This window comes from Phallusia mammillata, chromosome 6 (genome assembly GCF_965637545.1).
Source record: "Phallusia mammillata chromosome 6, kaPhaMamm4.hap1.1, whole genome shotgun sequence".
NCBI lineage: Eukaryota > Metazoa > Chordata > Ascidiacea > Phlebobranchia > Ascidiidae > Phallusia > Phallusia mammillata.
The window spans coordinates 5,175,522-5,463,879 of NC_137257.1; the positions used below are offsets into that span (position 1 = coordinate 5,175,522).

At 36.3% G+C, this 288,358-nt stretch overlaps 16 protein-coding genes and 1 long non-coding RNA gene across 26 annotated transcripts in view; 9 read left to right on the plus strand and 8 right to left on the minus strand.

Moving 5' to 3' along the window:
• The first annotated feature begins 8,798 nt into the window (after positions 1-8,798).
• Positions 8,799-13,104, plus strand: LOC145232705 (uncharacterized). The gene is made up of 6 exons (XM_080097376.1): positions 8,799-9,633; positions 9,965-10,056; positions 10,669-10,835; positions 11,599-11,734; positions 12,177-12,480; positions 12,877-13,104. Exons 2-6 carry the CDS (start codon positions 9,987-9,989, stop codon positions 12,890-12,892), a joined length of 693 nt encoding a protein of 230 aa, XP_079953502.1. The 5' UTR covers positions 8,799-9,633; positions 9,965-9,986; the 3' UTR covers positions 12,893-13,104.
• A 3,914-nt stretch (positions 13,105-17,018) lies between these two features.
• Positions 17,019-20,846, minus strand: LOC145232706 (uncharacterized). Of its 6 annotated transcripts, XR_013860925.1 has the most exons (4): positions 20,457-20,846; positions 19,616-19,787; positions 17,518-19,350; positions 17,019-17,456 (listed from the first exon to the last, which is right to left on the minus strand). It is a non-coding gene; the product is annotated as an uncharacterized LOC145232706 (long non-coding RNA). The 6 variants fall into 6 exon arrangements; XR_013860921.1 differs by having other exon boundaries at positions 17,019-19,350; positions 19,621-19,802; positions 20,457-20,836; XR_013860920.1 differs by having other exon boundaries at positions 17,019-19,350; positions 19,621-19,787; positions 20,457-20,832.
• A 489-nt stretch (positions 20,847-21,335) lies between these two features.
• Positions 21,336-24,225, plus strand: LOC145233922 (sphingolipid delta(4)-desaturase DES1-like). Its single transcript, XM_080098690.1, has 3 exons — positions 21,336-21,494; positions 21,993-22,735; positions 23,147-24,225. Exons 1-3 carry the CDS (start codon positions 21,413-21,415, stop codon positions 23,462-23,464), a joined length of 1,143 nt encoding a protein of 380 aa, XP_079954816.1. The 5' UTR covers positions 21,336-21,412; the 3' UTR covers positions 23,465-24,225.
• A 1,149-nt stretch (positions 24,226-25,374) lies between these two features.
• LOC145233906 (nuclear valosin-containing protein-like) lies at positions 25,375-40,152 on the minus strand. Its single transcript, XM_080098677.1, has 18 exons — positions 39,951-40,152; positions 39,777-39,841; positions 38,898-38,950; positions 38,520-38,671; positions 38,127-38,244; positions 36,870-37,289; positions 36,162-36,437; positions 34,988-35,165; positions 34,494-34,622; positions 33,985-34,079; positions 32,764-32,990; positions 31,154-31,328; positions 28,318-28,430; positions 27,731-27,855; positions 27,406-27,487; positions 27,155-27,233; positions 25,932-26,107; positions 25,375-25,503 (listed from the first exon to the last, which is right to left on the minus strand). Exons 1-18 carry the CDS (start codon positions 39,999-40,001, stop codon positions 25,456-25,458), a joined length of 2,562 nt encoding a protein of 853 aa, XP_079954803.1. The 5' UTR covers positions 40,002-40,152; the 3' UTR covers positions 25,375-25,455.
• A 9,095-nt stretch (positions 40,153-49,247) lies between these two features.
• LOC145234673 (uncharacterized) lies at positions 49,248-57,531 on the plus strand. The gene is made up of 11 exons (XM_080099387.1): positions 49,248-49,379; positions 50,436-50,564; positions 51,228-51,321; positions 52,470-52,650; positions 52,850-52,920; positions 53,242-53,369; positions 53,619-53,809; positions 54,746-54,947; positions 55,730-55,867; positions 56,579-56,843; positions 57,067-57,531. The coding sequence occupies exons 1-11, from the start codon at positions 49,283-49,285 to the stop codon at positions 57,296-57,298; spliced, it is 1,728 nt and encodes a 575-aa protein (XP_079955513.1). The 5' UTR covers positions 49,248-49,282; the 3' UTR covers positions 57,299-57,531.
• Positions 57,532-63,194: 5,663 nt separating this feature from the next.
• LOC145233573 (glycoprotein 3-alpha-L-fucosyltransferase A-like) lies at positions 63,195-63,978 on the minus strand. Its single transcript, XM_080098329.1, has one exon. It carries the CDS (start codon positions 63,823-63,825, stop codon positions 63,232-63,234), a length of 594 nt encoding a protein of 197 aa, XP_079954455.1. The 5' UTR covers positions 63,826-63,978; the 3' UTR covers positions 63,195-63,231.
• A 5,341-nt stretch (positions 63,979-69,319) lies between these two features.
• On the minus strand, positions 69,320-80,804 carry LOC145233383 (4-galactosyl-N-acetylglucosaminide 3-alpha-L-fucosyltransferase FUT6-like). Its single transcript, XM_080098108.1, has 6 exons — positions 80,539-80,804; positions 80,245-80,376; positions 71,679-71,783; positions 71,142-71,215; positions 70,511-70,621; positions 69,320-70,267 (listed from the first exon to the last, which is right to left on the minus strand). The coding sequence occupies exons 1-6, from the start codon at positions 80,728-80,730 to the stop codon at positions 69,517-69,519; spliced, it is 1,365 nt and encodes a 454-aa protein (XP_079954234.1). The 5' UTR covers positions 80,731-80,804; the 3' UTR covers positions 69,320-69,516.
• Positions 72,318-80,106, plus strand: LOC145233079 (uncharacterized). Of its 4 annotated transcripts, none has more exons than XR_013861012.1 (3): positions 72,318-72,896; positions 73,388-79,943; positions 80,006-80,106. XR_013861012.1 is itself a non-coding variant. In XM_080097738.1 (3 exons), exon 3 carries the CDS (start codon positions 73,398-73,400, stop codon positions 79,272-79,274), a length of 5,877 nt encoding a protein of 1,958 aa, XP_079953864.1. In that variant the 5' UTR covers positions 72,318-72,767; positions 72,830-72,896; positions 73,388-73,397; the 3' UTR covers positions 79,275-80,106. The 4 variants fall into 4 exon arrangements, 2 of the variants coding, with proteins under 2 accessions (XP_079953864.1, XP_079953863.1); XR_013861011.1 differs by having other exon boundaries at positions 73,388-79,814; positions 79,877-80,106; XM_080097738.1 differs by having other exon boundaries at positions 72,318-72,767; positions 72,830-72,896; positions 73,388-80,106.
• Positions 80,805-80,910: 106 nt separating the features above from the next.
• On the minus strand, positions 80,911-89,050 carry LOC145232848 (3-galactosyl-N-acetylglucosaminide 4-alpha-L-fucosyltransferase FUT3-like). The gene is made up of 6 exons (XM_080097527.1): positions 88,859-89,050; positions 85,027-85,158; positions 84,064-84,165; positions 83,087-83,160; positions 82,901-83,023; positions 80,911-81,694 (listed from the first exon to the last, which is right to left on the minus strand). Exons 1-6 carry the CDS (start codon positions 89,048-89,050, stop codon positions 80,944-80,946), a joined length of 1,374 nt encoding a protein of 457 aa, XP_079953653.1. The 3' UTR covers positions 80,911-80,943.
• A 7,167-nt stretch (positions 89,051-96,217) lies between these two features.
• On the plus strand, positions 96,218-127,717 carry LOC145231955 (cadherin EGF LAG seven-pass G-type receptor 1-like). Its single transcript, XM_080096427.1, has 36 exons — positions 96,218-98,659; positions 99,029-99,225; positions 99,397-99,565; positions 100,066-100,456; positions 102,406-102,575; positions 103,749-103,870; positions 104,644-104,819; positions 105,231-105,350; positions 105,642-105,835; positions 106,103-106,245; positions 107,610-107,859; positions 108,349-108,553; positions 108,885-109,060; positions 110,630-110,905; positions 111,573-111,762; positions 112,472-112,651; positions 112,894-113,007; positions 113,604-113,781; positions 114,391-114,653; positions 115,214-115,375; positions 115,827-116,089; positions 116,568-116,731; positions 117,507-117,752; positions 118,202-118,312; positions 118,384-118,480; positions 119,335-119,517; positions 119,923-120,054; positions 120,521-120,707; positions 120,872-121,017; positions 121,355-121,488; positions 121,928-122,157; positions 122,714-122,839; positions 123,328-123,429; positions 123,814-124,012; positions 124,914-124,995; positions 126,330-127,717. The coding sequence occupies exons 1-36, from the start codon at positions 96,261-96,263 to the stop codon at positions 126,352-126,354; spliced, it is 8,502 nt and encodes a 2,833-aa protein (XP_079952553.1). The 5' UTR covers positions 96,218-96,260; the 3' UTR covers positions 126,355-127,717.
• An 8,554-nt stretch (positions 127,718-136,271) lies between these two features.
• On the plus strand, positions 136,272-189,508 carry LOC145234790 (uncharacterized). Its single transcript, XM_080099526.1, has 47 exons — positions 136,272-136,462; positions 137,540-137,700; positions 139,727-139,812; positions 140,852-140,950; positions 142,227-142,264; positions 142,486-142,541; positions 142,772-142,810; positions 142,877-142,939; positions 145,015-145,089; positions 145,791-145,934; positions 147,437-147,727; positions 148,854-148,985; positions 149,585-149,716; positions 150,195-150,326; positions 151,055-151,228; positions 152,060-152,263; positions 153,300-153,455; positions 154,113-154,388; positions 154,856-155,050; positions 156,575-156,736; positions 157,097-157,273; positions 158,027-158,179; positions 158,712-158,822; positions 159,553-159,825; positions 159,984-161,204; positions 161,268-161,399; positions 161,481-163,964; positions 164,025-164,156; positions 164,262-165,209; positions 165,273-165,395; positions 165,479-167,101; positions 167,165-167,287; positions 167,371-169,293; positions 169,356-169,487; positions 169,570-171,324; positions 171,386-171,502; positions 172,916-172,960; positions 173,491-173,592; positions 175,958-176,029; positions 178,846-178,910; positions 179,751-179,941; positions 180,262-180,357; positions 180,728-180,890; positions 183,952-184,032; positions 184,550-184,650; positions 185,605-185,810; positions 187,504-189,508. The coding sequence occupies exons 1-47, from the start codon at positions 136,350-136,352 to the stop codon at positions 187,638-187,640; spliced, it is 15,414 nt and encodes a 5,137-aa protein (XP_079955652.1). The 5' UTR covers positions 136,272-136,349; the 3' UTR covers positions 187,641-189,508.
• A 340-nt stretch (positions 189,509-189,848) lies between these two features.
• LOC145234791 (uncharacterized) lies at positions 189,849-193,330 on the minus strand. Its single transcript, XM_080099527.1, has 3 exons — positions 193,059-193,330; positions 192,192-192,429; positions 189,849-190,152 (listed from the first exon to the last, which is right to left on the minus strand). Exons 1-3 carry the CDS (start codon positions 193,242-193,244, stop codon positions 190,031-190,033), a joined length of 546 nt encoding a protein of 181 aa, XP_079955653.1. The 5' UTR covers positions 193,245-193,330; the 3' UTR covers positions 189,849-190,030.
• An 11,462-nt stretch (positions 193,331-204,792) lies between these two features.
• LOC145232092 (ribosomal protein S6 kinase alpha-3-like) lies at positions 204,793-226,658 on the plus strand. Its single transcript, XM_080096604.1, has 17 exons — positions 204,793-204,962; positions 205,746-205,787; positions 206,444-206,582; positions 207,139-207,276; positions 208,049-208,235; positions 209,832-210,012; positions 212,520-212,590; positions 214,363-214,446; positions 215,071-215,243; positions 217,266-217,447; positions 218,209-218,334; positions 218,410-218,496; positions 219,841-220,002; positions 220,912-221,073; positions 221,886-222,080; positions 223,623-223,786; positions 224,606-226,658. Exons 1-17 carry the CDS (start codon positions 204,894-204,896, stop codon positions 224,703-224,705), a joined length of 2,262 nt encoding a protein of 753 aa, XP_079952730.1. The 5' UTR covers positions 204,793-204,893; the 3' UTR covers positions 224,706-226,658.
• Positions 226,659-226,932: 274 nt separating this feature from the next.
• Positions 226,933-239,777, minus strand: LOC145232093 (sodium- and chloride-dependent taurine transporter-like). 2 transcript variants are annotated; one of them, XM_080096605.1, is made up of 12 exons: positions 236,200-238,712; positions 235,527-235,658; positions 234,618-234,888; positions 234,164-234,296; positions 233,470-233,604; positions 232,173-232,276; positions 231,597-231,690; positions 231,281-231,424; positions 230,485-230,613; positions 229,700-229,906; positions 228,417-228,593; positions 226,933-227,784 (listed from the first exon to the last, which is right to left on the minus strand). In XM_080096605.1, the coding sequence occupies exons 1-12, from the start codon at positions 236,360-236,362 to the stop codon at positions 227,671-227,673; spliced, it is 1,803 nt and encodes a 600-aa protein (XP_079952731.1). In that variant the 5' UTR covers positions 236,363-238,712; the 3' UTR covers positions 226,933-227,670. The 2 variants fall into 2 exon arrangements, with proteins under 2 accessions (XP_079952731.1, XP_079952732.1); XM_080096606.1 differs by lacking the exon at positions 235,527-235,658 and having other exon boundaries at positions 236,200-239,777.
• Positions 239,778-240,600: 823 nt separating this feature from the next.
• LOC145233670 (uncharacterized) lies at positions 240,601-255,092 on the minus strand. Its single transcript, XM_080098445.1, has 21 exons — positions 254,917-255,092; positions 252,790-252,832; positions 252,451-252,554; positions 251,912-252,088; positions 251,310-251,429; positions 250,753-251,004; positions 250,320-250,523; positions 250,055-250,207; positions 249,627-249,797; positions 249,235-249,349; positions 248,017-248,045; positions 247,012-247,131; positions 246,194-246,481; positions 245,521-245,820; positions 245,074-245,191; positions 244,446-244,867; positions 244,070-244,195; positions 241,708-241,776; positions 241,432-241,548; positions 241,314-241,346; positions 240,601-241,187 (listed from the first exon to the last, which is right to left on the minus strand). The coding sequence occupies exons 1-21, from the start codon at positions 254,981-254,983 to the stop codon at positions 241,063-241,065; spliced, it is 3,153 nt and encodes a 1,050-aa protein (XP_079954571.1). The 5' UTR covers positions 254,984-255,092; the 3' UTR covers positions 240,601-241,062.
• Positions 255,093-272,941: 17,849 nt separating this feature from the next.
• LOC145233671 (uncharacterized) lies at positions 272,942-286,842 on the plus strand. The gene is made up of 2 exons (XM_080098446.1): positions 272,942-273,104; positions 284,991-286,842. The coding sequence occupies exons 1-2, from the start codon at positions 273,052-273,054 to the stop codon at positions 285,328-285,330; spliced, it is 393 nt and encodes a 130-aa protein (XP_079954572.1). The 5' UTR covers positions 272,942-273,051; the 3' UTR covers positions 285,331-286,842.
• Positions 286,843-287,384: 542 nt separating this feature from the next.
• Positions 287,385-288,358, plus strand: part of LOC145233669 (voltage-dependent T-type calcium channel subunit alpha-1H-like) — a gene marked incomplete at its 3' end in the record, with an annotated part of 28,011 nt that continues 27,037 nt past the window's right edge. Inside the window, 2 exon segments of the mRNA XM_080098444.1 lie at positions 287,385-287,526; positions 287,883-288,016. Of these exon segments, the coding sequence (XP_079954570.1) occupies positions 287,428-287,526; positions 287,883-288,016 (233 nt within the window).

Consider the following 288,358-nt stretch of genomic DNA (forward strand, 5'->3'; position numbering starts at 1 on the left):
TGAAAAAATTTGTGAGTTTTTGTAGCATTTTGTGTCTTTATAATCTGGCGTGGGTTTCAGCATTTTTATTTTTATTAGTAAACGACAAAAAAACTGTTGGATTGTCAAATTACTATACTGAAATTAAATGTGACGTTTAAAGAAAAACACCAATAAAAAGCGTTTTTCCGTGCCTATTGTGGTTTTGTAGGCGTGCGGATTGGTAATTTCAATCAGAAAACGAGATCAAATATGAGATCCTCAGAAAATCTGCACTGAACGATGTTGTTTTGTTTGACAATACCAAAAGAACATACATCAAAAGAAACATACTGTTTAGTGAATTTTCTGCAGCTACTTGCGGTTTCATAAGCTAACATGGGTTTCGACTTGTAATCAGAGAAAAATCGTCGTAGAATGTTTACTCAAATATCTTACATGCAGAAACATCAGATATACGCTATCAGCGCGTTCATCTGAAGTCGTGAGTGCGGCAAAGTGGCCAACATGCAGCATCAAGAAGTTTAAAATCTCTTGATCCATGGCTAAGCTATATTCAAGTGTCGTTGGCGGATGAATTAAAGCCGACTTAATGCGTAGGTCAAAAGGACGCCGTGCTACAAAACTGATCGCGTTGCCGTGACAACGACTCTGCTTACGTAGGTTGACGAGTCGCAAACTGCTCAAGGGAGATTTCATTGGCGGATGACTTTGGACAAGTCCATGCTTAATATTTTTTACCTCCTTTAGTCTAACCTTTTTTAACTTTTAACAAAGTGTTCTTAAAAATGTTATATATTTCCCTGAATCCCAAAATTTTGTTTAATTTTTATACTGGAACAATGTGCTTCCTAATTTTTTGTAGGATGCATCTACGTATTACACCTTAACACAAATCATAACAACAAACTGTAAACAAATCTTTACAATACCTTGTTAATTGTATCAATTTGAATCAATTGGAAAGTTGTATCAAATGGTACAGTAGATGACTTATTGTAAATAGCAATTGAAAACTACGTTTGGAACGGCCAAACTTGTTTCGCTTTTGATGTCTGTCTTCATGTCATAAAACCACGACAACGAAGTTGAATGTCATCTTGTAATCACAAAATGACGCATCAAGGCGTGGCGATGTTTTATTTGAGGGGAAGGGGTCATAAAAATAATATTGCGGCTTATTAAAGTTGTTTGTTATTGGCCTATTTCCATCACTTTGTTCATTTTGTTTTTTACATTTTGTTTTTCCATCAAAACCTTTTCATCATAATTCATACATAAACACCAATTGTTCATCCTTCAATGTGCATATTTGATTTGTTAAAAGAAGGCATTATCAGAACCTTATTCAAATAGAATTTATTTCTTCCAACTCTTCGTCCAGCAACGTATAGTGATTATACTTTTAGGCTTACATGGCGAATCTAATCTTTTAAATAGAGTTTGCGAAAGTGGTGGTTTTAACCGACGTACGTGTTCGTAATTTTATTTTATTGTGTTTTGTACCACGTGTTATCCTGGTAAGAAACAGTCAGTTGGTGTCAATGCATCAAACTTTGGCAGATATTAGGCGTAAATCAATTTTTATTGTTTCTGCCTTTCAATGCTCTACCCAAAAAAAGCAAGTTAATAAAATGTACATCACCAAAATTAGGCACATACAATTTTGCTAAAAACAAAAAAAATGGGTATTGTTGGATTTTTCTTTAATAAATTGCTGAAGTTTTGGTAAACGTGTTTTGTGTAAAACCTCCACGTTTTATTTTAATTTAATGGACATTTTTTATTTCTGATTGAAATATGTCGAGGCATAGTGACTAGTTACTTTTCACGTAACCACTTTTTGGTAAAAATACCGTGCCCTTTACCAGAATATATCAGTATTTTGGCCAAATCTATTCTCACGACTATTATCGGAATATAGTTGCACGTGAACTTTTTATCTTTTTGACATTTAATTGCAAGCATCCGAAATTAAATAGAACGCTGAACCAATCAAGGAACTGTATTTAGTAGCGAGTGAATCGCAAGCCGCTATTTAAAGCGCAGAGTAGCTAAATATAACGGTGTACTTCACCTGCCTGTTAGTTAAAGCGGACAGTGCGTTTCAATTCGACTCGTCTCGTTTCAACTTTCCGGTCAAAACCTAGAGGAAAGTTTGGGCTGCTGTGACGTAGTGCGGTCGCATTCCAATCGAGTCAAGCAGTGATTAAGCAACAAATCTTTCCAGGAAGTTGGTGCGTAATTGTAATGCAGTTTTTTTTTCCAGTGCAGAATATTGCATTTGAGGTTTTCAATTTTTTTTAAATTGTTGTATAATTAATAATATAACAGTGATTAGTGATTATTAAAACGCCCGCAATTAAAAAAATTTCTTAATTTAGACCAGAGTTGCAAGCGGGCCCGAAATCTGAGCCCGAACCCGGCCCGAACCCGAAAGTATAAGCCCGAAGCCCGACCCGAACCCGAAACGTTTTTGTGAAGCCCGTTTAGGCCCGAAATTGTGATTGACAGGTCTATCCACGAAAGCCTTGCAACAAAGTATGAGCAAGAAAAAAAGAGAAAAGACAACAGACACAATGAACAATAGTAGACAATGGGGTAAACAATACGTTTTAGACCAGGTTGGGCATTAGATCAAAGCCAGAGAATTGTTACTAAAAAATGGCGGAAACGGAACGTAAAGTCAGGCCCGTTTTGAGCCCGTTTTCTGACAAATACCTAAGCCCGAACCCGGCCCGAAAAGCCCGGCCCGACTTGCAACTCTGATTTAGACAAACTCTTTGGCAGTTGTACCTCGGTTTAGGCTAATTTTATGCCGGTATTTAGTGTTTTAATATGTTCCGTAGGTATTTTTTAAATGATAAGTTACTACACAGTGGAAATAAGGTTTAATAAATTGTTAAATGATTATTACTGTTATGGAACACTAAATCGGACATGAATAGTGCCCATTTAAAAGTAAAATACCCAGAACCTTTCATTGTTGACGAAAACATCGACAGTTGAAACGTCTGCAAGAAAATATACTCACTATAATACAATGGGTCTTTGGCAGTTTATCATTGAAATAAAAAAGCGCCCACGTGTCTGAGATAATTAAATACACACCGAACAGTTTTCAAAAAACCTTGCCTCAACTTGGATTTACAACTTGCAAGGCCTGTATAGTTTTATATAAGGTCCCTGTAAACAGCTACGAGCCAAAATAAAAAGTACCTATTAGCATGAATTTACACGCCGCACCAGAGATGTTAGCGAAACCTCAAGAACCCGGCCCGAACCCATAACATACAAGCCAGAAGCCCAACCCGAACCCGAATCGTTTTTTCAAAGACCGTTTAGGCCCGAAAGTTTGATTAGAAAAAAGTAGAGATATGCAGAATATAATAAAGAAGACATCACCAATGGACAATACACATTTATAGACAATGACTCAAACAAGACGTTTTAGGGCTGTTGAACATTAGGTAAAGTCCAGCAACTACATAGAAACTCAGGTAATTTTATTTAAACAAAAATACGGACACAGAATGTGAAGCTATGCCCAAATCAAGCTCGTTTGGTAAAAAAAACCTAAGCCCGAACACGGCCCGACTTACAACTCTGTCCGCAATGTCCACACAGTTGCATTTAAGTTTGCATGTTGCTGAAGTTAGGGATGAAGTCATCAAGGAAGCGCCAACGCATCTTGGCAATAGTGGAAAACACCGGGATGTGTTAATGCAAATATGGGGCGCGAAGCCTCCAACGGACACGGAAATTCGGAGCTCGTTTTCCGCTTACGTAAAACAGGGAACACCCCTCGCCTTCGTGTTGTAAACAAATGTATTGTCCGATCACACTGCTTTGTATATCAGGATCAATATGTTAAAATCGGAATACTGATTTATCATATAAAGAGGTGAATTTATTACGAGAATAAAAACGGACTTTTGGTTAGTGTTGTAATCCATATTTATATTATATTTACATATTCCAAAATTCCGTAAGCACAAAACGGCTTCTAAAACAAAAAAAGTCGTTTTGGGAAACATTTTTAGTGTCAAAGTTGAAATAATGGATGCTGATCGTTATTGGATAAAAGCCCCAAAACAAAATTAAAAACGGAACTTTGATTGATGTTGCAATCCATATTTATTTGTATATATTCCCATATCCCCAAATTCCGTAAGCACAAAACGGCTTCCTAAATAAAAAAGGTAGTTTTTGAAACATTTTTTAGTGTCAAAGCTGAAAAAATAAATACTGATCGTTATTGGATGAAAGCCGAAAAAGAGAATTAAAAAACGAGTCTTTGCTGGTTAGTGTTGTATTTCATATTTAGTTGTGTTTACGCTTTGATTCGATGTGTATACGATGTGTAAAACTATAGTTTTCGGTCATTGCTGTTTAATCCAATGTGTTCAAATGTTTCATTTTAAGCACTAGATTTTATACCACACAAACTAATGCATTTTGTCAACTAATTTTCTCAATGTTCGTGATTCGTACTGTTTGTGTTAGATTTTAAAATCGTCCAAATCAAATAAAGGTGGAAACCTAATACGTTTCGCAAACAACCGGCAAAAGACCTCACCAGAAAAACAAACCCTTAATACGGGCTTCCAGCATTCAAGGGTTTGAGGAATGGCAGAAAAACAATTGAGCGCATAAGTAAAGTTCGCCAGGTCAGACCTGAGGCCAGCGCACGATTGTGGCTGAAGGTGGTTCCCCTATCGTCAGGTCGTGTGGCTATTATCCTCTATATCTCCGATTGCAGGTCTACCCGCGTGCGCCATTTTGGCTCTTCTTCCAATTTGCGATTTGCTCCTAATCGCCAACTTTTGCCACTTGGAGCATCAGAGAGATAAGAAGACTAGAGAAAGGTGAACGAAGGTTGTATTTGTTGCGACATTATAGTTACGCAACTATTTGCTCTTACTCGGTCATTGTGTTTTTTGCTTTCTGTTCGCTTCGACATTCCGTCATGAATGCGGTTTGGCGAAACAACGACAAGACAATTCGATGACGCACGTCGACTGTTACGTCATTGACGCCTATTGTTGTCGAAAAGTGGGACTGTTTACGTGTGTTTGCTCAAAGCATTTGCACAGTTTGGTTTCGTGGTCAAAATACATATAAGCAAGAGGTAGCATAAACTGGTAAAATGTACAATCAATATGTGAAACCAATTCAGTAATGCAATTTTATACATCAAACTAAAAAAGGCTACGTAATTGAAAAATCCCACTTTCGTATTGCAATAAACAACATAGGATGTCATTTGTTTCATTTTTAATCTGGGCCCCATTGTTTTTAAATGCCATACCTAGTTTAAGCCTTCAATTTTACCAGCTCATGCGCTTGCGAGAACGTTGTGTATTATGATCACTATAGCTCAATGCCCAATTTCGAAAGCACAAACAGGCTTCTTGACAAAAAAATAGAAACATTTTTTAGTATCAAAGCTGAAAAAAAATAATCCTGATCGTTATTGGATAAGGGTCGAAAAAGAACTCTAAAGAAGTATATAGTAGCAATACTTTAGAAAACCATTGCAGTTATAAGCTCACAAGAAAATCTAAGCTAAACATATAAATAAAGTTCAGCTTAAACAGTAATTTAATTAGACCAGTGGTTCTTAACCCTTTTCCCTGCTGCACCCCTTTCAAATCACCAACCAATTTTCGCACCCCCCTGGGTTTTTGAATTTATATAGAATAGACCTAACCAACCTTAACGATTCAGTATCCCCGCAACCCCTAGGAACAGTTCTCGTACCTCTTGGGGGTGCGTGCACCCCTGGTTACGAACCCCTGGATTAGACCAATACGAAATTGCTCACAATGGACAACAAATGTTGCCTACATATAGAAAGCTTGTTGTGCATGCTCAGCAGACCGCTAAAAAATCATACTGGTTATTGCCCATTGTGAATAACTCGTATAGCTCACAGTGGTTTAGTGTACTCAGGGAGTTTGTGTGTTAGACCCGACATACGAAAAATCTATGGAAAAATCACAGATGTCAACTTAATGTTACCTCGGTCGCACCGGGGTTGAACCACCACCGCAAACAGGCCGAATCGTATCACGTCTAGAAGAGTCACGTTTTTTTCCGCAACCTACTGGAAATAATCGCCGAACGTGCTGGAATCTGTACAGCCAATTACTTACCCGACCATGACGGCAACACGAAGGTGGCTTCTCATCCTGTACGAAAGCTTTTTTATTTTTTATCGTCCGTCGGTCAAGTTTTCCGACCGTGTCTGTTTACGTCGGCCGAGGAACAAATTTTGTTGCGTAAACGACCGGTTGTGTACATGACGTGGCGCAATGCGATTGGGAGAAGGACCGTTCCGCATTTTTTTCTTGTCAACATAAATACTGCTCGACGTGACACGGAATGTAATTGAATGTAAACTTTTGACGTTTCAACTGCGTAATATGGAAACACTTTTTAAATTAATAAAATTGGTCAATGTAAAAAAAATTGAAAATATTTCGCCGACATGACACCGTCAGCTGATATAAAACAGTGATTGACTTCAACAAGACGTAACAAAAACTAAGCAACTGTGCTAAACGGATGGGAAAGGCCATACTACTTGATCTTTCACCTAGTTGATGCTCTCATTTCATTCGAAAAAAGATTTGTTATTTCTGTAGGTGTGCCCATTAACAAATGTCAATCAAAATCACATTTTCAAGTTTTAGACATACATACACAGTCAGAATTTTATCTGCAGTACATATCGTGTGCCGTCAAATCTTTTTAATCCAATAGTGTAAATTAAAACACAATTTGTTTAGTGATATCTAAGCATCAATCAGACGTAAATACACAGCCAGAATTATAACTTTGTCCCCTTGACAGTTGACAAAAGTTATCACATAACACCCGTCGATGACAACAAAATAATTTAGAAAGCCCGATGAAGTACGGTATTGTTTTTTAAAATATTGTATTTTTTATTTATATTTTAAATAAATCTACATCTCACGAGCTTTTACGAAGTTTCAGTTTTTTGTCACAAAAATGTCAATATAACGTGTGAGGAGAAACCAACGAGCCCGTAAACATGAAGCGCAAGAAAATAAACAAATGCTTTTCATCGAACCAAAAATAAACACGCGCAACAAAAGTTTCACAATAGTTGCTCAATAGCGGCATCTTGTGGCGATCTATCACGTGCTATTTAACAGCAAAATGTCGCCAGAGAAGCCAAAAAGAAAGCGAGAGCTTCGGCAAATTGTCTCAGGCCCACACATTCACAAATTATATTCACACGAGCGAACGAAATGGGTTTAATACTGAAATTTATGATAAATTCGTTTGAGTTGCTCATTCAGCAAAACATTGCAACGTTTTGTCATTTTTTAGTTTTTTGGTTAATTTAAATCAGGGGTGGGCAACCTTTGTTACTGTGGGGCCAAAAACAAAAGCCAAAATTAGCTCGCGGGCCGCACCTGTGTATAACACAAGGTGATTTTACTTCGTTGCTTACCAAATATGCTTAACTACAAGTATAATTCGCATTTGATTCTAGCCACATATTGCCAGGTCGCAAAAAATAGCATCGGCACATTAATCTGCTCAAAAATATATAACAGTTTGACTCGTTTGCCAGTACATTTCAAATTCAAGCGTCACCGCGGACCGCACAACCTTGAATCAAGGGCCGCAGGTTGCCCACCCATGATTTAAATAGTTGTTTTTTTCTGTTCGACAAAAGAAAATTGGATTTGCTTCATTTTATCCTAGGTTGGCGGGCCTGAATGCTCACAATGATTCCGCCGTCGAGTTGCCCATTATATTGCAGGTCAGTTGCAATAACGCCTTGTTTGTGTATTTACTCAAAACATGTGAAAATGAGTTTAATTGATAGATGGATAGCAAACATGTTGAGTTTATTTCATAAAATCCAACTGTTTTTGTGATGATAATCATACTTCACTGTATATTGTATGTTAGAAAATCGATAATTCGGCAAAGTTTTTCGCAGACATTTGGTAGCGTTAGTCAATTGTCATTTGATGACTGAGAGTTAATAAATATTGCAAAGATATTTTTTATCTCTATTTGCACAATTTTGATGTAGCCTCTGTCTCTGGTTTATTTGTTATCGCCCAGGATTTAACTGATCTTACCATTGTCGCGGTACAGCGCCATTGTAAGAAGTAGGAGGAATTATAAATGCATCCCTTGATACATATTTACTTTTTGGGTGGTGCCTAAGTTCAGCTCAACGCCCGCGCAATTTTAAACATTCATACATTCAAAAGTGTTCTTGCATGTCCAAATTTCAAGTTTACAATGCAAACCTATGCTTTACTTCACGAGTTAATGCTCAACACCGAATCTAAACAAAGAAGATTGTCACGAAATATAGACTTACTGTTGATAATATTGTTGGCAAAACGTTTTCGCAAAGAGCCAAAAAGTTGGAAAAGGTTGGAAACCCTGCTTCACATAGGTATAAAAAAAATATCATTTAGTCCCAGTACCGAAGTTCAGGGCTTCGGAACAAAACTATATCGCTTGCCCTAACTGTAGGCCTATAGCCTACATAACTATTGTCTTGTATATATTACCTATTAAACTTACTAATATCTCAAACCAGAAAATAAGTGTTTTAAATTGATTTTACTGTGTCTTCTCATGTTTGAGCTCTTGTTAGGAGTTTAGCCTACCAAAAAGTTTGTGTTGTAGCTTAAAACTTTTAAAACCCTAAGATTGTGGTCTTTCACGAGTGAACAACAACATGAGTGCATGTACAAATTGGTTCACAAAAATTTGTGTAATTGGCAGTAATCAGTTGCCATGTAGGCTATGTATGATTTTACATGCAACACGTTTTTAATGCAATTTCGTCTCATAACATACTTTGATTACAAATGTCCTTTAAATCACAGGATCAGTTCTGAAGGGTGCCCGTAAAAAGAGTGTTAAAAACACCCAACTAAGATATATTTTTACTGTATTGGGTGGTTAGTAGGGACTATTCCACAGTTAATTTAAAGGACCTACTTTGCAAGTGTTTTTAAGCTTTTTATAGTAAGGAATATTCTGAAGTGAATTTAGAGACCTATTTTAGGGATTGACATGGACCTCAAAATAAAGACAACTAAAAAAAATTTTTTTTATACGAAACGAAACAAACGTTTTTGAACAAATCTTTGCATTTATACGAGCCATGACATATTACATGCCATATCTTTTTGCCAGAAACAATCTGTTCCAGCAACTCCTTGATCGTAGAAAATACTTAAGGCATCGCACGACACTTCTAGGTTTACTTTTACTTGTAGCAGGGATTTGACTAGTAATTGTTGAAAATAAGAAATCAAGTCAAAAACAAGAACATTTCTTCGAAATAAGGACACGAATTTTTGTAAGACATTGCCCTTAAAAATAGGACATACCTTAGAAATAAGGACGGTATGGCAACTCTGCCTATTTTGCGTTTTTAAGCAACAGATTTTTGTGGTAGGTTGAAGGATGAATTGTGACAACCCGGTGCCGCCCAAGATTACATCGCCTAAAGGTCGTATCATTTCGGGTTGACACCCTTAGTATCGGCTCCCAAGCATTTCGCCACTCAGTCATCTCCCTTCCGAATTTACGGTCCATTTCAAGAGTAAACTTCGACGCCCATTGCACAAAAGCTTGGTAAAACTACAACAAACAGTTAAATGTAGACAGAGCGTTAATGTGCGAAATACCACGACAACTTCATTACCTAAATGGGTGCTGGTATTTATAATTTGCGCGGTAATAGCTGCATTCAGTCGCTAAATTTCCGCGCTGAAAGTAGCATCTATGGTTGGTTAAACTATAGCGGTTTATACTAAGAAATAAGTAGGGTAAAAAAAACCAAACTACCATACAGCTTGTTTGTAATAAATACAATTTATTGCAGAATAGGCTACGTTTTTTATTACTATTTGTTTGAAAATCACTGTTTTTATTACCAATGCAAATAAAATGTTACTTGTTTCAGATTTTTTTAATCAAACAGAAAAATGAAGCTTTATGTTTCAATTTTGTTTGTTGCATTGCTGGGTTTCGCTTCGGCCGGTGTTTACTTCCCAGGTGAGATGTGTTTTTTTACCCAAAACGTTTTTTTTTTCATTTCATGATAATACTCGCTGGGCCAAATATATCCGGGCATTAACGTCAAACGGACACGACGTAACAATATCTTGGTTGTTTTCATGTTAATTTTTTGTATGTTTTTTAATGTGGTAGCCTACATTTTATTCTTTATTGAAACGGTTGCATGATAAAAACTCGCAAGAAACAAGCGTTTAATTTATCTTGCAAAGCAAATTAACCTTAAACTGTTGCCTATTGATGGTTAGCAGAGTTTGGTCGAGTACCAAGAATTAAAACGGCGTAACTCGATACCGAGTTGTCGGGTACTGACTCGCTTTATATGTACGAGTAATTTTTAGTTTTTTTTAGCCATTTACAATAAATGGGTTGCTGGGAAGACAAAACGATTCGTGCAATTGCTGCTCGGTACCGAGTAGTCGGGTACTGACTCGCCTTTTATCTGCGAGTATTTTTTTACTCTTTTCACCGAGTTATAACAGCCTTGGTTGTTGGAAAGACAAAACGAGCCGTGAAATTGCTGCTCGGTACCGAGTAGTCGGGTACTGACTCGTTTTATATCTTCGAGTCATCATTTTTTACTATTTTCAGCGAGTTACAACAGGCTTGGTTGCTGGAAAGACAAAGCGAGTCGTGCAATTCCAACACAGGAGGGAAAGAGAAAGATTTTAGACGGGGAATACAGGAAACGAGATGACGCAATACAGAAATGCGCCAGAGTAGCATTTGTCGGCGGTTACGAGGTCTTCGCTCTACAGGTATTCAACGATAAAGTTAAACGACAGTTCTAAATGGATATTTGACTGATGTCTTCAAACCGTTTTTAAAGTGGGCAATCAACTGTTTTTAGGTTTAAAGTTCAGATGATTTTTAGCAATAAAATAGAAAAAAAACATATTGCTCTAATGTAGCGGTTCTCAAACTGGGGTCCGCGGTCCTTTAGGGGTCCATGAGGCAATTTTGGGGGGACCGCGAAGCGGTTGAAGTAATTGTATAAATATTTTGGGTCAGTTTGTGCCACTGAATAAGTTTAAATCAAATTAAAATTGAGAATCAACTGTCTCCATTGCTAAACAATAGCCTTTATTCCATGACAACTATCAAAAATGCAATTGTTCGCGCAAAATCGTAATGTTTTTTTTTTGTCTTGTCTGTGATGTCACAAACTGTCTTTGGATCATTTTTGCATTAATTAGCTAAAATCTGGCATTCAACTTTGTTTGTTTGTTTTTTGAAATACCCATTCAGGCTTAAGGACCGCGAGCCCTCAAAAAATGGCAAAGGGACCGTTTTGAAAAAATAATGAAAAATTTTGAGAACCACTGCTGTAATGTAAAAATTCAGTTTGAAATATAACTGTTCCCAAACTGAGGTTTGCAACAACCCCGCAGGTTCGTAAAATGGTTTCAGAGTGGTTGTTCATTATAGGGCAAGAACCTCTGTTTTTCGTTCTTTGTGATGTGATTTATTCTATGTTGTGTGGTTGTGACAAAGCTTTAGCAAATGTAACCTTCGATTTAGCATGGAGGATGGTGTGCAAGTTCGGGCAGAGCCAGACTAACCTACCGCGAATACGGGGAGTCAAACGGTTGCGCACGTGACGGCAAAGGCGGCGGATGGGCCAATGAGGTTTACGAGTTGAAAGCTGTGGGAAAAGGTAAGTTGGCTTCAGGCTCGAATTTTTGTTTTAAATCTCATTTTGTTCAAAGGAATAAACTGATTTGGCATTTTTCTTAGCAAGACTATACAATTGCGGATTATCGTGATTACAATTTTAAACGGCTTTGGAAGCAAGGCCCTTCGGCGAGCTCATGGCAAATTAAAATAAAAACATTTAACTGATATGTAAGAAAAACAAACGTTAACATTTTTTTCTGAACAATTTGTGAAGTTCGAGACAGAGTCGTTTGTATTTTTTTGAAAAAAAAACTAATAATCAACATGACGTTACTTTTGTATTCATTTTTGCATTTTTTTCTATTTTTGAGAGCACCACTTTTTTTGTAGGTTATGTTGGATTTAACCCAATTGACATCTAAGATTTTGCGCTGGTGGTTCGAATCCACCGTCGCCGTTAACAAATTATTTTTAAATCGCAGTACGCACGACTCGTATGGGCTGCTGGGTGGACAAGGCAGACCGCGCTATTCCCACTCTTGAGAACATTGAACCTGTTCTTGATGGTCGCTACCAAACCAGACAACAGGCATTAAAGAAGTGTGTGGCTGCCGCCTTTGCTAAGGGTTACACAGTGATCGCTCTACAGAACGGAGGCTGGTGTGCCGGCTCTAGAGACGGGTGGAAAACGTTCCACAAATATGGAAAAAGTTATGCCTGTAAAGGCGACGGAAAAGGCGGCCCTTGGGCGAACCAGGTTTATGGATTGACGTACGAATGGGTCAGGTAGGGTGACACAATAGGTTAAAAGTCGGGTTATGTTTTTTCAGACATTGGAAACTTTTACTAAGAGTTTAAACGCATAGATTTTTTTCCTCCATGGTTAACAAAATGATTTTTTTAATTTGTGATGATCAGCAATTTAATAGCCTACGGACTGTAGCGTCCACTTCCGGAAGTGTTGTGAAATTAGGTGTGCGGTACGCAAGGTCACATAATATACATCTAATTATGTGATTGGGAAAACTTGAATATTGGAAAAATTTGACTTGAAATAATTGCAGTGTTCAAAAAACAATTAGACTGTTTTAATTAGGGAATATTTCTGGTGCAAACAGAAAAGGCTGCCGCAAATTTTCCTAACTTCTTGGCTTAAATCGCAGTGATTTCCTTTTGTTACAGAACATATGCACCTTAAACATTTTCTGATGGCCAGCGACATGATGATCGACGATGGATTTTGCACACGTTTATATTTAGTAGCTGCATGTATTAGTCATTAACACTCCTTGTTGTCGTTAGATGTCGCACTAACTAGTGCAGGCTATTGTATGTTAGTCCAAATGTTCCAAAGAATAAACTGGATCCAAAAAATTCGAGTGTCAATAAAAGCAAGTTTCTTCTGGACAATTCACCAAAATAAACATTTTTGCCATAAAATGTGAAACCAAACGTAAATAACCTAGATTAGGCTATCTAAAAAAATAAAATCTGACGGATAAAAATTAGTGGTGTAACATACATGGGCCTTTCAATTTGTTCCTACATTTAAAATTTGGTCATGACAGTTGTCAAACGTTTTAGAGACAACGCGGTTAGCGCAAATGCCTTGTGCTCACAAGTCTGTGATTTCCAACCAAGACTTTTAAAGCTAAAAATTTGACCGGCATTGACCCAACCCGATGGAATCAGACTAGCTGTAGTAACAAATCTTGGCTCCATAAGCCAACAAATCAGACAAAAAAATTTCAACAGACTTGCAATAACGTAGCTCGACGGAAGACTTCTACTGTGGTCATAACGTACATATAAACAGCGCTTTATGCCGCTATTTAATAGCAATGTAATAGGCTACTTGAAAATGCAGGTTCGAGCGTGGCTTAGAACTTCTATAATCCTCAAGTCAATTTTCTAGAAGTTGAATATTTAAATCCTAGTCACGTCAACAGCAATAGTCATTCCGTTATTATTTTAACAAATCTAGAACCCAGGAAGCTTCGGAGTGCGGGCTCGTATCAGCTGGTGCGTGCAACTCAAACCATTTTTATTTAAAGAAATACAAATCAGCGTCTGAAGAAAACAGGACATAATGCTACATGGAAAAATTTTATTTGCTTTTACTGTTGACAAGACTGATTTACCAAGTGTGCCTAATGTGCAAGAAACTAACTAACTAACAACATAAAGTCGAATGTCGTAAGATAAAGCACGTTTTGCAGTGGCATTTCATTTCAAATTTCAAAACGGCTTTGTGGCTCCCAGCGTTTTGTTTTATTATGCGAAATTAGTCCGAATGGCCCTTTGAGTGGTAAAGGTTGGTAACCCCTGGTCTAGGAGCCATTTCAGTGATCGGTAGCGACCGCATGTGGCGATAACGCGTTGTTACCGCTTAATACAATCCACAAACACACTTTCTCAGGGATTTTTAGCGCTGCAGCAAAGTTTGCCGAAAGACGCAAATGTTGATAAAGTTAACCTGGCATACTTAAAAAAACGAGACTTTACAGTAGTATCAAATCGAAAACCATGCAGGCAATTGATATGCACCTTTAGCCTATGTTGACAAACTCACGAAAAACACTAACTTGGTAACAAAAAATTAATTTGCAATTTCAACGTGTCGAGTGCGACTATGTTTGGTTACGCGGTGGCAGTTGCTTTGGGTGTAAAAGAAACAGTTACCTCAGGACTAAACCAATACCAAACACTGGGCACAATCAAATTTATAGCTAAAAAATATTTTTTAATTACATCGTCACATTTTTTATCATGTAGCCTAATTTCATGGCGGACATCACCGCGTTGTGGTTGTGGTAATTTTATCGTAGCATTTTCATCGCAGTAATTTCTTCGTTAAAATTGCAGCGCATTTTCATCGTGGCAATTGCATCGCAGCATCAGGGTTCCCGCACAATTTTCGTTTATAAATTCATGACTTTTCCAAAACTTTTCAAAATCCAAATTTCCATAACCTTGTTCGAAAAAAATCAACCGATTCCCATAACAAAACTAGAAAAGAGGCTTTGGTAGATGCAACCATATTACCATATATTGCATAGGCCTACATAGGCTACGTTACGTAATTTGAAATTCCTATCTCTATATGGCATTTTTAGGGTAAAACAGGCGCCAAATTTCATACTTTTTCAAGGACTTTTGCAACAGTTGGCTTTTTCCAAAACTTTTCCAGGTCTTAAAAATACAAATTTAAATTCCATAACTTTTCCAGTTTTTCCATAACTGCGGGAACCCTGCAGCATTTTTATCGCTAAAATTACGGAACAAACAATACAAAAAAACAATATTTCGGCACTTTAACATAGCCTACTCATATGATAAAGTCGAACCAAGAATGTCTGGAGGTAGCAAGAGCTCAGAACATATTTTATGTTTCTCCGTGTCAAAGGGCGTTCCCAAATCGTTGGCAAATTTACACCTGTTTTATGAGACTCGTAGTAGGTCTATAGGATACGAGTTAGTGTTTTTGAGTATTTAAAGACGCGGTAATAGTTGGTTAAGCTTAACAACCAGGCTCAGTTGGACCAACAGCCCAAGCTATAAAAGCGAGGCGGCTATAGTTCCATCCGCGAAGTCAAGTTTAGTTAGGCCATTGATTCAATATAAATTGACTTATTTAAAGCTAATGGCAGGAATATTATGCCAAGATTAACGCAACTGTATGATTTGTGCCATGACCGCACAACCGTTTTGTTATTGTCGGAGCCGTTAAATGGTTTTGTCTTACTAACTACCGCCAATATGTCAATTATAAGCCTGTACAAAAACGTTTAGCAGCTGGTATGTAGCGTTCACTTTTGTGGGGGCTGTGGCCTCAATCAATTTGCAATGAGGCCGCATGTGACCGTATGTAGCCTAGGCTACGCAAATTGTGTACCCCTGGTTTAAACCTAAAAAAGTATGGAAACAATAACCTTTACGAGTAAAAGTAGCGATTTAATTTTGTTGTTTTGATAATACACATCGATTGGTCGATTTTCTTTTCTCATTGAATTGAATTGGCCGTGCTTACTTAATTAGGTCCATATACGCATTGACGAATGAAATAGCCTATGTATATAACTGACAGTTGAACACGCATACGCGTTTGAAATGGACAAAATCCCCATGCGATGTTATGCTTATCTGTCTGTGGCGAAATATCATTTCATGTCAACAGGACGTTGATAACGTTATCTCTAACACCTTGACTCTAGCTTCTACATAGTTTAATTCTAGGTCGCATATAACTGAGTTAAATGCCATTTCATAAAATTTGTGTTAGTTTTGGACAAAGCAGGTATATGCTTATATAGAGAAAAAAACATAGCCTACAGTGCGAGTGTTAAATTAAAGTTAGTTTGTAAAGTTTGGAATATGGTTGACCAAGGACAAAGCGACCAGCTCATTCCAGAGGAAAATGGGTCAGAAGAGACGATCTCAGTTGGAGAAAATTCAGGTAAAGTTTGCGACAAAATGTTTTTCAGTGACAAAAATATAATTTTAAGTTCAATCCAACACTATAAGCTTAATTGTGCATACTTTATGTAGAAGTTTTGTATTCTGGCTCGAAACATAGCTGGGTCAAAAACAAAAGTAACATAGCTCGTAGGCTACGTACCGAATACTATAGGTTACAGTACATTCTATTGTAAGCTTTTAAAATTTAAACAATCGCCGTATGGGCCTGTCATCATTAGCCTATAGTTCATGGACGAAAGTATGCATTATAGGCAGGGTTTGCCATCGACTTAAAACCAAAAATAAGGACAACCGAAAAAATAAATTTTTATGCGAAACGAAACGAACGTTTTTAAACAAATCTTTGCATTTACACCAGCCATTACATAATATTTGCAATATTTTGGCCAGAAACAATCTGTTCCAGCAACTCGTTGTTCGTAGAAAATACTAAGTGCATCTCACAACAGGCCGGGTCTAGGTTCACTTCTACTTGTAGCAGGGATTTGATTATAATAATTGTTGAAAATAAGACAAAATAAGGACTACAGTCAAAAATAAGGACATTTCTTAGAAATAAGGACAATGAACTTTTCTAAGACATATAGCCCTTCAAAATAAGGACAAATCTTAGAAATAAGGACGGTATGGCAACCCTGATTATAGGCTATCATGTATTCACTACTTTATAGAGCTTTTATTTATCCCAAATTCCAAGAGTGGATTTTGGCTAATTAATTTAGTGGATTTGGGTGATTACATACGTTTTCAGTAATCGCTGTACTCATCAGCGCACGGTTGAAACGCTTCCAATAAAAGCATTGCTACAACTTCTGTATAACCTGCCATTATGTCTTCACCATGTACAAGCTTTCTGGTGTGTTTATTGTTATTAGGCTAACTTTAAAAAAAACGATTTTGTCTCGATATAATTAAGTGCGTCAGTACATTTGAAATCTGCGTCGTGTTTGTAAAGCAAATCAGTTACAGTATGCTTGTAAACTTGTTGGGCAAACATCTTTAGGCAATTAGTTACACAACTTGAAATTGGAAACGGAACCAAAAGTGCGGCGGATATAATAAAGTTTATGGCTTGATTAATAATAAACTAAGCTTCAACGAAAACTAATGTTGGGAAAATGTTTAAAAAGTTTCAAAGTAGCCTACTGTTTAGTGTTATTTGTGTATTTGTAGGCTAGGCTAAATATATGTAAAGGAAACGTATTGCCTCGTAATGTGTCAAAAAGGAAAGTAGCGTACTGTTGCAACAGGGACATATCATCATGACCAACATCACCGGCTATCTGCAACATTGGCAAAACATACTAGGCCCGCAATTTAGATAAAGCTTAAATGAACGAATACCTTTATAGGCGTTCTACGCTTCACAGAACTGAAAGACAATCCAAAACGACGACCGTGGATATGCTGGGGACTTTTGGTTTTCGTTTGTCTTGTTTTCGCAGCAGCAGGATTTGTATTTGGTCACTACGGATTAAACGTTGGCTCCCTTCAAGGTAAATAACTAAATTTATTGTCAAACAAAAAACGTCGCATTTTAGTTTGGTTTCGTTTTCTCCGTCGCACCATGAACAAGTACTAAACCTGAAGACACGCTTATATGACATGATAAATCTTAAAAACTAACAACTTGCAGTCCCAAAACCAATTGAAAATAACTAGTTATTTATGAAAGTACAAGCGTCGAGCCAATACATGATAAACCGCAGCTGGTGACAAGAGATCGGCCGTATTAACTAGGGTAGCCACCCAACGGCACTCCAGTTTGTTGGTAGTAATAGGGTACAAAATACGTGGGTTTTTACGCTTTATAAAGCTTATTTTAAAATGCTTTTATACAAGCGGTTAGGTATGCATCGTAGTAATGCTAATAGCTAGCCTATGTTACATAGCATTAACTCGGAGGTATATATTGTTTGTATTACTTTCCCATTTACGACAAGTCACTAACTAAACGTTTTGTTCGTGACTGTCGTAAATGGGTAAGTAAGACATACCTAACAAGTCTCTAACCAAACCATACTGTCCACAAACGTACAATGGCAGTGAAGCACATGAATAGTCCGAGAAGTGTAGGCTAGTTGATCGATACAGACATTTATGAAATTAAATTAGAGATCGTACTCGGGGGTGACCTAGGGTTCGAAACCAGGAAAACAAACCAAAACGTGCTTTAGTCTTCCTGTACAGAATGCTCTAAACACTGCGGAATGATCACTGTTCCGATGCATATTAACGATTCGGCATCATATTGTCACGATGAAAACGGAAAGAAAATACAAATACTTCCTCTGGAAAATCTGTACGGTTTATCAAGTGGTGCTGATTGCTTTGTATCATGCAAACTCGGGTTTGCTTTAAACGGGTCACACAAAGTTCACTGTACAGACAACGGGTCATGGATACCACAACTTGGAAGTTGTAAGAAGAATTGTAAGTTCAAGCTATTTATGTTCTAGCACATTGAATAATATATTCAATTTTGTCGTTTTTAACTCACCTTTTGAAAATTTAAAAACTCACCTTGTGAAAATGTATATGAAGGGTGGTGTACCTTGTGTTGTTTTGCAAGTATGCTGTGGTTTTGAATCTTTGATTATATTGCATTTGTTAGCCTGTTCAGATTTGCCAGCTTTGACTGAAGGAACAACCACATGCACTGATGGAAATCTTACTGGGTCAACTTGTCGTTTCACATGTGATACAGGATATCAAGTCATTGTAAGTATAAAAATAGACAAAAAGATGGAAAACAACTTAAAATATTTTCTCCCAAATAGTTGGTGATTGTAAATGCTTTTGTAATTCCGAAGGGCTCTGATACAACAACTTGCTTGCCCAGTCTACAGTGGAGTCATCCCACCCCGAAATGTGCATGTCCAAACTGCACTGTTGGACCAATGTGCCAATACTCCATTGACTGGTTGCAAGTGGTGACAGAAATTCCAACCAAACCTTGGGCACAATCAAATGTAAGTATGAATATAGACATTGCATTGCCTGTACATTTTCTTGGAACACGATTAAGCTTTTTGGTAGCATCCATAAAGTCAGCTTTTCACAACAACAGTTTCAAAGGTTTGTTGCAAATATAAGTGACCACATTAATCGATAGATTTGTCATCCTCAAACTTGTTTTGAAATGGTGCATGTCCTCAAATTGGTGTCATCAGTTTTCTGCATAGGAATCATATTTGTAAAACTGTAACACAACTCAATTAGAACCTACATCAATATTTAGCCTCAATTTGACAAATTGATATTATGCTCGCCTTGTTGCTACCCTCCAATGCATATGAAGTTTCAGTGATTTGCAAAAACATAAACATTGAATGCATATCACAAATACTTGTTACACAAAAATTATTTAAATCCTTTGTACACAGGTGAACTATGGGGGCAAGGAAATTCACTGCAGGTCAAACAAGCATGGAGGCATTACCTTACATTTCGACTGCACTTGCACTGATATCCTCACTGCCGATTGGCATCGATGCAATGATTATCATCATGTAGGCCAGGCTTGCACCCATGCTCTTGCCAATCTCATCAATGATCTTGTAGGTCAAGGAAAGTATCCAAAGCCGTGTCATGATGATGTGATGAATAAATCCCTGTCATGCAAATAACTACAGATGTATTGTTACACTTTTGTCATTATGTACAAAATGATTGTCGAATTTGGGACATATAAAGTCGTGTTAACATGTATAATGATGATTGACTTTACAAATTGTAATGCAAAACTTAATTGCTGTTTTATAGGATTGTTTTTCTGTTAGTTAACAAACTATGGTGTAGCTACAGCACCTTCAGCTATTATCCACCAATTGTGCCCTTAACTGTTTTGTGCTCCAAAACCTTTTAATGTTGCACAGCTATTTTCGACTTGGTGATTGTTTTACCGCTATTGTATCGCTATGCTTTCTTTTACCAAGCAAAATAAAATCAACAAAATGAAATCTGCACAACCTTATGCATTTTAGTTATGCAAAAAACAAACAACATTTTTTTAAGTCATTGTGAAGCAAATTGTTGAAAAACCTACATCAAAAAAACCTATGAGAAAAATAAGATAAGATTTAACATTTACCTAAATCACTTTAACGCACAAATAGATGCCAATGGTTGCATTTTTCACATCCAGTTCAGTATATGGCTTGCTAACTGCAATATTTCTATTTCTAATGTTACATAAACTAGGTTTGCAAATTAAAACTCTGTGTGCAATGGACCTAATAATCAACACAAGTTTGAAAGATTTGTCATATTTAAATGCTTACCTATCTCAAGCTCCAGTTGTATCTATTGTTTCTAAATACACCAGGTAAGAGCAAAGAAAATATTGAACACTCTACGCTGGTTTCTTTCTTCCAGCGAGTGGATGTTTTTCTCAACATCGACAACAGCCCAACCAAGGTACGCAATAATGGTAAATGAACAAACAAACGTGACTGCAGTAATATCAACAAATGTGTAACATTAAACCCATCAGATGTGGTACATAAAACCTATCAGATTAGTCTTACACTTTCAAAATTCTCCTGCTGGACTAGCCGTCGTTTATCTCGTGTTCTAACTCCAAGCACTCAGCCCGCGCAAAATTAACCATCCATAACATTTCCAGAAAAAAAATGGTTTTAAAAAATAATTTATTTAGCAGATGCAGAACTAATAAACTGCAACGAAAACAATTGATTTATTGTAACATAAGACAAGATAGCGCCTTTTACATGCCTATGTACAAAGAACTGGACAAATTGAATGTTTTTTTCTTTTTTACGTACTTCGAGAAAAAAAGATGTTCATAGAAATCATACCAATCCAGGCGTTTCTTTTTCTTCGCAAAATGCGAATTGCTATGCTGCGATGTTGAAACTTAAAATAGTTGTAGTATTTGTAATTGTATTGTACTGGTCGTACTGTATGGTACTCAGTTCAAAAATTCTTCAAAGTTCTTTCAAGTTTAATTAGGGTTCATTTTTTAACTAGATTCTAGCAGTTTCACCAGAGTTTCACAAGCCTGTGCAAGCTAGGTCAGAAAAACCTTTTAGTTATATAACTTAAAATCTTATATTACCTATGCTGCCGTTGAGGTTAAAATACCTTTGTGACTTGTGTAACATGTTGAAACCTACTTCAATTTGATCTTAAAAAAGTACATTGTCTTCCATATTTTTTAGGGGAGTTTGGGGTTAATAGGAACATTTTAATTAGAATTGTAGATTTTAAGCTAATCATGGGGGCAAAAGTGTCCAGAGAAGATTTTCAGTGGACATACACTGATCAACCACATGGGGATAGAAGAAAAGCCATGCTTAGTAAGTTTTACATTTTTTTAAAGCTGCCTTGGTGATCTGTCAAACAAATATTGTCTCTGTTTTATAGCAACCATACCATTTCTTGCGAATTACAATATTATGTGTTTGTGACTATAAAGTTTATGATAAACAACTATGTGTTCCTGGTGCATTTTAACAGTGTGTTCCTCAGTTAGTTGCTAACAATTGTAGCAATAGAAAATTCAGCATAAAACCCATAAATCAGTCACTGTATTTTATTTGTTTTTCGAAAAACAAATGCATTTCGCCATTATAAGCATCATCAGTGTCCGAAAACAATATAAAAAGTGGGATAAAACCAATAAATATAAGCAAAAAATACACTGAATCGTCACAATTGCTTAACTTAAAAAGTAGATTTCATTAACAAAAAAGATTTACTAATTGTAGTAAACATTTTATGTTTAGAAATATTAAATATTTAGAAAAATCTTCTAACCGAAAATTAAATTTTTGACATGTTTCATTAATTTTCAGAAAAATACCCACAAATCAAGCAGCTATTCGTCACAGACAACCACTTTACGTATGTTGTGGCAGCCATGGTGGCTATGCAAGTTGTCATGTGCTATTTGGTTAAGGATATGAGTTGGCCTGCGGCAATATTTTGGGCTTATGTTTTCGGTGGATCTATCAATCACTCCCTCACTTTGGCAATTCATGACATTTCGCACAACACAGCTTTTGGCTACCACCATTCAAGGTGGAACCGCTACTTTGGGATGTTTGCAAATCTTCCTATTGGTGTTCCAATGTCGATTGGTTTTAAAAAATATCACATCGACCATCACCGATATTTGGGTGGTGACAATTTAGATGTTGATCTGCCGACAGAATGGGAAGGAAGATTTTTTGGCAACAGTTTTATGAAAATAATCTGGTTGTTCCTTAACCCTCTCTTCTATGTTCTGAGACCACTGGCTGTGAACCCCAAACCTATCACAACATTAGAAATACACAATCTCTTTATTCAATTGTTGTTTGATGGATGGATTTTGCATATGTGGGGTGTAAAACCAGTTGTGTACCTGTTTGCTGGCACCCTGTTGTCCCTCGGACTTCACCCAATTTCAGGCCATTTCATTTCTGAGCACTATATGTATACACAGGGATTTGAAACGTACTCTTACTATGGAAGTTTAAATCTGATAACATTTAATGTTGGTTATCATGTGGAACACCATGACTTCCCTGCCATTCCTAGCTCAAAGTTACCACTGGTAAGTGAAACTGTTTTTCTAACTTCTATTTACAGTTTGTGTAACTTAATCTGATCAGTTTTTTTTTCATTTACACATTTTATGCAAGGATTGACAAAAAAATTGTACATAGCACTGAGATGTCATTAATGGCTCAGGACGTATTGAACAAACTACTATTGTCTTGTTGTTACACACTATTAGTCTTGTAAATCAAACGTTAACTTGGCAGCCTGTTTCAAGTGTAACGTCTTTAAAGTTAAAACGTTCGCATATCATTTTGTAAAGTGTATTAGCTTTTAATTGGACACCCAAACATACGAATAAATAATATCTGTCTCTAATGCTATATCATTTATCCATCCCCAGCTTATCATTACCATCTTGTTACCAATGATATATTTCTTTCATGAGCTTTAAAATTTGTTGTAGATGAAAAAAATTGCACCTGATTATTACGATGAACTTCCATTCTACACATCTTGGTGTAAAGTTCTGTGGGATTTTGTGTTTGATCCAGCCATTGGACCATTTGCCAGAATTCGCAGAGATATAGATTTGAAGGGGAAAACCAAGGTCTCAGAATCAAATGGAGCTATTCAAAATGGCCATCAACCCAATGGTGTAAAGCAAAATGGCATTTCCAATGGGCATGTAGGCAATGGTAAAATATGTAGCAAAGGTAGTTCAAACGGAATAGCAAATGGACACATGGTCAATGGTAATGGACATGTACCAATGCAAAGTTGAAGCTATTAAACAGTGTTTTGTATTTTCCAAATTATAGATTTTATACTTTACCAATATATATAGTAAATTTATCAAGCTCATTTTCACTAGCTCCAACCTACAATCAGAGAAGTGCCTATTTGTGTTACTAATTTGTCAGATATACATAATTGTTTTGTTTGGTTGCATAAGTAGCTTCTAGCTTTCAATTAATTCTGCTATTTTCATTTAATTTTCACATCTTTTCATTTTCTTTCAACAGTTTGTTGAAATGATTGAGTCCGTTTTGTTGTGAAGCTATTTCTAACAATATTAATGCTAATGACCAACGTAAAGTGTGAATTTTGATGTGGTACATAATATGTTTGTACATTTATAAAATTAAAATCAATTTCAAGCTTTTAATCAGTCTAATTATTAGACTGTTAGACTCTAATACATAATCACCCATGGTATTTTCTGTCATGTTGCAAAAAACATTGTTATATATTTCAAACATATGCTATTTTTATTCTAACATGTTGTTTACAATTGAATTGCTAAAAGTGTATGTTATGGTGTGATTATTTTTTTCTCTTATTATGACCTCGATTACATTAGTACTATTGTTTATGGACCAGTTTGCTTATTAGCAGCTGATGCATTTGGAGATGTAATAATGAAATTATGGATTAATTCATTGTTTTTTTAACAATTTAAGTTGCACTTTATTGTGACAGTACATTTGCATGTTCTTTGATGTTGTAAACATTGACCACTAATAAAGAGAATTACTATTTAAATTGGTTGGTGTTTATGTTGCTCTGCTGGGTATATCTTATGTAACTTCATCAATATTTCATTGCCAAATGCAAGTAAAAACCAAACCAAAGTGTTAGGGGATCAGTGATTTTAAAAATGTAACATTAATAAAGAGAATTTGGTGTTTATATTCATTTTCTAGGTATCACTTGTGTGTATCATCAATATTTCATTGCAAAATGCATGTAAAAACCACACCAAAGTGTTAAATACTGCATCTGCAGGCCCACTACCCAAGAGCTCAGTGATTTTCTGCCAGGTATTATGCTCTCCTATTGTACTTAAATGCAATTTACTTTTCTTTCAGTTGTGATATAAGACTTGGTGATCGCTCACGTAGCCGCTCACAGCGCATATCGGGTCTCAATTCGTTGCTCTGGCGACTTTTATTATTTACACAACCGGCGACGCCATTATCCTATAGGCTTTGTTGTGAGCGCTGACGTAACAGGAGGCCACCTCGTGTAAGGCGCATGTGACCGATTGCGTCACACGTTTCAATCACGTGATTTGGGCACTGTTTTACCACCGCAATTTATTTAAATAGATAAGCTGTTGACGTTACAGTACTTTGTAGTATCGTAGCTGATTCCATTGGTGGTTTACTGTGATGTTGACTTACGTAAAAGCAGTTTATCTTGGCATTATTTGTAAAAAAAATTATCATGGTTTACATTAAAACAAGTTAAACAAACTTAAATTATTTGCCAAATTGCCCAAAAAATGTACATGGTGGGGGTATTTCATTAGGTCAGTTTAAAATGAAATCCAGCAATTTTATAACAGAACACCTTACTACACAAAGGCGGCCGTGAACATGTGTATTAAAAAACACGTAATGGCGGCCGTGAAATAAATTCTTTTGCTAGACATTCAGCTTTTAAAATTTGGTTTGAATTGACAGATGGAAACATATATTATACGGGCCTACTAGCTGGATAAATTAAAAGTGTATTTAGGTACCAATAGAGGGGATATTAAGATACATCCTAAACTTTAACATGAGTAATATATAAACGAAAAACATGGGGGCGCTTGGCGGCCGTTGGTAAAATAAAGGTCTGTGATGCAGCCGTTACAGCAAAAAGGTTGTGCACCCCTGCACTAAGAGCTATTTTAACAAAGACAACTAGTCGTTAAACCGGTTTATTTGCGTTTTGTACCAAAACCACAAGCGCAAACCGAAGTGTTCTCACACGATTGGCAGTTTTTCATCTCTCTTGGTTTCGTGGGCGCATTGCTTCGTATTTTGCGCGATCCTACACAGGAAAGGATTAAGCTATTAAAACGTCAACAATACACAAAAGCATAACAACACCATAAGTCAACCGGGTTTAACCAAGCTGTATGTAATTTCAAACAGCATTTTCGGTACTCTATGCTATGCCAGTACTTATATTACCTGTTGTACGTTTTTTTTAATAAGTTATGCGTAGAATATACACTATTAACATAGGACACTAGAGTTAATATAAATGTACTAAAAACAGTATTATTGTATTGTACATAAAAAATTATGGCCTGTTTATTATAGGAAAAAATTAGAAGTAACAAAACGTTTACAATAAAATGTGTTTCCCAAACAATTATGTTCGAAATAAAATTGTCACAATTTATGTCATTTGGTTCCTCTAACCGTCACATTTTCTTATGACACAAATACAATGCATATATCTACAAACAATACCTTGGCAGAAATGGAAGGTTCTAGTTTGTCAAGAGCGTCGTTTACATTTTGAAGGGAAACCTTAACGTTATTCGTTGTGTCGTCTTCATCTGGCATTATCTCGCTCCAAGTATGTCCTATTGTTCCTCGCAAAGCGTTTAAAGCGGATTCCCGAACCAATGCTGACAAATCTGCCCCTGAAATTGATGAAAATGGGAGTTTAGTTAAATAGCAGTGGTTCCCAACCGAGGTGGAATTCCTCTTAATGAAGGAATTCTACAACTCAAGGGGAGGAATTTTCTTTAATTTCTACATATGGTTTGTAAATAGACAATTTAGCTCTGGAAATATAACCTGTGAAGTTGATAAACGACCCTATTTACATAATCTTTGTATGGTTTTGCATCTACTGGTAGTCTATTAGGGAGAAAAATGATTCGAGTTTGAAGGAAAGGGAGGAATTCGTTGATAAAGGTTGGGAACCACTGGGTTACAAGATCAATGATACGAATAATGTCTGACACCATACGCAAAGAGTATAGGTTCAGTGAAAATTCGTCAAAGTGCTAAAGCTCGTACTCGAATATATACGTTGATTGTTTGTAAAGGTAACGGGAGTGTTATATTGTGCGTTTTGTTTTGATGTATCAACTTCATACAGGCGTTGTTTTAAAAAATCGTATGTGTGTCGAGTTCAGTTATTTCGCTTGTGAAAGACAACATAGCAACGCAATAGCATCAAAACAATCACCAAGCCGGAAATAGACGTGAAACGCTGAAACGTTATGGAGCGCGAAGTTAGTGGACACAACGCTGTGTAACACCTTATTTAAAAAATGATAGCTCCATGTTGCATAATACCGTCGCATCTGCGTTGACTAACCAGTTACCTAGATAAAAGGATGTCCTAGAAAGCTGTTTTTGCTCTGCTATTATCCAAAATTCAAGTGATAAACCAGGTTTCATTGAGAGATAATTTTTAAAAAGTTTACTTTAATGGCAAACAATTTAAAATACTGTGAAAAATTACAATAATTACCAGTTTATCCATTTATTTCGTAAACCAACAGAACGACTTACGTTGTTTTTAGTTATTTCACGTAGTGCACCACACGTATAGGGATGCAGTTATTTCACGTAGGTGCAGTTTGTCAAAATAATGTATAAATTGCTTCGTTTTGACAAACGTTTCGATTGTGTGATGCGTTTGAAAACATTTTCATCATTCATGACCATCAACTTACCAGTGAACCCGTTGCACCGATCGTCACGCGCCAGTGACTCCAGATCTACGTCATCAGTGAATTGAGGCTGAGTCCCGTTCTGAGAAGTCAAATAATTATTCTGGAGTTATTATTCATAAACACTTTAACTTTAAAACTAGGATGTAGACTTTTTTAAGTCTAATTTTTTAGCCTGTTGAGTCCCTGGTAACGCGGGATTATACACGTAACAATGTGAGTAAAAATACTTTGTTGTAATTTGGTTTCCTTACCTTGGTAATTGTTCGCAGAATTTTAACCAGGTCGGTTTTCGTGGGAATTCCAACGTACAAAGTTTTGTCCAATCGTCCAGGCCTTAAAGGAAACAAGTGGTTAAGGCACCTCAGTGTTTTTATTTTTTTTTAAGGTCAACATAATTCAACATGTGTAAAACTAGTATATTTGACATTTACAATTAATTGTGGTCAGAAAATTCGATTTTTATGCTGAACTTCAGTGTGCAAACAATTCGACGGAGGAATTATTGTGAGCATAACGTATTTAGGCGTTGTTTTGCCCACCGAGGATAAAGAAAACACACAGTTCAGCCTGTCACACCTGAGCACAGCCGGATCAATGATGTCAGGTCGGTTTGTGGCCGCGATAACAAAAACTTGTTTGCGGGATTCCAAGCCATCCAACTCCGTCAACATCTGGTTAACGACCCGAGCACTGGCGCCGGCCTGCATCAAGAATTTCAAGCATAGGAATCATAACGGTTTTCGCAAAGAAATAAAAAAATCTGAAACGTTATCTTCATATTCATGTCATTTGCGGAAAAATCACTTTACTTAAACAGCTACACAAAATGCGTCAATCAAAGTTGTTAGGCGGACGTGAAATAGGGCATGAACCCGAAATTTTGTTTGAACAAAGCACGAATTCGGCCTGAAAGTTGCAATCACTATGATAAATTTCGACACAAATGTGATCTAGTGTGCCTGGCTTAAACTACTGCATTTCAGAAAAAATACAACTGCAAACACAAAATACTCTAGTAGTATAGTTAATTGTAAATCCCTTTATTACATTTAGAATAGAAATCCAAAGCCAACAAACTGTTATGAAAATCTGCCTAGTTGCATTAAACGATTAGTTAAGTTGATATGCGATTAACCGGATTCGTCTGGTATTTGTGAACAAACCTCTGCAGAAGATCTTCTGGGACACAGAGAGTCGAGTTCGTCGAAAAATATCACACATGGTGCAGAGTTGCGAGCTCGTTCGAAGCACTGTCTCACTGCTCGTTCACTTTCACCTAAAGAAAGAATTTCTCGTCTTTTCAACCGGAATTTTTCACCACACAAAACGAACAATCACACACTGGCAAAACGTTCACAACAGGGATCGGCTATCGAGTTTCTTCATAAATATGAAATAACTATTGAAAAGCACGGCTTGACCAATTACGAACGGTACATAAAATTCTTTATTTTGATTAACAACACTGTTGCCAACCATATTTTTATGTTAGGACCAGTGGCGGCTCGTGCCTAAAATTTATGGGGGTGCTGCTCAAAATTTTAGCCTTTATTGAACATATATAAGTTGGCAATATATAGAAAACCTACATTTATAGTTTTCTAGCCATTGTTTTGTGTAGAAAAACTGTGTAGAAAAAGTAATACAAATCTTAATTAGAAACTCCATTGTGACGTAATTTTTGTTACGCAATAATGTACACGAGTGTAAACAGCAGACGATATCATTTGTGTATTTTGTTTGCTTGCACAGGGACGGCTTAACACCATAACATGCGGTAATAATGTGGAACAAAAACACACGTGACACAGACTCGAAACTAAGCGGTTGTAAATACGGTAAAACACAACAAGAATATAGAAAACAAAGTAATGATTCGAAAAAGGTCGAAGGATTTCAGTTCGACAACATTTAAAAAAATGGTCATGTTTCATTTAAGTAACCTTATGGTCACAGTCAGCGTTTTCAACATATTATATAACACTTCACAGATTATAATTGTCACACAAAAAACTAGCCATACAACTGTTTATTGGTATCATAACTGACAAATTTAACAAGCACTTTGCATTTGTGTCAGAACTTGTTTATTTTAACATCTTTTTTTGAATTTTTGTGTACAGACTATTATTTGTCTTTCAGATTTTTAACTGCTATAATTGCTGCTTTATTTACTGGCAAATAGCTTATAATTGCTTTTTTAAGTGCAAAACTCCTTCAAGCTTTAAAATTTACAACACTCTCACTTAAATTTAAACCATATTATTAAACCTTGTGCTTCCTTTTTACAACCAAAATGAATCATAAAGTTATAGTTTGGGCATGATAATTGATTCTCCCTTGATTTCAAATGACAACTGAGAAGCTGTTTTTTTATTTAGTAGTACTAGCACTGCAAGTGCAAGTCTTTTGGAAATAATGGTGTTCCTAACAAAGGTTTGCATCCAAACTGTTTTGCCTTTTAAGGACTCATGGAAACAGCAAAAAGGATTTTTCATCCTAGTAATTTCACTTGTCAAAACATCATCTAGATTATTTTCAAAGTAATCATGAACATCAGATCTATAGAAACATTTTCATCTCAGTAACTAGGTTTTCTTTGTCAACAATAGGATGTGCTTGGTGGTCACTACTATCTTGTCTGTAGAATGTTCATTGTTAAGAAACACTTCCTGTGAAGCAATTTAGCAGCTACTGTTTAGACAAACAGTACATGTCCAATATATCAATACTCATCTTTTTCATCATGTCCACGTAAGGGAGTTTCAAAGTTTCCACAGAACAAAATGCAGTTTATTATTTTGGACAAAATTTCACGATTTTTTTCCACTTTTTTGTTGTGTTCAATAATTGTAAGTCTATATACGCCTCACTAAGTCTTTCCTTAATATTTACAGTTCCCAAAAGTAAAAGTGAAACATCATTGTCCACATGCTTCTTTGACTTCTCATGTTTTTCTGCTTTCTCACCTATTTTGGCTACATTTGTAAAACCATCTTTTGTCCAGCATTTTTCATCACCTCCAAACAGCAAACATGGAAAACAGAACAGTGCATTTTTAACTTCACAACCACAAAGCCATTTTTTCTTTTGATACCATTTAGAATTAAAACTGCGTATATATTTCTTGTTGTGGCTGATTCCTGGCTGATAAAGTTGAATATCAGGCGTTGGACGCCCTTTTTTCTTTATACTTACCTTTTCAGCACTTGATAACTGCGAAATCTTAAGTTGCTGAAGCTCACTTTCAGTCACCGAATTAGAATCTTGAAAAGCCATGATTAACCTTTCAATCAAAAACTGTAAAAATGATTAAAAAAGAATAACTGTCGTACTGTACTCATTGTCGAACCTGATAGTACACGTGATTTGCTTTGGCACACAATAAACGCGGAACAGACAACTACTTCCGGGTGCCCAGGTCACACGCTACTGATTGGTGGAGCTGCGCGAGCCGCAGCACCCTGGCTCCTATTTCGCCCGGCATGTAGCTTTTCAAAGTGCGCATGCGCAGAACCGCAAAACGTCATGAAACGTCACGAAACGTCAGAAAACTGGAGCTGCAGTTCCAGCATAGATATACATTCGGGTTTCCAAAAAAAAAAATTTTATAATGAAAAAAATGGTGAATAGGGCGGAAATTATGCTTATTATATATTGCTAAGGAATAAAAAAATAAAAATAATGAAAGTTATTTGTAATATTATGGTAGGTGTATTAAGTAAAAATATCTAGGGGGTGCTGCAGCTCCGCAGCACCCTACCACGAGCAGCCCCTGGTTAGGACATTTCTCTCGCTTGAAGTAGAGTAAAACAAAACTCCAAAAAATCGTCTTGTACGAAGTTACGTTTAAGCCAGGGGGGTGTAAACTTTTGGATTTTGAATGAACTGTGTTCGATAAACTGTTTCAATGCAATGCTATTGAGTCATTCCAAATGCACCCGAGGAGAAAATCACACGTAAAAAGTCCACAGGTTTATGGATAGAACTCTAACTTACCGACATACATGTTGAGGAGTTCGGGCCCTTTCACTGACACAAAGTTTATCCCTGATTCGTTGGCCACAGCTTTCGCTAGCATAGTTTTACCGCACCCAGGGGGTCCAGCAAGAAGCACCCCAGATGCCCGGGAAAGTCCTAAAGCCGCAAAGGCCCGTGGGTTCCTAACAGGCCCCTGAAAAGTCAAAACAAAAATGTGGCTTGGAAAAGATAAAATTGTTTATTGCTTGTGGTTATTTTCGGTTGTAGTTGTTGTATTTCTTATTTTGCACATTATGGTATTCAACCGAGATCCAGTATGTTAGGCCAGTGGTTCCCAACACGGGAGGAATTTACTTTAATTTGTACATGTTGTTTGTAAATTGACACTTTAGCTTTGGGAATATAACCAGCGAAGTTGATTAACCACCAATTTTAAATGGTTTAGCATTTAGTATGTAGTCTATTTGGGAGGAATGAAAATGTTTTGAATTGTTAATTGAGGACTTCGTCGATAAAGGTCGGAAACCACTGGATTAGACTGTCTTGATTTATTTCGTAGCATTTGTCTACTTGGCCAATTTTTATGATTGCTATAGATAACAGGTAATGCGCTATGTTACATGTAAATAAAGGTTTAGGTATGTGAAAGAACATGTATGATTTTCACTTTGCGGTTTCAACTCGTAACGTTTAAGGGGCACAGATTACTGTGTATTTAACCGCGAGTGCTTTCAATAATTAATTCGCGTTCGAGGAGCGCTATTTGTTTATCACGTCATAAGGGCGCTACGTGCAGCGTGTCACATAACCAACTTGGGATTGCAACAAAATGGGTGTGTTTGTTTGAAGTGAATTACCTGATGAGTGTTTCCTGCTAGGGTGGCTGGCATAAAAACGCAAATCAGACAGAGTTTGATAATTACCGGTAAATGGCGCGAAAGAGCATGAACATTTAACCACAAAATTGCGCGAAAATGCTGGCGGTTAGAACTATCAGGGTTGGGTTGAGGTTTCATAATGAAAATAACATAACTTTAAAACTTAGTTCTCAACTTTAAATTAGTTCCTGACCCTATTCCAGTTAATTTTAAAAAGTGTGCTCTTCAACCAGTGGTGGGATTCAGCCGATTCGCACCGGTTCTATAGAACCGTCTCACGAAATTTTATGAGATCAGCGAACCGGTTAGCATTACTGGTTACTGTCAATAGATTTTTGCATCTTATCTGATACACCGATTTTTGAGATCCAAGTAACTTACGTGATTTTTTTTAAACCAGCTACAAAAAATTTTAGAACCGACTGACAAAAAATTTGAATCCCATACCACTGTGATTAACCCACGTATCGATATTCAGCAATTTTTTTTTTGAATGTGTATGCATGGAGTTCTACCAAACCGAATGCGCATGTTATAAATTACAGGAAATTCATGTCATAGATTTTATAGTGTTTGAAGTTATTTCAGAACAATGGCTACATTTTATTGCAGTAAAAGTTCATATTTTGGTCTTTTCAGAAGCAAACTGTTTCAATTAATTAATTCTTAAATTTATGTACAAACCCGCCAGGCACTAAACACTGAAAAAGCAGTCGTAAGGTACAATCGACATTAATCACCATTTCTTACCAATATCGCCATGGAAAGTTCATCTCGAATCGATTCCAGAGCACCGACGTCATCCCACGTGACGTCAGGTATCGTTGCGAAGCCTTCACGCTTGGCTGAAGGTTGTACGTCACGAACGGCTAGCTGGAAATCCCCGCACTCGATTGACAAAGAGTTTAGTTTCTCGTCATCAAACGGTTGATTTTCCCGCAAAAGTTCAAGAATATCTCCCTTGTTTGAATTCGGTTCTGTATACGAATTGTAATATAGTACATTTTAACTCTAAAACAGAATCTCCCAGCTGATTGCTTGGTGGGTGAAAACTGTTATGAACCTTATGCTTGATACTCTTGTCCTTGCCTTTCGATACTGAAGATACCGCATAGACGAACTATATTTATTTCAAAAAGGATGGATGACTTAATGAAACGGATTCAAACCACCTAGTCGGGGCGGATTGAGCGTGAAGCGGATTCAATCCGTTTCAGCGGCAAAAACGAGAGAGCGGATTGACGAAACGGATTCGAATCCGTTTCAGACGTCCATGTAAACAGGGTTAATGATTTAATAAAACGAATTGTTGTAAGTTTTCTGATATAAACAATTACTATATTGTTTAACGAAGCAGTTTTTAACGTCATTTTGCTTTCACGAGGACCAAATTTTATTGAGTTCAGTTGAGTTTATTTCGTTTGGTGAAAAAACACAACAATCATCAAGCCGGAAATAGCTGCGCAACGTTAAAACGTTATGAAGCGAAAAACAGTGAAGGGCACAATTGGTGTTTGTTTGACTCGATTTACTGCATAGGTGTTAGGTAGAGCTGCTCCCATTATAACTCACATCAGACAAATTTGTTAAATACCGATAGACGGCGCATATACCGGGAATTATTGTCACCGTAAACGGCTATGCTCCGGTGCGCCACCTATCGGAAATTTCCAAGCCGGCGTGTTGTGAGTTCCTGTGTTTGTGGCTCTACCAAACTAGACAGGGAAGGGGCCCTGGACTGAATTTAAGGTTAGGAACTAATTTTTTTACCTAGTTTTTACAAATTTTTATTACAAAACCTCAACCGAATCCAAAACAGCCCAAAACGTCAGCAATTTAACAGAACTTTCCTTCTAAATATTCGCCAGTGCTCTTTGTGCCACCTATCGGTAATTATCAAACTTTGTATGATGCGAGTTTTTATGTTCGTATATTTACTAATATCTGAACAATTAGAAAAATATAACAAACCTCTGAAGTCATCGGGACCCGTGACTCTTAGGATACGGTTGACTGCGTGCATTGCGGCCTCGCGACATAGAGATAATAAATCGGCTCCAACATATCTAAACAACATGGGATGTTTGTATTGGCCCTTGAATTTCCCAGAATGATGATATGTTATTATACGCATTTACAGGATATTATTAAGCAAAAACGTATTTTGCAATTTTCAAAAACAAGGCAACTTCTCTATAGAGAACATATACATATACGGTTTATTACAGTGGTGCTTAAACTTTAAGGTGTTTGTACCCTTTGAACTTTAATGTAGTTTTTCGCATCCCTTGTCTCAAATAACTAAACTGACATCAACAAATATAAAATCGTTGACAGACTTTTTACCTATTTAGTGTCTTGGTTTTGGAAATGTAATTCAAGAAACATTTCGTTACACCTAACTCGTGTCAGTCCGCGGTCGTGGGTCGGTAAACATGTAAAGTGACGTGAAAGCAATTTTATAGAAATCAAAACCTTACCCCGGAGTTAATCGAGCAATAAGCTGGTAGCTGACGTCATCAGCCAACTTGAGACCTTTGCAGAGAACTTGAAGTATTTGTGTTCGGGCTTGTTCGTCAGGAATTCCCAGACATATTTCACGATCGAACCTAAACAAATGATTTTTAAAGAACACTAATAAATTGTAATGTAATCTTAGTGTTGTCATGCTGTAATGGCAAAATGTGGGGTTAAAATCGAGTGTACGGAAGTTACAGCATGATTATAAAGCGTCTGAAATTATTGTTAAAGTCACATAAAGGTTTATAAAACAATGTAACACGTTACGTTGTGTAGCTATTTTCGGCTTTTACTGTGCTAGTAAAATTGCAATGAAATCCGACACTTAGTTTAATAAACTCATAAACTCAACTTAAATACTAACTTTAAATTTATCTAATTTAGCAAGATTAATTTTAATAAGGTTTTACCAAAAAAGAAATGCAAAAAAAACTGAACATAGACTTTCATTTACCTGCCAGCCCTTCTTAACGCCGTGTCGAGCATTTCTGGCCGGTTGGTGGCGCCCACGACCATAACCTGATTTGCACCTTGGTTCATTTCATCCATACACGTTAAAAGTTGGGCCACTATACGACGCTCCATGTCTTTTGATGAATTTTCTCGTCGTTGCGCCACAGCATCAATTTCATCTTGCAAAAAAGACCTAAATGTTATTACCCTTGGAACACTATACACGGACCTGTTCAAAAGTTTAATGAAGAAAATAACGGCCCAAATAGTCCTAAGAGGCAACATGCTTTATTAATAAAATGCTCATTTCATCATCAGTACGTTTGATTAATAAAGCATGTCGCTTTTTAAGTCAATTTGGGCCGTTATTTTCGTCGTTATTACCCTTTATTAGTGATGGGACGAGTACCCGGTACTCGGCATCGATGGTATCGAACGATTTCAGTGGTATTGATACTCGTACTCGGTATCGAAATATTTTGTCTCAGTTTTTGATACCAACGTGCGAGTACCGAAGGCCGATTTACACCATAAGAATACGGGCAACTTTATGCCAATATTTGCTTCGGACAGCACAAAATCGGAAAAAAGTTCCGCCAGGTTACGTATATCTTTTTTGCTATCAGGTGGAGATTACATTTTTCGGCATGTGTGTGTGCCTCCTGACCATGACAGATAAATTAGCCCGTGATATACAACTAAGTACAACACTACACTTAAGTACTCGGTATCGAAGGTATGTACATGTGGTACTCGTACTCGGTATCGATACTCCCTTAAAAACCTGGTATCGTCCCATCACTACCCTTTATGTTGGAAAATCGACTTATGCGTATGGCAGCCGCACATTTAGTTAAAGTATGGCTGAAAAAAATGATTACCGTTGGGGCTATTTGGGGTAAGGTATCATCATTAAAATATCAATAAAACCTTTAAAACTTAGTCCATAATGTGAAATTTTAAAAAACTCCCAACCCTACCCCTCTTCAGCTGCTAAACAACTATAATTCAGCTCTTTGCCCACCCATCAAAATTAGTCTGCCTTAAGGTATGGTGTTAGTAGCTCTACCAACACATTTCACTGCATGATGGCATAAGAGAAGTTGTCTTTTTCACAATCTTTTGATTCAAAGCACTTTAAATCTTGGTCCCAAATTTGTTTAATTAGTTCTTACCTAAGAACAAAACACAAGGTGCATTTTGTGTCGCAGTTTCAAACACTTCTCGGACACGCCTCTCACTTTCCCCTGACACGCCTCCAATCAGCTCGGGACCAGCCAATCGCAAGAGAAGAATATTCAACTGCCCAGCTATAGCATTTCCCAAAAGGGTCTTCCCACACCCTGGGGGTCCGTGAAGCAAAACCCCACGAGGTGGGGAAACCCCAAGGGTGCTGTATATTTCTGGATGATTCATATGCAGTAACAAGCGGGCAAGTTCTTTTAATGATTCTGTAAAGAACAGGAATTGTAATTTTCTAAATCAAGTTAGCACAGAAAAATAGCAACAACAAAATTATGTTTAAACGAAACTGCATAGTAAATCTTTTCTTAAAAATGAAATCTCCTTGCAAGTGAAGCAACGGACTACAAAAATTCATGGTCATTAATTTATGACTGTAAAAAATTAAAAGTGAAAAACGCTATATCAGTTGATGTCAATAATGAAATAGCTTAACATAGGAAAAGTCAGCCAAACATTTTTAAATTTCTAATTTCAAAACAAATCTTATGTACAACAATGTATTAAACACCTATATGTGTATAGAAAAAAAACAGGCAATTAAGTTTTACACTAAGTAGAACTGGCTAATTTTAACTACTTTTGTCCCCCCCAAAAAAAAAAGATTTTTAGGCAATTTTAAGGCATAAGTTTGTACCTACTTTCATTTCCAGCGAAATCAGCAAATGTTAGATCAGACTGTTTCATCTCGTACTGTTTCTGCGGGAATGGAGGAACAAAATCTTCTTCAGCATCTTTGCCATCAGTTTTTCTTTTCTTTTTACCAAGTTTGGGATCTCTTTTTAATTTTTTTCTCTTTATTGGAACTTTAGGTGAATTTATATCTTTTGCTGAAGCAGTTTTTTCATCTTTTAGGTCTAAACTTGCTGCTTTTGTTTCATTAAGTTTAATGTTGATGTTGTCCATTTCTACTAATGTATTAGTGTCTGTTGTAACAGTGTTTGGGTTGTCATTATTATTTACATCAATTGGAAGTCCTTTGTCTTCAAAATTTGAAAATTTTAGGTTTTTGTTTGCTGAAATTTCTTGGTCTTTTAGTGGTCCTCTGTCGATAAACCAACCTGCCAAAACCCAAAATTTGTTTGTAAAGTGAAACTGACAATGACACTCATTTCTATGGGTAATTTTTTTGTCATTGCCGTTCCAATGTGTTTCCTAGTTCAAACTTTTTCAAACAATTTTTAATTTCTAAATAAATTTGCCCACAACTTAATTGAATGATTTTTTTCATGTCTGAGTTTCATGCATAACTTTGTCCATGTGGCAAGTTGCATGACCATACACAGTCAGTCTGTTTAGTTGCCATTGTACAGTTAAGGTTGATTTGGTGCTTACTTTAAAAGTTAAGATGAACATAAATTCATTACTGGGATCTGCCCTTAAGCATCTATGCCAGAGGTCGGCAACCTTTTAGGTGACGCATGCCAATTTAACTGTTATTTCCATGTGTTAATGACCTCGCGTGCCAACGTTTCTCCAAATAATAGTGGTTCGTGCCAGCAGATATCAATAATAAAGTAAAAGCAGAGTGTATTGTGCATGTAAGGCTGAATTTTAAGACAATTGCATGATAAAAATCTATAAACAGGTTAAATTGTTACTTCAATATAAACACGCAAATCGGTTGGCATGCCATGAAAAACCACCTCGGCACGCGTGCCAGGGGTTGCCAACCCCTGGTCTATGCAGTGTTTGTATGTCAACTATTGTATAAAAATATATTATGGTTATGTTTATTAGTCATCTGATTATGATTCTATTGGAATACAGCAAGATCCAAGTTAACATTTACTGGATAATTTTCTTAACCAATGGCAGTGGTTGGGAATTCTTATTATTATGCAATTAAATAGATTTTGGTAATAACCGGATATACCTATACCACACATAGGTCTTACCATTTTCAGAAGCAGCTGCATCAAAAGACACAGGCTGTTTGGAAGGCACTGGTGTTTCATTTGATATTTCCTCTTTGTTGTAAATGGATGATAGTGATTTGTTCATCAAGTTTGTGTCCTGTAAAAATGCATCAACAAATTATATCTGCAAAATGCACTTCAATATATGCATGTGTTATTTGTATTTAACTTCTGTACTAATGAAAAACAATTCTACCAAAATTTACACCAAAGAACTTAGGAAACAATTTTCAGTGTTAGGTTTTTAGCTAATTCATGCAACAGTTAGATTGTGGTTTGTTTTATATTGTAAAATTTGGCATCAGGTTTTGTGTTCAGTAATTTTATGATAAAAGTTTTTGTTTATTTAGTAACATTGTTTATTTAGTCTACCTTGTATTCCACAAGTCTGACATCATCATCCGAACAAGATGCACTGGAACCATTTTGTTGTTTCGAAATTTTTCTCTTCTTCTTTTTGTTCGCAAAATTGTCATTTTTGTTCACATTTGCGAATTCACCAGAATTAAGAATGTCCTTGTGCACTAAAGATCAACAAAAAAATATATGTCTATTGAAAAGGAAGGTTTAGAAAAACCTATTATATGAGCATATATAAAGTAATAAACTGGTGCTGAATTAATTTCAAAAAATCTATAAATTAGGCTGTTTTATGTCAAGAAAATTTTAAGCTCTTTACTCAGATTGTTGAAAGGTAAAAAAAATTGTTACACAAACAACAAAGGTGTTAAAATACAGTCCTATGTTTACCTTGCCCAACCAAAAGCCTAAAAGCAGTTTTCTTTCTTCTTCCATAATCATTTCTGCAATAACAAATCATTTTTAACCATAGACATATGAAGTAGGTGTTGATATAAAACTCTATCACATATTTAGTGAAAAAAAATGTTTAAAAGTTAATGCCTAAACATACTGATAGATTAGTTTAACGACACTGTAATTTGTAAGAATGCACATTTTTATCGACAAAGTATTCCTTACCTTGGACTTTAAACACAATTTTAACAACATTTGACTTAAGTTAAGACATAAACAACATTTTTTCTAATAAGGAGCATTTAGGCAAGGTACTATACTCTATCTCAGGGGTGGGCAACCTTTGTTACTGTAGGGCCAATTATAAATGTCAAAATTGGATCGCGGGCCGCACATGAGCAAGACACAAAGTGATTTTGTTTTGTTTCTTACCAAATATGCTTAACTACAAATATAATTCGTGTTTGATTCTAGCCGCATTTTGTCAGATCGCAGAAAACTAGCACCAGGCGCATTAATCAGCTCAAAAATATGTAATAATTGGACTCGTTTGCCAGTACTTTTGAAATCCAAGCATCTCTGCGGGCCGCACAACCTTTAATGAAGGGCCGCAGGTTGCCCACCCCTGCTCTATCTAAATTGTACACGCTATGTTTGTAGAAATTTAGGCAAACCAATTTCTGTCAATGCTGTAACTTTTTATAGTGATGCTGTATTGCTGTTGGTTTGCAAAAGCATTCTAAAACATGAAACAAACCCAAGTTTTGATCTAAGCAACACAACTTGGTAGAAAGCCTTTCATAGATATAAGAAGAAAAACACATACAATAACAGAAACAATTCTGAAATAAGGAATAGAAAAACTGAACTTACTTGAATGCTTTTTGCAAATCATCAGCCATGGATCTGCTGTCTACTCCTGGACTATTTTCCATGTACTAAAAAAAGTTAAAACATGTCAGTTGGTTGTTGCTACTCTACTGGCTGTCCGAAATTACATTGACAAAAAATTTATGCATTACATTTATTGCATGAAAGTATTGTTACCTTTTTGATGCGGCCTGGAAGACGGCGATCGAAACTCGGCTGGTAAGGCATCTTTTCAATGCTTAACTCACCAATTTCACGGTTTAATTCTGCTTACTTGTGTCGTAAAGTAAGATTGTGTTTAAATTCAAGCAGCAGCATGGTTTTTTTCTTTAGATTGGATACGACCTAAGTCGTAATTATTGTGCTTTGAATAAATTTACTCTTTAAGTATATTTCATAATGTTTACACACTAGAAAAAATCCTAGTTACTGACAAATTTAAAACTATACTACCAAAGAATGTTTTAATGCACTTTAAATGTGCAAAATAGTATTTTACCTACCAATCATCCACAGAGTAAACTTTCGTAAAACAGGTTATTCCCCTTTATTGTCCCCTGTGGCATATTTTTGCGTGTTTTTTTTCTCCCGAAAATACAACTTCAAAGCAGAGTAGAAAAGTGTGTAGTTAAAATTTAGTTTAAATATTTGACGGATAAAGCTTTTTCACGAATCGGCAACCCTTTATATGTTTATTACAAGTCTATACATCGACAACTTTTGTCTGAAAATAGAGACAAACCCAAAAAAGTACTTTCGCAAAGTAGGCTATATCAACGAATATTTATGATACAAAATACGCATCTGGTACGTGAAACAAAAGCACGCCAAGTGTAAAGTATGAAAAGCAAATAGTGTAAACAAGCCTTTCAAAAAAGTCAACATCTGTATAGTTTTTCGATCGAGACTTGTGGAGTTGAATCAGCTCAGTTACTGTTTAACTTAATTATGATTTTACGCAAGTATTCAGTTGACGCTCGGTACTCGGTACTCGGTACTCGGTACTCGGTACTCGGTACTCGGTACTCGGTACTCGGTACTCGGTACTCGGTACTCGGTACTCGGTACTCGGTACTCGGTACTCGGTACTCGGTACTCTTCGGTACTCGGTACTTTCGGTTATGCCACAAAAGTTAAATTTTATAGTTCGCCAAACAACAAATCAAGTCTTTTGATCACAGACTTGTTTCTTGTGTCTTGCTGTTGGTGATGGATTGTTTTTTAGCCTGAATGCGTCGACGTTTAGCGCATACTATTGCCCATATTTGGTCACTGTAGATGATGTACAAGATAAAGAGCCACAAGCCCTGGAAGCCATTGAAGAAGACATGCACGTACATTGCGATCTCACTCTGCAATTCATCGGCAGAACCTGTACAATCAAAATATAAACTCAGCTTTTAACTTGTGACCAGTGGTGGAATTCAATTTTTTGTCAGTCGGTTCTATCATAAAAAGTCCATTGAAAGTAGGCTATAACCAGTAATGCTAACCGCCGATCTCATAAAACTTTGTGAGACGGTCCTACAGAACAGGTGCGAACCGGCTGAATCCCACCACTTATTGTGACTGAAAAAAATCACCAATGCCATTGAATGTCAATCATTTCTCATCGTTGTACAAGCTTTGTCTTTGCAGAAAGAGTTTGTTTCAACAAAATTTCAAGTTCTGGCCGAGTTTCGGGCTTAAACTTCAGAAATTGGGTCGGGTTCGCACCCTGGTTTAGGGTACAAACGACAGGGGTGCACCACCTGCGGCCTTCCTGTGTACAAACTTTTCTAATGTACTAACCTGTGAAAAATCCGACAACCCACGGAATTCCAAGAAGCATGACAAGAAAAGTAAGAGACCCAATTCCTTTCTTTAGCTGCACAACAGTTATATTCACTTCACGTTTTAGTTTTCTGTAAATATAGATTGTTGTGTTAACAAACATATTTTGATGTTTGAAGCCAGTTTAAAGGCGCTATGTGCAACTTAGGCTGTGTTCACACTCGGGCACCGCGGTAGGTTTTCGTTACTAGGAATGAAACTTTTTTAAAAAATTATTGTTTGGAGTGCGGAGGAGGTTCAGCTCATGATTTCAACGGCAAAGGGCCATAAGGAGGTGTTTCAAAAAAATGCATTGAGTCTACATGTGTGTAACTCAATGAGTTAAAAAGGAAGTCTTGATTGAGCTGTACACGTCTTCGTTATTGTTTAGTAAGAATCCAAAATAAATTTACCCTTGAAAACCTTCCACTTAAATCCATGTTTATTCCTTTTTATGAAAATGAAATGCATTTAAATAAAGTCTACGAACTTTTTCAGTTCATTTAAACTCTAATCTGCCATTGCCGAAAATCAAATAAAACTGGCGATAGTAGCAAGTTTTTCAACAACATCAGGTTTGAAACCACACTTTTCTCTCATCGCGAAACCTCTCTTCAGACGTCAAAACCTGTCGTCCACACCAGCAAAAAACGCGATGCCTAGTCGCGAAAACCGTCTAGTGTGAACGACGTGTTTTGCTCAGTGTGAACGCGCGGGGCATGAACACCAGGTACGAAACCACGGGACGGTGCCTCTGTGTGAACGCAGCCTTAAACTCAAAACTGTTAAGATGGGGATATTCGAATTTTGTGATTGACTTGAGTGGAAAATACACGAAAAAGGCTAAGAACCTCAGGTTTAAAAACATATGAGTGTGCCCACGTACTGCTACTCTATTGTGGATTTTAAATTTTGATGCATTATTTGCAGCGATAATATTTTAACACAAAACAAAAACCTTCGTTTTTTGCCGAATGCTGTCAAACTCAATGTAGTCCACACGGCAATGATGAAATTGGCGACCAGAATTAGGGCAACGGGGACGACCAATGACCCAATGAAGGGAGCTTTGCCAGCTGCCAACCAGCAGCGATCGTACTTTGGAATATCTGGTTCAAACCTGCTACAGTTTTTGTACAATTGATTGGGAGTCATGTAGTTTTCCAAAAGGAGACCCAAGCCTGCCCCCATAGCCACTATAATGGCTGGAATTGTCCAGCCAAGGACGGAAAAAGCCTTGGATCTTTGGGAAGGATTTTGGATGCGGAATTCGACCGGGTTTGTAGTGGCCATTAGAAGACGGATGCCTTCGTTCAAACTCCAAAAAGCTGCAATATAAGGTCAAGTAGATAATGCTGACACAAAAGAAGTTAGGTTGTGCTTATAAGTAAACACGTTTTTGGATAATGTTATAAGTTGTTATCGAAGCAATCAGAAAGGTGCCTGTTACTTTTCAGTTACTCCCAACAAGCTAGACTGCCGTTAGATGGCCATACCGGTCAAACCGGCCTATGTCTTGTTACCAGCTCCATTGATCAAAATTTACAGGTCGAAACAGAGTGTGCACTGTCTGCATCTTACTTTAGTATAATTAAATTATCGATTTTGTTGGTAGTTTTGGGCTTGCATATTTAGAAAACAATGTCTGGTTGATACTGGTCAGCGAGTATGTAACGCAAGGCTTCATATACATGTAAACAAATATAGATTTAAATCATAAAATTATACTTTTAGGGTAAAAGGTATTTCAAAAGGTAACTTTTTGGCAATGTGTAGCATGTACTTAGGGAACCACTTGGCTATAGACGGTGTATCAACTGTCAACATAGGACAACCCAAAACATCCCCAGTATTTTGCTTTAAAGGCGCAAGCCTACAGAACACAACACGACACTGTCATTATAGCAGCTCCTTACCACTCGACAAGAGGAAGTAATGTGCTGCTATGGTAACGGTGACGCAGGTGACGTCCGTGTCAACGGCGGCGTCGTGAAGGAGGAAGAAAATGTGAAGGGCAAGCGTTGCCGTGGACATGCTAATTTGAATAGTCGTCCTGTCGCTGTTTAGTTCATCCTTCCATATCACCAAAGTGGGAATCGTAATAGCAAGGAAGAATATGGTGATAGAGTGAGCGGCGTAGGTGAAAATCTGTTTAATTGAATATGAATAATTCTGGTTTATTGCAAGTTTAGTTTCGTTTAAAATATATTGTAAATCAAAGTCATACTATTTAATTTTAACAATTTTACTATTAGTATACGCGAACCGGACTTTTCTATAGTTCGTATTTCATTCAGTTAAAGCTGTAAAGCCGTGCAATTTGCAAACAACAACTGCTCTTTGCTGCCAAAGAAGATAATATTAATGGCAATTTAATGTTAGGCAAGACTTTTACAGCACTTTATAAAACTTGCTTCGTACTGGTTCCAAAAAAGTCCCCAGAAGTCATTCAAGCCAATGTTAAATAACAATGTTTTACAATGCTAAAGCACTTTTTATTTTTGCATTTATTTATTAATTACTTGATTTACGCTTGGTAACAACAACTACGCTTTCGTTCCATTTCTTATTACATTAGCTTGTGCTTTGGTATTTAGAACACTATAAAATCTGTAACTTGGTTTGCTAGCCATATTTTTATGTACAAAACGGATGCAAATCGAAAACAGCTCACACCAAGTCTTACCTTAACATGGTAAGGTATGGCCACAGTGTCCAAAGCCAAAGCAACGGAAAAGGTTGAGAAATGGTTACATTCACAACGTGTGAATCTGTCTGAACTTGTGTTAGTTGTGCACGGTTCAGTTAATAGTTTTTCTTCCTCTACGATGCAGCAAGCGAAGTTAACGTCTTTGTGGAGTTTTCTTTCCGGTACAGATTTGTTTTTTTGTTTTTTAATTTCCCGGCATATAGGCGGCATAAAGTCTTGTGGGCTACTGTTGTTAGTTATGAAACTAACCTTTCCAGTTGTAAGTGTCCGATTGTTTTCGGTGTAGTACGCAGTGATGGTTAAGTATTTTTGTGTTGGTAAATTATAAAAAGACTTCGAACGAATATCTGACCTCATTTCTTTTTCGTATTGTAGGCTAAGGCGTTGAATCTGGAGAGTCGAAAAGGCAGCGACACTAATGCTTTGCTGATCTTTTGTTTCAAAGATTGCTTGAAACGTCGTGCTTCCGACTGTATCATTCAGCTCTACTTGTGTTTCTCCTTGAGCCGCCGTAAGATTTCGGTAAATGTTTAGGACACTTGAGCCATTTTTTACTGTATTGTCCCTTCGATTCAAGGTGAGCTCTTTTATGTTTTCTTCGATTTTGTTCAAGGTTTTACCATCGAAACCCGACACTTCGTTGGCATTGGCGATAAGTTTTTCTTCTGCGGATGCTGTCAAAAAGTTAAAAAAGTTTTGTTGTGATTGCTGCAGAGTTAAACTGTATAAGATCAGTTATGTTATAAATTTGGAACTGTTCAGTCACATGATTTTGCTTTACCGTCCATTTTTAAATTTTCTAAAGCTTATGAACTCGTTTCCTGTTTTGTCAAATATACATTTATTTCAAGTATATGTGACTGAACTTTTATCAACTAGTATAAGTATAGGTCCAAATAGTCTTAAAAAGTGACATGCTTTATTAATCAAACGTTTCGACAAGTGCTAATGCCATTATCAGTTTTAACGGCCACAGCATGTGGTTTTTAAGTCTATTCGGGCGTTATTTTCCTCATTAAACGTATGAACAGATCCGTGTACAGCAGTGTTCTAATTGACCGAATGGTCCTGGGTGTACCACAGTGCAAAGCAAGCGGTGATGTAAAAAAGATACAAACTCTGGTATTAAATGTTAAGGCAAATCTCCTTTCATTAAACAGAATAAACTTAACCAAAAATATACAATTATACTTACGAGGGGGGCTACTCATGCACTTGTTCAATTCCGAACCTAGGTCAAAACAAAGCAAAATATTTCAACAACTTTTTAGACATTTTTTTTGCTGTTAGAGTTAACCGTAAAAACTGTATGTCTATACTTTTGTGTGTTTTTTAAATGAATACCGCACAGATTTTAAGAAATGAATCTAGACGTCACAAAATTAAATTGTTTTTAAATTTAAAATTACCTTAGTTTTATAATCTCATAAGTTTTTAGTCACAAAAAAAAAACAAGCCAAAATTTCAAAACAACATTACCTAGACAAATCTAAAACAATTCGTAAAAAAACGCTTACAGAAAGATTCAAGGTTGTCTCGCAGAAATGTTTCAACAACTTGTTTGGTTGAATCATCTGCATTCGACTTATCGATAACGTTTATAGCGCAACGCTTACAAGCTTTCTGTTGGTTTTCACCTGAAAAGGTCAAAAATACAAAATCTCGCGGAAAAGTTTTTTAAAAAAATACAAAATCTTTAAACACCAAACAGTAATAGCTTTGGGAACAAAGTCCCTTAGTGCAGACAATTTTAATTTCAGCACAGCATTTTTTTAGTCTATACATCATCTGTAAAATCAGACAAATCAAGTAAATTACTTTTTTAAGAGAAAAACAGTAATAATTTCAGTTTTCCTCCGAATATATATGTCAATTTTTTTACCTCTTTTCAAGTTACCATATTTAATGCCCTTCAAAACTGTTTTAACAAAAATTCTCAAAGTTGGCTTGAAAGTTAGGTTTACCAAGATAAAATTGTGATAAGCGTGATTCCAGATCAGATCGAGTCTCGTTTTATTTAAACTTAATCCCAAACGGACCGAGCACAAACAAACCATGTCCGACTTACAGCTGTACAAGTCCATAATATGATGTTTTTCGTTACGTTTTTATTAAATAGTTAACTATAAAAAAAACTTACCATTTACCATAAGTAGGGCTCCAAAGAGAGCGACATAAAAAATAACCATCTTCATGTTTTACTGCAAAAAATCGACTTTACCGTACAGACGCATATGCAATATAACAAAACAACGCCCTCCTATGCGTTTATCAGATCGCTGTTTGCATTTTTATTCGGAAAAATATCACATGACGCACAAGATGATGCGTTTTTTGCTGATGCTTTACCGTGAATGCTGTGGAAATTGGTTGTCGTCAGGTTGTTGCTTCTTTTATTGGCATTCTGATGCTCTTGTGTATGATGTTTTATCAATTTTGTATGCAGATATCAAATCAAACAGATAAGGCCTTTAAAAGCGTTTCAATAGATTTCAACACGGGTTCTTAAACTAACCCTAAATATATTGTCCATTTGGCCTTTTGCGGTATTAAACCGGTTTCTATATTTTTCCAACAAGTAGTTGACTGTGATTAAATGACTAAAAATGATAGTTTAATTACCCCTAAAAACGTCAAAGTACTTCTTTTACGGTAATTGCCCACAAAGAACCATTGGCAGAAACCTTCTTTTGTCCACTTTAGCATTGATTAATTAACAAACACTGCTCAAGAAGAACGAGGGCATAAATAGCACCACGCCTTGTTATTTTCGGGTTTCCTAAGAAAGGTAATTGCCCAATTCTATTCTTAAGTTTATCGCTAACTTCGTCATTTATAACTTTATAATCTGCTGTTCGGTGCCCTAATATTGTAATGAGGAACTAATATGCAAATCAAACGAAATAATTGGCATTGTCGCGGTTTGATTTTAATCTTTGTAACATAAACCATGGTCAGTTCTTACCAAGCTAAATTTAAATCAGCTTGTACATAAATTTGCCATTTAAACTTGTTTACTTTGCAGTTACAGCTTTGTGGTTAACGTTTACAGATACTGATATATATCGTCTGCATAAGAGTGCGTCTCGCTTCGAAAAAGTTTGCTATTTTCGCACATCTGGGATGTAGAAAATTAATATTAAGAACTAGAATATTAAACATGGATTTAGAAAGATGAAAAAGGTTTTAATCAAAACAATTACTAATAATTTGTTGCTGATTTTTCAGATACAATGGATAGACTGGTAACAGTATAACAACAAACCTTTCTAATTGTGACGTCTCAACCAGATAACAATTAACTTTGGAACTCTGGTTTTAAAGCAAAATTGATGATGGATTGGTTTTGCCTGGCATTCTTTTTGGCTCTTGTACTGGCTATTATTGTTTACTGCTTGAGAATTGCTATAAAAGCAAGAGGTTCACTCCGTTGTTTGGCACTGAAGTACAACTTTTCTTCCAGAAGATGAGTTAAAGTAAACCCAGCAGGCACAAGTTTTGTATTGGCAATATGACATCGCTAAAAAGAGGAAATTTTGGGAAATAAACCGAGCACTAAACTCACTGGAGTGTTTAAACTTAACAACCAATGAGATTTATTTCTTAAGCAAACTAAATTTACCACAAGGGACTAAATTTAAATTAATACCAGAGTAAAAACAGTAACCTAAATTTTGTTAGATATATGAAATACGGATTTTAAAGAATCTTTGGGGTAAACTTTATCCCCCTTAATTAACATTTTCATCCGTCAATCAAATAGTCATTTCCTCAAAGTTTCCAGCATGATCAAGTTACGTTTCTATAACCCTTGTTTCGATATCTGGGTTTCGTACAGTGTACTGAGGAACTCTTTGATGCCATTTTACGATATGTTTTCAAACAATTTAGAACATTTTATTATTCTGTTGCGTGAATTTTACATGCTTGTGTTAATTATGCGAGCCATATAATGCGGAATGTATTATTATGAAGCCTTGTACGCCGTCGACAAAATGTCCAAACCCTTTGTTGCATTTATGTTTCAAATCGTTATTCTATGCCTTGTCAATATGTCATTTTGTTTGTAATCGCTACGTTAAGCACGTTTGATTTTGGTTTCATTCACATCATTTCATTGTAATCACACAAACACTTTTTCGCGTTAAGTTTTTCGTACATCAGAAATTTACCAGATGTGATTGTAGTGTTACATGTCGATTTTGTTACCTATTTGAGCAATTAAAATTAAACGCTTCGTATTTCTGAATAGTCCACTAGACATAAGCTTAAGGTTGCAGCCAAGATAACTAACAAAACGCACTGCGTAAAGGTAGCACAAGTTTTTTTAAATTTGAAAAAAAGCAAATTAAAACGTATAATTAGCATAGTACACCAGGCCTACATATAGGCGATGTATCAAGTTTATAGAGCTCTTCTGGCAAATTTATTTTTATTCCGACGTTTCGACGTCCTATACAGGTCCTAAAAAGTACATTTGCCAGAAGAGCTGTATAAACTTGATATTATATGCCTCGCAGCAATAGCATATATAAAGGCGATGTTTGTTCATCTTAGTTGGTTTAAATATATTTCATATTTTCAAAAGCCCTGTTTGTCTTTACGCACACTTTTAACTTCCAAACGATTCCTGGAAAATAAAGGGCAACGCACGTTAATGTAAATATAAAAATCTTTATCACTACCAAGGGGGAAACCCGACCAGCATGACGCCATAGAGTTAGTTGGTCGCTTCCTTCGAAAAGTTAAAACTTGTATTTTTCCCATGACAAGATTATGCAAATAGCGTGGTGGTAAACAAAGGCCTCTTGTGGTGCTTTACCGCTTCCCGCCTTAGGGTGGTGTTTTTGCGCGTGGCTAAACCGGCAAACGTAGTAATTACTTTTTAGCTTTAGGCCAAATGACGAAATACAATTAATCGGCTACAGCGCATTTCAATTTGGATTCTTCAGGTCAAAAAAACGTTGTGCTTGAATCAGATTCAATCATGGTTGCATTACAATGTAGAGTAGTTTGGAATTGCTTGTGGATTTTGTATTTCTTTAATACTAACGTATGCATTGGATTATCAAACTGCCTTCACGGTAAGTACAATTCATTTAAGTTCAGTTTATAATATTTTACTTGTTTAAGGGTGATGAAAAATAGCCCAAATGTCATTTTTGACCTTGCTAAAACATTTTTTGACGTGCTACAGGCACCTGCTCAAAGATTAGAGGCCTGATCACTCCTTGTCGCACAAAATTTTCCTCGCTTTGTGTTTGTCGTGCCTTACCCACATTCGTTGTTTTTACCCCAAAGAAGGCGACCTGTATAGGATTTGGAAACGTCGGTACAAAATGCAATTGTCAGAAGAGCGATTTTAGTTTGCCTAATATAAATTGAAGCCTGTGAATGAAAGCTTGTACAATTTGAGTTGTAAGTTTACTGCTTAGTGCGACACCATTGCACTAGCACAATTGCCGGAAATTGCTGCGCAACGTTAGAACTTAACGGGATGCAAAACAATGGAGGGCACATTTGATGAAGCAAGATTGAACGTGCTGCAGCTACACCGTATTATAAACGTGAAGTGACAATGTATGAGTAAACACAATAGATGCAAAGTATCAGCTACACCAAAGTTGAAAGCAAAACAGCAAATTCCTAATATTTGTTCGCAAAATATCTAATATTCTATTGTGAAGAATATAAGCGTCCTTTGTACAAACAAGTGTGAAAAGGCCACACAATAATAAGTTATAATGATTCGAAATTTGCATGTTTGTTTGACTTAAATGCATTACTTATTTTGCAAGCACGTGTTTTTCTGTGATAATTAAACTTGTTTATATTGCTTCCAAAACATCAAGTTTTCATAAACTGGTTTTCATTGAACATATTGCGGCACTGCTTATGCCACGGTCATTATATTAAAAACGGAAGGAAACTATAGGTCGTTATCTTGCAAACAGCACAACGAACAATGGGTTGCATGTGGCAAGTGACAAAGCTCTCAATTTCAAACCCATCCCACCTTTCAAAGAGTTACCAATTCCCTGAAACGTTTGATGATCATCATCACCTTCATGTTTTTGTCCACCTCACATTTTTTTTTCTTTTCATTTAACAACATCACATTAATTTAGACGCTTTTGCAGACCTCAGCAAATCTAATTTAGAAGTGAGAAATCTCAATTACAAACATGAGCCAAGGATCCAAAATACCAATGGAAATACAAACGTCGAGTTGATGATTGACATCTCCTGGACTTTTACGCCATCGGAAGGTAAGTTTCGTATTACTTTAATTCAAAAGTTTCAATTCTTTTGATTCGTGTGCCATCTTAAAAGTTTTCGAATTAAGTACCATCTAGTGATAACAGTAAATGGTAACAAAAACCTTGTTATAGTTAAGATTTAGGTAAAACGATAATTACAACCAAGGTGTAAACTAACTTTAGAGAACTTCTTTTTTAATGTTTGGGTGCGGGTTTGGGGCTTGTTCAGGCTTAAGTTTTTGCCTAATAAACGTCCTGAAGTTTTAACTTTCCCACACTTGCGTCGTAGTTTTCGTCTATTTTGCAAGAATGTGCACAGGCTGTACATTAAAGAGTTGCATGCATTCTTACGCTGTGTAGATTTATCTAGGCTGTCAATCAAATTGGTGCATTACCTAAATTAAGCATTTGGGCCTAACAAGAGTTTTGAAAAACATTCTGCTTCACTTCGGGTTTTAGTTGTATGCTTTCAGGTTCAGGCCCAAAAAAGATTGCCCCCCCCCCCCCCCCCTTCATACTCTAATGTCCACTAAAAATAAAAATATCTACAAGTTTTAAGTAAATTCTAATTAGTTTCCCACAATGGTTCCAAACCATTTTCAATTTTTATGTTAGATCAACGTCATTGACGGTAATTTTTTGTAGCTACTATATTTGCTTTTTTTCTTACAGACCGTCCCATTGATGGTTTCTTATTCCACTTGCAGTCATTGGAATCGTCGCCCCCTTCCAGTGACTTTCTCCCAACTAACGCATGCGTTCCACCGTGAGTTAATTTGCTGATAAATCTCAAGTCAGGTTCTAATGCTTTAATGCTATAATCTACCCTTTTAAAGTGGCTTGTTCACGTGAATATTAAGAGCCTTTGTATGTTAGGCGTTAAGTTATATTTAATTTAACTAAAAATTTGAAATAAGTTAAAATTTAAATTAATTCTTTTTTTAGATCTTTAACTCTTGTTAATGTTTTTGTTTTTGGGAACTTTTGAAGCCTAAATCATGTTTAGGCTTTTGAAAGAGAAGATGTTTTCATACATTTTATACCGGATTAGCTACATAAAAAATGAAGTGTTTTATTTCTTACTCAGACAACCAAATGTATAATTACGCACTTTGTCTAGTCTGGTTCGGACTAACGTATTCTTATTAAACCACATGTTACAAAAAAAAGTTTTATTTATCCCCGTATGACTCATACAACTTCTTTAATGTAGCACCGTTTTTCACAATGTTATTTCCTTAAAAGTTTGTTATTTTGCCAAATGTTCGAAACTACGAAAGAAATAATCACCCAAATGGTATGTTTTTTTGCCCAAGTTTACAAGACAACAATAGGTGTTTAGAAAAAGTGCCACATATATTCTATGAAACAGTTGGACAAGGGCCCCTGACATGAAAAGTTCCAGTAAAAACGAGAAGCACATGACTGAGCCATCTACTTGTGTGTAAACGTAAACTGCTCTTGCTGCCTTTAGAATTTTTTTATTACGGTGCCGGTTATAAACCTTCTTCTTGCCAATCAGTTAACAGTCTGAATTGTGGTTTTGTATGCTATTTCAATAGGTCTTGTGATAGCATTGGTTGTTTTTCAAAACATTTTAAAATTAAATATGCCACTTCATCACATTTTAGAGGCGCGATTGTCGATTTAAATATTCTCAGTTGATTCATGTAAATAAATTACTGAAGAATTTGCATGATATGTATATTCATCTTATAACTCATAGCGTTGGAAATACTATTGCCATCGTCAATGGAACAATGCAAATGCAGTCAGAAGTATTGTGCAGAAAAAAGTTGACTAACTAATTACGTAACTGACCTTTTTTAATGCAAAATGTTTCTGTTTCTTGTAATTTTAATACCAATATTGTTACATTCATAGTTTATTTACGATTTCTTGCTTGTGTTTTAGTGGAAATCAGTGGTGGATCAGCGGCAGAAAGGCTACATCGTGTGTTGATAAACCGAGTTGCCTCAAACCGTCCTCAACATCATGTGTTTGCGAGAAAGAGTGCTTCTCTACTTCGAACAACTGCACCCATGAGATCGTCAAAATCAGCGACAACGTTGGCTCGGCAAAGACAGTTAATGCAGTAAGCTATAAGTCAGTAAACATTTAAAAAAAATCATAAAAGGAAGTAATCAAGTTTATGAAGTCTAAATATGCCGACTGTGTTGTCCAAGTTGCATATATTTCCATTTACCTGTGTCTATAGTGTGGGTTAAATGTTTGTTTTTCTTTTCACTCAAATTTGAATTCAATTTACATTTTACTGTTGTTTTATGTTGCAGGAAATCCGTTCACTTAAATTCCATGTTAAATATTTTCGAAAATACGTTTTTCTACTGGTTCCCTACGACAGGTAAGAAATATTTTTTTTTTCTAAAATAGAAAACAACTAATTTAAATTTTCTTTAGGCCACTTTTAAACGCAAAACATCATCCCACAAATTTATCTAAAAATTACCGAAGTGCCCGCTGAGCGTAATAACAACTGCTGTTGTCATCGTCAGTATTATAGATAAACTTAAGCGGTGTACCACGTAACATGACGTAAATTGTGACATCATATGATAACCAATGTTGGTAAATGATTTTAAAAAGATAGAAATAGTAAGAAAGTAGTAAAATAAACGGGTGTAATTTTATGAGTGTTCTGTGATACGTTTTATTACTTACTTAGGTTCGGAGTTGGCAACATGTCAAATCCAAATTCCATCTTGACTATTCAACCAATTGGCGATTGCGAGTCATTGCTACAAAAGTCAGGATTCTCTAGGCCTAGGGAAAGCATCTCAGACACCTGCTGTCGTGAGTAAACTCGCAAAGTTGTCATTTGTGGCATAATTAGTATGCTATGACGTAACAATATAATAATCGCGTCGTTTTTTGTCCTATAATATGCAAAAAAGCGACTAAATGACACGTCGTATATGCTGTAATACTAAAAATACAGTGAATTCGAAATGTTTATGCTTAGTAAAGCACATTAACCTCTGTATTAAAACTGTGTGGAAAATCAGGCGTAATTTTGAGGGTTTTTTGTTTCGTCACAATTAGGGAATAAAGGAGACAATCTACTTTATCGTTCGCGTTCGGTGACAGTCACTCAACCTCGCTTAGACCTGACAACCGGCCAATACTCAATGATGATCACATGGTTGCCGCCCATAGCTGACGCCACTGATCGCTATTATGATGTATTAATTGAAAGAGTTGACGGGACACAGGATGGAATGGAACAAGTTGAGGTATGTTACCATGGTTACTAGATTTTTTGGTATTGATTGTCAAACTTTTCAGGCTTGCAATTTAGCAACAAACCTTTTATTTATCGGCTAAAAACACATTTGGCAAGTGTTTTTCAACCCTTTTTACTCTGCGATCCCTATTATAGGTTTTCTAACAAACGCGACCCTCACCAGAATGTGTTCATTTAATAACAAACGTCGTTAAGAAAACTCCCAAAATTGTGGTTATGTCTTATGTCACTATAAACCAGCGGTTCTCAAACTGGGGTCCGCGCTCCTTTAGGGGTCCGCGAGGCAATTTGGGGTGGACCGCGAAGCGGTTGAAGTAATTCTATAATCTTATTTAGCGTCAGTTTGTGCCACTGAAAAAGTTTAAATCAAATTAGAATTGAGAATCGACCGCCTCCATTGCTAACCAATAGCCTTTATTGAATGACAACTATCAAAAATGCAATTGTTCGCGCACAACCGTAATGCTTTTTTTTGTCTTGTCTGTGATGTCACAAGCAGTCTTTGGATCATTATTATGCGAAGTTTTGCATAACTAGCTAAAATCCTGCAATCAACTTTCGTTTTTCTGAAATATATATTCAAGCTAAAGGACCGCGAGTCCTCGAAATAATGGCAAAGGGACCGTTTTGAAAACGTAATGAAAAAGTTTGAGAACCACTGCTATAAACCTTTAAACTATATTTTGTGCTTTTGTTGTTCTTTCAACCTCCGAAGATAAAATTATAATGTGGAAACACATAACTTAGGTATCACAGTTTGGGATCGTTTGTTTCAAAGCTGAAATCAGTTAGCAAGGTAATTCAAATTATTTTTTTGCCTTTCTTAATGCTATGACGGCCGCGAAAATTTTACACAATTTTAACAAAAACTAGAACAGTTATAAAATTTGATAACAAAACATATTAATTATTATTTAATATACAGGATTGGGAGGAAAAGAAAAGATCCAGAACCCAGTCAGACAGTTTATTGGAATGCGACACTTCTGAGAACATATTTGTGGGAAAAATACTTTACCTACTACCTGGTACGGAGTATTACGTGGACGTCTACACTATATATGAAGACGAGGAAGTCTGTGAACCATACGAAGAATGCACGGCGACCGCTTACTTTACAACACCTCGTAATTATTCATTTATATATTTTTTTAACTAAATCACATTGTTATTTGCATTTAAAATAACCACTGTTATTTAAAGACATGCAATTGATTTAGTTTGTGGGTTTAATTTGAAATATAAACACGAATATAGAAAAAATTAAAACCGCTAATTTTATAGCAATTTTGACCAATTTTATAGCGGTTGTAAAATTATGCAAAACTTTGAAGAGTAGCATTTCAACTCTATATCAGGGGTCATCAAACTACGGCGAGGCCCTCGACCGTATTTTTTAGTTTGGCAAAATCGTATTCATAACCTTTATAACTTTCAAAATTTAATGTACTTCTTACGGAAGTTTTCCTGCAACAACATGTGGAATTAATTTTATCTAGTCTTATAGGATTACAATGCATAAGAATGAAACAAAGGCAGTTTGTTACATCGCAAACAAGACTACAAGTTTTAATTGTGCGCCAACAATTGCCTTCTTTTACCACTTGTGACGAAACATAGGTGACCTTGATGAAAAATAAGACCAACGTTAAAAATCAACAGTCGCTCCATCATACTTTCAAACAGAATTGAAACAAGCGGTGTTAGAGCTTGTAAACTATGCGGCCTTCGCGATTCAACATTAAACTTATCCGGCCCGCTGAGAAAAAAGTTTGGTGACCTCTATGGTGATATAAACATGCTGTTACCATAACAACACTTTAGTGAAATCTCTCACTGTATGCACTTACTCCATAGCTTGATTTCTATTGTTTAAGTATCTTGTTTTGACCTTGATACTTACATTCAGATATTCCACCAAACCCGTGCGTGGGACATGCTTGTGTCGAAAACGCAATTTGCACCGCCGCTGGGAGTCGCTCTAGGCCTTTGGTTCAATGTCGATGTCGCCCGGGATTTTTCGGTGACGGAAAAAATCGAACAACCTGTAAGTAGGATTGTTAAACTCCGCAAAAGCTGTGGTTGTTACCCATTTAGACCAGCTTTTCCATTTCAGGCCATAGCGTGAGTTTATGTGTTCATGAAGTAACATGCAGACCTAAATTTAGATGATTTTTATCCAAATAAAACAAACACACACCTGTTTAAGCTATTCAAACTGGCGAACTAAGCTTCCAACCAACTAAGCATTCACAGGCTCGGTAAGAAGCCTACCGTATTCTAATCAGCACAACCGTTGCCTGCCGCATATAGCCCCAAATATAGGCTCCTGTCTTTAAGTCGCAACCTATCGAAGGCTACAATTTTCTAGTTTAAAGTCTAGGAATGTCGAATCAAGGAGAGACCGACTGGATTCGGTATCACGTCTTTAATGGGCCAGGCGTACTATGATTTATGAATGAGTATCGCTGTACTGCTGGACGCTTCGGTGCTGATCCCAGTATCGATGTAGGTATCTTAGTTGACCAATAGTCAAACTGGCGATATAAAGCTGGCAACGGTGCTTGTGATTCGACTTTCGGCTCGTTCACTTCTAAGCCTCAATAGCTCAGTTGGTAGAGAAGCACTTTTGTCGTGAGTTCGTATCCCATCGCAGGTGCCGTGTGCTTGGGTGACCGACTTAAATCGGTATAATCCTTCAATGAGACTGGCTTACTATCATTTGTTTTTGTAAATAATACAAGTAAAACTTTCGCAGGGGGACACGGAACCGGTTGTTCATTTGTCGGATCTAACTTTACCGACACCGGGTACGAACTAAGGGATCAAGTTCTTACTTCTGACAACCAACCGAAACTGACCAGCCCCGCAACCGGTTTGAGACTTGAAGCACCGTTGGGATCCGGATCCGAACAGGATAAAGATGGGAATACAAATAAGAAAACTGACGCAACTACTGTAGATGCGTTATCTTCAATCGAAAATGATAATTTGACTTCTCAATTATCAGCCCCAGCAACAGAGTAAGTAAAAATATCGTTCGTAAATTATAGTAAATTCTAAGAAACTGGTCTATATAGCAGTGAAAAGTAACATGACTTTATGAAAATGTTTCGGCAAAAACCATCGCCAAATGTACATCGCGTTAGTAAATTTAATTTCACAGATAATTTATCTGGGGATGAAAAAAGTTATGTCAAAACGTTAAGTGGTAACCTCCAGGCTACTCATATTTTTTTCATTCAGTTGCACGTCGCAAATCGATTGCGTCATCAGCGAAAACAAATACGTCATATTGGCGGTGGGAGGTGTGGTTGCTTTAGGGCTGATAATCCTCCTAGTGGTAATCTGCTGCAAGTATAAGGCAGCTGGAAAGAAACTAAACCCAAGCAAATCAAGATTGCCTAGCAGCTCCAAATGCGGCCGCGACGATTTTGAAATCTTGGATATGCGTCAAGTTCATCACGTGACAACCTGACGATACGGTGTGAACTTCGATGACGAATGGCCATTTTTGACTCGTACAGCATACGATGTGTAATGCGACATGAAATGAAATGTGTTCCAAACAAATTGTGGTTGAAAAATCAGTTCTAGTTTTTCCACTCCGAAAACTCGCATCATACATTTTTACGCATCGCTTGTTTAAGTATCAAACAGTTGTGTTTATATCATTCTCTGTTGTTTTTACGTAAGAAAATATGGAAATTACATGACAGTTTTGCATTTCAAGTCAATAGCAGCATTATAGCTTATAATAAGTTGATTAAGTTGAAGAATTCTTTAACTGAAACTACTTTTCTTCAAATGTACCACATAATAATCGTTTTGCAAAGTCATCTCATGTTTTAGGGGTTGATGACAAATTGCACATAGTTATAATAAATCTAGAACCTTATTTGACCAAAATCGTAACACATTTTAACGTTACCAAAAAGTTCTTCTTGAACTATCTGTGCTATTGCCTGCAAAGTGTGCCTGGTTTCAAGCTACGATGCATTCAAATAGCTTTAAAAATACATACTTACTGCTAAAGACGGATAAAAATACTATAGCAGTTCAAGAAACTAAACAATACTACGCATACATGGTCGTAAACCTAGGTTGTTTCACATTCTGTGTTCTAATTGAACAATATCCATTGTTTCGTCACTGTGCGTCTATTATATCCACCACGCTTATGCGTATGTCTGTGCATCCAGCAGATTCTTTTGTATTGATAGTAGCTGCATATGTAGACGGCAAGTATATCAGGTTTAGGTATATACCGATCTAGATGATAGGTAGGTTTGTTAGCGTAACGTAACGATGTACTTGTAATTCAAGTTGAGCTTTTCTTACCCTGAAAATCAGTCATTTTTACTTTTTCTGTGATTATGAAACATATATTCAGGACATGGTCTAATTTTATTTGTATGTTTCTCTGTAGCCTGGCTCAGTAGAAAATGGAAGATATTGTCGCAACAAAAACATTGTTTTTCCAGAAATTGTTTTTCCTGTGCATTTGTTTTGTTACGGCTTTTGTATTCTATATCAACTCAACGCCTTATGAAACAGGCAATGTTTTCAAAAACGAAGTCTTGCCAAAAATGCGAATCGAACATGGATACAGTAGGCAGGTAACAAAAGCAGTCGCGCACATAAGCATTTAAATACACATACTGGAGACCCTGTATATTTAATAAACCCTATTTCTCGATATTTGGTCTTGAAACTGGTCCTAAAGGGTTTTTGCAGCCAAACAAATATACTAGAGGCCGAGTAGACTACACTTGTTTGTAGGCTCATTGTGTAAAAAAACATTGTGGAACAACTGCGCCACTTAATACTAAACAATATAAATGTTGACAAAAAGTTGGGTGTAATTTGCAAGTTGTTGAGTTAAATTCACTATTTTAAAGCCAAACTTTTACAGGTAAACGAAAATTAAAAACCCTGCAATGTTTTTAGCGCCTCACTTTAGAGTTTAGGCCAAGGGTGTGCAACCTTTGTCACTGTGGGGTCAAATACAATTGCGATGATTAGATCGCGGGCCGCACCTTTATATATCCCAAGGTGATTTTACTTCGTTGCATACCAAAAATGCCTTACTATTACTACAAGTAAAATTCGCATTTGATTCTAGCAGCACATTGTCAGGTCGGAGAAAAACAGCACTGGGCGCACTAATCTGCTCAAATTATTAATTAAACTCCTTTGCAATACATTTGAAATCCAATTGTCTCTGTGGGCCGCACAACCTTCAATCAATGGACAGCATAATATTGCTCAAACACATTAAACAAAACCTTTTTGACTAGGTAAGTTGTCTCTGAGTCTCTTTTTTAGGTGGAAGTGATTTTGCAGTGTGTTTGTTTTGCTTTTAAGCCAGCTTTTTTTAAATTATGATAAATTTCAGGCCAAACCTTTACGACAAAAAGTGTCATAAACTTGTTTTTCCTTCATTGAAAATATGAGCTTACGGCATCGTTGCCGCAAACATGCTAAAATTAAACCAAACTAACCTACTAATATTGATATATTTCGGAAACCTGTTTTCAGACTACATGGAAAACCAAATTTTCTGAACGGTAAAATGTGCACTAAAAGTGCAGTACAATCACAACTACCTTGTTTTCAGTTTAGTTCAATCCCTTTTCCGTGTCCGTACGTTGGTGGTTACCCAGGTCGATTTAAATGTGAATTCATGATGCCAAGAAATTCCAGCATTTTGTTTGATCATGCGAGATTCGATGCAGAAGAAATGAAAAGATGCTTTCATCCCGACACAAAGTAAGAGATCTGATTAACATTTGAACATTTGCATGAATGATATGACCGATTTAAAACTATTTGAACAAAATACGTAAGCGTTGTCTTTTGCTGTGGCAGTACGCGTTTGCAATGCATAATATAGCCCAGTGGTTCCAAAACTTTTGACGGGACCCAAATTCTTTAAAAACTCTTTTGTGGGTTGAAGAGACCCATGGATGTGCACTAGTTATTACTATTTTAGTTGTGTTTTTGTCTGGCTTTTTAGAAAATTACTGCAAAAGTTTTGACAAGTTTAGTCCAAAATATAAACAGATATTTTTGTCAAACAGAAGTTTTTTCGACCAAACATTTATTTACATTTAAACCGAACTTTTGGGTCATAACCCATAGTTTGGGTAACAGAGTTAATACCAGGGAGTCGAACCGCTTGTCATATGGGTTCAGGTTCGGTTCGGGTTCACTTGGTTTTGTTTATAAGGGTTCGGGTTCGGTTCAGGTTTTAAAAATGTATATTTTCGGGTTCGGGTTTTGTTCCGGTTTGGGCAAATTATCCGGTCCAAACCGGTTTGCGGTTTTTAAACCGGTTCAAATTTTTAAATCTACCCATCATCTATCTGGCCTTATCAAACTCCAAAAGAATTTTGCCCGTGCACTGTTATTTTTGACACGCCCTACAAGTGTTATCTCGTGTATTCTTAAGTGCGCTGTTTTAAAATCACAAAATATAAAACAGACTGCATTATTGCTGGTTCGGTTCCGGTTCGGGTCCAACGCCAAACAAAAATGGGGTTTAACTCTGGTTCGGGTTTTTAGAAAATCGTAATTAGGGGTTCGGGTTCGGTTGGGGTTTAATAAAATTAACCACTCAAACCGGTTCGCGGGTTCGGGTTCAGTTCCGGTTCGACTCCCTGGTTAATATAGCCTACTTTAGTTGAGCAACAGAAGTACAAAAATACCTCCAGATGTAAATAACATTAACTGCTTAAATCGAGTTCCTATATAGCTGTTTCCAATCTAGACCAACTAAATGCATCTTACATTTTTTTCTCACTGTCTTTACGAATTGCTGTTAAAAGTTATGCGAGTTGCAACATAAAACACTAAAGTATGCTTCTTTATGTGGGGAGTGACCTCGATACTAGCTTTTATCACAAATCGAAGTAAATTATGGTAATTATTGTTTTATTATTTTATCTAGATACTTTACAATCATTCGTGAGTCATGGAAGAACTTTCAGTCAACATTTAACTTTTACGTGTCAAATTCGAAAAAAATTAGGCCGAGTTGTATGGAAATGCCCAAATCCTACGTTTAAAGGTCACGAAATGGACGTTGATGAGTTTTTACTGAAAGCGGCATGCTTAATTCTTCCATCCCTTGACTGATTGCGAAAATGAAATGCTTTTCCAGGTTGTTGTTTTTTCATTCTTGCGGCACCTAGCAATGTTTTTCGCCACGCACTTCGCAGAAAAAAACACAAAACCCTCGTTAAGAAAACCAATTTTGTTAGTTTATTGTGATGAATTTAAAATGGGGTTGTAACGTTGCCTTATCCAGACGCAGTTTATAAATAATTCCGTAAACATCTAAGATGCACTTAAATTCGATGCTGGGTTTAGCCCTGAAGAGTCTATGCAGACCAGCGATCACGGCACATTGATACATAAATCATAATACTTCAGGCCTATTAAAGGCGTGGTAGGTTCGAATCCCACCAAAAAATAGGTTCGATAAAATCTAGCCTGCGACTTACCATACATATGGAAATGCTTGGATGGCCAGCTTGATTCGGTATGACGCCTTAAATATGCCTGGTGTATCATGATTTATATATTAGTGTGGGCCATGGAATTTACTTTCATTAAAGCATTTTGATGCAAGCACACTGGTGGGCCATGAAAGCATTTTGATTGTGCCACAGACCAACCAAATAGAAAGCTTTTTTAAGAATTTACTTTCATTTGTGTCACTACACTCAATTTTACAAGAATAATGGCTTGGGGAGGAATTGAGAAGGAATGTTTTTGTTTTGTTTTTTTGTTCTGAACCTATTTTATAGTTGTTTTCTTTCTATCTTAAAAAATTACTGGGCCACAGAATTTTTTTGCAATGAAAGTGGGCCACGAAAGAAAAAAGGTTGAGAACCACTAGCATAGACTCTTCAGGGCTGAATATTATGTGCTGTGTTATTATGATTTATATGTGTGTGTGCCTATTTTATCATCTGTTAAGATGAACATAAATTCAATAGTTGGGTCAGTCTTAAGGCGAAGACCAGCCATCACGGCACGCTTATATACAAATCATACGTCAGGCCTATCAAATGCGCTGTACCAAATCAACCGGTAAAAAAGTACGACAAGGCCCACGCTTAAAGTTATAACCTGCCGTGGGATTCACACCCACGGCAGGAGCATATGCGGGATTCTCACTCTGTCAGTAGGGGGGTGATTAGTTCGACTTTTCTGGCCTATGCCTATGTGGGAATGCCTTGGTGACCGGCAGATTCGGTGGCACGTCTATAAGTACAATTATTAAGATATGAGTGTTCCGTGATCGCCGGTCTGCATAGAGTACACCATGTCATTGGTCTTCAACCATTTTAGCGAATCGCCCCTTCTAACACACTTGTATCTTGCAGGACATTAAGCTGTACGAGCATTTCAATAGGACTCTGTGGGAACGAGTGGAAAAATACGGGCGCCAAAAATGGAAACAAATCGACAGATTCTTTATAGTGTGCGCGAAAAACTAAAACTCCAAAAACCGGTTGATGAAGGACTTGATGTTAAATGGCCTTCATTTCCCCCAAACCTGACACAGCGAATAAGAAACTATATGTCTAAAAATTCAGGATCGTGTTATATCCCTGGAGCAGAAGATTCCGATAAAGTTTCGAAATTCATACCGTGTGTTACTTCATAGCAACAAAAAGATAGCAAGTAATTATTCGCGTTTTATTTTTGTACTTGAGGTCTTTTCAAACCATTGCTCCTCAACAGGGTCTCCCTTAAGTCACACTTACAAAACTTTTAAAATTTGACGACCAACTCAACTCAACGCATACAGTTTTTATTTTAACGCATACATACCTTAACTCAACGCATACACACCTCAACTGAACACATACACATCTCAATTCAACGTATACACACCTCAACTAAACGCACACACACACCTCAACTAAACGCACACACCCCTCAGTTCAACGCATACACATCTTAACTGAACGTATACACAGTTTAACACAACTCAACGTATACTCACAACTCAATGCATACGTAACAGTGTAAAACAGTACGAAAATTTAGTTCATTACAGTATTAATGATCACTGATCCTAATAATCCGTCTGCAGCAGCGTTCAATTTTGTAATGGATAGATGTGGTTTATTTCGAGATTAGTTGGACTCTGGTTGCAGAGTATTGAAATTAATAAAAATCATAATCGAAAATTGTTTATTTATCCAAACACAGAAAAACTTTGGAAAAAATAGGACAAATGACAAATAGAATTCAGCCTTGTTTTATTCGTTTTTAAACAAGAAATATTTTAGTGATTTAAACCAATCTCACGTAGTACCGTTTTTTCACTAAGGACAACAATCTTTTACGGTCAATATAAATACAAAATCATCACATAGTGGTAAAACGAGGTCAAACAGGAACATCTAAACACCCATTTTCTTCATTCTTAAACAAATAATCTTTTAGTGATGGAATAAGGCGTGGAAACGTTGGAAACCCGAACATTGGTATATCCTTGTATTCTTCAGTGTATCTTGTGTTGTATAAGTTATCAATATTAATTCCATGCAATATTCTGCATAGTTGACAGAACGAGTGTGTTCTATGTCGAAATTTCATGTCTTTAAACTCCAGTTTCATCCATTGGAAGTACTCTTTATATGCAGTGACATTTTTGTCCAAATACTTCAAATATTCGACAAGTTTTTTCGGTGTCTCGAAGTCAGGGGCGTATATAAAAGAGTTTGGTGGCGCTGTTGCGATATAATCCGACTTCGGGGCCCCTAAAACCACCGGAACTACGTTATACAACAGTGAATTTCTCCAGAATTTTTCTGTGATGTAATCGTGGCAGTTGGAGTTTTCGAAAGCTAAATAAAACTTGAACTTTCGATTTTCAAAATCCTTTTTCGTGTCTTTGAAGCATTTTCCTCCAAGTTGGATATCTAAACCTTCTTTTATCATTTCCTTTGCATATTTCATTCGTCGTGTTGAACCGTTCATGTGTTTTAGCTTTCCTCCGCAATTTGAAACAATCCACAGTGCAAACGTGGTTTTATTGGCTATAATGGAATCTAACTCTTGGTCGTTTTTAGGAAGTCCCTTTCGAAGAAACAACTCTGCTTCTGTTGTATATGGATTCCACACATCACCAAATCTCCTGCAAAAAAACAAGTGCTGTATTTTTGGCGTAAATCGGTTGTAATTATTTAGTGGAGTGACGTTATAAGCCTGTCTGTGACGCAATGATATGACTAGCGATGCACCGAAAACCCCTGAAAGGTTCTGGCCGAATCAGACCTAAAATCCCCTTTCTGAAGAACGTTTTCAAATGAACCACTACAGGGCACTAGTAAATTTGCAAAATTTACAGGTTCTTTAAAGCTGTAACCATCAATATTTTAAGATACGTAAGTAGATATTATACCTCGGGGTCATGGTCATGTTGAAAAAGTTCCTGCTGAATTCAAATGGAGCAAATCTCTGAACACGTGCGATACTTTCCATACTCTGCCACACGTAAAGTTGGCCTGGGCGTCTATTATACACAAAGAAAAGGTTATTTTCCCGACAATTTACAAGTACATTTTTGTGACACCTTAGTTTTGGAAAGAATTTTTCCTTTGCCGACTGCATATGAAATACCACTGCTTTTGTTGATGATTCATTTACCTACAAAACAGAACGAATCGTTTCATAATTTCTATCAACAAGAATTTTAATCAAATCAATTTGACTTAAAAGTAGTAATGCACCGAAGTTTCGGTTGGCCAAAACATTTCGGCCTAAGATGCCGTTCATTTTTCGGTTTCGGCCGAAATTTTAAAAGCTTTGGCGTATGAAATTAATACATAAACTGTCGACGTCGCCAATTTAAAGTCATAAAATAACTGATTGTTGTATCTATAAAACACGAGTCAAAGTGTCTTTATATTAGATGTTTTGTTTAGCTTACGTTATGTAAAAGTTGTTTTGGTTTGCCACAATTGATTTCATTTGTATCAAAAACACAACGACTATTCGGTTTTGGCCCTATCCCTTTGATGCGGATTCGGTGCATTACTACTCTAACGCCTAGTTTGTCAAGATTACCATAATTTAATTTGTATTAAATGTAACATTACATTTTATTAAAACAGGGTTTAAAGATGGTTATTGCTACCTTTTCTAAGGTGTGAACAATTTCACATTTTCCACAATGGTAAGGTAACGATGCAACTCTTTTTGATCCAATCATGTTGTGACGAAGATAGATAATTGTAAACTAAAATTGAGAAATCTGTTACATGGCCCTAACTTAGATGTCATGATAAATAGCGCCATGGGCGCCGAGAGGGCACTTGCCCTTCTTGCAATTTCAATGTACCTCAAATTGAAAATATTTTGTAGAGAAACCTCGTGAATAAAAAAGTATGGTAAAAAATTTCAAGTGAAGGTGAGAAAGTCAGTGAATGTCGAAACAAGCGACTTCATCTGGTGCTATTTCCATAACCTCTGCCGTTTTAATACATTTCTAACAGACTAGACCAGTGGTTCACAACCTGTGGTACGCCGGAGCTTTTGAGTTGGTACGCGAATAGCTTTATGCTATACTTCATTCAAGTCAGATCATGAAATGCAACTTAAATGACAAATCTAATCAGGTTTTGAGTAAAACTCGATTACCTTGTAATTGGTAACCTTAATTGTCTGTTTCATAAACGTATTAGACTAGTCAAGAAGAACAGGCTATATCTTGGTCTATACCCATCCAAACAGGGTTTTTTGTAGTACGCAGCGATATAAAAAGTCGTCAGGTAGTACGCGAAGTCGCAAACAATATAAGGTTGAGAACCACTGGTCTAGGTCTAGACCAGGGCTTCTCAAACTGTGGGTCGCGACCCCAATTGGGTTCGAGAAGTATAATTTTGGGGTCGCGAAACAATTATGCGTTATTATGTCAGTCACCATAAATGACATACCTGCGTACATTTATTATTTAAACATTATTTCCGTCTATAGGCTATACCAGGGGTGCACAACCGTGTGCGGTCATGAACATGTTTATTTAAATATATGTACTGGCGGCCGTGACGTAAATGAAAACTCTTTTGTCAAATATTTTCATTTTCAAACTGCTCAAAACACATTTTTGGAACTTAAAAGATTATTACCAGCCTAGTAGCCATATGCCCCAGACTTTTTATGCCTATTGTGTGGAAACAATGCGGAAAAGCAGATACCACAAGCGTCACAATATAGATTATGACGTCAAAAAAGCTAAGACTGTCAATCTGTGCATCAAGTTTTAGGCATTTTAGTCGCCATTAGATAGTATATATATATATATATAAGTATTTCTATACATCAGTAATTTTAAAACACAAGCAAGCATGCGGCCGTTGGTGAAATAAAGATCTGTGATGCGGCCGTCATAGCGAAAAGGTTGTGCGCCCCTGGGCTTTACCCATGAAGAGGTCGCGTAGAAATTTCTGTTTTGGGGTCGCAGAGCAAGAAAGTTTGAGTAGCCCTGGTCTAGACGATATACGTAATAAATACACAAAGGACGCGCGACTACATGGGGATTTTTTTCTTTATGACTGTAACAAGGTGAATGATTTACCTTCGCTGTTACAGTTAATAGCTCAAACAAACGCACACATATGTACTGCAGCTTTACTACATTTTCTTTTACAAAACTTACTTTTTCTCTTTGCGCGTCTTGTAGGCTTTTGTTGAGTTTTGTGTAAAACTCTTCAGGAGTTAAATCTTTCAGCTCATCCGATTTCTGGCGCAAATCTTCCCCGGGCGCATAATACAAGGGAGAATCCATGGTCTATGTCAACAAAATCAACGTTACGATCAAAATTACATCCAAATGCCTAAACCAGACTTTCACGGCCCGCGGGGCCACATCCGGCCTGTAGACTGTCCGTGACTGGCCCGCGTGAGGTCAAGTAAATTAAAATATAAATAAAAAAATAGGCCTGTTTATGATCTTTCACGCGCATGAAATACGGCAGTGTTGCTTTTATTTAAAACGACTGCCATTGTTTGTTTGTTTGTTTTTTTAGTTAGGACGCACATGGGTAGGGTAACAGCTACCTACATGTAATGCTGGTCAAAGTTCATATAAAACACAAGTTGTCCAACCCATTTTTCCGCGATAAAGTCTATGGAGCCATTTTGTGTCCAAAATAATACAGCGGGTACAGGAAAAACACCCATAAATAGTCTGGTTTTACAAACTGGAGAGCTTAAACGCGATTTTGATCAGCCAAATTGAATAACAACTTCGGGTTTTAACATTTCAGCGTAATATTGCAAGCTAAATTGCTATTTTTCATGTCAATTTGCTCGCTTATTTTTCACATAGACTTAAAATATTTGCATTCAGCGTGCATTATTACCCTTTAATGTTGGAACCTGAAAGTTTTATTCAATTTGTCGAATCAAATACGGTTTAAAAATCAGTTGCTTATCTTTAACGTACTGCAAAATACCTTTTTAGTATTTGGGAAGATTAATATGTTAAAAATAAAATAAAACACTGATGCAATTATTGTTTTCCTGTTTATTACTTCACTAGGAGTATTTCCTACACCACAATTTTATATATTTATGCAAACATTTATTCTACTGAAAAAATAATATGAACTTATTCTACTGAATACCAGCAGAACTAATGAAAATATATAATTCAATGCTTTTCATAATAGGGAAAATTAATACTAAGCAGAATTAAGTTTAAATTATTGTTGGTTCAGGCCTCCAACACAAGTCAGTTTTTTTATGTGGCCCCTTTTCAAAAATGTATTGCCCACCCCTGGTACAAACAGTTGTCCAAACTTATTATACTCACCTGTCAACGCTTTTTAGCAATTAAACAATCGCTTTATACATGTTATATTGTCGTTTGTAGCCACACAGTTAGTTTTACAACTTACATAAATTTCTGTCATGTTAGGGTTGTTGCTGTGTTGTTGGGGAAATGTTTTGCTAAACGACTGCTTGGCCGCCATACGGTATTTGTTCCATTCGAGATCATTCCAAAAGAATATGAACGCAAGAACCATAGAGGTTAATACACAAAACATACAAAAAATAGTGCATCTTAACTTTGATAATTCCATGATTATATTCCTGTTGTGTTTGCAGATATTTATGTTGTACAACACTGTTAGGGGCTAATTGGGACCTGAAATTAAAACGTTTGGCATAAATTTCTAACAATACCTTACATGGATAGGCTACAGCAATAGAAAATAAGACTTTTTAAATTGAATATTTCAGGCACCAAATCAAACAAACGCTTTAAATCTTTCAAAATAAAAGTGGCCTTCAATAAAAGTGGTTTTCAACCAATAACCTAAAGCATTAAGGTTGGGGCATGAAATGACTTTTTTTCCGAAAGTACAGTTGACACTATTAAAACTGGTTAATGAATTATAATTCCTTTTTTTGTTTTACTAATTGTACAATGTTACAACAAGCAAGGTGGATTTGCTATTCATTTCTTTAACTTTTTTAATCACCTGAAATGATCCAAAATTAAACAAAGTACTTCTCTACCTTTCTCTATTAATCAATGGACTGATTTTAGGCACTCATGAAAAAAGTCTTGAACAGTTACTTGCTGATTAAAGCAAGCCTAAATCAAAAATCAATTTTTGTTGAATATTTGGCCCTTTATTCCTGATAAGTTCTAGTTTTTATTTAGACAGCTTCAAGCTGATAAATTTATGTCTCAGTTATTTGGCGACGATCTAATATCAGCAGTTAAGTCCACATGCTTTTATTCTATACTTGAGTATTTGAGTACATAGGCCTATAGGCCCTAAGTTTTACACTAAGTTTTATGAGGGGTACAAACGTTGTGAACTAGACATACAACCTTGAAACCTGTTTAACCATCAACCAAACCTGGGAAGGGGGAGGATATCCGGAAATCATTTTCAAAAATACTCTCCAGAATTTCGTTCTCAAAATTCTTTTTCTGGAGAATTGAAATGTTTGAGTTTTAATTGTTTTTTAATTGTTTTCTTTTTAATTGTTTTCGGTTTTCGATTTTCGATGCAGCCTGCACACAACCGAAACAAACTGATCAGCATGAATTGAAGAGTAATAAGTGATTTTTTTCGTCTTGAAAGCTAACAAAATCCTGTTAAAAGAACTGGATCACCCCAAAACTATGTCCATCAATTTGACCTTGTAAATATTTTTGTTTTGTAACTAAACAAAGTTGACATTTTTCTGTGAGAGTAATGCTATGTTGTCAAAAGTGGCCCTTTTACGGTTGGTATTATGTAACAACATGCTATAAAATACAAGTTTGGTGTCGCCAAAAATATTTTTCTAATCGACAGGAACTTTGCTGAGGCAGATACGGTAACCCTATTGTTATACACATACTCGGTGTATGCAATTTGTCTTTCCAGTACACCTTCTTGAGACAAAAAGGTATATATAAATGGTGACATTAACGTTGTTTAACAGCAAGGACACCGTGGTACTCAACCGTATACTGATTACGCACCGCCTGACGCTTTTTTATCGCTGCGTACCACCCAAACCCTAGCAGGACGAAATGACAAAATAAATAAATGGCACAGAACGCATAACTTTACTTCGTTTTGTACGATATGAACACTGATAAAAACACCGTTTTGCTTGTCATTAAACAAATAAACTTATAGTGCTTTCAACAAAACCAGGTCAAATAGGAAAATCTAAACACCCATTTTCTTCATTCTTAAACAAATAATCTTTTAGTGATGGAATAAGGCGTGGAAACGTCGGAAAACCGAACATTGGTATATCCTTGTATTCTTCAGTATATCTTGTGTTGTATAAGTTGTCAATATTAATTCCATGCAATATTCTGCATAGTTGACAGAACGAGTGTGTTCTATGTCGAAATTTCATGTCTTTAAACTCCAGTTTCATCCATTGGAAGTACTCTTTATATGCAGTGACATTTTTGTCCAAATACTTCAAATATTCGACAAGTTTTTTCGGTGACTCGAAGTCAGGGGCGTATATAAAAGAGTTTGGTGGTGCTGTTGCGATATAATCTCGTTTCGGGGCTCCTAAAACCACAGGAACTACATCATACAAAAGTGAATTTCTCCAAAATTTTTCTGTAATGTAATCGTGGCAGTTGGAGTTTTCGAAAGCTAAATAAAACTTGAATTTTCGATTTTCGAAATCTTTTTTCTTGTCTTTGAAACATTTTCCTCCAAGTTGAATATCTAAACCTTCTTTTATCATTTCCTTTGCATATTTCATTCGTCGGGTTGAACCGCTTAAACTTCTTGAACTACCGCCGCAGTTTGAAACAACCCACAGGGCGAATTTGGTTTTGTTAGCGATAATCCAATCTAATTCTTGGTCGCTTTTAGGGAGCCGTTTTTGAACATACAAGTAAGCATCTGTTTTATATGGACTCCACACGTCGCCAAATTGCCTGGAAAGGACAATATTTGTTATTAGCATATTTTCGAGTATACCTTCAGCAAAGCTATTTTCCAGTGACGTCATATCGCAACAAAACTAACGCTTATGTTACTGACAAAACATGTTTTTGAACAGCAAGAATTCTACCACTGCTACACACGACACCATTAGGTTATATGTGATATTGGTGGGGAAGTAGGACTAGCACAGATCAACAATTATTAGTGCTCGTTTTTCAAGACTCTTGTTTTACCTTTGGGTCATGGTCAGGTTGAAAAAGTTTCTGCCGAATTCGACCGGCGCATATCGCTGGGCGTGAGCAATGCTTTCCCCGCTCTTCCACACGTAAAGCTGGTCTGGGCGCCTGTTTGTACCAATAATGTTAAGCAATCGAGACAGTCAATCTTTAATTTTACTTTAGTTAACACTTGTCCAGTGGCACAAACTGACGCCAAATTAGATTATAGAAGTACTTCAACCCCGCAAAATTGCTTCACGTCTCCCTAAAGGACCTCGGAACCCAGTATGAGAACCGCTGACAAGAATGAGATAAACAAACCCTTGGTTGCCAATGCCAGCTTGTAATGATTGCGACTATGGATTGGCAAATCATGTTTAAAGTTGTAAAAGCATCAAACCGAAAAATGATAAGTTCTAGACATTGCTCACTGTTTTGACTTATACGAGAGATTGATCTCTCATCACCAGCTGCATTGATGAGACCTTACAGAAAACAGCGAGCACTGTCTGCAACTTATGTTTGAAGTTAATATATTTATATACTGTGCTGTCATCAGGCGCTATACATTTGGAACAATTAGGGCCTTTTACAAATGTGTTCCCTTATTGGCTCTCGCATAAATTTCCCTGGATGCACATAATACCTTTCTTTAGGAAAGTTTGCCTCCACGGCAAATCTAAAATGGTACACCAGTGCTTTTGTTGATGAATCATTTGCCTACAATACACAGAAAGAACTGTTTTAGCATTCACATGGAAAAACATACAAACTATAACGGTTCTAAAGCATGGGTGTAAAACCTGTTCACTGTTGTCGATTGTAATATAACTGATTCTTAGGCAACTATAATAAGTGAGTCAACATCACTAAAGCAAAATAATTAGCCAAATAGGAACAGAAACAAATTTTGTATCGTTATACAAAGAATAATCTTTTCAACCTAGTTTTACGAGCGAAATATCTAGCATAAGTTTTTTTGACATTAATGCTTTTATTTCTTTTCTGCATTTTGATAATTCGTTGAAGCTTGCAGTAGAGTCTGATTTCCAAAGACTAAACAGCTCAATTTTTGGCATATAAGTTAATACTTCATACCACAGTGATTATGAAACATACTGCAGCACTCAAAGCGCATCGAGATAGTTTTATAAATTTTCGTCTTTTAGATTAACTGACGTACCTTATCCAAAGTATGAGCAATCTCACATTTTCCGCAATGGTAAGGAGTAGTTGAAACTCGCTTTGTCCACAATGCTTTATTTTTTGGGACCAAGATGATTGTAAACTGAAAAATGTAAATAATGGTTATATTCTGATATTACTTTCAAAACGTGTCGTTGCTTTTCATGTTACATTTGAGCGTGGGGTGGACTAAAGCAGGGTTGGGGAACCTGCGGCCTTAAGGCCACGCCTACTCGGCGCCTATGGACAGACCAATCATTTATCATCTGTTTATTGTCAAACAATGTATATAAAGTAGCCTATTGCTATACTATTGTTACACAATTTGTTATACGATATTTGTGCAGGTTTGTCTGCCAAAGGGTTCATTCAGCGAACTATTTATAGATTATAATTCATAATCAGATATCAGATACTCCTTTTGGTCGAAATATTCTCACATGCGGTGAGAGTGGTAATAAGCACCGTATGGTACCGCATGTCTTGCTTCGAAAATTGCGGAACCATACATCCATGCCCAAATTTAAAACGTCAGCAAGTAATAAATAGTCAAAATAGACTTTATGATTGCAACAAGAGAAATAATTTACTATTGGTGATATCGTTAGTAGCTCATACAAACACACGTACTGTGATTGTTACATCTTATTTGCCAGTAATTGCAGATTTCTATTGATTCCCGCATTTCCTCAGTACAACTTGTGTTGTAATCTATGGCGTTGTGTGACGTAATAATCGGCTGCCAGTTTTGTGTGATAACGCAACGTGGTTCAGTTCTTTTTGTTGCTGACTTCCGTGGAGCACGGTGCTGCGTCGGTTGAATTAGAAAAGGCTATTTATTGTCGTGTTGACGATTATTGGTGAGTCACTTTGTACATATGTGTTTAATGACTCCAAAATGTGAATTATTGTAATGAATGCGAACTTAACCGCAATGACTTAATATGTCATTCGCTTTGTAATAGTTGTACTGTACGTGTAATTGGGTTTAGACAAGGTGCTTAAGTTGCATTTTGTTTACGCAGTATTTCTGTTTTATCTTCACGTGGAGCGTGACTTATTCTGAACTGTCACCCAACATAGCTTGGTAAGAACTGTGTGTGACGTCATAAAGGCGCAGTGTGGTGATATATGTAATTGAATGTTTAGGTGTGCCAGTAATTGATGCGAGTTGAATACCCGTGCTATTTACTCTCTCCGGTTACCACAACAGTTGGTAAGATTTGTGCTATATTTCTGCATTTAAAGCGCAGTGTGTTAATGTCATGCTTTGTGCAGAAACCGATTCCGATACGTTTCCTAACGTTTCCTATACGTTTCCTATTCGTTTTCATCGTCCTACATTCAAAGAATTCGCCTAATAAGATCAGCAAAACATCTATCTGTGTGGACTGGTTGTTGGAGGCTATTAGGAATCGCGTTTCAATTCTCTCCTCGTGTGACGTTCCGCGCTATAACCGGGGCGCGTTCACGGGACGTTACATGAAAGTTTCAACTGTTTGTTGAAGACAATTGCAGTTGAAATCAAGTTTCAACTGCTTCTTAAAATAAGTTTCAACTGTTAGTTGAACAGAACAATACAGTTGAAATCAAGTTTCAACTGGGTGTTGAACACAATCTGCAGTTGAAATCAAGTTTCAACTGCTTTTTGAAATAAGCTTCAACTGTGTGTTGAAGACAAGTTTAACCGTTTGTTAAATATTTAAGCGGTTCAAAGATGAGTCAATCAAACGTCACGACTCCTGATACGGTCGCTGATTGTCGTCGACGTCTCAGTGAACAGTACCTAGTCGCCGAGTACCTGATGAAGGACCACCACAACAAGCAGATGCTCGAGACGGTATTGGTTGCGCTTGAACATCTTTTTGTCGATGCTGTTGCTGCCTACGAGGCGCATCCTGATCTTGCCGAAGAACTAGCAAGCGTGAGAAAAAACAAGACCGAATTCGATGACCGTGTTTCTCACTGGGTTCGTGACGTAAATTCTTTATCTAGCAATGTTTTACCTATTAACATAGCTAGTCCGAGTGGAAGCGGTGATAAGAGTCCAAAGGACAACGACTCGTTCTGCGGACGAAGTAGGTGCTCGAGTTCTTCGACTAACAGTAGAACTAGAGTTAAAGTAACGACACAGCTCGCGCGTCTTGCTATTCAACAGACTGCGCAGAAGCAGGAGCTGGTCAGGCAAACGGAAATACTACGCGCAGAAGAAGACAGACGACGGGCCGAAGAAGAAATCCGTCGTGCTGAAGAAGAACGGCGCCAAAGAGATAAAATAGAAATGTTGGAACTGCAGCATCAGCTACAAGCCGCAGAGATTGAAGAGAAGGTTTGGGACGAGATGTCAGGAAACACGGAGTACGTGACGGTGAAGGAAGGTTCTGGTGAATCGACCACGCCTCCCCTGGAGGAGCCGCTCGGGGATCAACGTCGCGTGTTGTTCACGTCACCGCCTGTCACGTCGCAGAGAAGCCCTCCTGACCAGCGGTATGTGGTTGACTATGTTGCTCCGTCAGATCCCCTGTCCCAATATGCGCCTAAATTTAAATCTTCGGTTGATGAGAAAGGTTCTTTCACCGCAACAAACCCAATTGTAAATAATTCTTGTATATATGGTTCAGTCAAGCCAACTGGCGTACATGACAATGAGATTGCATCGCTTGTGAAGCACATAAACAGACCAAAGCCTAAAGTTCTCGTTTTTGACGGCAATCCAATGGACTATTGGAAGTTTGTCCGCAATTTTGATTCTCGTATCGACGACAAGGTCGATGACGACGGTGCCAAATTGTCATATTTGGCGCAGCATTGTGATGGCAAAGCCCGTAAATTGATTGAACACTGCTTTAGACTAAAGGTAAACGGGTACCAACAAGCGAGACAGTTACTGTACGACCACTTTGGCAAGTCACACATAATCGCTCATGCATGTGTGAGGTGTGTTGTCAACGGTCCAGAATTGCGACCGAACGATGCTGCTGGTTTAAGCGAGTTTGCGCAGTCGCTGCGCGATTGTTTACTTACACTTTCAGACATTGACGAGCATTCCGAGATGAATAATTACCCTACGTTGATTGCTGTTGTGAATCGTCTACCGTTTAAGATGCAGGAGGCTTGGAAACGGCGTGTTGAGAAAATCCTCAGAGATACTGGCCGTGAACCTTTGTTTGAGCATCTTGTGGACTTTGTGGAAACTGAGGATCGGATTGCAAATTCGTTGTTCAGCCGCATGCTCGACGAGCACCGCAACGAAGCTAAGAAGGCGAAAGGTAAAAGTAGTCATGTAAAGGCTTCCAGTCATGTCGTTGTAAGCGAACAAGAATTTAGGCCGAAGGCTCGTACCGGACCTTCCCACCTTCCCACTACCCCGTTGTGCCAGTGCTGTTCGAGAAACCACGTGCTTGCTAAGTGCGAGGAATTTAAATCCCTACCTTACCGCGATCGTCTGCGCGTCACCCGGCGCCGTAGACTCTGTGATAATTGTTTCAGATTTGGGCACTTTGCCACTAAGTGCAACAGCCCCAAAGCGTGTACCGTGAGGAACTGCAATGAAGCCCATCACACGTTATTGCATCCGCCAGAGAAGAGAGAGGACGAGTCTCCTGTCAAAGGACCTGCGCCGGAACGGACAGTTTGTTCGGTTGTGTCGGCGATTGGAAAGGACTGTCATGCTTCCTCTGGTAGACAGAGCGTCAACCTGATGATGGTTGCGGTCAAAGTCCGTGCTAACGGTAGGACTGTTGATACTTACGCTCTTTTAGATACTGGCTCGGGCATTACTTTGTGCGACAAAAAACTGACAGATAAGCTTGGGCTGCAAGGTGAACCTAGCGACGTGACGCTTAAAACGGTCAACGGAGACAGTCGCAGGCGCAAGGGCAAAAGAGTAAATCTTACTGTTGCTTCGCTCGATGGCTCCACAAATGTGGATCTTCCAGAGGTGTTTGCCGTTGATTGTCTGCCTATTACCGCCAACAAGTTTCCCAGAAAGACGGAATTGGATGCGTTTCCACATCTTAGAGACCTGTCATTTCCACAGGTAGATTGCAGTGAAGCTTTGCTACTCATCGGGCTGGACGTTCCAGAGGCATTTCTCGTGCAAGAGGTACGAAAGGGAAAACCGAAGCAACCTGTTGCATTTAGAGTTCCACTGGGATGGGCATTGGCAGGACCTGTCTCCAACAAGTCACCTGATTTGTTTTCCGTCAACTTTACTCAAGTTGCCAATGATTCGCTGCACGAGAAGTTAGAGCGAATGTGGAAGACCGACTTTCAAGATACTAACGCCGACGCGATGCCTATGTCGCGTGAAGACCGGTACGTCTTAGATAAAATGAAAACCAGTGTGCAATTCAAGCAGGGTCATTATGAGTTGCCGTTGCCATGGCGCCCGAATGCACAACCGCTTCGGTGCAACCGGGACATGGCACTAAATCGTTTGGGTTCTTTGGAACGTCGCATGAGACGCGACGCCGTGCTACGCGATGCGTATACCAAGACGGTGCAGGGTTACATAGCTAAAGGCTATGCCGAAGAAGTTCCAGATGAGGAACAGTCAGCAGAGGTAGTATGGTACCTGCCGCATCACCCTGTTACAAATCCACACAAGCCCGGAAAGGTGCGGGTAGTTTTTGACTGTGCTGCCAAATACCGCGACCAGTCGTTGAATGATGCTCTACTCCAGGGTCCGGATCTGACCAATTCCTTAGTAGGAGTTCTTTCAAGGTTTCGGATGGAAAAGGTAGCTCTCGTGGCCGACGTGGAGGCCATGTTTCATCAGATACGTGTGAAGACGACAGATTGCGATGCACTTCGGTTCTTGTGGTGGCCTGATGGCGATGTGTCGAAAAGGCCCACCGCGCACAGGATGCTTGTTCATTTGTTTGGAGCAACTTCTTCACCTTCCTGTGCGAGTTTTTGTCTTAAACAAGCCGCTGATGATTTGCGAAGCGAATTTCCTAATGAAGTCGTCGAGACTGTAGAAAATAACCTTTACGTTGACGACTGTTTAAAATCCGTGTCGACTGAAGCAGAAGCAGTTCAGTTGGTCAAAGGGATCTGTGCACTTCTTAAGAAGAAGGGATTTCGGCTAACCAAGTGGCTTAGCAACAGCGAGCGAGTTCTCGCGTCCATTGATGAAGAGGAACGGGCTAAATCGGTGAAGGAGCTGGACGTGGATGGTTCCTCGTGCGAGAGGGTACTTGGCGTTCGATGGAACGTTTCTTCGGACGAGTTCGGTTTCAATGTCGATGTAAAGCAGCTTACAGCCTACACCAGAAGGTCAATCCTGTCGGTGGTAAGTTCCTTATACGACCCTCTTGGCTTTGCAGCGCCTGTGATCGTGGTGGCAAAGACGATGCAAAGAGATCTCTGCAGAAAGCAGCTGGGATGGGATGACGTTCTTTCCGATGAAGACTCCGAATCGTGGGCAAAATGGTTGCAGCAACTACCGCGGTTAGGAGACGTCGTTCTGCCAAGATGCGTGAAGCCCCACGATTTTGGTAAGGTGCGAAAAACGGAATTGCACCATTTTGCAGATGCGTCATCTACAGCTTACGGTGCGGTGACCTATCTGAGGCTGGTAGACGAGCGAGGACGCATTCACTGCTCGTTTGTAATAGGCAAGGCACGCGTTGCCCCCCTGAAGACATGTTCGATTCCCCGCTTGGAGTTGACGGCGGCCGTTGTTTCAGCGAAGTTGGATCAACTTGTAAGAAAGGAGCTGCAACTGGACGAATGCCAATCCGTGTTCTGGACGGATTCGACTGCGGTTCTTCAAAGTATTCGCAACTGCAATAAGCGCTTTCCAGTGTTTGTTGCAAATCGCTTGGCCAAAATCGAGGATGTTTCCCGGCCTAGTCAATGGAGACACGTCAGCACCAAGGTAAATCCAGCGGACGAGGCGTCTCGTGGACTCAGTGTGAATAAATTCCTTAGGTCCAGCCGATGGCTTACTGGACCCCAGTTTCTCTGGGAGCAAGAAGATGGATGGCCTACCTGTCCGGACTTGTCGTCATTGCCAATCGAATTTCTTTTGTTAAAGAAAGAAACTCAAACCGTTTGTCTGGTCGCCAGCGAATCCGCTACGGATCGACTCATTGCCAGATACTCATCACTCAATCGGCTGAAAAGGGCTGTAAGCTGGTTGCTCAGATTCAAATCGATGTTGATGTCAAGGAGGTTTCCTGCCAAGTATCAAGCACCTACTGGGCAACTGACCGTTGTTGAACTCAAGGCTGCCGAGCTTGAGATTGTAAAGTATGTGCAGAGACGAAGTTTCCCAGACGTTATGGCTGCGATGTCAAAGGCCAAAGGCGAACCTGTTCGTTTACCAAAGAAAAAGAGGGTTCTTGGAAAGCTTAACCCAATTCTTGTCAATGGAGTTATGAGAGTTGGTGGAAGGCTCGAGCGTGCATGTGTCGAGTTTGATGTGAAGCATCCGATGATTCTTCCATACGACCATCGATTTACAGACCTGGTGATTATGCAGCAGCATGACGAGGTTGGCCATTCTGGAATGGGACACACATGGTCGTCTCTCAGGCAACGCTACTGGATCATCAAAGGAGGGGTAGCGGTTCGTCGTGTTCTCGGCAAGTGTGTTTCCTGTCGACGAAGAAATGGCTCTCTGGGCAAACAGATGATGGCAGACCTTCCTGCTGCGAGACTGCAGGCCAATAAGCCGCCGTTCTCAGTGGTCGGTGTCGACTACTTTGGACCTTTCCTTGTGAAGCAAGGACGAAGTGAGGTAAAGAGGTACGGGTGCATCTTTAGCTGTTTCTCCACCAGGGCCGCGCACATCGAGATAGCGCATTCACTGTCTACGGACTCCTTTATCGGAGCTCTCCGACGTTTCATCGGTCGTCGAGGACGACCAGACCAGATCTTCAGCGACAACGGCACAAACTTCGTTGGAGCTGAGCGCATCCTGCGCGAAGAACTAAACCGGTGGAACCAAAGGCAGATCTACAAATATCTGCAACAACGTGATATTGCCTGGAGCTTCAATCCTCCCACTGCCAGCCACATGGGTGGGGTTTGGGAGCGAATGATACGCTCTGTGCGCAAAATTCTCAACGCTCTGATTTCGGAACAGACATTGTCCGATGAGAAACTGATGACACTGATGGTGGAGGTCGAGGCCATCCTGAACTCTCGTCCCTTGGTTCCGGTGACGTTCGATTCGAAGGATGATGAGCCCCTTACACCAAATCACCTACTGCTGCAACGTGCAGCGCCGAATATGTCCCCTGGACTGTTTACGGGGAAGGACTGTTTCCATCGTAACCGTTGGCGCCAAGTACAATACTTGGCCGACCAATTTTGGCGGCGATGGTCGCGCGAGTACCTGCCGACGCTAATGCCCAGATCGAAGTGGGCAAATGGACATTCTAATTTCACGGTCGGCGACATTGTGCTTGTAGCGGATGATAATCAGCCTAGGAGCAAATGGCTTCTGGGTCGCGTGACCGATGTGCTTCCTGATCGGAAGGGAGTAGTGCGTCAGGTGATCGTCAAGACTCACACTGGAGCACTCAGACGCCCAATTGCAAAATTGTGCTTGCTATGCCGCGACGACGCGATGCGTGATTAGTTGTGTGTTTATTGTGTTCGCAATTACTGCCGATGTTTGTGTGTTGTGTTGTAAATGTACTCCTTGGATTCGTACATTGTGGGGGGGTATGTTACATCTTATTTGCCAGTAATTGCAGATTTCTATTGATTCCCGCATTTCCTCAGTACAACTTGTGTTGTAATCTATGGCGTTGTGTGACGTAATAATCGGCTGCCAGTTTTGTGTGATAACGCAACGTGGTTCAGTTCTTTTTGTTGCTGACTTCCGTGGAGCACGGTGCTGCGTCGGTTGAATTAGAAAAGGCTATTTATTGTCGTGTTGACGATTATTGGTGAGTCACTTTGTACATATGTGTTTAATGACTCCAAAATGTGAATTATTGTAATGAATGCGAACTTAACCGCAATGACTTAATATGTCATTCGCTTTGTAATAGTTGTACTGTACGTGTAATTGGGTTTAGACAAGGTGCTTAAGTTGCATTTTGTTTACGCAGTATTTCTGTTTTATCTTCACGTGGAGCGTGACTTATTCTGAACTGTCACCCAACATAGCTTGGTAAGAACTGTGTGTGACGTCATAAAGGCGCAGTGTGGTGATATATGTAATTGAATGTTTAGGTGTGCCAGTAATTGATGCGAGTTGAATACCCGTGCTATTTACTCTCTCCGGTTACCACAACAGTTGGTAAGATTTGTGCTATATTTCTGCATTTAAAGCGCAGTGTGTTAATGTCATGCTTTGTGCAGAAACCGATTCCGATACGTTTCCTAACGTTTCCTATACGTTTCCTATTCGTTTTCATCGTCCTACATTCAAAGAATTCGCCTAATAAGATCAGCAAAACATCTATCTGTGTGGACTGGTTGTTGGAGGCTATTAGGAATCGCGTTTCAATTCTCTCCTCGTGTGACGTTCCGCGCTATAACCGGGGCGCGTTCACGGGACGTTACAGTGATTATGGGCCAATTCCTTTCACAGGACTTACCTTTTCTTTTTGCGCGTCTTGTAAGCTTTTGTTGAGTTTTGCGTAAAACTCTTCAGTAGTTAAATCGTTTAGTTCATCCGATTTTTGGCGCAAATCTTCCCCAGGCGCATAATACAGGGGAGAATCCATCGTCTATGACAACGAAATCAACGTTACAGATATAATTTACATCCAATTGTACAAACAGTTGTAAACTCATGATACATTTCGGTCAACATGTTTTAACAGATAAACAATCGCTTTGTACAACTTATGTTGTTAATTGTGGGCCACAGAGTTAGTTTTATAACTTACATAAATTTCCGTCATGTTAAGGTTGTTGCTGTTTTTATCCAGAAAAGTTCTGCTGAACGACATCAACTGCTTGGCCACCATTTGGTATTTGTTCCATTCGAGATCATTCCAAAAGAGCACGAACGCAAGAGCCAGAGAAGTCAATACACAAAACATACAAAAAATGGTGCACCTTAACTTTGATAATTCCATGATTACATTCCTTTACTGCTGGCAGATATTAAAGTTAGTTCACTGCTAGAGGTAATTGTGATCTGCATAATCAAATTAAAACGTTAGTCATCTATTTCAAACAACACCTTACATAGACAACAGCAAATAGCCAATTAAGATCTAATTATTAAAATGAATATATCAAGCCCTAACCCCAAACACAAATTCAATCAAAATAGCAATAAAACCAGGTCAAATAGGAAAATCTAAACATCCATTTTCTTCATTATTAAACAAATAATCTTTTAGTGATGAAATAATGCGTGGAAACGTCGGAAAACCGAACATTGGTATAACCTTGTATTCTTCAGTGTATCTTGTGTTGTATAAGTTATCAATATTAATTCCATGCAATATTCTGCATAGTTGACAGAACGAGTGTGTTCTATGTCGAAATTTCATGTCTTTAAACTCCAGTTTCATCCATTGGAAGTACTCTTTATATGCAGTGACATTTTTGTCCAAATACTTCAAATATTCGACAAGTTTTTTCGGTGACTCAAAGTCAGGGGCGTATATAAAAGAGTTTGGTGGCGCTGTTGCGATATAATCCGACTTCGGGGCCCCTAAAACCACAGGAACTACATCATATAACAGTGAATTTCTCCAAAATTTCTCTGTAATGTAATCGTGGCAGTTGGAGTTTTCGAAAGCTAAATAAAACTTATATTTTCGATTTTTAAAATCTTTTTTTGTGTCTTTGAAGCATTTTCCTCCAAGTTGAATATCTAAACCTTCTGTTATCATTTCCTTTGCATATTTCATTCGTCGTGTAGAACCGTTCATGTGTTTTAGCTTTCCTCCGCAATTTGAAACAACCCACAGAGCTAGTTCGGTTTTATTGGCGATAATGGAGTCCAATTCTCGGTCGTTTTTAGGAAGTCCTTTTCGAAGATACAACTCTGCTTCTGTTGTATATGGGTCCCACACATCACCAAACCTCCTGGGAAAAAGCAAATCGGTTGGTAATATTTGGTGGAAGTGATGTTTTCTATTTTTTTACACTGACGTCATAACCCAGCATGTGACGTCATGGCATATTCTGGGGTGTGAACACTTCTAAATAGGGTTGCAAGCGGTCCTGAAATTGAAGCTCGAACCCCAAACTTATGCCATTAAAGCCCGAATTAGGCCCAAAAGTAAAAGTAACTGAATTTATATAACAATTCCCAACATAAAATTTAGTTAAATACAGCCAGGTGGCGCGAAGACCCCTTGTGAATGTATGAAAGCAATTTGTGTGAAAATGCTAACGGTTAAGGCTACTAAGGTTTGGTGAGGTTGTGTAATAAAAAAGTAAACTCAACCTTTTAAACTTTGTTCCCAACTATCGGTGTTTAGCAAGCTTTTCTATTGTGAGTTTTCATGTTGGTAGCCCTGCAAGTTAGATGTGAGAGCAGTTTTTAACTAAAGCCGGACCTACATACAAGACTACCCCTGACTACGATACCCCAAATGTTTTGTCTATATCTGTGTGTAATCCAGGGGTCGGCAACCTTTTAGGCGACGCATGCCAATTTACTTGTTTTCTCCATGTTTCAATGACCTCGAGTGCCAACGTTTTTCTAAATAATAATGGTTTGTGCCAGCAGGTATCAATAATAAAGAGAAAGCAGAGTGTTTTGTGCATGTAAGGCTGAATTTTAAGACAATGGCATGATAAAAACTACAAACAAGTAGTGTAACAGGTTAAATTGTTACTTCAATATAAACACGCAAATCGGGTGGCGTGCCATGAAAAACCACCTCGCGTGCCAACCTTGGACGCGTGCCAGGGTTGCTGACTGCTGGTGTAACCAAGGACTGGTGGTTTTTAGGCTTCTACGAACAAACCTCTTGGGGTTGCGTTACTTTTGTTTTAGTTACTCAATGTACGTGCCCAACAGACGGAGCTATTCAGAGCCGTTGTCTATTGTGTTTGTCTTTCCGTAGACTTCCATACATAGGTTTGTAAATCAAACTTTCGGGCCTAAACGGGTTTCTCAAAAACAATTTGGGTTCGGGTCGGGTTTCGGACTGGTATTTTCGGGTTCGTGCCCCAATTTTAGGCTCGTTTGGAACACTGTCTTGAAGGCAACAATTATTGTTAACCTTGTTCTTGAAAGCTGTAGCCATTGATATTTTATGAAGCTACGTAAGTCAATATTACCTTGGGGTCATGGTCATGTTAAAAAAGTTTAGATAGTGCGAATCGTTGATTTCAAATGGAGCAAATCGTTGTGCACGCGCGGTACTCTCTCTGCTTTGCCACACGTAAAGTTGATCTGGGCGTCTATTGTACACAAAGAAAAGGTTATTTTTCACTACAGCCTAATAAGTCAATATTCCGTGATACCTAAGTTTGGGAAAGAATTTCTCCCTTGCCGACTGCAAATGAAACACCACTGCTTTTGTTGATGATTCATTTACCTACAAAACAAAACTAAGTGTTTGATGTTTGATTTTCAAACATGGCGCTTTTGAAAAAAAGCATGCAGGTATAGACTATGGAGAAGGGTCGGCAACCTTTTGCATCCAATATTAATATCAGTCGCAGAGGGTCGTACTGACATAAATTTTGTCATTATTGCAATAAATGGACAAAACCTCAGTTTGTTACCATAAACTTTTTTAACTGGTACAGAGTGATTTTTTTACTGGTAGCCTGTTACTTCGTTGTTACCGATCGGTGTGAATTTAAGTTTGTCAGGCAAACGTAACAATTATGGCCTGTGACGCGACAGTCGATAAAACAATTAGTGTTCTACTGAATAATGACAATTGCCTGTCTGTAAAGTTAGAAATCAGTTTGTAAATTACCTCGTGGTACGTACGTGTAAAAAGTTCATTTCAAACACTGTCGTTTTCTTTTAGCAGCTAGTAAATAATAAATTGCTGATTTTGACAAGGTGATTTGAGTTACTGGCTTTTTTACATTATGCTGGTAAGTTTGGTTTGATCCCATGATAAGTAGTTTTTATTTCTAATTCTGAGAATGTTTGCTTGTTGGACAAAACTTGTTTAGCGTTTTGCAGTCGAATTTAAGACTCGAACCCCTATGGCCAAACAGTTGGTATGCTCCGTTTATTGTGTTCTAATGTGCGATTTATCGATGCTTTATGCTTTGTTTGTGCGACGCCTAAACAGGAGCAGGCAAAGAAAGCGTTACAAGCTGCTTTTCTGAAAGAGACGCTGGTCGTAGGTTGCCGACCCCTGCTGTACAGAATGGTTCAGAGACAATAACATTACTTGTTTTAAGCCTTCATAAAACAACATCTATAATAACGTAACATTGAAAATTTTAAGATAGGGTTTAAAGATTGTTGTTGTTACCTTATCTAAAGCATAAACAACATCACAATTTCCACAATGGTAAGGCATCGATGCTACTCTTTTAGATCCAATCGAGTTGTGCCGAAGATAGATAATTGTAAACTAAAAACAAGAAATCCATGAAATAAAAACACTAATAAAATCTACATTCAAGACACGTTTTGTATCTTTATTAGGATGTAGTTATAAACAAACAATTGTTAGTTGTTAACAACTAGCATCTTGTGATGTTTACTTGCATTGTGATTGGCAAAGTTAAGTTTATTTCGCTTGGTGAAACAAAATGTAGTGTATAGCATTAAGATGTCCAAGCCGGAAGTAGCTTCGCAACGTCAAAACTTTGTGGGGCGCAAAATATTGGATGGCACAACTGGTGGATACAGAGGTGAAAACGGGCCTAAAACTGAAGCCCGAACCCGATTCGTGTTTGAGAAGCCTGTTTAGGCCCGAAAGTTTGATTGACAGGCCTTTACATTGAAGCCCCAGAAAAGACAACAAACACAATAGACAATTGGTCTTCAACAAGACGTTTTAGAGCTTTTTGACATTCGGTCAGGTCCCGAAACTAGCTACTTAGCTAGTTAAATTTATTTTAAAAAACTACTGACACAGAGTGTAATGTCAGGCCCGTTTTTTTTTATTTTTGAAGAAACCTAAGACCGAACCCGGCCCGACTTATTATAACAGCCAACTTGATTCTTACAAAAAGGTTCCCTGTCAATCATTAAAGTGGCCATTCATGCTATCAAATTTCCGTTGTATTTTTGTCTCAAAACCTTGATACTGATGTTTGAATACACTCTCCTAATCTAGGCATTGTGAGGCAGTGATCAATTGGTAAACAGACTTCTGATTGCAAGTATATGAATGATTTACCTTTCCTGATACCGTTACTAGCTCACACAAACGCACACTTATGCACTGCGAATTCAGTGCAATATAAGTTATTTAATACAAACTTACTTTTTGTTTTTGCGCGTCTTGTAAGCTTTTGTTGAGTTTTGCATAAAACTCTTCAGGAGTTAAATCTTTCAGATCATCCGATTTCTGCCGCAATTCTTCCCCCGGCGCATAATACAGGGGAGAATCCATGGTCTATAAAACAAAAAATTTTGCTCAGGTATACAAATAAGTATTACAAAACAGTTCAAAAGAATATGAGAAGTTTATCATGTGACAAGTCACTTTACGCCAACAATTTAATGAATAATACGTTGTCGTACATTCATTACTTTGGGATCTACCCTGAAGCGTTATTGTAAACCAGCGGTTTCCAAACTGGGGTCCGCGGTCCTTTAGGGGTCCGTGAGGCAATTTTTAGGGGACCGCAAAGCGGTTACAGTTATTCTATAATCTTATTTGGCGTCAGTTTGTGCCACTGAATAAGTTTAAATCAAAGTAGAATTGAGAATCAACTGTCTCCATTGCTTAACAGTAGCCTTTATTTAATGACAACCATCACAAATGTAATTGTTCGCGCACAATTGTAGTGCATTTATCTTGTCTGTGATGTCACAAGCTGTGTTTGGATGACTTTTATGCGCAATTTTGCAAAACTAGCTAAAATCCTGAAATTAACTTTCGTTTTTATGAAACACATATTTAGGCTCAAGGACCGCGAGCCCTCAAAATAATGGCAAAGGGACCGTTTCGAAAAAAATATGAAAAAGTTTGGGAACCGCTGATGTAAACGATGATACTTAAAAGCAAGAGACCCCCTGCTACCCCTGGAATTTCAATGTATCTCAAATTTAACATTTTGTGACGAAAACCTAAATGAAGTGGTATTAAGACAGTGAATGTATTGCCAAGCGAGTTTAACGAGATTTGCTCTATTTTTGCTTCTGGTGTTTTTACATAATATTTGCCGTTTCTGCCTTCGAACAGACAAAATGAATGCTTAATTTACGCGCGGCAACGTGGGAATTTTTACATCATACAGTGTTTCAGGTTTTAGGCAACGCATTTGAACAGTACATGTTTATGTCTAGCTGTACATATTTTTTGTAAATACGACTAGTGTTTAAAATAGGCCAAAAAAGCCATAAACCAACAGATTTTCTTTTACGGTTCTATGGTTCTGGACTAGCGGTTATAGCACTCATATTTGCATATTACGCAAGGTCATTTGAAGGCGCCATACAGAAGTTTGTCCGTCTCGCAAGCATTGACAAGCCACGGGGTTAGAAAAATGTCTACGGTGGGATTAGAACCCACAGAATTTTTTGAACAAACAGTATTATTTCAATCATAAACATTGCTGCCAAGGTAGTGGTGTATAAAGAATACATCGTTCAGACGTTTCGACAATTTCTGTTGTCATCTACAATCAAGCTGCAGAACACGGTGTATAAGGCACTAAGGGAAAAGCCAGATGTGTGAAGTGACGTCACAGACGATAACAGGGAACTGGCGTTTAGAACGGTGGCGTAGACGAAAAGATAAGAACCGGAGATATGGGTCAGGTGTTGAACAGACGCAGGGCATGGAAACTGTGTCGATGTTGAGCTCGGGTTCATGGTTTTGAATGAAAAGCGATTAAACAACAGTCTCACGCGGTCTTGGTTTGCGTCCATAATCTCCGGCTCGGCAAAATTAACTTTATGTGACGGATTCGATAAAATGTGCCGACACACTTCTGATTTTTGGTCCATGCGATGTTCTTTGATTCTTACAGCGAGATTTCGTTGCGTTTCCCCAATATATGAAGCGCCGCATTTGCAAACCTACCGGTAAACAACGTTAGTTCTTTTGATGTGTTCCTGGCGCTCTTTTATCGGAAAATACCGTGAAAGTTTGTTCGTTTCATGGACAAGACGTAAGCGGATGTTGGCCCTGGTTCGACGAACAAAATGCTCCAATTCACGCGCAATGTTGTAAGATACTGGGCCGAGAAATGGAAGTCTTGCAACCACGTATCTCTCCTCGTTTGGGCCGTTGTTTAATACCTTTGATTGGTGTTTTTTGTTCAGAAACCCTTTGATACACCCGTCCACAAAGTTGTGGGGATAACCATTCGCTCCAAGCATTTTCTTGACCTCCTTAAATTCTTCATGCATTATTATGTATGAATTAGCGATTCCGTACGCCCCTGTTTAGAAGACACAGTACTAAATTCCGCTTATAACGAACAGGTATGAAGCTTTCCCATTTGGTGTAAAGGCCAGTGTTGGTTGGCTTCCGGTAGGTACAGGTATTAATTCCTATACTTGTTTTTTCCACCATGACGTAGAGAAAGTGAATGGTGCCGCTTTGCTTTTCTTCTTTGCTGAAGGTGATGTTGGGATGTACCGAGTTTATGTTTTTTAAAAACTCATGAAGAGCAGTTTTAGAAGAAAAAACCAAGAAAAGGTCATCCACGTAACGACACAGAATCTCAGATTTGTTTTCCGTCGTGGTGGATTTTAAAGCGGTGTCGACAACGTAGTTCATAAAAATGTCAGCTAGCAGAGGTACAGTAGGTGATCCCATCGCAATGCCGTCGATCTGCTTATAGTACTGTCCGTTAAATTGAAAGGTGGTAGTTGTAGCGGCCCAATGTAGCATTTTTTTCATAATCCTCTTGTTTAACCCGTTAAACGTAGTGTCACTTTGCTGAAATATGGAATTGAGCACGATGGAAATGGTAAATTCCACAGGTATGTTGGTGAAAAGGTCCCGAACATCAAAGGTTGCCAATATTTTGTCGTGAAATGACTTGCCTTTAAGTAAGGTGGTGAAGGCGAAGGTGTCCTTGATATTGGTGTAGTGTTCCCGCAGTTCGGACAAGGACAATGATAGCCAGGTTGCGCAGGCATGATTAAAGCTTCCACATGACGATAAAATCGGTCTGAGGGGAGTGGACGGCTTGTGGATCTTGGGAAGACCATACAGGGTGGGTGTGGTGGCGCTAGTAGGATGGATACGCAAATAGTCTTCGTCGCTTAATGCCTCTGCCTTCTTTAGGTAACGGATGTGGTTTTGGAACATGCTTAAATTGGCCAGGTTGTCATCTGACGAGCAGGGTTTGAACTTTTGTTTGTTTGCGATAATGTCCATCATTTTCGAAACATAGACAGAACGATCCATCAAAACTACTCCGTTGCCTTTATCTGGTTTGCTGATGATAATATTCTTGTCCGCCTGTATTGAGCGCAGGGCATCCCGTTCTTCATCAGACAAGGTAGCTGCATGCCGTTTTCGCTCACGAAAGAAATAAGAAATGTACCGACTGTACAGACTAATAAGCTTTTGTTTCAGGAGAATTCGATTCGAATGATTGAGGTGTAGACGCAGTTGGTGGTAAATATATTCAAATTCTGCTGTGATATGAGGCACCCTGGTTGTATTCTTTATACACCCCTACCTTGGCAGTAATGTTTATGAATAAACTACTTTTCAAGTCCGTGTATAGTGTTCCTAAGTGTTATTTCAGTTACGAAATTTACACTTAAATGTACAAACAGTTGTCTGAAACCAAAACCTATTCTACTTTACGGCAGCGGTTCCCAACTTGTGGGTCGCGACCGCAACTGGGGTCGCCTTAGGCATGGTTCCTAACTCGTTTTAGGCCATGGACCACTAGCCCCAATCAAATAAACTTATGGGCAAGTTTATTGTCGAGAGAAAAAACAGTCAATTTTGATTTAGAGCGTACTAATTACATTTTTGGGGTTCGCCACAACTTGGCAAATGTTATCAGAGGGTCACGGCACCAGAAAGGTTGGGAACCGCTGCTTCACGTTCAACGTGTTGTAAAATCAAACAATCGCTTTGTAAGTATTATATTTTCCTAATAGTTAGTTTTCAAACTTACATAAATTTCTGTCATTTTTGAGTTGTTGCTGTTTTGTCCCGGAATGGTTTTGTTGAACGACATGAACTGCTTGGCCACCATTTGGTATTTGTTCCATTCAAAATCATTCCAAAAGATTATGAACGCAAGAGACAGAGAAGTCAATACACAAAACATACAAAAAATGGTGCACCTTAACTTTGATAATTCCATAATTAGGTTACATTCCTGCAGTGTTTGCAAAAAGTTATGTTACAACACTGTTAGCGGCTATGTGATCTGAAATTGAAACGTTGCCATAAAACTCAAACAGTATTGTAATTAAAGAATAGCAGTAAACAATAAGACTTATTCAATTCAAGATTTTCAGCCACTATAAAACCAAACAAACGATAAAGTCGTGTACAATTAAAGCTGGTTGTAAAAGCTTAGGACTTCGATACCATTTGTTTTTATCCTGCTAACCCTTATAGCAACACAATGCACCTGCTGAAGACCTCGTTCCGAAAGTTTCCATCTTTTTTACAAACACTATACTAAAGTCTGACTTCAGGCAAAAAGATGGGTCTAAGCTTTCTAGTTCTTTTACAAAGCCGTTTTTGCCCTGACACGCTTCACTTAGTACAGTGGTTCTTAACCTTTTTTCTGTTGTTACCCACAAACTGTTTTGATGGATATCAATTACCCCTTTTTAGAAAAACATCACCAAATATAGCTTGCAATCCACAATAAACCCACAGAAAAACAAAGTCATTATTTATTGTACATTCAAAGGTTCATTTCAAATGCAGTTAATGGGAAGGTTGATACTGCTTTTTAGCTACGACGCATGCAAATCTGATTATCAAGAATCTAAAGATAACTATAACAGAAAATCTATGTTACCCCTTTTAAAATGCCAAATTACCCCTTTGGGGGTAATTACCCACAGGTTAAGAACCACCGACTTAGTATGTAATCCGGCATACTTAATTTTTTTGCGTTTTTACGCAATTGCGTTTGGCCTATTAACTTCTGTGTTGTCATGTAATTATTTCAGGTCCGGGCCTGAAATCCTGACACATATATCCAAGTAAAGTCAAAAACTGTCCTGAATCGTTGTTTATCACTATACAAATTATTATTTTATTGTTTCTCATATGCTTTGCGACCCCCATTGAAATGATAGAGGACAGGTAGAATACAACTGATCTCGAAGAACAAATCGAGGAACGCCTGAATTAGAAATACCGTGGACTGCAATAGGAGAACTGTTTACTGTATTTTGTCAATGTACTGATTCATATTCAACGTGCTATCTCGCTGTGGACTTTATACTGACAAAAGTCTGCTTTAATATAGCAGTGAATACTATCGGTGATTTTACGAATCAAATAAGCGCTTTAAAGCCAGTTGGGTGCATTTTTTTTCTGTGAGGGGTGGCAAAGCATCTTCAATATAACTTATGCAGCAGTCCCAAAATCTTGGAAATCAACTATTAAAATTACTCGATTTTGAAACTAAGGTTCGTTTTCGACCTTAATGTTTTTGTTGTTAGCGCAGATGCTTTCAACCTTGACCAATTTTACGCTTGTGGCACATAAAAATTGGTGTTTGCAAGTAAAGACACAACTGTTTTATCTCACTGGAGTACCTTGCTCTTGCAATGAATAAATATTTCTGCTAACTATAACGATTAATTTGACACATATAACCAGATCTTTCACCAGAATACTAGGTAAGACAAAAATATCTTTATTTTTCCATAACATCGCAAAGGGCATGCTTCAAACAAAAAAGTGTAACTTATTTAAAAACTAAGTGTCAAAAACGGCGTGTACTTCTTATGTGCTAAACAGATAACGTGATCCTTGTTTAATCATTAGCCGAAATTACAGGTGCTACTTCAACTTCAAGTACTTAAAGAAAGATAAAGAAGGCTACGACATACCTAATAAGCTTACAGAACTGGAAATCAAAACGTTGTGTTTTTCTGATTTTCAAAATGTTAGACAAACTATAGGTCGATCTTCACATTTTAATACCATATGTCTGTTTCCCATGTTTATTGGTTAGTGGCCCGAACATTTAATCAAAAACGTTTTTTTGGCGTATCTTATAACTTACTGCAAATATTTAAATATTTACAATTTTTCGGTTACAAGCAATTGTTATAGCTTATTTTATGGTGTAACACTACAAATACAAACATTTGGCTGATTGAAGAGAAAAGCGTTGGCCAAAAACCCTTAGTTGATATTTAAATCTTAGAACACTACAATTTACTTTGTTGGAGTTTATCACCAAACATTTCCTGTTGCCGTTTCGGCCAGTGCGTCTAAATTAGGAGCTTTTGTGTACAACCTCGTTTCTCAACAGAATTTTGTTTCACTAACGGCCGCTAGGGTGCCTCTTTTTTAGTTCATGGCGAAGATAAAGAAATAAGATTTCTATTGTTACATCTGCTATGGTATATAATCAACATTTATATCATGTTTATTTTTGGGCATAAATTCAACAAAACGATTTATCGATTCATTCTTAGCTGTTTTTGACCTTCGCGTCTACAGTATAATGCTTAGGTTAACAATGTAAAAATCCTGAATTATTTTTAAGCTTATTCAAAGGTTTTTTTCGGACCAGTTTCTGAAACCAAATATTCCCATCATTAGGGTTAGGGCACAATCTAACTTGTGTAAAGACTACCGTTAGGGTATAAAAAAGAATACTTTCGCGAAAGTACAGTTATATGTGACTGCGAAAACTGTCGTCTCACTAGCATCTTTACAAGAAAACCAATTCAAACACAACGCATTTTGATTTAAATTTTACGACAAGCAACGTGGTGCAACACAGTAACTGAAAGTTGATTATTGATTTTCGATTCAGTTTTTAGTTTTTACATATCGTATAGATGCACGAATTGTCAAAACAGCACATTTGTCAGTTGTGTTGAAAAAACACCATAATCGCCTAAAAAGAACGTCATAGCACCCATATATGGACATCACAATTTACATAAAATTCTTTCAAGTTAAGGCTGTTAGAGATGTGTAAAACGACCATGTTTGTCCACATTTTTTTAATTTCTAAATAATATAAACGCAAGAACAGATAGGTTAAAAGACCAAAAGTACAAAAACCAACCAATCACAAGTACAATATAGGACAGGGGTCGGCAACCCCCCGCACGCGTGCCAAGGTTGGCAGGCAAGGTGGATTTTCATGGCACGCCAACCGATTTGTGTTATTATATTGAAGTAACAATAAAACCTGTTACACTGCTTGTTTATAGTTTTATCATGTCATTGTAGTAAAATTCAGCCTTATATGCACAAAACACTATGATATCTCTTTATTATCGATATATGCTGGCACGAACCACTATTATTTACAAAAACGTTGGCACGCAAGGTCATTAACACATGAAAATAACCAGAAAATTGGCACGCGTCGCCGAAAAGGTTGCAGACCCCTGATATAGGATATCACTGATGATGGCATAAGCATTTGCCGAAACGTTTGAACAATAAAGCATGTTGCTTTTTACGTCTATTTGGGCCGTTATTTTCACCATTAAACAATATAGGTAAAGTAGCAAACCATTAACTGAACGCTTTTGTGCTAAGTTATTCAACGCTTTGTTTCAAATTGCTGACCCGAAATGACCCAAAATTAAAGGCAACACTCTCCAATAGAATAAAACCTTTCACCGTTAATCGACCTCTTACAACCACCTCATGAACAAAACGCATGTTTAAGTTTCGTACGGTTAACTGCTGATAAATTTAAAACTGCCTAAGTTTTACAAGTTCAATCAAGCCTAAATCAAAACAGGTTTTGTTTAATATGCGGCACTTGGTCATGTAGTTTCGAAAACACTAAGTTTAATTCAGTTAACTTAACCAGCTGATCAGACCTAATATGCACAGTTCGGTGTTTCCTGAAGTATCTTTTCTACGAGGGGTGCAAAATTGTAAACTGCACATAAAACCTTCAACCCTGTTTAATCATTACTTAAACTTGAAAATCATTTCGTACGAATAAGTATCATTGCTGGTCGTCCAATACATACTTATGCACTGAGCGCACATTGTTATTTTCTTTGTTTTATTGTACATCATTAATGTTTTTTTTTATTTAGTTCCCTATTATTTTGGGTTTTTGCTTTATGGATCAAATCTATTTTGTCTTGTTTATGCCCTTGGGATATTTAGCCAAGTCCCTACCAACCCTGTCTCTCCACATCCGCTAAACTAGTAATTCAGTTCCTTGCGCCACCTATCGAAATTTAGATGAATATGAGGTATGGTGTCAGCTAGCACTATTATTGCCTCGTCATTCAGCACTGTTAAACCGTCATCAAACTCAATTATAATGATAAAAAAAAATTTATAACTTACAATTAAAACATTTTTGTAAAGTATGTTTTATATGTGACCTCATAAATCTTTTACGGACTTTGAAAAACCTTGTTCTAGTTTAAGCAAAAAATTATTTTCACAATAAATGAAGTTTTATGTATTAAAACAGTTTTCATGGCCGACAGCTTGTAATAGTTTGCTTAAACAACAACTAGGTTTTTATGAGACAATTAGGCTATTTCCAAACTAACTTAATGTACATGGTTTCTGAACGCTGACAAAATAACGCAACATCATACAACACGCAAGTAAACTAAACTATAACTATCAGCAAATTGCAATTTTTTGTCGGAAAACTGTAGGCTGGGTGTATTTGTCGGCCGGGTAGAAGCTCAAGTGGGCCGCGATGTATATTTAGGATGGCGGGACGTACAACACTTCCTTATGTGGGCCACAAAGTCGATTTCGGATGGCGGGAAAAGCATCTGAGCTTTTGTACCACTGCAAACATTAGTTGTTGACATAACAAACGATGTAGGCTACATAATACAAAAACATCAAGCGAATAAATGGTAAGTAAGGTAAAGACAAAATATTTGAAAATAACGTTGTGTAAAATGTATGAAAAGACGAAACATAAAAAAAATCTAAAAAAGCGTTTCTTCTTATTTTGGACGATGTTGTTCCAGTTCACATGGCATTGGTCTTACAGCTAAGGAAAATCTACAACATTATACCTCAGGAAAGACCCACATTTGGCTCTTTATAAGTGGTGCAAAGGGGACAAATACCTATTTAAAACATGTCTCATAAAAAGCTGACGTTTAGGGATACTATAAAACTTTCTTTTCAACCCGGCCCCTCTTTTTCACGGGGTTGAAGCACGTTTTTTTTTATGTATGTACATGGGTAAAGCGTGCCCGACCATTTAGCCAAGTTCCTGCAAACCCTACCCATCCCCATGATGAATTAAAGTAGTTTCACCTATGGCTGCTGGTTGCGGTTTAAACGGTGACATGAAATGAGAGTTTGCACTGCATGAGTCATTCTTTTTTGTACAGCTGCAGTGCGATGGGTGTTTAGCCATCAAGCATCAATTTTTTCTGTATTTGGGCGTTCCATACGGGGCGCGATTTCTTGGCTTGGGGATTGTTCTACTTTTTCTCACGCGAAATAAACTCAACCCAACACACCGTAACTGGTATATTGTTGACAAATTGATTTTGCACAATCAATTAGATCAGTGTTTTCAAACTGTGGTCAGAGTTTTTCAGGTGGTACGCGAGCAGCTTTCTGCTATATTTAATTTAAGCCACATCAAAAGTTGCTGCTCAACTGGCCCAACTGATCAGCCCTGTTTTTTTGCAGAAGAAATGTCTCGGACGTTTTTTTAGGAATGGCTAACAGCTGGTTTCATACATTAGCTAGTGTAGTCAGGAAGAACTCTTAGTCTACCCATTCAAACATGATTTAGGTAGTTCACAGCAATAGAAAAAGTCACCAGGTGGTACGCGATCTGTATAAGTTTGAGAACCACTAAATTAGACGCTGTGCTATTATTTGAGATCAGCAGCATCGATTTTACGAAAGTAGAAGAGGTTGTGTTTGACGAAACTGCCCCGACCATCTTTCCATCGTCCTCAAGGACCGTCCCCGGGGCGCTCGGAATTGGCCTGTCATATCACAGGTAACGTTCCCAGGAACCGCGCTGCTGTTTCCGTTTAGGCTGGTCAAATTAGCCGGTATGAATCTCTCGCCAGGTTCGTGCGGTCGGTGGTGAACATACGGCAGAACATACTCAGAACACATGACCCAAGTATCAGTAAAAAGCAGGACACTTGACACGATAAACCATAGTTTAATTTGGCATCCTTGCTGTTTTATGAAACCATTCAATGAAAATGAGATAAATAAGTGACAATTCATATAAATTTGACTTGAATCGACTCGATCCGCGACCAGCTCCAGCGAAAAAAGTCGCTTTTTAAATTTCCGTCTTAACGGCTTGATCGGTCAATTGTATATTTTGTTTTGACAGCGCGGCAATTACAAATGTTCCGGACAATTAACATCCTTTGTTTTACAATCAGTCTCTTTTTACTTGCTATAATCTTTCCCGGGGCAATATAATAATTGATATGTTAAATTTGAATTCCATTCACAACCGTTCTGGTATCAGTTACGCAAAAATCGTTAAAAAAGGTTTTATATTACAATTTTTTTTGTGTTTAAAAAAGAGGAAAACAGCATAAATGTATTGCAAACAGTAACATTAAATACGCATTTGCTAAACGTTTGTTGTTTTACTAAAGGCTGGTTCTTCGAACAGCCGCTATCTTAACCATGTCTGCAGTTTAAAAGTGTTTTTTGTCATTTTAAATACAAATTCTGCTGATTCCAAATCTAACTGTCGAACATTAATATACACACACATATATATTTATGTATATATTGCTTTCCTAGTCGAGTGTAGCGCGTTGAATTACTTACTTTTAGTTCATAGACATCTTATTCCTGAAAATAAAATTGGCATCCCAGAGTACCGGATACCATATTTTATCACTTTCGCTTGTTCGGTAATAATGGGTTAGCGACGGCGGCGCTCAAAACAATTGTTATTTGTCAGTGGTGCGTAAAACTTATAAACTGTGTTTGCGTGTGGTCGTATTTTTTCAATTAGGCAGTCAGCTAACAGATTGTTGGGCAAAGGTTGTTAAAATTGTAAGGCCAAAAAAATATGAAATCTCTTTATTTTAGAGTTGTACAATTTTAGTGACTTTACGACATACGTGAGAAAACGGTTTAAATTTTGGCGTATTTCTTTTGGCTGGTAATAATTGATAATTGTGTTAGTTCTTTAATTTGATGCAGCATGGTTGTTTAATAAGATTTTTGGTCATTGATAATTGAAATGAATAACTTAAAACTAAAAATTATGTATCAGCAATAACATTTATTTATTCTGTGAATTTTTCAATTTTTTATTGATATTTTTTTCATGCATCTGTTGAATATGGTTGGAAGTTTACATGCAAATAATTGTTGATTGTTTTTCAGATGTTATTTTTAATCAGAACAAGATGACAAGTGGAATAGCTCAGGCTTTTCTATTCACACTTTGTTGGACATTGTGCTCAACATATATTATTGAACTCAAACACACTGTGGGATATGGTGCAACTATTTTTAATGCAACTGTCGATGATAGTACAGCATTTTATGAACTGGTCACAACTGAGTCTACCATTTTTGAACCACCTGTGCCGTTTAAAATTAACAGACTTACAGGTGCTGTTTATTACACACCAAGTGGTACGCAAAGAAATTACTATGAATCAAAGAACTATCATTTATTAGTAAAAATATCTGTGCTACATTCTAAGACTTTTATTACTGTTCCATTGACAATTATCTTCAATCCGCTACTTCTAAGTAGTGAATCACCGCAAGAAATATCCATACAGTACAGCAGGCCTGGACAGTCACTTTATGAGATTTTACCTAACTTAGAATCAGAACACACTTGTCCGAATATCTTACATGTTGCGAGCTTGTGCTCATGTAAAAGGACAGAAAATGAATTGATTGGCAACCTAGACCCAAACAAAAGGGAATTTATGCAAAATATTGAAGATTGTAATCTTGACAATGTGGTAATACCAACACAGACAATTTTGATAAAAGTTCAAAACAATCCGACAATAGCACATCCAGAGGTTTTGCCCAAAAGAAGAAAAAGAAATGCAAGAAAAAGAAGAGGTAGTGGTATCCGATTTCAATCACGTCGTTTTACTGCCCAAGTCCATGAAAATCGCCCAAGTCCATTACCAGTTAAAACCATGCAAGTGTATGATAAAAATGGGCCTGTTGAATCTAATGTCATCTACAAATTAGAAGCAGGAGCAGACCAACGCAGTCTTTCAATGTTTGAGATTAATACAGAAACTGGGGCCATTACAACACAGCAACCCCTGGACAGGGAACAAATGGCCAGGCATGTATTCACTGTAACAGCCAAAAGAGGTGATGCTTTTGCCAGATGCACTTTAACTGTGAACGTCCTTGATGTAAATGACAATAGACCCATTTTCGAGAAGCAAAACGGCTACAAAGTGGATGTACAGGAAAACGCTGCAAACGGAACTCATCTGACTAATCTTCGTGCTACTGATGCTGATTCTGGAAATAATGGTCAAGTTTCTTACAGAATTTTAAGAAGCTCACCACCTACCAAATCATTTACTATTGACAGCAATGCAAATTTGTTGGTGAATGGTTTGATAGACCGAGAACTGGTCCCCACTTATACACTAGTTGTAACAGCTTATGATAATGGTGATCCAGTATTTTCAAGCACGCTATCTGTTAGAGTTTCTGTACTAGATGAAAACGACAATTATCCCCAATTTACCAAGTCAATGTATTCAGTAAATGTAAGAGAAAATGTGCAAGGGAACACTGGAATTACATCAGTCGAAGCAACAGACAAAGACCAAGGTATGAACGGCATTGTCACCTACGAGCTATTCGGTGGCAACAACAAGCGAAAGTTCTCTATCAACAGTAACACAGGTGAAATATTTGTGAGAAAAAGTTTAGATTATGAAGAGTCACATGATGGTTTCATGCTACATGTCCGAGCGTCAGACGGGGGCACACCTCCATTGCTTAACACATCTGGTTTGGTGCGAATAAGAGTCCTGGATATAAATGATAACCCACCTCGATTTTTAATGAAGACATACCCTGTTACGATTCCGGAAAACACAAATCCTGGAAACCCAGTTACAAGTGTGTTTGCAGCTGATGATGATCACAATGCGCAAGTTACATACTCTATTATTTCAAGTCAGTATGTCCCCTTTAGGATTGAACCCAAATCTGGAAGCATCTTTGTTTCTCGCAAATTGGATTACGAAACAAAACAAAGGTACCAGTTTACAGTCAGGGCATCAGACAATGGTAGTCCAAAAAAGCATGATGAAGCTACCGTTGTAGTGACCATTCGTGATGTAAATGATAATGCACCTTATTTTACTGAAACACGATATGAGGAAAGGATTGCTGAAGATACCGGGTTGGGTACTGAGATACTTCGTATCACTGCGGAGGACCCTGATAAACAGGCATTCCATGGCATTACATACACCCTAATTAGCGGTGACACTACACGGACATTTGGTGTTAGTACTAGGGGAGACTATGGCTCACTAACTCTGCAAAAGAAGCTTGATTTTAATCGCAAGAATCGCTACAAACTGACAGTAAGGGCTTCTGATGGCTCGATGAGCAACACAACTTTCGTTTACATCAATGTAACTGACACTAACTCCCACCAGCCTGTGTTTGACCAGAGCACTTATGATGTTGCTATGGATGAAAATGTCAGCAACAGAACGCTTGTAAGACAAGTTCATGCTAGTGATGATGATGTGGGCGATAATGCAAGAATTACATACTGCTTCACAGAACCTGTTAGGTGAGCTGTTTTGCTAAGACTTTACATACAGCTAACATGTTTAAAAATATTTGAAAGGATATTATATGTAAATGTGTAGTTTTTTTTATGGTTCTATAATACAGTAAACCTTGGTTATTCTGGGCCCGTTTGGACCATAAAATTTGTCCAGATTAGTCAAAGATCCTGATTAACCAATGTTGATCATTTATACCTCAAGTTTTGTCTGAATTATGTGATGATCGGGATTAACTGAATCCGGTTTAACCAAGGTTTACTGTACTGGCAAATTTTTAAAGGGGTCTAAATCTATGTATGGTGGTTTCATTTTCTTCAGCAAACAAATTGTTAGTTTAACAAATCTCAAAGTAGGCATGTTTTTGTCTTTAGCAAATTTACCATTGACGGAGTGACTGGGGAAATTCGAACCTTAAAGAGATTGGACTTTGAAACTCAGAGGAGAATAACTCTTTCTGTGAAAGCGGTTGACAATGGCTTGCCCCAAAAGGAAGACTTTGCGGTCGTTGTTATCAACCTTAGAGATGTAAACGATAATTATCCAATCTTTGACAAAAGACAGTACACAGGTAATAACATTATATCTTGAAACGCTAGCCTTTAAAAGTATCTTCATAGAGTAGTATCTTTAACAATGACAACAGCAATAGTTCAAACTTCTACCAAAAAAAAAATTGGAAAAAAAATTTTGAACTTTTTTTTAATCAGTGAAATTTTTATCAGTGGTTGTCTTTTTTAAGGTTCTGTGTCTGAAGGCAGTGACATTTATGAACCAGTGGTTACTATCCATGCAACTGATCTAGACTCAGGAGTTAACCGATTGATTCATTACACATTTGACAATGGTGATGACGGCGATGGCTCATTTACTATTGACAGGATGAGTGGCACTGTCAGAACTGCCCAACTGTAAGATATATATTTTAAAAACTCCTAAATTTCAAGATACAAAATCTTCTGTTGCAACAATATTGTCATGGTTTAATGTAGTTTAAATTAGGAAAATAACAGCCTAAACATGTATGTATGTGAAAAGCGATGTGCTTTATTATTCAAACGTTTCTGCATATGCTCATGCCATCATCAGTGATATCATGCATTTGCCGAAATGTTTGAATATATATATATAATAAAACATGTCACTTTTTATGTCTGTTTGGGCTATTATTTTCCTCAAAAAGCTTATGAACAGTGCTGTGTATAGTGTCCCTAATGTAGTTTTGTGGAAACAATTTATATTAATAGTGATGAAATTGTAAAATATATATATTGATTATTTACAAGTTGTAAATGTTTTCAAGTATAAATCTGGTCTTTTTTTCTGCTGTGTTTGTTTCAAGTTTGTGTAACAGCCTGTATGCAATTGTAGGGCCGTTTGAGGTACTAACACCTTTCAATTTGCTTTGCAGTTTGGACAGGGAATCTATTAGTCAGTACAGACTAGTGGCATTTGCGGTAGACGGTGGGACACCACCCAAAAGCTCATCGGTTACAATAATTGTCAAAGTACTCGATGTCGACGACAACCCGCCTCGTTTCCAGGAGGACATAATGTATTTTAAAGTCAACGAAAGTGTTAAACCACATGATGTTGTTGCAAGAGTTGAAGCCGTGGACCCTGATTTGCCAGACCCAAATTCACGGATACGTTACCGCCTCGACCATGACCCAGTTATCCAGCGACAGTGGGACATTGATTCCGATACCGGCGACCTTTCAACTATGCACCAGTTGGATTATGAAACCAAAACGAACTACACAATTGTGGTGATTGCAATGTCTAAAGGCCTTGTTAGCCAGGTTGGTCAACTTTTTACTTTTTGACTATAAAGGTTTATCGATGAACAGTTATTTAGTATATGAGCTGTTGCTGCCAGGCATAAGATCAACTATATAGATCTCTTTTGGCAACTGTATTTTTATACCGGCATTTCGACGCCCCAAACAGGTTGCCTTCATCAGGGTAAATAACACTGAATCTGTGTCATACAGTGCACAAAAAACAAAAGACAAAAAAAATAAACGTAAGCACGCCACAACGCGTCGAAAACATGGTGCGATAACAAATGATTCGCCCTTTAGTTGTTCAGGTTTACTAATAAATACACCTTAAAACCCTCCTTTGAAGCATTTGTAAACCAATTCAAGAAGTAAACAAAAAGTAAGACTGCTATCAAAACAAAACGCTTTACACATGAAAGGACATGTTAAGACGGATAGAACTATTTTCAAATTTTAAACCCCAGGCAATAGCAGACAACGCGAGTGTTTGTTGTCAGTAATTTATCTTTTTCTAGTTACCCTAACTTCAAAGTGGCAGGCAACCATATATCTTTTGTGTTTTCACTTCGTATTTGCACATGTGCTTAAGCTAAGCAATATTGTGAAAACGTCACAGGTCTGTTATCCCCCTAACAATGGACTGCTTTAAGCAGATACATTGTAATGTCCTTTACTCCAGGTTCTGTTGTCCAAATGGAAAATACATTTTATTAAAAGTTTTGGAATTGACTCATTTTGAGTTTTTTTAGTGTGGTGTATGTTGTTGAAATTGAAAGAAAACTTTTAGGACATTTATTGTAGTTTTTGTGGTGGGGGGACAGTTTTTATTAATATTTTACAAGTCATTCTGTTTTTACTTACCATTTATTTATGTTAAATATATTTTAACATCAACATTTTCAAAAAATTTAAAATTGTTTACCCTTACTAGGTTTAAAGACAAAATTTATCCCCAAATTTCTTTAGTACAGTGGTTCCAACAAGATAAAGATGTTTTTTCTTACTTAACCTTGCCCCCCAAGGCGGTTTTATTGACAATTGCTTATAAACCACTGTTTTCAGAAATTAGAAAACTTTTAAATTTGTAGTAGGGGCTATGTAAAAATATCAACTCCATTTATAACCACTTTGCTTTTAAAGTAAACATTGTTTTTGATGGACACAATAGTGCTATGGGCATGGAAACAAACCTGGCATGATGCCCACTTCACATATTTTACTCATTGTATAGTGTGAGATGAAATGACTTGTAATACCCGCTGAGTTATGTGGGAGTCATGTAGAGAGATAAGAGTGGCAGAAAATTTACTTTCTAAACCTCCTGCTGTTTGCAGATGTCTGCATTTATCTCTTCACAGTATAAACTTGTAAATACCTATTTCTTTATCATTCATCTTTTTATCAATTTTTTTGGTCAGAGACTACAATATTTATCCAATGGTAATCATTAACTATGGTATATGGATGCTTTGTGTGTCCTGGATTGTCCTTTGTGTTAGGAAGCCAGACCCTTTGGTCGGTACACACTATTCTAGTTGAGTAGCAATAGAAAGTTGCAATAAAATGTGAACTTACTCACTAACGGTGTTTAATGACCAGTTGGCAATCTGCAAACCATGCATTACCTTTTTCAAATTGCTTCTTTGACATTATTGGTCTTAAATTTATTCATACAAATTGGAAAATTATATGAATTTGGTTTTTGAATTTTTGCCAAAGCCATAATACAAATAACTACATTTCACTTAGCAAAGGTCATTTTACTTTTCAAATTTGTGGGACATTCTAAGGGCATGTACATAAACCATATATTCTTACCAAATAACCCAATACCAACTTGTCAAAGGCCATTTTAAATTTTTCACGCTGAAAAACGATTTTAAGTACATGTATACACAATGTTTTAATATATTCAAGTGGCCTCTTATTTATGATATAATTTATACATTTTTTGTGTTATATTTTAGACCACTGTGGTTATTCTGGTGCAAGACTGCAATGACAATGACCCGGTCTTGGAAGACTTTGAAATCATCTTTAACAACTACAGAACTGGTTTAAGCGATTCTTTTCCTCTTGGGGTGATTGGACGAGTACCGGCTTATGATCCAGATGTTTCTGACACACTAACATACAGGTTTGTAAAATTTGTTAATTCCTCATTTATTTGAAGTGCTCAAATGTCATTTTTTCCTCAAATATAAAGCTTAATTTGAGAAAAAACTGTGCCTATTTTTGTGTTAAAATTTCGACTGTTTTTTTGTATTTTGGGTACAAATAGTGGATTGGTAGTTGTAAAAAAGGTTCTTAAAACACTGATTTTTGCATTGTTGAATACATAAAAGCATCTTTGTAATGTCTGAAAAAAATTAGCTTTACCAACTAAGTTTGTAGTTTGGCCCATACAATTTGTATTTGAAAAATTTTAACACATGAATATGTTACAATTTTCAAATTACTTTTATGATGCATCCCTATAAGTTTATTTACCATTCACATGATAAGAAAACGATCATAGATTAAAATCTAGAGGTCATAAGTTGAAACGCTTTGAACAGTTGTAACAATAATCCCAAGAGCCTAACACTTCTCTTTTCCACCAGTTTTTCTTTTTCAAGTGCTTTACAAGTGTTCTGAACACTGAATAGCTTCTTGGCCCAGTAATTTCCACTCTTACTGACCTAATCTTATGTCTAGGCCACCAATGTAATTGCTAACTGGAGTGAACCTAATGCATTGGTGCCAACCTTTCGTGCTGTGCATTGTTTTTGCTCAGTGAAGTGTCCCTTTTATGTCCAAATTTCCTTTTTGATGTTTAGCAACTGTTTCAGATGTTCATAATACATAAAAGAGCAAGTCATACAAAACATTTTTGGAAAATATAAAAAATGATTTTCAAAATTACAAATTACAAATGTTGATTTGTTTTACTGTTAGAATAGAAACACTGTAATTGTTTTCTCCACACCTTTAAAAATGTATTTAATTTTTTTTTTAAATGTGTATATGTGTACAAATATGAATGTATAAATATCAATTGAATGTCAAATTATTTCACTAATGCCTGGGCAGAATATGTTTTTTCTGTAAAAATAGCTGAGTAAATGTTTTATGACATAAACTTTAAGCATATTCTACTGTCAATCCCTTAAAATACGTCGCATTTATTAACCAATATCTTCAAATAAAACTTATTTAATGTTCATTTAACAGGTCATATATATATATATATTTAACGATTTAGTTTCATAGCATAGCAAAGATATCAAGATTTTTCTTCACAGTTTGAATTTTTTTGTGAATGGTTTAGATTTGTGGCTGGGAACGCAGGCAATCTTTTATTGATGAACGAAACCAGCGGAGAATTACGTCTTAATTCGACTTTAGACAGCAACAGACAGTATTCAGTGAGGATGGTCATTCAAGTGTCAGGTTACTAAATTGATAATTTCCCTTGGCTCCAAAGCATTATAGAGATAACATCTAAGAAGTAAAATTGCCACATTATTCTCTGTGTGCCTGCAGGGTATTACTTTAGTTATAAACTGCCAAACAATTTCGCTTTTGGTGATGTTATCTTTTGCCATAGCTTTTCTAGCTAGTGTATGTGTATTACATTATGTTTTGAATTAGCTTTTTCAAACAGACGAATTGTTGTTAAAATGCCTTTTATTATAAAATGTGGTATTATTTGTACAATGTTTATATTGCATTGATATTTTAAACTTCTGTTAAAAAACTCCAATAAATTTTACTTGTCCTCATTTTATCAAAAAAAGTAAAAATTCTGTTAAAATGCATTATATTACAAAACATAACTCTATTTGTACAAGGTTTATGTTGGATTTACATTTCAAACTTTTGTTAAAATTTTACATAAGTCAATCAATAAAATTATTATACAAGAAAAATTGCTGTTAAAATGCATTATATATTTTACAAAACATGATTCACTGCATTTATATATCAACCATTTATTAAAATTTAAATTTAGTCAATAAAATTTTTACTTGTGCAATTTTAAGAGCTGGTTAAAGCACAAAAGCAATTAAACTATCACTTTTTGTTTGCTGTCATCGAAACCATAAAATCAATCTTTAAAAACTTGTATTTGCCCTTCACAAATGGCAAAGCAGTTATGGAATGTGTGCGCAGCATAAAATTTAACGACCTTGACTCACAATGTGTTTCTTTACGTTTCAAAGATGGTCTGCATACAACTCCTGCTACTTGCACATTACGAGTCACTGGGATCACGGACGAAATGTTACAACACAGCATTACTGTTAGAATCCTTCACATGAACGCTTACACCTTCCTCTCCCCTGTCATGTACAACTTTACGAATGGGCTCGCCAAAATCTTAAACATTTCCACTTCGGTATGACTGTTTTGCTGCTAAAAGACTAAAATAAAACAAGGCCCATTTTTTTGAAAAGTGTTTTTTGTCAGTGAAATTGTTTTCTAATATTATGTAGGCAAAGAAACCATGCACTAATGCAATAGTTCTCAAACTGTGCGTCGTTTCAATTTTCCAAGGGCGTCGCAGAATATTGCCGTTTCGTAACTTTTTGTTGTTGTATCAATAAGCACAACTTTAATAATAAGTTTCTTAATTAACTTTTATTTGTTGGTGCATCGCAAGCCCAGAAAACTTCCAGAGGCGTCGCAACCCAAAAAAGTTTGAGAACCACTGCACTAATGTAATATTGCTCGCCAAATATGGTGCACAAAATCAACTGCTTTTGTTTACCGAATTTGTAAATTTGACACATGCTTTATTTTTTCGCAGAAAATTTTCATATTCAATGTCCAAAATGACACTGACGTCTCCCGTGAGGTGTTAAATGTCAGCTTTTCTGTTCACGACAACGACGGGTCATTTTTTCCATCAAAATACCTACAAGATCAGGTGAGAAATTTTGAAGTTTGTGGAACAAATGTAGATAACATCGTTTTAGACATAAAACTATAAAAATAAATTAACTTTATTTTTTACAAGCTCTGAAATTTTCAGTACTTTAATCTAACACTGTATAATACAGTGTAGCTGTACTACGTTGAGCCATCATCCACTATTTGTGCCCTTTCACTGTTTTTTCCATAACGTGTTAAAAGGTTGCGCAGCTATTTCTGGCTTGGTGATTGTTTTAAAGTTATCGTTTCCCTATGTTTCTATAAACTCAACCGAATTTTTGCTCAGGTTTATCTCAATCGCTTGACACTTACAAAACTGACAAGTAAAAATGTCCTCCCGTTTGACGACAATATCTGTCTGCGTGAGCCCTGTCAGAACTACAAGCGATGCACATCAGTTCTTACTTTCGACAGTTCTGCTCCATTCATTTCTTCTTCTGTTATGATTTTCAGACCCATTTATCCTGTGTACAGACTAAAGTGAGAATTTCTTTAGTAACTAAGTTTATAAATTATAATTATGGGTCTTGATTTCACTCAGTTTTTTTAACTTTGAGAAGGTTTGGTATTGTAACATTATACACAGTGATCGGCACTGTGCATAAATAAATATACTATATATGAATAGCGCACTTTATAAGCTGTCTAAATTTCATCCAATTCGGGCATTGTTTAAAATTCGAAAAAAATAAATAGTTTGTTTTTTTGCACTAAACATCCAGGTCTGATGTGTTTGCCTTAACTTAGGTGCGAGTGTCCAATTGGCTTCACGAATGATGAAACATGCACTGATGAAGTGGATTTATGTTACTCAAGTCCTTGTCTGAATAGTGGGGAATGTGTTTCCAAGGAAGGTGGATACACTTGCAAATGTAAACGTGGATTTGCTGGTAAGTGCATGAAATTTGAAGTTTGTGCTTTTTACATGTGCTACCTAGTACTCATATGTATGCTATATGGATCCTATTTAATATGTGTCTTTTTTGAACTAGTTTTAAATACCTAAAATAAGGGATCTTTACTTGGGAGTAATTATCCCAATATAGTAATTTGCTATATTTTTCAGTTCTTATTTTTTGAATCGTTGAACAAAGTCGCAATCAGTTTTTGTTTAGTAGTAATGTTAGGTTGAGTACCAACGATTTAATGCCTTTTTTACACCGAAAAGTGACAATATTTTTTTCACTCATTTAGTTGTAACTACTTTCTTTGCAAAAAAGTCTACTTTTTGGGGTAAATTGAATATTTGAAATTTCACATGTCTAAGCATTCAGCTGTTTAATTGCAAAAAACAAAGATTTTTCAGTGATAAAAATTTTCAGCAATTTTTTAGAAGAAACATTCTACTTCAGTTTAAAAAATGCTTCATATTTTAAGCCTGTACTTTCAAACTGCATGCATTTGAATTGGGCGTTGAGTAATCAAAGTGCCTGGAAATTCCAGTGCTTAAATAATTGATGAACAGCTGTGCAATACATAGGCCTCTGTGTTCGCTAGAATGTTAGCACTTATCACTTTGAATTGTTAAGCCAGTTTTTAGAGATAATTTTATTCATTTTGTGGAATGTTTTGTACTTTTTGATGTGGCATTGCCAAAAACACAAATTAGTTTGGAAACTAATGTATATAAATGAAAAAAGCATATAATTTGCAACAATTTTTTTTGTCTACATTTTAAAACTATATTGGATACCAATGTACAAGAATTTCAATTAGAAACTGTTTTTTTTTGTTAGTGTGCATTTTAACACAAAATGTTAAATGTTTTTTGTGTAACAGTACTAACATATTTTATTTGTGAAAGCAAAAGAGTTTAATGTACAGAAATAATATCTGAAACCCATATTGCAATTTAACATGTATTCAAATAAAAGCGTAAATTATTTGACTTCACATATATAGATGTATCTTAGCTGACAATTTAAGCACACTCAACTCAAATAAGTCTATGTATTTCTTATTATAAACCACTCAGATATGTAGATTTTGCCCAACAAATATGTCATGATCAGTCCTGAACAGGAAATAAATCAAGATATCAAATGATGAAAAATACATAAATAATAAATAAATAATAAGAAATACACATACTGATTGAGTGTTCTGAAATTGTCCGCTAATATTTAATATATTTCATTTTCTTAAGAATAAATCAACTTAACTGACATAACGTTCATTATAGTCTTCATCCACCAAGCAACAAGCTGGGTGATTCGATGATAAAGTATTGTAAAAATGTGTTTGTGCATTACAGGTGTACACTGTGAAATCAACTTAAACAAAGGCCAGTGTGTGGAGCACCCTGAAATCTGTAGAAACGGGGGAAAATGTCTTGATACAAGCTCTGACAGTTTTAGCTGTTCCTGTTTCGGAGTACTTGGTATAAGTAACCCTAGCGAAGAGACCACCTCATTGTGCGCGCTACGTTCAAGACAATTTCGCCGTGGCAATTTCCTTACCCTGCCTGGAATAAGCAATCAGTGGCATTTTACTCTTTCACTAAGGTGGGTAAAAGGTTTTGTAACGCAGTGACGGAAAATTTGTTTATTTTGATTTCATTTTTTTGTAAACTATAACTATAGTTTTCCACTTGGGTGTGTAGGACTCTATTGTGTAGATGGTCATGGCTAGCTGTTTTGTTGTTTTGGTTGTAGTTATTAGTAAGACTTTTTGCAGTAAAATGAATAATTATGCTTTTGATGTTTTATAATGCGAATTTAATACCTTAACATTTATTTATGAGCGTAAAATTCCAACTTTCTTTAACAGTATAAATAAAAGTAATCAGTTTTCTAAATAGTGCGAAAAGATTTGGGTCCCCTTTTTGAAGGAGTCACGGATGTTGTTGTCTGTATTTTATTTTTTGTTACTTTCTGTTTTATGCTGGTTTGTTCCAATTCTTCGGTCAAGAAAGAGTGCTTCAATCTTTTTATTTGAAGAAAACCTCGAAGAAAACAGCAAAAAAGCATAGACTTAACTAGGCTATTTTTTAGCTTTTCTACAATCCATGCTGATGGTCTTCTTTTCTACAACGGTCGTTTGAATCATGAACATGACTTTATGACCTTGGAGTTAGTTGGAGGTCAAGCACAGCTCAATTTTTCGACTGGTCAATCTTGGACTGTTGTGGACCCATATGTGTCAGGTGGACTAAATGATGGTCAATGGCACACTGTCCATATACAATACTTTAATGAGGTAAATAGATATGAGCAAAATCACGATGTAAATTGTTGCTTTATGCTTAGCCAAGCTTCTGGGGTGTGAGAGGAATTCAATGTCTCCTAAAAAGTTGTATTTAGTGCTAATACACTATAAAACATAAAAATATTTTCCAACCTAAATCCTGTTTTTGTATTTTTTTATACGCATGCTTACATTTAAATAAGCTGACCAAAAGGACCAAAAAAGTCCCTAAACAATAAAAGATGTCAAATTTATAGAAAATACTCATGTAGTTCTTCACAGTTATGCAAAGTCAAATCAACAATAAATCTATTTTACTGATGTGTAATATTTTGCATTTTAGCCTAAACCTGGACCGCTGCCATACGGCGTACTAAACCGTGCAGGACCATCATCGACTAAGATCGCCGTGGTAACTGTTGACCCTGAGTCATGTGATTATATGGTGGCAGCAAATTGGAACTCAACTTTTGGCAGTTACAGCTGTTCAAAGCAAGTGAAACAAACAGGAGCAAAAAAGTAAGTTAAACAATAAAGCTGTTGCTGCCAGGCATAATAATATGAACTTTACAGAGCTCTCCTGGCACTTCATATACAGGTTGCCTTCATCAGGGTAAATAACACTGAATGTGCATATTTACCCCCATGAAGGCTACCTGTATAGGGCAAGGAAACAGTGGTACAAAAATACAATTGCCAGAAGAGCTCAATAAAATTAAATTATTGAAATAAATGCCAATTTTTTGTGGCTTTTGTCTAATTTGAAAAAAAATGAGATTTAAAAATATGGTCCTTTTTAGATTTTAATAGTTAGGAGATGTGTTTTTTTATTGCGATTGTCAAATTTATGCTGTTTTGTAGGTGACAAGTGTATTTTATATTCGGAGTTAACAAAAAGGTGGTTTTTACAGCATGGTTCATTTTGTTTAAAGGAAAAAAATAAGCCTTTTTTCATTTTTTTGGTAGCAACATTTTGTTTTACTTTTTGGTTTATTTTTTTAATGGACAGTAAAATGATTTTTGTTTTTTTACTGTTTTTGCTTTTATTTTATTCAGACAAATCTTTGTTTTACATTTATAAATCACTTAAATTGGACACTACATTAATTTGTTAAGGTGCAATGTGATACATGAGGGCCATTGTATGTTTCCTATGAATGACATTGTGTAAAGTTTTTTCCCATCCACCTAAATGGGGATTCAATTTCAGTCTTTTTGCTTCTCACAGACATTTTGTTGTTTGTAAATGTAAACATGAAATTTCAACCCTCCCTAATCCATGTTTTTTACATTTGTGATTTCATGTAAACATAGAAATACCTAATTGGCAAATTTATTTTGGATGTTTTTTTTTCATGTTAAAGTAACATATTAAAGATATAAAAAAAATTGAACATTGATAAAAGATTACAATTGACAAGCGATTTGTCCACACTGATTTTTAACCTAGTTTTTTTGTTTTAGCTGCTAATCTCAATTTAGAAACTGACAATAAATGAATAGTAATTATTCCTGCAGGAATTAGAACACAGCATTCATTTTCCATGTCACACCTAATTACTTCCAATTATAGCAAGTCTGTACACCTGTGATAGATAATCTCATCATAGAAATTGTTTTTTTTTACATTACAAGGAATTTATGGGATTATCAGTCCAAGAAAAAGAGTAACAGTAATGCTTATTGTCTCATTTCCTGGATTAATGCAAAAAGTCAATAAAATAGGATCATAACAAATTTTGAAATCAGAAATTTTACAAACAAAATGAAGCGATTTTCTCGTTACAAAGTGAGCCCCATTAAATAGTTGTGCAAACAAAATGTGGGTCACTACATTACTCACCATTTTATTATATTGGCCTGTATAATTTTATAACATCTCCGAAGTGTTACAAACACATTTGTTTGTCTAAACCACTTACCCACTATTTTGCAATTTTAAAGTCTTGAATTTTGGAATTTTGTTTGAATTTTTTTTTTAATTTCTTTTTCCAGGTCTTATTAATAGTTTTTATTTTTGATTTCTTTTTGTTAAATTCTTGTCAAATATTTTTTTATTTCTGAAACAATAATAAATCCATTTTTCAGCTCTTTGGATTTAACCTCTCCACTGCTATTGGGCGGCGTTCCAGATCTACCAGAAAAATATCAGGTTCAGTCGAAATCTTTTGACGGTTGTCTACGAGACTTAACAATCGACGGTCAATTGATTGACTTGGGCCAATATGTGGCCAACAATGGTTCAAAGGCTGGCTGCTCTCCTATGAAGTCACAATGCGATTCACAAGTGTGTAATTCAGGAACGTGTAAACCCATGTGGAGTAATTTCCGCTGTTTGTGCAATGATGACAGAACTGGACGAAGGTAAAAATTACAACGAAATTTCTTTTAAAAAAAGAAAATATATAAAATGGCAGATTTGAACGATTTGTTTAAGCAATGTGAAAAGTAACTTTAAAACTGGTTACAGTTTAGTTGCTCCAATGTCTTGTACAGTAAACGTCGGTAAAATGGATTTAGTTAGTCCAGATCTTTACGTAATCTGGACAAAATTTGGGTACAAATGATTTTTAATGTGGTAAGGCTTAAACTAATCGACATCAGTTAATCCGGATTTTTGCCGTACCCAGACAAATTTTTGGTCCAAATGGGTCTGGATTAATGAAGGTTTACTGTACTTTTAAAATAGTAAAACATTAGGGTTTTGAGATATATATTAACGCATTGTGTGGTTTGGTGTTTTTTATTGTCTAACTTAAACTTTTGTTTCTCGAAAGTTTTCTACCCAAAAGCGCACCTATAAAATAACTGAAATTTTTGGGACACATTTGGTAGTAATAACAGTCATTTCACTGTTTAAAGTCATATAATGTAACATTTTGGTTACCTTGGGGCAAACTGGCTATCTTCCAGGGTGTGTCATTCGTGAACCACTGGTCTAAAAGCAATATAGGTTAAATATTGTTAAAAATAGTTAAAAATCCATATTATACTTTGTTTGTGGTTGAAAAAAATCGGTAATTTTTTTCAGATGTGAGCATTTGAGTCAGTTTGTTGCACAGCTGGATGGTAAGGGCTGTGTCACGTACAATAACGTCAGAGAAATTCCAACATTTCTGCTACCATGGCAGCAAGTGGTTTCATTTCGAACGTTTCAAACTGATGCGATTGTCATGCACATCGGAATCGGTGACAACTCACCAATACAAATTGACGTCAAGGTGTGTAAATAAACCTGTTTTAGGGAATTAGCGACCGATAAAAGCAAAAAAAACTTTTCTTAAATTAACATATTTTATTACAACGTTTTAATACCTTTCTGCTGCTATCATCAGTGTAAAGTGTTGGAAGCCTACAAAAAATGCAATTTAGCTATAAATTAATCAAATGTTATAATGTTAAATTGTAGTACTTATTCCACAGACCTGTGTATGCCACAATTTAATCTTGTGTGAAATTTTGTCACAATAATAACAGCAGCAGTTGTTTAAGCCATTGATTTCCAAGGAATTTCAAAACTTGGGGAGAGGAATTTACTTTAAGTTTAACATGCAGTTTAAAATAGACACTTAAGCTCTGGGAATAGAACCTGTGAGGTCGATAAAAGACCCAATTTTTAATGATCTGTGTATTGGTTAACATCTACTATGTAGTCTGTTGAGAAGAAATGAAAATATTTTAAATTGTTCAGTGAGGAATTCTTCAAGGTTGGAAACCACTGGTTTAACCATTTGCAACTAAGGGTTAAAAAATCATTTGCTCTTTAAGTGGACTGTTTTGACTATGTTTTCCGTATGTAAGCAGTTGTTCTCTGATCTCTTATAAGCTTTTACGTTCCCCTTAAAAAGTGAACAGTTATTTTTTTTCTGTTGTGAATAAAAATACTACATTAGGACAAACTTTTAATTTGATTCTTGCTTTCTAATGCAGTTGGTAGGTGGCCATGTGTTCTACGTCATCAAAACGAGATCAAAAATGCACAAACAACTTCCACTGATGCAAACATCGGTCAATGACGGTCAGTGGCATGAGTTGGCAGCTGATTGGAAGGTCAGCCCGACTAGTGGTCAAGTTCATGTCGCAGTTTACTTGGACGGATCTCTAGAACAGGTAAAAATCAGATTTGTACAGTTTATTAATTAGTAAACATAAAAAGATGTATCTTATTAACAAAGGATATACTAATTTGGCAAATATTCTGCAGTAAACCTTAGTTAATCTAGATCTTTGTCTAATTTTAATAAAACTTGAGGTACAAATGATTTGTGATGTTTTTTCTTGAGAAACCTTTTTGGTTTGTCCGAATTATTTTATCCTGATCTTTGCCTAAACTGTTTGTATCTTTGTAACAGGCACACATTGAGTTCAGTCGAACACAACTCCAGCAACTCAAGATATCTGCTGTGCATGTAGGGGGAAGATATTATCAAAACAGGGTGTTACAACCATTCAAAGGATGTTTCCAGGTACTTTTGAAAAAATTAAAAAACCTAAAAGCAATAAAATCATAGGTTAAAAAACTGGAAATGTTTTAACAAAAACTGCATGATTTCGGGCCTTTTTTATACATGAACTGTTAAAAAAGTAAAAATAAAGCATTTGGCAGTTTTTCACCATTTTGCCTTCTAAATATTGTTTTTTATGTACAGGTCATTTCTGGTTAAAGGTACAAACCCACACATGATGACATTTTAAATTGATTACAAGAAAATAGCATAGTTTACTAAAAGCAACATCACTTTTGGTATATTTGTCAACCAGATATTAATATGCAAACAGATCCAAATCGAAACCCCTGAAAATTTCAAAAAAATCTTATTTTGTAAAAAACATATAAAACTTGGACTGTGAAATGAACTTTAAGTGTCAAAATTAGGATTAAATTCTCTGTTAAAACACATTTATAAGGTTTCAAGTCAAGTTTTATCATGCATAGCCCAGCACATAACACTTGTTTCTGTCACAAGTGTTTTACTGTGAAAGGAAATGTGCTGTTCGTTTCTACAAATAGGCCTATTAGATTTCAAACCATGTTACATAAAAAATATAAAACCCTTTGCAGAACCTGCGTTTGGGGTCACCACCAATGCACATCATACAATCGAACAGTTTTACCCCTAAAGGTGGGGCTCAATTGACCCATGGGTGCAGTGACCCAGAGAAATGCACCTCTAGCCGTTGTCCCACTCACAGCAGATGCATGTCTGAGTGGCAAAGGCCGAAATGTGTCTGCAACAAAGGTAGGTTTTCTTTGCATGACTTCTTTAAAGAGGATTGTTCTGTGCCTGCCAAGGTTATTTTTAGAAGTTGACTTTTTCACTGTTGCATGAAACTCATTTTGAAAGTTTTTTTTTTCAAAATTTTGTAGTTTACTGGCAAATTTGTTGAAAGTTGCCCTAAATATTTATTATTTGTGAAAATTAAAAATTTGTGACTAAATAATAAGCTAATCCTCATATTTTGTTATAGATCAAACGGTTTATGGACCAAAACATTTAAAAGTTTTACTACTTTATTTTTTCAAACGTTGGTAAATTATGTCTATAGATTTTAGAGTCACAACGCTTTGTCCAGAATTTAAAATACTATCAGTCAAATTCAAAATTTTGTTTGAAAAAACAAAAACACTTGAGACGGAAACTGACAATGTCTTCTAAATATGGAAAATTAATATTTCCGTTACGTAAATAAAACATTTATCTGATGCTGATCGACTGTCGCTTGAATAATTTGCATATTTAATGAGTGAAGACAATGTTTCACAGGCGGATTCCTGTAGTTTGTTATGACATTTCACTTTTTCCTAATTCTTTAATAAATTTTATTTAATCAAGTACCATATGATGTAGGTTACGTTGGCAAAACATGTACATCCATATGTGACCTCGACGTCTGCCACAACAATGGAATTTGTCAGTTAAATCCTGATTCACAAAGTGGGTACATCTGCAACTGTCCAAGGGGATTTTCTGGGCCTGCTTGCGAACAGGAACACACAGAGAAATGCCCCACTGGGTGGTATGGCAGCTCCCTATGTGCCCCATGTAACTGCTCCACTTCGAAAAACTTTGATTCCAATTGTGATGTGAAAACTGGAGCATGCTCGTGCAAGGTAAATCAAGTCATGTACTGGATTTAGTGAAATTCAGTTGGGTTTAATTTGCATCTGATCCAAATCCAGTTTCAAGCAAAAAGTTGTTGTAAACCGAAATTGTATTGTTTGAATTCTGTATTTCTTTGGAAGAGATACAGATTTGGGGTAAAAACAGCTTGTTTCGAAGTACATTAAACTTTGGTTTTTTGTTTTTTTACTTCAAGCCTTACCACATTACAAATCTTTTGTACTTCTGGTTTTGTCCAAATTAGGCAAAGATCAGTATTAACTGAATCCACTGCGGTTTACTGTATTATGCCAGTATGTTTTAGGATGATTTTTTTACCGTCTTGCACTGCTTTTGCCAACCCCAACTCTGCAAACTGAAATGAGTGTTTAATTTTGCCAGGATATACCCTCGTAATATAGCAACCCTTTTTTAACTGTACAAAATCAGCACTCTTTTTATCACTAACTTTTCCATTAAGCTGGTGAATGTTTATGCTGTGGCAAACACAGTCATGGAACAATAAGGAGTAAGAATCACCAGTCTAACATCTTGCAATAATTTGTTACAGAAACACCACTACTATGTGTCAGAATTGGACATATGCCTTCCTTGCAAATGTTATCATCTCGGATCAGAAGACCTTCAATGTAACGAAAATACTGGACAGTGTAGATGTAGAGAAGGAATATCTGGCCGACAATGTAGCAAGTGTACTTACAAATTTTCTGAGGTAATTCTTACCGTGTATTTCGTTAGTGTTTACTAGGGCTAAAAAACTGCAAATGTTTGCATTAAAAAAACACCATTAGGTGAGATATATATATTCCACAATATTTTCCATTCTTAGTTACACTCTTTATGCAGAGATTTTGAGCTGGAGTAGTTTTTCACTCTTTTGTCACGATTGAGGGCTAAATAACAGTTTGCAAAATTCATCAGCCATCCGGAACTAGGGTGTTAATATGCAAATGAGAAAAAGGTTGACAACCTATGCTCTAATATTTAAGACTATTAAACTTTTGGTTAAAAATCCGATTTATTTAATAATTCCCAAGATTTTTTTTCTTTTCAGAAAAATATTGAAGCAGAAAAATATAAACACAATAATTCCCTTTACTCCTGTTTTTGTGCTTTGTCTTAAAATCTAAATTTATTGACAAAAACATTTTCCTATTCTGCAGATAACGAAGGCTGGCTGTCAAGTACTTGATAAAGCATGCCCCAGATCGCTCCACAGTGATATCTGGTGGCCACAAACCCGTCTGAATGTCCGTCGTCCAATGCTGTGTCCCTACGGTTCAGTTGGTACAGCAGCTCGCATGTGTGATGCCGAACATAGCTGGCTTGAACCTGATCTATCGAATTGCACAAGCACTGATTTCCACAAATTTGCGGTGGTGTTGAATAAGATGAGCGTAAACCAAACCCAGTTGAATACAAGGAGGTAAGACTGTTGAAAAAAATGTTTTTTTAAATTTTATGTAGACTTTTTCTGGAGAAAATATCTGTCTGATAGAAATGTCAAGTTTTGAAGAAAAAAAACATGATCAAAAATATAGTGTTTTTTCGCCATTTCAACAAAAATATAAAAACTTGATTTTTAGTTTAAAAAATAGTTTAATATAAAAGCACAATAAAAAACAATGCTTTTGACTTATCGCCAAAAATTGCAAAGTCGCTAATTATGTATGTCAGCAAGAAGTGTATAGCATATAAATACGAAAGTATGGGCTTGTATTATCCTATTAAGACTATATCAAATGTAAAATATGCATGCATTTGAAATATATACAGTAAAAACATTCATTACTGTACTAAATAGTCTTCACATGCAAAAACCGTTTATAACATTACCTTACTAACATAAAAAAATGAAACATACTTCATGAAACAGTAAATTTATTTGTTACCTATCATTTCAGATCTATACAGCTAAGTAGCGAACTGGACAAAGCTACAGCAGCCAATACTGTTATGTATGAAAAGGACGTTGTCAGTTCATACCAAATTATCAGAGAGCTGCTCGACTATCAAAGCAAACAGTCGGACTTTGGATTAGCAACTGCATCTGATTCATCATTTACAGGTTCGTCACGATTTGCACTATGTGGCTGTTTATAAGAACCAGTAGTTATGTTTTTTGCTACGTTGCAGGAAATGTTATTGTCCGTTTGCATATAAACGTGTGTGGGACCCATTCGTTTCTGCGTGCGTTTAAATATGTTGTTTAATGTTAGATGTAGATAGGGGGTTCACCTGACATTAGGTAACAAATGTAGATTCGTTGTAAGAATGGCAAATGAAGTAATTTGCTAACGAAATAAGATGTAACGAATATAAATTGGCAACATACAACCGTTCAAAGGTATGCACTAGTGCACGAAAGTAGTGATACACCAAAGCTTCAATTTAACGAACTTTTTTTGTTGAATCAGCGATTTTTGAAAATATTCTGCTGTGCTCCAAATATATTGTTGCGATTTTACGAAAATGTTATAGTTAGTCCATACCTTCCAAACAAAAGATCGGTAATTCAGATCAAAAACTGGCAAATTTGACCGAGGCAATCTATTTACCCACAGAACTAATATCTTAATGCAAAATCTCCTACACCACTCTCTTAATGTAGAAACACCACTGTTAGAAATTTTGTTTTAATGTCAAAAGCGTAGTATGAGCATAGTATCAAAAGCGTAGCAGAGTAAAAGCGTCTTAGCGTGACGTCATAATAGATTCGGCAGATTTTATTCGAAAAAAAACTAACAAATATTCGGTTTCGGTCAGAACCTAATTTAGCCAGTTCGCAGCACACTACGTAAATCCTGCACTAAGATCACAGAAACCTTTTGTTTTAATTTCAGGCAACTTGGTACATGCTACATCCAGTTTATTCAACAACAACACGCTGAGTTATTGGCCAGTTGCTACAAACAAAAGTAGCACTGGGCTGTCGGAGGCCAATCTATCGGCGCCACTGCTTGTTAAATCATGGGAGGAATATACTAGCACTTTGTTGGAAAATGTCAACAAAATTTACTACGATTCTTGCATTGCCAATTCACCAAATGTTTATTCGGCTATTAAAATGGTTGAGCCAACCGGAAATGGTAAGTTGCTATAATGTTATGGGGACATGCGCACTACGTATGGCTGTGCATTAAACTGTGTTGTTTGTATTAGTTTATATCATAGCACTGTAAACTTCGGTTAATCCGGACCCGTTTGGGCCAAAAATACCGATTTCGAATAGTTAAAGCCTTACCACATTACAAATCATTTGTACCTCACGTTTTGTCCCAATGAAGCGACGATCTTAATTAACAGAGTTTTGTTTAACTGGGGTTTACAAACAACAAAAAACGAGTTGTACGTCATAAGTGTAAGTTAAAACCCAGAAAAGAATGTCGAAACTATGATACAAAAAATATTCCATTAAAAGTTCATACTCTGTCTGCTAGTAACGGTGTGTGACTAAAATGTAGCCAAAATGTGTAAAATGTAGTTTTGTGTACATTTTTGTGGGATATAAAACTTTTTTTTGTGTTGTTTGTTACAGATTATATTTATGGTGAACTGGACAGCAATAGCGACCAGCAAGTTGTCTTGGTAAAGCTTCCAAAATACTTGTTTAAGCCTTCAAAATATTATCAAGTTCAACCAGTTGCTGGTAAGTTATCCTACAATCTTCTTCAAACAATATGTCCCGAAAACTTCAAAAACACTTTCCGTTTTTTCCAGCTGAAAAACCTGCAGTAGCCATCATCACATTCAAAAACTTGGAAAAGATTTTGCCGAAAAAATTTGAAGTCGACCGCACGTTCAGAGTCCCAAAACAGTAAGTGAACGATATTGTTGAATTCTACAAGTGTAGATATACAGTTTAACCAGGTATGCACAACACCTTATAATAAATCAGGGCTTATAAACTTTTCTATTGCCAAATTATGGCTTTCCTGAAAGGAAGGGGGCACGTATTGTTTTGGCCGTATTTTTTTCTGTCCAACGCTGGTTTGTTCCAAGCGTTTCAAACTGAAATTTTCACACATGTTAGTTAGTTTTCCCAATTTGATCCTCCTAAAGTTTGACCCCGGATGACCCAGAGGTTTGCGCTCCTAATTTTACAAAGTCGTCTTTGTTACAAAAGTTGTCCTAAAAAAATTCAGCAACTTTTGTTCATGACGACGTCTTATTCTTATTGCTTGAATTAGGTTCAATTTTCAAAGCAATTTTAGCTGCTTGTTCGCTATATATATTTACCAAAGGATTTAAAACCTCTTTTTGGGTTGTGACGTAACAATGACCCGATTGTTTAATGAGTGATATCTAATTGTTTGAGTCTTTTGCATTCCTAAAACGTCGCTGTCGCAAACAGCTCAAAGTGTGCTTGGCTTAATATCGGGGAATAAAAAAGGAATTTTTGATTCTATTTGAATAAGGATTTCAGGATGTCAATCTAAATGCCAAGTATATATTTCTTTTTTGTAAATAGTCTAAACAGTATTTGGCTTTAATTTTGAGATATAACAAAGAAAGGAATTTTTTATTCTATTTGAATAATGGATTTGACAATGCCAATTTAAATCCGAAATATAATTTTCATTCTCGTGTTGTTTTGAAACTGAACTTACTCTAATTTTTAATTCATAACTTTTTCAAATTCCCTAATTTCAATCGACTTGTGTTTTGCAGACCGATGGTTAACAGTATTCTAGTCACTGTGCAAGTATACGCGGAAAATCCGGCAGATGGCGCTGTGGACAATAGCGGGCCAGCTCTAGTGAAGCGACTCGATGAACCAGTGGATATCACTTTTAAACTCTTCAACCCGAAAGCAATAGAACCACAATGTGTATATTGGAACTTCACGGCAAGGTATGGACTTTCATAAAAAGTTTGCTGTCTTACATAACGCATAGATTTGACTTGATTAAAGGTTTGCTTTGGAAATGCGTTTTTTATGCTTTCCTTGCAAATGCATACATGTGCTAATCAAGCTATATTTTGCCAATGTAATGCAAATCAATTTTTTGAAATATATTGCTTTTGTTCACTTTATTGCATTGACCAGGATATAATTCTGAAAAGTTAAATGGACTTTTTGTTGAGAGTTACCACCTGAAAGTATGATAACAATGCCTAAACAAGATACATGTATATTGTTTTTAATGTGTTTAATGATTTTGACTTGAAGACCAGGTAAAAACTTCAACAGAATGTATTCATGGATTTATTTGTATCACCTTTAAACAAAACAAAAAAACGCATTTATTTTTGCAGAGGGACTGGTTCAATAGCTGGAGGTTGGTCGCAACGTGGATGCACTCGCACTTATCTCAACTCAACTCATATAACTTGTTCATGTAACCACCTCACTTCATTTGCTGTCATTACTGATGAAGAGATTACAAGGTAAAGAACGCCAAAATCGCTGTGCCCGTTTTTTGGCCGAATTTAGTAAGAGCCATTGCATTTGTGGCTAAAACTCAAAAAACGGAGCAAGGTTTTTTCGTTGTTAGTTGCAAAATTTGCAAAAAGAAAACTTTTTTATGTCTGGTTTTAAATGTTTTTTACACATTAGGTAGAACTTTTGTATTTTAGCACCAGAATAACAGCACCGATAACAAACGCTTTAAAATCGTTCTTTTTCGTTTCAAATTTTCAGCTAATGTACTATAAATCAAGACTTGCAAAATTAACGTTCAACTGACCATAATTTGTTTTTAGGAAATCTAGAAAACTGTTTTTTTTTAATTATTTTAATCAAGGTTAAACTTAAAATCTAACTTTCGAAAAATTTGCTAAATTTCCTCCAAAGATTTTGGTTACAAAATTTTTTTAACCTTATATTTTTTTGAAACATGTTTGTTGTTTCCAGCGTTTTATCCCTACTCCCTGTTCGCGTTACCATGGTGATTGCAGTCTCAGCATCACTGGCATTCCTGTTTGCATCGATAGCAGCTTCCCTATTCCTCCCTGGGGTCAAATCAATACGAGCTCTCATTAACAGAAACATGGCCATCGCTATATTTCTTACAAGTTTCCTCTATCTGATAGGAATTCAGGTAAATTTTATTTCTAACCGGTTAATCGCATATCCTATTTGTCAAGGCAGCCCACTTTGATCATTCGTTGGTTCTCGAGGAATTATGACGTCACACCAATATGACGTAACAATTCAATAAATATCGTACCTTTTCTAACTTCTTTTTGTGTTTATTGTTTGCAGCAAACATCGAACATCTACTTGTGTATGTCGATTGCTGTTGGTCTGCATTTCCTACTCATGTCCATGTTTGCTTGGATATTCGTCGACGGAGTCCATCTTTACCGGGTTCTCACTGAAAAACGTGACATTAACCGCGGAAAAATGAGGTAAATGTACTTATATATATCTGTAAAACTTACAATTTTGCATTGCACCCCAAATTTGTACAAAAAAGTACGGACGATCTTTTTTTTTAAATCGTCGCCTTTAGAGGGCGCTATAGATCCTTATTCAAAAAGAAAGGAATGTTGCTTAACTTTTTTGTTTCTAATGCTAGCTTGTTTTCACGTTTTTGCCAAGAAATAAACCCAAGAAATTCTATTTTTGTTGCTGAAGTTTACTATAACCTTTAACTTCCTTTATTGACTAAAGTCGTCATAACGAAACAATTTGGTAAACAATACGTGTTTTATGCAAAATTTTTATTGTATTTTTTGTTTCCAGAGTTTATTATCTGCTTGGTTGGGTTCTACCAGCAATTATCACCGCTTTATCAGTTGGTTTGGAAGCAAAAGGTTACGGAAATTCTCTTTTCTGTTGGATTTCGTTCGATGATCTTTTGATTTGGAGTATCGTGGGTATGTAACATATTGTTTTAAACGCAAAATGCCTGTTTGTTGATATCTGCAAGCAACTTGATTGTGGTAACCCCACAAATAGCTTACTTTTTATTTACTAGCTATGGCAGGTATGCTAAAAAGTATAATAAAACTAAGGTGGTAACTTGTGAAACTCAGTAGATTAAGTCTAATCGTGGGTTCGAATCCCACCGCAGGCTATAGATATTTTTCTGGCCTATGCTTTGTCATTTATGAGAATGCTTGGTTAAACGCCTTTAATAGGCCTAGCGTGCTATGATTTCTTTATTGGTGTGCCGGGATCGCTGGTCTGTATAACCTTTCAGTTATAAATATATATGTCCATTTTAGTAGATAAAGCGTTCTGTTTTATTTTCATTTTTTCCGACTCTAAAAATATTTTAGAAACACTGTTTTACGTCTTAATTTCTACCTTCAGGTCCCGCGATTTTGTGTTGCGGAGTTTTCTTTCTTCTTTTCTTCCTATCGGTGCAAGCTTACCTCTCATCAAAGAGCACATCCATGAAAAGAGAAGAAATCCTCCACGAACTCCGGTCATCATTTGTCCTAGCTCCTATCATAGCATGCACGTGGGCTTTTGCCTTGCTCGCTGTAAACTACAATCAAGCGCTCTACTGCTATGTGTTTTCTATACTGTGTCTAATTCAGGTAAATATGCAAATTTGTTACAGTACCTTAGTTAACTGGTTCGCAACCTTTTTTCGACGAATTCTTCCATGATGTACTACATAGTAGATGGTAAACCATACCAAGTTTTTTTTAAAAGTTGGGTCTTTATCGACTTTACAGGTTATGTTTGCAAAGCTAAAGTGTCTATTTATAAGCCACATGTACAATTTAAAGTAAATTCCTCCCTCAAGTTTTAAAATTCCTCCTCGGTTGGAAACCACTGCCTTAGTGCACACTTTTTTTGAACAGTGTTTCCAAAAATTAATTCTATCATATCCATTCGAGAAGTTATTGAAACGTAAAACACGTACGAAATCTGAGAAAAAGCGTAAAATCCGACCGTATCCATAAGCTAGGAAAACTGTCCGGCTAATTGCACTAAAAAGCTTGGTAAATTGCTTTATACAATTAACATAATTCTATGACGTCATACATATGCATATATGACGTAACAGTAGATTTGTTGGTTTATTTGTTTTAAAAAGTGCTCACAGTTTTCCACTCCCTAATGTTGTGTTTTTATTCTTGATTTCAGAGCGTGCTGGTTTTCGTATTTCACTGTCTGTTAAACCGAGAAGTAAAAAGGGCGTATCAGCTTTACAAGGAAAGGTCATTCAGAAAACAGGGTCACAACACCACTACACAACAACTTCTGCGCAGCGTAAGTCATCTTGAAACTTCATGAGTTTTTGACTTTTGGCCTCCGTAAAAACTTAAATTCAATTTCTGCTCTGTTCCATTTATGCGGACGCTGTACATTTCGTGGGCCTTTTGTTAAATTAAATAACAAAAAAGTATAGCAGTACGGAACAAAAAGTTTATCATTTGCGGGCTTAAAGTATATTCCTGTTTGAATAAATAAGGTTTGGTTCAGTCCTAACTTTGTCATTGGCATAATATGTGCCTAAATTTTATCGCGTTTCGGGCATAATGCAGTCGTAGTTTTTTCAAAAAAATCGGTCTGGGGCCCGTATTTGGGTGGTTGAGGCCCGAGTTTGGAGCTCGCTCACCATTCTGGTTTAATAAGTCTTAGAACCATTAAAGTACCTTCTAAATATTCCTTGTTGTAATAAAGAGCAATTGGTCACTACAAAGCATTGCGACGATCTTTATCGAGAGAATTTCAACATTTGTCATATTATTTTGCAGTCCATCGGTCGAACGCCGGATTCATCGGTGCGTGGCGGTTTACCACGGTTCAATAACTCTACGTCAGAGTCACTGTCAATGAACCATATCACACCGCAAAGGGTAAGTGCGCTCGTGCGCCCTCTAGCGGAATGCAATTTTGTGTAGATGTCATAACTGTATAATGTGTCTTATTTGGGAATTATGTTTTTCTGTATGACGCGGATTAAGCCAGGTTTTTTTTTCTCCGTCGAGACATTAGTTTGCTCAAGAGAAACCTAAAACTTGTTTATTTCATTACCCCTTAAGCCTCTTACATTAAATAAGATTTTAGATCTTTTTTCCTATTTGTTTTACTGCACACCCCCATAAATTTGTTTGTTTTTTTCAAATCACCCCAACACCTCTCATTAACTGTTCATTCTATACAAAAAAAATTGAAAAACAATCCCGTTTTACATACTTTTACTTCATATAAAACTAAATGTACAATTTCATCATTAACAGAGGTCTCCAAATTTCGACTCACTGGATATGAGCGACTCAGAGGCGTCAGACGGGAGTTACGATGGTGATGATACAGCATCCAACAGTTCAATGTCACTTGCGTCCAGCTCCGGTGATGACGAAGTAGACATGAACACGTTGCAGAATATACGGAACACAAGACCACAAAACAACCACGTACAACACATCACCCCAACAGGTACTGCACTTGCTGCTGCTAAATTGTAAATTATGACCTCTTTAGCAGTGGTTCCCATCCGAATTCGACGATTCCTTTCTTAACAATTTTTCATTTCTTCCTAATATACTGCATAGTAAATGCTAAACCATACAAAGTTGATTTAAAATTGGGTCTTTTATCAACTTCCCAGGTTACATTCCCAGAGCTGAAGTGTCTATTTACAAACCACGTGTACAAATTAAAGTAAATTCCTCCCCTCAAGTTTTAAGATTCCTCCCCGGGTAGGGAACCACTGCACTAGAGTGTCCACGACATAGCTCCAGGCCAAAGAGCATGTTTAAGGTTTTTGGGAAAATACTAAGCTACGAATTGTAATGCACAATTTAGTTGGGAATGTTCGTGACGTCACAATGCACCGAGCGTGCTCGACCAAACAAAAAATTTGCAGTTTTGGTCCATCCCTAGTTGGGTCAAAGAGATTTTGAATTGACGGCCTTAAAAGCGTTTACAAAAGATGTTTGTTGCCACAAATGGGTTTGAAACCAATAAATATGATTGGTTATAAAAAATTGTTAGGTTGTTTGTAAGTTTGTTTATGTTCATCCTCGGTGGGCAGGCGACGCCTGAATGCGTTGTGCTTACATTAAGTCCTTTCAACTGCCTGTTTTTAACTAATCTTTGGCCTGTATGGTAATGTTGACTTTTATGTATTTTAACTGATCAAGGACCTCTTGGCTGGACAATGGTTATGCTTTAAACTGTTATAAGCCTTAATACTTGGTGCACAACCAAAACCTGTTGAATGTAACTACTTTATATTGGGCAATTAACTCCATACAATACACCACTATTATGACGCAATACAGCTAACCACAATCTTGCCTTTATTACCTAACAACCGGTGCTTATGCGTTGCTAGGTAACGGGAGTTCGAGAACGGGACAACTCAGCTCGTCACGTGTCAAGTTTCGGTCCAGTCGAAGTGACGAAAGTTTGTCGAAGTAAGTTAGGAAAACGACATGGTTTTCGACTTAAGTAATTCTTTATATTTAATAGAGCTCTTCTGGCAAATGTTACATTTAAATTCGCCAGAAGAGCTCTATAAACTTGATATTATGCCTGGCAGCAATAGCTTATGTGTTAGGTAATTCTTTGTTTAAAGTCTAACTTTAAATTGTTAAGGTTGGTATTAAGATTAATTGAGTTTAATAAGATACTCAGTAAAGCTTGGTTAAACTGGATTCGGTTAATCCGGATCTTCGCCTAATTCGGACAAAACTCGAGGTACAAATGATTTTTAATGTGGTTAGGCTTTAACTCAGGGGTGGGGAACCTGCGGCCCGCTTGCATTTTGAAAGTGGCCCGCGTCACAATTTTGTTAAAGTACAGCATAAAACGTAGCATAAAAAAACAATAATAAAATGTTTATGTGCAAATATTTACTTGAAAAGACTTCGACATTTCTATATTTGACGCCAAACTTATTAAAATTGCCACACATTCAACCACTTGCTGTATTTGTGACGTAACAGTCACTCGATTGTCTCTCCTTACAGTAACAAATCATTTGCCATGTGGTGTTAGTTTTAAATGGAGCTAGGGTGTTCCAGAAAGAATGCACAGATTTTAGTCGAATTAAGTGATGAACCTGTATGCCTTGTTTGTTGCAAACATGTAGCAGCAAAGAAAAAATCAAATCTGGAGCGATGAAATATAAAATCACTTGTATGCTTAGGGTATTATTACACGGAATTTGAAAGTAAAAAATATTTGTCCCGCCCGAAAATGTTGTGCAATTCATGCGGCCCGCAGTACTAAGTAGGTTCCCCACCCCTGCTTTAACTAATCGACATCGGTTAATCCGGACATTTTTTGGTCCAAACGGGTCCGGATTAACCGAGGTTTACTGTATAACGGTCCAATTTGGAAATTCACCGCACAAAAGTATGCTAAATACCGATATATTGCACAAAGAGCATTTTAAAAGCAAAATTGTGTGCAAATGCTGACGGTTAGGGCTATCAAGGTTGGAGTGAGGTTTTATAATATAAATAGCAATAAATCCAATTTAAAACTTATAGTTCCCAGCCCTATCCTAGTCTCACTGTTAATTTACATAACTGTGCTCTTTACGCATTCTATCGGTATTTAACTAGTCCATTGTGAGTTTGTATGCTAGTTGCTCTCCCGTCCAATTTGACCAAAAACGGAAAATTGGCGAAAACAATATGGCAGAAAATTGATTGTTACGGCATATACATGTAAGATAAAAAAAAAAGCAATTGCCGATTCCCAAACATATATAAATACTTAACAAATCTGCTTTTTGTTGCAGTCAGAGCAATGAAACAGAGTTTTGATGGCAGCACAAGTCAAAATACTCGGATCTGTGAAGGTTGAAAACTACCACTAGAGGCGACAAAGCGCATTAGCAGAACCGAGAATGTTCGGTTAAACATTAAAACTATCCAAATGTGTCGCAAGAAGACCTTAAAAATAAAGACATTGTGTTGTTGGCGAAGTGTGCTGCGTGTTATGTATAAGCCGTATAATTTGAATTAAGCATGCAAAAAAATTAATAAATCATAACTCTTTGTTTGATGGAAACAATTACTATGCTTTTACTATGACTAGAAACTTATTTTTCTGCTAAGCATATTTTTTGGTATTGTTTTAGTAAAGATTTTGAACTTAACTTTGCGTCTGTGCTAACGTACTAATTGAAGTGTTGCACAACATACATTGATTTTGGCAACATTACAACTTATTGTGTATCTATTCTATTCTAACAACAAGTTTATGCAATTAAATACTGCCACTTTTGAGGACATTTTCATGGGTAAATGGTGCTGTCCGATTTTGAAACAATTTATCTCACATAATAATTAGGCATTAATCATTTGTTAATGCGTAAAATTCATATTGGAAATGTTGGTTCGGTCTACAATGATTTTTTACGGACTAATGTGTACAACTCGCTGGCTTGTTCAATTAAACGTTGCTTTATCATTCCATTTGCACGGCTTTCGCGTTTTGCTGATTTGCACCGCAGGACAAGAAATGAGCAAGCAAATCACATGGCCAGAAATGAGTCTCACGTGGCTTCAATAAATGCCATTGTAATCCAAAATCATCTCATTTCAACCTACTCTTTTGCCACAGCTGTTAACAATTTTTTATAATCAAAAATGCTTCGGCAATTGTTTTTATTTTTGATACATGCGTTGCACTATGAAGCCAATTAAGTAACGTCGTGCGATTTCATATTAAATAATGTTCAAAACAAATTGCGGTGCTTTTATGAAGTCACAATTTGCCTATTTTTCTTTTTCTATGAGCGCCTTTGTATAAGTGGAAGCTATTTCAGTTCATTACTATTTTTTTCGTGTTGTTAAATCACTTTCTTCATGGTGGTTTGACCTTGTCAAACCTACACCACTGAGTTATCACCTACCTTCGTGTTGAGTTACTGCTTTTACGTCATCACGTTGATGACGTCACAACTGAAAAACGAAAAATTTAAACTTTCCACCTATCGTCTGTTGTTTAAATTTTGGTTCTGTGTTTTTGTTGGTCAAAATTCTGCTGTTTTTGTAGTTTCTATTATTGTAGTGTTGTTGTTTTTTACCAGTTTGCTGTTGTACAGCGCTTCACCTGACTTTTAGATTCGTATGTTTTTTTGTGTCCTGGCCTGAATGTAAAATAAGATCGTGTTTTTTAGTATACGTGTGTGTTTCGTTGTAAAACAGACAGTTTTCTAGTACTTACTATTCGAGAAAAGAACAGAAATATTCGCTGAACACATACACAAGACATCCATACGAATTGATATCAGCCTATAGTGACTTGTCTGTTACGATTTTTTGGTTTATTTTAATGTAAACTGTAAGATGGAGTATATCATGAAGGCTCTGGTCTCCAGCCAGCGACGAAAATGTGAAAAGGTGTATCAGAGATATATACCATTACAGCCAGAAACTTACAAACTGTCAACCTTTGGAATGTATTTTTTGTCTGAAAAGTGACCCCTGAAAATGCTTTCTCATGTAAAGAATCTCAACACTTGTAAAATAACGGCATCTTACTCTTACGTCATGACGTATAATTTGGCTTGTCATTGTAGATTTCGGTCGAGCGCAAGGAATTGTTTCCGAAGTGTTTTTAGGTCCTCGAAATTTCGGCTTCCTTTGAAAAAATACTGCTCGTTTTTTATACCTACCAACTGTTCTACTCCAACTAAAGAGAGAACAAAAATGACCCCGAACAGATTGTTCACGAATCTTGATGTTATAGCCATGTTTAGTGATGAACACTAGTTATCACGATACCAAAACCAAGTGATATAATGTTGCTGAGTTTATTTTGCTTGGTTAAAGAACACATAGCGATACACATGCACTGAAATAATCACCAAGCCGGAAATAGCTGCGCAACATTAAAACGTGGATGGCACAATTGGCGGATCATAACTAAACACGCTGCAGCTACACCGTATATGGCCAAAGCTCACCAGAGAGTAAGTTTGGCCCGCTGTGAGTATAACACGACTGGGGGGAAACGTTGATGGGCTCAGCCGAGGGGCGCTAGACTAGAATCTTACCACCGGTGTTAGAAAAGAGGGTGGGGTTCGACAGGAAAAAAACCTGCCGGAAGGAAGAGCACACACACACAAAGAATAAAATTCCAGAGTAATAATTGACTTGTTGGAGATCTATCGAGCATCGTACATCAAAATTCACCAGGCTTTGTACCTAGTACATGGATGCTGGCAGGGTCCGTGTCTAGTACATACTTTGCCAGCCAGCTACTAGGCCTAGCAATGCGTTTTGCGCAACATCATGATATTTAAGCGGTTACGACCTTACGGACTACAGCGGGCGTTACGCAGCGCTCCACACGCATCCAGCTTCCCAGCTACGCACAAACGGTTGTCATGGGCGACAGGTAGGTCGGATGGTTACATATTTACAACGTGTCGAGTGGGCAAACAGTGCACTAAACGTCGTGTTGTTTGTCCTTGTAAATCTTTAGCGACAAGCCCGAGACATGAGACGCCCCGTAACACAGTAATCCCTTTGTTCTAGGGTACGTGAGGTTTCGGCTAAACGTTGGGGGCGGGAGTTTCAGTTTGTTAAGGGTTTTCAAATCGGTCTTCCGTGTTCTTAACCATGGGAATTACTGTTTGTGTCACAAAATTTGGTACCCAAAGTCCTTAGGCTTCAGTTTACATTCATCATTTTCCATACACTTTGTGTTTTTGTGACTTTTTGGGTGAAATAGAGTGCACTCAGTTTCGCAAAGAACTTGCATCCATTTAAAAGCTTTCTAAAAACAAATCTGCTACAATCTGCTCTGCCATAATGTAATAAATAGTGCCACCTTTATTATTTAAAAACTGAGCAAAAATTTAGTTGAGCTAAGCTTTAAAAAAAGACACACACACATATCAATAAAATAAAAATGTTTTACTCAGACAAAAACGGAACAGAAAACAGTGGCCCTATCATAGTAATCATTGTAACTAGGGCTCTAGAAGCAGTTTCATGTTAAAACAAGCCACACCTTGATAAAGTTGTGTAACAAAGTTTGCAAACATGTGTATGCGCAAACACATGACATCATTATGTAGGACACATTTTAGGCAGATTGGGTGATTGGTTTTTACTTAAAATCTAAAAATAAAACATACCATCTTACTTTTATAATAGATCTAGTAGTATTTTAGGCATTCAGTACACTCTTTGTTGATATCTATTTTTCAGGATAAATTTTTCATGCAAAAGACACATATAATTAAAAAATGTTACTGTCCTTCATGTACAAACATATTAGTTCAGCCTAAAAACCATTTCAAGATTATTTTGAAGTTAAATAAAGGCAGATATTTTGTGACTGATACAAAAATACATTTTACCTGGCTTTGAAAATTTTACATTTTTAAAAAAATAGCGCAAATCTGACAGAAGTGAGATGATAGTGTGACACCGAGTGTGCAAATCATGATGAGTTGTTGCTATAACAACAGCACATCGTGATATTGCCCGCACAAATATCACCTGAACTTTATTAAGTAAAACATAAAATATAACAATAATTCCGCCTGCAAAAATTCTGGTCCTGTCTATATTAGTGATGGTGTGCATTTTTCATGTGCACAGTTTCACTTACTCCTAAAATTTATAAATATTTGTCATTAAAATGATCATTTTTTAGATGTTTAAACCCCAACATGACAATAGCCACATGACATTTCATTTACAAACTTACACCAAAGCTGCAAAACACACTAAACTTATGATAAATATTCATATGAAGGATAATATTTTATACAAAAGTCCCACATGCATGTTTAAATGCAAAATCTTTAATTTTTGTGATAGATATAAAATAATCTCAGTTTGAGCCAAAACTGGCCATTTTGGCTTGATAGCAAACGAAGTTTTTTTGCTGCATGCAAAAATGTTTTACAGTTGGGCCTCTAAAATATATGAGTTAAAAGCAGCATGTGTGGTTCGTATAAGAATCACACTAATCAGTGATAAATGAGTTTGGACATTTTAAATGTACACCCAAAGATGCTATTAAATCAGCTATTCTATGTAGAAAATTAAAAATAATAATGGCAACTTCATTGGAATAACATTTCGACTTTTTAGCAACACTTTTGGCGATTTGTTTGAAATTCTGCATTTCAACGATATGTTAGATGTTCAGTCCTAGCATTTTAAGAACGGCTTGTAACCTTAGTCTTTATGTTTCAAATTATATGGTTGTGTTACCTTAATCACTTGTGTATCATTTGTTGAAAGTTTTCCGCTTTAATTAAGGATGAGTTTATTTCTTCTTTCACTCAACGACGGATAAATGTAACTGAACAACTGTGTGAAATAAAAATGAAACACCGAAAATGTTTAATAACAAATCAAAACTAAAACAAAACGGTAGCGAAACAACGAAATTAAAACAGATGTAATTTTTGCGGGAAAAACTACCGATGCAGTTGTCGCGTGTCGCTTGATATATATTTATTTACAGAATAATTGACACATCTTTGCCTTGTAGTTTAAAACCTTCGTTTATGCCAAATAGGGAACATGGTTGCGGCTCCATCAAACAAAACCCGTCAAAGATAAGCTAACTTTAGTGCATAAACCAAACCTGCCCGCTGCAAGCTCTTCGTGGTTTCATATTGAAAGACATTTGAACTTCACCTTCCGACGTTTTCCTCATGCTTTCCTTTGGGCAACTGAACAAGATTACTTTTATTTCACCAAGCACGTTTTTATCGCAACGCCTTTGTTTACCAAGTTATATATCTGCCTTCGCTAATGAGACACTCGACCTATAAGAGCCGGCTGGATTAATTTATCAGAGACTCTCACGCAGCGAGTGTTTGTCTTTCGTGTATCGAATACCTGTTGGTCGAGAGGGACGCTTGTGTGCGCCATTTCTGTCCTGATAAATCAGCTTGTTACGCAAACACAACGTTAATCAGTTATGGTACATTGGAAAGTCTTCTCTGTGAAAGTGGAGGTTTAGAGCTAGCTCATACTGGCCTGGTCCTTCTTATGGTATATCGCCCTTGATTATGTTTTCATGTCACCTGCAAAAAATACATACATGACTTCAAGATTTGTATTTCAATATTTTATGACCAAATTTCCTTCCATAATAGACATTTTAACTTTAAGTTTGAATTTCTGCCTTATATTTTCATCACGAAAGCAATGTTTTTTTCGAAATAAATTTGCCCAGAGATAAAAATTGAACTATAGGCTACTAACTGAAGAATGTGGGAGAATGAAATATTTGGACACGTTTTTATCAAATTGCTTCACAAATCATGTAGCCCCTTTATGGTGGTGTATGTGTCATGTTAGTGGAAATTCCCATTTTCATTTCTTCAAACATGGGAAATGTTTGAGGTACGGCGTACTTGACAACATCGCAAGTATATCCAATGTTTGTCGCCTTTGTTTGTTTCCTCTCTCCACTATCAAATTTGCGCGCGCTTTTTTTGTTTCCTGCCATATCGGGCGGGGTCAAATATTTCGAATTTTGCCGGTTTTTACGACGCTATTAGGCCAGGGTACGCGTGATTCAAACACCAGGGGCATAATTCCAACCAATGGCAAACGAGAATGCGATATTGCGACACAGGGTTAGGAACTTTTGGTTATGGCTACATTGCGCCTTTGTAACGTCCCCGCAGTATGTAAAGTGTACTGTCACCCTGAACAATTCTCTGTACTATAAGCTGTCAAAAGCAATACTCTTTACTTGTTTCTTTAGAGGCCATCGTCCAACCTACAAAACACATAGGCTATGCAGCGTCTTGAAATTTTGATTAACTGTGAATGGTGCGATTAAAACCAGAATTTATAAAATGTAAGTCCATGCAACCAATACAATTCCTAACATTGAAATACCGTGTCTTTAACGCATCTATTTGTATCTTGAAGCATGAACTTTGGATAATAAACCTTTCAAAAGGTCAGTTGGGTGCATTGACCTCGTGGGCACGGTGACGTCAGTTTGCAGATATCTTTAGAGATAAAGTTCGCGTTTTATGTCAATATCATGTGAAAGAAATATGTTTGAGTTTAAATAGGCAATATACGATAGTGTGGGCCTATACCTAAACAATTAAAACTGTCATGGGTATATTGTAAAACATGCGTGCTTTAACCTTATTGCTTTTTTAAATAATTTTTTGCATGATAAACATTGCGACTCTGGTAAAAAAAGAGTGCTTTATTGATATGCCTATAGGTATGTCATTATCAAGCTCTGTCACATGAAAGTACGTTTTCTTATAAGTTAAAGTTGAACCTCCAGCAATACTGGTTTAATAGCTCGTGCCCAATAGGATCGTCAAATTAAGTAAAATCTAAAATTGGCGGCAAAATGCTTGTCTTATGCCTTGACTTTGGCAGGAACAGTGATTGTTCAAGGTGACTTTTTTAATTAGGCCTCGTCCTTAGCCTAAGCGGTATCTTGAACCCCATTCTTTGTTTGGCGTTCAATGTTCACAAGCATGTAAATCATTTAAAAGCTGACAAGGCAAGCAAGGGCGTGTCTAAGTTTTTTGTCCCTTGTGTTAAATTCATGTAATTAATCATTTTTATCGTTTTAAATAAAACTTACTTGAGTAAACTCCAACAGAACTAGATTCCTGGCAATAAAACACATTTAAAAAAGCATTTAGCAACAAAATTGTATATCGCTTGCAATGAAAATTCTTGACGGCAAATTAGCGTATAATTAAGGAAAGGTATATGACATACGATACAAGTTTGTGCGCACGAAACATTTTATTGTGTTCAAGGTTAATCCACAAATCAATGCTTAGTTTAATCTTGCACGATGGATTCACAAAAGTTACCAACCCCCACATTTTTTTTTTCTTTTTTCACGGGGTTCGAACCCAGGACTCTCCCGGGGATGAATCCCGATCAGGGTTTTTTATGTCTGTATATGGGTCAGGCGCGCCAGACCGTTCGGCCAAGTTCCTGCCCACCCCCACATTTGGAGAACCACTCGCTAAAATAGAAATCTCTAGCGACATTGTGTGAGTTTTTGAGTAGAAATATTTTACCACTAAGTGTCGTAGAATTTTGTCAGCGTGGTTGACATCGTGGTCCAGGGCGCCTGACCCATATACAGACAGAAAATTTTGCAAGGGTGTAGCCTACCATTTTGGCATACTTGTACTGGGGTACAATATTATGTAATTGTGTACGTTTAGGCATAAATTACATACAGAAGAATTGCGTTGCACAAAGCCTGAACCACCCTACGTAAAAAAATCTCACGTAGCACTAGCATCACGTCCATCACGCATCTATCGCATGTAGCCTACCATATTGTAAAACCTCAGGGTTTATAAAAACAACGGCAGAAACGAAAATAATATACAGACATCGTTAAAATGGCTTGTTTAGAGATTCTCTGACCATCTTTCCTTCACTACTTAGAACATAAAACCTTTTCAATCTTCAGTTTTTTTGACAGAATATGTTAATTTTGAGATACATTGAGTGTCGGCGCCCATACATTTCAAAACTTATCATGTTTCTGGAGCGAATCCAGTATAACAAGTGTTGGTTAAGTTGGGTCAAGTGTTCACCAGAAAAAGTCTATTGCGTCAACTCTTTCTTGATTTTTCTCACTTAGGATGTTGGTTTTTTATCGGTGGTTAGTTTTAGGTCCCTTTTGACTGGTTCCACCAACTACTTGGCCACATTTCATAGTTACGGGAAACATGTGGCTTCTATTAATATAGTTGGAAGTGAGGTGTTTCCACACCTTACCTTTTGATTTTTTTGTATTAGAGTTAGTGCAATCTCATGTGGAACGTTTGGCCTTCTGTAACCAATCCTTACAATAGGAGGGGCGTTGTTTAGTTGTTTTACCAACTTTAAAGACTCGAGTAGGCGTAAAAAGACGACGCCCTTTTTCGTCGTGTCGTCACTGTGAAAATATCGCGTTGATTGGCATGTGCAGTCAAGCATGTTAATGTAAATACAACGTTTGTAAAATTTCCTCGCAAGAACATGAGCTGAGGTCGTAAATGCAAAGGTATGTTGTTATTATTGCCTGTGGCGGTTCGTTAACGGTTCAATTTTTCACTCTTGGTGGTAATTATACTACTTTGTATATTAATTTTTATGCAACGGTCGACTTTTTTAAAACAATAAAACTGTTAAACCTACAACACATTTTGTTCCCAACAACAAAGTAATTTGAAATAGTACATATTACATCGACTACCAGACTGTTGAATATTTTTATGGTAAATCTGAGGTGTTGGATTGTTGGTTTTGTGTTAAACATGTGGATTGTGGCATGAGGTGTGTTTAACTTAAAGTATTTGATTCAGGGAGATTTCAATAAGATTTCAAGCATCAGTTTTATTTGTATCTGTAAATTAAATTTTAAAACTGTCTAATAATTATTATGTAGTGCTTTTAAAATGAGTTTGTCAGTTAAAAAAGATAAGCCTGTATCATCAAAAATTTTTCGGGTATTTGACAGATACTGTTATGCACCAGATTCTATTTGGTTAAACATATATAAAAAGTTGGCTGATGTTGTTTTGTATATGTGACTGTGTGCAGGACACTACTGCAGTTAAACTGGAACATGATCATGCGATTTAAATCATTTCTTAATTTTAACAAAACTTAAATTCTGCTATACACAGAAGTTTGGTGTATCCCAGGCATCTTTCATAAATTACTTGTTTTTTATTTGTCTACACGGAAAATTGAAAAAACTGATGTATCAGGCTTAAACTATGTAGACAGGATGTCAGCCAACATAATTTACAACAGTCTTGTTGTAAATTAGTCAGCGAAGACATCACATTTATTAATACTTCCAATGGAACTAAATTGTAACATGGTCTATTAAACAATTTAACTTTGAAGCCTTCAAAACCTCAACGCTACACTTTAATCGAATATATAATTAATTAATAACAGCAACAATAAATGCTTTGAAAGTTGCGGCTAAACTTTAATTAGGTTCACAATGGGGTTTAATGAAGCATGGCTTCCTGAATAGACCTTAAGTGCTGAAATTTCCACGTTAGTATATAAGAAAAGGCTCTAAATGAACAGGAAAGCATAGCCTGTGACGACACGCACCTAACAGGAAGTTAGACAGCCTCGCTTTGGGCACTGTTGCGACTTCCTTCTATTGAGTATGTAGCCTATGTGCAAGCTGCAAGGGTGGCATGGACTACGTTAGATGTGTTCGTTTTTATTATAGTGTAAAAACTGTTTAGGTGCAAGTTTGGATTGCTAAGTATGTATAAAGTAAGCTAAAACATTGTGTTTTAGATCAAATCAATTCTACTGAAAGAGAGCTTGCCTGTAGTATTTACACGTAATGCAATTATGACAACAGATATTGTTAAAATGTCTGTAAATGAAAGCATAAACTATATATACACATAAACTGTCAGCTGGTAATTTTGATTACACTACTTTATAAGTGTTTTTTGTTTTTTTACTTGAAACTTGAGGGTTATTGATTTTCTGTAGTTATACACCTTTACACAGCAGTTATACACATGTTTTGTCAAGATGCCACCTTTTGTGAAAGCTATGAAATATTTTACACTATTAAGCAAATCTTTTTAACATTTCAATTTGGCTTTTTGGATTTACATTAGGACTAAAAAAAATCAGTCTGTATGGCTGACAAAAATTTGTGATTATGTTTTCAAATTTTGTGGTTCATCATTGCGAACAAGTAAAAATAAATAAAATCTTTCATGAATTTTTTTCAGTTTGTTTTAGTTTTTTATTCTTAGTTAGGTGTTGGGGTAAGTTTCTTTGTGACCAAAATGGATAGCCATGCTCTTGACCTGACGTTTTTGACTGAAACCGAAAGAAAATGGATTGCTAATGTTCTGAATAGGGATGAGGCTCTGCAGAAAAAAGAAGATGAACGAATTGCGTAAGTGTCAATTAACCATTATTATATGCAGGGTTGCCACAGCATTCCAATTTCTAAGTTTTGTCCTTATTTTGGTAAAGAAAATCTTGGTTTTAAATCTGAAAATAAACAATTTGGTAATTAATGGTATCATTGCAAACATTTTGTTTTGTCTCATTTGTGGAAATTTTCACTTTTTGTTTTCCCTTATTTTTTGGTATAACTTGATAGCAACAATATTTATAAAACTTCAACTAAGACAACAAACGGTAATTGGTTGTTTAAATTAATGTTTTTCACCATAACATACAGTTCTTATATGGTTAAGTAACTGCATTTATTAATAATTATGGACAGGCTTTCAATAAAAGAAATTGTTAGCCTTTGAGCCCTAATTTGAATTTACCTATTATACCAGTGATAAAAAATACCACGATCTTTTATTTTTTTGTTAAAACAGACAGCATCATTTGCCAAAATGTATTTTATACCTTCTAACAATAATCTCCCTGTTGTGGTTTTCTGGGAGTAGGTAAAATTACAGTGACACACAAATTAAACTTTAAAATACCACCATACCTGTAGATATGATCTAAGGCCAACCACAGTGGCTTACAAACCACTTTTAGTAAAGTAATTTCTTTACATCTATAATTCAAAAACTTTGAAATTGATTTCATGCCCATGTTTTAATTAACCTGTCCATTGCTCGGCAGTTGTTTAGCACATTTGGCAACTTTCCACTGACAGTTTTCACTTCACTTGATTTTTAAATACTTTGCTATTGATTTTCTTGTACAACAACTGTTAAATAACTTTGGTTTTGTTATTGATAATTTCTCAAAAATTAAATTTGCAAAAAAAAGAAAAAAAAGATGTGGATATATATAACAGTCAAAGACATGTTTTGTAACGACTATTATTCCAATATAAAATCATGGAACCATTATATATATGATAATTAGGCACAGTTTTTACCTATAAGGTTAACCCAACGTTTTTGTCATTTTGTCCAGTTTCGTTGTTTGTTACTATAGTAGTATGCGGGTTATAATTTTCTATTACTTCATATACATGTTTTCTTTTTTTGTTATACAGGAGGTTAAAAAACAAAGCAGCTAGAACCAACAACTCTACAATCAAAAAGAAGATTAAGTTACGTTCAGGAGAATGGTTTTATGATCTTGTTCAACCAAACAAGAAATCCATTAAAAGTGGTCGAGAAACTGTTCGGGCCTCGATAAGAGTCAAATCTAAAGGTAGAATTACAGATAATCTTTGTTACAAACATAAATGTTTTCTAATGTTGTTTGTTATTGTTTTCGCAAAGTCTTGATAAACTCTAATATGCGACTGTTTTTGTAATGGCTCAACGTATTTGGAAAACCATGTAAGGATGTTTGTTGATACAGTATAAAAATGAAAGTTTAAAGACACAACCAAACTTGGCACAATTCTGACTTCTTTAAGTTTTGCTGTGTTCATTGGGTCTAATTACTTGGGCTCGGCCTCCTATTATTTTGACGCTCTGGTAATTATGGGTCCCCTTCCCTGAAGGGGACACATATTGATTTTACTCAAATTGTTGTTGTTGTTTTTTTTTGTTTTTTTCTTTTTTTTCTTCTTTTTTTTCTCCCCAAAGTTTGTCCGACTCGTTTTGCCATCAAATGTTTGATGGATTTCGATGAAATTTACACAGATGGTAGATATAGTTATGTAGATGTGCATCCCACTTTGTTTTTGTTGATAACCCCAGTATTTACCCCGCTAGCCCCCTTTTACCCCAAAGTTTGTCCGACTCGTTTTGCCATCAAATGTTTAATGAATTTAGATGAAACTTACACAGATGGTAGGTATAGTTATGTAGATGTGCATCCCACTTTGTTTGTGTTGATAACCCCACTATTTACTCCGCTAGCCCCCTAAAATGTTTTTTTTCACCCAAAGTTTGTCCGACTTGTTTTTCCATCAAATGTTTAATGGATTTGGGTGAAATTTGCACAGATGGTAGATATAGTTATGTAGATGTGCATCCCACTTGGTTTGTGATGATAACCCCACTATTTATCCTGCTAGCCCCCTAAAATGTTTTTTTTTTCACCCATAGTTTGTCCGACTGTTTTTTCCATCAAATGTATGATGGATTTGGGTGAAATTTGCACAGATGGTAGATATAGTTATGTAGATGTGCATCCCACTTTGTTTGTGTTGATAACCCCAGTACTTACCCCGCTAGCCCCCTAAAATGTTTTTTTACCCCGCAAAGTTTGTCCGACTCGTTTTGCCATCAAATGTTTAATGGATTCGGATGAAACTTACACATATGATAAAGATAGTTATGTAGATGTGCTTCCCACTTTGTTTGTGTTGATAACCCCAGTATTTACCCTGTTAACCCCTTAAAATGGGTGAGGTTTTAAACAGTGTCGGAATGGGCTGAAATTTGGATAGCTTGAAGAAGAGGCCATTTATAGGTGTTGATTGTTGTGTTCAACCCTGTAGCCCCAACATTCACCCCACTAGCCCCCAAAGTGTAAAACGTATTTGTATGTTATTGGGCACCACAAACGAAAGATTTCTGTGGCCCAATAGTGTTACAAGGGCAACCAGTTGTGTGTTACTTGTGTTTGTGGGTTGCTTGTTGGACGTTTTTGTGGCATGGCAGTTAGGGGGTTGTTAACAGCCCTATGTAGTCAGAAGCATTAATGGTTGTTGCTCAAAGCACCTCTAGTGGTCAAACCTTTAAACATTGGCGGATTGGGCTCAAATTTTGTAGTACTATTGATTGAATTATTGTGGTTTCATAGTATTATTATTTAAGCCCAGTGCTGATCACTGTGTTTTACCTTACAACACCCGACTTTCTCATGGTTATCTCTTGAAATGCATTATTTTTAACTTTGCATGTGTGGGGACCCATGAGTTTCTGCCTGCAGAAACAACTAAGGTTATAAAAGACGCTGGATAATGTGGGACCCAATATAAAATAAGCAGAGGAAATATATGAATGTTTTAAAATAGGTTATAGTGTATAGGCAATGACAAAATGTGCTAAGCCACCCTTCTAGTTTAACTTTCAGTCATTTACTTTATTATGCCGATAGATCACATTTTGGTTAGGTGTCACTTTGCTAAGTTAAGGATCACTTTGCTAACCTAGGATCACTGTTTCAGGTCACCCGTCACTAGCTACATAATAAAGTGCTGTTTAGTCCAAGTAGTGGTAAAGACCTTGCAGTTAAACTAGTACAATTGTATATATAACACAGTGATTGTCATGTACAGATGGACAGCACCGTAGACCGCCTTTACCACCACCGGACGTGTTACCCCAACCAGACATTATTATAGAGGAACAAGACATTACCCAGGTTTGGGAGTCCTGTAGTTTTTTTTTTAACTTTGCAACATTGGCTGTGACTATTCAAATTTGTGTACATTTGAAAGTACGTTAGGTAGTGTTTAAATATAATGTTTTACTATAATATACAGATACAGCAAACCTCAGGTAATCTAGACCCATTTCGACCAAAAAAAATGTCCGAATTAACTGATGTCAATTAGCTAAAGCACATTACAAATTATTTGTACCTATTTTCTGTCTGTACCATATTTGTTTCTGTCTGTACCATATTTGTACCATATTTTTCGAATTAGTCAAAGATCTGAATTAATCAAATCTAGTTAACCTGAGGTTTACTTTACATTGCTTTGTCTGTTTTTTGGCTAGAGATTTTAGAACTATAAACCGAGTGCCCATGATGTCATATTTTTATTTGCATGTTTATTGGCGCATACAAAATAGAAAAAAAACTTTTTTTTACATTACCACATAAAGGATGCTTTGCTCTACACTAATTCCAGCTACTGTATACATTTACCAGGAACTAGTAATTAACATCCCTTTCCGATTCGAAATACGGCATCAGAAACTAGTCAAGCCATTAATCTTAGCTTACTCACTATGGGAATTCCCACCCCTAGTTCATTGTTTCTTAAAAAATTTTCGCAAAGTAGTTAACTCATTTTAAGTTTGTTTTGACACATTATAATGTAATGAATTTGACTGACAAGCTAGAGGAATGTATCAGTACACAGTATGAGACAGTGGTAACAAGGTGTTTTAGGTTGTGAAGGTAATATAAATTTGAACCATAAATTTGTAAGCAAGGGTTTTTGACCATAGTGGACATATTTAGTTTCTTCACATTGTGACAAGCTTTGTGGCTCATTTTAAAATGACCAATAGCCCGAAACTAGAGAAACACTGCCCTATGCTTAGTTGTTGCATGAACGGTGACTAACTGAATGAAAAAATATACCGCAAGCTAAATGCATGCTGTGTGTGGCTATTTCCTGTAAAGCACAATGCACGCAACTGTCTATTGCATGATGTGTTTGACGTTTCAGCCCACTGCTAACACCACTGAAGCTTACACTACTAACTCCTATACTGAACCAGCTGAGAACGACGAACCTGAGGCAGAAGAACAACTTCCATATGAACCAGTAAATTTCTCAAATAAATAATGTAGAAAAATGCAAGAGTGTCAAATGGTACAAAAATACCTTTCAAAGCTTTGCAAGATACGAAATTCTGATATTAATATGGTGCATTGAAGTTTTATTTTGACCATCCAGGTTTAAAATAATACAAGAAACAAAGATGTTTAAGAAGGAAAATATCTGTTTGGGAATAGTTCTTTGTAATCTATGTTGTTGAATCCTGTTCCAGCACAATTTTAAACTGACCAGCCTTTTTCAACTGTAAAAAACAAACAACAACAACAAAATATTTTTGTTAGTCAATCCTTACTGTAAACAAGATAATTTTTTCCCAGAACCCAAGCAAAAATAAAACCTATTGTTTGTCATGAAAATCACATTACTTTAAAACCATGAATGAAATAGGAGTGTATTTTTACCCAAAAACCTTCATCCTGGCAAATCAATTTTAGCAAATTGTATCAGTGACCAATTTGCACCAGTACTTTAGAATTGGGAGATCTTTGAAAAAAAACATTGGGATATCGTTTAAAAAGCGTATTTTGTTTATGGCTGGCACTTTCACACTTTGTGTTTACTTGTCAACAGTTGTATCACATGCACTGCTTGCATGCTGCACATGTCAACTCACTGATTTAATTCTAGAATTGTCCAAAACATGTTTTTTTGTCAACAATTATCATACACAGACGTGTTTGGAAAACTTCAATTTACTGCATTTAACTAAAATGTGCAATTAAGCAGAATTTTCTGATGAATTTAAATTGTCTATGCTGTATGTATTCTAGTTTAGTTCATCTGAATTGAAATCTATGACTAAAGTGACCACCTATACCAAAGTGGTCAGTTCCTATTACGTAATTGATTTAAAATCTCACGTAAAATCAAAAAGCCACTTGAAACATCCCTAAAAAACAACAAAAATGTCCCTGAAAGTAAAAGTAAAGTAAGTGACACATAAACAATAATATATTGTTCAAAACAAGCATGCACAAATTTTTGCAACAAAATACAACCTATTCCATTTTCCTAGTAATAAATTTGCTGGCACCCGTAACATGTTTACAGGGCCCTTATTCTGTGCTAAATTTGTTAATAAAGTATTGTTCATTCCAAAAAGTTATTTTTGCCACATTTCACACCTTAAAGTTTCATCGACTGTTTAAGTTAAATTTAGATTTGTGGTTTGGGATAGGGTTTCCTAATATCCGGTTATAAAAATAAATACGAAAAAGGAGGTATTTTTGTGGAAAACTATTGAAATAATGCTTTTTTTCAGAACAATGATTCCTACAATGACCGCACCTCAGCCTACAGGTAATGTTTGTGTGTTTTTTAGGATTTTTGTCTATTTATGTGAACTGGATTTTTAGTTTAGAAAGTTTTATCTATAGCCATTTGTATGCATTAAAAAAACTATGCCATTTGCTAAAAATATCTGGTTTATTAGTTTACATAATCCAATTAGTTATATAGAAAAGCTTGGCAAATTGGTCGTGTGATTATCTAAATTATTATTCGATTGTTTTTTTGTCCAGAATTAGTGGATACATTGATGAAGAAGAAGAGAACTACAGCAGTGATCAAAATAAAGGTTTGGATCAGTTTAAGCTGGTTTTGTTTTGCATGCAACTTAAAAAAAGTTGGTGAACATAGGTTACTAGCTTCAAATTATCATCAGAAAGGTGGGTTATGTATTTTCCAAGTGTTTTGGCAAATTAAGCATTAAAGAAAGTTGAATTTTTTAAATACAAAAACCAGGGTGTTTACCAATATAACACTCTGCATTTGCGAGTGTTTTATTGGTGAAGTGAATTTTTGTAGGTTCCACATTTGCAAATATGCATCACGCGTATGTCCAAGGTAAGGGTTATTTTGTGTGATGTGTTCATTTGTGACCCATTTTTAACTCAAGCTTTTTATTGTCAGAAATGCCACAATCAAATGACGACTACATAAACGACAAACCAGCAGAAACCGATCTATCTACTGGTATGTATTTAAAATTGCCATTAATAGTAACACTATTTTTATTACACAGTATTTTGTGTTTTTGGCCAATAGTAAGAAAAATGCTACTGTTTTCAAAAAGACTTTGATTTGTTATCACTTTTGCATGTATTTTTAATGAACACTTTAAATAGTAATGCTGCAAATAATTTATTTGCGGGCAATTCTAAATCTAACTTTGGCTGTTAGTTATGATAAGATGGATATTTCCCTCAAAATCTTTCTTTTTATGGCAAAAATGATGTAACTTGACACATTAGATTAAATAACTACATTAAACTAGTTTACCCATAAGATACTATGAGTGCATTGACATAAAATAAAGAGTTGAACAGTATAGCATTTATAGTGAAGTTTTATACCCTTAACTTACTGGCTGGTATTTCTAAGCCCAAAGCATATGTTTGCACATACACATACATGCAGCTGTTTAGCCATTGTCTTTGAGATCCATTTCCTTCCTATGTGGAGAATTCCTAAATTGCAAACTCATTTTTGTATTAACTGCAAACTTATAAGAGAACCCAGCAAAACTAAATTTTATCTCCAAAAAAGAATAATTTCTATTTTTCTAATTCTGAATGTTAGACATGCTTCCAAAGGATTTATCTATAAAGCATTAAGCTTGCAAATTATTGTCAAACTTGGTGTTAGCTTTTTAAAACATTTCCAAACATAAGATGTTTTTGTATTTTTTTTTGTGATTTGAACTTTAAATGGTTTGTTTGAAACCCTACCCACATTTTTTTAATGATACCTAGTAAATCCTTAAAGCCACATTTTCAATATTGGGTAAAACAACTTAAAATGCCAAACTTGACTGTTTGTGTTTTGCCTATTGTTTTTTATGGCAGCAAATAAATAAGAAGTAAATGATTTACGAATGTTTTAAGCTCATGTGACAAGTTAACGCTGCATTGTTTTCGATGCTGAGTGTGTGTTGAAAATTCAGAAAAACAGGCAGTCTCTATGAACAAATATTGCTTACATTTAAAATTAAAACACGTCTAATTATCCCTTGGGTAAAAGGACCTCAGTTAATCCGGACATGTTTGGACCAAAAAAGTTGCCCGTATTATCCTGATTAACCGATGTTAATTAGTTCAAGCCTTACCACATTGCAAATCATTTGTACCTCAAGTTTTATCCAAAATAGACGAAGATCCAGATTAACTGAATCAGGTTTAACCACGGTTTACTGCATATGCATGTGGTTTTACCACATAATAAGAATCTTCGATCTACTGTCATATACAAGTATCGCTTCATTGGCCCTAATATAAATATTGTTCAACCTCGTAGATTGTGTACTAGGCTTTCAATTTTTTCATGTATGGCCATATCAATCAATTAATGTTTTGTAATGTAGGGCGTTACCAAAATGTGGTGTGTTGATATATAACGTTGTTGATTCCAAGCACACAATACTATGTACACATGATGTTATTGTGTTGAACTTTTCCACTGCATTCATACATATTTTCTTAACCTTTCTCATGACTTGATGTTTGAAAGCAGGGTGTATTTTTTTAACCTTAGGGTTAAGCATGTCCAAGCAGGTTTTTTCTTTATATTTTTCCTGGTCACTTAACACCTGGTTTTTTAAAAAGAAAGAGACAGGCCAATATAATAAACTATAAGTATTATAATTACAAAAAACAAACATAAAAAGTGTTAATATTTAAAATCGCTTTGCTCATACATATGTGCTTCCATTTTTATTATTCTGTACAATGTAGGATCTTTTTAGGAGAATGTCCTATTTTTACTATGGGTTTATTTAAACCTTTTTTAGGTATAGATTCCTACCTTAAACGTAACAATGCCTTGAAATATTTTTTGTACCTGCTTATGACCAAACATATAACCATGCTTTAAAAAACTGCTGGCATTTGTCAGTAAATATGACTGTTTTCAATCTCTGCATTTTGTGTTTATGTTTGTTGCTACAAAGTTTAGATTACTTTGTTTTTAGCGATAAAAAACTAAATGGTTTACTCTTTATCTAGTTACATTTTGCACCAAAGATAAATAAGATTCTGTTTCATATTTGTCAGAAAATGATAAACACAAAGATGTAGTAATTCCTGAAAATTACGAATATCTTCAACTGACTGCTGATGAACCAGAAGGTAAAAAAAGATGAAATTTTATTTTTAAATTATTTTTTTGAGTACCGTATTTTACGGACCATAAGGCGCAATTTAAATCCTTTTTTTCCTCATAAATTGGTTGTGCGCCTTATAAGCCGGTGCGCCTAATGTATGGATCAAGTAGTGTTTTATTGCCTACACTCCAGTACCGATACTATTATTATATAAATAAACCACCGTCTTACACAATAAACTACGGTAAAAGCAACTAGCAACTGTGATATTCACTAGACTCATTTTTTCTTTTGCTCATTGTACTATTGTGACTTGCTTACATTTATTACGTAACAAGTAAACTTTTATAACCCATACTCCCTAAAATATGTTGCGTTCTATAGCCCGGTGCGCCTTATGTATGAACAAAAAACTAATCAAAGCAATTTATTGACAGTGCGCCATATAATCGGGTGCACTTTGTGGTCCGTAAAATACGGTAGATTTATTATTATCATAAAGTTTCATTCATTTTTTAGTAAAATTTGGTTAAATATATCTGTTCTGTTGGTTTTATTTTACCTAAAAATGGCAAAAAGAAACTGTCGAAACGTTGTGGTGTTTTACACCCATATACTGGCTTTTTTCTTTTTAACATTTTTTAAAAATCTAGATAATGTTTGCTTTTCATGTTGTTATGCGGCGGTTTCCAATTGCTCAAAATATCTTTGCTGTTTATGTTGCAGAAGAAACTCCAGAGCCAGTGTTAAAGCGTGCAGGCAGTATCAGACGCAAGTCAACTAAACGAGACAAAACCCAGGATGCTCCACCAGAAATAGTATTTTCATCTTATGACTCAACACCAGACATTCAGGCTGAGGTTGAAAATGGTAGGTTTTCCATCTCATTTAACTTTTATGCTTTCAGTGGAACATAAGAACATATTTATACCTGCAGTAAACCTCGGGTAATCCAGACCCGTTGGGACCAAAAATTTGTTTGAATTAGGCGAAGATCCGGATTAACCCATTTTGATTAGTTAAAGCCGTGTCACATTACAAATTATTTGTTTCTTAAGGTTTGTCTACATAAGGAAATTTAACTGTATGTCCTTTTATGTTAACGAAACTGTAATTACAAAGTATTTGCTTCATTTTTAAACAAGGGTTTTGAACATTGCACTGAATAACTTTTTGCATGAATTCTGCATTTTTGGCTCATAATAGAGTGCTGTACCAAAAACTCTGTCTTAATAAAACAAAATTATAAAAAAACACAACCCAGTTCTGTTAAACAAATCGCGCAGCAAAAGTCAAACCAAAGTTTATTGGTTTAGTACAGTGGTTCCCAAACTGTGGACCATGGCCCAGTACTAGGCCACCAAGACATTTTCGATGGGCCACAGAGCCATTTGAACAGATTCTACTGTTTTGTTATACTGTAGCTATTATGCGCTTTGTTTTGAAAAACATGATATTTGCAAAGAGTTCTGAATCTTGTATCCAAATTTCACGAGCATATATCTCATTAAAAATAAATTGCTAGAAACCATTTCACCTGTTTTAAGTTTGGGCACCCCTGGTTTAGTACAAATCATGCTAATGCATCTGCAGTGTGTTTGTTTGTGATAAAATTAGCTTTCCTGCACTATTTGCACATCATTTAGAAATGACAACAGTCTTGTCAATTACAATACTCCAGGGCCATTGAAGGCTCTATACCAGTGGTTCTTAACCTGTGGGTAATTACCCCCAAAGGGGTAATTTGGCATTTTAAAGGGGGTAACATAGATTTTCTGTTATAGTTATCTTTAGATTCTTGATAATCATGATAATCAGATTTGCATGCTTAGTAGCTAAAAAGCAGTATCACCCTTCCCATTAACTGCTTTTGAAATGAACCTTTAAATGTACAATAAATAATGACTTTCCTGTGGGTTTATTTTGGATTGCAAGCTATATTAGGCGATGTTTTTCTAAAAAGGGGTAATTGATATATCCATCGAAACATTTTGTGGGTAACAACAGAGAAAAGGTTAAGAACCACTGCTCTATACCGAATCAGTCAGGCACGCTATGCAGGCTCAGTTAATAGAACATCATTCCCAGAAACACTCATGTCATGGGTTCAAATCCCACCACAGACTAGATTTTTCTAGCCTATGCTTTGCCATGTGGGAATGCCAGGTGACCTGCTGATTCAGTATAAGGCCTTCAATGGGCCTGGCATACTATGATTTATGTATGAGTATGCTGTGATGGCTGGTCTGCATAGACACTTTAGGACTGGTCCCAGTTTTAAATTTATGTTCATCTTAACAGTCTTGTCAATTATCAATTCTATTGCATTGAGTTTTTAAAAATATTAACATCATATTTACCAAAAATTTTAGAACAACCTCAAACTGATGAATCAAATCCATTTGCGTTAATTGACGACAAAGAAAGTATTGAAACTTCTTCGCAACAAACCAGTATTATTAGCTCTGATGTTGTATCGGACATTACTGATAAGCACGATGATTATGTTGATGATATTCTTGAGCAATCCAAGGACGCCCATGACATTAGCACCGACTACAGTGTTTCTGAACCAGAAGTAGTTAATGATGTCACAGTTGATGATGTCATCGCTGAAGTTGCTACACCGATTATAGAGGATGAAATTAAGACAGAACTTGAAGGTATGTAATTTTGTAAAAAAAAATTTTAAGTTGTAGGGGCATGATGTATAACTGTTGATTAATAAAGCATGATGCGTTTACCCGATGTCCAGGTCAAAATACTTGTTTAAATTGTCGGCGGATCGGTTGAAATTTGTCATTGTTATTTTTTTGTGATTGACCCAACTAACTGAAGAATTAAGGTGCTTGAAGCTTTTCCGCTTTCAGTGTTTGTGTGTTTTTTTGGAAATTATTATACTTGTGCAAGAACAGGTTATAACAGAATGAAAAAACAAACATAAAAACTCCTTACCAGCCAATAATTGATGAAGCAACAGTGCTTCCTAATCAAAATCAGTCAACAAAGTTGTTTAACGATATATATTTCACCCCAAAAGGGCATCTTAAGTTGTTCTGTGAAACATCGGGTGTAAAAGACATATAATTTTATATAGTCAGTGATCGTCGACAAAAAAGATGCCTACTACTTGCGGGATAGATCCAGTACCAAACACTAAATGTCAGCTTACCAGCAAAAAGTATTTTTCAAGTAATAAAACAGTCTGGACATTAAATGATCATGAAAAATATGGTACTGGACTGAACATTTCTCTTTTGACTTGAAATCTGTGACACAATAGTATGAAAGTCAAAACTAAGGAACTATCGCAGCAGTATATAGGCTAAAGTTCGGATTCAAAATATGTTGTTTGTATATAATGGATTGTAGTTATGAATGCTTGTTGGTGGACTGGTTTGCTACTAATACTTAATTGTTGGAAATTTCTTGGACTCCCGAAAATTCCACAGGTAGGGTTTTCTTTTCTTTGATATTGTATTTACTAAATAATCCAATTTGTGTTTCAAAGATTTCATCAACAAATCTTTTTTGCTTAATTTTCTATTTATTTAGCAATTGTAAAAAAAATTAAAATCTCTTTTATTAAACATATTCAAAAGTTGTTAAAATTGTAGCGTGCATGTATTGTCAAATTATTTGTTGTAAATCACTTCATGGCATGTATTTTTAATTTATCAAACAATTTGGTGTCCACAATTGCTGTCAACATTTGATGTATATACTTGTTTTGTATCTTTGCAAAAGTGTTGAATCCTTCGTTGATAATGACAATTTGGTGCCACCCAGGTTCTTTTCAATCTGATTCTTACCAAACACAACCAATTAATTTGGATTTGGAGGTTGAAAAACCTGCTGAAAGCCAAAATGTTTTGGATGATACTGAAATTGCAATTGACGATGAACCAGAAAGCCCAACAAGTAAGCAGTAAACATTTTTTTTTCTTAATATTGTATACATTAGTTATATGGTTTCTAAACAGTTTTTCTTGTCATTTGCTTTTGCTTGCAACAATATTCATTATTAAAGAAATAATTACTACAGTTTTTATGATTGGGTTTTAAATGTACTGCATTCAATATATTTTTTGATAGTATTTACTAAACAATTTTTTTAAATGTTTTTCTAGGTTTACTATAAAATACAGAGATATGATTTTGTGCCTTGTAAATTTTTGTCCAGATTAAAATACCAGATGACCTACTTTTAAAACTATTTGTATCCCGAAAAAAATTGCAGTGGCCTATAATTTAATTGCAAAGAATTGTAAGTTTTAACAGCCAAGCAAAAATTAACAGCACTTCTTATAAATACCCAAATTAGGTACTTTAAAGTGCTGTTTGCATCTAAAATCTCAAACAATTGGCTTATAGTTTAATCCTTAACCAAACTACTAACACTTATGTCAAACTCCAGGGTTTGGATACTTTTTTTACTGTGATACCAAAGCACCATGTGTTTTCATTTATGTGTGTCAAAAAATGATTTTCTTTTAATCATGTTGAACATTTGGTTACAGATAAACAAACATCACTACGTCGTGTTGGAACTGTGAGAAGAAAACAAGGCACAGTAAAAAAAGTAAAATTTCTCTCTGATTATTACAAAGCCTCTTTAGATGACAACGAACAGCAGGAGCCACAAGACAATGGTAAGTGCCGTGAACACTTGAATTAGAGATTGCATGTTTTCAGCAATTTTGTTGGTAAAAGTGGTTTTAACTAGAGGAGTTTGTTTGTTTCACTTTTTACTATTTGGCAGCTGCTATGTTTATTTTTCCTACGTCCCAACTCTTTCAAACTATAAATTTTTGTGCTGACTTAATTTATGAATTTCCCCTGGTAAAGGTAAATTTAACTCAGGAAAAGAACCTCTTTCTGAAAATATAGTTTTATTGACCTCCACTTTTTACTGTATAAAAAACAACAGTTTTGTTAGTTGTTTTTTAAATTTGGTTTGTTTCAATATTAAACTAATAGGACGTAATGTTGATTGTTTACAATAAAACTGCTGGATGAGCAATACTTGGTTATATATTAAACAAATGTTTTTTTTTTGCTTTTCCAGTATTTTAGTCACAATTTATGACCTTACTCATTGTACATTTTGGTAAAAATAAATTCTTCTAGTTGCAGAGCAACTTCAACCTGATGCTGAAATTGCAGAAACCAATATTGTTGCTGAAGAAGCAATGGAGGTTCAAGAAGCTGCCATAGAAATCAAAGATGTGGTTCCAGAAATGACTGAACCTTCATATAAAGGTCTGTATTTGTTTTCTGTAAAACACCAGTAAAAACAATGTTCATTTTAACACTGTGTTGTCTAACTGTTTGCATCAGTGATTCTTAAAGTTACCACCACTGCCCCTTGGGGTTTTTGAAAACACTGCTCTATATGAATAAATGCATCTCATGTGAGCTTCATTACTAGTGATGGGACGAGTACTCGGTACTCGGTATCGATGGTATCGAACGATTTCAGTGGTATTGATACTCGTACTCGGTATCGACATATTTTGTCTCAGTTTTCGATACCAACGTACGAGTACCGAAGGCCGATGTACACCATAAGAATACGGGCAACTTTATACCAATATTTGATTCGGACAGCACAAAATTTGAAAAAAGTTCCTCCAGTTTACGTATATCTTTTTCGCTATCACGTGGGGATTACATTTTTCGGCATGTGTGTGTGCACACCTGTACCCCGACCATGGCAGATAAATTAGCCAGTGATATACAACTAAGTACAACACAACAATTAAGTACTCGGTATCGGTACTCGCTTCAAAACCTGGTATCGTCCCATCACTATTCATTACATTTGTCATGGATGAATAACGCACATTTTGTTTGTTATGCACTGTCAAATGACTATGTAATCCCTTCTTGCAATAACAGGAATAGCCACTAGTCTTTCTAACCTATGGGCTTTTGAATAATACCATTAATTTGCTTGGCCTTTTGATTATTCAAAACTACTTCTTTAGATCAAAGTGAAGGTGTCCTAGAACAAGGAGAACCTGAAATTTTGCCACTTGAACCAGCAAAAAAACAAGTAAATGTAGAAGAAATAGAGCAACCACCAATACAAACTGAGGTTGAAAGCCAAACTGGAGAGACAGAAGTTGGATATGTTGAAACCATGCAGCCTCTGATTGATGGTTGGTTAAACTTAAGCAAATTATTCCATCTAAAACATTTTTGGTCTAAAATTCGTTGATTGTTACTGCAACTGTATTTCTTATATTGCTGTAATCACGTTTCTTTAACTTTTAGCAAAAATATTTTGAAACGCCATTGCACCAATGATAAAAAAGAAAATGAAATGCAAATCACTGAAACAAAATTTCATTCATTAAATAGTTTTAATAAACTTAAAAACTAGTGATGCACCGAACTCGCCTCAAAAGTTTCGGGCCGAAACCGAATATTCGGCCATGAGGCCGAATAAATTCGGCCGAAACAGGCCGAACCTAAAATTCCCTTTCAAAGGATGTTTTCAACTGAACCTTGTGTTGTTGATGCGAGTGAACTCAATTATGACATGCCAAAATCACTTTCACAATACGGAAGCTTTACTAAACTTGTCAAACTTTGCAGACAACATGGCTCGTATTTTATACATATAACAATTAGGTAATTTATGATGTACCAAATTGTCGAAAATGAAAGTTTAGGCATTAATTCCATGCAATCAAAAAGTTCGGTTTCGGCCGAATTTACGAAAAAGTCCGGGCCGAAACTTCGGTGCATCACTACTTAAAACTAAAATTACTTTAATAAAACTGAAGGTATCATTTCTCCTTCTGTAATAATTTACACAAGACACTTTTTAATGTGGAAAGTCAGCAGTAAAAAACAGTCAACCTGGTGTTTGATAGGTGTATGACTTTTTAGGGCTTAATGCTTATACTTCCAAACACATCCAGTAACGTAACTTGCCAATTCAAACATTGTGACTTTAAGTGTCATCCTGATTGTCCTTATTTCAGCTGCCAATGTTAGCAAACTCCAGCGGAAAGTAAGCAGCCGACGCAAAAAAGTAGTTAAAAAGCAACTGGCGTCTGATGCGGACATTAAAGAGATCTTTGATGCGGACAAAGCATACGAACTACCTGAAGATGAGAAATTAGTGACAAAAAATGATGAAACCAAATATGTTAGTTCAGAGGATCTAGTGGAAACAATTCTACCAGGTTTGTGAAAATTCTCTTACATTTGCACTTTTTTAAGTGAGTAAAATGAGAATAAAAAAAATATTTTCTTTAGTTTTTAACCAGAAATGTCTTCATATTACCAATTACTGCAGGGGTGGGCAGACTTCGCCCCGCGGGCTGCATGTTAGTAAATTTAAAAGAGAAAGTTACAGAGCAACGCTAAATGGTATTATAAGCATGCATGTAGAGTTTTAAAAATACCTGAATGCGACTTGCCGATACCTATACCATGTTCAGTATCTGTACTCATACCATACTTTGGGACTAAACACAGATGCTTGTTACTGGCTTTAGCCCAGAGGTTCTCGAACCTTTTAAAAGTCTGGGCCAAATGGTAGTTTTTGAAGTGTGTAGGGAGCCGCAAAAAAATAAAACCTTGAGAAAATCTTAAAAGAATATTACCTTGAAAGCTAAAATAACAATCTTTGTTAGTTTTCTGAGGTTTGGTGGGAGCCACAAAATAAGTGGTTGGGAGGCGCATGTGACCCTGAGAGCCACGTTTGAGACTCACAGCTTAAGCCTATAAGTTCTGTCAAAGTATTTTGTAAATATTCCCTTCACATGATTTCTTCGTTCTGTTTGGGACGTTTGCTGTGGGTCTTTTTTGGGCTAATATGCTATGCGGCCCCATAAAATTAAGAACTTTTGAATGCAGCCCTTGCACTGAAAAGTTTGCCCACCCCTGAATTACTGTATTGTTATTTACATTTTGCAGATTACAAGTAAAAAAATACCCTCAGGTTCTTGAAAACGATAATTTTACAAAGCTAAAATCTTTCATTTGACTTCTAGTTAACCTAAAACATGTCGGAAATATTTAACAGGCCTAAACCCTTGTATTTATTAATTGCACTTAATAATAGTAAAATTATAGTAAAGGATAAACGGTTGCTTTGCTAACAAAAATGCATGTTCCCTACATACAAGTTTTTTGGATGTATGTGTATATTCTCTATGCTTGTTCCTTCCTTAAACAACAAACTTTTTCATTGCAAATCCTGGCTTGTACTCACAGAAACGACAGATGTACCTCACACAGATGTCACAGAATATCCTTCTACTGAAACATCTGTACCTGATGCTGTCAATGATGATAGAAATAAACAAACTACAGAAAAAACTGAAGATGATGAAAGCTATTCCAAATCCACAAAATATGGTGATCTTGAGAGTATGTAAAAATAATCTCTTATAGAAAGGGTTGCCATCGACATGGACCCCAAAAAAAGGACAACCAAAAATTAAATTTCTACATGAAACGAAACAAACGTTTTTGGACAATCTTTGCATTTATACAAGCCATGGCATATCACATGCCATATTTTTTCATATCATCTTTCATGATGTCACAAAATTTCAGCAAAAACATGTCTTGGTATGTTACGTAACACCGAATGCCAGAGGAAAAAGATAGTAGTTTTGAATTTTGAAAATACGACAAAATAAGTACTCAAGGAAAAAACACTGACATTTTTCAGAAATAAAGACAATACATTTTTATAAGACATTGCCCTTCAAAATAAGGACAAATCTTAGAAATAAGGACAGTATGGCAACCCTCCTTATAAACCAAAGACTGTTATTGGCTGGAACTGGTTTCTGTTGCAAACTATCATGATATTTATTTACTGAATTTATCTAAGATTATTTGAGGATTTTAAACTTTTTAGGCAAGTTGTTTTAGCTCAACCAAAACTTCTCAAACTGTTTAGTAGCTTCCACCTCTGGGCGTTCATGTTTGTCATATAATACATTAGAATAAACAGGCAGTGACTTTTCATTTAGAGAAATACCTTTTCATTTTTTTATTTTCTATCTTATCTTGCAGTTGGAAGATCACCGAGCAAAATCAAACGCGTCGGAAGCTCTCGTCGCAAAAAAGTAAAAATAGTCAAAAAGGACACTGGATTTTTTCCTCCTGCATCAAATGAAGATGAACAGAAATCCACAGAGCATGATCAAGCCCAAAAAGTTGATGATGACCCAGCAAACACACATGAAGCCCTCGAAGGTTACGAAAACAAAATTATAAAGGATGAGGCAGAAATTTCTAAACCCATGGATACTGAAGAAATAATTGAAGCAAAATTGACGGATCAAGCTGGTAACATTTGTGTTGTTTATGAAAAATAACCTTTTTAGTTGTTTTGTTTAAACAAGCAAGTGAAAGTATATCTTGCCTTATGTGTTAACTTCTTGGTTAATGTAAGTTGAACATAAATTCATAACTGTGATCAGCCCTGAAGCATCTATGCAGACCAGCGATCTCGGCACACTCATATAGAAATCACAGTACGCAAGCCCATTGAAGGCGCCATACTGAATCAGATTTTTCTAGCCTATGCCTTGCCATATTGTGGTAAATGCTTGGTGACCGGCTGATTCGGTATGGCACCTTCTATAGGCCTGGTGTACTGTGATTATTTAATGGAAATAACTAGAATATTGTCTACTTGATTTTGTCACAAAAAGTTGATATGTTACTGTATCACATTATGTTGTTAAACCAAATTTTTATTTGCGTGCTCTTGCTTTGTAAAATATTTATTGATTTATTTACTTATTTTACAGAGGAAACAATCATCCCAGCTCAAGACGACCAACCATTACAAAGTGTACCTGAAACTGACAAACATGTTCCTGAAATTGAACAACCAATGGAAATTACTTCTGATATAACTGTAAATACGGAAGCAAGTCCAGTCTATGGGGTTACAAACGATGTGGAACTAGATGAAGACAGGAAGTTGCCATCTGCTTATACTGGTAAATTGACATGGACATGTTTGCATGTAAAGAAAGGCGTATGTGCTTGCCCTAGTGGATTTTCCTTACCTGAGGTACATGACCTCCTAGTGGGATTTCTCAACCTAGAGTTCATGATCCTTTAGTGGGATTTCCTAACCTGGGGTATGCAACCCACTAATGGGATATCTTAACCTGGGGTTCATGGCACCTTAGTAGGATATTATAACCTGGGGTTCATGGCACCTTAGTGAGATATTATAACCTGGGGTTCATGGCACCTTAGTGAGATATTATAACCTGGGGTTCATGGCACCTTAGTGAGATATTATAACCTGGGGTTCATGGCACCTTAGTGAGATATTATAACCTGGGGTTCATGGCACCTTAGTAGGATATTATAACCTGGGGTGCATGGCACCTTAGTGAGATATTATAACCTGGGGTTCATGGCACCTTAGTGAGATATTATAACCTGGGGTTCATGGCACCTTAGTAGGATATTATAACCTGGGGTGCATGGCACCTTAGTGAGATATTACAACCTGGGGTTCATGGCACCTTATTGAGATATTATAACCTGGGGTTCATGGCACCTTAGTAGGATATTATAACCTGGGGTGCATGGCACCTTAGTGGGATATTATAACCTGGGGTTCATGGTACCTTAGTGGGATATTATAACCTCGGGTTCATGGTACCTTAGTGGGATATTATAACCTGGGGTTCATGGCACCTTAGTGGGATACCTTAACCTGGGGTTCATGGCACCCAAGTGGGATTTTCCTAACCTGGGGTTAATGGCCCCATGGTCGGATTTCCTAACCTGGGGTTCCTGACCCCAAGTGGGATGTCTTAACCTGGGGTTCATGACCCCTAGTAGAATTTCCTAACCTGGGGTATGTGACCTCCTAGTAAGATTTCCTAACTTGAGGTATGCAGCCTCCTAGTGACATTTTCTAACTAGGGGTTTCTTAACTTGAGGTACGTGGCCTTGTAGTGGGATTTCCTAACTTGGAGTTTGTGGTTGAATAATTGAGTTATTTAACCTGGGTGTAGGATTTGCAGCTCTTCCAGGGGACGTGTTAAGCAAATTCAATAAAGAATTAATGACGATGTCAGTTAAACTTTATATCAGGTTCTGTAACCCTCTACAATTATGTAAAAGAAGGCTGGTGCTATAAAAAGGTTTGGAACCACTGCACTGGAAACTTAAAAAAATACTTACTTTTGGAGAAACATTTTTTACGCATTACTTACCACTGTTGTATAACTTTGGTGTATTTATAACAGCCTGAGCTTGTATAGTTGGTAAAATTTTGAACATTAACTTAATTGAAGTAAGTTATACCCACTGCTAACTGCGTAACTTTCACCCCTGGCCATAAATTTAAACACTGTGTACTGCTTGAAACCATTCACTTACTGCCATTTAGATACGCTTCCCACATCTGACAATTGCTTGTTTACACTTCTAATTGGCATTGATCACTTTGTTATCATGTGCTTTTTTATTCATGTTAGTTATCATGTCTTTGCTTGCAGGTGAAAGCCATGTTGATACACAAAGTGATTATGGTTCCAAAACTGCTGAATTTGATGGAAAAACAGATGTGGTAGTTGATGTAACTGACAAAGATATTCAAATGCTTGAAACACTTGAAAAAGATGACATTGGTCAAGATGAGCCCTCACAAACACATCCCGGTACTAAAATGAACCGAAAAAGTCCTGAATAATATACTCTCAATCATGTGTATGTGCACATGTTTAATCTGCATTTAACAGAATTCAAGTTTATTTTGCTTGTAAAGAAAACATAGCAGCAAATTTCTACTAAAACAATCATCATGTATAAAATAACTGCTCAATGTTAGTTATGGCCTACAAAACCTAACTGCGTGATAAAATTCAAATATGCAGATGTTACGCCAAGTAAAGAAAGTCAGTTTGTCATATTGTGGCCTTACACAACTTAATAAAATGTTGTCAATAAAAAAACTTTGTTTAGCATATGAATTTAAACTCTTAAATTTCTCCACATTAAATCTTATTTCTTTTGTGCAGGAGTCAGTAGGATAAAACGGATCGGCAGCAGTCGTCGTAAGAAACCAAAACCACATGATATCACTTCTGAAACAGCCGAAACTGGTGATAAGCAAATTGATGAAGAAAATTTGAATAGTTTGGTTGAACAAACTTCTGAAGAAAAACTTGCTGATGAGAAAAGTGATCAAACTAAAGGTATGTATTATGTCAAATTATTTAAATACGATAACAAACAAAATTAGATTTAGAAGAAAATTAAGTAAGCATTAATTACTAGGGATGGGTCGAGCTGAGCCAGAACCTGAGTACTCAGTGCTGAGCATCGCTGTTTTTGATGCTTGGTGCTTGGCCGAGCAGTTGCACAAACTGACGCGAGCATTAAATTTGCATATTTGTGCCCATGTATGTGAAAGGGTATCCATGAACAAAAACCACTCTTTTATTAAATGCGTCATATGATAGAAAAACACGCATTTCTGGGGTCTGTATGGCTTAACACACCTCTGGTGACGTGAGGGAGCTTGGAAAGCTACAAAACTAGTGTAAAATTAGAAATGTTTGTGATGTCACAATTTACCGAGTGTGTTGAGCACTGAGCATTAACATAAGTTGCTTGGTGCTCGACCAAACAGAACATTTGCAGTTTTGGCACATCCCTATTAATTACATTCATGCAAATCCAAGTTTTGTATACATAAGCCACACAACTGAAGTCAAGAGCAATTGAGTTTTTTCTTTAGTTTAGTCACCAAAGAATATTATGGAGACCAGTGACTCTATGGGGTTTTAAGGGGAAAATAGTGAACATAATCTGGTTAGGTATGCAAAACTTGTATATGTATGCTCTGAGATTCAGACATTCTTATAGTGGAACATCTGTTAGACTTGCTATTACCTCTGTTTCAGCATTTTTTGAATCGAAACTTTACCTCAGCAACTTTTTTGTAGATTCATCGACATGGTATGATGAAGAGTCTTACACACCTGGTGTAGATATAGAACTTCCACAAACAACTTATGATATTGAAAACAATGACATAAACAACTTAAATTATAATGCAGAATTAGAAACTGAGGAAAATGCCCCAGCTTCAAATGAAGGTAATTTGGTATTTTTTTAAATTTTTGTAAAACATGAACCCGGTTATTGGTTGTACTAAAACTTTTGCAATGCCTGGATTTTTTGTTTATTTTTTGTCAAGCGGTAAAAGTTGTAAAAAAGGTTAGCTAAAATTATGTTTTTAAAGGTTGTATGATAACACAGTGCCAGAAACAGAAAGCTTCTTTAAGTTGTTAGTTATATGTTGTAGTTACACTTCTTCTGCAATATATATGACAGTGCAGAAAATTCAAATAGTTAGCAGTTAAGTTTAAGCTTTTAGACCCATAATAAAAATAAAGACAGTACAATCTTCTAAACCACCTACAACTGGAACGTGATTTGCGATGGTCATATTTGATGATGAAAACACAAAAATCTGATTAAAATATACCCCAGGTATTGCCTTTGCATGTAAGGTGCTGATGGAATGATTTTGCAAAAATCACTTTGTTAATTGCTTCACATTTCAATTTTTGCTATTTTTTTGGTAGATGTATATTTTTGCGGTGCCTCTTTACTCTTTTTTTGCAGATGCAAAGGAAGAACCTCCAATAAATGTTGAAGAGGAATTTGTATCAGATTTTTTTAATGAAGTTTGTAATGAAGCTTTCGCTTTATCTATGGAGAATTCCATGAAAGAAGGTATGACCTAAATATTCCAAACAATATATCATGGCTCATTACATTCTGAAAAGTGTAAAAAAATGATGACTAACCACCACCATTTATACAAATAGTACAGTCCGTTTAAATTGCTCTTTGATTCGGGGTCTTAAACAGGACACCTAAAGCAAGTCTTAAATCTGCAATCGTCACTGGTAAATGAAAGCTTTACATGTTATGTTTTTTCGTGCCCAAACACTGAGCACAATCCAATAAAAAATCCCAATTGCCATGTAAAACTGATTGCCTGGTTTTTAATTGACAAATATACAGTAATTGATAGACAAATAAATTCTGCAACGTGCATGTGTAATTTTTAAGTGGGTTTATGGTGATTTTACATTGAAACTTCTTAGTCTAAAATTTTATTATTTCAATCAAAATTTCAATCTTTGTCACAGATATTATGCAACATTTATTGTGTAAAAAGTAGTTTCAATTCCTCTTGGTTAAGTGGTTAACATACCTACACCTTTTAGTAATATCAACTTGATGGTTGTATTATTGTGTAAAAACACTGTGTTGCAATTCAAAATTATGTGACATATGTCTGTTTCGAAAATGACTGTAATTCATTCTTTTTAAACAAATTATTCGCAGTCATTCTAATAGCATTTAAATAAAATCATGTAATTGATCCAACTTTGCTACTCTGTATACATATATCTGAACAGTCTACTTTAAATGGTCTTTCAATTACTATTTGCAGAGCACATTGATGAAACATTATCCCAAACTCAAGATGAAACTCATATTCAAATGATTGATCAGTTTTGTGAAGATATTGAAACGTCTAGGGATGAAAAGTGGTTTCAAGATATTGTTGTGCCAAAAATTATTGTCACGATTCCTGATGATGAACCTGATTCAGATGATGAAAGTTCTTACTCATATTACTCACATGATTCTGCTGAGCAAATGCATGATAAACATGATTTTGATAACACTGCAGTTGGTTATGATATGGAATATTTTGATGAGGGTGAGCTACTTTGAAAATTTATCAACTAATCCTGTTTTTTTTATTTCCTATATTGGAAACACACATTATCTTGAAAGTATTTGTTCAGTAGTTAAGTATTACTTGATTTCTTTTGGCATTTTATCTATTGGTAACAAACTTATTTTTGCAATGTGCAGAACCTCAATCAGTTAATGATGGCATGCAAGAAGTTAATGATGTCATACTATCACAAGGCATAGATATGGAAACTGAGCTGATACAAGAAACAATAGTTGATAACTTGGCACAAGAATTTGCAATCACCAATCCAACCAATGATGTAACACTTTTGGATCAGGAAGAGATTTTATCTGAAAACAATGCCATTCATGAAACTGGTTTTGCCACACAACAGCTTGGTGCTCTGAAAGACCTGGACCTTGCAGAAATCAAACCTGCTGATGAAGTCACACATGATGCATATGATGTCATAACACAATCTGATGATGTCACACAACAACCTGATGATGGTAAAGTACAAGAACAGGCAGAAACCAAACCAGCTGACGATGTCATAGTGCAAGCTGATAATGTCACAATGCAAGCTGATGATGTCACACAACAAGCTGGTGATGTCACAGTGCAAGCTGATGATGTCAAAGTACAAGAATTGGCAAAAAAACAACCAACTAATAATGTCACACAACAAGCTAATGATGTCACACAACAAGCTGATGATGTCACAGTACAAACTGATGATGTCACAGGTCAAGCTGATAATGTCACACAACCTGCATTTGATGTTACAGAACAAGAGCATGCAGAAACTAACCCAGCTAATGATGTAACCGCACAAAATCTTGAAATGGAACGTGTTGATAATGTCATTCAATCTGCACATGATATAAAAGTACAGGAGCATTCAGAATCCAAACCTAGCGATGACGTCACACAACAAACTGATGATGTCACAGAACAACAACATGTAGAATCCAAACCAACTAATGTAATCATACAACCAGAGTATGCTGCAACAGGACAACAGTTTGCAGAAACCAAACCAGCTGATGCCATCGTACAGCAAACTGATGATGTAAGAGTGCAAGAACATGCCGAAACCGAACTGACTGATGTTGTCACAGTGCAAAGTCAAGTAGAAATTCAACTTGATAATTTCACACCAGAAACTAATGATATCATGGAGCAAGCTGAAATACAGACAGTTTATGATGTCACACAAGAAGGAGATAATGTCAAAGTGCAAGCTGTTGATGTCACACAACAAGCTTATGATATCACACAACAAAGTGATGGTGTCACAGTTCATGAACCTGTGGAAACCATATTATCTAGTGTTTCAAAAACTTTCGAAAATGTAGAGGGTGAACAAAAAGATAAAAAAGATGATACTACAGTTGGTATGTTGTATGATTGTTGATTGGCATTTGCAATAGACATTGATATGTTTGTGCTATTTTCAGAATCTCCTGTAAGAATAAAAAAGACTATGTCCAAGAAAATAAAGGTGGTGAAAAAGCTTGCAAAACACAAACCAAAGCAAAATGAATCAGAGCAATTTGACAAAGCCATGATTGTTGAACATCAAAATCAAGGTAAAGTTTGTTTTGTAATGATGGGCCCTTGTGGTGGTAAATTCATTTATTTATTTATTACTAAATTATTTGTTTTCACAGATGAAAACCAGCCTACATGCGAAACAAAAATGGACCAGGATTTGGTTGAACAATCAATTGATATTCAGCAATCTAAAATCAAGCGTGCTGGGAGCAGTCGTAAAAAAAGAGTCAAAGTTGTGAAAAAGAAAATAGTTTCACAATTTGCTGTTGACGTCACAGTACAAAATCAAGCAGAGTCGACACAAGACAATGATGTCACAACAAAAGAGCATCCAGAGAGCGAACCGGCTGATGCTGTCACACAACAAGCTTATGATGTCACAACACAAGACCATCTAGAAACCAAACCCGCTGATGATGTCACAATGCAAGACCATCTGGAAACCAAACCAGCTGATGATATCACACAACAAGCTGATGATGTCACAATGCAAGAGCATCTGGAAACCAAACCAACTGATGATGTCACACAACAAGCTGATGATGTCACAACACAAGAGCATCTGGAAACCAAACCAGCTGATGATGTCACAATGCAAGCTGATGATGTCACAAAACAAGAGCATCTGGAAACCAAACCAGCTGATGATGTCACACAACAAGCTGATGATGTCACAACACAAGAGCATCTAGAAACCAAACCAGCCTTTGATTTCAGAACGCAAGGACATCTGGAAAGCAAACCAGCTGATGATGTCACAACACAAGCTGATGATGCCACAACACAAGAGCATCTGGAAACAAAAGCCACTGATGATGTCACAACACAAGAGCATCTGGAAACCAAACCAGCTGATGATGTCACAATTCAAGAGCTTCTAGAAACTAAACCCACTGATGATGTCACAACACAAGAGCATCTAGAAACCAAACACATTGGGGATGTCACACCACAAGAGCATCTGAAAACCAAACCAGCTGATGATGTCACAGAAGAAGCTTATGATGTCACAACACAAGAGCATCTAGAAACCAAACCCACTGATGATGTCACAACACAAGAGCATGTAGAAACCCAACCAGCTAATGATGTCACAGTACAAGAGCAACTAGAAACCGAAGCAGCTGATGATGTCACAACACAAGCACATTTGGAAACCAAACCAGCTGATGATGTCACAATTCAAGAGCTTCTAGAAACCAAACCCACTGATGATGTCACAACACAAGAGCATCTTGAAGCCAAACCAGCTGATGATGTCACAATTCAAGAGCTTCTAGAAACCAAACCCACTGATGATGTCACAACACAAGAGCATCTGGAAGCCAAACCAGCTGATGATGTCACAATTCAAGAGCTTCTAGAAACCAAACCCACTGATGATGTCACAACACAAGAGCATCCAGAAACCAAACCCATTGATGATGTCACAACACAAGAGCATCTAGAAACCAAACCAGCCTTTGATGTCAGAACGCAAGAACATCTGGAAAGCAAACCAGCTGATGATGTCACAACACAAGAGCATCTAGAAATCAAACCAGTCTATGATGTCAGAATGCAAGACCATCTGGAAAGCAAACCAGCTGATGATGTCACAACACAAGCTGATGATGCCACAACACAAGAGCATCTGGAAACCAAACCGGTTGATGATGTCACACAACAAGCTGATGATGTCACAACTCAAGAGCATCTAGAAACAAAACCCACCGATGATGTCACAACACAAGCTGATGATGTTGCACAACAAGCTGATGATGTCACAACACAAGAGCATCTGGAAACCAAACCAGCTGATGGTGTCAGAGAACAAGCCTATGATGTCACAACACAAGAGCATCTGGAAACCAAACCAGCTGATGATGTCACAATTCAAGAACTTCTAGAAACTAAACCCACTGGTGATGTCACAACACAAGAGCATCTGAAAACCAAACCAGCTGATGATGTCACAATTCAAGAGCTTCTAGAAACTAAACCCACTGATGATGTCACAACACAAGAGCATCTAGAAACCAAACCCATTGGTGATGTCACAACACAAGAGCATCTGAAAACCAAACCAGCTGATGATGTCACAGAAGAAGCTTATGATGTCACAACACAAGAGCATCCAGAAACCAAACCCACTGATGATGTCACAACACAAGAGCATCTAGAAACCCAACCAGCTAATGATGTCATAGTACAGGAGCAACTAGAAACCGAAGCAGCTGATGATGTCACAACACAAGCACATCTGGAAACCAAACCAGCTGATGATGTCAGAGAACAAGCCTATGATGTCACAGCACAAGAGCATCTGGAAACCAAACTAGCTGATGATGTCACAATTCAAGAGCTTCTAGAAATCAAACCCACTGATGATGTCACAACACAAGAGCATCTAGAAACCAAACCCACTGATGATGTCACAAAACATGCTGATGACATTACGGTGCATGGTGAAGCTGAAACAGAACAGCATTATGATATTGCACAAAAATTTGATAATGTCACAGCACATAGGCTTGCAGAAGCAATATTACCCACTGATGTAACAACTTCAAAACATGTTGAAAGTCAGCTTAAGGATGATGTGGATAAAACTACAGTTGGTATGTTGTATAATTGCTGAGTTGCATTTATCTTGGATATTAATATGCTTGTATTTTTAGAATCTCCTGTAAGAACAAAAAAGACTGGTTCCAAGAAAATAAAAGTGGTAAAAAAACTTGCAAAACACAAAGCAAAGCAAAATGATTCAAAGGAACTTGACAAAGCTCTGGTTGCTGAAGATGAAAATAAAGGTAAAGCTTGTTTTGTTATGATTGGTCCTTATGATGTTCTATGATTGGTCCTTATGATGTTCTATGATTATCGGTAGAGGTTAATCGATTTTTATGTTTTCACAGATATAAACTTGCCAACATGTGAAATTAATGTGGATCAGGATTTGGTTGAACAATCAATTGATATTCAGCAATTGAAAATCAAGCGTGCTGGGAGCAGTCGTAAGAAAAGAGTCAAAGTTGTGAAAAAGAAAATAGTTTCACAATCTGCTGATGATCATGTCATAGTACAAGAGCAACTAGAAAACAAAACAGCTGATGATGTCACACAACCTGCATATGATGTCACACATCCTACATATGATGTCACAGAACAAGCTGTTGATGTCACACAGCAAGCTGATGATGTTACACTGCAAGCTGATGATGTCACAACACAGGAGCATCAAGAAATCAAACAAGATGATGATGTCACAGTACAAGAGCATGTTGAAACCAAACCAGCTCATGATATGACTACACAAGCGCAACTAGAAACCAAACTAACTGATGATGTCACAACACAGGAGCATCAAGAAATCAAACTAGCTGATGATGTCACAACACAACAGCATCAAGGAATCAAACAAGATGATGATGTCACTACACAAATGCAACTAGAAACCAAACTAGCTGATGATGAAATCTCACAACAAGCTAAAGATGATACACAGCAAGCAGATGATGTCAAAATACCACAGCATCCGGAGAGAAAACGAGCTGATGATGTCACAGCACAAGAGCATCTAGAAAGCAAACCAGCTGATGATGTCACACAACAAGATGATGATGTTTCAGTACATGGTTCAGAACAATCCAAACTTGCTGACATTGTCACAGAACGAGACTATGTAGAAACTGGACCAACTGATGACATCACACTGGAAGCTTATGATGTCACAGTGCAGGATAAAGCAGAAATCAAACAAGATGATGAGGTTGCACAAACAATTGATGATCATGCAATTGACCTAACAACTTCCAAACATGTTGAAATTCCAGGAAAGGATGATGTGGATAAAACTACAGTTGGTATGATGTATGCCTGTTGGATTACATACGGCATGGATATTGATATGCTTATGTTATTTTTAGAATCTCCTATAAGAAGAAAAAAGACAGCATCAAAGAAAATAAAAGTGATAAAAAAGCTTAAAGCAAAGTCAAATGATTCAAAGGAACTTGATAAAGTTGTGGTTGCTGAAGATGAAAACAAAGGTAAAATGTGTTTTGTGATGTTTGCTAATTGTGGCGTGCACTGATTTTCTGTCTGAGGTTTATTTAAATTTTTATTTCTACAGACATAAACCTGCCACCATGTGAGAATAAATTGGACCAGGATTTGGTTGAACAATCAATTGATATTCAGCAATCAAAAATCAAGCGTGCTGGGAGCAGTCGGAAGAAAAGAGTCAAAGTTGTGAAAAAGAAAATGGTATTACAATCTGCTGATGATGTCACAGTACAAGAGCAACTAGAAACCAAACCAGCTGATGATGTTACACAGCAAGATGATGATGTCATGATACAAGAGCAACTAGAAACCAAACCAGCTGATGATGTCACACAGCAAGATGATGATGTCATGATACAAGAGCATCTAGAAACCAAACCAGCTGATGATGTCATACAACAAGGTGATGATGTCACAGTGCAAGAGAAACTGGAAACCAAACCAGCTGATGATGTCACAGCACAAAAGCAACTAGAAACCAAACCAGCTGATGATGTCACAGCACAAGAGCAACTAGAAACCAAACCAGCTGATGATGTCACAGTACAAGAGCAACTAGAAACCAAACCAACTGATGATGTCACACAGCAAGATGATGATGTCACAGTACAAGAGCAACTAGAAACCAAACCAACTGATGATGTCACACAGCAAGATGATGATGTCATGATACAAGAGCAACTAGAGACCAAACCAGCTGATGATGTCATGATACAAGAGCATCTAGAAACCAAACCAGCTGATGATGTCACAGCACAAGAGCAACTAGAAACCAAACCAGCTGATGATGTCACAGTACAAGAGAAACTGGAAACCAAACCAGCTGATGATGTCACAGCACAAGAGCAACTAGAAACCAAACCAGCTGATGATGTCACAGTACAAGAGCAACTAGAAACCAAACCAGCTGATGATGTCACAACACAAGAGCATCTAGAAACCCAACCAGCTAATGATGTCACAGTACAGGAGCATCTAGAAACCCAACCAGCTAATGATGTCACAGTACAGGAGCAACTAGAAACCGAAGCAGCTGATGATGTCACTACACAAGCGCAACTAGAAACCAAACTAACTGATGATGTCACAACACAGGAGCATCAAGAAATCAAACCAGATGATGAAGTCACTACACAAGAGCATCTAGAAACCAAACTAGCTGATGATGTCACACAGGAGGAGGATGATGTCACTACACAAGCGCAACTAGAAACCAAACTAGCTGATGATGTCATAACACAGGAGCATCAAGAAATCAAACAAGATGATGATGTCACTACACAAGCGCAACTACAAACTAAACTAGCTATTGATGTCACAACACAGGAGCATCAAGAAATCAAACAAGATGATGAAATCTCACAACAAGCTAAAGATGGTACACAGCAAGCAGATGATGTCACAGCACAAGAGCATCTAGAAAGCAAACCAGCTGATGATGTTTCAGTACATGGTCCAGAACAAACCAAACTTGCTGACATTGTCACAGAACGAGACCATATAGAAACCGGACCAGCTGATGACATCACACTGGAAGCTTATGATGTCACATTGCAGGACAAAGCAGAAATCGAACAAGATGATGAGGTTGCACAAAAAATTGATGATCATGCAATATTACCTATTGACCTAACAACTTCTAAACATGTTGAAAGTCCAGGAAATGATGATGTGAAAAAAACTACAGTTGGTATGATGTATGCTTGTTGGATTACATATGGCATGGATATTGATATGCTTATGTTATTTTTAGAATCTCCTATAAGAAGAAAAAAGACAGCATCAAAGAAAATAAAAGTGATAAAAAAGCTTAAAGCAAAGCCAAATGATTCAAAGGAACTTGATAAAGTTGTGGTTGCTGAAGATGAAAACAAAGGTAAAATGTGTTTTGTGATGTTTGCTAATTGTGGCGTGCACTGATTTTCTGTATGAGGTTTATTTAAATTTTTATTTCTACAGACATAAACCTGCCACCATGTGAGAATAAATTGGACCAGGATTTGGTTGAACAATCAATTGATATTCAGCAATCAAAAATCAAGCGTGCTGGGAGCAGTCGGAAGAAAAGAGTCAAAGTTGTGAAAAAGAAAATGATATTACAATCTGCAGATGATGTCACAGTTCCAGAGCAACTAGAAACCAAACCAGTTGATGATGTCACAGTACAAGAGCAACTAGAAACCAAACCAGCTGATGACGTCACAGTTCCAGAGCAACTAGAAACCAAACCAGCTGATGATGTCACAGTTCCAGAGCAACTAGAAACCAAACCAGCTGATGATGTCACACAGCAAGATGATGATGTCATGATACAAGAGCATCTTGAAACCAAACCAGCTGATGATGTCATACAACAAGGTGATGATGTCACAGTTCCAGAGCAACTAGAAACCAAACCAGTTGATGATGTCACAGTACAAGAGCAACTAGAAACCAAACCAGCTGATGACATCACAGTTCCAGAGCAACTAGAAACCAAACCAGCTGATGATGTCACGCAGCAAGATGATGATGTCATGATACAAGAGCATCTAGAAACCAAACCAGTTGATGATGTCACAGTTCCAGAGCAACTAGAAACCAAATCAGTTGATGATGTCACAGTACAAGAGCAACTAGAAACCAAACCAGCTGATGATGTCACAGTTCCAGATCAACTAGAAACCAAACCAGTTGATGATGTCACAGTACAAGAGCAACTAGAAACCAAACCAGCTGATGATGTCACAGTTCCAGAGCAACTAGAAACCAAACCAGCTGATGATGTCACAGTTCCAGAGCAACTAGAAACCAAACCAGTTGATGATGTCACAGTACAAGAGCAACTAGAAACCAAACCAGCTGATGTTGTCACATTTCCAGATCAACTAGAAACCAAACCAGTTGATGATGTCACAGTACAAGAGCAACTAGAAACCAAACCAGCTGATGATGTCACAGTTCCAGAGCAACTAGAAACCGAACCAGCTGATGATGTCACAGTTCCAGAGCAACTAGAAACCAAACCAGCTGATGATGTCACACAGCAAGATGATGATGTCATGATACAAGAGCATCTAGAAACCAAACCAGCTGATGATGTCATACAACAAGGTGATGATGTCACAGTACAAGAGCATCTAGAAACCAAACCAGTTGATGATGTCACAGTACAAGAGCACCTTGAAACCAAACCAGCTGATGATGTCACAGTACACGAGCAACTAGAAATCAAACCAGCTAATGTTGTCACACAGCTAGATGATGATGTCATGATACAAGAGCATCTAGAAACCAAATTAGCTGATGATGTCACGCCACAAGCTGATGATGTCACAGTACAAGAGCAACTCGAAACCAAACCGGCAAATGATGTCACGCCACAAGTTGATGATGTCACAGTACAAGAGCAACTAGAAACTAAACCAGCTGATGATGTCACAGTTCCAGATCAACTAGAAACCAAACCAGTTGATGATGTCATAGTCCAAAAGCATCTAGAACCCAGACCAGCTGATGGTGTCAAAATTCCAGAACATGCGGAAACTATACAAGCTGATAATGTCACCCACCAAGCTGATGACATCAAACAGCAAGCAGATTATGTCACAGAACAAGAGCATCTAGAAAGCATACCAGGTAAAGCTGAAACAAAGCCAGCGAATGATGTCACATACCCAAGAGATGATGTCACAGCACAAAAGCATGCAGATGATATCACAGAAGAAGAGCATCTAGAAAGCAAACCAGCAGATGACATCACACTGGAAACTAATTATGTCACAATGCAGGATGATGATGTCACACAAAAATTTAATGATGATACAATATTACCTATTGACAGAATAATTTCTGAACACATTGAAAGTCAACCAAAAGATGACACAAATAGAACCACAGTTGGTATGTTGTTTGCTTGTTGGTTGCAGATGCAGTGGATATTGATTTGTTTATGTTATTTTCAGAATCTCCTGTAAAAGCAAAAAAGACTGCTTCCAAAAAAATTAAAGTGGTTAAAAAGCTTGCAAAACACAAAGCAAAGCAAAATGATTCAAATGAGTTTGACCAAGATGTGGTTGCTGAAGATGAAAATAAAGGTAAAGTTTGTTTTGTTATGATTGGTCCTTATGATGTGCTATGATTATCGGTAGAGGTTAATCGATTTTTTTGTTTTCACAGATATAAACCTGCCATGTGAAATTAAAATGGACCAGGATTTGGTTGAACAATCAATTGATATTCAGCAATCGAAAATCAAGCGTGCTGGGAGCAGTCGTAAGAAAAGAGTCAAAGTTGTGAAAAAGAAAATAGTTTCACAATCTGCTGATGATGTCACAGTGCAAGAGGATGTAGAAACTAAGCCAGTTGATGATGTCACATCACAAGACGTTCTGCAAAATGATGATGTCACACAACAAGAGCATCAAGAAACCAAACCAGTCAGTGATGTCACACAAGCTGAGGATGTCACAACACAACAGCAACCAGAAACCAAACCAGTTGATGATGTTACACAAGCTAATGATGTCACACAACAAGAGCACACAGAAACCAAACTAGTCGATGATGTCACAACACAACAGCATCTAGAAACCAATCCAGTTAATGATATCACACAACAAGATGATGATGATGATGTCGCTACAAAAAAGCATGTGACGTCAAAACCAGCTGATGACAGCACACACTGTGATGGTGGTATAACAGTGCAAGAGCATGAAGATACCAAACTACCTAATGATGTCTCATTTGAGGATCATGCAGAAACCCAGCCAGGTTATGATGTCATAACACATACTGATGATGTCACAGTGCAGGGCCAAACACTACAAGAGCAAATAGAAACCAAATTGGCCGATGATGCCACAGTGCAAGAACATGCAGAAACACAGCCAGCTGATGATGTCACAAAACATGCAGATAATATTGCAGTGCAAGAACAACCAGAAATTAAATCCGCCGATGATGTCAATCAACATCCTGATGATGTCACAGTGCAAGAACATGCAGAAACACAGCCAGCTGATGATGTCACAAAACAAGCAGATAATATTGCAGTGCAAGAGCAACCAGAAATTAAATCCGCTGATGATGTCAATCAACAACCTGATGATGTCGCAGTACAAGAACATGCAGAAACACAGCCAGCTGATGATGTCACAAAACAAGCAGATAATATTGCAGTGCAAGAGCAACCAGAAATTAAATCCGCTGATGATGTCAATCAACAACCTGATGATGTCACAGTACAGGAACATGCAGAAACACAGCCAGCTGATGATGTCACAAAACAAGCAGATAATATCGCAGTGCAAGAACAACCAGAAATTAAATCCGCTGATGATGTCAATCAACATCCTGATGATGTCACAGTGCAAGAACATGCAGAAACACAGCCAGCTGATGATGTCACAAAACAAGCAGATAATATTGCAGTGCAAGAGCAACCAGAAATTAAATCCGCTGATGATGTCAATCAACAACCTGATGATGTTACAGTACAAGAACATGCAGAAACACAGCCAGCTGATGATGTCACAAAACAAGCAGATAATATTGCAGTGCAAGAGCAACCAGAAATTAAATCCGCTGATGATGTTAATCAACAACCTGATGATGTCACAGTACAAGAACATGCAGAAACACAGACAGCTGATAATATTGCAGTGCAAGAGCAACCAGAAATTAAATCCGCTGATCATGTCTATCAACAACCTGATGATGTCACAGTACAAGAGCAAGCAAAAATTATTTTTCGTAATGATGCCACACAACAACCCAATGATGTCACAGTACAAGATCATCTAGAAACCAAACCATATGATGAAGCCAAGAAACAAGGCAACGAAGTTATCAGGGAGCATGGTAAAAAAAATAAACCTACTGATGAAGTTACAGATGAAGTCAATCCAGTTGATGATGAGTTACAACAAGGTAATAATGTAACAATGTAAAAGTTTTAAAATCATTCCATCTTCTATTTTTATTATTTTAGATCTTTACCAAACCAACTTTGTATTGTCAAATGTTGCAAATGATTTGTCAAATATTGAGGAATCACTTGACCCAGAATCCAAAACTTCAATATCAGCGTCTGTGTTGGATGGCAGTGGTAAAGCTACATCACATATTGGACTTGCATGTCACTTGCATGGGCTTTAACTTAATGTGGGATATGTTTTCCATTTTATAGAAGAAAACTGGTGAAAAATAGATAAGTTATGAGATATAGGTCAATGTTTAAGGCAGTTCAGTATTTAAGCAATATTTAAACCAAGACCATGACAGTATGACAAAAAATGAGTGTTTGTTTTGTTTTAGAAGTAAGCTTTTAAGTATTTCAGTGATAAACCAAAAACCATTGCTACTAGTAAAATTTAAACCTTTGAAGGCAAGATTGTTCTATAACTAACATATATTTTTTGTTCCAAATGGTGCAAGATTGATTTAAAGAGTAGCATGTTTAAAAGTGTAAAGTGACAACAGTGGCTGTTGAAATCCCCAGGATATGTAATAACTATACACAAGATCTGTGACAGTTTTGATTTTGGTAAAGTGTTATTGCTTGCTTAGAATGAGAGCAAATTAATAAGACAGGAAATCGTAGTAGTAGCAATAATGCAGTGATGTTTGATAGGGATTGTAACCTGGACGATGGTGTACACTGTGATTTTGTATGTTTTTATGGGTAGTAGTCAGTGCAAGCAATGCATCATTTCTCTTAAGTTTATTCTTGGAATGATAAACCTCTCATGTTGAAAATGTAAAGCTAAACAGGCAGGCAAGTAAGAGGGTTCAGAACTATTGCAATGTGGTTCAATTTTTGGCAATATATGCTTGTTTTATTATTGGGCTAAGGTATACTCTTTATCTAACACCCCTTACTTGATTTATTATTTGCTGTTTTTGTTTTAAATTGCAAATTAAACTGTATTCGTTCAACTGCTTTTTGTTTTCTTTCGGCGTCAGTTGCAATCTCAATCAGTCAGTGGCAGAAAAAAAGTGATTAGACAAAGCATCTTTGCCCTAAGTTTCTTATTATGTTTCATTTTTCATGCCAATGCATGAATAAAATCATCGGCAAAGTAGAACACAAACAATTATTTTGCTTATATCTGGATTGCTACCAGAGGCAAAATTGAAAAAAAGAATTCTTTGAAAATGGTGATCTCACTTTATTATGCATTAACCCTGTTTTCACTTGATACAATCAAAACTGTAAAACAACGTAACGTAGAAAACCATTATGAAGCCATAGATAAGCAGTTTTAAGCTTTTGCAATTTAGATAACAAACTTTATTAAGATTTTAGGTGACTTGTTAAAATCAGTTCATAAACTTAACTAAAAGTTAAGAGTATTGTCTGCGGTGGTTTGCCTATCTTAATTCACATATACAGGGTTGTGTTGTTTAAAACTCAAGTTTATGACAAAAGTAGATCTTAACATTTATATAAACAGTGTATTCAGAAAAACAAAACTTATACCATATCAAACATAACTGAATCTGCTTTATTGTTTTTCAGATGCTAGTTATCATGCCGGATATGACATAGGACAAGAAGGACAAGGTAAATATGTGACTAAAACATACTTATTTTTAAGAATCGTAATAGTTGGTATCAATGTGCAAATGTGCATCTGTTGTGGTGATTAGAAATATCAGGTTCAATTCTGTTAATAACCACACCCTTTCTTATTGTAAATTTAAACAATGTATACCACAGTTCCATTAACATGTCCTACTTTTACACCTAGTTTTTCATTGGATTTTCTGCTTCTGACATACAGCTAAAATTAGCTACATTAAGATCACACTGCTTCAACCTATAAGGTTTTATTAGTGCAGCTGGTGATAAGACATTGGCCATAAAGGCTAGTAGAGTCAAACTATTACACTTTAGTTTGTGGGACATAAAAGCTGAAAGACATGCCTTTCCACATTTTGTGGGTACCGACAATCCATTGGCCACACAGTTGCACTGATACGACCTAATAGGTTGAAACAATATACACTGTCTGCAGCTAACTTATCTATATATCAGCACTTCGCTTTTATAGAACTAAAATAATCTCATAAAAGTTATTTGCTTTGCACCAGGTGTTGAAGACAATTTGAATGGTTACACTGGCTATCGTACTCCTCCAGCTATTTTGATCACAGATGTTGAAGCTCCAATGGAAACAGAGGGTGGTGAGGAAGGTAAAAAGTGCTTTAACATTTTACATTTCAAAGCATTTTTTAGTTTAGCACATGGTGGCTTGTAACTATTGCTTGCTGCGGACTTTAATAAGCTATGTGATAAAATGCTATATTTAATGTAACCTTCAAGACAGTGGTTCTTAACCTGTGGGTAATTACCCCCAAAGGGGTAATTTGGCATTTTGAAAGGGGTAACATAGATTTTCTGTTGTAGTTATCTTTAGATTCTTGATAATCATTATTGTAACCAGCAAACATTTTGTAATGAGGGTACAATTTATTCAAAATTATTCAATAAAAAGTCAATCTTAATGGATTTCTCGGCGTCCTGCCACATTTTCAAAATAAAAAAGAAGTAACTTTGATGGCAAACGTTGTCATGCGCTTCTACTCTAAAAGTCTCAATGTGTTTCACTCATAACCATGCTATTTGTGATGTCATAAAACTAGAACTAGAGTCTCTCGTAAATATCTGTTTCGTATACAATTGACGGTATAGTCCAGTTAGTGATAGGCATCATAGGCGTGAGGTAGTATTTGTTTCTTTTGTAGTAGTAAAGCTAATTTAGACCCCAAAAATATTAGGTGATGTTTTTCCAAAAAGGGGTAATTGATATCCATCAAAACATTTTGTGGGTAACAACAGAAAAAAGGTTAAGAACCACTGCTTCAAGATATAGTCTGTTTTGTTTACTGGAATGGCAAATAATATGTTTTTAGAAAACATTCAACCCCTAAAATGCCTGTTTTTATGTTCCTAATGCATGTAATAAAAAAACAAATAGTCAAAACATCAAGCATAAGGTGGTTTGACTAATTACTAACATTGTTGCAATATTACTTTTTTCATCTAAAGGTGAAGAAAAACCAAAAGGTTTGCAAAGGGTCAACAGCGGTCGTCGTAAAATTGTCAAAAAAGTTGCGAAACATGATGGAGCCGAGGGCGAAAAATCTCCCAAAAAGAAGGTTGTGAAAGTGGTAAAGAAAAAAGGAGCAGCAGCAAATTTGGAAGAGGGAGGTGACCAACAAGATGAGGAGCCAGATAAATCACCAAAAAAGAAAATTGTTCGAGTTGTCAAGAAAAAAGATGCATCTGCCGAAAATGAGGATGAGAATCAAGAGGGTGAATCTGGAAAACCAACCAAAAAGAAAGTTGTTCGCGTTGTTAAAAAGAAAGAAGCTGATAATGAAAATGAAGCTGGGGATGCAGAGGGAGATCCGGATCAACCCAAAAAGAAAGTGGTTCGAGTTGTAAAGAAAAAAGAAGGTGGCGACACCCAACCCAAAAAGAAAAAGGTTGTCGTCAAAAAGAAGGCTGCCGAGTAACTGCGTATGCTAAGTGAAATATTGTTTCAAACTTTCTTTGATTTCGTCTCTCATTTCTCCTGTAAATTTCTGTGATTTTTTGTTAGTATGAGGTAACAACAGTGTGAAATGAGCAGTATAGCATAAACCAATATTTTACTGTGACAAACATTCTCTTCAATTTTAGCCAGCAGTATATTTTTGTCAACTGACAACAGTCAATATGAATTATGTGCAATATGCAGTTTTTTTCAGCAGACGTTTTTGTTGTGTTTGTTTTGTAATGTGTTCCTGTGTGTTATAGTTGGTGTCTGTTTTATGCATGGTGACATATCAGTTATTTGCCTTATAGCACTATTTGTTAAAAAATGCACATGATTTTAGACCTCTACTAAATCTCCTTGTACATTCCAAAGTTAAAAACAATCCTAAATGCACATTACTCCAAACAAAATTAATTGTAGTTTTAAAATTGTTTGATATTAACAGTTAATCGATGAAAAATCCCTATTTATTGCAACTTAGCTAAAAACTGCCTTGTGGACTTAATGCTTAGCAGAATTAAAAGGCCAAAGATTATATATTTTCATGTAAATGTAAAATCCACATAAGCCTTTGCACATTTTCCCTTATGGTTTACAGTATGCTTAGCCTAATAGACCTATAGTATGCACTTCCACCTAATGTAATCAGCATGTTTTATCTGTTACGTCATTCTAGCACTACTAAACTGTGTCAAATGATGACCAGTATTACTTGCCATTCCTAAAACAAAATGAAGTTCCTTAATTTTCCATTAGTGCCAACTTACTTTCACACAAATTCAACCCACTGTCAGATTAATATGTTACCATTTTTCCTCTGTACTTTTCTGTGAACCAGAAGCGCCAATAAATACTTATACCTGATTTTGTGCCAGATCAGTGTATGTGTGCTAAATAAATACTTGTTTTTTTTCCTAAAGCCTACTGCATGACCTAATCAATTACACCTAACGATTCCTATTTATGTTTGACAATAATCAATTTTTGAGTTTATTTATGTTTTTGATTTTGCACAGATAAAGTTGATGAATTGGCTGGTGCCATGGATTTCTTGCAATCAATGGAGGACGTTCGTGAGCCAAAGCCAGGTGATTTCTTCAACCCACTGCATGTTCTTGCATGACTAGCCTTTTCGAATTCCATGCTTTATGACTGACAGGCATTGTGGTTTTCAACGTTTTTAACAATGCATTAAGCTTAAGTGATCAGAAATATTACTGAAAAATAGAGAATTGCGATTTGCCAAGCTTTTATCATACATACTGTTAATCAGAACATTTTCTTAACTGATTAATGCGGCAACAATTTGAGATTCATTATACAGCAAAATAGTGTTTGCAATTATTAGAAATTATCTTTTTTCATCACATACCTTGTCATGTTTACAGTTTTAAAGCATCTGACTCAGTGAAGTTTGAATTAAAAAAACAACACATTTCTAAACTGCCAATAAATTTTAATAACTTTACAAACAGGATTTAAGGTTATAATAAACCTAGGTTTTTGTTCTTTCTACCAAGTGTGTTCATTATGTGTTTTGCCATCAGCACTTTTGTGAACTTTTAGTTACTTGATGTGGTTGTGCCATTTAATTGCCCTGAACCCCACTTTCCCAGTTTTAAGGAATAATTTTAAACACTAAATATCACTTTTGCATGAAAGCTTTAGCATTCACAATTATTCCCTCACAAATCTATAGACACTAATTTGACTAATTCTGACGGCTTCACTCTGCATGTTTATCCTTAGGGGCAACGAATGTAGGTGCATATGAAGATATTCTTGCATGTCTTTCGTGTGAGCGTGTCGCACCTGGCTGCATGCTCGATGGCCACAACACAAATTTGCAGCTGGATACAGTTAGCTCTGGCGAAGGCGTTGTGAATGAAATAGTCTCTTTGCTCGCAAATAACCAGGAAAAAAAGGCTGCTTTGTATCGAGCTGGTGAAGAGGATGAGATTTTGTCTATGTTGCAAGTTGATAAAAGCGATTCACCTGTGCCAAATACCAATCTGTCTGGTTTAAACCTCAAACAAAACAATAGCTTGCATGATGTTGTACATTTTTTGGCTAATTCGACTGAAGATGGTGCTGATCTAGTGACGCATGCAGATGAAAATGATAACGTTAATTGTTTATGGCCTCAAGCCGAAGTGGATCCTGAGATTATTGCAAGTATCGTTGCTAGGGAAACCAAAATGACAAGCGGCACAGATAGTTACTAGCAACAATCTGCTGACAAACTGTTTTATTGATTATATGAATGAATGTCCCAGAAAAGAAGTGCCTGCAAAAAAGATAATTTTGTGCAAAACTATGTATAACTTGTTTTTAAATCTCTCAATTTTTTTCTACTACATCCCTTATCAACCTGCTGAATGAAAACCTGCCTGGGTTGAAAAAAATGATTATAGGCACTGATGTAATAACAACAGCTTGTCAACATTAAATTTGCTGTTGGAAGTAGTCAATGCACATATAAGTCATTTAAGAAATCAATGATAAAAAATGCCTTGTTGGCATTTTACTCCTACTGGCAGTATGTCTTAGCTCCATTTTTTAAGTCCCAGCAAATTACTACTGCTTTAATAACCACTGATATAAACTGTAAGAGAATATAGTGTAACATAATTTCTAAGTTGAAAGGTGGCTAACATTGTTCATAAAAAGACACATTTTAAAAGTTTTTCCATAAAAAAAAGCTTTTTGTTACCTGTGTAACTTTTTTCAACAAGTATGTAAAACTTTTCTATGCATTTAAACACATTTGTAAACAGTGTATTAAATTCCTATGCAGCAAGTTCAGGAATTAAACCCCACCATGCATATTATTGTGCCTATTTTGCTTCAATGTTGCCTTGTTTTGTGTTTGTGCAATAAGCGGAAAAATGTGCTGTGATGGAAATAAAGATTTTAGTGACAGTAGATGGATCAGTGCTCTGCTACCTTTTTGAACTTATGTCACACCTAAATTTGTGACACAGCTCATAATAAATTGTAGGTTACAAAAGAGAGATACACAATCACTTTTTGATGTACATGTTTTGTGATATTAATCGTCATTTAAAAAAACACCATATTAAGTCCTGTAATATGTACACAGTGGACACAGTATTCTAATGTAAAAAGTTGGAAATTAAAAATACTTTTTTTGCAAAACTGATTTAGGGGTATAGTGACACTGTGGATCACAGCATACCAGTTGTGGAGCATTAACATACAGGAATAAAGCTTTTTTCAGCCTAATATTGTCTTTTGTGCATGTTTGCAATCAGTTGCATGTTGTGCATGTTCGTTGTGGTGGTTAGCATCATGCAATAATTCCATGCAATTATCTTTGTTGCTTTGTACCAAGTTGACTTACTTCTGTAAAATGTTTTTTATTTATTTATGTGTATGTGTGTTTTATTTGACTTAATCAAACTTAACCTAAATTCAAGTATATTTAGTTTTACTAACAATACAAATGATTTTATGTATTATTTTTAGTTTAAACAGAATTATTCATTTTGTAAATCCATTTTGTTAAACTAACAATCCGTGTAAATTTTATGTTCCCGTAATCTTAAACCTATTACGTTGCCACTAAAAGATTAGCATGTAGTTGTTTGTATTTTTTATTACAAAGACCAACATTGAAGACATGTAAGTACTTCCCATAAATTAAATTATTAAACACCAAATATTTAAAAATTGGTTTAAAACTAAAATACTAAATTAGGACCAATAAACCAAAATAAGTACTTTGACCATAAACAAAACTCCAAGGTTTCATACAGTTGTTGTTAAAATAATTGCAATATAATGTGATCCATTGTGCAAACGCTCTCTGGCAGTTTAGTTTTTGATCAATGTTAAGTTACTACCAAAAAAAGCATTATGTAACTGTGTTGTTCGATTTTAGACAAAAAGAAACGTTCGCAGACAAACTTAAGGAAGGGAAATGCACAAAGTTTGCCAGCATTAACTGTAAGTGTTTTTCATTTAATGGTACCAGTGTTTTTTTAACAAATCATGGCTATTTGTTAACTGAGTATATGGTGTAAAAACACTTGATAAAAAAAGCAGTATGGTTAAAATATATGCCAATGACAAAAAAATGGGTTGTCAAGAGCTACTGAACAGACATGAACTCAATGATTCTTTATTTTTGCACACATGTGCAATGTACATTTCAAATTGAATATAAATCTTTTTTTTTTAGTATGTGCGTACAGGTACAGCAGTACGTCACATTAGGGTAGCCAGTTCCAAGGGCTTCACCACTTTTCATAATTTCTAGTTAGAACATTAGGACTCATAAAGTGGTTACTTAGATTTAATGTCTAAAAAGCCACCTTTTGTCGTTTCTGTGCTTGTATGCTATAGCCAGGGTTGCCATACCGTCCTTATTTCTAAGATTTGTCCTTACTTTGAAGGACAATGTCTAAAAAAGTTTATTGTTCTTATTTCTAAGAAATGTCCTTCTTTTTGACTTACGTCCTTAATTTGTCTTATTTTCAACAATTGCAAGTCAAATCCCTGCTACAAGTAAACCTAGACCTGAGCTGTCATGAGATACACCAGGTATTTTCTGCGAACAAGGAGTTGCTGGAACAGATTGTTTATGGAAAAAATATGGCATGTATATGACATCGCTCGTATAACTGCAAAGATTTATTTGAAAGCGTTTATTTACTTTCGTATGGAAACTTAATTTTTCCTTTGTCCTTATTTTCGGCTCCGTGTCCATGGCAACCCTGGCTATGGCCATGTTTTCAATACAAACCGTTTGTGTACTTTAAACCAAACTCATAATGTGTGTTGTAGCGGAGTGCATTAAGCCTTGGCGGCAGCACATGGAGTGTTTACAGTGCAGCAGCTCACGACCAAACCGGAATTGAGATTACTGGGACAATTGAACTTGGATTCACTTACAGTTACAAAACAGGAATACTTAATATCCATGTGGGCGGCTGTCAAAATCTTGCATCTGTTGATGACAAGAAACTTAGTAATCCGTAAGTTTTGTTCTTTTAGATTAGTATTTCTTAACCTTACTAGGCCTAAATCATCTTTGCCTGTACATATCCATTCGGAAACCGGAAGTAATTAAAAACATGTTGAAATTAAAAAGAATTGCATGGCGTCGCGAACTCGTAAAAAACATTTACAAACTCATCTATGCATTTTCTGATACGTGTAGCCTATGTTGGAATTCTGTTAAATACAGTAGAGTATATACGTAGTGTACCGAGTGGAAGTTACAATTACAAATATTGGTTTACTTACATAGTAGGTTGCAAACAGTTGTTTTGAACAATAATTATTATGCTTTCAGATATGTGAAGACATACCTTCTTCCCGATAAACACAGCAAAAGGAAAACCAAAACAAAGAAACGAACCCTCAATCCAGTATATAACGAGGTTTTAAAGTAAGTGAACAAAAAACACCCTGTTATAAATTGCTGTAAACTTTTACGGAAAAACGAATACGTGAATGCGTTACTCTTGCAATGATTCCGCCTTCGAGCAAGCACTCAATTTTTCAGTTATCATTTATCTTTTATTTGAAGAAGTGCATTTGCCGAATAGTTTGAGCAATAAAGAATACCGCTTTTACGTCTATTTGGGCCTTTAAATTGATCATTAAACTCATAAGAAGTGTAATTTCACCAATTTAGAGTAATTCTTCTCCGTCAGGAAATAACAAACAAACGCCTGAAAGGAGATTGGACCCATAACCTAGCGAGGACACGACAGTAGCGCTGACAACTTGACCATCTAACAACTATTGTACTTTAGGTACACTGTATCTGAAACGGAGCTGTCAACTCGTACGTTGAACGTTGCTGTCTGGCATGACAAGATTGGTGTCAATAGCTTTTTGGGAGAAGTGAACCTAGACTGCGACCACTTTGACCTTTCTGTGCCTGTTAAAATGAAAGACTACGAACTTGCCTCAAAGGTAATTTTAATATATTGTTCTTGAAAACGTCGCTCTTTTAGACACCTCGCATTTGTTTAGTAAACATGTATTCTATTATGATTTGAATACTTTCAATATTTTGCCTATTTTGGCCGGGCTTTTTAAAAAATTCAACGTTGTAGTTTTAAATGCTCACAAACTATGAGTTAGTCACAGTCAACATACATTACCTCTTAATGCTCTTTGTCCATTTCGACCTTCAAAGCAGCAAGGAAATTACAATTTAGCTTAAGATGAACAATCCTAGAGAATTTTCGGCGTGGAATTTAGCTGGTGAACTAAAGATATCTTCTGTCTGTCTAGTGCAGTGGTTCTTTCGTGGCCCACTTTCATTGCAAAAACATTCTGTGGCCCAGTAAATTTTTAAGATAGAAAGAAAACAACTATAAAATAGGTTCAGAACAAAACAAATACATTCCTTCTCAATTCCTCCCCAAGCCATTATTCTTGTAAAATTGAGTGAAGTGACACAAATGAAAGTAAATTCTTAAAAAAAAACTTTCTATTTGGTTGGTCTGTGGCCCAATCAAAATGCTTCCATGGCCCACTGGTTGAGAACCACTGGTCTAGTGTTATATCGCTAAAACAAGTTTTGCAATAACCAACAATATTAATGAGGATAAAACCGCATATCTGCGGCGCAAAAACTGAAGTCAAGTCAAGTCAATTAATATTGAGTCAAGTCATCGTGCTTATGGCCGATCTAATTTTTCCATGAAATCCCAAATTTTTTCGTTTGTGGTGCGCAGCGTCGCGATCGGGAAATTGGTTATTTGCGCGTTATTTTTTGAAAATACGTGCAAATGCACAGACATCACACAAGTATGAATTATAAACGTTTGTGGAAGTTGGTTTCATTTATTTTATCAAATCCGGTCCGAAAAATTAAAGCGTATTTATTTTTCAGTGTAGATGCACATGATGGCCGATTTTGGCTGTAGCCTATCATGCAGTTCTTCTAACAAATTGAAATGTACATTACGCAAACCCAAAACCGTTTTCCCCTTATGGATGGTGCGGCATGCTAAATTGTAAAATAAAGTAACTCCTTTCTACCTTTATTCCTTCACATAACCAAGAGAAGGCAATTGTTTGCGAACAATTGGTGTTTTTTTGTCTCTTGTGAATTGTGATGTAGCAAATTGTCTTTGGATTATTGTTATGCGTTGTAATTATGTGAGACTAGGACAGGTGAAACTAACCCTACATATTGTTGCGGCAAAAACTCGTTGATAATGTCTTCTTATACTATATAAGCCTAACAAACAAATATTACTAAGTGCTGCATACGTTTTGTTAAACCTATCTAAGTACTGTGGGGTGCAATAACCGTATAAGTTCGATTTAACATGTTGAGATATTTTTTTTCTCCGTAAAGCACTGAATATTTATGTAGCTTTTAGCCTACAATGATGCCATTTAACACAGTTAAAGTATAATCGAACCAAGTTTTAAAACATTTGCGTTTGGTCAAAGTCATTACTAGCAACCTTCTTCTCCCCAGTGGTGACTAGTGTGTGTCCTGAGTTGTGTACGGCCTGAATTGGCGTGACTGTCCAGGGTTTTAAGATCAGATTTTTAAAAACGCACCATTTCGTTAAAACTAGCCAAAAAAAAACACAAATTAATTTAAAAAAATGGTAGCCTACTCTTAATTAATTGCTTGCAAAAGGTATAGGCGTAAAAATGCATGAAAAATCTGGATCTTTTGACAACCCGTCAAAAAAACAGTGACATTAAATCGCAACTCATTGTCAGAAACCAGCCGAACTGGGCGGAAAAACCGCTAACCCGAAACACTGTATTTTCCTGTTGATTGCGAAGCAACGTTTGTGTAACTAATCACCAATGCTAACCAAACACACATATTGAAAATCAAAACATAACCGCATCGGTTTGCGGTTGAAAAAAATCCGCGTTAAAAGGTCATTAAACGTGGCGTGTTTTGGTAAAAGTCAAAATGTATTTGTGCGGAACAAAACTACCGTTTGTGGTGCGTCGTCTGATTTTGCATTGTTGTGTATAATATCAGTCCAAGATGTGAACCCAACAGATCTAATCTAACCGTGTCGCGTTTTGGTGTATGTTTTTGCTGCATTTAATGTAGGTGATACATTAAATGTGTATACAAAATATAAATAACCGCATCGGTTTGCGGTTGCCAAAAATTCACGTTAAAACGTCATTAAACGTCGCTATTTTTTTGTCAGGTTCGGGTTTCATTATTGGGGCCAAAAACTTCCGTTTGTGGTGCGTTCCGTTCGTAATGACACATGTAAGCTTTCAACTGTACCGCAGAACGTACCATAATCTGTATTTTTTTTTAAATGTCAATATATAACCGCATCGGTCATCTTTTGTTTATTGTAACGCCAATAAACGAACGATACGAAAAAAACTCAGTGCGATTATAAAACAAAACAAACAACGAAATCATCAGACCGATGAATTTCGGGCACGTCACGCCTGGCAACGTAGGTGATACATTAAATGTACATACAAAATATAAATAACCGCATCGGTTTGCGGTCGTAAAAAATCCGCGTCAAAAGGTCATTAAACGTAACTTTTCTTTGTCAGGATCAGCCTTTATATCTGGGGCAAACAATTTTCGTTTGTGGTGCGTCGATCTATTCCTTTTTGGGTTCTGATTAGTTAGTGTTGTTGTTGTTGTTTTTTTCGGAAAACTAAACAAAATAATACTATTCATTTCATGTAATTTATTTATTTCGTTCCGGTACCGATATATTTATTTAGTTTTGGCCTAAAAAATATAACATTTTTTTCGGTCTTAACAAAATAATATCTCTTCATAATGTCTACAACTTTAAATAAACACAGAAAGTTACAACACACAATTATTTTGTTTGGTTGTTGAGTCATTTAAAATGTTAAGCAGCTCTTTAATTTAAATGTTTACTGGACCTCTAGTATTGCTTTGAGATTTGCACACTTACGAACGGAGTCTTGAGAAACATTTAAACAAGCCACCATTTAAACATTTGTATTTGCATGATGTATGGATTATTCTTTTCAACAGGACGTTGACGCAATGATTGGAAGAAGTTCCTACACCGGCGACGTCGAAGTTGCATTGCGTTATGTGCCTTCCACCGAAGACGTAAGTGTAAGTTGTATTTTACAAGGTAGAAACTTCGCTTTTAGCAGTAGACCGAGTAGAAACAAATCTCCTGATTGATTGAAAAGATGAATTCATTCATACTAGGATCAGCCCTGAAGTGTCGATCCACACCAGCGATCACGGCATATTCATTGCACACATTGATTTACTAAAACAAACCTTGTTTCCGCTGGTGCATTATATTTTACACTGATGATGACAATAGTTTTGTCAAAACGTCTGTTTTAATAAAAATGAATACGTTTTACTCTACGTCGCTGGTAATTTGCTTTTTATTAAAAACAATTTTCGTTTAGTGTACACTCAAAACAATAAAAATGTAATCTATGGAATAGAAACGTTAAAATAAATTGGCTATAAAACGACAGAAATAAATTGTGCATGATTATGAACAAATATACATGGTTTCTTTCTACAACCGTTCCTTTATGTTTAGAGTGATATGCATGAGTATCATTGATCTATAGTGCATTATTTGTTATTGTTTCTTTTCAAGTCCTTACACGGAACTGGGGATTGTCGTTTGGAAGTTGTGCTAAAAAACGTCAACAATGTCGCATTAAAGGGCGGACCTACCTCACAGATTTACGTCAAAGGGTAAGTTTTTATCACCGTCTAGTGCAGGGGTCGGCAACCCCTGGCACGCGTGCCAAGGTTGGCACGCGAGGTGGTATTTCATGGCACGCCAACCGGTTTGCGTGTTATATTAAAGTAAAAATTTAACCGGTTGCACTGCTTGTTTATAGTTTTTATCATGCCATTGTCTTAAAATTCAGCCTTGCATGCACAAAATACTCTGCTTTCTCTTTATTATTAATATTTGTTGGCACGAACCAGTATTATTTGGAAAAACGTTGGCACGCGAGGTCATTAACACATGGAAATAACAAGTAAATTGGCACGCGTCGCCTAAAAGGTTGCCGACCCCTGGTCTAATGAAAGTCAAAACAGCGATTTTACTGTTTCAGGCTTATGTGCTAACAGTAACTTGGCCGAATGGTACGGTGTACTTGGCCCAGATACATGCATACAGCCTGTTTGGGATTCGCACACCAGAAGTTTGTGGGTTCGAACCCCGTGAAGCAAACACAGAATAGGCATGTTTGCTTAACTTAAAAATAGTTTTAAATAATTGGTACAGAGAGCGTGCAGCGACAAAAATGACTTCGGCCTACAAACGCTCTTAGGTTGATTTTTTTAGGATTAGGTGTGTATTTCGCTTCGCAATTACAAATAATGTTTAAATTACATTTTCGTTGCATTTTCGTTGCATTCACGTTAATTAATTCAATGGTGCAATTTGTGTGTTTTATTTGAAACGCACAATCTTGTTTTGAATTTTGTTGTTTGTTGTATTCTCAACAATTATTCTAATGTGAAAAAGTACATAGGAAGCTTCAAAAGGCTACTACCTTGAACTGCGCAAAAGTGCAAAGTACTGAGTGTCTATATTTTGTTATTTGTTTAATAGACCATTTTGCGCATGACTGGTCTAAATTCGCTATAGTAACAGCGCGACAAAATACTTACGCAAAAAACGTAATTTTTCAGGTATTTCCTGCCCGATAAATCCCAGGAGACGAAGCAAAAAACTCCGCTGGCGAACGGCGGCTCAAAAGTAGGCTTCGATCATCAGTTTGTATTTACCGGTGTGCGTAAGAACGAACTGTACAACAGGAGTGTGGAACTCACAGTTTACCAACGCGAAAAGTTTGGCCACAAGTTGATTGGAGGTGTTAGACTTGGAACTGGAACAGGTAAATATTAAAACCTTGCTTGAGGGCAGGAACTTGGTCGAATGGTTCAGCGCGCCTGACCCACATACAGTCATAAAAATCCTTGATCGGGATTCGTCCTCGGGAGCGACCTGGGTTCGAACACCGTGGAAAAATGGCACCATCTATGGGCAGGAACTTGGTCGAATGGTTCAGCGCGCCTGACCCACATACAGTCATTAAAATCCTTGATCGGGATTCATCCACGGGAGCGTCCTGGGTTCGAACACAATGAAAAAAAGTAACTATCTAATTAAGCTGCGCGCTTTGGTACTTTTTGGCTCGCGTGGTTTGTGAATTTAATAACAGCCCGACCAAATTGTGTGTTGCAACTTTTTGTGCTTGGGTAAAGTTATACCTCAAGAAATAAATATTCTTTGTTAAGAACAAAAAATATCGTTTAAATTTATTTCGTTTAGACCGGAACGAAATAAAAATATCGGCACCGCGGTGGGACGGGGGACGAAATAAATAAATTACGCGGACCGAATAGCATGGTTTGGTTCAGTTCCGTTTCAATGAAAACAGTAATCAAAACCCAATCGGGAATAAAACGACGCACCACAAACGAAAATTGTTTGCCCAAGATATAAAGCCCGAACCTGACAAAGGAAAGGCACGTTTGACCTTTTAACGCCGATTTTTCACGACCGCAAACCGTTGCGGTTATGCAACAATTAATAAGTCCTACCTTTCCGACTTGGGATATATGCAGCAAGCACTAGGCAATTCTAAAAATAATGCTCTCGCCCTAAACTAGTGGTTCTCATCTTTTTTAAGCAAGTGGACGCCTTGAGGAACTAAATATATTTTTTTCTCGAAGAAAACCAGCATTGCATCAAACAAGGCCAATACACCAGATAATGTATGCACTTTGGAATTATGAATATTTGGTAGCACTTTTGGAAGGTGAACTCATTGCGAGCGCAAACACAACACGACAAAAGCAGCGGGATACGAAAAATTGAGTACAAGGCAATGTGAAACACAAAGAGCTTAATAAATGACAGTTCATAATCCATTGTCCAACCACTGATAAAATTTCGTAAAAAACCTGCCCTCAATGCTTGTCAACTGAGAAAAATGGCAATCTTTAACGTAATGTAACTAGCACAAGGTAAAAAGCACACAAAGTCATAGTATTTCCATTATAGTACTGTTTATTGTGTTGATTTGTTTCTTTACAACGATTTTAGCCCAGGAACGGTGTAAGCCAAGCCTAATGTGTAAGTTACGAAATATCTTTGTGTAAACATATGATATAAATACATATTATATGGTTGTGTGGTTTGTTTCAAAATGTGTTTTTCGTTTGTTTAATAAGTATTTTAGGTTAGTTATAAAACTTTAAAACAAACCAGAAATCCATATTCTCGTTTGTGTAAAAAAATGTCAGCAATATGTTTTACATAAAATACTTTGAAAGGTAAGGTATTTTATGTATTTTTAATACTGTTAGTGTTCGATTTTGTTTTGAATAAAAAAGAGGGGGCTGTTTTCCTCCTTTTTATGTAAAACGTGCATTAAGTGGCGTTTGTGTCTAAGTAATAGTTTGCAAATCTAAAACCGATTTTGGGTTCAATCCTACTGTACATTCTTGGACCGATTGTCTCACAAATCGGGGATTTCCCATTTACGTAATCAGTTAATGACGATTTCGCTTATGACGTCACAGGCATAAGTTTCGAGAAACCGGTTCAATGGATGGATTCGCGTAATGAGGAAGTCGACTTGTGGCAGCGGATGATCCAAGCACCGGAATCCTGGATTAACGGAACCGTATATCTACGGAAATTTGTGCCGTGGAAATAAGTTAATTTAAAGAATTTGATAAATATCACTGAAGATGGCTGTAGCATTTGCCGAAACGTTTGTTTGATAAAGCATTCTATTTAGGCCGTTAATTTCCTCATTAAATTGACGAATGTCTTTAATATGTTTTGTTAAAATAATGTAGGCTACGTATAGTTTTCCTATTTCAATCCGAAAGCCTTTAGAATAAAAATAGTTTTTGTACCCTTTCGGCAAGAACAATCAAGATTTTTTGCAATATTAGCTAAAAAGAACAAGTTCCAGTTTTACTAATGCCAAATAGCTGTAGTTAGATGTCTAGATATGTTTCTGAACAATATTATCGCTTTACACTCTGTATTTTTATGTTTTCCTATCATTATTGCTTTAGAAATGGTGAAGTTTTAATTCCTAGTTTAAATTCAAATTGTGTCCTTTGTTTGATTGTTACCATTGTCACGACAATCACCGAACAATGCAAAGGTTCTGTAATTGAACAATCGACAATTTGCCCAAGTACTGCATTGTAATGCCAAAGCTTGCTAGCTAGAATTTTTAAAAGCTGTTTAGTGCTTTTAAGTATGATACGTACCATGGTAAATACTTATATTGTTACTTTTGGTTTTATATGCCTTACAATGTGCCTTAGTGTTTTTGTTGATTGTTTTATGTAAACATAATTATAGAAATAGTCAATATCTAAAAGTATAGATAATACTGTACAGTATATGTAACGCGAATGTTGGAAAAGTATGAAACAATATGGCTTGGTTTTTAAATTTTCATCTAGCCTACTTTCTCTTCATGGTTTAAAGGTGCCTTTTACTTTCTCCAGTATATAACATATGCGACTTATATTTGAAAATTCTACAAACTGCTTTTATTTTTGTACTCTATACAGAAACGTTATTACCCAAAGCATTAAATGTTGTCAATGTGATTCCATTTTGATAATTTTTTTCATTTACATCCAACCTTTTGCGTTTGTTACGGTTTATTTGGCAATTTTGTGTTCAAATCAACGCTTTTGGGACACAAAACGTATTGATGCTAAGAAGACTAGAACATTTTTTCAACGCTTACTTGTTACTGTTTCTATATGCTTGTTACTGAATACTGTATCAGCAAAAATATTTGATATAATTTTCTAACAAGTAATATATAAAAGGGTCATGGTTTTATTATTTATCCAGTGAATCTCAAAGTTTTTTTACATCGCCACCATCTTATCAATTTCACAACGTCCACCGAAAAAGACAAAAACCGATTGGGAGTAAGGCCAAAACCAACACTTTTGGGTCAAAGTGTTTTGTCGTTTAAAGAAATATATGAGAAAATTTGCTTTTCGATATATTCCGTTCTGTTTATCAAATTTCGCTCAGCGCTTCTCAAATATTTGAAAATGACTCTGGTGGTGATAATGCATATGCCACAATCCCATGCTTTAAAACCCTTCAAAAATTCCCGTGCATAAGCGTAACTTAAACGTGTTTTTAGGCTGGTGCCATTGATTGCTTTTTCGATGCTAAGATATGACTATAGTGGGCCACAGTATGTACTTTCTGAGAAAATATTATTTGTTCTGTACAAGGACGTACCATTATACTTTCGATAGTCGGTGCGTTTTATGATGACATTGTCGATAAATCATCAACGCAATTGTTTGGGTGTGGGTTTAAAATATTTATAGCGGAATTTCTGACAAACTTACCAATACGCCGCTTGCGTTTTTGAATTGTTCACACGTCATTTGTAACATAAAACGTTTGTAAGATTGGTTGAAATAATGGTAGGATAAGTGTTTAAAATCAATTTCCACTGGCATGTTCTGTATCAATAAACTGAAATATATTGTGCTTGCAAATAAATACAGAAAGTTATTGTTTAAATATGTTACAGAAATTGTTGGCCTTGCCAATCGCTACATGCAATGTAATCAAATAGCTTGACATCAACTGATGTATAGATCACAGTTAGCTTGGCAAAAGCATGTGATGAGTTCGTCTACCACCTTATAGGGCCTTTTAGTTTTGTACTCAGGCAAACGCAAGTGGTCGATATATTAGAACCTAAAACTTTAGTAAGTGAAAGCAAAAAGAAACACAATAACCACCAAACGCTTTTGCTTCGATGTAACTGTGATGTATAATCCGTTTAATTTACGTTTTTTTGGCTTGAAATACTTTTACTTATGTTTATGGATAAATCTGTCAATTTTCATAACTTTGGAGTAAAATCAGATTCGCAACACATTAAGAATGTATTTAACCAACAAACAGTGCAGTTTAAAATAGGATAACATCACATACATTGCAATCAACAGTTAAAACTGATTTACACGATAAAACACACAAGTACTGACTCGCTTCTGGATTATTACTATAAGCAGACTGCATGGAACAATGTGAAAATCAGTGTTTGTTTTCGTTTTTCATCAATCTGCGGAGCAGTTGGTTCAATTCGTTCCGTGTAGATTTTTCCATGTCTTCACTTCTCCATGTGCTAGTGCAACTGGTTTCAGGCGTGCAGTCGCCTGTAAAAACGAAAATACGTTTATTGGAAAGATAACTTTAAAAGAGCTTTAGTATATAGCCTATGTAGAATTCATCTTTGTGCAGACATTTTAACAACTGCTGTTGTCATTATAAGTGCAAGTTGTCAACTGAGCTTGAAACATGGTTTGTTTAAGACCGCTTCACTCAAAAACTAGAGTTGTAAGTCGGGGTTGGGTAGAAGGCATGTTACTGGCCTAAATTAGTTACATTTGTGGCGTTATTTCAACTTTCGTGCCTAAATGGGTTTTACATTTTTTTAAATTGGGTACCGGCCTCAATTTTTTGCGCGGCTTCAACTTTGTCCCAAACACAAAAACGACAAACTGAAAAAATCAAAAAAATTGATTATTAAACCAGGAAGTCGAACTGCTCGTGATGTGGGTCCGGGTTCGGTTTGGGTTCACGTTTTATTGTTTTGGGGGTTCGGTTTAGGTTTTAACAATGTATATTTTTTTTTGTCGGGTTTTTGTTCTGGTTCGGGACCAAACCGGTTTAAGGTTTTGAAACCGATTTAAATTCCCTTTCGTTTAATTTTGATTTTACCCATCATCTACACGGCCTTGTTAATATTTTAATTTTAAGCTTTTTTTTAATTAGAATTTGGGTTATATTCTATGCTACGCAGAAAGTGTAATCAAAATATTCAGTGTGGTGCATGATGGAATTGACAGCAAACACGGTCGAATCCCAGCGGCAATGGATAAAAAACCTTTTCCTCACAGGACACTATACTTGGGTGCCATGTTAACCCTTTGGGATATCACGTTCCAATATTGACCGCATCTAGATATTATAATGGCCCTTATTATATGTTATCAATTATTCAGGTGCATAACCGCTTCAAGTTTGTATTATCCGCATTTCGATGCTGATAGTTTGTTAATAAGGCCATGCAGTGTTTCCAAACCTATTTTGGTTGCGCAAAACCCCACGGTGCCACGAAATATTTGTTTTTTCAGATTGCAATTATAGCACGATTAATAGCTTTATGATAAAACGCAAGTGTATTTGATAACGCTGGGACCTTGTGGTAGATTGAGTTCAGTTTATTTTGCTCAGTGAAAGAAAACATAGCAACACAATTGCACTAAACCAATTACCAAGCCGGAAAAAGCTGAGCAACGTTAAAATGTTATGGAGCGCAAAAAAAGTGGCGGGAAAAATTGGTGGATAACGGCTAAATGCGCACCCGCTACACCTTGCTTACACACTTTGATTTAACGTGGTGCCAAAAGCAGCAACATTAATCCTCTTTAATTTGGCCTTTGTGTTATGTGTGTACTGCAGATAAAAAAAATGGTTGGCAAACGTTGCCCACGACGATACACTAACAATTTTTTCGCCACCCAAGGGCAAAATCACAGGCGTTACCACTAATTCTTTCATTCAGACTGCAATATCAGTTTATAATTCTACGAACTGAAATGACGGTAATCGTTTTTTGTGTGGCAATTACCAAACCATAGGAACTAAGAAAAAGTGCTGGTAGGTAACTCTGAAACATACAAATGACACTGTACTGTGCCACGACATAAAGACTACAAACCGCGGTAGGCACCTTTGATCGGAATTTCCTTAATTTTCCTGGAAGCGTACGAATTGCGCTGATTGGTTTCGAACGCCCTACTGTTTTGTGCGTTGCACCTAGGCTAGCTAGTTTTGCCAGTTCTGATTGCCTACTGTTCAGAGTTTTTCAGACTTTTGTTGTTTTTGCAGTTTTAACCAAGTTATATGCAGGGTATAAAGGTGTACATTTTTGTGGTGATCCGTTATTGCAGGGCTCCTGGCCATTAAAACCGTGGTTGTAAACCTTTTCTGTGATTGTATTTTTTGACTGTTTTTAAAGTTTCTCTGTACGACATATATGCAATGACTAAAGAAAAAACAATTTCTAGAATTTTCCAGAACTGACAAAGCTCTGCTCTGCAGATATCAAAGGCAGTATAGGCATAAGATCTAGTTTAGTTAGGTTCATTTTTTTCGTTAAATAAGGTCAATGTCTTTTATCAAACCCTACCTTGAGTACAACAGAATCCTACGTTAACGCATTTCTCTTTTTCCGAATCCGGGTCCACAGAGGTGATGTAGGATTCAAGCGCATTGCTGATTCTCTCGATTACCGGTTCCTCAAGTGGTACGGATTCGATCGAAGTGACTTGGCATTCCATCGACCTGAACACGTTGACATGACAACATACTTTGGTTCCGCGGAACTCGCATTGGGGGAACTCTCCTCCTATTGGCTTGTCATCACACTGTGAACACACAAATGAGTTTCAACAAAGTTTACAGTTTTTTTTCAACGTAATCACAGAGTGAATCGGCAGATTTGATTCAAGTTAGTTTGTTTTGTGCGATTGGTATTTTTGTGGCAATCCAGTTTTGCTGGACAAATTCAGGTGACTGAACATTGCCCTTATTGTGCACTTATAAGAATAACGTTGCAAAAGTTATACTTGTGTTAAAATGAATAAGCCATATATTCTAGAAGATAAGCAGTGGTTCCCAACTGGGAAGGAATTCCTCACAAGAAAGAAATTTTCAAACTTGAGGGGAGGAATTTACTTTAATTTGTACGTGTGGTTTGTAAATAAACACTTCATCTCTGGTAAAATAACCGGTAAAGTTCATAAAAGACCCAATTAAATGATCGTTGTATAGCTAAGTATCTACTGTGTTAGGGAGAAATAAAAATGTTTTAAAGGGGGGAATTCGTCCATAAAGGTTGGGAATCACTGAGATAAGGTATAAATAGTTCATTTTTGGCTTTTTTGTAATAATCTTAGAATGAAATCACCAAAACACGTTATTAAGAAAGCAGTCGTTACCTACCGAATCCCACCAATGCTAATGTCTTTCCAATTTAGCTAATATACATAATTACTTTGAACAATCTTTTTCCAACACCAATTTGCCCGATTTTGTCAACCATCATCCGCATGATAGCAGCAGAGTCGTAGTTTTTCTTGCTCCATGAAAACTCGTTGGGACAATCCGTAAAAAGACAAGCCTCCGTCACATGACACACACAAATTGAGAGAAACGTAACGTAGATTGCGACCCGCAACATATTTTATACAATATTTTAACAAACTTACACGTTTTAAGTGAATTCTGCAAAACATATAGTTGAAAAATGTTTAATTGGAAGTATTTATGACTTCTATTATTAAAGATTTTATTTAAATAAGAGCGACTGATGGTGCCCACGTTGGTGAAATATATATTGTTTAGCACTGTTTGTTTCTTGATTATGATCAGGAAGCACTGCTGCTTCGACATATTATGCCTACTATTTGCAGAAAAAGGTCTGTAACAAACACTAAATGTCACTTTACTGAAAGAACTAGTCTAAATTTTGTTAGATTAAATGAACTGCACATAGTAAAAAAAAGTTAGTGGCAGAAATCAAAATACATAAGTTGTTCCGTGATTCAACCCAGTGTTAAAAAACGGTGACTTCAAACAAACAAAAGCAAATCAAATCGCACAAAAAGTAGAACACAAGCATTGACGTAGCTGGGGGTCATATAACCTCTCACCCAAAAACTAATGAAAATGCACAAATTTAGTCCTATATCTCGGTTTTTGACCCAATTTGTACAGAAACACAACATATTTAGTCCTCGCATAATATTTGACTCCTGCAAATAATTTTGTTGTGTCTATGTCACTGACACAAGTTCCACAAAACTTACGTCATAGAAGTTCAACATAACTTACGTCATAGACTGTTTGTCATCTTTACGAGTGACAACTTTAATGAATTTTATAAATATTGGCGCGTGGCAGGATTAGACATGCAAAGCAAGTTTAATAACATTGTTTTTGAACTGTTTGAATAAGTAATGTCGTGAAAAAACACATCCTCTTCCACATGTGTAACATTGTACCAAAGCAAAACCGCTGTCCAATGAATTTTTCATTTTCGCCTAAAAATTTAGATCTCAAATTACTGTGTTAATGCTTGTTTCCTGTATATGAAGCTAGTACGACATGTCATAAAATTTGTGAAATTTTTCGTCCGCCTGGCGTTAAATTTCAAATGTCATAACCCTTTTCTCTTAAACGCCAATTATTACGCAATATCATTGCATTCAGACGTCATCGCAATTCTCGGAAAATCACGTTCTTACGCTTTTGAGTAATTTAATTTAAAGTTGTGCAATTAAGTTGTTTGTTGCCTTTAACAACAACCAACACAAAATGTCTGAGAATTAGGAACAATTTTTGACAAATTTTGCGTTGTTGTATTGCAGGGGATGTCACGCAAGGTGATTATTCATGGTAGCCTAGGGCAGTGGTTTTCAACTCGTTTTGGGCCATGGACCGGCCCAGTAAATATAACATCGTGGACCAATTCTTTTGGAGCAAGGTTGAAGTACGCATACGAAACAACCATTTGGGCTTGAAACATAATTCTTTTGACCGATTTTCAAGAAGTGAAAGACAATTATTAACAACCAGCATTTTGATACTCTTTTGAAATCAATCATGTCTAATTTATCACCAAATGTAGTGGACGTCTTGTGGACCACCCAAAAAGTCATCATGGACCACCAGTTGAGAACCACTGCTCTAGGTGATCCAAAAGTTCGCATTTAAGGACTGTTAGGCATAATTTGACCTACACGTGAACTTCCAAGGGTTGCAGTCCTTGTTTTATTGGATGTCCTGGAAATATTCTTTCGCATTTTATCACACCAACGAAACTTTCAAAACTCAGGGGCACGCCTCAAGCTACAAAATATAGGTACAATATACGAACGCAACGAATTAAAAGTTTCACAATTAATCAACTGCTAACAACAAAGTAACCAAAATTGCTCTCGAAACAAGAAAAATGTTAGATTACAATGGAGTGCCCATCAACGTTTACGCCAGCTACACAAGCTGTTGTTTTAAGGCAGGGGTGGGGAACCTACTTAGTACTGCGGGCCGCATTAATTGCACAACATTTGGGGCGGGCCATTTTTTTAATTCCGTATCAAATACCCAGAACACTCAAGTGGCTTTATATTTCAACGCTCCTGATTTTATTTTTATTTGCTGCTACATCTGTAGCAAACAGGGCATAACAGGTTTATCCATCATTTCTATAAAGAAGGGAGTTTGGCCATTCTTTCTGGAACACACTAGCTTCACCATCGATCTTTCTTTTTTTCCAAGATCAAATTTTAAATAACAATATAAGGATCCAACGATTTGCACAGTAAGCTAATAGCTCTAAAATCAATTTGAAACTAACGTCACATGGCAAATGATTAGTTACTGCAAGGAGAGACAATCGAGTGGCTGTTACGTTACAAATAATATAGCAAGTGGTTGAATGTATGGCAATTTTATGAAAGTTTGACTCATAATGTTGAAAGGGAAGATATTGAATATAAATCACCGATAATGTCGAAATCATTCAAGGAAATATCTATACATCAAAATTTTATTGTTTAGATCCTATTTTGTATACTTTAACAAAATTATGACGCGGGCCACATTAAAAAGGGAAGCGGGCCACATGCGGCCCGCGGGGTGCAGGTTCCCCACCCCTGTTTCAAGGCCTTAATTGCATGTTTTTTTTTCACCGTTACGACACAGACCGCAAGGCTTGCAATTGTATTGGACAAACCGGATTATGTCGGTACGTAAACCCAGAATATTTGCATTCACCTTTGTGTTCACGAAATTGTCATTGTAACCTTTGCTGCGTTACGTATGTGTGGTAAAGGGATTGAAAAACAAACCACAAAAAAATATTACCCAAAAAGATACTGGTTTCCTAATGGAAGTGGTTATAAAAGCCACTGGTTTTCAGGCACAAAAAAATACATTTTTTGTTATTTGACCACATACACCCATTTGCCCAGCAGATCACTGGTATTATGGCTGTCTATTTTTTCGATTAAATTTACATATTTTTTTCAGCATAACATTCAGTTTAACATTAGCGAATTCTTTTTCAGTCGAACGTTGTATTTGGCCTGCAGTACGTATTTCAAACAAGAAAAATCCTGAAACTTAGACAAACTTATTCTTTACAGCAGTTACAATTAAAACAAAAACAATGTATATTAGGCTAATTTTTTTTCCTCGAAACTACTCTAAATAAAGATTCTTTTTGACGCTCATGAGTGACTTTATTTGGTAAATTGCATTTATCAAAACCATGGTTTGACTTTTTTTAGAAAAAACGATTTGATTTTTAGATGATTGACTTTTTTAGACCAGATGACATTTCTGATATTTAGCGATTTAGCTTAATAATTCTTTCAATTTAAAGCTTTCTTGAATGCAAGCCAAATCACCGAGGTGCGAAATTCTTTTCAATTCTTCCTGGCATAACCCCTTGGTGGATCGCGATGCAGAAAAGTGGTCGATCATAAAAGTATTATATTACCCAAAGGGCGATCAATTATTAAATTTCGTGTAATTACATTGACCTCATACGTGTTAACAGGAATCCTTATTAGTATCGGTTTAAATTCGATCGAGTAGCAGCTTAAATGTCGCCCCTTTTGTGGTGACATTTTGAAATATGATTTTCACCAATCTATTATTCTACCACTAAAAGTACATTTTTGTCGTTTCGTTGTATAAAATGCTTTACCAGAAAATACTAATCAATACACTTTAAAAATCTCAGGTATAGTTTCAAAAAGCGGTATTGTCATAATGAGTATTAAATGATTTTACATACCAATCTAACTTTTGATAATCAATTTGTTCCAAACACGTTGTTTGAAAACTTTTGTATTTTTGAAACACTGTACACCTGTGTACCTCAGCCTTATAAGAGCCGCGTACCACCTAAAACCCATTTTAAATACAGATATTATTGCTAAAAGTTGGCATTAAAACAGAAAAATAATAATGCTTGCGAATAAAACACATCATTTTCAAAAAAACAAATTCAATTTCAATCGATAAATTACAAACAAGATACAATTAATGAACTTACCTTGTATTAAATGAAAAAAAACTAATCAAGAAAAATAAAAAAACATAACTTATTCTTTAAAAATTTGCTATTTACAGGCATGCAAACTAAAACGTATTGTCAAAACAAACGAAACAAAAATTAAGTGACCTAAGCCATTTATTTCGTCTAGGGCCAATCTAAATTTGTCACCTATGCCTTTTGACCTCCTGTTGCGTTACTGTTTCTGCGTTTTCCTAATTACTATTTTGAAAAAAGAGTCCTACCGAATTCTATATTTCTAAAATTTTCAAACCTTCAACTTTGTAGGGCTCTTCTGGCAATTGTATTTTTATACCAACGTTTCGAAGTCCTATACAAGTGGCCTTCATCAGGGTAAATAACACTGAATTCGCGTAGTGCAGTGCACGACAAACAATTGCCAGAATAGCTCTATAAAGTTTATGTTATGCCTGGCAGCAACAGCTAATATATTTTTAAACCTTATTTAAAAAAATGTCCTTGCATAAAGCTTGCGATACAAGAAATATCAAAGTTACTTTTACAGACTCCCTATACGGGCCTCCACTATGGTCTTAAAATTTGTGCCCGACAAATGCACATGCTGGCCATTGTATACTGAAGCGCTGAAAGAAAAAAATGTCTTTTTTCAGGGTTTTCCCTTTTTCATCACCCTGTAAGCGTTTAACGAAAATTTCCATCTTATCTGAATTAGAATTGTCTTTTCTCTAACCATTACAATAAAATGGTTAGATAAAACTACCATAATGTTTTAATTTGCAAATGCCGAAATAAACCAATGTTTTTAGGCTGTAATTAGTCATCACGTGTCAAAAATGCTGTGCGAAGTTTGAAAATAAACATCTTCCGTCTGGCTTGAAAATCGAAATCCGCGCGCCAAATTGACAGATGGAAGTCAAAAGTGACAGAATTTGATCAGAGTTCCGATCTAAGAGGAAGCATTTACGGACTTATAGCGCCATTTGCGACTTCCACGTGTTTATTTCTTTCGCTCATCTGTCATTACATGAATAACTCATGCCCTGTTAGGCCCAAATACCGTTATTATAGCGACAAAAACCGCAAATCGGGAACCTTCTGGACACTTTGCATCCCTACATCATCTTAATCTTCAACAACTTTGTCAAATAATATTATTTATTTATAAGGCCTGGAGTGCTAGCTGGAGTTCAGAACATCCGTTGGGCTAAAAACAATGTTTATTTTGTTTATGTTGGTGCCATGGCTGATGTTGATCTAAAAAAAGTCTTGTGGTGTGTATTAATTTCATGGTCACTGGTTCCAACCCTAACGAAGTGTTTCTGGATATTTCTATGCGCAGCAAGTTTGCAATTAAGGAAGTAGAGATAATAAAAAACACATGTTTGTTTAAGTTGGTGCAAAATTTGTATCTTTTGAGAAGCTACGATTTTTCACTCAAATTTGTTTTTATCTTTGGATTGGTTTATTTCAACTAAACTTTAAAAAATGATATTGCAAAGCATAAACTACATAACGGTGTTGAACTGCAAAACACATGGTTTCACTCTGGTTACAAATAACAAACTTTTCAGTAATTAAGTGACATGTAAAGAAACTGCAGTTACAACTTTTTACACCACAGAGTGCAGGTCCGTAACTAACAAGTGAAACCCCATTTACTATAAATTTAATTGTTACCGTGCAGTCATTGGTTCTTATTTTTTGGCCTTGATTGTCCAATTATTTTCCTTTTGCGCCAAAGGTGTTTAATTTACATTTGCAAATCAATTCAAATCCCGCTTAATTATACAAGTTTTTCGTTTTAAAAATGATGCTTTACGTTCAATAAACAAAGCCATTATTTTCGTAACGGTATCAAAGCGTTTTTTTCAGGCTTTTAAACCGAATTCCTGAACACAGCGCGACCTTCAGTAATGTCTCACAATATCATCACCTCACACACTTTGACGTTGGTCTTAGCGGTACCTGCCATCGAAATCATATTAATATTTAATGAGAATTCGCGGTTTGAGATTGGTGAGTTTGCTCGACATTTTTCTGCGATGTTTGCTTAGCGTCTTGGCAAAATTGCATTTGTCCCTTGATGTTGATGAATTATGCATGGTTTGTTGAAATGTTCCGCATTATGCTATTAAAATAGTATTTTCAGGGTGCTTATGAACGCCATTTCTCACAAAATAAACACCTTGTCGTCTCTCTAGACTAAACCCAAACCGGCTGATCACCGTCATTTAACAAGCCGGAAGATATTACCAAGAATATTACAGTTCACATTACCTTTAGGCAGTAGTGGGATTCAAAATTTTGTCAGCCAGTTCTATCAAAAAAGTCATATTTTTCAGCCGGTTCTGTTACAAAAAGTTCATTGGCAGTAACCAGTAATGCCAACCGGTCCGCTGATCTTATAAAATTTCGTGAGCCGGTTCTATGGAATCGGTGCGAACCGGCTGAATCCCATCACTGCCTTTGGGTGACAATTACGGAAAAATCCCAACCTAATAGGCAAAGAGTACTGGGAAATTTCTATTTTAAATCATAAGCATTAAATACTAAGGTAAATACCAAGTGTTAAAAAGCGTATTCAAATCCAAGGAATATTATAGTTCTTGCAATGAATACTCTTGAATGACAATTAAGGAAAAACCTCACTTATGCTGCAAAATGTAAAGGAATAAAAAAGAACGGTTATGTAATGCATTTTTGTCTGAAAAACGTGTAACAGCACTCCCTTTTCAACAAAATGTAATGTCCAATTAAAGACGCAGTTTTTAATTTAAAATCGCTTTGCGTTGCACCCTAAAAATAACTATCGATGCGACAATTTTTTCGAAATGCTATGAACATTAACTTAAAATTATCATTAGATAGAAAAACAGTGAAAAACTACACGTCTAGGAATCACAAAACGATTAATTAGGTCATTTTGATAACTCCACATGTTGTAAGCAAACACAACTATGTTACGGTAAACACAATTGCGTTGTGGACTACCTCATGACTTTTGGTTCTAACCTTACAATTATAATTGCATCAGCGTTGAAGCACGGCAAAACCTCATTTCATTGACACACAATTAAACATTTTGCTACCACAGTCACCAAACAGAAATCTTTTAATATTTTACTCATTTTATCGTTACTGAAACTTAAAGATCTAAAAACAAGATACGTTCACAGGAAATAACTGTCGTAAAATTTGACTTGCTTGCATCACCATGTAATATATGCGTATTGTAATGTCATATTTTCTGATAAAATTTAACTTGTTTAAATTTTCATTTCCTGTGTATATTAATATTAAAAAATCTTAAATTCCCTGTACCTACATATTAACATCACGTTGAATATATTTTGATCTGAAATATTTGTCATGTTGATTGATACATGATTCTCTTATTCCCGTAAGCTTATAAATATGTAATTTTCTGTGGTTAAGAATGCCTCAACATAATGTCGCAAGATTATATTTCGCTGTTTCTGCCGCCGTTCCGCTTTGTCCAAGTAAATTAAACAGTAGAGCCGTTTGGTTTCTTAGCATATACAACTCGGGTCTCAGAATTCATGAAATGAGCTTTAGGTAATACTTTAGCTTTTGAGTTTGCAGAATTAATGAATTTATAAACGGGGTCCGTCACAGCAAATATTAGAAACAAGTAACGAGATCTTTGTTTGTTGGAAAAATAAGATTCCAAATAAAAACTCTATTTTGAAAAGTTTAGTGCACAATTATACGACAATATTGCCCACATGGGGTTTAATAGCTATTAACAATAATCCTTTAATAACTTGCCATTATCCAGTTTGTCAACTGGCTAAAAGGTCTAATTGGTAAAAACGCCTAATTTTTCTTGCAACAAAAGATCAATATGGTCATGGAGATGTTTAAAAATTGCACTTGTAAACGTTTTGTCTTTGACCAAGAAATATAAACGTCACAAGTCTAAGACGTACATATCGTAGCGCCGGCGTTGCCACTACGATTTTTTTAAAGATTAATAACATAAAGAGTACATGCCACTATTTGTCAAAAATTGCTAGTCACACAGATCATCTACCCAGCAAAGCGTATGTTGACGTGTAATGCCAACATGCACAACATTTTTGAACGCGAAATAAAACAAAAAACAGTGTAGAAATAACATCAGTGTGATATTAAAATGTAAGTCACCCTTCAATGTAAGCCCCTCAAACCGGAGGAAAAAAAACTTACAGTACATGTAAAAACCGGTAGAGTTACTAACTCAGGGACTCAGACACGGGAAAATCAACTAACACCATACCTCACAGGAGACCCACATTTAGCTAATTTTTGATAGGTGGGGCAAACAGCACTTTTCACATTCAATACGTTACATCTCCAAAAGTGCTCGCGGTTAGGGCTATTAGGGTCGAAGTAAGGTATTAGCATTTAAAATTCAATAAAACTAGCAAAATAACTTAGTTACTATTGTAACATTTTCAAAAACTTATTTCCCAACCCAACCCCCCTTCAGCCGCTAAATAAATAATTCAGCTCTTTACGTCAATTATCGAAAATTAGCTAAATGTGGCTTTTCCGTGAGGTGTGGTGTTAACAGCTCTACCGCAACACGCCGGGTTAAGAATTTCCGGTAAGTGGCACAACAGAGCATAGGCGTTTACGAATGATCTCAGTAAACATGTCTTAAATATAGAGGAACGCACGTAAACTACTTATATTGCACACACAAAAAACATTTGTATCACTCAGTAATGATTTACTCACTTGATAATGTTTTCCCAGTACACCTTACAGTCAATCTACGCATTACACACTGGAATACATTGTTCTCAACAAAATACTTGCAAAATTCGCTGTGCAATTGCCTAATCGACATTTTCCCACTCTTTCCCCATTGCACGCAATGCATTTTGAGGCTTCCTTGAGCAACCGCCATTACGCGGTAGAGCTACTAACACAGGAACTCACAACACGCCCGGTTTGGAAATTTCCGGTAGGTGGCGCAACGGAGAATAGGCGTTTCTGGTGAAAATAATTGTTAAGTCAGCAAGTTGCAACATGCTGTAATTTTTTTTCATGGGGTTCGACCCAGGACACTTCCGGGGACGAATCCCGCTCAGGTTTTTTATGTCTGTATATGGGTCAGGCGCGCTAGACCATTCGGCCAAGTTCTGCCCAGCATGCTGTAATTACTGTCACCATAAACGCCTATTCTCCATTGCGTCATCTATCGGAAATTCCCAAACCGGCGGTGTTGTGAGTTTCTGCGTTAAATCACCCAACCATTTTCAACGGAGTAACGCAAACCAGCGTTTATAGAGATCAGTGGCGTTTGCGGTGACAATAATTGCTGAGTCAGCAATTTGCTGACAGCATCTGTTCTCTGTTGTTCCTTTGTTAATAGCTCTACCTCTACCGTAAAAACCTGACAAAATATGCGACCTTTACTGCGACACAGCGGTCAGCAAACACATAAATCTTAGCTGCATTTTTGTTCTACAAACAAAAATTGAGGGCATGCGGCATTGAAAATTAAAATATCAATTTCATGTAAATAACTTTTGCGTTGCCAAAAAGTAACATTCTTCTGTGTTATGTATAGGCAAATAATTGGTTTTAAAAGTGCCTAATTGTCGCAACGGTTAAATCAAATAAACTGAAATATTAAAAAATATTTAAAAGAATCTGCATATCTCAAAAAATAGGAATTAAAAAACAAAACACCGGAAGAAAAGGATTATCATCTATGATTTCTATCCAGCAAAGTCGTGTTCTCTAAATTGCCGTGTCTGGTTTTTTAGTCTTTACTCTTTATCAATTGAAAAACAGTTTCATTGTTGCTAGGTTTATTTTGTCTTTTTAATTAAGCTGTCGGTTTTTGTATCTCGCCATTAACACCTGAGTGTAAGGTAGCATATTAATTTTTGCACTAACAAAAGAAAAACTTAAACATTTGACAAATACCGTAAACGATCTTAATAAAAGATTTGTGTCACAAATTATGTTACAGTACAAGGATTAGTTTTAACAGCAGCTTTCAGGCCCAAATTTTAATGCCTAACAAGTTTCGTAATTCAGAAAATTATTCTTCAAAATAAACCTTTATAAAAGGATGTAAAAACTTTTTTATTTGTGTAATATAGACTCTCTAATATGCTATTAACATTTAGAGTATGGTTTGTACTTTGTAGTTGTACTGATAGTAATATGTTTTATTATGGAAAAGCATCATTTTTGAATTAAAAAAATAAAACCTGGCTCATCATTCAAGCTGTTTTAAAAATTCATATTTCTTCCCTGTCTGACATATAATGCAAAATATAAAAGAATGTGATCTAACATAGACAAGCTATTTTCCTTATTTGAATTTGTATATGTGTGTCCTGTTGTCCATTTGCGTATTACTCATTTAAAAGTAGCTAATGTTTAGTAGGCCAAAATGTAACTGTCCTCTGGGTTATAAAATATGATAGTCATTTTATGTTAGTTGCATAACAATTTATCTATTTTAGTTTGAGTGGTTGTTAAAATTGAAAAAAATGAGTTGTGACATTGTCTCAAAAAAAATGTCATTTGCATTGTAAGCCGGTTGGTGTAACCAACATTTGCTGTTTGCAACAGAAGAAATTAAATATGTTTGCTTTAAATGCCTTTAAAACTACTTTTGGCCATGTGTGTATGTTAGTGTAGTTATGTACAGTATCAAATTCCACTGAAATATACATAAGAAGTGTGATGTCATATGCCATAAGAGCACCTTTTGTATGATGTAAACTTGTAACGGAAACACACTGAGGCAATTGGGCATTTGAAGGCTTTGTCCATCTGAAAGCTGTACCAAACGGGCATGTCTATTGTGTAAAGTATTGCCTTTTGTGGTGAGAAATGATAGTGCAGGTTTTTGTTGTGAATAAAAAAAAAACGTTTTTGTTTTTGAACATTCTGTAAACCTCTGTTAAGCTGGATTCGGTTAATAATTAAGACAAATCTTGAGGTAAAAATGATTTGTACTGTGGTAAGGCTTTAATTAATCGACATTGATGAATCCAAATCTTAGCCCAATACGGACATTTTTTTAGTCCAATCAGGATTTTTTGGTCTGAGGTTTACAGCATATAAATGTTCAAAATCTTTTATACTATTAAATAGCCATCATCAGTCCCAAATTTTATGTTAATTACCAATTTAAAAAAAGATTAACATAATTTTTACAACATAAAGTGATCACAATTCAAACTCTAACATTATTTCATTCAAATATGACTTTACTTGGCCAGTGCACAGTGTGGGGTGAATCAGGGTTTGTCAAATAGACTGGTGAGTCATGGAAACTTTTTCAAACAAGGTTAACATGAAAGTCATAAGTCTGATGTGGGTCAATTCCTCTTAATCTTAGGTTATCGGATGTCATGCGCAGGGTGCATGCCTGCATGTTTGTTAAGTGTAGTATGTAAATATTCATCAAAGAAAGTCGATCCCCTGTTAAAAATACAGTTACTAATTGGTAAAAAGCTATTGCCAATCTTTTTTGACATTGTTATTGTCACCATTGCTACAAAATGACTTTTGAAACAGTAGTGTATACAGAATAAAATGTGTGTACTGACTATAAATAAGTTTACAGGCAGTTTTCGTATTTCATTAGACTATTTTGTAGTCATTAGCTAGAGATTCTAAAAAAACATTAGTTTTTGACAAATGCGGTAAGTATATTATTTGGTTCACAGGGTATTGTTTCATAGGAAAATCAGAATCTAGGTAATTTTGGGTACATTTATAAAGTAGTGAAGTTTCAACAACGAAATGCCGCTTGCACCCTTTGCAAACGGGTTGTTTGTCAACCAAGCCAATACTCAGCCCTTGACAGAAGAGGTAGGCATGTAATTCGCTAAATTATGTGTGTTTTTTTCAATTTGCCCTCAAACCTCGCAATCACCATTAACAACGATTCATGTAATCACTGTTCTAGTTTTTCAGCAATGTTATTTCTTTTTTTTACGGTGTCATCCATGTTCATTGCTGCTATTGTATTTTTGCGTTTTGCTGTTCCTTCAACATCAGCATTTAATACTGCCACTTTCCTTTGTTCCGAGATTGATAACAACGGGTCACTGACTCGATGGCCAATGTTTGGCCTTGCAATGATTCCGTTATGCAATCGCGAATTTTCCGTTTATTGTTGCAATGTACTTTTCTCTAATGCGTGACAAATAAAAGAATTAAATTGAATTAAATGCTTTTAATATATTAATAGGGCTTACATAAACTGTGTTTCGTAACAGGCTGTTTTTCGGGAAAAAAAACAATGACATAAAACAGCTTGCATATAATTGTCCATCAACGTTTGTGTGTTATGTTTGAATGGGTGTTTGGGCAATATAAGAATATACGTAATTTTTAAGTAAAAATGTAAGTAAATATAAGTAAAATATAAGAATATAAGTAATTTTTAAGTAAAAATGTAAGTAAATATAAGTAAAATATAAGAATATAAGTAATTTTTAAGTAAAAATGTAAGTAAATATAAGTAAAATATAAGAATATAAGCAATATAAGTAATTTTTATGCATATAAATCAGGGTTACTCATTTGTAGATTGTATGTTGTTGAGTAAATTTGCAACATAAACCATATGCAAGTATTTTTGTTTTGTAGCATGAAGATGACATGGCCGTTGACAGTGTTCCTGAGATAAAGGTAACAAATAAAATACTTTAATCATTATAACTATTGCACCAGATATTTCAAATTTGCTGGATTTTTTTAGAGAAAGTGTATCAATGAACTTGAAGGACAATGTTATAGAATATATTGTAGTTTAAAGATAGATTGCTACAGAATATTTGAAGTTAAGTAGGCCGATAACTAGTATTTTTGTACCTTTTTAACACTAAAAAGCTCCTACGTTGTTAAAAAATCGATCGCTGGGTGATTGTACGACAAAGAAACAGAAAATTGTAGTTTAAAGGTCATGCTTCACTATATGTATAAAAGAATGGTAACTGTGTAAAATGGAAGATTTGTAATGTAAATTTACCCTAGTTGATGTTCATATTTGTGCAAACATGTTGTTGCTGTTTTAAACGACATTTCGACTTTTGTCTATATCCAGTGGTGGGATTCATTTTTTTTTGTCAGCTGGTTCTATCACAAAAGTCATTTTTTTCAGCCGGTTCTTTTACAAAAGTCTAATGACAGTAACCAGTAATGCTAAGCGGTTCGCTGATCTCATAAAATTTTGTGGGACGGTTCCATAGAACCGGTGCGAACCAGCTGAATCCCACCACTGTCTATATCTATCTCAAGGCAGCAAAATACTTCATAGTAAATATGTGTATTTTGTCATTTTTCAGGATGAACCAATGAGGGAAATCGAAATCAAAGAGCACACAATGAAAGGTTGTGAAAAGGCTGACCCAAACCAGTTTGAACTTCTGAAAGTACTTGGTCAAGGATCGTTTGGCAAAGTCTTTTTAGTTCGCAAAATAACAGGTGCGTTGTTGTAGAAATATGGACTAGCAGTACAACAGAAGTCTTTCTCATGTTCATGTGCAGTGCACTTTTTGCTGACCTAGAAACAATTTTAGACGCTCTTTAACCCACCATTTAACTAAAACACTTTCAGAGTAAAGCTTGTACTTGTATCTCTTTGGTCAGCTTCAAAAATTTAAAATTTTTAAAGTCAAACAGTAAAGAACACAGAGTAGTCATTTATTAAACAATATAGAGTAATTTAGCGCCTAAAAATTAAAAATCTATTTAACAAAAAAAGGTGTAATGTCAGAAAAACCACTTAGTCGTTCACCCTTTGGTTTTAAAGATATATATATATTTCGCTATTACAAAATGTATAAGTTATGCATACTAATGGCATCATTTTTTAGAGGTATTTTCAAAATTAGTATATTTGACACATGTAGAATATCACTTTTAACATCTATTTAGTTCATTATATTCATCATAAGACTTAAACAAAATTTTGTATAGTAGTACAAATTCAATTTCACACCAAGCGGTTGTACAGTTTTAACTTTTTTTGTCAAATTAGGTCAAGATCGCAACCAGCTCTATGCGATGAAGGTTTTAAAAAAAGCTAAACTGAAGGTTCGTGATCGGGTTCGAACGAAGATGGAACGAAACATTCTCGTCGACGTCAACCATCCTTTCATTGTCAAGGTGTACTATGGTACGTCAGTCATGATATGTTATTGGCCAGATTGTGTTTGTTCAAGGGGAAAATGTTATTATTGCACAAGTAAATTGAAGCGCACCCCTTTTGTCTGTTATTGTTGTCTGGCCAAATGTGTGCCAGAGGCCCCGATTTTTCCGGGAAATATTTAAACCTCAACATACCTATGTAGACATGTACATTTGTATTTTCCGTACATTTAAGTTTGTGTTATGAAATATAATTGTTTCCCGAAACATGTATGATTTTTGAATCTTTGTGCTAATGTTTCCAAAACTTCTGACAAAAACGCTTCTGGCAAAAAAAAAGAATTTTATTTTATGACAATTTTTTGGATTTAAAAATAAAAGATATTGCACAAAAGCAACTTACTGCTGCTTCGATCAAAATTCAAAACCAAACCTAGATGTTATGGCTTGAACAACCCCATTACAATTTTATAGTAAAATGTTTCATCTGAAATATTACGTATAGTAAACCTTGGTTAATCTGGACCCATTTTAGACAAAAAATTTGTAAGGATTTGGCCAAGATCCTAATTAAAAGTCAATTATTTAAAGCCTTACCACATTACAAATCATTTGTACCTTGAGTTTTATCTAAATTGGGCGAAGATCTGGATTAATCAAATCCAGTTTAACCGATTTCATGTACATTATTGAATTTTGGCATTATATCAAGTTGTTTAACACTTGCCAATGCAACAACAAAATTACCTTAAAAAGTGAGTTTCCCAAACCTTATCTGTTTCTTTGGTGTCTTTTTTCAGCATTCCAGACAGATGGTAATCTTTACATGGTGCTTGCATTTCTCCGTGGTGGCGATCTCTTTACTCGTTTGTCGAAAGAGCTAATGTTCACTGAGGACGACGTCAAGTTTTATCTTGCCGAGCTGGCTCTGGCTCTCGACCATTTGCACTCACTTGGAATCATTTACAGAGATTTAAAACCTGAAAAGTAATGCTTTGTTTTGATATTTTGAAACATATTGTAATACAGTAAACCTTGGGTAATCTGGACCCGTTTGAACCAAAACATTTGGCCAGGTTAGTCAAAGATATGGATTAACTGATGTCGATTAGTTTAAGCCTTACCACTTTAAAAATCCTTAGTACCTCCAGTTTTGCCTAAATTAGGCAAAGATCCTGATTAACCAAGGTTTACTGCACTCTAAAGTAATTTGTTTACACAAATAACCAAGAGTATTTAAGATTATTGTAAGATATACTAGTTTCTGTCATCTACTTTCACTACAAAATTGTATCATGTCTTTCTAAAACCTCCTGGTTATATCTCGACGTAACTAATGGAAATAGCTTTTTAACTAGTTGCTATAGTGTAGCCATGATTTGGTTTTAAATTTAGTCAACAATTTTTCTTAAAATGTACTTTGTTGTACCTGAATTGGCCTCGTCAGTAACAAAAAACAATTGTTTTGTCACAGTGACTGCTACACTGTAGGACTTTTTTCTGTGTTTAACAGGTTGGCAAGACACATTATGCTTACTGCTAAAAGGAAAATTGTAAAATTATTAATAGTTTAGGCCTTGTGTTGTATGTAATTTGTGGTTTTGTATTGTACAAGAAAAGCCAGAAAAATCTTACTATACCAAGCTATCTTTTAAAAAAGTTTATAGACCTTATACAATAATCTGAATGTTATGTTTAGGTATGAGTCATATTTAGTAAAATACGTAATATGCTATGTACGCAACATATTTGTATGCAAGTGGGCTCAAATAAGCATGTCATGCGTTGGTTGTATTAGATTTCTGGCCTCCACACACATAGATTATAATGGCCTGTTTTTGCAAGCTGTGGTATGACTGGGACGTTCTATATTACTTGCAGGAAGTTGTCATACAGTGGATGTTATGCCTGATTAAAAACTTTTTTCTTGAACGATTAACTTTCACTCACTGCTACAATACATAAACAAAGTTAACCTTATCAACCAGTTTTTAATTTGTCTATTTTTTACTGCCTTCCAATAATTTCTGTTTAATTTGAGAAGCCCGTTTTGAAGAGTCAATAAATTAGCATGCAAAACAACACTACTGAATTTTTCACCTTTAATGCCAAATTTTATTAACAAACTCAATCAAACTGTAACAAAGATATTCTACTGCCAGCTAGATGCAGTTTGCTGTTGACTTAGTTCAATAAGCAAATAAAAACATAAAAAATGCCATATTAGCCGTATCACCATACTTTGTATATTCTCTATGGCTTAAGTGCTGCTGTTTTTTTAGTCTTCTTAACTTTTCTAATTTATGTAATAAACGAAGATTTCTATGGGGCATTACCCCAAAAAATGTTCCAGAGATTCATAGATACAAGTTAAAACAATTCAAGCCATTTAATCTTCAATTTTTGGGGCATATGTACTTCTATGTGATAGTGTTTTTTTTAAAAAACAATAGTCGTTTGTCCTGGTTCATGAAAAATGGTAAGATTTTGAGAAGAGCTTTATAATTCTGTTTTAAAGTTTGAAGTACAAGATATTTCTAGGTGCTACTAATTTAATAAATTAACAAGTTTTTTTTACTGCAGCATCCTATTGGACGTCGATGGCCACATCGCTCTCACTGACTTTGGGTTGAGTAAAGAAGCACTTGATGGCTCCGAAAAAGCATTTTCATTCTGCGGAACAGTGGAATATATGGCACCGGAAGTTGTCAACCGCCGGGGCCACGATCATTCGGCGGATTGGTGGTCATTTGGTGTTCTCATGGTGAGTTTTTGCAGCATTAAAAGTTGTGTTGTTTAAGAAAATCTGTTGCTCCCAGGCATAATATCAAGTTTATAGAGCTCTTCTGGCAATTGTATTTTTTTCCGATGTTTTGACATCCTATACAGGTCGTCTCGTCAGGGCAAAAGACACTGAATGCGCGTAGTACAGTGCACGATTAACAATAGATTAGTGTGTACTTTTGTTATGTTTAAAAAGCAGGGCGGGCGGAGTTGTTCAATATTTGGATTTCTGATAAATTTTTCGACGCTGACTGCGTGAACTTTTTAAAAGTGCGACCCAATGACCGCAGGTCGAGAAACTTTTAATTAGACTGTTGACAGAGTACATTTTAAATCAATTTCGATTTTGGCGACTGCCTGTGCGTCTGTTTTTTTTATGTTACAAATGGCATAGCAGTGTTGATAATATGATCTTTTCTAAAATAATGCAAATATGTTAAAACTTGACAATGAAAGTGACAAACGCAAATTTAAAAACATTTAACAAGAATATGGTCATGCTATCATTCATACACACCTTTCGCAATATTAGTTAATATAGTATTCCTTGTGAAACAGTAAATTTGAACACAAATTTAACATAACAATAGACGTTGTGATTCCTTTTTCTGTATGCTGCAAAGCAAACGTTATGCAAAAATTACATAATGTGAAACATAATGCACTAAAAATAGAATTGTGTTTACCCATGTGGATTTAACATGCTACAAATTATTTCAGATTTTTGTAAGAATAAAGATATCTACAACAAATTTATTCAAAAAAAAAACAATTACCAATATTGTGGCATTTTGGTTGTATTTTGGAAGAAATAACTTTTGTTTTTAATTGGGGATAAATTTGCAATCCTTTCTTAAAAATTTAGTAGTTTGTCTCTGTTTTTAACTACAACTTATAAAGCTTATGCTAGTACCTGAATTGTATACGTAACAAAATTCAATAAATTTCATTAGCTATTTTTTTTACATGGGCTGTTATTGTAATAAGTTTCTGACTTTCCCTCCACATTCTCCCAAACGGAAGTTGGTTTGTCAGCAAGTCGTCAAATACCATGTCCCTTATTCACAAGTCTCAGTTTGTACAGTAGCAAATAATAAAAGTCAGGGCAGACGTTGGTATCGCATAACAAATATTTCTATTCAAAGACGCCCTCAAAAAGGGGGGATTACCCTCAAACAGGATGTACAAAGGCTGTCCTAATTGCCAATTTCATTGTATGCCCCATAAAGAGTGTATGTTGAGATTAGGCGACATTTTGTAAGATTAGATTTGCTGTGCTCTTTTTGTGAACCTAATTGACATGTAATTAACTTGCCTTTAATTTGACTGCGCTACGATGAATCACTTGTCTGCCTTGCTTTATTAGCTGTGTCTGGGGAAAACACACATGCACTGGTAGTAAATACAACAGATTTGGTAAAGTTTTAAACTGTTCGGAAATAACTGTGGGAGTTTTTATTTTGACATTTTCACTCCATACTTTGTGTTCAATTTGAACTCATTTTGGTCAACATAATTTAAATATTACATGTGTCTACTGGTTGTTTTGTCGGTTAAGTTACATAAAATTCAAGTCAATGGTTTAAAGCAGGGGTGTGCAACCTGCGGCCCGCGGGCCAAATGCGGCCCTTGAGTAAAGGTTGTGCGGCCCGCAGAGACGCTTGAATTGTAAATGTCCTGACAAACGAGTCCAATTATATAATTTTGAGCAGATTAATGCGCCCGGTGCTATTTTTCTGCGATCTGGCAATTTGTGGCTAGAATCAAATTTTACTTCTAGTTAAGCATATTTGGTATGCAACAAAACAAAGTTACCTTGTGTTATATAAAGGTGCGGCCCGCGATCTAATTTTGGCAATCGTATTTGGCCCCACAGTGACAAAAGGTTGCACACCCCTGGTTTAAAGCAGTGGTTCCCAAGCGAATTTTAAAAGTTAAGGGAAGAAATTTACTTTGATTTGTAAATGTGGTTTGTAAATAGACACTTATGTTCTGGAAATATAACCTGTTAAGTTGATAAAAGACCCAATTTAAATGATTTTTGCATGGTTTAGTACTATGTAGTATATTGGGGAGGAATAAAAATGTTTTAAATTGTTAAGGAAGGAATTCATAAAAAGGTTGGGAACCACTGGCTTAATAAAATGTATTTTTCACATATTCCGGTAATACGTTTTTTGGGGTGTTGTAGTAACTACAACTATGGTCTTTACTTGTCTAATAACTATAAATATGTATGACAAAAATGTAGATATACCTGTGAAAATGTGTAGAAGTCCAACAACACAGACTTAGTTAGTTTATGATGAAAAATAAACGATAGTAAATGAGTGTGTTCAAATAAAAATCGGGTATTACTATGTTTTCTTACAGGATTTCCTCATTTATATTACACATATTGTTATGTCTAAACCTAACCTACACCTCAAATTCTGCTTTACCACTTGTTTTGACCAAAATATTGACCCATTTATTTTTATTTTTCAGTATGAAATGTTGACAGGGCAGTTACCCTTTCAAGGAAGGGACAGAAAAGATACCATGACTCAAATTCTTAAGTGAGTATTTTTAATGATGATGTTATACCATTATAAATCTTTAAAATTTCTCAATCATGCTGTGTCATCAATATAAACAAAAAAACCATTGTTAGTCATAGTATCTTGACATTTTTAGGAAGTAAGGTTATTCTATGGCAGGGGTGCACAACCTGCGGCTGTACGGCCACATGCGGCCACATGCGGCCACAGAGAAAAGTTTGTGCGGTCGTAAACATGTATATTAAAATAAAATATATATACTGGCGGCTGTGACGTCAATAAAACTTTTTTGCTAAAAAATTTGATTTTTAAACTGCTCTAAACACATTTTGTGGAACTGGAAAAGAATTACCAGCCTAGTAGCCATGTGTGTCAGACCATCAATTGCGAAAGGTTGTGCACCCCTGTTTTATGGCATTCGATAAAATGCAAGGCTGCACATTTTCAATCACCCTGATCTGTAGTTGATTAAAGGATAATCAACCATTCATTTGTTAGCCTGTCAAATCAGACTGCTTTAATTATTCCTAACTGCCAGTCTAAATCTTGGTTGGTTCTATGTTTAAATTCATCTTAATGAACATATACTAGCCAAATCTGTCTGCTGTTTTTGTTACACTGATAAGACCTAATAGTCTGCAGCTTTTCATTTATTGGCTTGAAGCTTCTATACCATTTCTGTTACATTTTTTTTTAAGTTTTAATGCCAACAGTTGCAAAGTTTGAGAATGTTTTCATAGTTTTGTTTTTGCATATGTTACGTAACTCCAAATAGAACTTTGAGGCACCTTTTTATGTTTGTTCTTGTCTACCAATTTTTGACATAAAGCTTTGTTAAATATATAGTCACTATGTTTATATGTTTTATTCATCTTTCCATTAACACCACAAACAGAAATTTTCGGTGGATATACTAAGAGGAGATTCATGTATGGGAGTGGTGAACTATAAGTTAGAATAAATACCACCAGTGGAAATACGCGTTTAAAGCCATCCTATAATGTTTGCCAATTATTCCTCTAAATCTGTAAATTGCATAAATGGTTTTTAAAAGCAACACACCCCTCCTTGCCATTGAAATGCTTTTAAAAATTGAAATCTGTTTTCTAAAGTGAAACTATTTCCTGCATTTCCTGTTGCGGGAGAAAAAAACATGTTTTATTAATGAGTTTCCATGTAGCACCTGAATTTCTAGTGCCTTGACCACAAGTTGTGTATAAAGATTTTACTCAACATTCTTGAGTCAATTTGCCTCTTATTTTACAAGCTGGTACACTTGGTGGTTTTGTTTTTCTTATATATATATACCTTGTTCGTTTTTATGCGACGCTCTAGTTTTACACCTTTTTATCATTCCTTCATGTGACTAAAGTGGATATAAACAGGTGCAATTGATGTGGCCCTTCATACCACTTATGATGGCATGAGCATTTGCCGAAACGTTTAAAAAATAATGCATGACTCTTTTTATGTCTGTTTGTTGCCACTATTTTCACCATTAAACTTATGAACAGATCCGTATATAGTGTTCCAAATATACCTTGTTGCTATAGGAAATGAAGTTATTTTTTTTCAGGAGTGTGAACACAAAAAGTAAATTTCTGCTTGTTTTTCTTATGTTGACATGACAAAGTTGAAAAATAGTTTTTATGATGGTCGAAGTTTGGTGCCATTTTTTGGCCCTTTTTTAATACAGTCAATGTTTTATTGCAACTAAGTGCCTAAAAAGCAAGCCTTAACTGAAATACTTATTATGTGGTTGTAAAAATGAAAATATCTTTTTATGACAGAGCAAAACTTGGGATGCCACAATTTTTGAGCCCTGAAGCCCAAAGCCTTCTCAGAACTCTCTTTAAGAGGAACCCGGCGAACAGGTATGTATGGTTGTTTAAAAAGAAAGATTTTGATTGTACTTTGGCATCAGAAAAGCAGCCAAAATTTTAATGTAAATTTAAGTCCCGAAAAATTCTTGCATTATTTTGGTGCACATGTTTATTTATATCTAGTGCAAATTGTAAATCGTGCTTAAAATGCAAAGCGGTTATATCCCAAAAAATCACACAATTTGCACGCAGCGAAAACCTCATTTAAATTTATTTTTCTTAAAAAATAACAATGGACGGCATTGCCCTATACATTTAAACTGGGATGTTACTACCAAAACAAAAAGCGTTACAATTTTGAAAATGAAAATTGTAATTGTACTTTGGCATTGGACAAGAACTATTTAAATGTAAATTTAATTCTAAAACCTCCCTCGGACTTGCATCATTATGGAGACTGCATTTATAATTGGTGCAAATCACATAATATGCTTAAAATGCAAAACATAATCTGATAATTTACACAAAGTGTTTGTGAGTTCTGTTACAACAAAAACAAATTTGTTTCAGTCAAAATGTACACCTAAAAAAGTTTTAATTAAATCCCTAATGGTGTCAATTTGATTTTGGGTCACATTTTTTTATCTTAGCATTAATCATGTTTGGGTTGATTAGACTTGGCAGTGGAACAGATGGAGTAGAAGAGATAAAACGTCATTCCTTCTTTGCTGGAATCGATTGGAACAAATTGCTTCGTAAAGATCTCCCTCCACCATTTAAACCTGCCACAACTCGCGCTGAAGACGCAACTTATTTTGACACAGAATTCACTTCAAGAACACCAAGGGGTAAAAATATGCCTTTTATACAATGTCATCTTCTGTTTCAAGTCTTAAACTACTTGGGTACACTGAGGACCAGTGTTAGCAACATTAGATGTGTCCACTGTGGCCTTAAACTAGTTATTGCGTATGAATGTTTATGTGCCCACATAATATTTGTACTTTAGCGTATATAATATTTGTACATTGTGGCCACACACCAGTTTATGAGCAGCATAGATGAGTCTGGTCATACCCACAAGCTCCCCAAGTACAGCAAAGACCACTATGAGCAACGTATGTTGTGCACACTGTGTTCACACACTCGTTTATGCATAATATATATTTTGATGTGTCTAAACATACACACAAGGATACACCGAAGAATACTTTGAGCAACATTGGATGTATATGCTGTAGTCACACATGTAGATTATGCACAGTATAGATTTTCATGTGTCTTGTCATACATACAAGCTCCCTAAGTACACTTAGTACCACTGGAAGCAAGTTCGGATGTATATGCTGTGGTCATACACCAGTTTATGTACAGTATGAATTTTTATGTGCTTAGGCATACAGCCAAGCTACCTAAGTTCACTAAGGACCACTGTGAGCAACTGTAGATGAACACGCATCAGTTTATGCACAGCATATATTTAGAGCAGGGGTGGGCAACCTTGGTTACTGTAGGGCCAATTATAAATGTCAAAATTGGATCGCGGGCCGCACATGTGCATAACACAAAGTGATTTTGCTTTGTTTCTTACCAAATATGCTTAACTACAAGTATAATTCGTATTTGATTCTAGGCACATTTTGCCAGATCGCAGAAAACTAGCACCAGACGCATTAATCAGCTCAAAAATATGTAATAATTGGACTCGTTTGCCAGTACTTTTGAAATCCAAGTGTCTCTGCGGGCCGCACAACCTTTAATGAAGGGCCGCATGAGGCCCACAGGTTGCCCACCCCTGATTTAGAGGTTTACAGGCATACACATAAGCCACCTAAGTACACTAAGGACCAATGTGAGCAACTTTAGATGTGCACAATTTGGCAACACACCAGTACAAGCAGGGCACAGATTTTCATTTGTCTGGTCATACACACAAAGTACCTGTATATTGACGACTACTGTAAGCAACCCTTCACACTGTGGCTGCAAACCAGTTTATGCTCAATATAGATTATTGTGTACCAATAAGGTGAGAGTATTGAGTATTTGCTCAAGCAGGCATCTTAAAGTGAACATGCCTTCCATAACCAATCATTTAAACCTATAGCGTGATGTTTATTTGGATTGATTAGGACAAGGGCTGAATGATTGCTTTGAGCAGATGGTTGAAAATTGGTGTTCGATTGTTGCTATTTGTTCAATTATTTCTGTGTAAATGCAGCTGCATTATTCCATTGGTTTTTGCTATTTTAAAGCTGATTGCCTGGAAAGGGAATTAAGAGTGGAAATTTGGTGTTGATTGCTTGCAACATTTAGGTGTTTGACTAAATGTGCTGTAAAACTGTTTTTATTCGTATAAAACAGTTCTATTATTCTCTGTGTTTTGTCCAGTCATCAAATTACTTACAAGGGTAAATGCTTTAATCAGGGAAGTTACTAACCTAATGTGAATGAATTTGAACAAAACTATCCATTGTGTCTGCCTTATAAAAAAATATTTATGTTGTATAAAAAATGACTTGTACAAGATAACAGACCATCGCCTACTGCTCTTATTGCTCCCAAACTTTTAGAAGACCCAAATGCTTCTAAACATTTTGTTTTGTGGCTTCTTGTGCCCCATGAATATGCATTATTACTATTTTAGTTGTTCTTTGTCTGTAAAAGAAAAAAACTTTTCAAAAATTTGTTTTCAATCAACCATTTAAAAAAATCTGATTGTTAGATAAGTTGAGGGCTAAGATCCCATCCCACTGGTTAAGAAACAGATCAGTATTTCTTAGCATCTTCATGCATTTAGCATACATTTAACCTCAACCGTTTTTTGAAAATTCTAATAGTGGTAAACATTTACAATTTTCGTTTACCAGACTCACCCGGAGTTCCAGCTAGTGCTGCCGCTCAACAGTTGTTCCGAGGTTTTTCATTTGTGGCTCCGAGCATAGACCAGGAAAAGATAGCAAAGGGGGCAATCACTGAAGATGAAGCCCAGAAGAACGCTGCAAACACAGATCAACGTGATTATAGCGGCACTGCTCTGCTCACTAACAGGGTATGCAACTGCGAGTATAAACAAACCTATTTGTACACAAAAATATATTTTTAATTGTCACAACTATTATCTTTACAGTAATATTGATATCATATACAGTAAACCTTGTTTAAACCGGATTCAGTTAATTCGAATCTTCGCCTAACTCGGACCAAACTTTAGGTACAAATGATTTGTAATGTGGTAAGGCTTTAACTAATTTAACTAATCAACATTGCTTAATTCAGATCTTTGCATAATTTGGACAAAACTTAAGGTACAAATGATTTGTAATGTGGTAAGGCTTCAACTAATTGACATCAGTTAATCCAAATCTTCGAATCCGGACACTTTTTTTGGTCCAAACTGGTCCGGATTAATGAAGGTTTACTGTATCTGCACATTAGGTGAACCATTATTGGTCCCCTTTCCTAAAGAGGACACATATTGCCTTTGTCCATATTTTCTCTGGATTACATGTTGTTGTTTCACATGTTTAGTAAAAAATAATTGGTCCAATTTTTGTTTACACAGGATAGGTACTTATCCAGTGGTAATCCTCCCAAGTTTTGGCCCCACTTAGCCAAGTGTTTTCCCCTACTATGTTAAGTCCAAAATGGAGAGGAAGCTCATTTAGCATTAATGGTTTTTATGCAATTAACAGAGATATACAATTAACCAGACTATTTTTAACAAATAATATTCCTGGGATTCACAATTCCCATTCAATTAAATGACATTTGCAATTAAACAGACTGATAGGTTTTGTGTATTATCTTCAGACTTTGGCTTCATCCCCAAAGAGCTTCTTTGATGAATATGAGGAAAAGGAGGAAATTGGAATAGGATCTTATTCTGTGTGCAAGAGATGCATCCACAAAGCCACCAAGAAGGAATATGCAGTCAAGGTTAGTATTTTCGCAACCGACTCAAATGAAAATGCCATCGGTTCCAATTAACGGATTTCCTAACCTTATTTGCAGATCATTTTCAAGAACAAGAGAGATTGTGAGGAGGAAGTCCAGATTCTTCTTCGCTACGGTCAACATCCCAATATCATCACATTAAAGGTGAGAAAACAAAACTGGATTTTACATTAGAGCAATGGTCAGCATACTATGGGCTGCAGCACATTTGTGGGCCCTGGCGTATTTTTAGCACTTTCCCTTTTTGGCCGCAACAAGATCTCTGTGTAGAGTAAAAGTACTCAATGCTCATTTTGCGCCATGGTCACAGTTGGAATCTAAAAAATTTGAAATAATTGCTTTATTGGACACAAAAATGGATTGTTTGGTAATAAAGGAATGTATTTGAACAAACAGTGCAACTTTATCAGTACATGTTGTTAAGACTGTTTTAACCAAGATCTAATTGATGATTGCCAAAAAAAGAAACATGTTTTATGTCTATAAAGCTAAATAAAAATTACATCTTCAGTGTACTTCTATTGTGTGGGCCTCCAGGTATTGCAGAAATATATTTTGGACCGTGACAATAACAGTTTGCCAATTACGATTATAAAACACCGAATTTTGTGAATTTGAAATGGTAACACGGTTAAAACTTTCCTGTGAATTGTCTTTCCGCAACATACCTCCAAAAAAGTGAAAATAAAGATTTTGATTTGTATAGATTGGACACTGAAGATTATCTGTTGACATTATAATTTAAACAGAAAAAATAGCTTCCTGCAGGCACATAGTAACAACATTTAGGTGTTCAGCAAAGCTAAATACTTCCTAGTGATTAGTTGTTGCTTGGTCGTGGTTTCAGGTCGACTGCTTGCTGCAAAGGTTGTTTGTTATGTTATGAAACTCAAATTGTGTCACCATTTCTCCCTTTATTTTCATCAATTTTTTATGTGTGTAGTTTTGTTACCTAATTATTGTTCTTGTAACCAAATCACTGAGCTAAATTATTTATGTAAAAAGTCCAAGGTGTGTCACATTTCTGTACCTGTTAACCTCTGTTGACCCTTTCCTTGGACACATTCCTACCTTTTGGCCCCTTTTTAAAGTGACTCATACTTCTACAGATTTGAAAAAAGCACTTTAGGGCTGGACCCAACCAGCAATTTACCCACATGTACAATAAATCTCTGTTAAAGAGAATTTATTAATCCGGCTCTTTGCCTAATTCAGACAGAACTTGAGGTACACATGATTTGTAATGCGGTAAGGCTTGAACTAATCGACATCTGTTAATCAGGAATCGCAAAATCCAGACAATTTTTTTGGTTTTAAACAGGTTCGGACTACATACCATCAAGCCTGTGTCGCTCATTTAGTCAGTTGGCTGCAACATCTCCTAGTTTTTTGTACCTTAGCTGTAACAACATGTTAACAACTTGGTTTTCTATTGTTGCAGTTTTCAAACAGCTAGAAACACAAACTAATTTTTTTATATCTTTGTAGGATGTATTTGATGATGGTCAGCATGTTTTTCTCGTCACTGAGCTGATGAAGGGTGGCGAACTTCTCGACAAAATTCTTCGTCAGAAATTTTTCACTGAGAAGGAAGCAAGTGCCGTGCTGAAGACAGTCACTAAAGTGGTTGATTATTTGCACAAGAATGGGGTAAGATTTAGTGAAAATCTGTTCAGATGAAACAATCGAAAAGCCATGCAATTTACAATTATAAGTGTGTTATATGTCAATTACCACCTTTTCATATTAGCAGACTTCATTTATAAAACCATGTCTATTAGGGATGGCCTAAAACAGCAAATGTTCTATTTGGTCGAGCACGGGTGGTGCAGTTTTGTAGCTTTCAAAGATCCCTTAGAAGTATGTGTTTATCCACCATCTAATGGTCAATTTTGTTTTTGCATAACATTTCGAACACTGGTTTCGTATGTTAGCAGGGCATGAATATGCTAATTAAATGCTCGGGTCAGTTCGTACAGCTGCTCGGCTGAGCACCGAGCATAAACAACAGCAATGTTTGCTACTGATTACTTGGGTTCTGGCTCGGCTTGGCACATCCTTAATGTCTATAGAACCCTGTCTAGAATTTGCCTAATCTTATATTGGATGAACTAAGTGAGTGATTATGAAGTTGAAATGTGTATGACAAGCAAGAAAAGAATAGAATAATTATATTGACGAATATTACGTTTCGGCAAATGCTCATGCCATCATTAGTGAAATGAAGCGGCCCCATCAGTTACACCCATTAATAACCACTCGGGTCACATAAAAGAATAATAAAAAGTTGTGAAAGAAGCGCCGTGTAAAAAAAAACAGACAAAAAGGTGTGCATTAGCATTTGCCAAAACAGTTGAAAATAAAGTAGCTCCTTTTTATGTTTATTTGGTTTGTTATATTCATCACTAAACTTATGAACAGATCTGTGTATAGTATTTCAAAATAATTTTAGCTGCTGGAAAAACTATTTACATTGGTAACATAGTAGAGAAACCTTTTTCACTAATTTAGCAAAAAATCACCACAAACTCATTAAACTTTTTCTGACAAATTCTTTAGGTTGTTCATCGTGATTTGAAACCCAGCAATGTGTTGTATGCTGATGAAACTGGTAACCCAGACTCAATTCGTGTATGTGACTTTGGTTTCGCCAAGCAACTTCGTCATGACAATGGTTTGCTGATGACTCCGTGTTACACTGCAAACTTTGTAGCCCCAGAGGTCAGTTGACATTGGATACTTTAATGTACTAAAATGTTTTTACTACGAATGCAGTGGTGGGATTCAAATTTTTGTCAGCTGGTTCTATCACAAAAGTCATATTTTTTAGCCGGTTTTGTTACAAAAACTCCATTGACAGTAACCAGTAATGCTAACCGGTTCGTTCGCTGATCTCATAAAATTTGGTGGGGCAGTTCTGTGAAACGGTGTGAACTGGCTGAATCCCACCACTGTGTGTATGCAATTTTAAAGAAAACCATGTGCCTAAAATATCATAATGGGCCTCTTTTGTGCTTTTGAATCATTAATTTTAATGGACAGTCTTCTGTGGCTTTTATTGGATGACTGAATTTTTTCTTTTTCACTTTATAAAAAAATGGATGAACATGTTTTAGTAAATTTAAGTCAAAGCCGCTGTCACCTTTCACATAGAGTTTCCTTTTCTTGTTTTATGTTGTATTCTTTAAATTTGTTGTTTTCATTTATTTACAATTTTTGCAAATACCCCTATTCGAGTAGTTCATAGAAACTAATTTGTAACTTTTAACTGGTTTTGCTTGAAACTTTTTTAATCACTGTGTTTGAACAATATTTATTCGTTGCTTTTGAATGCTGTAATCATTGCTGTAAATGCTTTTAATCACTGTTTTAAACATTTTTTTATTCAAACAGTTTTTTTCACTGCCTTAATTTTTGTTAATCCATTTCTTTCAACTTTTTTTTATCACTGTTTTAGACATGTTTGCTTTATTTTTTATAATTACCTACAAACAGTTTTTTTGTAAATTAACAAAATATTCAAATTTGTGTAGGTGCTGAAAAAGAAGGGATATGATGAAGCTGTGGACGTGTGGAGCTTAGGTGTTCTACTTTACACAATGTTGGCAGGCTACACACCATTTGCTAATGGGCCTGATGATACTCCAACTGATATATTGAAGAGAATTGAAACTGGCAAGTTCAATATGTCAGGAGGAAATTGGAAAAGTGTGTCTGATATTGCCAAGGTAACGATACAGTTCATGCTGTATTTCAATTTTGGTTGACAATTTTGAGTAAATATTTGAAATCACCCTGGATTTAAGTTTACCCTTTGGGTTTAATGAGGTTTTTACATGACTTATGTTGGTCCTACTGGATTAAAATTTAGTAGGTTTCATTGCACAATTTTATTCTTACAACTAAATAACCCCCATCAAATATTGTGCGATATATAAACACAACTGAAATTAACCTAGATAAAAATTTAATCCATGGGGTTTCAATGATGGTTTTACATAACTTATGAGGTTCCTACTCGATAAAAATTTGGTAGATTTAATTGCACAATTTTATTCTCAATGACCCTTGTCAAAAATGTATGATAGCTAGCTGATTTTAGCCTGGAAATAAATAGTTTTTAAACTTGTGTTATATAATATGAAAGGTGGAAATCGTTACAAGAATGGTAACACAACAGGAATAGATTTCCAGAATCAATTTACAAGGATTTTATCATCAATAACTGTGCTATATTTTGACAAGAACTTTGAAAACAGATTAATTTGAAAATAACTGTCTGAGAAAGCATATGTCATTTTGTCCTGACAATAACCGCAATTGTAGTAACATCTCCATCAAAATGTATTTACTACATATTGATATGCAAGTTTTTTTTATGTTTTTTGGGAGGTTTTCAGTCTGGTACCAGCAATAAATTGTGTCGCCAAGGTTTTAGGAGATATTTTACTTTGGTTTGAAAAGGTCTGTTTTGTGTCTGAATTGATAACACATGAAAGGCTGTTTTACCAACGGCAAAACCCCACAAAGCTGCATGTACTCTATCAGCTAGCCTATTATTGAAGGTAGATTCAATTCCCTTTTGTGAAAAATGGAATAAAATGACAGTGTTTATATGAAAAACATAGACCAATTGTTACAAGCCATATTTGGTTACATTTTTAGAAACGACTTTATGACGTTTACACTAACAACAATAAAAAACAATTTGTTTTCTGTTTCTTAATACAACACTTTATTTCAATACACATCCAACAAGGTACTAAATCCCCCCACACCTTAAATACCCTAATTGTTATCATAATGATGAAAGTTGTACAACTTACTATCATCTAAAATACATATTTTTCTTTGATTACATCTTAAACGAAAGTGAAAAAACATAACAGAAAAATCGTTTTTATAGCTTTGCTACTGCAAGAAAACACGTAATGATTGAATTTTTGTGTAAACAGTAAAATTTTTAGTCACCAGAGCAAAGAAGCTCTAGCAGTAATGCTTTATTGAAACACATTTTAATATCCTCCCCACCATTTTTATTCTATAAGTCAAGAAAAACTAAGAGTTCAAATGCCTCTATGTGCTTTCTTACGTGGGTGTTTGGCGTTTTTTTCTTCGTTTTTTTTTTGTCAATGAAAGGTGCTTTAAACTTATTCAAACTTACACATATGACGGATAGTCACCTAAAGTTAGTACCTGTGAATTTTGACCCCGGTTAACCCAGCGGTTCACTCACAGGCCCTCGAAACTTAAAAATTCCATTTTTTCAGGATCTAGTCCGTCGGATGTTGCACGTTGATCCCAATCGTCGTCTCTCCTCTGCTCAAGTCCTCCTGCATCCTTTCATCGCTCGTCCGGATCAACTTCCGGAGTTTCATCTCAACCAGAGCAAGGATTACAAGTTTGTGAAGGGAGCTATGTCCGCAATGTTCAGGTTAGTGCGGTTTACTTTGTCTAAAGTTCAGCTGATTCTATTTGAATAAGAATTAAAGGATGAATTTGCTGTTTTCTACGTTAAAATAATGTCGGGTAAAACTTTTCGACCCCTACTCGACCTGATTTCAACCAAGAACAAAGCCTTAATATTGCCTTTGCACAATATAGTACTGTTGTTTTAACACACTTGGCCAAAAGTCAGAGTCCCGAAAAATCTCATTATTTCGATATCGATTTAACAACATTAAAGAACGACTTCGACTCTACAACTGTGGTTGAAATCCGAAAATTCGCCCAAACATTATAGTTTTCTGTCGATATTTGTTAATCAATTACAGAACAAATGTTAAAGCCAGAATAACTGAACACTTTCTCGCCAAACCTAGAGATATTTGCATAAGAACGAATGTTTGATGAAGCTCAAATAAGCAATATTTCAATGCACACAATAAAAGCAGAGAGCAGTAGTTTGTTACGTCACGTGTGTCTGACGTCATAGTAGCCCAAGAATTGCTAGAACTCGTAAAGGGAAAAAATAAATTTAACAAGTTTAAATAAATTTAAAAAAATTAGAATTTACAAAATAATTCAAAGAATAATTACGTCACATGTGTCTGACGTCATAATAGCCCAAGCTTGGTTACGAGTATTTATTTGAAAATGTGGATGCTTGGAAAAATACATCGCTTTCAGTTTTGCCTAACGGTTAGGTCCTAACCCAATAGAAGACTTCATCAAATCTGTTCATACTGAAGAGCCCAAAAATATGTCTATTTTTTTGAGAATATAATTGAATAAAATTGCTTGATTTATATAGTGCTGCGCGCTCTCACAAGCCGCTCAACCTAAACCCTGTCGGGACATCTCTGCTTGCTCAACGACGTGGGGTCAAGAAAATCACATCTACCGCTCTTTAAACGACACCGTCCAGACACAAGGTCAATACCGGCAGTTTTGACAGCGTGTCCTGTAACGCTGTCAATACCACACACGACTTCTCCTCTCGTTGCAAAGATGCGAAAAAAGTGCCATTTGTCATTTGCGACCAATAGTAGAAGATTCTGTGCGACTAAAATGCCTTAATGGATGCGCTATATGTCCAGTTGCTATAGCGACTGTATTTGTGTTTGAAATTCGTGATTTTGCAGTCTTAAATGCTGGGGTTTGCCTTGCTCAAACGGCGGCCTTATCACAATTTTTTTCCGAACGCTTGTTTTGTATTTTTGTTTTCTGCGAGCTCCGACTATGTTCTGTTTTACTCGCAGACATTTGTGTTTTTTCACAAAATATTAACGCGTTTTTTCCCAAAACAACATTACAGTTTTTTCATGCACCATAACAATTTAAACCAGGCCTTCTCAAACTAAAGTATAGCGCCCTCTTCCGGATATTTTGTAACACTTCGTTTGCTATACAAACTTAAACGTAAAATTTAAATATGGGCATTGCTGTAAAAGCTTAAGAGGGTTTGGTTTAAACCACTAACCGCCTTAATTCCAGTCTAACTAGCTTGATTCTAAATTGCCACTTACAAATGTGTTTTGTATTTTGCTCTAACTAGTTCTTTGTCTATCCTGTATAAAATCGGGCGCTCTATATAAATGTCTGTGCGTGTGTTTATATATATATCCCTGTTACTAGTTGCTTTAGCTTGCAATCGATCTCTTGTAATGCGCAAACGCTTTTCTAACGTTTGAAGGACGAAAAAATGTCATTGACCAATCACGGGCCCTTTCTTGTTCCCATAGCAACCGGCCTTCTAATAATTTGATGCATATTTTTTTTGTGCTGACGCAAGTGATTTATGTCCGTTTTCTACGCAATAGGTTGTCCGCAGAACGAATACGTTTTTGTTGTTAAGTTCCTTGAATTGTTACGTAAAAGTGAGTGAACCTGAAATGATGTTCACTTTGGCCAATTTATTAATTTTTGTGTAAAAGTAATAATTAGCATTAAAGGGGATTTAAATGTTTGTTTAGGGGGTATTTTCTGCACATAGTACATTTGCAAAGATTTTGCATTAGGCCCTTTGTTATGTAACAAAGGTAGTTTCGTTTGAACGCGACCAATTATTTTTTCTAGTATGTCATGACGTCACTAGTTATGACGTAACGCCTTGCTTTGCACGTGTCGTTGACGATTATGTCGGTCGCCTTTCGCAGAAGTCTCGGCAAACGATTTTGTACATACTTTTCTGCTTTCCCCAATCCAGTTTCTACAGACATCATTTCGGGATTTCCCCGTTTAACCCACCTGGGGCCGGATTAGCTTAAATATGTGAAACCCTAGATATCAAAATTTGCACCCCAATACATTGTGTGCTCAAGGTTTTTTTTTCATATCTTCCTTTTGGGTCATTATAAGCACTCGCGCCCTTGTAGCCGAAATCTACCTTGTCGTGTCTTTACACTGCGCGAATGTCTCATGAGGTAAGTGAATATATACGACAATGTCATTTGTCTTGAAGTTTTTGAATCCAATCGTGTTCTTGTCTCAGTTTATTCGCCCAAACATTTTTTGTATCGCTCTGCTTATAATTTGTTCCTTGTATAGCGTATAGCGCCCTCGCGTGTGTGACTAACTGCAGAAATAATTTCCTATCGTGTCCGCTTAGTGGCGCTCTTTTACAAAACGCCCCGGTACATTGTGGTGGCCTCAAACAAAATTTAAACATTTCTATTTCATCAGCAAGCCTTGTTCAAGTGCCCTTACTGTTCACTAACAATCTGTTCTGAGTTGTATAGAGCCACGCCTTCGACACACCCCCTCGCGGAGATCGCTGATTGGTCGAGGGGACGAGAGGCGTGTTTAGAGATTACGAAGATTGCATTTAATTATATGCAGCAAATAAAATCCTTCTTTCACACTGAGTTTGTGTATTTCTGCATTTACTTTGTGTGCTGCGAAACTGATATGTACAGCATATGAGGAAAGCAATGGTGCTTGTGATTTGACTTTCGACGGGTTCACCGCTTAGCCTGTGTAGCTCAGTTGGTAGAGCGCGAGTCCCGGAAAGACTCCTGTCGTGAGTTCGAATCACATCCCAGATTAGATTTTTCTAGCCTACACCTTGCGATATGGTAAGTGCTTGGTGTCCGGCTGATTCGGTATGGCGCCTATAGGCCTGGCGTAAAGTGATCTGCCTTTTAGAAGTGGATTTAGATTTATTGATTTGCCAAGTTTCAACCTGAGCTTAACTGAAAACAATTCAAATCACGACAATTTACTGGAAAGAAACGTACTTTTCAATTGGATGGACGACAAGATAAGGATAAACAATAGACAATAGTACAAAATAGTTGGTACAGCTGACTAGGGATGGGCCAAGCCGAGCCAGAACCCGAGTACTCGGTACCGAGCATTACTGTTTTTTATGCTCGGTACTCGGCCGAGCGGTTGAACAAACTGACCCGAGCACCAAATTTGCATATTCATGCTAACATACGAATATTTTTTCTATGAAAGGGTATACAAGAACAAAAATGACGGTTTATTTAAATGCGTTATGGTTGTAAAAAACGTATACTACTAGGGCCTGTACACCACTGGTGACGTAAGCGACCCTGTGATGCTAAAACTTGCTTGGAATAAGGAATGTTTGTGACGTCATAATGCACCCGAGCGTGCTTGGCCGAGCACCGAGCATTAACGTGAGATGCTCGGTACTCGACCAAACAGAACACTTGCTGTTTTGGCCCATCCCTACAGCTGACATTTGTTCTAAGAAGACACAAATTTGTTCGAAGAACAACAACAGAATATTAGCACATATACAGTATAGAGATTAACCCATGCATAAACATATGAGGTGCAAAAACGGTGAAAGAAATGCTGATGTTGGCCATCGTATTGTTAAATAAGTGCCATTTTTCTCTGTCATTGTTACTGGACGACAGATAGCATTTCAAGTTCGGCTTCAGAATGTATGCGAATTTTCTTCTCCCGTTCCACTTCGCTAATTTCGTCAACATCGCTGGAGAAACTTTGACGTCTTAACTAGAGGAACATAAAATAAAATTAGTTTTTTTTGTAACTGAAGAGCGCTTTGCTTGTGTTTGCGTTCTTCAATACTCAATTTGTTTATTTTTTCCCCGTTAATATTCTAACTTATTTGAATAAGAAACCATAGGTTATATTTTAACAAAACGACGTGAACTGAGGGTGCTACTTAGGCGAAATATATATTTCAATTATCTATATATGGACTGGTTCTGTTTTTGGACACGATTTTTCATACTCAGTCATTTAGTTTTATAATTGCCTTCACCAGTGCCATAAATACAAGTTGTCTGATTTATTTGTTGAAGCACTTTCTGGTGAGCTCCTGCCACATAACGCTTTATAATACAGTGTAGCTGCAGCGCGTTTAATCATGATTCCCAATTGTGCCCTCCACTTTCTTGCGCCCAATAACATCTTAACGTTGCCCAGCTATTTCCGGCTTTGTGATTGTCCAGTGTAATCGTGTCGCTATGTGTTCTTTCACCAGGCGAAATAAACTCAACTTAACTGAACTCAAGCGTGCAGGGTCTTATTTTTGTGCATAAATATTTCCACACCATTTTTAAAACGCTTCGATAGGTTGAAAATGTTACAAATTAAAATGCAAAAAATAAAATCAATCTCACTTTGTAAAGACTTTCCCCTTTCATCCGCGCTGAAATGACAAGATAAATCGCGTATCCAGGAATAAACAAAACAGAGCTTAGCGCCACCATGTGACAGAGAAGTTGTCCCCACACCGGGTACGTATATTTACCGTAAGCAAACGGTTTTTGTTTCACCAAAAGGTATAAAGCCATGATCTGAAAACAAAATAAAGTTATTGGCATATAAGCAGTGGTGAGATTCAAATTTTTGTCAGCCGGTTTATCACAAAAGTCATATTTTTCATCCGTTTCTGTTACAAAAAGTCATTGACGTTCCCCAGTAATGCTAACCGGTTTGCTGATCTAATAAAATTTCATGAGACGGTTCTATAGAACCGGTGCGAACCGGCTAAATCCCACCACTCCATATATTAGTAGCTAAAATCCTGCAATCAACTTTCGTTTGTGTGAAATACACATTTAGGCTTAAGGACCGCGAGCCCTCGAAATAGTGGCGAAGGGACCGTTTTGAAAAAGAAAAAGTTTGGGAACCACTGATATAAAGGATGAGTGCAAATGTTTCTTAACAGTTTAATTGCGGATTCCTGCATTAAGTTTAAAGCAAAATATACTGCGAAAAAAGTTTATGACACAAAAAAACACATGAAATATCCGCCCACACGCAGTTTATAATTACTTTCAAATGTTTTCCCTTTGGTTTTGTGCGTTAAATTAAATTATTTTACTAAATTAGGATTGCTTTTTGCGCTGAATTGAAGTATTTCACTAAATTAGGACTATACTACAGGAGTTTTTGCTTAATCGTCTGATGTTATGTGCAACATTTTTGTTATTTGTTCGGAACATGGCAATGATGAGATAAGAAAAGTGTAAGGCTTACTTCGGTAAATCTGTACCTAGAACTGCACTGAGCCATGAAAAGCAAAACAAATGTTATTTACTTATAATCTACCATCTGCGAATTTTAACTGTAAGTTATAACTTAGTACTACAGAATCAAAGGATATAATCGAAGAGGTCTTTTGTACCTAAAATGGGTCTTCCATTCAAAAACAATACTTTTAACCATTCCCATTAATAAGTTAGGTAATTAAAACAACTTGAAAAAAGTCTGTTTAAATTTACATCATTTTCTCTTAAGCAATCCGACTTTAAAATATTTTTTGGAGCACGCATTTTAATTACCTAATTTTTTTAATCTGATTGGATCGCTTTAGTAAAAGGTGGCCAACCCCTTTCTAAATTACTCAAAAATGCCTTAAATGCCTTAAATAACCCTAAAATTTGCTGGTTTTACTTACAGAGCAAGTAATAGGGGCGATAAACTTCCAGGACGTTTTAAGCCACAATTTTCCTCTTCTCCTTCCGATCATTAGTTCTATTTCTTCCCAGTAGTTATCGAAGCCGAAAAACCAACCAATTGCCACAAATTCACACGTAACTGTTGTAAAAACGCTCCATCCAGACATTCCGTAATTATTTAAGATCTCAAAAACGTAAACACCTCCCTGTAAAATAAATCATTTCAAACTATTCTATTTGAATAAGAACTATAGTGATATCATTATAGTGGCGAAATCAATATTATATTTTACTACTGTGCATTAGGCTACCAACAAAGCAAACTAGTTTAAGTATAAGTTCAAACTAAAAACAAAGGTTTTCATCAATACTGGCTAAAACAGTGACTTTAAAGTAAAGTTAAGAAGAATGCATTTTAATTGGTGAAAAAAAAGTTGAGCAGAATTTGCTTGGGTCCATTACCAAGACAAAATTGGGTTGCGCATCGTTATAATGTTATGAAGAATACAATAGTGAAAAGCACGCTTGATGAATAGGAGTTTAGCATTCTGCAACTACCCCGTTATTACAGGATAACTTTACATCCATATAGGTGCGTTTTGTCACATATGCTGTAATATATATATTCATAACAAAGATTGTTTTAGAAATTTATGGAATATATGCTTAAGTATTGTGGTCGTCATGTTCTTTTGATTAAACTTTTCGTATTGGATTAGCATAGGTGTGGTCCATTGAAATACCAACATTCACAAATGGCATAAAAACACGAATTTATAAATACCTCGTCTACCATCGAAAGGCAGATAAGAAACAGAAAAGCGTAGACCACTGCTCTCGTTGTTTTATCCCATACTCTTAGCGTGGTGAAATTGTCGTACAAAATAGCCATGAAAGCTTCCAAAGTTGCAAACTGCAAAGTTCATAATTAGTTGACAGCTGGATGACCGTGAAGTTATCCCGAGGTCGCAAGGTTATAGGTTTAAATCTCATGACGGTCACCCAACTTCTTGGGGGTCAGATAAGTTTTAAATAGTGAGCGAGAGTCTCTTAACTTACAGACCCGAACCTAAACTCTCGGACACAGACAAAATATCATAGGTCTCCGCAATCAGGAGGTCTCATTACCTAAAGTTTAACATATAAATAGAACTTGTTGGGATCAATCCCCTATGCAAGTTGCTAGACTTGCGTTGTACCAAATAATGCGAATAAGTGCAACATAATCTTACTAATTAAAGGCTACAGATAATAATCAGTATGCAATCAAATGGAATGGCCGATTGAACGGTACGCAATCATTAAAGACATCAGACTTTCGGTGGTTTAATAAACTAACGTTGCGGGAAGTAGTTGGCGATTTCTACTTTATTATGCAGACCAGCGACCACAACACATAGTACGCCAGGTTTACCAGCTTTACATAGTCCGGCCATCACAGCATGTCCACATATGGCAAGGCATTGGCCAGAAAATCTAGCCTGCGCTGGGATTCGAACCCACCACAGGAGACTATCACAAACTAGCATTCTGTCGTGAATTCGTAATGATGTCTTTAAAAGACTTAGTACACTTTTCACCTGACTGTCAATTCCCAGGGATAAAATAGTGAGAAAAAATACAACTCCCCAGAATTGTGGAATAGGAAGAAGTGAAATAACTTCAGGATACGCAATAAACGCTAAACCGGGTCCTGATCTTGCGACTGACTCAATAGAAACGTTCTAAAACAGAAGAAAACGTGTGTTTGATTTTTGTCATTTCTAATGCTTTTTTGCAATTGCGAATTAAAAATTGTTTTAGAAATAAAGTTTTAGGTGTCTTGCTTCTTTTTTAATATAGATCAAAACCATTAAACACTTTTTGTGCTTTTCAAAAATAAAACGTCCGGACAACCTGATAATTCGCCATATATCCGAGAGTGGAAAACACTGCAACTCCGCTTAGAAAGCTGACCAAAGTATTGAGGCCAGCAATAATAAACGAATCTCTACAAAAAATATTTGTCACAAAAAGTTAATGCATGACGAAACTTAAAAAAACAAACATATTTTTGATACGCAGGATAAACACACTGCCCATCTTTATGTCAACATTGAAAAACGAAATTTCGCCTAAATGTATAATGATAGAAGGAGAATAATTTTCTTACTGGAATGAGGCAGCGTTTGTCAATATTGTCTCTTAAAATTTTCCAAAGAACTCGATGTTGTTTCAGATATTTTATTATAGTTTAGGATATAGGCTAGTCTATCTTGTGACACAAATGCCTTTTTGACAGTGTTCCATGCCGTTGTGGCTTACGTTAAACAGAACAAGAACCTGTACAATATTAACAATTGTCGTTTTTTTTTTTTTTAACACCTAAAATTGTTTTAGGGCATTTGTGTCTCTGCTTTTTATTTATTCATGTGAAATCAACTCAACTGCACAACAGCGATTGAAATCAGCCTAGATGTTTTGCACTGTTACCTCCAGAAGTTATAATGGAGTTTGTTGTAGCTCGCCATCGTAACGAGAGGTAGAGCTCCAACAGAATAAGAAAATAGCAATTGGGATCCTGCAGCAACCCAAACCTGAACAAAAAAACAACCTTTGAAGGCTTATTGAAGTTAGTTATAAACCAGGGCTCTTAACCTTTATTCTAGCGCCCAATATTTGATTTTTTGTAAATAAAACAACTTTATACCAATAAACTAATGCATTGTACCGAGTTATTAAAACCCTGAGGTGACTAATGATGTCACACAGTTCAAAAGCCCTGATATCGTAGGCCTACCATATTTTCATCACCAAAAAGGAGGACACATTCCCGTTAAAGAATATTAACACTTACTTTTGTGCCCAAGAAAATAAAGGCACAAGATATTTGACGAATTTCACGTAGTCAATTACTACAGTCCAATTTGGATGAAGTTTAACTTACTATAAATGATGAATTTCAATTTACAACGACCACAACTCGCACTCTTTGACATTTAGTAAATACAGAAAATTCAAAAGGAGGATATTTGGGTATTTTTTTATTGTCCTTGGAGGACAACTTGTTTTACGTTAAAAAAAGAGGACGTATGGTAGGTCTATATCAGGGGTGTCCAACACGTGGCACGCAGGGGATTTAAAAATGGCACACAAGCTTTTGCAAATTCAGATGATTATTCTCGCTTCAGTAAAAATTAGTAAAGTTACACAACCCACTAATTAAATTGTTCGTTTTTTGACAAAACCCCGGTTGCAAACTATTTGTATCTTGTGTCACATAAACATAATAAAAGGTTTTTGGAGTATCATAAATTGAACCCGTCACGTTAGGACGTTTAAGAAATGGTATGGAAAAAGTACCAAACAGTGGCACGCGAGTATATTCTAAAACAAAATTTGGCACGGCGGTGTGTTCGAGTTGGACACCCCTGGTCTATATGATATCGACGTTTGAAGACTTTATTCTTGGCGTCGTATTATTACCGTATCTGTTTTAAAGCTCTGTGCACAGGCTATATAATAGTGAGTATTAATATTTACGAATATGCCAAACTTATAACTAGGGTAGCACGCAGCTCCAAAGGGTATACCAGGCCAACGGGCCTAAGGGTTGCGTTAATGCTAAATCATAAGAATAAGGGAATAAGATTTACTTTCAGGAAAATGCAAAACAGGTGTGAAAATTGACCGACGATTTATGATGGGTGTCAACACAAAAGGCTTAGGAAACGCTGCCTTAGGCCATCCTTACAAATACCAGACATTATGGTAACTCGCACTTGTATACCTCCGGATTATTAAGCTTCGTTGCATCAGGAATTACGTAAAACCGCAACCCCTTACCAGCGCCCTCCAGTGTTACTCCTCGTACCAGAATGACGATGATAAGAATAAAGGGGAGGGTCGCTGTGACGTAGACAACCTAGACAAGTCAAACAACAATTGGTTGAGCTTTAATGGCGTCATATGTATCGGACTTTGATGAAAACAGCGGCACATTCGTACGTAAATCATAAAACGACAGGTCTATTAAATACGTAACACCAATGCAAGCCGGTCTCCCGAGCATTCCCATATGGTAAGGAGGTGGCTACGAAATCTAATGAAATATTTGATTTGACTTTCGTCGTGGTACACCACTGAGCCCGTGCAGCTCAGTTGGTAGAGGGTCAGTTCTTTATAGGCTCCTGTCGAGGATTCGAATCTCACCGCAGGCTAATTGTTTTTAGTTAATTACTTGTCGCATTGGAACGGCTGGAAGACAAACTTGGTTCGGTATGACCCTTTTAATAGACTGGATTATTACAACTAAGAAAAAAACTTCCGCACTAGTTCAATTTATACAGTTTTTTACAAATTGTTATTTTTTAAAACTTGCAAAAGGATTGTTCATACACGCATATGGTTGTTGTTGGTTACAATATTGCGACATAAAATATATCACCTAGGAATGTTCGCAGTCATAAACACTACAGACTTACCTTTGCTGTCGATTTCACACCTTTCAACATGCAGAAGTAAAACACAACCCACAGAAGCAACATGTATACGACCAGATCTTGAACTAATGCTCCAGGCTGATCAAGACTAGGGGACAGATGCAGAACTTCATTGCTATGAAACATTAAAACGAAAAACGTTTTAATAAGGCGCGGAGTTGTTATTTGGGTAATGTCCCTCTGTGAATTAAAAATGTTGCTAAAATATCTTTTTTAACCTAAGAATTCTTATAAATGTCAATACCTTTTGGTTTCAATTAAAACGAGTTTCAAAAAACATGAAATGAAAAAATCGTAAAATGTTTCACTGAAACTCACATCCCCCTATAGAACGCAACCATATGTTGGCAACCACTACGTTTTCTTTAAAGATTTCACTCTATTTGTCAAGACACTTCAGCAGACATTAACTTAAAAAATCCAAAATCCAACTTACACAAAATATTCGTTCGTAGCCGAGATTGATTTATTCACGTGATAGGTCAAATTGAAATTGGACGTTCGGTTGATGTTGCTGGAATTAAAAGTTGTGAGATTTTTGACTCCAGCGGCCGTGACACAATGTTCCGTGTTCCAACTGTTGTCACATGTTGACCAGGGCAAGGTTGCGGAAAAACTTTTAACCAGGTATTTGGTTGTCCATACCAGCACAATGGGATAAGACAAGCTCCCGTAGAACATGATAATCCATTGCGCGATCGGCAAACCTAAAAATATAACCAACCAGGGTTTTTTTAAGGTTTGGTTTGGGTGACCGCTAAGTAGTTTTAAGAGACCGCAAGTGTTTCATTTAAATACCAAAAAATATCCATATTTGCTTTTTGGGAAACCGCTGGAGAAACCTTAAAAAAAAACACTGTAACCAACAACAAATATTTTAAATTTCGTGCTATGTTTTAAACTAACTTAGAGCAGATCAAAATGTTTAGTGTAATGAATGTTACGTTTTAATCACTATGTCATTACCAAAGTCAAAATAGATGTGTAATCCCTAGATGCGTAAAATATCAAGCAAATTAAGGTGTAATTGAAAATGTTGTGTTTGAAAGCCCTTTTCTTCTTTTCTTACTGCTTTTTACTGTACGACAGTCCCATCAAAGGCGTTATGCCGAATCAAGCTGCATGGTCTCCCAAGCATTCTAATATGGCAAGGCACTGGTTAGAAAAATCTAACCTGCGGTGGGATTTGAAACCACGAAAGAAGTCTTTCTGAGACTCCGGCAATGGATACTTCAGGGCTAATCCCAATATGAATGTACTGATCTTAACTGTTCAGTTTGTTAGCTTATGGTATGTTCTATTTTATGCATTGCGAAATCCTAAAGGTATTTTTTAAGTGCTGTACCTCGAAATATGGGAACGATTTTCCAACTTTGGACTGCTCCGCGTCTTACACGTTGCCCCAAAGAAGTTTCAAGAATAACTGCCGGCACAGCAATTAGAATCGCAAAAATGAAGTAGGGAATCAAAAATGCCCCTAAACAAATATTTTAAATCGTGTTGTGATAATTTAAGTTAAAAACAAAAACAAAATATAAATACTTCTGAAAAGATCATGTAACAGCATGAGTAAAAAGATTCTTATCAGCAGAATTTGAAAATCTGATGTACAAACCCGGGGGCCAAATAAGATCAACTCGTATGCAAATTAGGAACTTATATCTGTAATACAATGTTTAAATGGATTGATTTTGTCCAATCAAAGCTTGTTCGGTTTTTGAGTTGGGTTCGCTTAGTGTGGAAAATCGTTGAAGCACAATTTCAATGAAATAAGTCCAAAAAAGCTACATAACGTTGAAACGTGGAGCGTAAAACGCGAAAAAGACAATTAGTTGATCAAATGTCAATGCGCTGCTGTCATTACCAGGCCGCAGACATTGTAAAAGGGTGATTAGGGTTACACATCATGCCAACTAAAATTGTGTTTGAGTCAAGATAACTTCAAATTCTACATCAAATGTCTAGCAACACTAAAAAGATCAACATTATGGGTTTGTACAACAAATATAACATCATACCTCCACCGTTTTTGAAACACAAATACGGAAATCTCCAAATATTTCCAAGTCCCACCGAAGCACCGATTGTTGCAAATATAAAATCGAATGAATTTTTCCATTCTTGCCTTTTGTGCTTTGCTTCGTTATTCGTTTTCAACCCGGACAAAAATTTACCTTCCATGTTCTTTCAGGCAACTGTTCGGTATAACACTAATCACTTGACCTGGTGCAAATTATATGATGTGATTTTGCGAGGATTTACTGTAAAAGTATGTCCTGGGGCAAGGATTATTTTTCGAAAAAGGGCTCAGCGTTAGTTGCTAATTTATTTAGCCTGCAGCTCTTGTACTAAAATTATTTAGGTAACGAAATGCTATGTATCGTCGGCAAAATACCAAAAAGTCAACTGCAACTTTAGAAACATGACACACGGACCTCACAAGCAGTTCATTCACATCAAAACTGCCAGTTAACCAATTATAATGAACGTATTTCTGCTGCAGACGTCTCAATATTCGGTGTTGTCATAAAGGGCATTGATGATGACAACAATGATTATGGAACGCCTGCCAGTTAATAATGACCAAACAAATGATTATGGAACGCCTGCAAGTTAATAATGACCAAAACCAGTCTTTCGCAGTTTTGTTTTTGGTTAAATTTTTCTTAGATTTTGGACAAATGTTTAACATAGCAAACTTTTAGGTCGCGCACAGTTTGACTCTGAACATTTCAAACCAATTTATTTCATTTTTAAATCTATGCCGCATTTTACACCCTTCCTCATTCTGGAAACTTCCTTTCAAATACTCGGAAATTTGGGGTTGAACTTTTGGGTGTGGCTGAACCAGCTTACAGACCGGGTGGCATGTTAAACATCGATTGATTACTCCTGGTGACCAAACACTCTTATAACTTCTTACAAATTTCTACTAACCATCAATATAGTTGTCACACATACAAAGTTGTTCAAAACTTGCGAAGTTTTATGTTGTGCATGAAAATGATTTTGGTCATAAATGAGATGAAAATAAGGTTTTAGCGTTGTCTTGCACACCAGCACATCTCAACTGAGCTTTTATACACTAGTTAAAAGTTGCAATTTTCAAAACGTATTTTTTTTTCTTTTTTCTTGGAAATGTCTTGGTGCCCACGCCAAGTCAATTATAGTACAATGAACTTATTCACGCCTACGCACTTTAATGCCAAATTAGAGACATTCTAATTCGGGAGTCACTTTTCAAGTCAAATTGCTACAAGAATAGACGAAATGGTTGGTTTTATAAGTGTGCGTTACGATACAAGACCAAATGCCCGTACATACCGACAGATAAACGAGCGACATGCTAATATGCAAATAGGATATTTATTAAATGCTGATTGAATGGTATAAGTTGTTAATACAAGTTTCTGTTGTTTTAATGTTTTGCGAGCGGTACCATGTTTCAGTATTTTCTACTAAGCTATTTGGCCTAAACAAACTCTTAAATCGTTTATTAGTTTGTAGAATTTAGCCGATTTGCAACAATTTAGAAAGTATGATTTAACTTATATATTATCTGATGTGTTTTAAACCGAAAATAAATCAATAAATATTGTCTGATGACACGTGGCAAGATTTTGATTTCATTGAAACCGAACATTTTACAAACAATTACCTGAGTCAAGCGGTAATTTTTGTCAAATTGCAAAGTAGCCGGGGTGATTATAACACTGATCAACACATTATTTCATGTTGACTCCTAAAGCACATTTGTACATTTTCTTGTCGCACCCAATAACCCATATAGTTGTAAACAATAAATGCATGCGACATTTAAAATATTCTTACACGTAATCGTTGGGCAGAACTATCCCAAAATACTAAAACTGTAAACTAATGCCACCACCTTCCAGAGAAAAAGACCTATTGAAGGTGTAACACCGAATCAGCCGGTCACCAAGCATTTCCAAATGGCAAGGCGTAGGCGAGAAAATCTAGCCTGCGGTGGGATTCCTTGGCGATACGGCATTCCGACCTTTGTTACTAATCTCGGGTTTGATGTTTACTGTTCATTAACTCCCCCCTGACCTGCATATTTTGGCACCGAACTTATTCATCTACTTCCTGCTGAGTTCGTGTAGTAGCTTCACTACCACCGTTGATGATATTAATCAATCAATCAACGCACGCCCAGTAAAAGACACAACAATATTGGTAAGTTACTCTTACGCCTGTTAAATGTGTAAACAGCTTTTCTGCTATTGTGAGGTTTTTCCGGCGTTTTGGTAGCTTGTGCAAATTATTATCGAACATAAATTATTTTAATATTTTCTCAACAACAAAATTTAAGTTTTGCCTTATATTTTTTTGACCAAAATTTTTATTAGGCAATTTATAAAGCTCAAATTCTAGCCACTAATGCCGAGGCCTAATTGGCTCGATTAAAAAAAATCAAACTTAACTTGGATTTAACTTAAGTGAACAAAAACTCGTTTTCTAACTCAAGGCAGTCTTATTATAAAAATTTGCAAAGAAATTTAAATTGATTCATTTCGGTTTTTACCGTTTGCCCCACTATTAAGTTATAGGTTGCAGTATTTTAACAATAAATGCCCAATAAGTAACCGATGAAAATATATACAATACAGAAACCCGCTATAAAAAGTCAACTCAGCTTGGGTAAAATTAAACACTGTATTTATCTTAAACTATATCTTATACAAAAGTCATTTATCCGGATGAACTGAAGGAAGTGGTGACTGACCGTGAAGTGTGGAGGCTCAATCTCGAGCTGCTGCCCCCGCGACCCTCAAAAGGATTAAGCGGGAAAGAAAAATGATGATGATACAAAAGTCGGAACTGAAATGCTGTGATTCAGTCCTGTGTGAAATAGGTTCAATGACCTGAAACGCACTTTAACCAATAGGTTACCAAACCTCAAAAGCAGAACCTTGGCAATCTATTGTCATAAATCGCGTTTGTCCATTATGTTGGCCCTGAGGCGTATATGATACATCGCGTTTTTAAAAAAGTTCCATCGCGAAAATCAACTTTACTGCATGGAAGAATGCCAAATAGTTGATTAAAAAAACGCAAACCACTTCTCAAGCTTTGGTTTAACTACAAACCTACTAAATATTCCCCTCCACTATTTTCCTGCTTTACAACGTATACAGTTCGATTAAGCTCTTGTATATGAACCTGCCGTTGTTAATGTTAGCTTGCTGAATTATATAATGTCAGTTTATCTGATTCTTTAGCCTTGATTTTTATCTGTCTGCGAATGGTTGGGGAAGTAGATAGCTCGCGTCCATATCAAAACAATGCTAGCTATACACGGGCTCTTACCCGGCAAGGTACTAAAGTGCTAAACATGGAATTTGTCATCTTAAAGTATAATCTATCAAACCTTCCCAAATACACACAGTACACAAATCCATATAAATAGCACCTTTCTAAGTTTCAGTAAGGGATCTTATACAACCTTAAACAGTTTCTGAATAAGGTCAATAGTTATAACCATTAGACAATTTTGCCGGAAAATCTTCCCTTTTTCTGCTTTTTTTCTATTTTGTACAATCTACTTACAACTCACATTCGAATACCACCGCGGTTTGGCGCAATTCTGTCTAATCGGTGTTTCAGCCGCACTGATATAATAAATGCTTGTCGAGTAAACACCTCGTTAAAGAAACTACCGCATTTTTCGTGTATATATTACGATGCGCTATCGGGGTTTGTTGTTATGACTGCAGGGCGGCGGACCCTATCACAAACAATGTTATTTATTTACAGTTAGAATACGATGACAATAATTTCGAAAGAGAATACATATTTTCGTACCCATACAACCAAATTTGTGGCAATTGGGTTCACGGAAAGTAGGTAACATAACTAAGTACATTTTTATCACGCTGCTACTTGTTTTAGGATATTTTCATTTTCTTGTTTTAAAAAAAACCCATTAACGGCTACAGTTGAAAAATTCTCTCACACGAACTGACAACATCAAAAATTATTGTAAAACTTTTTTGTGGCCTCATTTTATAGAAACAAAAACTTACTTAGCACTCAATTTGTTAAACTTAAAATTGATCAACTTTCCCCCCGGAATTTTAAAAATTTATTCGTCAACAACCGCCAAATATTGTGCGGGTACCATGCACAAATAAATCGCCAAAATGGCGCCAAATTTGTACTGTCTTTGTTCTTGTCGTTGGCGGCGTATCCTTGTCGCTTTTCATAACATAATAGCTTTATTCCACATTTTTGTCGTCTTCTTCAACTATGGATTTAGGATGGCCTAAGCAACCTCCAACAGAACTTTAAAGTGAGTTTCGACAATCTTTAAAAGTCGTTTCGTAACTGTTTGTTTTTGATAAATAATCTATTTTTTCCTGATCTGTTTGCTTTTTTAAAGTGGAAAAGTCGTTAAGTTTTTGGAAAGTTGGTTTTATTTGTTTAGTGAAGGCAAGAATAGAAAAACACGAAGAAATTAAAAGATAAATGAACACACAAAAAACTAAACACATTAAACCGTTCCATTGTTAATACAAACAGTTTTCAGGTGAAGGACAACGAATATATACAATTATAGGACATTAATTGCTTAAAAGTCCTTTTTAATTTCTTACAGTCATGATAAAATCACGGTATTAAGTGTATTTTGTGACAGGTAAACAATTGGTAGGCAAATTTCATTTTAAACATTTTTCTGATTTACTTTAGTTATAGCAGTATATTGGTCAGTACTCCTGCAAGATAACTCACATTTGTTACACCAAAAAGCTGAATGCTCATATTGACCTTGGTTCTAACACTAACACATATACACAATTACACATGCTATTGATTTGTGTCAAAACTAGGGTTGGAACAATGGTTTGTTAGCATGCACATCAAGTTTGTGTACAGGGTGCATTGCATGTTACTGGACATTGTGACTCCATTTCTGTTGCATATGTTGGGTCCGTGCAAAGATGCTGCAGTTGTTGACATCTTTCTGTTGATTCATCCACACAACCTAGGGGAAAAGTAAAGATGTTTCATAGCAAGCATTCATATGATTTAGGAGCAGGAATTTGTAATGTATAGTAAAAAATGTTTCCTTTCTTGCCACAAAAAACAGTTTAACATGTTGAATGCTTACCTCGAGGAGTTATTGGACTGCTTGTAGTTGTTACTGCAAACAAATTTTGATTGGTTAGAAATACAGTTAAACGTGTTTTTGGCAATTAGTGATAATCTGCATGCATTTAGTGTGTTACCTTGGCAGAGTCCACAACTGAGTTTACAGTTTTGTTTCAGTAACGTAACTGTTTTACATAAGTCTCCATTGCGAACACGTTGACAGGATGGGAACTTGTCCTCACATAGTCCATTATCTAAAGAAATAAAAAGTGAATATTTGATATCCAAAAACTGGTAAGAAGTCATTTACATGTCTACATAACATGCGTTAAATTATCCAGTTTTTAGCCTTTTTTTAAGTGTAACTTCTTGACACGTGTGTACTCTTTTTCTTTTGACTTATGTGGACTTACCAGTAGTTGTGGTGATAACTGTTGTAGTTGTAGGCCTTCTGGTTGGTGGTGTTGTCAGCCCCTGCTGACCTGGAAAAAATACTAACATTCTAAATTCTTGTCAAATTGACTTTTCCTATTCCACAAAGTAGTAATTATGGGTCCCCTTCCCTGAAGGGGACACATATTGTTTTTGTCTGTATTTTTTCTCTTATTTTGTTTTTTTCGGTCTAACGCGGATTTGTTCCCACGTTTTGGTCAAGAAGATATGGTTCAAACTCTTTCAAATTTACACACATTATAGATTTTGGTCTAAAGATGTTCCATGTGAGTTTTGACCCCGTTTGATCCCTCGGTTCACCCATGGCCCCCCAAAACGTGAAATTTTTAAAACAGCTATACTTGTTTAAGCAGATGATTCTGGAGTTTCATACTTTTTTGATTGGTACATTGCAGCGTATTTCAAAGTACTTTGTAACTTGAAGTTGTATATATCCACTTTCACCCCTTTACCCCCAAATATTTGTTTGTTTGTTCACATGTTAATGAGGTCAGAAATACAAGACTTAACCTGCTGAAATTTTAAACAGCTGTGGATATGGTGCTCCTTGTTGGCTGTTAAAAATGTCAGTGCAATCGGCTCAGTAATTGCTCTTACAGCCCCAAATATATATGTTTTTACATGCTGTCTTTTGTCAAATTTGTGCTCGCTCAGTGCACAGCTGACGCAATGGGAGTGATTGACGATAGTGGCGCATGGAAAAATGCCTCTGCTTCACGCATGAATGCAGTCGTCACTTGACCATTTTTTCTCACTGGTTGGAATTGAGACGTTAAGATGTTAGTTATATTGCACTGTAAACGTTAATGTAGGTCAACTTATTCGTGTTTCGAATCGCAGAGCGACAACGCAACACGATTTGTTACACCTGTGTAACGTGACTTCTCAAACTGAAAGCGTTAATAAAACTGTTTCAGAACAGGTTTTGGACATAAAATGCCCAGCTAAGCAATCGTTTTCAGGGAACGCTATGTACAGATTAAAAATCATAAACAAATAAAGGGCTATTAAGGAAAAAAATGTTGAAACTTTGTTAAAAGTTTATATAGTTGGACTCATCCATTTTCCACCTCGTGAAAACAACGCGCAACACTATTCCAGTTTAACAATGATTGTGCCCTATTTTTACTGTTACCAAATCGCGTATGCACATGTGTGGGGACCCATTAGATTATGCTTGCAGAAACAATTATGTTATAAAATGCCAGGAAAAAGATAGGGACCCAATGAAATGTAGGTGCCAAATATATATCCATTATAAATATAGTAAATGGTATATGTGATACATCGTTAAATATGATGTAGTACAGGGGTGGCCAACCCCCGGCTCGCGAGCCGCATGCGGCTCTTTGCCTGGTGTTATGTGGCTCTTACGTTGTTGCGGAAGTTTGGGGCCACTGCGGATTTTTTGGTTAGTTTGTGGCTATGACATTTTGCTTTTAAACAAACTTACTATCGGTCTGGCCACAAACGTTGCCTTGAAACTGGAACGGTATTAGACAAATGGCTTGATTATGATGGCACATATTCAATTGTTGAATGATGACTGATTCCTCATTGTTTCGTTCAATGCAAATAAAACACAAAGCAACAGCAATATTTACAACAACGTGTTCAAAAATTAATAATGTTTCAATCCGTTGTTTTTCGGGTTATGACCAACGTTATTTTATGGGCAGTCTGTCTCATGGTCGTGGGTTTGAGTTGAGCGATTGTTTGTGTTGAATACATTAGTGACGTCGCAATAAATTTAGTTTTACCACCTTGCATTTTTCGACCCCTACTTTTGGGCGCACACATTAGATGAAAGTACCGCAAAGTTCAAAGCAGGGAAAATCTTTTAAGTTTTTGTCAACTTAGCCTTCAAAATGGCAGAGAAAAAAAAGATTTCAGTACCTCACCAGAAATGAATCTCACCGCCCGTTACTGATAGTAAGATAAAGAAGGGATATTTTAATTTTATGTTCGTTAAAATGAGAGTTTGTGTGTAAGACACTGACAGATCATTCATTGTTAAAAATGACTGGCCTGTGGTCTGTACAAGTCAAATTGTGTCATTATTATGTTTGTGTGCGACATTTAGAATAAATCTGGCTAATACAGGTTGTTCATGTTGGCTTATGTGTATAATGTGGCTCTTTGTGGTAACACAATAACAAATGTGGCTCTTAGGCATTGACCGGTTGGCCACCCCTGATGTAGTATATATAAACTGGCAATATATAGGAAAACCACTATTCTAGTTTGGTAATTATAATTAGGACACTTTTTATGTAGTAGGGTGTTGCTTTGTGGGGCAGAATACACTTGTGTCAAACTTACTTAGTAATCTTGCTCGAATGTTACATGAATTGCATGACACTGGACAGTTGATCTGTAGTCTCTCTTGCAATTGACATATTCTGTTGCCTTTAAACCTTTCGCACAATCTAGAAATGTCTTTACAATCTGAAACAAGAAAACTGATTAGAACAGCAGTTAATCTATTTAACTGCTACTAATTCTTTTCTCATTATTTTATGTAAACAGTAAGATATTTGGGATTTATAATTCTGACATAAGTAAATAGATTATTTGTTTGGGATAATCAGCTGTAGTGGGTTGTGAAATACATCTTTATACAAACAAAAGAAAGCTTTAATTTTAATGGTTTAAATGTAACAAACAAAAGAAAGATTTTAATTATAATTTATCCTACCTGAAGGCGTGGTTGCTGGAACTATTGTTGTTGTGAGTAGTTCTGTGAATGTTATGGTTGTTGTAGCTTCAGTCATTGTCAATGTTTCTGTCATGGTTGTTACTGGTATTTCTTCAGTTGTTGTAGCAGCCGCAGCAACGACAGCAGCCAGTGTTTCTGTTGTAAGGGGTGCTTTTGTTGTAGTTACTGGTACTTCTGTAGTTGTTGTAGCAGCTGTTGTTTCTGTTTTAACAAGTTCTGTTGTTGTCATTGTTGTTGCCGCTGTTGTTTGTGTTGGAACATTTTCTGTAGTTGTCATTGTTGTTGCAGCTGTTGTTTCTGTGGTAATAGGCTCTGTTGTGACAGTTGTTACTTCTATAGATGGTGGAGTAGGTTCTGTGGTAGCAGGTGGAACTGCTACCTCTCTTCCTGTTACGCTGGCGCTGTAAAAGTGGAATTTTCATTTCTTCAAAAACTTGTTATTAAGAGAACAGTGATCTTTTGTTATTTCCAAGATTAGTCCTTTATCTAAGAATAGTCTTTTTTGTCCCAATTTTAATGTCAAATGCAAGTTTCTAAATTTTGTCCACAAACCATTTTTTTAACAAGCATTAGCTTCGTAAAATACAGAAAAATAATGATTTTTCACCTTATTGGTTGGCACATCTTGCATGTAAATGAACATGTTTTTACGAGAAGTTCTTTGTAACTTTCATCGGAACAGAAGTGATCAAGATCCTCGCATCTATCATATGTGTCACCACACACTAAAATAATAAAGTAGAATTGCAAAAAACCTAAACTTTTGTATTTTATACAACACAAATATGTGATTTTTTAAAATCAAAAAAAGTATCACACTTGACTAACATCTTTACATTTTAGCAGCAACAAGAATATTCAATGTAAATATGATGGCCAACATTTAAATTAATGAGAAAGTATTAGTTTGGACACTGTTCCTGAGAATGTTTTTAATATTAATGTTTTACCCAAAACGTAAGGACAAGCAAAAAGACATTGTCTTGAAGTTACAGTTAGGAAGAGGATAAAAAACAGCTCAACATTTAACGCTACCAACAACAAGAAAGCAAACCTGTATGTTGAGGTGGTGATTGTAGTGACCACGGACTTCTTTTCTTGTCTGCCATTGCAGTAACAGCAGCTATATATGATGTTCCCGGAAGCAATCCTCTCATGATGTGTTCATAGTTGTGTTGAGAAAGAGAGTTATCATACATCACAGTCATCGTTTCATTGCCATTTACAGGACTTAAACTGATTTCAAACTCAGATACTGTGAAAGATACTTGTGGCATTTTCCATGTTACTGTCAGTGTGGTAGTTGGGTTTCTTGTCCTTTGGTGTACTTCAACTTGATATGGCATTGGAGGAGCTAAATTGAGACATATTGGCCATAACAGGCATTTGTTTACCCAGTTGTATCAGTTTTTAGGCTGCTGTTTTTTGAAGAAAAATCCTAAAAATGTACTTTCAGTTGCATTCACTGTCATTTTGTGGGCTTAACCTCAGTTTTTAGATGTTGACTTATACACGACTTAATGTGATCGGTTTAGTTGTGTTTTTTACTTCTTTTAAGTAATGTGCAGTCAACTTAAAAAAAAGCAATGGTTAACTTACATTTGTTAAATTCATTTTGTGCAAAACTTTCAACAATTGCTATTATTATTAATGCGACTTTACTTTGTTTGCGATCCCGCTTTTCAAAATTATTTTTCTGCTAAAACAGGAAAAAACCACAAATATACCTATTTGCACTTCATTCGAGGGCAGTGAAGATTGTGCTTCAGAAGTTCCTCGCTTGGCAATGACAACTGCTGAATAGGTCTCCCCATACATAAGCCCAGAAACACCATGGACATACTGCTGGTTCGAAACTAGTATCTCATCTCTCATCGGCAAAGAAAGCATTCGTATAGGACTGACGACAATCTCAAATTCGGTGGTGGTGTCTCCCGGTGGCATTTCCCATGTAACTATTAGGGAGTTTTCTGGTCCAGAAGTCAGCTGGACATTGTATGGAGTTGCTACCGCAGCTATGGAAAAAGTTGCATGGGTTATATTGGAAAAGGTGTCTACTCAACTTTTGCATTTAAAGGTGTTTTCAAAAAAACAACTATTCAAGGTATTAGTTAAAACCAATAGCGATAAAATCCTTGGTGAAAACAGAACCAGTCAGTTTATGTAAAGGAGCATATATTATGCCTATGTGGCATCATCAGTTTCTCATTCAAATAGAATCAGATTCTATAATAGAAAAAGGCAAACATTGATCGTCAGTTTCAGCCTTGCTGTTGATGGTTTTGATCCATTACTTCAACTTTCATTTTCACCAACTTTTCAAGGTTTAGTTACGTTTTTGGATGGTACATCAATACTTTAGGTGCCACGCTGTTTAATAGATGCACTTTTTTGGATTTATTTTTTACACCTTGATAAATGGCAAAAGTTGTACTGCATCTGATTGTCAAGCAATGATTTGCCACTTAGAAATTGTATCTTTTAAATGGTATTGCTTGCACTTTATATACAATGTTATCTTGCAATGAAAAAATCTGAATGCTACCTGGTTCATTTCTGCCACATCGTCCACAAGTTTTGTTGCAAAGCGTTGTAATATGGTCATAGTCAGGATTTTGACAATATACTGCTACCTCCTGGCAATTCTGAAGTTTGTCTGTGCATTCTATTTTGACAATAAACAATTAAATTGATTCGTTGATTAGTCCACTATCGATTACAGAATTTTTGATTTCTTTCTAATAGCTGATATTTTATGTAAATTTTTGAGTATCTTTATGTTTATTTTTTTTTATCTCGTATGCAAAGGGATTAAATTCCAATTTTAGCCATTTGTTAACAAAATCATCTGGTTAATTGCATAATTCGGTTGGTAGCATAAAAAGTGAATACCCAGATTTGTGTCATACACAAAAGTTTAGTTTTGTTAGTAAGTCAATTTATTTAGTGATGCACTGAACTGAGTATTCTGTAGACTAAGGCCAAATCTAAAACTCCCGTTCTTTTGAATGCTTTTAACTGGACCTTGTGTTGTCAATGCAAGTAAACTCATTTATGATTGTCCAAAATGGCTTTAGCAACATGTAAGCTGAATAAAATGCCTAAAATTTTGCTCCCAATTTGGTTTAATTTTTGTGAATGTAATAATTGGTTATGAGTTTTTTAATGATTGATCATACTGTTTTAGTCGAAAAAACTGCCTAATTTTTCAGTGCATCACTACAATTGTTGTCTAAAACAGTTTTGGAGCATGCATGTTAAAAAATGCTGACAGTTAGGAGCACCAAACACCCCAATTAATTTTTTTTATAATGCTGTTTTTGTGCACCAAGGTAACTGAGTTAACTAGCAGTAAACTCTGTCGGTATCTTCTTGTCTATGCCATTAAGTCTGACATTACCCCAAACTTGCTGACGTGCCTTATTTATGTTTCATACCCAAATAAATACCCTTTCATTAAAGTACCCATGCACAACCAGTATGCGTTTTCCTTCTTAATATGTTCACACCCAGTCTCTACACATGCTGTTAAATGTAACTAATATTTTACCATTTGTTCCTTGGTCTGTGTTGTCTTGGCTGAATAAAAACAAATGTCTTGTTACATTTTTTTTTGTTACTTTCATCCTTTTTACAGCAATTTGGAAATAAATGATTTTTTAAAGCAAGAAAAGATTTGGTTGCTTAATAGGATGATAAGGTGTTAGTATTAAATCAGTGTATTTGCAGATTTTTTTAATTTTTTTGGTCCTAAAATATAATTTATATCATTTTTCCAATCCAAATTCAACTGTAATTGTATCTGTAAGCCTTCTTTTTTATGTCTAATATGTTTTTTTGGTAAGATATATTATGATATCCTAAAATGTTAGTTTAGAAGACATCACACACATGCAAATTGCATATTGTTCTGAAAAGAACATATATCCAGGGATGCCATAATTTAAGGCTAAAATTGGGGGCAACTAGAAATAATTTATGATTTGGTCGCAAAACGAAAGGTGTTTTTGTTTTAATTTTTTTTTTTTTTTGACATTGACATGCGAACGTTCATTTTTTTAAGTAAAATAACTACCCAGTTTGCCCAAACTTGGTTTAAATGTGCAAGTAAAAAAAGGTCATTTCAATCATTTTATGGGCAATCGTGTTTCTGAGGCCCAATTCAATAACGTAGCAAATCTTGGGAAAAAATATGGTATGGCAACCTTACATATATGATCTGTTCAGATTTCAAAATGTGGCACCCAAACTGCTACAAAATGCTTTAAGTGTAGAAGCCTTGGATAGTGATTTTTTCACATCCAACCGGTTAGTGTTACCAGTCTCAAGTAGTAAATTTTATTACGAGAAAATATGCAAGGCAAAGTAATCAGTGAAACAACGAAAATGGTTGATCAAAAGAAATACTTGTGTTGGTTAAAAGCACTGTAAATTTTGGCATCATGCAACTTTTTACACATGCATTTCTTTTGGAACACAAAGATGCATTTGTAAATCATGTTAAAGAAATAAATAGGTTTGGCAGAAGTAAAAAGCGAAATGCAACCAAAAGTGTTAGTTCAGGTTTACTTTGAAAACTGACAGAAGACAATGAAAGGTTTAACAATCTAAATGCCTGAAAACATGCAAAAGCAATATTTCTAAGGCTATCAGTAGAAAAGTAATGTCTGTGAATGTCAGGTTTTGATAGCTGGACATTCTGTGGATTGCATGCATTTTTTGCAACATGCCGATTCAATGCAATCAATACCAAGCTGTTATGTATTACCTTCTTCCTTCACAGAAGTTGCATGTTTTTTTGCAACCAGCCATTAAACTGGCATATGATGCATCGTTACACAAACTGTCAATATCCTTGCAATAGCTGTGAATGTCCACACACTCTGAAAACCAATGGAAAATGGTGTTTAATTAATTACCACATTACTGTAACAAATTGATAACAAGTCAAATGAAGCAGCAGAGTGATAAAACTTTGAAAAAATGTTTGTTTTTTACAATAAACATTTATACTGTTTGTTAGTAAATAATGTTTCAAAGCCATTAACTTTAAGGCTTGTCAAATGTGATTTTTGTACAGACGACTCATTTCTAGCTTTTATTAGTTGGAAAAATCAACAACACCTCACTTTGCACACATAACTAATAAACACTTCTTACCTATATCAGGAGTAGTAGTGGGAACTTCAGTTGTTGTAGTGGTTGTCGTTGTGGTTGGTGTTGTGGTTGGTGTTGTTGTAGGTGTTGTTGTAGGTGTTGTTGTAGGTGTTGTTGTAGGTGTTGTTGTGGGTGGTGCAGTTGTTCTGGGAGGCGTTGTAGGAGCATTTGTAACTAAAAAATATAAGCAGTTGTGCAATCCATTGAAAAATTACAATCATAACAATGAACCAAAATATGTTTGGTGCCTAAACTATTAGGATTTTATCAATACATGACATTACATTGACCGTTGTAAATTTCATGAAAACTAAAACGTTTTTTATTCCAACATGATACTATCCCTACCTAAAACCACAAACTATTTCTAAAATTCTTATTTCGTTTTGTTTGGTTATTGACCGCATACACCTTTGTTTGGTGAAACTCACCTGTTTGGGTTGTTGTTGGTTGACATATTCCGCAAGTTTTCTCGCATACACTTGCTAGAGTCTGATTTGAAATGAATGAATCACAAGATGTAATTCCAATTGCCTGTCTGCACAAGGCTTCGCCCAATCCGTCTTTGCATTCATTTGGTTTTGCTACACAAACACGAAGATATTACTATTAACGTTTCAACAATTGATCCGAACAAACAACATGGTGGTAACAGAATAGTTGTCACAACAAAACAAAAAGTTTGTCAAGGTGTACCAGTTGTTGTTGCTATTGTTGTTGTAGTTGTGGCTGTTGTTGTAGGAGTTGTTGTTGGAAGATATGCGAGGAAAGGTTCAGGAATTGGATCCGCACAGAAGTTGCAAGTACGTCGACAGTACAAATATAGATCATTGTATCTGCTTGGCCTAGAGCAAATTTCCCGAATTCGTGGACATGTGGGATACTCATCAACACACATTGCTGGAAAAGACAAAGTTTATTGTTATATAAGCACATACAACAGGAAAAAACATCTATAGAGTAATTTGTGCCTGATTTTTCGTGACAAACATTTCAATGTAACACATAAATGTCTTTTCTACATACAAACAATTCTTGTTTATATCAGGTCTAACAACCACTCAGAATCTATGAAAACTGAATTTGTTATTAATCAGTATCTTTAGTTGCAAGAAATTCTGATCCTTACTTATTGGATATGAGAGAACTGGAAGAGTTGTAGTAGTGGCTGTTGTTGGAATAGTAGTTACAGTGGTGGTGGATACTGGATCAACTGTTTCGGTGCAGGTGTTGCAAGACTTTTTGCATATTGCAGATAAGGCGACACCTCGAATAATGTCTTCACAGGAGGCCAAAGATATTGCTCTCTCACAAACAGAGTCACTTAAATCGTTCTTGCATTTAGGAGGTGGCTTCGGTTTTCCTGGTTCAGTTTCAGTACCTAAATCAACATTGTTAAATAAGTTGCCAATAACTCTTTCCATCCTAACTGATACACTGAAGTCACCCAGTTAGCAAAAAAAGAGTATAGTATGTGACTTTTTGGGGCGATAAACCATGTCAAAACTCTGTTAATGTTTTTCACAAAACAGAAATACAAAATTCAGACAAAGTAATCAAACAATAAAAAAACCTTTGAACTAACACAGTTTGAATTAATATCACTATTTTTGGGATAGCTTTCCCATTAATTGACTAACATTTAGGACACCGTAATGTTGAAGTTTAAGTGAAATGAAAACTAACCCTTGCAAACTCCACATGTAATGGGGCAACTTCGTTTAACCACTGGTATTGATTCACATGAAGATCTTCGCACTTTGCAGATGTCGGCATATTGCTCATTACAATCCACTTTTTCTTGTCCTTAAAAAATAACTGTAATCTGTCTTCCCGAACTGCAGCTTATAATTCACAAAATATTACACACAATCAAATGTATATCAGTTCTCATAATACATTTAAGTTGAAAATATCTTTCCTATTACCAATCAGGCTAACCTTTTAGGTCTTTTGACTTACAAACACAATTGATTTTGTTTAGCCTAATGCAAATATCTACTGTACCAAAACACAGTGTTTTTAATGAGGTAGCTGGTGCTGAATAATTATATACACTCCTTAGTATGTAGTATGTGCATAAATCAATGCTTTTTAGCGACATATATTTGATCTTCATAAGAAATGATTTTAACCCGGAAATAAACATTTCCCAAATTTGTGCATAAATCTGTTTAAAGTTGTGTCTAATTTTTAATGTATTTTTAGGCGATGAAACAAAATAAGTTCTATCTTAACAAATGATAGGATGAATATACATTTGGATTAAGCTCAATTGTTTAACATACCAGGTTCAGGACAAGCAGCTGTATTACAGTCTTTCTCTTCTCTGGGTTTTTCACCGCAGAGTTCACTGGGAGCAGGTCGATCATCATGATACAAGCAGAAGCGCTCACGATTTCTTGTGCCCTTACCACAAGTCTTTGTGCATTTACTCCATTGTCCCCAGGGTGACAGCTTCGGTTCTGAAATTACACAAATGTGAACAATTCATTAACAAACAGGTAAGTTGTTGAATCATTTATTAAAAAAAACATCAGTATTTGCAAAATATTTCCTAAAAAACATTTTAATGTTCACAACTGTTTGGGTCAGGAAATTCTCACATAAAGTCAAATGAAACTTTGGACAAGCTGTTTTGAAAAAATCACTTACTTGGAAAATGATTTAAATATCTAGGTATGGTTCTTAAAAGTATGATATTTTTTTTCCATTATATCACTGATGGAACATCAGTATTTGCAAAATATTTCCTAACATTAACTTTATTATTCACAACCGTTTGGGTCGGAAAATTGTGAAAAAACGCCTAAATCTACTACTCAACTGTTTTCTTCTGAGAAGTAGCAGTTGGGTTCAGCAAAACTGTTGTAGCAGCATCCTTGTGCCTCACAAGACTGTCTTGTTACTCCGGGAAATGCACATTGTGCTCTATCAAAAATATTGAGGAGATTATTTTATGCCTTCAAATACAGTTGCAGAAAAATTGGGCACAAATGCTTTTTCGATGATCAACAATATTTTATTTCAGACTGAAAATAGTTTTACTTGAACATTTGTACAATTTAATAGTAAACAGTGCATTTTCACTTTTTTAATTTTTGAACTCAATCACCAGGCATACCTTCAAGTCAAACTTAACTTAAATATGGTTTGTTGTACTTACCTTACACCAAGAAGTACAGCACAATTTTGAGCAGTTACATGCTCTAAAAAAACAAAAAACATAATTAGAGTTAGATAAATAAGGTTACTGCATTGATTTTGTTAGTTATGTCAACTTTTGTAGTTTATTTGTGTATTCCTTTAAAGAGCAAATTGAAGGCATAACGAAATGCACAGCTTTGGAGTTCATTAAATTGCATAATAAGGTGTCAAGGTGTATAACTTATTAATTTTAGTTTAAAATCCATGTGTTTTATTCAATGCTGGGATTCAGCCGGTTCGCACCGGTTCTATAGAATCGTCTCACGAAATTTTATGAGATCAGCGAACCGGTTAGCATTACCGAGGACTGTCAATGGACTTTTTGTAACAGAACCGGCTGAAAAGTATGACTTTTGTCTTTTGTGATAGAACAGGCTGACAAAAAAAATTGTGTCTCACCACTAGTTTTATTGCAAGAATGAAGCCATTTCATGCAAAACCGGTCGGTCCCGATGGCCCAAACTGACCGGATAAACGTGTCAAGTGAAATATAACGAAGGTTCAATCAAAACTGCACGCGCCTCGGGGTCCAGTGCGGTGTGCGCGAGAATTGCTAATCCGAGCTAATCTCACGGTTAGTTAATTGCGAGATCCTTCCGTTTATATGTAAAGACGAACTTTAAGTGGCGGTGCTTCGATGGGTGTGGTGTAAGTTTAAGTGGAAATTTGATAGCATAGGACTGGGCACCACATCCCGCAATTGTGGGGAATCTAAAACTAAGCATTGGCGTGGCGTTAAATGCGATCAATTTGGGGTGACATATCACGCTTGTAATAGACGCAGGCGATAACTTCAAATGACTTTTTTTCGAGGGATCTAGTTGCACGAATAAACTGATGTAATTTGAGATTTCGGAGTATTTTAGCGTGTTGTCCTGCCTTTGCACGGTCGTTCTTGTAAACTGAAGATCGCTTTTGTTATATGCCACTGAATTTGAAATTTATTGGAAAAAGCAAATTTTTTGCGATGTGATAAAGATCGTTGATGTATGCTTGTCTTACTTCAGGCCACGCATACTGTTGCACAATGGTGTTTGATGTAAAAATTCTTTGCAGCAAAATTTTACTCCAAAGCGATTGGTAGACGACAAAACTCCGGGTATTTTGAAAAAAAGTTTTTTAGTCCAAAATATAAGACTATGTTTGAAAGTCGAAATCCAAGCATAAATTATAAATCTCGCGCTAGATTTCTATGAGGAAATTTAGTAGCCGTTTTTTTTATCTTTAGCCAATATGTAAAGGCACTCCCACAAGTTGTAACTATGGCAACAACCAACCAACCAGATATTGCAGGTAATGACATGAGCATGTGCCGAAACGTTTGAATAAGAAAGCATGTCGCTTTTTAGGTCTATTTGGGCCGTTAGATTCGTTATTAAACTTATGAACAGATTCGTGCATGATGTCTTTTACGTCTTTTGGGGGCCACTATTTTCGTCATTAAACTTCTGAACAGATCCTTAGTTTTCCAAACCAACCAATCAATCAAATATTACAGTTTCTCCCGACTTTTAAAAATGCACAGCATATAGCTACGTGGTCCAAGTAATACATCATTGTCGCATTGAATCACGAAACGTAAAAATAAACACACGTGTCTATGTTTGTTTACAACATGCAATCGACGTCATCTCTCGCCCGCAAGTCTACAATGACACGCATTTTATGACGTTTGGTCATGTGACAACGACACGTTCTCAGGGTCGTAAAAATTTTACGCGTATCAGTTTATTGCGCGACCGCTTTTCGAAAGTTTTGAATTACCGTTGTCGTTAAATTTTACCGCGTTTGACGGAACTACACCAATGGCACCTTAGCTTATTCTATGCATAATAGCGGTTTGTCCATAATTTCTATGACTTTATGTGAACAGTGAAAAATATTATCACCTTAAAATTATTTTTTGTCAGCGCATAGTTATGCATAACATTTTGCCGGGTTGAAAAAAAAACTACCCTATATCACCTTGTAGCAAATTGTAATATCTTCCTTTCGGTCAACTTCTATATGTTTATGCCATAAAATGCCTAAAATTGAAACTTTTTTAACGTAGCCTATGCATGTTATACAATTTCATACGACTTACTTGTAACAAAAACTGCACAAAACGCCATCAGTTTGAAAATCGTCACGATGAAATCCATTTTCTCCATTTTCAATTTATTTCGAACACCAGGAAATAATAAACAAAATCTAGCGTTCAAAAATACTTTGTTCAACGACAACCACCAAATGCTACTACCTCAAGCCGTTCTGTGGGCTTCATACCTTATACTCTTCCGATGTCTGAGTAGCCCGGGGCAAGATTTTTGTCCGTTCCGGCGCGAAATATTTATTGCCGCTTCCCGCTTGACTCGGAACCAATGCGAGGGTTCTCGGGGCCTTGCTGACGTCATCGACGGTGTTGTATCAAAAATAGCTTCAGGTTTATGATTCGCCTAGAATTGTAATCATGTTTTCTTGTGCACAGCGGGATAAGCAAGATTTTATGAAAAAATTGATAAGAATAAATTTGCCGTTAAAGAATCATGGAACGTCTCTTTAGTGGATTTTTTTTGTTAAAACAGTTTTTGTTGGAACAAAAATATTAAGAAAGTATGCTACGTTTTTTGATGCTTCCAAGACCATTTATTCCCATTAAACATGTTCCCAAGCCCGTGACCTCAATATAGTGATTACCACTAAAAATAAACAGGACATCAGAAAACATACACAACCTGTATTTTAACTTGCTTCGTGCTATCAACTATCATTATTTTGATATTTGAAAAAAAAGACTTGATAAAAAACAAATGTTTAAAATAAGGTTGCATGGGTACTGCAAAAACTTCCAAGACAATGGCATAGTTTTCTTAATAATAAAATACAATCGTTAACGTTAAACTTTAACAAAAAAGAACGCTTGATTTATTTTTGAAACGGTGGCACTATTCGACACTAATCTCAGTAAAATAAATTTATTTTTAGATGAAGTGTGAATTGAATGACATTTTAATGCAGCTTAGAGTGTCAACAGCTAAAACCACAAGCTGCTTATTGCAGTAGTTTCGCATAAGTTCTGTGGGTTGAACGTTGTAATTATTTTCTGAACTGTAGCCGCATTTCGATGTTTGTTTGAGAAACCTTCACCAACGAAATTTATGCCAGTGCATTTTTGCGTCTAAGTTGTAATTTATATGCCAACAATTTCAAAATCTACTTTATAAATTTGCATTAATGTATGCTTCTTCCAAAAATAGGTTGCGCTTAAATTCTTTACAACTAGAAGCACGATTTGGTTGACATTTGAAGGTAACTTCATCTGCCGACAAATCTTGATGTCAACTTGATAACATCCACACCAAGGAAACCTTTCTGAAAACTATTTTCGTACTTGTCATGTTTGTCCACTTTTACAAAGTATTTTCTCCCCCTGGTGTCTTATCAGAACCACATTGAACTGGTAGATAGTTTTATTGCATCTTAATTTTTCATTCGAAGGATAGAAAATGTTTTTGAGCATTTGATGGGTGGGTCTAATTGTTTGTACCTAATTCGATATCAAGAAGTATTTTTTTCAAAGTAACTAAAGGTTTTGGGAAAATAACGGCCCAAATAGACTTAAAAAGGGACATATTTCTCAAATCAAACGTCTCGGCAAATGCTAATGCCTTCATCATTGTTATGTGGGGTCACAACGGTTATAGCCGTTTATAAACACTTCACATGAAAGATTGATAAAAAGGTTTTAATTTTGCCATAAACAAACACACAAGCTTGTATAGCAGAGTTGACGGTTTTGCAACGCAAAACACAAAAACTCAAATCAATCAGCCCTTTTACAAATCAGCATACAATTATCTCCATCGTTCACTTCGCGACCTGTCCGTGCACCCATAAACATTCCAGCAATTCCACGCTCGTTTCACATTGTTAATTACGTATGCATGCGTTGTTTACACCCCTCAATGTGTCGGCCCGAGATTGCCGGGACATACGAGAATAAGATTGACGCCTCCGGCTATGACAAAACGTATGTGACGTTACGGTCGCGACGAAGGTGTCTCTGCACTGAAATTTCGCGTGCGGGTATAACTGGCGGTTGACACATGAACATCCGTTGGTTTTAAAGTAATTTTCTTTTCAAGTGTTTCAAGTTGTCCTTTGTAGTGTCACGCAAATTGTTTAGTTTACCGAAAAATATCACAACCCTTAGGTGTATATTTAATCCTGGTATTGGCAACGTAAAAATCTTGCAGCCTTTGTAACATAAATTGTAACCTAATGTAAACTTGTCTTCTTTAAAAAAAAAAAATCTTAACATGTACTGACATACTACTTCGTTTAATTGCACTTTTGCATCTTTTTCGCCCATTTTCCAATCACGTTTAAAATTCTGACGTTCCACTTTACACACTAGTAATCTGATCCTCAACTTTATTTGGGTTGCGAAAGCTTAAAACGCCAGTACCTTTAGTTTAGGGTTTTAAAAAGCTCTAGTATGTTTTACAGGATCTTTTCCTTCAATTGTTCTACACCAGTGGTTCTCAAACTTTTTCAGTATTTTTTTAAAACGGCCCCTTTGCCATTATTTCGAGGACTCGCGGTCGTTAAGCCTGAATGTGTATTTCAGGAAAACGAAATTTGATTACAGGATTTTAGCTAGTTATGCAAAATTGCGCTTAATAATGATCCAAAGACAGCTTGCGACATCACAAACAAGACAAAAAACATAACGATTGTGCGCGAACAATTGCATTTTTGTTAGTTATCATGCAATAAAGGCTATTGTTTAGCAATCGAGACAGTCAATTCTCAATTCTACTTTGATTTAAACTGATTCAGTGGCACATACTGACGCCAAATACGCTTATAAAATTACTTCAACCATTTCGCGGTCCCCCCAAAAGGACCGCGGACCCCAGTTGGAGAACCGCTGTTCTACACCTTTGTGCGTGTTTTTTTTTACATATTTTGTGTTTTTTCCTTGTCGTATTACCTATTTTTTGCAGGCTTACTAATAATGTCCACACAGGTAAAATATATACATCTCGTTTTTAATGACAGTTGTGTTGGCTGATTTAGATATAAATGCACTGCACTTTGGCATTAATATTACTGAATGAACATTAGTAACATAAATACATCAACAAAAGCCAGTTAAAGTTCTTTAAGAAAAGGTTTTATCGATCACGTTTATGTGCTTCGTCCTAAACATGTCGTTTTTTGTCTAGTGTTGTGATGAATCTTCGAAAACAGCTTCGGACGGAAACCGAATACTCGGCAGTGATGCTACAACAGGTCAGTACTCTTACATCTTAGTTCTGATGAATTTATGGTTGCTTCGGCCGTGGTTGCCAGTCTCCAAATGAGTTACGATTTTTGCCGTGAATAGACAAATCAAGAATACTTTACACTAGCAGACGCTATAAAACATGTATTGTACGTCTATAATCTGACCTTGAAATATTACTGTTAGCCATTATAACCTTAACACAAGTGATGCCCTGTACCAGCCTCAAAAGTTTCAGGCCTAACCTAAAATCCTCACTCTGATGGGGTTTTCTGCTAAACATTTTTGTGTTTATGCAGGTGAACTCATTCTGTTACTGTATGTAAGCTATAGCTTCAAAATATTATTTGAAAAAAAATTGATAAAAAAAAAAATTTTTTTGGGAAATTTTGGGAAACCGCTGGAGAAATTTGAACACCTTAAAAAAAAAAACTGAAAAACACCTTAAAAAAACACTGAATACAACATCTAATATTTTAAAGACAACGTGACTTGTATTTTTCAGATTAAACGACAATTTAATTTAAGATGTTTTGTATTGCTGATATTGAAATTTTATTACGCATTAATTTCATGCACTTAAAAAAGTTAGATTTTACCGAATTTTCAAAAAAGTTATGCTCGCAAAATATGCCTAAGGTGGTCTGCCCCATGGAAAGTCCGTTAGTACGGTTTGCCTCAAGAGATTCAAGCTTCTTGCTCGGCAAAAGAGACAGAATTTCGACGTGCAATCTTACGAAAACATTGTCGCATAGAATCTTTTGAAATACATGTACTACAGTTTAAAAACAGACAGACAAACAATGATTTGTATGATAAAAATGTTTCATACACTTTGATTACTATGGTCACTCTCTATTAAGGGCTCTCTGTATGTGAGGCATGCCGTATAGTGTTGAGGTATTTGACTCTCTGATTCTACCGAGAAAAAGTGACAACAATATACAGCCCGGTGGGTGGAGCTATAGAGCGATTGCTTTCAATCCTTTATCAGGCAAATCTAAATCAGCTGTCTGTTGGATCATATGCACAGGCCTAAACAGTAATTGATTTTTAAATGAAAGTGTGCTTTTTCGAAACGACTGTAAAGTTTTTGTACGCAGAATTTATGATTGATGATGATTTACGTTGGATACTTATGGTGTTTTGTTGTCTTGCTCAGGGATCAGCAAATTTTTCGTTATCCCGACCGGCATTAATTTGCAGATTGGTAATAAATAAAGTGTCAAATGTTCGGCCAGTCAATTTTTTTGCCGCAAAAAATATTTTCACCTACAGTGATGTTGTTGAATGACACCCGCATTGTGTTCATTATTTCCAGTCTGCTAATGTAACTAGTATGTGGGATCTTTATCAGTACTTTCTCAGACAGTGGTTTCAAAACTGTTGGCCATGGACCAGGATTTGGTTTTTAAAAACTTTTAGCGGACCAGAAGTTTATTTGAGCTGTTATTGTTTTTTGATACAATAAGCTGTCATGTTTTTTAAGCGTTAACAAATGTTGCTGATTATTCAGTTGTGAGTATTATGTCCATGCACTACAGCCGCGGTACCTTGGTCTTTGTTCCGCAGGTGTGCTGACTACAACTTAGAATTTGTGTTTGATGGGGACCCTTGTCACAAACTTGTCGTTGAACTTTCAAGAAGTGATTCTTGATCATTGTTTAAATGTCGTTTAGACTTTAGAATAGTGGATTTAAACCTTTGTAAGTTCGCGAAACGATAAAAAACAAATAAGCTGTTGCTGCCAGGCTTAGTATCAAGTTTATAGAGCTCTTCTGGCAAATGTATTTTTAAGTATCAAGTTTATAGAACTCTTCTGGCAAATGTATTTTTAAATACATTTGCCAGAAGAGCTCTATAAACTTGATAAAAAACAAACTTACAACAAATTTTGCAACCCGTTAGTTTTATAGAATCTGTACTTATATAACCAATAATGATGTCCTTAACCCTGCAATACCAGTAACGAAATAAAACATACTGCAACAGCAATCACGTTTTATAGCGACATACTGCTGCAAATTGCTTTCAATTGACACAAAACGTTGTAAATTGTCACAAATTCCCACTCTTAAACGGCATCGTGCCGGTGTAAATAGCGATGTCGCGTGTTTGGTTTTGTTATTTGTCATGTTGCATATCGACCTGATGTAGTGCCGACTCCATATGTTTTCTGCCCACAAAAGGCGATAGAAAATCAATTGATAAACGCGACAAGAGACGCGCCTCGAATCGAACGCTCTTCCATCTGTCTGTGTAGCCACAACAGCAAAGGTCGGAAGAAACAGGGGCCAACGACCGGTTTCAGCAGCCAAAATCCGGTGAATAGACACAGGTGTCGGATATTTTTTTTAAGTAACACGGGTTATCTCATTTCATTGGTTGAGTTTTGAGGCGAATACCCTAAATGGCGACATTTTGGCTTATGAATGTTTATAAGCTTGTTTGCTTTGGCGTGGAGGAGCAGTGTTAAACAATTGGAGGTTATAGCAAAACAACAAGACTGTGTAACAAAAGGAATGCTTGTATTAGAAACGTGATAGAATATTGGCGCTAGATGATACCAGTTTCGAATATTGTAGCTTGTGTGGCTAATTGGAATAAGTGTATGTTTTTGAGGATACGTTGCCATATGTTGATATTTGCCATATCTAATAAATAGATTAATTTGAAACCATTTTCTATTACAGTTTAGATAACTAAATGTGACAATGTTACAGTCTTATGGTCGAGCTAATATTTAAACAATTTAGAAGTTTTGTGTACGTAGAAAACATGCTACATTAAAGCGTAGTGTAACGAAATCAATCCAGGGTATGAATACTTATTCAACATTTTCATGAACGTTAAAAGGTTATATTAAAAAATAAAATTATTTGTTTGTTTGTGTTTACCACTCAGGGGCTCGATTTGTTATTTATCAACATTGATAACGTTATGCCCAGTTCGATATCATACAATATGTCAACCGTATGCATTATATTTTATTGATGTTGATCGATTGTACTGGTTGTCGATAGGGCATCACAAATGGTGATGGAATAACACAAACAGATAAATATTGCATGTTGCATAACTCTTCTTTAGTTGCTGATTCAGCATTTCTTCTTAAGCTTGCTTACAGTTTGCAATCCTTCGTATGTACATGGTATTGTTATGGTTTAGGACTAGAGTTCATGCAGACTAGCGATCAAAACACACTCATATATAAACCACAGTACGCTAGGTCCATTGAATGCGTTATACCGAATCAGCCGGTCACCATAGCATTGTGTAGGTTTAGTTCTTTTCAATTTGCTCAATATTTTAAAACAAAACATGCTAAAACGTAACTAAACACTGAAACGTAGCGAACGTTCGATGCTAAAAATAACCCGTCAGGTTAGCTATGTTTCAATGTTTGTTTTCTGTTATCGTGGTTTCGCTTTCAGGCATAGAAATTAGTTGACAGTGAAAGCAAAGTTACATTGAAACGACGAGTTTGTGCGCACACACGAGTATTTAGCACCGAAGCAAGACTGCCTTGTAATCAACTTGCAGAGTTGCTAAAATATTCTACGCTTTGTGTCAGATTACGTTAAAAGGGTTCAGGCTCTTTGCTCCCTAACATTGTCAATGCTAGTTTGAGTACTTGTTAAAGCTACTATGCGGTGGTCGATTTGAGTTGAGTTTATTTTACTTGGTAAAAGAACATGTAGTGTATTACTAAGTCCTACTACATGGTGCTGTTTACTAAGTTTAAGTATTAGAAAGTGCAGAATCGGGTTTTAAATCGATGTATCTTGTTAAAAAGTTAAAACTGCCAAAGAGAACCTTCTGCATTGGTTAAAGTCCCCCATAAAATGCATTTATATTGTTTCCATGTGTTGATGGTAAATGGATTTGTTCGTTTATTAATGACCAACAATAAACTGGACTCAAATTTATAGGTCTCTTAAAGAAAACAAAAATGGCACATTAACACCCTTTTATATGCTGTTAGGAAAGCTATGCCCTGTAACAATACAACGTTCAAGTTCAAGTCAAAATGAAAATGCAAGCGCCGTGTAATGAACTACCAATCAATATAAACGTAATGCCATGTTAATTAAGGCTTGATCTTACTTAGCAGAAAATTGCCAACACCCTTTAGTTAGACTAATGCTTGTTAAAATAGTCTTACGTATGTAAAAACAGTCCTAACTGACATTCTCTTACAATACTTCTGTACGTAGGCACAAATTTTACGCCACATAGCGCTTTGTGCACCTATTTCATGCTACATAGCAGAGGTGCTTAAGGACAATAATTTCAAATTAATAGATTCATTGTGGCCATTGGTAAACGCGCGTCCCTCGCTTTTTGCTTTCACAATTAATTATTTATGACGAAAGAAGACACGCGACCACTGGCTTGGCCGTTTTCCCCAAACGAGCGTCGAAAACTCGTCATTGACGCCACATTGCAGATCTCGATCGATTGAGGTAATATTGGCTCGGTCATGGCAGTTCGCTGTTTTAGTCCATGTCATACTGTGGGTGTGAATTGCCGCTTGTTTACATCCTAAACTATATTAGGTTTTGAACTTTTTTGTGTGAGCCGCGTATATAGTTGTCGGATGTATTTGATTTTTTGAACATGGGTGAAGTAAACAAAAACATAAAGAAAAATAAAAGAGAGAACTTTTAGTATGATGATGGATTTTTGTCCAGTATATAGAGGTTTTTGGTTATATGATAAAGTCTTGTTGCAGGATAGGGTACTTGGGTACAAAGTGGGTGCATAAGAGTTAACTATTAAATATAGGTGTAATAATATGTTGCAGTGTATGCTGCGTGATTGCGTATGTACCACGGCCTACTTTGTATGTGCGTTTGTTCAGCTTACGTATGTTATCAGGTCAAAAAAGTAGCTAAATCGCTAAATCAGGCATGGCAAAAACGTGAAAGAACACTACTAGCTAAGTTTGTGGTTTAAATTAGTTTGCACTGTTGCTAGGTTTTATTTATGGCCTAAAACGGGTAGAACAACATGAAACACCTCTTGTGCATACAAATTGTTTTGATATGACTCATTTTCGACTTAATTGGCAACTTCATAATGACCAAGAATTGTTGTTATTCTTTTTGCAAAATGGTTTCTATTAGTTTGGCCCAAGAGACTGTGATGACCATGTTGTTGGTTTCCATCATTACCCACAAAAGACCACGAGATTCATCAATGAGTTAATTGCATTAAATATGTCTGTGCTTACAGTCCTCACGCACAGTTATTGTTCAACACCAAAGGCGAGTTTAGAATTACTAGAGTCAGTTGCCTGTTCGTGAGGGTGGATCAGATTTCAAAAGGTTTATTATTGTACAATTAGACATAGTTCAGATTCTGACGCAAGAATCCAAACCAGTGTTCTGTTATGCTGTTTAAACAAAATATGTTAGAATTAGAACATCAAGTTTCATCGATTCCCAAGCTGCAAAAGAGAGCTTGTGTATAAGGAGTACATCGTATTGGAGATGTTTCAGCAGTGCAATATGTTTTTTGGCAGAAATGTTTTAAGGTTTCGAGTACAAATCCCGAGAGGAGACGTCTGGTTTAAACGAGCGCTTGTCGGGTGACTTGGCTTTCAGATATTCTGTGTGTCGTGTGGCATAGCTTTAAGATAGTCAAGGAACACATTATGGGTGGTAGAAGCAAATTTTTGCGACACGTTGTGACCTTGAACTAGGTGAACTATTGTTATTGGTAGGACATATAGGCGCCAATATTGTCACCCAAAAGTGGTCTTGAAAGTCAGTTTGATAGTTTTATGACTATCAATGCACAGGCGTAGTTAATAAACTCGTAAGCGTAGTCTTGTTGAACAGCAGGTATACTTTTGACGTTGCTTACAGTACACGGTCGCAGCGAGCTCATGTACATGCACAGACACAGTAAAACTTAGACTGCGGATAAACTTTTGTGTCCTCAGCTTGTGCTTTACTGTTGCTTACAGTGGTTCTCAGTGTACCAGGGGAGCCAGGGGAGTGCATAACAAAAGAAAAATAGAAGACGCAATGCATTGACGGCGTGAAAACAAAAGGTCCAACCATCGTAAACGTTCGCACAAGCCGCGAACGTCATCAATTTCCACTAATCGATTTCTTCCACTTCTCACCTTCGGATCTCGTCATGCGTTTAAACTTTGACCCCTGTAAGAGCGTGCAGAGTCAACCTTCGCAAGCAGATGGCCGGATCTTTACCAACTGAGAACCGATAAGCGCTTGCCGACTGCTGTAGGTAATTGGATTCTAGCGAGATTGGATACATTCACGGACTTAAACTCGACAGAATCAGGCGCTGCTGATGATTTTTTCCTAAGTTTAAATGCCTGGATGTGATTTTATTAGGAAGTGGTACTACCTGTGTTCAATTACTGCTTCGAACGTTTTGAGGTTACTAGCCTTATTGGAAACAAAAGTTGCATCATAATGTGTAGAACAGTAGGTAGACGATTTAAAACGAGAATTTGGACGAAACCCAAATACAACGCTAGTATACTGTCTACCTTGTAGTTATCTTTACAGTTGTTGTGCTACATCTACTATATTGTTATGTCAAACGACGCAGTAAAGTTAGGAGTGCAGATATCAGAAAAAATTAGTTTGCATTTACTTGTGAACTTAAAATCTATTTTGGGTATTTGCTTGTGGCATTTTGTAGTCTCTTTTTTTAAAATGGTTTATTTTTTAAATTAGAAGTAGTTTTGGTACCAATCTGCGAATGAACCGATTTTTCAGTTAAACCGTTGCTGTCCGACAGACAGAGCTGGTTATTTTCCGCTTGTGTCGCTGAGGACCCTGACGTTTTTTTGACATTGGTTTGATGTTAGATCGTAGTGGTTGCAAATGCACGTGAAACCGTGAAGCGGATTTGAATATAATATGGACAAAAACCCAAATTCCTCCCGATATGAGTTTCGATAACTTGTGTGTACTTATGTGTGAGTTGGACGACTGACCAAATGCTCCATATAGTTTGTCTGCCACAAGTCCTAGTGGTTGCTTTACTAGCTCTCTCTAGTGGTCAAACAGAATAAATGTTATCCAAAGAAGGACACATTTAGATACTTGCAGATTTTCATGTACTTTACAACCAGATTTTCATTTGGCTTGACAACTCCTAGTAGCGAACAAATTTATGCCTAAAATGAACCTATTCCTCGGTGCTTACCCTCTAATTGGGTGAAATGATTAAGCAAGAAAGAAAATATTTTGGCAGCTTTATTTCTATGTTTGTGTTAAAGCGAGAGTGTTTTTTTTAATTGAGTTTGTAGATTTATTGTCTTCAGCTAATTAGCTAATACATCTGTTTTTACAAGGATATTGAAATTGCCAAATAGTTCCGGCAACATTTATTGGTGTTCGATTCTTCTTATCCATCACTGTTCGTTCGTGGTTTTAAATGTGACGTTGGACGGGAAATTGAGCTTAGGTATCGATTGACAAGACAGTGGAAATATAAAGACACGCAATTACATACATGCAGTATACTGTTACTTGTATGCAAGTCATTCGCCTCCCTCGGGGTGTAAAACTTACGGATGTTGTCGTATGTGGAGTATAATGTCAAACTTATTGACAGTGTTTAGCAAAAGAGTGAGTGATGGACTCTTGTTGTAGTTTGAATACTTTGCAAGTTCTGAAACTTTAGACAAGTTATTGTATATTTCTGTGTGCAGTATAAAAATCTTAAACGCCTTTTTATGCTTTTAGTTTAAATGGCAAACGTATTAGCTTACAACGTTGAAATGTATATGTCCGATCTTATTTATCACCCAAAACAGTCCTAACAGAAGTTGCAAACTAACTTATTTGACAATTCCTTGTGTTTTTACCCTGCAAAGTGTGCCGCAAACTCAAAAAAGGTTGACAATCACTGCGCATACAAAAATTTGATCTTGTGTTTTGTAGGGTGGAGAATAACCTACAGCGAGATTATTTTATGTATTGTATTCAAATGGCTTGGTAAAGGCTTGGAAATGTGCTTTCTGTTTTTCATGTTTTAACCTTTAGGGCAGGTTGAAAATTTCGGGTTGTCAGAGGTCGTTAGGAACGCGGTTGTTTACGGTTGTTTAATGAACCAAATGACGAACAACTGAGTCAGTAATGCTTGGTGCAGACATAAATGTTTAAAAAATTCTAGTGAAAAAAATGTTAAAAAATGTTGCTCTCCTTGTAAACAGAAATTTGGTGGTTGTGTTCATTCCAGGTACTGGCCACTGTCCTTTTTGAATGGCTTTTTTAACGTAACATAAGAATGCAGTATAAGACTTTTGGTTGCCTGATATACGTGATTGTTGGTGTTCATATTTTCAAAAATGCAAAGGCTTTGTAACGTTTAGTTGCAATAATCGTGCATTGTAACATTCCTTTTTGTCGCTTGAACGTTTCCTGCTAGCCTGCGTTCTTTACGAAAATTCAATAATTATTTCTACGAATTGTCAATAATTGTGCGGTCAGATGATTGTTTGCGGGCAACTAAAAATCGATAATAGATCAAATTTATGGGTTTTCTCTCGTCAGGAAAACATAAATAACCTTTTTATATGTTTTGACAAGTTATCATGTATGTCAAAGTGTGTGAAGGCTTGATGTCAATGTCATCTTATCTTTACACCAAAAACAAAAAACTTATGTCTACATTTAAATAAAATATATATTCTGGTCGTTAATTTTCAATACTCGATCTTAACTTTTGACACATTGTAAAATTGAGGGGCTGTTTAACAATTTCCCGATTTGATGGTTATTTAGTGGAAAAGTGTCGTTTTATTTTTCTGTCACTACTAACGAAATAATCTCAACTCAAACTCAACTTAAATCGCAACAAACTGCGTCAACATTTTGTTTATAAACGAGATATATCCACTGTCCTGTAAGCTTATCCTCCTGTTGTATTTCCTCATAAAGGGACGAGGAAGTTAAACTACTTCTGTAGTATTTCTTTAGTTCTTTTTTACCTTTAAGTGTTGAAATGGTTTGTACTTATTCAAATACTAAGTTTGTAGAGCTCTTCTGGCAAATGTAATTTTATTCCGACGAAGACAACCTGTTGAAAACGTCGGAATAAAATTACATTTGCCAGAAGAGCTCTACAAACTTGATATTATGCCTGGCAGCAATAGCTTATATATTTATTCAAATACTTTTTGCTCCTATTTTTTGTGTCTAATTATGTGGTATGTTTGACAAGCTGTTCCACTGTATGGTGGTTGGGTGCAGATGTCGTATGATATTATATTTACAACTTTAGTTTTGGAAATAGCTCACAAATATGTTTAAAACAGTTGGAAAAAGGAAAATGGAAACTTTATGTAGAAACTGATCTCACATCTTGTTAAAGCAACGTTTCAGCTAATTTTAACACCGAGCGCATCCACAACATTCAATTTATCCTTAAATAGGTGACATCGTGGTCAATAAAGTGGGAATTATGCTGAAAAATATTGACAGGTCGCTGTGAATCATGGTACACTAACACGTTTTGTGACAAGCAGTTCTAATTCAACAACCAATTACGTCCGTTTATACAAAGTTGCTTCTTATAGCTCACCCTTAATAGGATCGATGTTTCTGATGTGACTTGTAAAGTGTTTTTTAAACAGCTGTTTTGCAGTTTGGTAAAAGTTTTTTTAGAAAATTAGTACAATATTGTTCTTACTTTTAAAAAGTGTATACAGCTGTTGTGCATGTCTTTTTATATTCTAATTTGAACCACTTTTTACTGTAAAGAATGTTAACGGGTGAGTATATTTTTGGCCACGACTTTTATTTCATTATTAACGTTAAAAACGTAATTTAAACTTAAAAAACAGTATTTTTTGTAGTTTTTTTAAGTCACTCTTCAATTAAACAAGTTTGCTAACCACTCTATGATGTTTCTACTCATTAAAGGCGTTCAAACTTTACATATTCTTCTGTTGTGGAAGTCAAACTACGTTTGTTGTTGTTGTTATAAGTGTCGCAATGTTAAAATGTAATTTTAATGAATTATTGTCTTATATATATTTCTCCGCGAAGATTACTCTGTCGTTATTAGACAATCTCGGAGCCCTAAGGATTACTGCTATGTTAAAGTGATAATTTGAGTGATGTTGATAGATTAAAACATTAGTTCTCAAACTGTGCGTCGTTTAAATTTTCCTAGGGCGTCGCAGAATAGTTTCGTTTCGTGGATCTTTGTTGTTGTATCAATAATCACAACTTTAATAATAAGTTTCCTCATTAACTTTTATTTGCTGGTGCGTCGCATGTTCAGAAAACTTTTCCAGGGGCGTCGCAATAAACAAAAGTTTGAGAACCACTGGCTTAAAAGTATCTGCAGACTCTCTTACACTAACCCACCAACCAACTAATAAAAACCAATTAGTTTTTAGCGTTCACCGCCAGTGGGTCGGTGCATTGTATTCAAATTGCGGGTAGATAAATGGACTAAGCTTGTTAGCTTCGGGTATTAATCAAATTGTTTCGCACTCCAGAGTTTTGTAACCAGGGAACGCAACGGTTATTCAGCGTGATTAATTTTCAATCGACCGCTACATTATAAACGTCGATCGTTTTTTTCTTGATTGGTGCTTTTCATGTTGATTGCCATTTATTACGCGGTGATGGATTTGTTTCGTATAATCCGTGAACGAAGTGGTCACTGCAGAGTGGTCACTGCAGAATAGCAACAGTGAAGCAGTTATACTTCTGATTCAGTTTACTATGGTTGTTGAAAGAAATGTGATGGTGTCTATTGGGTGAATATTTTTCTTTTAAGATTATTTATCTGAATTCGTGTTAGAATCCAGTATTGTTATTACGTGCATGAGACGGTTGGTCTTAAGTAGGCCTTGAATCCTATTTTATTGGGTTAAAGGACTTGTGGTCCCTAAAATGCACCACATGTTATTCGTTTGAGAAACGCTGGCTTGGAGACAAAGGTATTAGGGCAGTAGTTTCCAACCTTTTTCGACAAATTCTTCTCTAATTTAATACATGTCAGATCCTAAACTATACGAAAATTATATAAAATACCGTAATTTTTCAAGTATAGTGCGCCCCCGTGCATAATACGCACCCTAAAAATGGCATGTCGATGCTGGAAAAAAGCCTGTACCCATGTATAATACGCACCCAAATGTTTACTCTTAAATCCGTAAACGTAAAATTATTTCAGAAAAAAGATCATCTTTTGAAACAACCGGATGTTATTCTGCCGGTCAGTATCACTGCGCATGCGCTCGCAAACTCGATAGCGAAAAATGTTTAGGATTTGTGTAGGGTACACCGTGACAGCAAACGAGATCTTACTGGTCGCGTTCAAGCGGAACCGATCTTAATACTTGCAGAGAACATTTTTATTTTTAAAACACAAATGAAGTTTAATATGTATCAGATTAAAATACCTAAAAATCAGAATAATTAAATTCAAACTTATGTACAAAATTTTAGTTCGATCCGTTGCATATCGGCAGTGATATCACCCCATTTACGTTGTCGCTAAATGGACAGTGTGCAGTATTTGACAATAACACACCATCAAGGATTGCACCATCGCATCAAACGATGTGTCGTCAATTATGAGTTTTACTGACTAAGTGTGTTGGGCAGGATGGCTAAATGTGATGCGCGATTGACGACAAACAAGAAGAAAGGTCTGATTTCAAGTTTTATTTCGAGGCAGATTTTCTTCAAAAATTGTTGTACCCATGCATAATGCGCACCCTAGATTTTAGGACAATAAATTAATTAAATTTTGCGCATTATACACGGAAAATTACGGTAGGGCCTTTTATTGCCTTCACAGGTTATATTCCCGGAGTTTATGTGTTTATTTACTAAGCTAAAGTAAATTCCTCTGCAAGTTTTAAAATTTCTCCCCGGTTGGGAACCACTGTTCAAAAGTATCTAAATTAAAACCTTTCGTATTTCCACTCTCTTGACAATTTTTGCGTGCAAAACTATTTGATGACAAAACAGTTTATGACGTGAAAAACCGCAAGACGTTTCTGATTGTGTTGACAGAACATTCCAGAAGCTTGCTGATTGAGTCGCGATTCCAACCTTAGATCAGCGCGGTTCCGGTATTAGGGCGCATTTTCTGTGGTTTCGCCGTCTTTCGTCTTCCTAACTGGGTCTGTGTAAATAATTAAAGAATTCGGCTTGCAGTTCTAAGAAAAGTTCCATAGAGCAGTTGTCGGCAACCGCCGGACCACGGGGAGTTCGTTACCGGGCCGTGTAATTTTCAGGGTAAATGCTTTAAATAATTTTCCTCGTGCATCTCGGGGATGATAAACTGACTTAGGCGTTTTTATTGATCAATATTTGTAGTTTTTTGAAGGCCGTTCCATAATAAAATATCACTTTCAAAAGCGGTCCGCAGTGCACAAACAGGTTGCCGACCCCTGCTATGGAGGGCTTGTAGAAACACTTGAAACTTTCGGTATTTCCGTAACGCCATCGTGTAGCTTGGTGTCGTGCTGAGGAAAATAGCTGCATGAATAATGAATGGCAAATATGATAGCGCGTCATCTCTCTGCTCCCCGCACTTATGTTTATTAAAACTTGTGACGCTACAACAGAAATACACGGGTAGAGCTGTGTTTGCTTGTCAAAAACTTTTTTTGCTTGAATGCTTTTCATTCAGTCAGCATAGCAAAGTCATGTACTGAGTTGAGTTGGGTTTGTGTAGCTTTAAAGAAGAAACGTATTTTTGACGAAAAAATTTACCAAGCCGGATAAAGCTCAGTGAGGGAACGTTGTGAAAAAGTGGAGGACACAATTTATGGTTGAATTCGCTGCAGTTACACCTTAATATTTATGAACATGATACAGGAAACTAGTTAAGGAAAACATAGTGGGCACTGGAGGAGATAAAGACATGTCCTTTTCGACTTATGAAAGCATAAACTGTTGTTGTTGTAGCGTTTAGAACATGTACGAACATCACCCTGAACGAGTTTTTGGTATAATTTGAACCGTTTTGTAACTTGCTTGGCTTCTGCAACAATCGTAACAACTTATTACATGACAAAAATGTTGGCAGTCGAAGTCATTATTGTTTTGACATAAGAAGTAAGTTAAGCCACCCTGATTCAGATTATAACTTATTATTTGTTTACTATTTGGGTCAGAATCTTTATTTTAAAGTCGTAGCAGAATTGTAAGCGATTTGAGCTTGACTTCATACTGACAATATTTGCGTTGTGATTTTACGTCAACACTGGTAAATCGAAGTTTCAGGCCAAATGTTCAAATTATCCAAATTCGTGTTTCAATTCGCACCCGTTTAACAATTCTTATAGTTGATCTCAAAATGTTAATGCAAACATTTTCTTCTTTTGTAACAACCATTGGACATAATTTCGGAATGTAATGTAATATTTCGCGTGACTTGTCCATGTTTTTCCTCTCGTTGCGATCAACAATGTTCTGTTGTCCTCTTACGGCCCCGGTTCGCCAAAGTGTTGATAGCGGAACTTGTACCACTTGGGAAAAGGTCCAAATGCTTTGTGTGATATGCGGACGAAACCGGACAAAGGCCTACAAAAATATTTTTGTTTCCCACTGGTTGCTTGTCGCGGAACGCAATTGTTGGTTTAACTTTGTTTCAAAAGGAAATATTACTTTTCCATGTTGCCGGACGATTTACCACTTTCATAAAATTGGTTTATGCAGGAATTAGGCGATTTGGGTGAAATTTTATGGCATTTTCGAAGCATAGCAGTTTTTTGCACTAAAAAAAAACTAATTTAAAACAATTTCGTTTTTTTGAGGCAATTACTTCGATTCTTCGTCCAGTCCAGAGTAAAAATGTGGAATATGCCAGTCAAAGTATTAGGTAAATATCTGACTATTACATCTTTGTGACTATTACATCTTTGAGCGAAAAGGCGTTAGCGGTCATATACAAAGAAGAAGTAGCATCCTACTTACGTAACCAACTTCCTAAAAGGCTCGGCCGCTGTCTGCTCTGTTGGTTTAGCAATGACATTGTCGTCGGTTGTGGATGTTTTCGCGTGTGGCCAACACAAACATGGCGCACATTACGTTCGCTGGCCACTTTTCTATGGAATTCACTTCAGGGAACTGACCGCAGGAATATAGCAGTAGTTGTGTATGCTTTGCACTACGGAAGTACTGAAAGTTAAATTTTATGATAAATACTTTCAAGAGCGACAGAATTAGTAAGTTTGAAATTAGATAAAGTATTTTGGCAAGAATAGTTCCTTATTCAAATAGAATTGTATCATCTGGTTTTGTGTGCAATAAAGACAATCTTCTCTGGTTTTACCGTGTTCATAAGTTGCTTTAGGATTTAAGTATAACTGACTGTGTGACCATATATGGATTGATCCACAACGTAAGTTTGTGAGTTCTGCAATGGAAATATTGGACACGGATAGTTAGGCAGGAACCCTGGACACGGACCACAAAAGCGGTTGCATTAGAAACGCAGTTTGCACTAGTGACAACAAAAGCGGTCCTTGGAGCTATTGCAATCCATTGTAGTTCTGTTCTATTAGAATGAGTGAAAAGAAAGTACAATATTTATGGTGTTTTTGCGCGGTTATATCATGTAAAGGTTAAATAGGCTCTTGTACCGAAATGATTTGTTTTATAATTCAGACATTCTGACAGAAACTTATTGTTAAGTTTTGGCAAAAACGTTTAAACATTTGTGTTGCTACAATAACATGTAATTGTTGAACTTATGCCTCAGGTTTAAAATATTTCGTTTGAATGTTATCTGTTGTCAGAGTCAAAGACGTGCTAACCTAATGTTCTCATTCGATATTTCCGGCAATTTAAAAACACGTTCCCTTGCAGGTCGGAATATCAGGCGTTATGTCAATATAGGAAAAAATTAAGACTTTTAACTAACGTCAGTTTAAAAGAAAATGACGTGGTTTGAACACGGACTAGCAGCAACTTCAGCTCGACCATGAATTCTGAAACGGTGGAACTTGAGGCGATGGAAAATCGGATTAGCGAACGGTAAGTTTCCGATGCACGATATTAAGTAGATTTACAAGGGACTGGCATCTGTTGCGGTCTGATGCAAGGTGCTCTAAATTACGCCCATATTATTAATTATGCAAAATCTACGTCGTTTACAGGGCCCTGTGGTTATTTTCGTGTCAATAGGTATCACGTTTTTTTCGTGTGGATAAGGTTTGTTTAGTGTGATTGTGATTTAAACTCGTTATTCGAATCTTGGGACTTAATTACGAATATGTGTAAACTAAGTAAAAATTGGTGTAGATTTGTGGTTTCAATCGTGGTTGTCGCGAACATCGCCGAAGTGTAGGTTACACATACGATGCTATAGGTGTACTACGAAGCATAGTTTTCCAAATGTATTTTCTTGTAACTGGCGCTGTTTTTAAAGGAATAAAATTGTTCGAGTTTATTTAAATATCTTTTTTATATGATTAACCGGAATTCTAATGATATACACTACAGTCTTGCTTTCCTTATGTAACAAACCAAAACTATTTTATTACATAAACAAAATTTGATTGATTACCAGAACAACCAAAACACATTAGAATGTGATAATTAGAGCTAGGTAAATCTGGTGAATAGTAATCTCATTATCTCTTCCGTTCCACCTGTGCTGCTGATTAATCGACCTTCTATATTTTCTATCTACATGTACTTAGCAGCCTGCAGCACTCCTGTCCGCGTTAAATAATTAATCCCGTGCATTCATTCACATGTGAATTATTCACGCGCTCACGGCATGATCTACCCGCTGACCCATCACGCGGGAATGTCATGATCACCCGGCCTGCCACATTCATGTCGTGAGTTAATCATCAAAAACTCGGTTGCTATCGCAAAATGTCAAGCCTGTTTGATGAAGTCCAATGCACTCTACCCTAAATAAATAACAAAACAAAATGACATTGGTTCTTGGATCAATAGCTTGCGTTTAAGCTGGGTTGATAATCCCAAATGAAAGCAGTGTTTTCTAACTTGGCCGCTCGGACCATTGGCGGCGATATGATTTAGTTTTGCTTTTCTGTTTCATAGATGCCATGTTCTATGGATAACTTGTTTAAACTTAGAGCTGGGCTGCACAACCTGCGGCCGAAGACACTAGTTTATGCGGCTGTGAACAGGTATCATGTATATTAAAATATATGTACTAGCGGCCGTGACGAAAATAAAACTCCTTTGTTAAATATTTACATTTCAAAACTGCTACAAACAGATTTTATGGGGCTGAAAGAACCTTTACCAACCTAGCAGTTGCGTCAGACTTTTTGTAAGCGCATCAAGTTGGAAGTTAATCTTGGCTTTTCGAGCGCCGTTAGATGATGCATGTGTAATAAACCTATTTATTATTATCTGTAATTTGGAAACAAAAGCAAGCAAGCATTTGGCGGCCTTTGGTGAAATAAGTATCTGCAATGCGACCGTCACAGCGAAAAGGCTGTGCACCCCTGTTCTGTGCACCAAGTCAAATAAAAATTATTTGTCTCGCAAAACATATGTCACTACATGGGGAAATTTGAATTTTTGTTGTTGATTAAGTGTAGCGATTGATAAACCCTTAGTTTTTTTTCACGGGGTTCGAACCCATGACACTCTCGGGGACGATCAGGGTTTTTATGTCTGGATATGGGTCAGGCGCGCCGGACCATTTGGCCAAGTTCCTCCCCGATAAACCCTATATTATGGGGATAAAAAGTTAAGCATCCTAAAACAGCTACATCTGGCGAGTAGATAGCGATTAGACTTGCCGCACGGTGTCCCTAGTGAGTCATCCAGGTTGAGCCCTGCATGTGACTTTCCTCCAAACCACGCCAGTTCATAATGATGCTTGCTGCGCAAATAACGTAGGTGGCACTCGGTCCTGTGTGGATAAGCTATCGTGTTGTTTGCTCAAGGTTCGTTTGCATTTAATACCTAAACTTACACAATGGTTTGGCACCGGGTTTCGGCGAAACTTGATAAGGGTTTCACGAAAATCATTCGCATTATTAAAAACAACAAAAATATGCTTGTAGAAGTAATTCGAGAACAAGGGCTTAAGGATCAACAAAGCAAGATAGTTTGTTTGATAAGACGTAACAATCTTTACATTAGCCACGGTTTTTAAAAATCCATGATCTGTGTTTGTCAAGTTATTTTTACACATTTAACAGCAACCTATAGCGGTTTTTATGTAGTTTTGTAAAATTCGATATATTTGCAATCAACAAAATTAGATTTTGAAACAGCTTTAGGCGTTCATGTGGTTGTGGCTATATATGTTTTGCGTTTATTGCTATAATCTTAGACAGTCGAGTGTTTTTGAGAGTTTCCCACGTAGCACTGTATTAATGGTTATTGTCTGTTCAGTATCCAAAATACCAGAGCAGTGGTTCTTAACTCGTTTCAAGCCATCGACCACCAATTCAAATAAATGAATATCGTGGACCAGTCCATTGTTAAGTAAGGATAAAGAAAACATCCACAACAAGAATATGGGCTTGAAATATATTCTTTCCATAAATAATTTTAAGGGGTGATGTCAAACAATTGACAGCAAACAATTAATGGCCAATAACTTGGATAAGCTTTTTTTGCACCGAATATTCAATAAATTATATGCAACTTATTCCAGATAGACATCAAATATGATTATTGTCCAGTGGACCACCAAAAAAGTCAGTTGAGAAACATGGTCTAGAGAGGCAACAAATTGTTATTTGTCTGAAGGAAAAGAAAAAAGACGCGAAATACAGTTAATCCTCGCACCCGAAATAATGATGCTAGCGGATTTGATTAATACACGTTACGTCGGCCACGATAGGCATGTTAATTTGTTTACTCAATCAATATACTTATATTGTCCCTACGCCGAACATGTTTTTGTATCATACGTCGATCATAGGTAATCCCCTGGCGTACAGGCGCATGACAAACTACCGCGTTTTACCTTAATACTGAGCCGGCATCGATTGAGCAAGCATAGCTAATGCCAACCCGGCGTAGGAAGATAGACATCGGCGTAACGGCAAAACATGCGTCGGTTATACGTGAGGCATTTGAGAAAAAAGGTGGAAAAGGGGCGGACAAGAATTGAAGCGTTGCGTCGTAATTGTGACACAAGACAAAGATATGAACTGCTTTTGTTATGTACCAATCCGGCAGGCATATACTACTTGAAGTAAGGCGGCTTTAGGATCAACGCTGCTTGTGGCGCTTGCCAGGTTAGGTAACAACTTTACAGGCATGCACCACTTGAAGTAAGGCCATTTTTAAACCGAACGAAGTCGTGGCAGATTTAGATCCGGTTTTTGGTTTTCGCCACATCAAAAGAAAGTGCACGTGAACTCGAATAGTGTTAGCGGTGAACAAGTGCCTTATACTACATCAGTGGTTGACTTCTATGTTGAGATTTGTGCAAACAGTCGTCCAGTATATGCAAACATTTGGTAATGGCGTGAAATAGTGTTTTAGCACGTTTGAGCGAATAATCAACCAGTCAGTCAGTGTGATATTCGGATATATTCACGTACATGAAACATTAACCTGTGTTCTGAATGTATAATTTGTTTTTGTAATGTGAAAGTGTTTTCGATGTGTTGGTTTAAGATACAGCTACCTTGCAAAGTATTTACTCACAGACCGCTATTTTGTTGTGTTTATCAGTATTAATGTCGCAGTTTCGTAAGCACATTGTTAAATGCGAAAAGGTCCATACTTAGATATAAAAACTAAGCAAATATGATTGAGCATGTAAAAAAAAATTAAGCATGTATTGCTTTTAGGTAGTGCAAAAAAGGAAGTATCTTTGTTTTAGATAGATTGCCAAGTCACCCATGTTTAAACAAGTGTTCTCTATTCTGTGCTAAACCATAGTTAAATCTGTCCATGGCCGTAAACCTTTTGTATTATCCATGTTACCCCTGCCCTTAGTGAAACTGCAGGTCAATCGTTTTCCAGTGCTTTCAAAGGCAGTGATATTTGGCTATACATGGGGTAGGTAGCAGGTGATGGCAGCTTTATGTTCCTTTCGAATGGAGCCGCGCTTTGTTTGTGTTCCTATGCTTCGAGGTGTGTCTGTCGGCTTCCATGGCACAGTGCACAACGTGTCAACAAATGTAGCGACGGATTGAAAAATGACCCACCTTTTTAACAATATACCCAGGTACACATACGTGTATGTATAGTTGCTTGGACAATGTCACAATTTTGTTTCATGTCTTTCAGTTTATGCAGTTTTAAAATAGTTGCGCGAGTTATATACCATTTAATTCGCGTTAAGTTCGATTTAAATACTGCGGCCAAAATTGTCGATTTGATCTTGCAAAGCCTTTTATGGAGGCACATATATTACAAAGTGCCAATATACCTATAAACGTGTCTGTAAAATTTTGAAACCTGTCTCATAGACATAGTATTTCCAAATATAATGTATCAGTTCGCTATATAGTTGCTACACACGAGTGGATTTTACTGCCATTCCAGAACGTATTTGTTGTACGGTTGTCAGTTTGGCGACCGCAATGTTGAAGCATTGTTGGCACAAAACCGCCGACGTAGAACCACATCAACTATTACCCCGAAGTACCCTCACTTTGACCGCCCACGCTTTTAACCCTTGCCAATCCGAACCTCACCAAAAAGAAGTGTGTGGTTATGTTAGTACGTGACGACAAGTTATGCCAAGTTCTTCGCCTATAATGTACAGTGGAATTTTTTTCGTACCTCGTTGCGGCTTTTCGCTAACAGGGAGTTGACGAAAGACATGCGCACATTTTATTTTCTCTTGTGTTAAAGGATTAGAAACTCATTTCCTGAGCTTCGGCGCTAAGTGCTAATGAAAAGCCAGTATTGCATCTGTGCACTTACCTTCTAACCACATGTTTGTGTTCACTAGGTGATATATTGTTCCCAAGTTAGACCAAATTGTATTACTTATATGTGGAGATTGGTAGAAGGTTAAAAGTTTAAACGCCTAAAGTTCACTGTTAACCGGTTTTAATCAGTGATATAGTTGTCTCAAGTTTTTCGAGCTTTTCTGGCAATTGTATTTTTATAGGTCGCCTTCATCAGGTTAAAAAACATTAAATGCGCGTAGTACAGTGTACGATAAACAAAGGAAAAAAGATTTAATTGTCTATATCGAATGCTATTGTTGTCCAAATGCACCCTTTTTGATCAAAAAATATACTTGTAGTGCCATAATTAGTGACATTTTTGTCTGGCAATTTCCCAAAATATCGCATTTGAAAATAGCAATATGTTTACCATTGTTTGTGACGTCGACAAAGGTTTTCGAACATCTGCATTGTCACTCCACGTGACACTTTCGAGTCGAAAACAAACGATGACGTCATCCCACAGGAGGTGGGTCTTAACCCATTTTGATCTGAGACCCACTCACTTTTGACTGACAACCCGGTCACGTCTCGTGGAATTTAAATCGATGTCCGTCACGGCTGAGGGCGCGTGAACTTCTTTTTGTTCGGGTTTTTAAACAAAGTAGGAAAAAGTTTGCTACCTTGTTAAACAACTTAATTTAGAAAAAAACATTCCTACAAATATGGATTCAGCAAAATATACATATGTTGTTAAACAAACACATATGCTATATATTCGGTATGCGCAAATGCACTGCTGTAAGCTGGCCTGGTATTGGAACCCAACTTGAAAGAAAAGCATGGAACCCGCCCTAAACCCAAATCTTTGCTAAAATAAAGCCCGGATTGGGCCCTTTATAAATGTGAATTTGCGACACAAATGCGGCCTAGTGGTAAGTCAGGCCTGAATACGACCCTAAAATCCAGGTCCTGCCTGCAACGGTGCGCTAACAAAATCGGACTATATATTATCTGTGAACCATGTTTTAGATATGGATTCTAGCCCATATAGCCTCTAGGGTGCTAACAAACGTAAAAATCACAAGTAAAGCACCACTAGGTTACGAATATTGTATGTAAATGAGACGAAGTTTTGTGTGGTTAAATTTTACGACTGTTAAATATGGAAATCTGAACGTGTATTGTAAATCATTGCAGTGTAATAAAACTCACTCCATCTTTTCTTAGTTGACATCTGTCCGGTTTTGGGTTTTACCATATGTCAAAACCTTCCATGACAAGAACTTAACTGTAATTTGAAAACATGGTATTGCAAACTTACGTTGGTAATGACAACGGCGATTGCAAAATGTTGCAATAATATTCGCTCTCTGTCATTCTATATTTTTAATCAAGGCCATTTTTAAGATTGTGTCTAGTGGTAATGTGACGAATGTCACAAAACGTCTATGTAATGAGATGGTTGCATTTATTTCTCTTTACTCTGATACGTATGTCATCACTTTGGCCAATCGCAATAACATATGTAGAGGAGTCATTGCTTTGAGTTCAACATATGACAATGTTCCCTTAGCGTTTGTTTACCCCCGACATAAAATCTGTTTGCTACACGCGCTTGTGTATTCCCCTTTCGCCCCTAGGGGATTTTCTATCGAGCAAACTTTCCCGTCTGCTGACGTCATAAGCTTGACGCATTAAAGCGCAAGTTATAACTACTTAAAGCATTAATACTTGGGTGACCCTTTTTCCGTGTCAAAACATACGGGCTTGATCTTTTCAGAGGATCACTGTCATTAGTTGGACTCCAAACCTAGTTATTTAGGAGGGGGCATACATCTAATAACTGTGTTTTTCGTTGAAGCGCCTGTGGGCATACCTGCTGTGGTCCAGGGTAGGAATTACGAGCTGCGGTGGGCAAAGCTATGTTGTGTGACCGCTATCTTGCAGTACATGATAGTTTTTGGATAGTTTAGCTGCTTTGGTGTAAACTGTTAGTCAGGCAGTGTATTCCAGGTGTGTTGTACTTGCATTATAGGCTAGAATGAAGGCAGTTGATTACACCATGGGTTCTTAACCGGGGAGGAATTCTTACAAATTGAGGAATGTAAAAACTTCAGGGGCGGATTTTACTTTAATTTGTACATATGGTTTGGAAATATACACTTCAGCTCTTAAATATAACCTGTGAAGGTGATAAAAGATCCAATTTACAGTGATCTTTATATGGTTTAGCACCTACTGTGTAGTAAATTGGTGAGGAATGAAAATGTTTTGAATTGTTAAGTAAGGAAATTGTAGACAAAGGTTGGGAACCACTGCATTACATCAACATTTAAAGACGATGTTTTCTGCAAATGCAGTTGTGAAATTAGATTCTGTAAAGCAATTTAAAAAAAAAATCCAAAGAACCTTTTTGAGACATTTTTTTGTCAACCAAAAGAATCAAAAAACGGAAGTGTTACTATTTAAAACAAAGATGTTTTGGCATGTGGTATATTTTAACCACTTGCTCTATCAGTTATTAGAAGTCTTTGAAGCTTTTGCGGTTTCCTGTTCAAAGGGTTGGATCTTGACCGACCTTCAAATAGTCAGTCGACTTGGCTCAGACATTAGAGTAATTGCGGGTTATCATCAAAGGCAGGTTCAGTATTATTGGCTTCTGCGATCTTTATAGGCAATCCTTTTTAACCACATGCTCTTTGCTTTGGCTTTGACGAAATGTTTTGCTAAGCAGCATGACTTGACTGGAGTAGTGAGTATAGTTAATTGAAGACTCTACTCACTAACTCGATAGCTACTTTATACCATCTCGGTGAAATACTCGACTTGTAACTCGACCAAACATATATTGGTAGCAACTCTGGTGTGTGGTTAAAATAGGAGGCGTTAAAATGAATGACTAAACGTTCAAAGCTGTTTCACGGACTTCAACCTGATCGAAAAAGTGTAAAACTACTGCCACATGCGGCGCCAGATGACACATTTGGCATGCGGTGCCATATTGTTAATTTGTGTTACCGTACAACGTTCTATGCCAAGAGTATGTCATTAACCAAAGCGTTCATAAATGCTCGATAAATGTCTTTGGTCTTCCAATTTGGACACTTTTTTGACTTGTTTTTATCGATTGTCAAATCGTTGGGTTTACTGCTTGTAAAAAAAGCGTAACGATTTTGAATTTGTGGTACCTAAACCGAAAAGGTTAAAAAACTGCTGGTCTTTAAACACAAACACCTGAAAGTACTCTGTTGTTGATTTTCAAACACCTTAATGCATTTCAACAACACAAATATACAAAACACCGGCAAAAAAACATTAATCATCTTAAGATTCATGTCTCGTTTTTAAGCACGAAAGGCCCCTGGCAGGACATAACACCTGTCAAGGCGACAGACTCAGCTGCCAGTCGCTTCATGATTCACAAAAGTAATGAGGCGCCCAAGACAACGAACTTTAAACTCTTCAGGGACTTGGTTATAACGCGAGTGTCACATGTGTTGTTTCGAGTACCGCGTCTATGGTGAAATTGATCATGAGTTGATTGTTTACATGTTGTTTTCGACAGCGTTTTCCTAGCTGACTTTAAAACTGGGTATTTTTATTTTTAACTATTTTAGGAAGTACCAACCTAATAAAAAGTATATGTAAGGTAAATGCAGGAATGCAAATTTGTGCTTGTGGCGAGAAAAGTTTATGCTGGAAAAACAGTGGTTCTCAACCGTAGGCTATATTGTTCGGGTACAAGCTGAGGACTTTTTATAGGCTGATTAGTTGGGTCATTTAAGTTGCATGTCATAATCTGACTTAAATTACTGTAAGTATAACGCAGTGGTTCCCAAACTTTTTCATATTTTTTTCAAAACGGTCCCTTTGCCATTATTTCGAGGGCTCGCGGTCCTTAAGCCTAAATGTGTATTTCATAAAAATAAAGTTGATTGCAGGATTTTAGCCAGTTATGCAAAATTGAGCACAAAATCATTCAAAGACAGCATGTGACATCACAAACAGGACAAAAACATTACGATTGTGCGCGAACAATTGCATTTTTGATAGTTGTCATTCAATAAAGGCCATTGTTTAGCATTAGAGACAGGCGATTATCAATTCTACTTTGATTTTTAACTTATTTAGTGGCACAAACTGACGCCAAATAAGATTATAGAATTACTTGAACCGCTTCGCGGTCCCCCCAAAATTGCCTCACGGACCCCTAAGGCAGGGGTCCGCAAATAGTGGGTCGCGACACAAATTTGGCATTTAAAAATTTAAGCATCTACAGTATTAATGAATTTCGGCTTTTTTCAACCTTTTAATCATTATTGCATTGTTACGTGTGACTACGTAACTGTGACATACAGTCTGTGTAACAATGCAAAAAGTTAAGCGCACCTATGCAAGCATGCGTTTTCTGATTAGCTGTGCTCTCAAAACAGAGCCCACAGTTCTCATTTGTTAGAATAAATACGTTCGTTTACCTACTGTTTTATGTGAAAATAGCAACTGACAATAGCATAATAGCAGTCTTAATATTGATATTTAGTTCATTAGTATTTTCCACAGACTTGATGCTTGGGTCGCGAGAATTTAGAGCAATTTTTTTAGGGTCGCGCCAAAAAGTATTTGCGGACCCTTGCCCTAAGGGACCGCGGACCCCAGTTTGGGAACCGCTGGTATAACGTAAAGCTACTCGCGTACCACCTCAAAAGCTAATAATGGTACGCGTACCACAGGTAGAGAACCACTGCTGCCAGTAAAGCAAAAAAATAGCATTTTACTGTTTGTGACTGTTGCTACACTTATGTCGATGAGTTTGATATGGCTTTTCTGTTGAATACACGTGTTTGTATTGCAAACATTTTAAATCGCTTTAAAAGCTTACGCGCTTTAAGTTACTCGGCAACGAATTTGGCTTGGTCATAATTAAAATATGGTCGAACGTTTAAACTGTGTCCTGACGTTAAAAAAATGTTTTCCCGTTTACAAAGTCAGCCAGCATTGCCCCAAAACAATTCTCCAGTTTTCGACGCTTCTGTTTATACTCACGATGCAAAGTTTGCAAGCATGACTGCGCACATTTTGCGTTGATGACCCAGCAAAATTTCGTCTAGCTTTCAATGCAGCCATTTCCATCAACACATGCACATATCTTTGCATCAGCAATTTTTTGATAACAGCTGATATTGTCAGGGTTAGAAAGGCGTTCTTTCGAGTAAAGCTTCTTTAGCCTCAGGGGTCAAACCGCCCTTCGCATGCTGTTGTAGTCTTTTGCCGTCTCAGAGCGATTTTGCGCGCCACCACCAAACACGTGGCTCATAGACCGGTGAAATACCTTCAGTTCTGCCCTGATTACGCCGAACGTTTGGCGCTTGAGTGTCTCTTCTGTCTCGCGTGTTTGTCCAGTTGCACAGGGATGTATTTTAGTGTGCGTTTTTTTAGCAATTGTTAATGCTGGGTTGTTAACAGCATATTATTCTTCACAAAGTATTGTAAATTAATTTGTTTAGAAAGGCACAGTGTTTTTTTGTAAAGTTTATTATGGAAGTGCGTATTAAAATGCGCAGGACATTAGCTTGAGAAAATTTGGCTCTTCAAACTTAGTCGAAGTTTTTTTTTTAAAGGTTGAGAGAGGTTCATTAAGTTGTGTGTTTTTTCTGCTGTTTTTGACGTGTTTATAATGCGGATCTGTATTGAATACGTAGGCAGGCCAACATGGAGTACAAGCACTTAATACCTTCTTTGTATTGCGTGTTTGACAATTTGTGGTGAGCCTGTTTTGTGAACATAATAACTTTTGGTCATTCAATTATCCAAGCACCCAATTAAATTACCATTTATGGCTAAAAATATAACAATTTAGATGCAATACGCGATTTAGGCCTTAGTATAAAAATACAACTGAACACATATGTGTGTACAAATATTTTCTACATTTCGATATATTTGTCATCATTAGATAATCTTTCGATTTCTGCTGATATACGTCTGCGTGGTTAATTGACATTTATTCCGTCGCCAAACAGGCAGACGAGTTTACAAGAGAAACGCGATTCCACTCGCTGCCCTACTTAGCGATGTAACCAAAAGAAAGCGCTTAAAGGATGGGCGCTGGTGATAACACGGTGCGAATAAACTTTAGTGTCGTGTCGACTTGATACAGCTTCTGTAAAGTCCTGGTTTATCCACAAAATGAAAATGTTAACTGTGCTTTGCAAAAGTGGCTTAATTAGAAACTGCTAGAGAAGTTGTATTTTACAGGATCCGCTCTGAAGTTTGTTTGCAGACTAGCGATCACAGCACACTTGTATAAATCTTTGGGTGACCGGCTTGATATGTTATAACGTCTCCGTTATAACGCATTCTGTAGTGTGATTTACATTTAATACCAAATGGTAATGTTTTGTTTATTGTAAGCCAATTGAATAAACCAGTGGTTCCCAACCTTTCGTGGACCATATTCCCCTTAAAGTAAGTTTTTGGCCTCGTGGCCCCCTTCAAGTTACCATGTAGGACCTGTGCCCCCCTTAAAATGTAGATAGCAATCTCGCGTTGGAATGCAGTATTAATTTTGGCCTTCAACAGGTCTAATAGAGTAAATGAGCCTGATAAGCCTCACAATAAACAAATAGTATGTGAAATAGTCGATTAAATTCGGGAATAAAGTTGAAGTGAAAATGACTTTTAGTGGGTGTTTCTTGTGAATCTACGCCCGTGGCCCCCCGGAACACAGCTCGTGGCCCCCCTGGGGGGCCATGGGCCCTGGTTGGGAACCACTGGAATAAACGAATGATAACATAAAATAAAACACAAAGCAACTACCGCAAAGGGCTGTTTAGTTATGGACGAAAGAGAAGGCATCAATTTACATTTAATACCAAAAGTTTAAATTGTTGTTGCTTATGTGAGTGACAGTTGTGATTGTTAGGTTTAAATTTTTTATCAAAAAAGAGAGATTTTTTTTGTTTCCAGTTACAACTTTTCATGCCGATTAGATCAATAAAACCGAAACATTATTTTCTGACAGTTTAATTAATTAATAAACGCCACAACTGAACTTGTATAGACTCCAAGGCAATGACACGGACTGCCCTTCGGACGATGACGTCATAGCCCCCGAGCCTCCGCCGCGAAGAAAAAGGGGGATGGCAACCAACCCCAAAAGCGTTGCTTTCCTCTCCGAATTGGAAAGTAACGATGACGGGAAATCCCCTGAAGACGGTGTGACGTCATTGCGACGGATTTCCGACGACTCGGATTCTGGCGCTCCGGACGAGGAACCATTGTTTCCGGGTCTTTACCCCGTCGTGTTTCTACGCCTCAAACAGACCTCGATCCCCCGGATTTGGTGTTTAAAGATCGTCGCAAATCCATATCCTTTTTTAAAGTTATTGTGTGTTTTTTAAGTTATGGTTTGAGATGCAAAAATGGTGCGAGAGGAAAAATGGTTTACAACAGTGGTCGGCAACCGCCGGTCCGCGAGAAGTTCGTTACCCGGCCGTGTACTTTTTTAAGTTAAATGCTTCAAAACATTTTGTCCATGTATCCCAGGGAAGAAAAACTAATTCGAGCGTTTTCATTGCTTGATATATATATATATTTTGTTAAAGGCCGGTCCGCGATAAAAATTTCAGTTTCAAAAACGCTCCGCAGTGAAAAAAGGTTGCCAAACCCTGGTTTATAGCACAAAATATGGTTTAGAATATGGAAAAGTGGTTTAAAATAGAAAATATGGTTTGGGACAAAGAAAATGGTTTAAAATAAATTTTTAAATAGTTTTTTTTTGTAAGTGTTTGATAACTTTTTCTTTGGTCACTGAATGGAAAGTAAAATTGTGCTATTGGATTTTTTTCCATAATAAAGTCTTAATACAGACTGGTTGAACACATAGTTATAAGAAAAATTTTTAAAATTTTTTTACAACTCTTTTAAAGTAACTCTTTTAAAATACGCATTACGTACAGTAACAGTTACCGCAAGGATTTATGTCACACGCATACCACGCAATATGTTCCCAAAACAGGCAAAAATGTCAAGATAAGCCCCGTAAACGTATGTGGTTACGTGCGTGCCGTGCGTTCTAAAAACGTAAGGCAGTGTTTTTTACGTAGTTGTAAGTTGGGAGAAATGTCCTTGTTTCACTGCAAAACAAAACACGACCTTTTCTAATGGGACGGTTTTGCGTCAAGCGCTATTAAAGCTTCCGCATATAGACAAGACTAAAAGCAGTATATGGATTATGTTCAAATTGTTAAGCAATCGTGTTTGAAACCTTGTCGAAAACTTTCTTAGATCCATGAAAAGTTTTGGATGTTTAGGTTCTCCTTGGTCAGGGGTCGACAACCCCTGGCAAGCCAAACGATTTGCGTGTTTATATTGAAGTATTAATTTGAACTGTTACATTGCTTGTTTTCAGTCGTATATCATTCAATAATCCTGAAATCCTGCCTACACGCACAAATCTGTCTACCTTCGGTTTAGTAATGATATCAGCTGGCACAAACACTATTACTAAAAAAATGTTGCAGGGCGAAGTCATCACCACGTGGAAATGTTGAGCAGATTGGCACGCCTCGCTTAAAAGGTTGCCGATCCCTGTCCTAGGTTTCACTGCTACACAAAAAGTTTATGGTGTGTTTACCTTTCCTAAATTTGTCCACATATAAGCGAAAACCAAAAAAAGGAATTCAGTTGATAGCAGTTTTACATTGAAATTGTGTAAGGGTCAGATGGGTTTACCGACCACTATCGTTGTCCGCCTTTAATACGCAACTCTTTGACGTTATTCTCTGGGCTAACATTTTAATTCCACATCCGTGATTATTATTAATGACTTATCGAGCGCGCCCACAGTCACGTGATTTTTCGCGATGACACGTTATAAGTAGATTGTGATCAATACATTTCTAATGAGATTGCTATGGTGTGTCAAATTAAAGTGTCAGGTGTCAATTCGGCTTATACAAGCATATATTGCTGTTATGCAACCCTTTCGGAAATGAATCACCGTACGCCAGGCCCATTAAAGGCGCCATACCGAATGAGCCGGTCACCAAGTATCCACCACCTTCCAGATATGATATTTTTTTCATACCGGGATAAAACGAAAATTAAACACTTTTTTTGCAAGTTTTAAACTTGTTTTAGGGTCTTGGCAAAAAAAAATTAATGATATTTATTAAAACCAAACAATACGAAAAAAACAACCTTGTGCCCAAATTGTTAACATATTTTAAGTTATATCTAAGTTTTATTGCACAGACATAGGTTATTTTCCAATTGCAAACTTTAAATTGCAAACTGTGCGAGAAAATGTTCAGCATTGAAGATTGCTGGCTAAAACTTTAAAAATTTTGACGACAAAGATAGCTAACTTGTTTTAGTTTAACTGACGTCCGTGCTTTACCTTAGCATATTTCACCTTACAGGTTCAGCAATGTGCCTATGTTTTTTGTGTTTATTTTCTTAACTGTAATATCCTTACGTGGTTCGAGCGAGTGAGCATGTTCGTGATTTTAATCAACTGTATCACGCTCGGACTTTATGAGCCGTGCGAACACAACACTATTCACTGTGAATCAGAAAAATGCAAAATATTAGCGGTAAGTTACATATCACCAAAAATGTATGTGCATGCCGTAGTGACATAGTTGAATTGTAAGTTAAAAAACATATATTACATAATTTTTTTTTAAATTTAGCTTTGAAAAATCAACATTTTGCGACTCCAAACACAACATAAGCAAATAATAAAGTAGTTCTATTCAAAAAGCTGTGTGACTTACTACAAAACATAAAGACATTTGGAAACAAGAAAGAGCATTATTATAACAGTTACTTGCTTGATAAGTTTGTAAAAAAAACAATGTTTGTTTGGTAAAGTCAAAAATTACCTATATTTGAAACACCTAACAATGTTGCCGTAAACCTCTTTCTCTAACTTATTATTTTTTTCCAGATGTGTGATCATCTTGTTTTTACTTTTTTTGCCGTTGAAATGTTGATCAAAATGATTGCGATGGGAATTTGGGGGAAACTGGGATATCTCGGTGAAACCTGGAACAGACTCGACTTCTTCATCGTTATTTGTGGGTAGGTAAAGTTGGAAACACCACGAAAAGGGAAAAATCAATTAAATGCATTTTTGGATTAACACACATAAAATCAGTGCTGGACCTTAGACATTTGAATAACGGATTTATGGGTTACGCATCCCTATGAATGTTATTGTCCAATTATCAGTTAAATTTTCGAAGATTAAATCTGTTTTCAGATAGATTTTTAGAACCGGAGTACATATATTCATTTTCAATACTGTACTAAAAGCATGCCTATTTTATTAGAAATGTACGGAAAAGTTTGAAACTGCAGAAATTTATTTGTAAATTTATATCCACTTTTAAGGCTTGTGTTGGGTACATGCAAGATAATATA

Bases quoted from the DNA above. Each gene is read 5' to 3' on its own strand.
- LOC145233671 (XM_080098446.1), top strand. From the start codon at position 273,052: ATGAATTCTGAAACGGTGGAACTTGAGGCGATGGAAAATCGGATTAGC. The intron at 273,105-284,990 runs GTAAGTTTCCGA...GAACTTGTATAG, and splicing joins GAAAATCGGATTAGCGAACG to ACTCCAAGGCAATGACACGG.
- LOC145233079 (XM_080097737.1), top strand. From the start codon at position 73,398: ATGAGTCAATCAAACGTCACGACTCCTGATACGGTCGCTGATTGTCGT.
- LOC145232092 (XM_080096604.1), top strand. From the start codon at position 204,894: ATGCCGCTTGCACCCTTTGCAAACGGGTTGTTTGTCAACCAAGCCAAT. The intron at 205,788-206,443 runs GTAACAAATAAA...GTCATTTTTCAG, and splicing joins ACAGTGTTCCTGAGATAAAG to GATGAACCAATGAGGGAAAT. The intron at 207,277-208,048 runs GTACGTCAGTCA...GTCTTTTTTCAG, and splicing joins CATTGTCAAGGTGTACTATG to CATTCCAGACAGATGGTAAT.
- LOC145232093 (XM_080096605.1), bottom strand. From the start codon at position 236,362: ATGGAAGGTAAATTTTTGTCCGGGTTGAAAACGAATAACGAAGCAAAG. The intron at 233,605-234,163 runs GTAAGTCTGTAG...TGACTTGTCTAG, and splicing joins GTGTGAAATCGACAGCAAAG to GTTGTCTACGTCACAGCGAC. The intron at 227,785-228,416 runs GTGAGATTGATT...ATGTTCCTCTAG, and splicing joins AAGGGGAAAGTCTTTACAAA to TTAAGACGTCAAAGTTTCTC.
- LOC145233922 (XM_080098690.1), top strand. From the start codon at position 21,413: ATGGGGGCAAAAGTGTCCAGAGAAGATTTTCAGTGGACATACACTGAT. The intron at 21,495-21,992 runs GTAAGTTTTACA...ATTAATTTTCAG, and splicing joins TAGAAGAAAAGCCATGCTTA to AAAAATACCCACAAATCAAG. The intron at 22,736-23,146 runs GTAAGTGAAACT...AATTTGTTGTAG, and splicing joins CTAGCTCAAAGTTACCACTG to ATGAAAAAAATTGCACCTGA.
- LOC145233670 (XM_080098445.1), bottom strand. From the start codon at position 254,983: ATGGAGAAAATGGATTTCATCGTGACGATTTTCAAACTGATGGCGTTT. The intron at 250,524-250,752 runs GTAAGGATCAGA...TGTCTTTTCCAG, and splicing joins AGTTCTCTCATATCCAATAA to CAATGTGTGTTGATGAGTAT. The intron at 249,798-250,054 runs GTGAGTTTCACC...TATATTTTTTAG, and splicing joins ACCAACAACAACCCAAACAG to TTACAAATGCTCCTACAACG.
- LOC145233383 (XM_080098108.1), bottom strand. From the start codon at position 80,730: ATGGAATTATCAAAGTTAAGGTGCACCATTTTTTGTATGTTTTGTGTA. The intron at 70,622-71,141 runs GTATTATGTGCA...TGGTACAAACAG, and splicing joins GCAAACTTTCCTAAAGAAAG to GCGCCCAGACCAGCTTTACG. The intron at 70,268-70,510 runs GTAAAACAAGAG...TGTCCTTTCCAG, and splicing joins AACCTGACCATGACCCAAAG to GCAATTTGGCGACGTGTGGA.
- LOC145233906 (XM_080098677.1), bottom strand. From the start codon at position 40,001: ATGCCTTACCAGCCGAGTTTCGATCGCCGTCTTCCAGGCCGCATCAAA. The intron at 38,245-38,519 runs GTAGACTAAATA...GCATTTTTACAG, and splicing joins TCAGACTTGTGGAATACAAG to GACACAAACTTGATGAACAA. The intron at 34,080-34,493 runs GTAAGGTTTTGA...CATGTTGTTTAG, and splicing joins ATTGCTCGATTAACTCCGGG to ATATGTTGGAGCCGATTTAT.
- LOC145233573 (XM_080098329.1), bottom strand. From the start codon at position 63,825: ATGAACGGTTCAACACGACGAATGAAATATGCAAAGGAAATGATAAAA.
- LOC145234790 (XM_080099526.1), top strand. From the start codon at position 136,350: ATGGATAGCCATGCTCTTGACCTGACGTTTTTGACTGAAACCGAAAGA. The intron at 159,826-159,983 runs GTGAGCTACTTT...TGCAATGTGCAG, and splicing joins TATGGAATATTTTGATGAGG to AACCTCAATCAGTTAATGAT. The intron at 173,593-175,957 runs GTAAAAAGTGCT...GATTTTGCACAG, and splicing joins AACAGAGGGTGGTGAGGAAG to ATAAAGTTGATGAATTGGCT.
- LOC145232705 (XM_080097376.1), top strand. From the start codon at position 9,987: ATGAAGCTTTATGTTTCAATTTTGTTTGTTGCATTGCTGGGTTTCGCT. The intron at 10,057-10,668 runs GTGAGATGTGTT...TACTATTTTCAG, and splicing joins GGCCGGTGTTTACTTCCCAG to CGAGTTACAACAGGCTTGGT. The intron at 11,735-12,176 runs GTAAGTTGGCTT...TTTAAATCGCAG, and splicing joins GTTGAAAGCTGTGGGAAAAG to TACGCACGACTCGTATGGGC.
- LOC145231955 (XM_080096427.1), top strand. From the start codon at position 96,261: ATGACAAGTGGAATAGCTCAGGCTTTTCTATTCACACTTTGTTGGACA. The intron at 116,090-116,567 runs GTAAGACTGTTG...CTATCATTTCAG, and splicing joins ACCCAGTTGAATACAAGGAG to ATCTATACAGCTAAGTAGCG. The intron at 116,732-117,506 runs GTTCGTCACGAT...TTTTAATTTCAG, and splicing joins ATCTGATTCATCATTTACAG to GCAACTTGGTACATGCTACA.
- LOC145234673 (XM_080099387.1), top strand. From the start codon at position 49,283: ATGGTTGCATTACAATGTAGAGTAGTTTGGAATTGCTTGTGGATTTTG. The intron at 51,322-52,469 runs GTGAGTTAATTT...CTTGTGTTTTAG, and splicing joins ACTAACGCATGCGTTCCACC to TGGAAATCAGTGGTGGATCA. The intron at 52,921-53,241 runs GTAAGAAATATT...TTACTTACTTAG, and splicing joins CTACTGGTTCCCTACGACAG to GTTCGGAGTTGGCAACATGT.
- LOC145232848 (XM_080097527.1), bottom strand. From the start codon at position 89,050: ATGGAATTATCAAAGTTAAGGTGCACCATTTTTTGTATGTTTTGTGTA. The intron at 84,166-85,026 runs GTAAGTTTGTAT...TCTTGTTTTTAG, and splicing joins AAGACGCGCAAAAACAAAAA to TTTACAATTATCTATCTTCG. The intron at 83,161-84,063 runs GTAACAACAACA...TTTGTTTTGTAG, and splicing joins TTGTTTATGCTTTAGATAAG to GTAAATGAATCATCAACAAA.
- LOC145234791 (XM_080099527.1), bottom strand. From the start codon at position 193,244: ATGTTGCGGGTCGCAATCTACGTTACGTTTCTCTCAATTTGTGTGTGT. The intron at 192,430-193,058 runs GTAATTATGTAT...GTGTGTTCACAG, and splicing joins TTGGAAAAAGATTGTTCAAA to TGTGATGACAAGCCAATAGG. The intron at 190,153-192,191 runs GTAGGGTTTGAT...TCGTTTTTACAG, and splicing joins AGGATTCTGTTGTACTCAAG to GCGACTGCACGCCTGAAACC.